Genomic DNA, 288358 nt, shown 5'->3' on the forward strand with positions numbered 1-288358 from the left:
GCTTTAAGGATGAGAGAATTGATTCATTAGTCAATGAATAGAATAGGAAACAGAGAATTCTGAATTTGATCATCATGTTAGTATCCTTTAAACAGCACCACGTACATGGTTATCTACTCTTTTGTCTGCCTCGTTTACACTTTTATTTGTATCCTTCTTATATAATACAAGTTATGTTGAATTAAGGGAGCAATTAAGAGCATAATTTTTGTTTTGCTAAAATAAAACTAATTTTTATTTAGACCTAAATTTCCAAATTAGTATTTGTATGTGGGCTTCTGTGTGTGTATAAAGAAAAGCATATCTGCCTATAGAAATTCCTGAGTTTAATGAAAATATTTATATCAAGCAAAAAAGAATCATTTTTAATATTAGACTTCTATTGTTATTGCAATAAAATCAGGTATAGTATAAGCCATTTTGAATGGCTGCTGGTTTTCATCAAATGTTATTAACTTTTTTGACTTGACAAAAATATTTTAAATTTTGCAGGAAGTTTTTCCAACCAGAGCCATTTATTTGAGTGTCACAGCGTGCCTCTCATATGTCAGAGCCTTTAATAGCTATATATACTATAACAAGGTTATTGGAGAGTCTGAACTTTGTGAAGTACAAACTTGAAAAAGATTTCTTTTTTTCTAATCAATGTCCCCAACTGTGCAATGTCAAATTTTCCTTCCCTAGTGGGTAGCAGACCTTTCATTGATGTCTTGGGCATATTCTATAACTTCTTTCTACTTCAACTTATTAAAAAGTCTTGTCTCCTTTACAATATAATCTCCTGTCTGTCACAATACAGGGCTGATTTTAGGGCCAAGAGACTTGGAGTGGGGAAATGTAATCTACTCTTTATTTACTTACTATCACTAGGAGTCATATGGGAGCCTAGATAGTATACTTCTCCAGGACATCTTCCTACCTTCTATCTTAAGTGTTTGGTACCTCTAGCAGCTCTAAGAAGAAATACAGAGTAAAGGGACAAGAGTCTCTTTATTAGTCTTGCAAGAGTCATACTCTGTTTCTCTTACTGTTAACTTCCATATTTTCCTGGATAAAGAATGAGAGACCACTAGAATCCTAAGTGATTAGTCTGTTGGTTTCTAATGAAGCACATAGGTTTTCTGGAAGTCGTCTTGGGAACCTTTCCACTGCAAAGTTACCTGATGTAAGAAACATTTAAGAAAGAGAGAAGAAGACTTTAAAAAGAATGAAGGACATTAGAAGATTTAATATCTATAACACAGACAGACATGGGCATCCCTGGACAACCTGATAGCTCATGCCCATTCAAATCTTACTGTCAAAGTTGCTGTTGTCCACTCATTTAGAAAAGAGACTAAAAGCTTGCATGGGAAAATGCTGGCAGAAGACCTTGCCTCAGCCTGAGCTTGAATAACCTTCAGCTAAACAAAAAGTCTTAGAGTTAATGACCAAACTCTGTAAAACGCCATTTATAAACATTGTTTTCATTGGAAGGTGAGTCTCCACAGGCTCAAGCAGCTTAATCAAGTATTATTTTCATAACAACATCCTCAGGACAAGTCTTGGAAATTTGTTTGTCTCATTCTAATGCTCAGTGACATTTTATTGTTCTTTATATATTGGCATTCTGAACAAGTTAGCTAACTGCCTGGCCTGAGCCTCAGTTGAACCCTGAAGTCACTGGAGCCAAAGATGAGAGAGAGTTTCAAATGAAAATGAACAGCTGCAGAGTGTTCAAATATGTCCAGCAGATTAAGAATTAGAAAATTAGATCCTATAATTATCAGGTCATTTTGGATTTATAGGAGGAAATTAGGGTCATTCGTTCTCCAGCTGCATGGCATGCTATTATAAAAATTTAACCCTTCAATATTTGATTCATTTTGCAATTTTTCTAGTGTATGATGTGAAGTATAGGTGCACATTTATTGTTTAATAGATACCCAGTTTTTCCAAAGTCTTTTATAGAATGAGCCATTTTTTCCCCTAGTAATTTGAGATCCAAATCTTATCATATAGTAAAGTATCATATGTGTACACTAGGATATATTTCTCTATGTTTGCTTCTCCATTGGTCTATTAATACACTATATTATTATGAAAGTTTTATAGTATTTTCAGATTAAGTGGCTAGTGCTCCTCATTGCCCTCCTGTCTGAAAATGTTTTGATTGTTCATGTGATTTTTCCTTATAATCTTTAGCTTGAATCTGTTTAGTTCAAAAATATTTTGTTGAAATCACATACATTGTTTGAATCTTCAAACCTTCATTAGGGTTTTAAAGTTTCTAATCAAAGAATGTATTCATTTCTGGTTATGTTCATTTATTGATACTATATCTGTTTTTGTACTCCTGTAAATGGCATTTTATTCTTTCACTGTATCATCTGACAGTTGCCGTTGGTGGTGGTAAATTCAGTTGATCTTATATTTAGTAATTTTGAACAACAACAAGAAGACACTTCTGTATGGTTCAAACTGTTTTATTTGAAAGCTCTTGGTTTATGCATATTAATGTTTTACTCTGTGTTATGAGTTACTTTTATATAATACTTTTCTATAGTCTCTTCTGTTTTTCAGATATTTAAACACATCAACTATAAATAGGTTACATTTTTCCAAATTTTATACATTCAGTTTCTTTCCTGTGTTAAATTATTTTGACCCATAATTCAAGTACAGTGTTAAGTGCAAAAGAGATGGAGGTCACGCTAATTATGCTCCTGACTTTGCTAGAGCTATGTTTTAAAATCAGTGACACAGTAAGTATGTTGTGTACTTTATTACCCTTTTGAGCTGGAATGAACATACATTGTGATGTTAAGAAAGTATCTATAAATTCTCACATCGAATGTTTTTATATTTTATTAATATCTATGGATATTATCAGGACATTTCTACTTAGATCTATTAATATAAAAATGACATTAATATCTGATTTAATTTTGAATACTTTATTTCTGAAACAAAATCCTCTTTAAATAATTTCCTTCTATAATCTGAGTTTTCTTTGTGGATATTTATGTTGGATTGTTTTATTGTGATTCATAAAGTTCATCTGAAATATTTTTGTGTGGCACTTGAAAAGTTTGAATATCAGTGTTATGTTGGCTTGAAAAAAATTTAGTTCTTTTCTGTCTTTGCTCTAGAAGAGTTTACATACCCTTGAAACACTCTATTTGTTAAAGACATTGCAAATTTCCTATATAAAATCATCTAAGTGTAACATTTTTGGGGTGGGAGTCTCATTTTACCATTATTTTTCCTGTGGAAATTGGTCTAGAATTTTATTGCAAAGTCAGTTTCCATTTTTCTCAAAAATTATTCATTTTATCCCAGTTTTCAAATCAAGTAGATTGCATGATTTTGAATTTCCTCACTTTTTTTTATTTTTTGTGTTAAAATTTTGTGTATTTGCCCTTGTTCCTTTTCTCATGATAAAGTTAGCTAGTAGTTTGTTGACTGTATGGTTATTTTGAAAACTAAACTTTATTTGTTGGTTATGCTTTTTCAGACTTACATGTATTTTCTCCATTTATCATTAATAATTGCTCCCTATATTACTCTGTGACTTAATTTGTAATTATTTTCTAATATGTTGAATGAGTTTAATTCTTACTGTTTATTGACATATAATTTACAGATGTGAATTATCTTCTCAGTACTTCCTTAGCTGTATTCTGTCTTCCTTTAAATACTTTCTAGATTTTCCTACATTTTGGTTTGATTGTCCGTGTTAGGAGAAGATTGTTTAATAAAGGATTTACTTATCTTTTTGGTAAGGTATTTTGCCATTCTGATGATGTTTAAATGTTGTAGTTTTCTTTAATTAGATGACTGTATCTGTGCAATATTTATGTCGTGATTTTTTAGAGCATTTTTTTGGAGTGGAGATTTTGATCATGTTGCTTTACGAGCTCATCGGGAAAATGCTGTATTTTCTCTTTTCAAATGTAAGATTCAATATATTTCAAGAAGACTTACTAATATATTTGCTAGATCTTCTATGTCTTTTCAATATTATTTCTATTATTTATTCACTCACCTGTCTGAGAAGATGCATTAAGTTTCCTTACAACAGGGGTTTTCTAATATTCCTTTACTTCTATGTTTTGTCTTATAACATAGATTTTGTTGTTCTTGGTATAAAAATATCCCAAACTGTTAAAGTTTTTTTTTTTTTTTTTTTCTTTTCATTTTCTGAGACGAAGACTTGCTCTGTCACCAGGCTGTAGTGCAGTGGTGTGATCTCGGTTCACTGCAGCCTCTGCCTCTCGGGTTCAAGCAATTTTCCTGTTTCAGACTCCTGAATAGGTGGGACTGTGGGCACGTGTCAACATGCCCAACTAATTTTTGTATTTTCAGTAGAGATGGTGTTTTACCATGTTGGCCAGGATGGTCTTGATCTCTTGATCTCGTGATCCACCTGCCTCAGCCTCCCAAAGTGCTGGGATTACAGGCATGAGCCACCGCACCCGGCCTGTAAATTCATTTTTAACAACACTCTTTAGCATCATAAAGTGCCCTTTTAGTCTCTTCTAATGCATTTTTTTGACACAAATTTGACACTTTATTTTATAATTTCCTGACTCCTTTTGTTGTTTTTATTTTTTTTTTTTATTTTTTTTTATTTATTTTTTTTATTTTATTTTATTTATTATTATTATACTTTAAGTTGTAGGGTACATGTGCATAACGTGCAGGTTTGTTACATATGTATACTTGTGCCATGTTGCTGTGCTGCACCCATCATCTCGTCATTTACATCACGTATAACTCCCAATGCAATCCCTCCCCCCTCCCCCCTCCCCATGATAGGCCCCGGTGTGTGATGTTCCCCTTCCTGAGTCCGAGTGATCTCATTGTTCAGTTCCCACCTATGAGTGAGAACATGCGGTGTTTGGTTTTCTGTTCTTGTGATAGTTTGCTAAGAATGATGGATTCCAGCTGCATCCAAGTCCCTACAAAGGACTCAAACTCATCCTTTTTTATGGCTGCATAGTATTCCATGGTGTATATGTGCCACATTTTCTTAATCCAATCTGTCACTGATGGACATTTGGGTTGATTCCAAGTCTTTGCTATTGTGAATAGTGCTGCAATAAACATACGTGTGCATGTGTCTTTATAGCAGCATAATTTATAATCCTTTGGGTATATACCCAGTAATGGGATGGCTGGGTCATATGGTACATCTAGTTCTAGATCCTTGAGGAATCGCCATACTGTTTTCCATAATGGTTGAACTAGTTTACAATCCCACCAACAGTGTAAAAGTGTTCCTATTTCTCCACATCCTCTCCAGCACCTGTTGTTTCCTGACTTTTTAATGATTGCCATTCTAACTGGTGTGAGATGGTATCTCATTGTGGTTTTGATTTGCATTTCTCTGATGGCCAGTGATGATGAGCATTTTTTCATGTGTCTGTTGGCTGTATGAATGTCTTCTTTTGAGAAATGTCTGTTCATGTCCTTTGCCCACTTTTTGATGGGGTTGTTTGTTTTTTTCTTGTCAATTTGTTTGAGTTCTTTGTAGGTTCTGGATATTAGCCCTTTGTCAGATGAGTAGATTGCAAAAATTTTCTCCCATTCTGTAGGTTGCCTGTTCACTCTGATGGTAGTGTCTTTTGCTGTGCAGAAGCTCTTTAGTTTAATGAGATCCCATTTGTCAATTTTGGCTTTTGCTGCCGTTGCTTTTGGTGTTTTAGACATGAAATCTTTGCCCATGCCTATGTCCTGAATGGTACTACCTAGGTTTTCCTCTAGGATTTTTATGGTATTAGGTCTAACATTTAAGTCTCTAATCCATCTTGAATTAATTTTCGTATAAGGAGTAAGGAAAGGATCCAGTTTCAGCTTTCTACTTATGGCTAGCCAATTTTCCCAGCACCATTTATTAAATAGGGAATCCTTTCCCCATTTCTTGTTTCTCTCAGGTTTGTCAAAGATCAAATGGCTGTAGATGTGTGGTATTATTTCTGAGGACTCTGTTCTGTTCCATTGGTCTATATCTCTGTTTTGGTACCAATACCATGCTGTTTTGGTTACTGTAGCCTTGTAGTATAGTTTGAAGTCAGGTAGCGTGATGCCTCCAGCTTTGTTCTTTTGACTTAGGATTGTCTTGGAGATGCAGGCTCTTTTTTGGTTCCATATGAACTTTAAAGCAGTTTTTTCCAATTCTGTGAAGAAACTCATTGGTAGCTTGATGGGGATGGCATTGAATCTATAAATTACCTTGGGCAGTATGGCCATTTTCACAATATTGATTCTTCCTATCCATGAGCATGGTATGTTCTTCCATTTGTTTGTGTCCTCTTTGATTTCACTGAGCAGTGGTTTGTAGTTCTCCTTGAAGAGGTCCTTTACATCCCTTGTAAGTTGGATTCCTAGGTATTTTATTCTCTTTGAAGCAATTGTGAATGGAAGTTCATTCCTGATTTGGCTCTCTGTTTCTCTGTTACTGGTGTATAAGAATGCTTGTGATTTTTGCACATTAATTTTGTATCCTGAGACTTTGCTGAAGTTGCTTATCAGCTTAAGGAGATTTTGGGCTGAGACAATGGGGTTTTCTAAATATACAATCATGTCATCTGCAAACAGGGACAATTTGACTTCTTCTTTTCCTATCTGAACACCCTTGATTTCTTTCTCTTGCCTGATTGCCCTAGCCAGAACTTCCAACACTATGTTGAATAGGAGTGGTGAGAGAGGGCATCCCTGTCTTGTGCCAGTTTTCAAAGGGAATTTTTCCAGTTTTTGCCCATTCAGTATGATATTGGCTGTGGGTTTGTCATAAATAGCTCTTATTATTTTGAGGTACGTTCCATCAATACCGAATTTATTGAGCGTTTTTAGCATGAAGGGCTGTTGAATTTTGTCAAAAGCCTTTTCTGCATCAATTGAGATAATCATGTGGTTCTTGTCTTTGGTTCTGTTTATATGCTGGATGATGTTTATTGATTTGCGAATGTTGAACCAGCCTTGCATCCCAGGGATGAAGCCCACTTGATCATGGTGGATAAGCTTTTTGATGTGTTGCTGAATCCGGTTTGCCAGTATTTTATTGAGGATTTTTGCATCGATGTTCATCAGGGATATTGGTCTAAAATTCTCTTTTTTTGTTGTGTCTCTGCCAGGCTTTGGTATCAGGATGATGTTGGCCTCATAAAATGAGTTAGGGAGGATTCCCTCTTTTTCTATTGATTGGAATAGTTTCAGAAGGAATGGTACCAACTCCTCTTTGTACCTCTGGTAGAATTCAGCTGTGAATCCATCTGGTCCTGGACTTTTTTTGGTTGGTAGGCTATTAATTGTTGCCTCAATTTCAGAGCCTGCTATTGGTCTATTCAGGGATTCAACTTCTTCCTGGTTTAGTCTTGGAAGAGTGTAAGTGTCCAGGAAATTATCCATTTCTTCTAGATTTTCCAGTTTATTTGCGTAGAGGTGTTTATAGTATTCTCTGATGGTAGTTTGTATTTCTGTGGGGTCGGTGGTGATATCCCCTTGATCATTTTTAATTGCGTTGATTTGATTCTTCTCTCTTTTCTTCTTTATTAGTCTGGCTAGTGGTCTGTCAATTTTGTTGATCTTTTCAAAAAACCAACTCCTGGATTCATTGATTTTTTGGAGGGTTTTTTGTGTCTCTATCTCCTTCAGTTCTGCTCTGATCTTAGTTATTTCTTGCCTTCTGCTAGCTTTCGAATGTGTTTGCTCTTGCTTCTCTAGTTCTTTTAATTGCGATGTTAGAGTGTCAATTTTACATCTTTCCTGCTTTCTCTTGTGGACATTTAGTGCTATAAATTTCCCTCTACACACTGCTTTAAATGTGTCCCAGAGATTCTGGTATGTTGTATCTTTGTTCTCATTGGTTTCAAAGAACATCTTTATTTCTGCCTTCATTTCGTTATGTACCCAGTAGTCATTCAGGAGCAGGTTGTTCAGTTTCCATGTAGTTGAGCGGTTTTGAGTGAGTTTCTTAGTCCTGAGTTCTAGTTTGATTGCACTGTGGTCTGAGAGACAGTTTGTTATAATTTCTGTTCTTGTACATTTGCTGAGGAGTGCTTTACTTCCAATTACGTGGTCAATTTTGGAGTAAGTATGATGTGGTGCTGAGAAGAATGTATATTCTGTTGATTTGGGGTGGAGAGTTCTATAGATGTCTATTAGGTCTGCTTGCTGCAGAGATGAGTTCAATTCCTGGATATCCTTGTTAACTTTCTGTCTCGTTGATCTGTCTAATGTTGACAGTGGAGTGTTGAAGTCTCCCATTATTATTGTATGGGAGTCTAAGTCTCTTTGTAAGTCTCTAAGGACTTGCTTTATGAATCTGGGTGCTCCTGTATTGGGTGCATGTATATTTAGGATAGTTAGCTCTTCCTGTTGAATTGATCCCTTTACCATTATGTAATGGCCTTCTTTGTCTCTTTTGATCTTTGATGGTTTAAAGTCTGTTTTATCAGAGACTAGTATTGCAACCCCTGCTTTTTTTTGTTCTCCATTTGCTTGGTAAATCTTCCTCCATCCCTTTATTTTGAGCCTATGTATGTCTCTGCGTGTGAGATGGGTCTCCTGAATACAGCAGACTGATGGGTCTTGACTCTTTATCCAGTTTGCCAGTCTGTGTCTTTTAATTGGAGCATTTAGTCCATTTACATTTAAGGTTAATATTGTTATGTGTGAACTTGATCCTGCCATTATGATATTAACTGGTTATTTTGCTCATTAGTTGATGCAGTTTCTTCCTAGCCTCAATGGTCTTTACATTTTGGCATGTTTTTGCAATGGCTGGTACCGGTTGTTCCTTTCCATGTTTAGTGCTTCCTTCAGGATCTCTTGTAAGGCAGGCCTAGTGGTGACAAAATCTCTAAGCATTTGCTTATCTGTAAAGGATTTTATTTCTCCTTCACTTATGAAACTTAGTTTGGCTGGATATGAAATTCTGGGTTGAAAATTCTTTTCTTTAAGAATGTTGAATATTGGCCCCCACTCTCTTCTGGCTTGGAGAGTTTCTGCTGAGAGATCTGCTGTTAGTCTGATGGGCTTCCCTTTGTGGGTAACCCGACCTTTCTCTCTGGCTGCCCTTAAGATTTTTTCCTTCATTTCAACTTTGGTGAATCTGGCAATTATGTGTCTTGGAGTTGCTCTTCTCGAGGAGTATCTTTGTGGCGTTCTCTGTATTTCCTGGATTTGAATGTTGGCCTGCCCTACTAGGTTGGGGAAGTTCTCCTGGATGATATCCTGAAGAGTGTTTTCCAACTTGGTTCCATTTTCCCCCTCACTTTCAGGCACCCCAATCAGACGTAGATTTGGTCTTTTTACATAATCCCATACTTCTTGCAGGCTTTGTTCATTTCTTTTTCTTCTTTTTTCTTTTGGTTTCTCTTCTCGCTTCATTTCATTCATTTGATCCTCAATCGCTGATACTCTTTCTTCCAGTTGATCGAGTCGGTTACTGAAGCTTGTGCATTTGTCACGTATTTCTCGTGTCATGGTTTTCATCTCTTTCATTTCGTTTAGGACCTTCTCTGCATTAATTACTCTAGCCATCAATTCTTCCACTTTTTTTTCAAGATTTTTAGTTTCTTTGCGCTGGGTACGTAATTCCTCCTTTAGCTCTGAGAAATTTGATGGACTGAAGCCTTCTTCTCTCATCTCATCAAAGTCATTCTCCGTCCAGCTTTGATCCGTTGCTGGCGATGAGCTGCGCTCCTTTGCCGGGGGAGATGCGCTCTTATTTTTGGAATTTCCAGCTTTTCTGCCCTGCTTTTTCCCCATCTTTGTGGTTTTATCTGCCTCTGGTCTTTGATGATGGTGATGTACTGATGGGGTTTTGGTGTAGGTGTCCTTCCTGTTTGATAGTTTTCCTTCTAACAGTCAGGACCCTCAGCTGTAGGTCTGTTGGAGATTGCTTGAGGTCCACTCCAGACCCTGTTTGCCTGGGTATCAGCAGCAGAGGCTGCAGAAGATAGAATATTTCTGAACAGCGAGTGTACCTGTCTGATTCTTGCTTTGGAAGCTTCCTCTCAGGGGTGTACTCCACCCTGTGAGGTGTGGGGTGTCAGACTGCCCCTAGTGGGGGATGTCTCCCAGTTAGGCTACTCAGGGGTCAGGGACCCGCTTGAGCAGGGAGTCTGTCCCTTCTCAGATCTCAACCTCCGTGTTGGGAGATTCACTGCTCTCTTCAAAGCTGTCAGACAGAGTCGTTTGCGTCTGTGCAGAGGTGTCTGTGTGTCTTAGTTTACTGTGCCCTGTCCCCAGAGGTGGAGTCTACAGAGACAGGCAGGTTTCCTTGAGCTGCTGTGAGCTCCACCCAGTTGGAGCTTCCCAGCAGCTTTGTTTACCTACTTAAGCCTCAGCAATGGCGGGCGCCCCTCCCCCAGCCTCGCTGCTGCCTTGCCGGTAGATCACAGACTGCTGCGCTAGCAACGAGGGAGGCTCCGTGGGTGTGGGACCCTCCCGGCCAGGTGTGGGATATGATCTCCTGGTGTGCCTGTTTCCTAAAGCGCAGTATTGGGGTGGGAGTTACCCGATTTTCCAGGTGTTGTGTGTCTCAGTTCCCCTGGCTAGGAAAAGGGACTCCCTTCCCCCTTGCGCTTCCCAGGTGAGGCAATGCCTCGCCCTGCTTCAGCTCTCGCTGGTCGGGCTGCAGCAGCTGACCAGCTCTGATCGTCCTGCACTCCCCAGTGAGATGAACCCAGTACCTCAGTTGAAAATGCAGAAATCACCGGTCTTCTGTGACGCTCGCGCTGGGAGTTGGAGACTGGAGCTGCTCCTATTCGGCCATCTTGCTCCGCCCCCTGTTGTTTTTAAACAACCAGAAAAATTTTGAGATTATTTTTTACAGTCTCTAAAACACTTCATATTATAGGTTTTAAAAATGTGTTTGGATTTTGCTTTTTAAAATTATTTTTTTATTTCTTCTTTTTATAAACGGAAATGAATATGATTCTTCCTGGTTAGATTATGTCAATCAAACAAGTTAATGTTCTATGGCTCAGAAACAATATACATACCTTTTAAAATTATTGTTCTTTAAGTTCTGGGATACATGTGCAGAGTGTGCAGGTTTGTTACATAGGTATACATGTGCCATGGTGGTTTCTGCACCCATTAACTTGTCATCTACATTAGATATTTCTCCTAATGCTGTCCCTCCCCTAGGGCCCCTACCCCCTGATAGGGCCCAGTGTATGATGTTCTCCTCCCTGTGTCCACATGTTCTCATTGTTCAACTCCCACTTACGAGTGAGAACATGCGGTTTTGGTTTTCTGTTCTTGTGTTAGCTTACCAAGAATGATGGTTTCCAGGTTCATCCACGTCCCTGCAAAAGACATGAACTCATCCCTTTTTATGGCTGCATAGTATTCCATGGTGTATATGTGCCACATTTTCTTTATCCAGTCTATCATTGATGGGAATTTGGGTTGGTTCCAAGTCTTTGCTGTTGTGAATAGTGCTGCAGTAAACATATGTGCATGTGTCTTTACAGTAGAATGATTTATAATCTTTTGGGTGTACACCCAGTAATGGGATTGCTGGGTCAAATGGTATTTCTGGTTCTAGATCCTTCACGAATTGCCACACTGTCTTCCACAATGGTTGAACTAATTACAATCTCACCTACAGTGTAAAAGCATTCCTATTTCTCCACATCCTCTCCAGTATCTGTTGTTTCCTGACTTTTAATGAATCCCATTCTGACTGGCATGAGATGGTATCTCATTGTGGGTTTGATTTGCATTTCTCTAATGACCAGTGATGATGTGCTTTTTTTCATGTGTTTGTTGACTGCATAAATGTCTCCTTTTGAGAAGTGTCTATTCATATCTTTCACCTACTTTTTGATGGGTTTTTTTTTTTTTTTTTTTTTTTTTTTTTTTTTTTTTGTAAATTTAAGTTCTTTGTAGATTCTGGATATTAGCCCTTGGTCAGATGGATAGATTGCAAAAGTTTTGTCCCAGTCTTTAGGTTGCCGGTTCATGCTGATGATAGTTTCTTTTGCTGTGCAGAAACTCTTTAGTTTAATTAGATCCCATTTGTCTATTTTGGCTTTTGTTGCCATTGCTTTTGGTGTTTTAGTCATGAAGTCTTTGTCCATGCCTATGTCCTGAGTGGTATTGCCTAGGTTTTCTTCTAAGGTTTTTATGGTTTTAGGTCTTACACTTAAGTCTTTAATCCATCTTGAGTTAATTTTTGTTTAAGGTGTAAGGAAGTAGTCCAGTTTCAGTTTTCCGCTAGCCAGTTTTCCCAAAACCATTTATTAAATAGGGAATCCTTTCCACATTGCTTGTTTTTGTCATGTTTGTCAAAGATTAGATGGTTGCAGATGTGTGGTGTTATTTCTGAGGTCTCTGTTCTGTTCCATTGGTCTATATATCTGTTTTGCTACCAGTACCATGCTGTTTTTTCTTAAAGAGATGGGACTCATTATTTTTCCTTGGCTTGTCTGGAACTCCTTGCTTTAAGTGATCTGGCCTCTTGTGGGATTTTGCTTTTTGTTCACGCTGAAGCATCTCTCACATTTTAAATAATTTATTTGAAATCATAATTTTGGCCAAATATATTTTTGGTATGAATTTTTTCATACAGTTTTTTAAAATTATATTTTCTGTATTGGAATGTTTTTATAAAACAAGATATTTAAGATATACTTTTCTTTGAGGCTTAGAAAGAAGAGTGGCTGTTGGTTTAAGAGGAAGGCATTTATTTTTCTAGTGAATATTTACAGAATATATACTACGTGTTAATTATCCTACACTGAACAAACATAGAAGAATCCCTGTTCTATGGTGGAACTTCTTCTTTCTCAGAAGGAGTAAGGTTAGACAGCTGAATATGTAAACTACATAGTATCCTTGTGGATAAGATATGGTAAGGAACAAAAATAGAGTACAATAGAAGAAAATCATGGACACCCTAAATGGGCTAAGGATTTCCATTTTAAATCAGATGGTCATGGTAGACCACATTTAAAGGACATTTGAGAAAATCTTGAATGAGGCAAGAGGATTAGTGATATGAAATAAGGGGAAGGGTAGTCTAGGCAGAGGGAATCCGGTGAGCCAGTTACTCTCCTGATACCTGTAAAGAGAGGATGAAAACTGGTAATTGGTGAAAATACAGATGGGATTTGGGGTAGAATGTGTTCATGCCTAGTTTTATCACAGAAATAGGAAACAGATTCATCATTTGAGGTTGAGTTGAAGATACTCGAAAATTGGTAAAACATATGAGAGTCATTGTGGGAAAGAAAATGGAAGTCAACTTAGGGATACGTAAGACTTGTGCTCAGCTGGGATTTGGGCTGGGAAGAGAATAATTTTCATTTTCAGAAGGATCATTCGGTGCCGTTGGGCAATTTTGTACAAAATGCTGTTTGGAGTCGATGTGACTGAGAAGGGGTGATATTTGTTCATTACACACTAGTAGTCTTTTGTAGGTTGTTTTATATTGCATACACTAGTGCACAGTTATTAGTTTTGCATATGAGGTAGCTTAGATTCAAGCAGGGTAAGCTAGCTGATGTTAAACATACTTTCAGGTTGATTTTAGGTGATGTTTTTATATAATAAGGTAAAAATGCTAGAGGACCATGCTGATGAAAGAAAGAATGAAAAAAGTAATTATCTATACAGACAGGTGTGCCAACAGGTGATGATCCAGGAGCAGTGAAAAGGCAAAAAGTTGAAGAAGATGATGAAGAGAAGAACAAGGAAAGTTGCTTCTTCATATGTAGATTTCAGTTGTTTTTATCACTAGGGTTTCAAGTTTTATCATGGTGAACAACAATATATACTTTATACAGTAAAATATTTAGAAACAGTTTTTTTGTATCATAGTATAAAAAAATCATAGTTGTTGTGAAATGAATTTATGTGTAATTCTTTTATACTCTTTTTTTAACTAAGGTACAGCATTAACATGAAAATCCAAGAATCTTATATTGGTGGATTTTTTAGACTCATGTCACACTTGCAGATGGAAATGCTTTTGAAAATATTTATATCAAATGTTATCCCTGTGCTGCTTTCACGTGCATTGCTTATGTTGTAAATGCCATTATGGATATCTTGCAGTGGCCATAAAGTATTTGGAATGGCGTCTTTAAAGTAATGTCCAATATAAGTGATATGATTTGATAGAATTTAATATTGTGGGAGTTTAGTATTTTCTAGCCAGAGTGTAATACTCTAATCATTCACTCTTCTGTTGGAAGCAATTTTGAATGAGATCACAAATCAGATGTCATTTGGTGCACAGTATTAATGACTTACCCTCAAATTTTATATCATTATCAATAAATACACATACCATTTATGTGATACAATGCTGCTTCAGTTTTCACAGCTACATTTTTAATATCTTTTTCAATACGGTAGCATATCTCATAAAGATGCTTCAGCAAGTAAGATACAATGTAAGGTTGATAAATACGAATTATCTTAAATTTACTTGCAATGAAATTGAACAGCTGACCCAAGGTCTTAGGTTAAGAGAGGCAAGTAAATGTATTGTACAACACCATTTTTTATTTCTTTTGGGTTTGATTTTTTTCTCCATGATTTGTAATAAAATAAATTAATGGGTCAATTCTAATACTGATTAAATGAACTTGGCTCAGGCCTATAACAGGAAAGTCATAATAGCAGTCGGCTTCAGATCAAAAGCTTTAAAATACAAATGAAAGACTATTCAGGGAGAAGGGGAACTAGGCAGTGATACAGCAGGAGACTTCTTTAAATTCAAATGATTAAATGCAGAGAACAACTTTAGGATGATGCTACATGTTGATAAACATATGCACAAAGTAGGTACTATTAAATTATGGAAATACCTCACATGTAGACTGTTTTTCCATTTATTCAAATATGTGAATACCTACTACGTGACATACATTATTATCTGTTGTGGGTTGAACTGTGACCCCCACCCCCCAACCCCCAACCAAAAAAAAAAGATATGTTGAAGTCTCAGCCCAGAATACCTATGAATGTGACTGTATTTGAAAATAGAATTTTTTACAGATCCAATTAAGTTAAAGTAAGGTGATTAGGATGAGCCCCTAATCCAATATGGTTGATGGTCTTCTAATAGGAAAATCTGGACATAGATACACACAGTGAGGAGGACAGCCATGTGAAAATAGAAACAGACAAGGGAGAATGTCTCGTGACAACAGAAGTAGAGCTTGTAGTGATGCAGCTGCAAGCCAAGGAATGCCAAGGATTGACAGCTACCATTAGTAGTCAGTGAACAAGTAACTGACTTGTGAACAAGTAACTGACTTGGAGGTAAACAAGTCCTCCCCTATGAGTTTCAGAAGAAGCTTGGCCCTGATGTGCTTTTTTGACTTTTATCCTCCAGAATTGTGAGAAGATAAATTTTTGTTGTTTTAAGCCACCTAGTTTGTAGTACTGTGTTATGGCATCAGTATATTAAGAATCTAATATAGCTATTATGTATTCTGATAAGCTCTGGTAAAAAGCTAAATGGTTTGATAAATTTATAAATTAGAATGATATAATATTGAGATATAATCATATGTTTATTTATTTCAGTCTTTAAAGCTAAGACACTTTGCTAACCACCAGTGAGAAACAAAGGACTCAGGCACAGTAAGTAGAATTAGGGAACTTAAAATATTAAGAAGGAAAATAAGACATACATAAAAATCCAATATGAATGAGACTTGTACTAGATTATGACAGTGATACAGATATGTCATATTAATTTCCAGAAAGGAAGAGACTCTCCTTGACTAGAAAGGATTCAGGGAAGAGACAGCACTCGGGCTTAACCTAGAAAGATGGTTTGTGTTTGAACATACAAAGTTGGAGAGAACAGCATGAAGAGACAACCATGTAGATATAACCACTGAGACAGAAAGCACATGTGAGGTGTTAGTCACCCAGGATCTTGAGTCTATTCTATTAGGCTGGTGTAAAAGCCATTGCAGTTTTTGCCAATACATTTAATAGCAAAAAATGCAATTGCTTTTGCACCAACCTAATATTTCTTTGGCAGTGGCAAGTGCACTGGGCTGGTTTTTGACATTGAAGCCATGTTTTCCATTCCTCACCCATGGATTCAGCCTCTGAGGCAGAAGGTTTTTCTATAAGCCATGTATATCCTGAGGGCAGAGATGATAAGAGAAAATAACTCCTTTTTTGTTTTTTGTTTTGTTTTGTTTTGTTTTTTCTTTGAAATCTTTGCTTTTGAAAGTCTGTAAACCTATGGTAGTGACAATGTTTTGATAAAACAGACTTTGCATTGTGAGAAACGTAGGCTTGAGAAAAAAGTTGTACTGATTTTAATTGCTAGAAGTTTACATGTAATATCAAGAGCTGAACCTTGTTGAAATTTGAGCCAGTAATTGATATCATAGAGTAGAAAATGAGGCTTAGACTGATTTGTGTATGGGAAGACAAACCACAAAGGAATGTGACTAGACTCGGGAAACAATAGTCTCTGAGAAGTGCCCTTTCTCCTGGTTTTTGGATCAAACCTCAAAGAGTGGAGATGATATAAACTTTGTTCGAGAAAAAATTATCCAAATACTTGTTAAGGATATTAAGGTAGACCTTTTTCAAAGGGGGGGGCATTACAATAGGTGTAAAACCCATTGCAGCAGGGTCGTGCAGCAGAGAGAGATTGGATTCAACTCTGACTCTAACAAGGACAGATGAGGATTTATAACCAAGGAACAAGGTTTAGGGTGGGGGAGTGGTCAGTGGATGGAAAATTACGAAGAGGAAACATCGAGGATAAGGAGGTTTCTGACTAAACAGACTTAGTAGGATTATTGCTGAAGGCAGGTCAGGGAGATAAGATACTGAGGGTGGTTGGATACAAAGAACGAGAGACTTTTCGTAAACTGAATTGGCAAGGTTCTTGCTCAGACTGCATTCTGTAAGGATAAGAAGGGAAACCTAAGATTAGGCCTAGTCAAGCAGAGGACTCAGAGGAGTATAGCTAAACCTTTGGTTAAATGAGAGAAATTATGTCAACATCAAGGTCTGGCTTCCCACAGAGTAAATAGTGGCAAGTCTTACAGGAAAACCCACCGTCCAAAAGGGCACCTACGATTAGAGAATAGCAGTGGCTAAAGGAGATTCTTACATCAACATTCGGACAGTTTCAAAAAGTCGTGAACTCGCAAAGCTGTGAGGGAAAATAAACAACATTCCTGAGCACCCAATACCACCAAAGTTGTCAAGGGAACCAAGGTACTGAAAGAAGACTTCAGGTTGGGAAAAAGAGAATGCAGATTGTCTGGTTCTGGCAATTAACACCCAGGGTGGGGCCGTTAACTGGGTCAGTGAAGACAATGAGATCGTTGTAGACCCCCCAGAAATGAGTTTCATTTTGGTACAAACCAGAGGAGCCAGAAGATGGCATAAAGACTAAATGCCCTTCTTCTAATGCCAGGATGACATAAACCCTACTTTCCACTCCAGGTTTTAGATGAACTCAGAAGCTAAGAATCAAAACCACAATTATGTATATGTGTGTATGTTAGGGAGGTAGAATTCTGAGAGATTCACTTTTAAAAGAGAAGTAATTTAATTACTAGAAATTAGTACAATTAAACATGACTAAAATCCATGAAGTTGGGATCTTAAGAATAGTATTTCCAGTTGTAGATTATTACTCATATTTTACGTATCTGATATGTGAACTATTTTGACCACATGGCTGGTATTTCCTATGAAAGGGGTTGACATGGAGGTTACAATAAATGAGAATTTGCCCAGGGTCCTATTTTTAATCCTACTGATAAGGGGTCACAGGTAAGAAAAACGATCTTAGTCTGTTGTGTGTGTGTGTGTGTGTGTGTGTTTTCTGCTATAACACAATACCTCAGACTGAGCAATTTATAATAAACAGAAATTTATTTTTCACAATTCTGGAGGCTGGGATGTCCAAGATGGAGGGGCTGGCATTTGCAAAGGGCTTCTTGCTACATTTTTCCATGGCAAAAAGTAGAAGGGCAAAAAGTAGAAGGGCAAAAAGAGGGCAAGAGAAAGCAAGAGGACGAAGAATTCTTCCTTTTAGAAAGGCACCAATCCCACCCATGAAGGTGAAGTCCCCATGGTCTAATTATATCTTAAAGTTTCCATGTCTTAATGCTGTTATAATGACAATTAAATTTCAACATGAGTTTTGAAGGGGACAAATATTCTAACCCTAGAAATACCATATTTATATCAGATAGTATGCTGAATACTTTCATACTGATCTTCTATAATCTTCAGCTAACTTTTTGTTATTGGTCAGATAAGAAAACTCATTGATGTTTAATTATTTGAGATAATATAGTCAAAATTGGTGTGAGAACCTGTATTGGTCTGAGACTTTAGTTCCCCATAGTTCATTCTCACTGGGACATGTTCCATATTGCACAAACTAAATTATTTACATCAAATGGCTACAGTGGGAGGGAGGTGAGTTCTTATTTCATTGAGTTTCCTTCTCTGTAGTAGTTACGGTTTTCAATTTTGGTCACTGTGATTACGTATGTTTCCTCATGCTTTTTTTGCTTGTTCTTAAACTTATTCTCTTGCCTATAAATTAGTCTTCAAGAAAAATGGTAAGTTGTGGTAAGCCTCTGCGTATGAAAATCCCACCATTATTATTATCCGAATGTGTTGAAAAGTTTCTCCTTGACAGAAGTTAAAAATGTATGCTTGCCTATATCATTTTTCAGAAGCAGTCTGGTTCTTATGTATATTATAATACCCAAATTTAAAGAACACATTATTTGTCTGTGAAACAGAATGTATTTCTGTCAGTAAAAATTGAGCAGGTAATCCATGTTGGCTGCTGTGATCTTGCTTTCTACTGATGTCAGAATTTAGTTAATTCAGGAAAGTAACCAAACATTTGTAATGACTGTATCAAAATCACAGGTGATTTTGAGTTAGAAAACATGAATGTATTCAATATGATAGTCATGTGATTAGGTCAAACAAAATACAACTATTAGTATTAATGACAAAAATGGCTGAAAAGTCACATTCCCTCAACTGTGTTTCACGTCAGCTCTTATCTTCTGACGGTAGACAGTTATGTGTCGATAGCATATTTAGAGTGTTATATTAAAATTTTATCTGTGCTGCAGTAAAGTTCAAAATATTGTAAGATAGTATAACTTTTTCTTGGGAGAAAAATACAAAGATATAAGTGAGTAAATGTTTTTATTACTAGTAAAATAATTTTAGAGTTTGATCTTTTGAAAACTAAAGCTAGGATAGATTTTCTTATACTATACTTATTATTTTTGGTAAGATAAATGTAATTTTATATTAAGGAGAAATCTTTATATATTTTTGACATTCATGCTTTAATTTTGAACAGCTTGTTTGGTAAAGAACTCTTATTTTTATATAAAGAAAAATTCCTAAATGGCTTATGTGATTATCTGTTTCTATGCAGAAATATTAAACATTTGGTGGTAATTATGCAAAATAACCTGAATGAAAGTATTCAGAAAGGCTAAGTCTAGCTTGCTGTGTTCATCACAGAAGAAATATTGGTTGAATGCTCTTTTTGGTACATAATCTTTCAGTCTCATTATTTCTTTTGTTGAAGTTCTGCCTTTAATGAATAAATATGTAGAATATCCTTTTCACATTTATGTAGCCTTAGAACCTGTCTATTAAGATATTTCTCAAATTTTCAAACTGCTGCAAAGTTATTTTTTACAACTTGCATTTTGCTACTTTTGGTAAATATTAAAATCTGACATTACCTTTCAGTATTAATGCTTGAGTTAGTATGTTCTAAACCGGGAGAAAAATAATTCAATAGACATACTATATTTCTAGAAATTGTGCAAGCTCAAAACCCTCTATTCCCTGACTTAAAAACATTGTCCAATCTTTATTTGTAGGGCTGGAGTTCTTCCATGACTCATTGCAGGGTGAGTTGCCACAGCAGGTGTGGTTCAAGGGAGCAGAATGAGTCAGATGTGGGAAAACAAGATCAGTACAAGGGAGTAATGTCTAACACCAGTTGTGAAAGGTGAGTATAAGGCCATCAACAGTACATTAACTGTGTGAGAAGGAATCAAGTTGATCATATTAGAGAGCACAAAAGAGTAAGGAAACACTAAGTCTTGGCCATGAACATGGTAAGGAAGTCAAGATCATTTTCAGTGGGTTCTAATTTTGAGATCCATGTCAATGAGATCACAGGCAGGTTTGGGATAGAAATCTTCAAAATGCTATATAAAGCCTCAAATTCTACAATGATAAGTGACTATTCTTTTACAATGTTTATTTTGCTATTTTGGCTTTGTGTATCATGCTTGTATATATTTTCCCTAATTAAGTTTTGGAATTGCATTTTTTTCCTTTGCAAAAAATCTCTGAATGACAGGGGTAGGCTATACAGTAGGAACTGAGATTAGCTACTATGTGTCACAGAGGTAAGCTACTGTCAGTGAGTCATTACTTTGTGCACAACTATTTGAAGCTATCTCAATTAGAAAATTGGCTCATGGTCACTAATAAGTTTATTTTGTTTGCCAAGAAAATGTAAAATTTTCTAAGATCACCACATGTAAATTATCTTGGTCATTTGTGAAGTGAATAATTCTGAGATTCCCAAGAATTGACTCTAATGTGTGAAATGACAGGTTACTGGAGAAGTTGATTCATTGGCAATTAGAGAGTATTCCTGAACTGCTGAGTCCAATTCAGATTATGTAAAATAAATAATCAAACCAAACTAACGTAATTTTGACTCCATTTATTCTTTATTCAGTAAGCATGTGCTATTTTTCATGACCATGGTATTTTATAATATTTTGGGTTATTCATAGCATGCTTAATACCTGAATATTTCATGGGAGCACAGCTAGAAAATTTAATGTTAGAAACTTAAGCTAGATTTTTAAATTGAAAATATATCTCCAATTTATATGAGTAACGAATGCTTTAAAAATGATTTAGTTACCCTCTTAATAATTTTTCAATTATTATATATTCAAATTCCCATAAGATATAATTTATGGTTCTTCCTGGACTGTTCATCTTTTTAATTGAACTTGTAAATAGAAGTTCATTTCTTCAGCTAATAGCAAACAATGGGATATAAATAATGGCACACAGCAATCCCCGAAAGATACTATTTCTTAACTTATTAATATATAGTGAGATTTTTCCAGTGCCCAAGCTACTACTTGTTTCATGTTGGTACTTTCAGAGCTCAGATGCAATGTGGTGAAATTTATTCTTTAGTATATCCATTTATTTTGTTATGCAATATGTATTGAGCAGTAATAGGCATTGACACAATTGTTAGATATTAGAACTTTAAAACAAATAGAAGGTTCCAAAGAGTATATAGCACAGTGAAGTGAGTTATCACTGTGTTACAAGCTAACAGGTATTACATTATACTAACAGCTAACATTTATTGAGCATTAAGCAGTTATGTGTATTAACTCATTTATTCCTTGTAATAACCCAAAAAGGTGGACCTTTTTATTATGATCCTTATCATACAGATGAGAACAGTCAGTCATAGAGAGAGCAATGAGCTTAAAGGTACAGCACTAGTAAATACCAGAGCCAGTATGTGAGCCCAGGAAGTCTAGCTCCAATGTCCATGCTTTAATCCAATACATAAGGAAGAAAATGCACAGGATGCAGTTAGAGCACAGAGAAAATCCATGTCAGATGGCTGTTCTGGTGAAGGGATAAGAAGAAAAGCTCTGGGGCTGATGGAAACCACCTGCATAATAGCATGAGGAATACAGTCTGTGTGTTTGAGGGCAGTACGAAGTTCTGTGGGGTTGATTAGAAGTGTTCATGTGGGAAATAGAACTGGGATCTTAGGGGAAGCATCAGAACATGGTGGACTTTAGAATCTAAGAAATTTGAACTTTATTCTGCAAGTTGTGGGGAACTATTGAAATATTTTAAGGGCTTTAAGAAAGGCAGCAATATGATGATAATTGCCTTTTGGAAAGGTCATCCTGGCGGATGTATTGAAGTGCTGGTTAGGAGACAGTTGATGGAAACCAGGCCAGAATTGATGAGAATGCAAACAAAAATAGTGATATGGTAGAGAAAAGGAGACAAAGGTATAGGTTGAATACTTTTCATATCTAAAATGGCTATCAGTTAATATGCACTTTCTATGTGCATTTTACTTGGCACTGTATATACGTACTCTCACGTAATCCCAAATACTTCTATGAGAGTTATTTCATTATTGATGTTTTATAATGAGGTAAATGAAGACTTAGAGTGGTTAAGTAGCCTACCAAAGGTTATATAGTTAGTCAGTGATAGGTTCAGGAGTTCAGATCTATGGATTGTACTCTTTCTAGTCTGTGTGATATTGTTAGCCATGAGATTGTTTAAGGATACCTGGTAGAAAAATGCTAAATCAGAAATATGAATCAATCTAGATTAACATTCATGTTTCTGTTATCCATGTGAATTATGATGTCATTCACCAAAATATGGAGAAGATAAATTCTTTATTTCTTAAAAAAATAAACGGGATGTGTATGCAGAACATGCAGGTCTGTTACATGGATATACGTGTGCCATGGTGATTTGCTGCCCCTATTGACACATCCTCTAAGTTCCCTCCCCTTACCCCCGACCAGGCCCTGGTGTGTGTTGTTCCCGTGTCCATGTGTTCTCATTGTTCAACTCCCACTTATGAGTGAAAACATGCAGTGTTTGGTTTTCTGTTCCTGTGTTAGTTTGCTGAGAATGATGGCTTCCAGCTTCATCCATGTCCTTGCAAAGGACATGATCTCATTCCTTTGTATGGATCCATAGTATTTCATGAGATATATGTACCATATTTTCTTAACCCAGTCTATAATTGATGGATGTTTGGGTTGGTTCCATGTCTTTGCTGTTGTAAATAGTGTTGCGGTAAACATATATGTGTGTGTGTCTTTGTAGTAGAATGATCTATATTCCTTTGGGTATATACCGAGTAATGGGGTTGTTGGGTCAAATGGTATTTCTGGTTCTACATCCGTGAGGAATCACCATACTGTCTTCCACAATAGTTGAACTAATTTACATTCCCACCCACAGTGTAAAAGCATTCCTATTTCTCCACAGCCTCGTCAGCATCTATTGTTTCCTTTTTAATAATCGCCATTCTGTGGTTTTGATTTGCATTTCTCTAATAATTAGTGATGAGCTTCTTTTTGCATGTTCGTTGGCTGTGTAAATATTCTTTTGAGAAGTTTCTCTTCATATACTTTGCCCACTTTTTGATGGGGTTGTTGTAAATTTGTTTACTTTGTAGGTTGGATGTTCACTCTGATGATAGTTTTTTTGCGGTGCAGAAGCTCTTTAGTTTAGTTAGATCCCATTTGTCAGTTTTGGCTTTTGGAGTTCTTGTCATGAAGTTCTTGTCCATGCCTATGTCCTGAATGATATTGCCTGAGTTTTCTTCTAGGGTTTTAAAGGTAAATTCTAAAAAAATTTTCTCAAAAGAGACATTTATAACTGCTGTATTCATTTCTTATATTTCGTTTTTCAAACTCTGATCTGGTATCAGGCTCCTCAACTCCATCATAAAAACTCTTCATGGGATTAGCAATTACCTTCTGTCTCTAAATTCAAAGATTGTTTTTAATACTTTTCTTAGTCTGCTTCTCAGTAGCACTCAGCACTATTTTCTACTTTCTTGAATCAAAACATTCTTATATTTGAATTTTTTGCAACAATACTATTTGATTTTCTCCCAACCTCTTTGTATATTGTTCAGGTCTATCAGTCTGAAGCACTAAATAGTGAAGTTACTTAAACTTAGTTATATAACCTCTCCTTTCCTAATCTGATATTTTCTTTCACTTTCATGACTTCATTTATTACCTGTAGAAAGGTAACAGACACAATTAATCAAGCCTCTTCTGTGATATTTATTCTTGGCAATCTCAATGGCATTCCAAATACAGGAGATTCAAAAAAATAAATTCATGACATTCTCCCTCAATTCTAGTCCTTTTTTACTCTCTGTGAATGACACTGCATTCTATTTATATAAGAAAGGAACTTAGCAGTCATCATGGATACAGTATTCTTCCCTACCTACTGAATCTAAACCACTACCAATTCTTGTCAATTGTATTTGCTAAGTATTTCTTAAGTCAGATTGTTGGCCAACACAGCATTCCCTGCTATGTTCATTGTTAGCATGGGATTCTCCATAGACTGTAAACAAGTTTCCCCAATCTTGCCTAAAACTTTCCTTTAACTCATTCTCCATACTGTATTGGAGATTTATTTGACAAAAGTACATTTAGGATCTTTTTCCTCTTCTACTTAATGCCATTTAACATGATGCAAATTGCCAATAGGTTCCAGAATTCTTATCATGGCCTTTAGTGCCCTGCATCATATAATCTCTACCTTCTGCTTGTACCATTGTTCTACTCTTATACAGTCCTAATGCTCTTCTTCCTATCTTTTGTACATATTGCTCCTTTTCCTTGGAAGACTTTATTTTCTACTCATTGTACAGTTTTCAGTTTTCTTATCACTTCCTCTAGTAATGTTTCTCTGACCTCCTTATGCCAAATCACTCTGTTCAAGAGCCTTATAACACTTTCTCCATTAGTTTTCTACTTTCGTAATTTTATATTTTTGTAACCATCAATTGACCAATACCTGTACCCTTTCTTATGTATCTCCCCATTCTTACCTATGATGGAAACTGGATCCTGGTCTGGTCACTGTTGTTTCCTGAGAATCTTGTATTGCTCAACACTTGATAAGTATTCAATTAACTTAATCTTTATGATAATCTGATATAATCCTTGTAACAAGTGTTCATTGTACAAATGAAGACAATGTTACTCTAGCGTGTAAGTCATAACCTCTCTAAACTTCTGTGAATACTCAATTTTAGTTTTATAGTGAAGCAAGTCCCTTTATGTTCAAACTCCCCAGTAATTTGCAGAAATTTCAATGACTAAGAGCTGGGCTGTTCAATATAGAAGTCTCTAATAACATGTAAGTGTTAAATATAAATTAATTAAAATAAGAATAAAAATGCAGGTCCTCAGTTGCACTAGCTACATTGTATGGGCTCAAATAGCTATATATGGCTAGGGGTTACCATATCAAACAGCATAGGTATAGAATGTTGTCATCATAGGAAACTGCATTGGATAGCACTGCTTTAAGGAAAGATCATTCTTTGTTGAAATTTTAGTTCTCTAATTGACACATTAATATAAAATAGGAATAGATTAGATTTGCAGATCAAAACTGGATTTACAGATTCAGTTTTCTTGAACATTTTAAACCTAAAAAAATGCTATTATACAAAGTCTGTCTTCTCTTTTTGAATAAAATTCTGTGCCAAATTTCACAACACAAAGATTTGTGTGAATATTTGGGAGAGGGATTTTGTGTGCACGTACAATTTTGTGTACATATTCATGCTTAAAGGTAATGTAATCAGATTTTTAAATATTTTACAGGTTAAGTCAGAAGTAGTAGTTATAAGAGGGAAGATATTTTGGGAAGGTTATATTAATGTACAAAGGACTCAGAAAAGGCCAGGGAAGGCAACTGGAAAAGAGAAAAAAAGGAAAATAACTCCAACTTCAGCCGATTTGAAAAAAAAAAAAATTAAGCACATTGGATTAAATATATTTCTTCCAAACATATTTAGGTCTGATCTGGGGAAGGGAGGCCTTCCTAGACAAGGATTCTTTGATGCTCTTCCCTTTGACTTTGAATTGCCTAGTAACTTCAAAGAAATGGCCTAAAATTGTTCTCATTCTCTCTTTATTAATTTAAAGTTTCCCCTATGGTTTTTATAATGAACAATGCTTTTCTTTGTCTTGCCAAAATCCTTAAAAACAATAAACACAACTAGACATCTCTCTCAAACTCAGACAGAAACAAAACAAACTCTTTAGCTGAATACTTATTTTTTTTTTCCATCCAGGATGAGAAGGGTTTTTCTATTTTTATTTTTTAATGAGGCATAAAAGGAGATACTTCTAGTCCCACACACAGTGAAACCAAAATCACAGATAAATTGTTTCATTCAAACTTCAATTCAGCCTTTAAAATATGTTATCTAAATGGCATGGATACTTTTCAGATTATTTGATATCCTCTCTAATCAAATAATATAGTTTGTAGTGCAATGACAATGGTAGACTTATAGTTCCTAACACCTTGAACTTTGCAAGTCATTCTGACTGCTCCCCAATATGGAAAATTTATTAAGAGGAAGTATGCAGAGCACATGACACCACGAGTGTCATACAACTTTTATTATTAAAAATGAAATTCTATAGTTGCAGAAACATTTTTAATAGACATATATTTTTATTAAAATATAAACATGGCTAGAGTAGTTCACAAACACTATTGACAAATCCTTCCTAAGTTAACCCAGCAGAATATCATCTCTTCCTCTTGAAAATGCACAGAATCACATTCTGATTAAAGAGGGGTGTAACACAGTTAAGCAATATGTGTTGAAGTCAGATAGGTCTGGGTTCAAATCTTCATACCATTATTTAACATCTTGGATAGTTACTTAACTTCTAGTTCTATTTCTTTGTTCATAAATGGAGATAGAAATCCTGTATTTCACATTGTTGTGAGAACAGGTACACAGTGTACATTGTAAAGCCTATGTTGCATACAAGTTGGCCATCTTTATAATGTTATCATCATGGTCATCATAAATATAGCCTCTCCCTTTTCCCCATGTAGGTAAGAATTCTGTTGGTAATTGTTGATGTTGCCTTATTCATCTCGTTATCCTTAAAACATAAAATAATTTATATATTCTGTTCAACAGTCTTTGGGTTTAATTGTCACTATTAAAAGCCATTTGTTTTATTCACCTTTCCTCAGAGATTCTTCTTATAGTTTGTTGATTAAAAATCTCTGATGTAAGGATGAAAATATATTAAGAATATATATCCTCAACTTGATATGCTCTTCATGAGAGCGGTACCTTAATTGTGTGCTCGTGCTTACCATAGTGTTCTGTACATCCTAGTACTTCATGCATTTTTGTTAAATTGTTTTCTTTAAACAGCTCCATCACTAATATTCCTAATTCAGTTAATAATTTCTTTGTCACAATACACTCATGGCCATCCTTTTTTTTTTTTTTTTTCTCCTCACTCTTACCCAAAATCCAATCAGAATTTAAGCTGCATCAATTTTCTTCTGACAAATGTTCTGTTTCCACTATTCTCTACTTTGTTTAACTGCCTAGTGCTTGAGAGTAAGGATTTGGTAATGTTTTAAAATCCATTTTACTTCTTCACTCCTTCCTTTGGACTGTTTTGCATTCCACTCATGTATCTGGATCAAGACTCACTCTTGCTTCTCTTTTATTATTTTACAAGTCACTACATCGGAGTCTTTTTTCTGGCTCTTCATTTCCTTGACCTCTACATATAGTGGTGGCCCAAGACTCAATCTCCAGTCCTTTATTACTGTTTACTCTTCAGGTGACCTCAATTGACTTTTGGGGTTTAAATACCATCTATGTCCTGGTGATACTCACATATAGATCTCTGATCAAGATCTCACCCTAAACTCCAGGTTTGTGTATTCAATTGCCTAGACAATTTTATACTTAGATATCGAATAGGCATCTTAATACATTACATTAACATCCAAAGTACTTTTCACTGACAATCTAGATATACAGTACAACTACATTTTATTTGCTTATTCTCTGTATTTTACTACTAAAATATAAGCATTGTGAGGTAGAGATGCTGTCTCTTTCATTTTCCTCTTATTGCAGGACGGTGCCTAGAAGATGGCAGTACTTCACGCATATAACATTGAATGAAGAAATGAATCAGTCAATACTATATATTCTTTATTTTAATTTTCTTTATTTTAATGTTCTTTCAGTATATATTCTGAAAATTGATTAAATGTCCACTTTTCAGATTGAGTTCCCTGGAAGCACAGTCTGAGCTAAAGATTAATGGTAAAAAACTCTTATGGCGCCATACTCTCAGGGTAAACTCCTGGGAGGTGAGTGAAGAAAGCAGGATTAGATGAAAAAACAAGTTAGTCTGTGACCCTAAGAAGATATGGCACTGTAGAATTGTCCAGAAATGGGGCCAGGATAAGGGGATTATTTATAACCTGCATCAAGGAGACATTCCAAGCAAGTTGTTTTGGAGGAGGAGGCAATGTTGAAATAAAGGTGATCTCTGCCTGGGTCTCGGCTATATGCTATTAGCTTCCTACTTACACAGTATCTGAAGGAACAAGTGTTTTAGTACCAAGAGGCTCCACAGTATCCACTGTTAAAAAAATGAAAAAAGAGTTTCCAAACTGTATGAAGAGATTATAATGACGCACATGATGAATAAAAATGCATCTTATTCAGTGAGACATTAAAGAAGTTCATCAAAGAAGGTAGAAAAGCAAGTAAAGCAGAACCTGAAAGTTATGTAGGATTTTTAAACAGCAGGTGTTCAAGTAAAGACAAGTTTATGTACAAATGAAATAGAGCAATTAGAAAAAGCCCTGAAAATAGATGGCTGTCTTCCTTTCTTCTTGAGATAGCGTCTCGCTCTGTCACCCAGGCTGTAGTGCAGTGGCGCAACCTTGGCTCACTGCAAGCTCTGTCTCACGGGTTCACGCCATTCTCCTGCCTCAGCCTCCTGAGTAGCTGGGACTACAGGCGCCCACCACCACGCCTGGCTAATTTTTTGTATTTTTAGTAGAGACGGGGTTTCACCATGTTAGCCAGGATGGTCTCGATCTCCTGACCTCTTAATCTGCCCCCTCGACCTCCCAAAGTGCTGGGATTATGGATGTGAGCCAGCCCGCCCGGCCTTCAGGGCTTTCTCAATGTAAGTTTTACTCACTTCTCCTCTATGGATGTCGCATATGTTTGCTGCTTCTGCTCACTTCCTAGTCTCTTGGATTGCTCCTTATCAAGATCTTTCAGAAGACCTGCTTCTTCTGATAACCTATAGAGCAGACTTCTTAGGTTTTTGCAGACAGATTCTGTTAATTACCTACTATTAGCACTTTCAACACTTGCGATTGCAATGTGTCAAAATATTTGCATTACTCTTTTGGATAGTTACAGTCACATGACAATTTTTTGCCAATGAGAGATAATCAAGGTTTCTGGGGGAAAAAAGTTTTGCTTTTCTTATATTGAAATTGCCCCTTTCTGCTTAACTGTTTTCCTGTCTGGAATGTGGATATGAGGTAGAGATGCAGCATCTTCTTGTTATCATGAAGTGGTAAATGTGAACATGAAAGCCAACACACCAGTAGATTCAGAGTCGAAATACAAAAATAACCTAGGATCCTGAAGGCAGTGTAAACAGTTGCAAAGCCCTGGAGTGATCCCCTCTGGATTTCTAGTTATGTGAGAAAACTGACTCTTTTTAAAAAATTACTACTAATTGGGTATTCTGTTATTTGTTGCTAACCACATTTTTAAATGTTAACCTTTTTTTTTGGTTCACTTCTCTTCTCATTCTGCATTTTTCTCCAAATTAGCTATACATAAACCCCATGCACTGATAACTCATAAATCTGTATTTCCATCTGGATCCCATTTTCTGAGATCCAAAATGATACTTAAACATATACTGAATGTCTCTCTTTTTGGTGTTTATTAAGCATTCAAAATCAGTAACTTTATTCACAAACTCACTGTTATGTTCCCCACATTTGGCCACTTCTCTTTATGCTTATAGGCATGACTACCTCATCAATTATTAAATAATGAAATCTAGAAGTTAGCGGAGACTTCTTCCTCTTACTTACCTCATTCAAACGATCATTAAATTTTCTGTCACCTCCTCAATTTAACTCCTTATTAACAGGCCCATTTACTTGGTCTAGTCTCTGATCATCTTTCATTTGAACAGTGGTAAGGTGGTTCTTTCATAATATGCCTTCAATACCTCAAACCTTCCCTTGTTCATAATGGAACCAAATGACCTTTCTAATATTGATATATAATTTACTAAGTTAGCTTAAAAGCAACAGTTGTTTCCTGTAGACTTTGGAAAAATGCTCAGCTTCTGTATCTGTCATATAAGATCTTAAATGTTCTGACCTCTTCCTGCATTAATGCATTTCTGCTAAATACTCCTTCTATCTGCATTTAATTCACGGTCATGCCAAACTGCTTACAGTATCCCACATGAATGTAACATGTATTTTGTGCTTCTATATTTGCACATGTCAACTTCTCGTGGAGGGCTCTTTTTACTCTTGGTCCACCTGATGCACTTATGGTTGCCTTAAGATTCAAAAGCATGCATTTTTCCAACCTCCTCTGACATGCTTTCTTTCAAGAAACTTTGTCTTACAAATGTTCTATATGTATTGCTTTTTAACAGGTTTTAAGGCAGAAAGGCTTATCTGTTGATGGCATGTGAAGAGCTTCAAATCCGTGTCGGCAGTCACTCTGGGTAGGTACATCTGCCTTGTAAAACCAAAATTTCCATGTGGTAAGCTATTTTAAGATTGAGAGGGGCTGCAAAAGAGCCAACTAAACTATAAATATCACACTATTAATGTTCTCAAACAACTTTATAGTAAAAATAAAATATGTTGATTTTCATATTTCTTTCAATGGGTTCTGAAAATAGATTGTTATTTCCAACATTTTAGGCAATTACAGTATTTGAGAAACAGAATTTGGAAACCAACTAACACCTGGAGGTTGATGCTTTGTTTACAGCCATGGCAGGTAAATTTAATTTCTTTGACAGTACTTCTTAGTTGTTAAGACCCGCTTAAAAATAGCTTCTGAGCCTGAGATATCTAGGAATTTGTTGATAGAATCATTTTGTTTCTGTGGTTGTGTTTCTCAGCCATGTCTCAAGCACATTACAAAATATTTTTTGGTTAACTGATAATCTTCAAAGAGGACCAATGAACTAGCATGGAAATTATAGACTAGGCCATCTATTCTCCTTGAGATTTTACTCCTCACAGTTCACAAATTGTGGTTATGAAACTTGGAGAACAGATGTGCTACCCATCTAAATACAGGGGGGCTTTATTAACAAAAAAATAAAACTGCATTGGGAATATTTTCTTATTAAACAGTGGTAAGAAGAAAGTTAAACCATCACAAAAATAAAATGAAAAACAAACAACTAAAATGGGCCTGTATCTGAGATATCTCAATCTGGGAATTTAGATTGTCATAGAAGCAAGGAAAAGACTTAAATTAGAAGATAAACATGATTATTGTTTATAATAGTATTTTTTCTTGGATGTGCTATTGGTATTTTAAGGAGAGCAATGTTGGAGATAAGTCTATTTATGACAGTACATTTGACATTTCACTCTTAGCCTCACAAATGCAAAATATGTCCTCAGTTACTGTGATAAGCCAAAGAGCCTCCTTTCCAATCAACCCTTTATCTTGAGGACCACTCCATTTAATGAAATAGGATGTTTTCTAGGGTATGTTTTGAAAAAGCTTTTGTTCTAGAAATAAGAATACATTTGGGAAGAATTGAGGAATGAAAAAAAAAAGTGGGTGAATTTCATAGGAGATTTCAGGTTTTAAAGCTGATGACTTCAGTGTTAAAAATACATATACTTAAAGGAAAATAAATCATTTTACCAAAAAGACACACTGTCATATGTTCATTGCAGCACTATTCACAATAGCAAAGACATGGAATCAACCTAGGAGACCATCAATGGCAGATTGGATAAAGAAACTATGGTACATACACAACATGTAATACTATGCAACCATAAAAAAGAACAGAATCATGTCCCGTGCAGCTGGAGGCCATTATCCTAAGCAAATTAACACAGAAACAGAAAACTAATATCGCATGTGCTCACTTACAAGTGGGAGCTAAACATCGAGTACTATGGCCATAAAGATGGGAACAATAGACACTGGGGACTACTATTTGGGGGATAAAAAATGGGGGGTGGGCAAGAGCTGAAAACCTACCTATTGGGTCCTACACTCACTATCTAGATGATGGAATCGGTACCCCAAACCTCACTGTCGCTTAATATACCCATATAACAAACCTGTGCAGGTACCTCCTGAATCTAAAATAAAAGTTGAAATTATTTTAAAAAGAGATAAAATTTACATGCTTTAAAAATATGTGCAGAGATATTGGCTTTTAAAAATAATGCTATCAAGAAAGGAGTTTTAATGGTTACTATGTTAGGGAAGTCAATACCAACTCAAAGATACTCAACAGGAAGGGGTGAGATCTTATAAGATAAACAATCCAGAGAAAACCAAGATGCAAAAAAAAAAAAAAAAAAAACACACACACACACACAAAATGGCATTTAGCCTGTCAAGTTGCAGAGAGAAAGATTTATAAGAAAGCCAACTGGGGAGGCATTATTTGAAGATTGGTACAGCTCTCGAATATGATTGCATAAAATTTGGACAGCCTAAAATACTGAAAACATTGGGTGATTTCAAGGTGACTCAGTTATTGAGATGCAGATGTTTCTTGTGCCCTGGGGGGAAATTCTCAATAAATTTATGGAATTAGAAATCTAACAGACATTATAGGAGCATGATGTAAAACTAAAAGGGAAACAGGCAAGACTACAATTAGAAGAACCAAATCCTGGGCTAGATATTGGAATGAGGGAATTTCCTCTAGATGAAATAACTCTACCCAGGAGAGGTAAGATATTTTTGAATGAGTAGTATTTCATGGCCAGGCCAGCAGTAGGCCTGACAATGCACAAAAAATATAACACAGGAGCTATAACTGAGATTTAAAAATAACTCTTCAATGCTGAAACTTTTTACGCCCAGTCTAATGGTGTAAAAATAGTGGCTTGTGCTTTTCTGCATATTTCTGATCTGGTTGTTTACTCACTTACAGCGGATTACATTTACCATAGAACTTTGAGCATATTTTTATAAGGACCCGGAAAATATTAGGGGGCCGTGTTCACGTTTTATATATATTGTGCATTGTTTGTTGGTGCTTCAGTAGTTAACCAAAGTGAAAGTAACCTAGGCCAATTTCGAGTTGCCAGTATTTCTAGTCTTGCTTAAAATGAATGTTCCCAGATAATGCAGTAGTCATAAATTTAAAAACATTTACTTTAGCTAACTTTATATGGTTGTATTTGGAGACATATTTTTATGGGATGATACATAGAAAGAAATTAAGAATACTAAGAGGTCCAAGTTTCTAAATAGCAGAAATACAGATCAACAGAACCCCAAAGGTGATCACTCTTTCCAAAGGGGAGGCATACATAGAATAAAATCGATGGAATTCAGGGACCCTGGGAAAATGAAGACAGCCATAAATGACTGGATGAGGTCAGAGCATCATTTGAGCAAATGACTGGAGTGATCCACATTACAAACCTACAAATACTGCCAACAGAATTATCTGCTATAAATATAAATTACCCCAGTCTAAGGAGAAATCAGGGGTTTAGAACCAGTTAAAAGTCCAACTGAAATAACTGATAAGCATAATGAAAGGGAGAGCAGAACAGTTCCATAGTGCTGGCACTTTGCTAGGACTCCAGTGTCTATTTTATACTCGGGATAGTGGACAAGTTCAGCCCATGGGACTTCATTATTGGTGCTGGGGCTTTGCTATCGAAGACTGAAGTTATCTTTCCTGAGACTGAAGGATTTGGAGATTATGAATTCTGAGACTATTCAGTTTTTAAAGGCCAGTTTAAATCTGAATATAGAGGAAATACATTTATAAAATGATTTTAGCCTAATTAGTATTAGAAGTCTTACTGGATTAAGAATCATCATAGACTTCAGTAACAGACAAATTCATAGGGGAGAAAGAATGTCATACCGATCTCTTATACATCCACAATTGCTGAATACCTGAGAAGTTATAAATGTTTGAGGCCAGGTGTGGTTGCTTATGCCTTTAAACTTTGGGAGGCCAAGGCAGGTGGATCACTTGAGGTCAGGAATTGAAGACCAGCCTGGCCAGCGTGGTGAAAACCTTGTCTCTACTAAAAATATGAAAAATAATCAAACGTAGTGGCCCACATCTGTAGTCCCAGCTACTCGGGAGGCTGAGGTAGGAGTATCACTTGAACCGGGGAGGTGGAGGCTGCAGTGAGCCAAGATTGTGCCACTGCACTCCAGCCTGGGCAATAGAGGGAGGCTCCCTCTGAAAAAAAAGTTTGGACCCATATGTAGGTAGTTGATCAGTCCCTATATAGGTTAAACTCCTAGGAGCCTCTTTCACAAACTGTAAACAACATAGTATACCCTAAGAAGCAGTAACTGAAGTGGATATGCATAAAGAGGCCTGACATGTCTTGCTTCTGCAACAAATACTGACCCAAATTGACTTGAAAAATGTATGGTCCACCCTCCCAAGACTAAACTAGGAAGATGTCAAATCCCTGATAGACCAATAACAAGTTCTGAAATGGAGGCAGTAATTAATAACCTACCAAGCAAAAAAAGTCCAGGACCAGATGGATTAACAGCCAAATTCAACCAGAGGTACCAGTCCTTCTGAAAATATTCCAAACAATAGAAAAAGAGGGAATCCTCCTTAACTAATTTGATGAGGGCAGCATCATCCTGGTACCAAAATGTGGCAGAGACACGGCAAAAAAATTTCAGGCCAATATCCCTGATGAACATCGTTGGGAAAGTCCTCAATAAAATACTGGCAAAGTGAATCCAGCAGCACATCAAAAAGCTTATCCACCATCCCAGCCTCATCCCTGGGATGCAAGGCTGGTTCAACGTACACAAATCAGTAAATGTAATCCATCATATAAACAGAACCAATGACAAAAATCACATTATCTTAATAGATACGGAAAAGGCCTTCAACAAAATTCCACACCCCTGCATGCTAAAAACTCTCAAACTAGGTATTGATGGAACGTATCTCAAAATACTAAGAGCTATTTATGTCAGACTCACAGCCAATATCATACTGAATGGGCAAAGACTGGAAGCATTTCCTTTGAAATCTGGCACAAGACAAGGATGTCCTCTCTCACCACTGCTGTTCAACATAATATTGGAAGTTCTGACCAAGGCAATCAGGCAAGAGAAATAAAGTGATTCATTAAGAAAAGAGGAAGTAAAGTTGTCTCTGCTTGCAGATGACATGATTGTATATTTAGAAAACCCCATCATCTCAGCCCCAAATCTCTTTAAGCTGATAAGCAACTTCAGCAAAGTCTCAGGATACAAAATCAATGTGAAAAAATCACAAGCGTTCCTATACACCAATAATAGACAAACAGACCCAAATCACTAGGGAACTCCCATTCACAATTGCTACAAAGGGAATAAAATGCCCAATTTACAAGGGATATGAATGACCTCTTCAAGGAGAACTACAAACCACTGCTCAAGGAAATAAGAGAGGCACAAACAAATGGAAGAACATTCCATGCTCATGGATAGGAAGAATCAATATCGTGAAAACGGCCATACTGCCCAAGTAATTTATAGATTCAGTGCTATCCCCATCAAGCTACCACTGACTTTCTTCATAGAATTGGAAAAAACTACTTTAAATTTCAAATGGAACCAAAAAAGAGCCTGCACAGCCCAGACAATCCTAAGCAAAAAGGACAAAGCTGGAAGCATCATGCTACCTGACTTCAAACTATTCTACAGGGCTACAGTAACCAAAACAGCATGGTACTGGTACCAAAACAGATATATCAACCAATGGAACAGAACAGAGACCTTAGAAATACCACCACACATCTACAAACATGACAAAAATAAGTAATGAAGAAGGGATTCCCTGTTTAATAAACGGTGCTGGGAAAACTGGCTAGCCGTATGTAGAAAGCGGAAATTGGATCCCTTCCTTACACCTTTTGCAAAAATTACCTCCAGATAGACTAAAGACTTAAAGGTAAGACCTAAAACCATAAAAACTCTGGAAGAAAATCTAGGCAATACCATTCAGAACATAGGTATGGGCAAAGACTTCATGTCTAACACACTGAAAGCAATGGCAACAAAAGCTAAAATTGACAAATGGGATCTAAATAAAGAGCTTCTGCACAGCAAAAGAAACTATCATCAGAGTGAACAGACAACCTACAGAATGGGAGAAAATTTTTGCAATCTATCTGACAAAGATCTAATATCCAGAATCTACAAAGAACTTAAACAAACTTACAAGAAAGAAACAACCCCATCAAAAAGTGGGCGAAGGAAATGAACAGACAGTTCTCAAAATAAGACATTTATGTGACCAACAAACATATTTTTAAAAGTTCATCAAACTGGTCATTAGAGAAATGCAACACAGAACCACAATGAGATACCATCTCATGTCAGTTAGAATGGCAATCATTAAAAGTCAGGAAACAACAGATGCTGGAGAGGATGTGGAGAAATAGGAATGCTTTTACACCGTTGGTGGGAGTGTAAATTAGTTCAACCATTGTGGAAGACAGTGTGGCAATTCCTCAAGGATCTAGAATCAGAAATACCATTTGACCCAGCAAACCCATTACTGGGTATATACTGAAAGGATTATAAATCATGCTGCTATAAAGACACATGCACACATACATTTTTTGCAGCGCTGTTCACAATAACGGAGACTTGGAACCAACCCAAATACCCATCAGTGATAGACTGGATAAAGAAAATATGGCACATATACACCATGGAATACTATCCAGCCATAAAAAAGGATGAGTTCCTGTCCTTTGCAGGGACATGAATGAAGCTGGAAACCATCATTCTCAGCAAACTAACACAAGAACAGAAAACCAAACACTGCAGGTTCTTACTCATAAGTGGGAGTTGAACAATGAGAACACATGGACACAAGGAGGGGAACATCATGCACCAGGGCCTGTCAGGGGGTTGGGGGGGTAGGGGAGGGATAGCATTAGGAGAAATACCTAATGTAGATGACAGGTTGATTGGTGCAGCAAACCACCATGGCACGTGTATACCTATGTAACAAACCACGTTTTGCACATGTACCCCAGAACTTAAAGTACAATAAAAATTAAAGGAATAATTGTTTACTAGAGAACCCTCAAAAAAAAAAAAAAGAAAGAAAAATGTATGGTCAAGTTCAGGTACGGTAATCTTATCTCCCAATTTGTTCGGCTTAAAGGTGACCTTTTAAAAAGACAAATCACCTTAAGTAATGATCAAACTCAGTTGTTTCCATGGTAGCCACAGAGATTTCTATAAAAAGTGGGACCTTGAGAAAATAACTTAGATTTGTCAGAAATATTTTGGTCTATAACCCTGAGAAGAGCTATAGCATTTTGTTGGAAGGTATACAATGGATATAATTCCTATTTTCCAAATTTTCTGGTACATATCAGGAAGCTTCAACAGATAAACTAAGTGATAGAATCATTTTTGGAATGGCCACAAGAGAGGATAAAGGTAAAGAAAGAAGACTGTCTTAATGATTTTGGAAATAAATAGGGAAGAAGCAAGGAATCCCTGGTAATGAACTGTCTCCTGGAGGGAAAATAATAGATCAGGACAAGGCTAAGTTAATTGAGTCACTGCTTAGGCCATTTGTGATATATCTACCACTGCTTCCATTTTTGCTGCATTCTACCACAAATTTAAACACAAGGTAATAAGATGGCCCTTCCTGAAGGCCCAGATTGTGGATGATACCCACTAGAACTGGACCATTTATTGCAGAAGAATGGGAAGCGCCATTCTTGGGCAAGTGTTTCTGCTTTTTAGACCCCATTCTTCACCAAGTAATGGTATCCCGATGTTTATTCCTCCCTGATGGGTGGAGAGGAGGATACAGAGCTGGCCTTTGGCACCCATTGAACTTTAAAACAAAGCCACTTTTTCTTACAGTTTTATTTGCCTCTGTCTTCCTCTCTGTGTGGTTTTTAGATTAGGAGGGAACAATGAGCACAATTTACCATACCCTCTAAAATTTTAAAATTAATCCAAATGTGTTTATGTACTGTTATCCATAATATTTATGATTCCTAGTACAGGTCTTGGAACACAGTAATATTTATTTTGAATCTTTAGGATAGCTTTGTGAGGTATAAAGAAATCCTGCTTTAACTTAATAGTAAATTGTAGCTCAAGAAGTTAAACTCTAGTCTGTCCTCACATTTTAACCCTCCTCCGTTATGCCAGGCTTCTTCTCCGCAGAAACAAAGTATGAGATAATCTTACTGAATAACCTCATAATGATGTAGTAATGGTAGATAAACTGAACAGACATGTTGAGGGAAATTTTGGAATGTCTTAAATACCAGAATAAGCAGTCTGAAATTATCTTTGAAGATTGAGATTCACTGAAATAATATTGAGAAGAGTGACAAGTGATTAGGGTTGTAGAGACTGTAGATTAGATGGGATAGACCAATGTTTAAAGAGCATTTGGTAAGGTACTGCATTTTTCTCAGTGTGACATAATAGTGTCTTGAATTAGAAAATGATGATGGGCATTTTAGCTTATTTAATTTTTGTAAAATAGAAAAATACTAAAAATATCAGTATATTGTTAATATTAGTTTAGGTTTATATGTTTTTGTATCCACAAATACTTGTATGGACAAATATTTACACAGTCCCAGATATGCATGAAAAATCTAACAAATGCCAGAAAGTGAACTATTCATTCTAAACTATGAACAGAGCCATGGACCAATATTATTTTTTCAAAAGCAAACTCAATACTACTATTTCCAAAGTGGTAGCAAGGTTATAATTTTAAAGCAGTTATAAAATGAACACTGACCATTACTCATCTTTTCCTTCAGCCATCATGTTGATTTTGTAAGTCTTCTGTTAGAAAGTCTTCCATAGTCCCATTGTTTTCAAGACTCCATAATTAGATCATCATAATTTGGACTCAACTAACCAAACTTTTTATCCCTCTCTCTTCTATCCTTCTCTAAAAAGTCCTTATAAATAAGAAAAATCCAGAATCACCACATCTTATTTCACATCTAACATTTACCATCTTATCTTTGTGTATTTGATTGCTTATAGGATTCCCAATTTTAGTCAGAGCTCTGATGTCAGTCTGCTCAAGTTTGAATCAGCCTAAGTCTCCACAAGTTCTTTGAATTCCCTGTGCCTTCATCTCTTCATTTTTTTGAAAGGATTAAATAGGTAATATGTAGCTAGACTTATAATCATGTAGAAGAGATAGTAGGCACTCACATATGAGCTGTTATCAATATTGTTATTTTGGCAAGCAGGCCTGATCTGTTCCAGAATAAGTAATATTGCTTGCTGTACAGAAATCATAGCTTCTTTCCTTTGAACTTTTTGCAGTTGATTTAATGAAAATGTTGTTGGTATCATATCTTTCTATGTGAGGTATTGGAACAAGAGAAGAACACGGCTAATTCATTAGTTTTTGAGCCACTAAAGAGATCAGATATTTCCAAGCAGCCACTCAGTGCATCAAAGGAAACTCCATTCTAATAGCTATTTAAGGCATCTAAGAAAGAAGGGAATAGTAGCTCTCAATATCTTTATTTCTGATCCCCAATGGAAGCATAAAGGTACATCCTAGCTGAGGTAAATTTAATCCTGCTGACTTGACACTTTTACAACAGATGAAATTGAGCAGCACACCCTAATTTTCTGATTAATATTGTAAAGGTATTCTGTGAGAAATTCCTCAGTTAATATAGTAACTGTACAAATCCACAATAAAGATTTTTACTTTTAGACTACCTTAAGAATCAATTAAAGATGCTAATATTTCTTGAGAAGGGCAGATTATTAACTGGGCAAAAATTTCTTTTATAAATTACCTAATGAAATGCAACCTCCTCTTTTCAATACGAATAACAAGGCTTGCTAGGTCATAATTTTTACTTTGAAATATTTGTATTCCTATTATACAAGATCATATACTTTAAATGACTAATTTGGACTGTTTAAACAATTTGCTTTGTTAATGAAAGAAGTTGGGTGGTATGCAGTCATTTATAATAGACTGTACTTGAGTCAATAAATTACCTCTACATAAACAGAGATAAATGTTAGCAGTCTGAGATTAAGATGGCAGAAAATGCATGTGAACATGTTCTAAGGTTTACCTTTTGTTTGGTGTATTGAAATAATTATTTCCTAAAGGATGAATAATTCATTTAAATTAATATTTGCCGTGTGACCAGTTAGAATGGCAATCATTAAAAAATCAGGAAACAACAGGTGCTGGAGAGGATGTGGAGAAATAGGAACACTTTTACACTGTTGGTGGGACTGTAAACTAGTTCAATCATTGTGGAAAACAGTGTGGTGATTCCTCAAGGATCTAGAACTAGAAATACCATTTGACCCAGCCATCCCATTACTGGGGATATACCCAAAGGATTATAAGTCATGCTCCTATAAAATCACATGCACACATATGTTTATTGCCTCACTATTCACAATAGCAAAGACTTGGAATCAACCCAAATGTCCATCAGTGACAGACTAGATTAAGAAAATGTGGCACATATACACCATGGAATATTATGCAGCCATAAAAAAGGATGAGTTCGTGTACTTTGTAGGGACATGGATGCAGCTGGAAACCATCATTCTTAGCAAACTCTGGCAAGAACAGGAAACCAAATACCACATGTTCTCACTCATAGGTGGGAATTGAACAATGAGATCACTTGGACACAGGAAGGGGAACATCATACACCGGGTCCTATTGTGGGGAGGGGGTTGGGGGGAGGGATAGCATTAGGAGATATACCTAATGTAAATGATGAGTTAATGGGTGCAGCACACCAACATGGCACATGTATGCATATGTAACAAACCTGCACGTTGTGCACATGTACCCTAGAACTTAAAGTATAATAAATAAAAAAAAAAAATTTGCCATGTGAGAGGTCAAAAGATAGATTGAAAGAAATATAGATCACCCCTTATCTCACAATATAAAATATCAGATATATTAGATTAAATTATATAAGATAGCTACTTTTGAAGGTAAAAAAATGGTCAAGTAATGGCCACACCATGTTGCTCAACTTAATATACTTTTATATCCTTTTTTTCTGTTACATTTTCATTATTTGAAAGAGTTCAAAAACTGGTAATTTAGCATTACTTCCACATTACTTCCACATATTTTGTTACACTTTATTTGGACATGTGGATTGCTTACAATTTTTTACTACTATAGTAACCACTATGCTTATTATTATTTTGTATCTAGCAAAACTATCATATATGAAGGAAAGATACAGTTGTTTTCAGACAAATTCTGGAAACACATCAAAAGAAAACCTCTTTAAAGCATAAATCACACAGGACCTATAAAAACAAAACTACAGGTTAAAAAGCACAAACAAAAATTACACAGGCAACAAAGAACATGATGAATTCAATGGTACCTCGCATTTTAATACTAACATTAAATGTAAATGGCCTACATGCTCTACTTAAAAGATACAGAACCACAGAATGGATAAGAACCCACCCACCAACTATCTGCTGCCTTTAGCAGACTCATAAGGATTCAAACTTAAAGGGGGGTGGAAAAAGACATTTCATGCAAATGGACACCAAAAGCATGCAGGAGTAGGCATTCTTGTATCAGAAAAAACAAACTTTAAAGCCACATTGGTTAAAAGAGACAAAGAGGGACATTATATAATGGTAAAAGGCCTTGTCCAACAGGAAAATATCACAATCCTAAACATATATATGCCTAACATTGGAGCTCCCAAATGTGTAAAACAATTACTAATAGACATAAGAAATGAGATAGACAGCAACACAATAATTGTGGGGGACTTCAAGACTCCACTGACAGCACTAGACAGGTCATTAAGACACAGTCAACAAAGGAACAATGGATTTAAACTATACCTTTAAACAAATAGACTTAACAGATACATACAGAACACTTCATCTGACAACCACAGAGTACACATTCTATTCAACACTGCATGAAACTATCTCCAAGACAGAACATATGATAGGCCACAAAACGATCCTCAATAAATTTAAGAAAATTTAAATTGTATCACGCACTCTCTCAGATTACAGTGGAATAAAAGTGGAAATCAACTTCAAGAGGAACCTTCAAAACCTCACAAATACATAGAAATTAAATAACCTACTCCTGAATGAGCATCAGATCAAAAACAAAATCAAGATTGAAATTAAAAAAAAAAATTCTTCAAACAGGGTGACAATAATAACACAACCTATCAAAACCTCTGGGATACAGCTAAAGCTGTGCTAAGAGGAAAATTCATAGCCCTAAATGCCTACATAAAAAAGTCTGAAAGAGCAAGACAATCAAAGGTCACACCTCAAGGAACTAGAGCAACAAGAACAAACCAAACCCAAAACCAGCAGAAGAAAGGAAATAACCAAGATAAGAGCAGAACTAAATGAAATTGAAAAAAAAAAATTACAAAATATAAATAAAATAAAAAGCTGGTTCTTTGAAAAGATAAATGACATTGATAGATCATTAGCAAGATTAACCGAGAAAAGAAGAGAGAACATCCAACTAACCTCACTAGAAACAAAACAGGAGATTTTACAACTGACACCACTGAAATACCAAAGATCATTCAAGGCTACTATGAACACCTTTATGCACATAACCTAGCAAACTTAAAAGAGATGGTTAAATTCCTGGAAAAATACAACCCACCTGGCTTAAGTCAGGAAGAATAAGATACCCTGAACAGACCAAAAACAAGCAGCAAGATAGAAACGGTAATTGAAAAATTATCAACAAGGCCAGGTGTGGTAGCTTGTGCCTGTAATCCCAGCACTTTGGGAGGTCAAGGTAGGTAGAACACCTGAGGTCAGGAGTTCGAGACCAGCCTGGTCAAAATGGCGAAACCCCATCTCTACTAGAAATACAAAAAAAAAGTTAGCTGGGCATGGTGGCAAACACCTGTAATCCCAGCTACTTTAGAGGTTGAGGTGGGAGAATAACTTGAACTCGGTAGGCGGAGGTTGCAGTGAGCCAAGATTGTGCCATTGCACTCCATCCTGAATGAGAGGGACTCCATCTCAAAAAATTTTTCCCAGCAAATAAAAGTCCAGGACCAGATGAATTCACAGCAGAATTTTATCAGACTTTCAGAGAAGGATTGGTACCAATCCTTTTGACACTATTTCATAAGATAGAGAAAGAAGGAACCCTCCTTAATTTATTCTATGAAGCCAGCATCACCCTAATTCCCAAACCAGGAAGGGACACAACCAAAAATAAAACTACAGATGGACATCCTTGATGAACATAGATGCTAAAATCCTAAACAAAATACTAGCTAACCGAATCCAAAAACACATCAAAAGGATAATCCACCATGATCAAGTGGGCTTCATACCAGGGCTTCAGGGATGGTTTAACATACACAAGTCAATAAATGTGATACATCACAGAAACAGTATTAAAAACAGAAGTCACATGATCATCTCAATAGTTGCAGAAAAAGCATTAAACGAAATCCAGCACTGCCTTATCATCAAAACCCTCAAAAAAATCAGCATACAAGGATCATACCTTAATGTAATAAAAGCCATCTATGTCAAACCCACAGCCAACATAATATTGAATGGGGAAAAGTGGAAAGCATTCCCTTTGAGAATGAGAACAAGACAAAGATGCCCACTCTCACCACTCCTCTTCAACATAGTATTGGAAGTCCTAGCCAGAGCAATCAGACAAGAGAAAGAAATCAACGTCATCCAAATCTGTAAAGAGGAAGTCAAATTGTCGCAGTTTGCTGCTGATATGATCATTTATCTTGAACACCCTAAGTACTTCTCCAGAAAATTCATAGTACTGATGAAAGAATTCAGCAAAGTTTCCGGATACAAAATTAATGTACACAAATCAGTAGCTCTTCTATATACCAACAGCAGCCAAGCAGAGAATCAAATCAAGAACTCAATTCCCTTTACAATAGCTGCAAAAATAAAATAAAATACTCAGGAATATACCTAACCAAGGAGTCAAAAGACCTCTACAAGGAAAACTATAAAATACTACTGAAATAAATCACAGACAAGACAAACAAATGGAAACACATCCCATGTTCATGGATAGGTAGAATCAATATTGTGAAAATGAACTTACTGCCAAAAGCAATCTACAAATTCAATGCAATTCCCCTCAAAATACCACCATCATTCTTCACAGAGCTAAAAAAAAAGTTCTAAAATTCATATGGAACAAAAAAGAGCCTGCACAGCCAAAGCAAGACTAAGCAAAAAGAACAAACAAATCTGGAGGCATTGCACTATCTGATTTCAAGCTATACTCTAAGGCCATAGTCACCAAAACAGCATGGTATTGGTATAAAAATAGGCACATAGACCAATGGAACAGAATAGAGATCCAGGAATAAATTCAAATACTTACAGCCAACTGACCTTCAACAAAGCAACCAAAAACATAAAGTGGGGAAAGGACATCGTTTTCAACAAATTGTGCTGGGATAATTGTCTAGCCACACGTAGGAGAATGAAACGATCCTCATCCCTTACCTTATACAAAAATCACCTCAAGATGGATTAAGGACTTAAATCTAAGACCTGAAACTATAAAAAGTCTAGAAGATAACATTGGAAAACCCTTGTAGTCTTTGGCTTAGGCAAGGATTTCATGACCAAGAACCCTAAAGCAAATGCAATAAAAACAAAGATAAATAGCTGAAACCTAGTTAAACTAAAGAGCTTTTGCATGGCAAAAGTCAGCAGATTTAACAGACAATCCACCCCATGGAATGGGACAAAAATCTGCACAATCTAGACTTCTGACAAAGAACTAATATCCAGAATCTACAACAAACGCAAACTCAAATCAGAATAAAACGACAATCCCATCAAAAGTGGGCTAAGGGCATGAATACACAATTCTGATAGAAGGTATACAAATGGCCAAAAAAAATATGAAAAAAGTCTCAACATCACTAATGATGAGTGAACTGCAAATCAAAACCACAATGCAATACCAGCTTACTCCTGCAACAATGGCCATAATCAAAAAACAGTAGATGTTGGCATGAATGTGGTAGACAGGGAACACTTCCACACTGCTGGTGGGAATGTAAACTAGTACAGCCACTATAGAAAACAGTTTGAAGATTCTTTAAAGAACTAAAAGTAGAACTACCATTTGATCTAGTAATCTCACTACTGGATATCTACCCAGAGGAAAAAAAGTCATTATTTGAAAAAGATAATTGGGCATACATGTTTATCATGTTTATAGCAGCACTATTGCAAAATTGTGTAAGCAACCCCAAATGCCCATCAAGTGGATAAACTATATGTATATACATACATATATATACATACGAACATGCATGCATGCACACACATGTCCAAGCATACACACTCATGCACATGCGCATGTGTATATACATGTTTGCACACATATACATATACGTGTACACGTATGTTTATGATGGAATACTATGGAGTCATAAAAAGGAATAAATTAACAGCATTTTCAGTGACCTGGATGAGAATGGTTACCTCTTAGGAATGGAAAACAAAACATCATATGTTCTGATACGTGGGAGCTAAGCTATGAGGAACACAGAGTCATAGGAATGATACAATGGACTTTTAGGACTTGGGGGAAAGGAGTGAGGGATAAAAGACTACAAATAGGGTGCAGTGTATACTGCTCAGGTGATGGGTGCACAAAATCTCACAAATCCCCACTAAAGAACTTATGTAACTAAATACCACCTGCATCCAATTAACTTATGGAAAAAAAATCTCATATGTTCAATGAAAATTGTAAAATTATATTCTATAAATAGAGAATACATATAAAGTTAAATATGTATCTCCTAATTAGCTGGGAACTTTTAGGAGTATATTGTTGGCAATATTTTATGTTTTTTTGATGTAAAATCTCATTTTATAATTATTACACTCTTGACAATATCCCTTTCTCTGTGTGTTTTGTTTAGCAATATGTAAAGGATATTTGTGTCTCTTTTTCAACTTGTTAGAGCAAAAGTTTAAAAATTGTGTTAAAGTTTGCATAACTAGTAGATCTTAAATTTCTCTTTTTTGTGTATGAGTTGTTAGATTTTGAAGCTGTTTGGTATTACACAAGACAAAAAGTTATGGTAGTGTGTATATTTAGCAATAAAAATAAACTACATACAATTTTTATCTGGAATTCTGTGTTACATAAGGTCAGTATTTTCGTTCTCATTTCTTTTAAGCATATAAATATGTAACAATTTTAGATAGACTTCAAAACAAATTCCTAAAAACCTAACACATTGAAATTTGTTCATTCTCTTTGCACTGTAATATTTTATTGTGTGACTATACTGTAATTCATTTATCCATCCTATTTTTTTCTTTTTTGAGATGCAGTTTCGTTATGTCTCCCAGGCTAAAGTTCAGTGACGCGATCTCGGCTCATTCCAACCTCAGCCTCCCGAGTAGCTGGGACTACAGACACATGCCACCACACCAGGCTAATTTTTTGTATTTTTAGTAGAGATGGAGTTTCACCATGTTAACCAGGATGGTCTTGATCTCCTGACCTTGTGATCCACCTGCCTCGGCCCCATCCTATTGTTTATAAGAATTTGTATAGTTTACAATTTGGTGCTGTATTATCCTCCTAAAAGAAAAACCCTTTGTCACTATATATTCTCTCTTTCTCTTTAGCTAAATATACAATGTCTAATACAGCAGCATCTGTGATTAGGAACGTTTACAGAAGTACACTCTAGTGACCAGGCACTGAGGTAGCCTCCATTGATTTCCATCTTCTGCTATCCATGCCCTTGTATAATCCCTTTGCTTGACTTCCTTCTAACCAATGGAATACAACAAAGGTATTGAGATGTCATGATATAGTATACCACAAGAGACCAATCACTGCTATAAGATTAATAATAACCACAGGCTCACTCAAACATCTCGCAAAGCTGATGCTACATATTTCTTCACAATACGATGCAACCTGGCCCAAGGCTTTCCAGGAGACAAGGCCACCTCAGCACAGATGCAAATTTTTAGGAACATCAAAACAAAATGTATCCTTACAAGAATCACTTAAAAACTCCCTTATGAAAGACACCTGGTAACTGGCCCAAACTGAATACAGTTACAAGAAAGGGAGAAGAATCCCCCAAACTCTGAGAATGGTCTCTGGATACATAGCTTCCTGGTAGTGATCATCTGACCCCTGACTGTACCTGGCCCATGTCGCTGGCCTGCGCCAGCTCACTTGTAAGAGTACTAACAAAGTAAACTGCTTGAACATCAGACGGCATCTAGGCCTCATTTTTGACACAAATCATACCAAAGGAAATAAACCTCTGGGGAAGGTGATTTAACAGGACTATCTGAGAGCCCTGAACATGACATATGAAATATGTAAATTCCATCTTGCCAGCTGATATGCTAGAGTGATTTCCCTTCACTGGCTTTGATGAAGCAAGCTGCCAGGAAGTAAAGGCCATGTTAGAGAATCCCACATCGTAAGGAAGAGCAGGCAAACTCTAAGAGCTTTCTTCAGCTAGAAATGGAAACCTCAGTCATGCAGACATAAGGAAATTACTGTTGTCAGCAAGCTAAAGGGGCTTGGAAGCAGAAGATTCTCTAATTGACTTTCTGATGAGAACTCAGCCCCAGTCTCAATGTGGATTGCAGCCGCCTGAAATCCTGAAGCAGAAGACCCGGTTAAACTGTGCTCAGACTTATGACTTACAGAAACTGAGTAATGAATGTTTTGTTTTCAGCCATTAAGTGTGTGCTGATTTGCTTTGCAGAAACAGATTGTGAACACATTCCCAATTACCACCATTATCCTAGCTTTTGCAGGAACATGAAAGAGACAACCACTGATGCATAATTTAATTTTATCAACCTGTAGCATGATAATAATCTCTGCCATTCCATTTGGAATATGGTAGTACTTACCACTCACTTTTTGGCAAGAGGGATATATGCATTTTAGACTTTTCCACTCAGCCTTTGCTATCATGATAGCTCTTAATCCATAGTTCAATTAATGAGACAGTGTCAACAGCTGCTTAGTACATCTGTCTCAATTTAGCACTCAGAAATAGTAAATAATCACAGGAAAGTTCTATAGATGAACTGAATAGAGAGAGAGACTTGGCCTTCATCCAGCTTGAATCTATTAGGGAGCCATGGTGGTATGTGAGTTCTCTAATATATCAATGTCAGCTTATACCCTATAGCAATAGCCCTTGAAAAATTGGTCATTCTCTTTTCCGCAGACACAGTAACTCTGGTAAATTGCTATAGGTCTCTTTGGTGAAATGCTAGAGTTATTAGTACTATAAATACTTATTAGATGTTGCAGGTTCCTTCATCAAGAGGATCCAGACACTCCTTTAAATGGCTGGCTCCAGCCAGGCACGGTGGCACATGCCTGTAATCCCAGCCCTTTGGGAGGCCGAGGCGGATGGATCACCTGAGGTCGGGGAGTTGGTGACCAGCCTAACGTGGTGAAACTCCATCACTACTAAATACAGAAAAAATTAGTTGGTTGTGGTGGTGCATGCCTGTATTCCGAGCTACTTGGGAGGCTGGGGCAGGAGAATAGCTTGTACCTGAGAGGCAGAGGTTGCAGTGGGCTGAGATAACACCACTGAACTCCAGCTTGGGCAACAAGAGTGAAACTCCATCTCAAAAAACAAACAAACAAACAAACAAACAACAAAAAAAGAAAAGCCTGGTTCCTAGATTGAGAACAAAGACAACTGTAACTATAGGAAGGGTTTCATAATTTTACATCACAGCAACTATCATTCCCTCTGCTCCCCTATGCTTTATTTGTATCTAGTATTTATTTTTTTAACTTCAAGGTATAATTGACATATAGAAATTGTATACATTTATGGTATACAAGTTAATGTTTTGATATGTATATGTCATGAAATAATCACCACAGTGAAGCTAATTAACATATCCATCAAATCACATATTTCCTTTTTATGGTAAAAACACAAGATTCGGTTATAGAAAATTTCAAGTACACAATATAATATGGCTAACTGTACACCATGCCATACATTAGATCTCAGGAATTCTTCACCTTACACAACTGAAATTTGGCAACATTTGTAGGGGAGCAAGGCAGAATTTTACATCTTTCCTTTTTAGCTTTCTTTTTAGCTTGGCTTGAGAATTAAATCGACATGAAAGTTCAAAAGAAGAAAAGCCATTCAACTGTGTAAGTTTTATGTGACACAGGAGCCTTCATGAAAGAAAGAAGTAGAGCCACCTATATGTTAAATTGAACAAACAAGAGCAAGTTGTGAAAAAGCAACTAAATTATGGGGGGGAGGCTTTAAAGATGAGTTCTTTTAACAAGGTCTGTACAGGATTCTCTTGGTCTCAACTTCCTGTTCCTGATAAAAATGTTGCTTTACTTCTAGTATAGAGGGAATACCTTTCTTATCTGATTTTAAGAAACAGAAGGAAGATCACAATAACCTTTTTTCTACTGTTTTTCAAGAGCCTTTAATTCAAAATAGTCAATATGTCACAGTGGTATATTTTTAACTCTTTTACCTCGGACCAACGTCTCCTCTTCCTCTGGCAACCACAATTGTATTATTTGCTTTTATAAGTTTAACTATTTTAAATTCCACATATAAGTGAAATCATGCAGTAGTTTTTCTGTGGTTTATTTTACCTAGCATAATGTCCTCCAAGTTAATCTATATGGTCACAAATCGCAGTATTTCTTTCTTGTTTAAGGCTGGATAATGATCCATTGTGTGTTTGTGTGAGTATGTGTGTAGACAAACTACATTTTATCTATTTGTTGATGGACATTTAGATTATTTTCATATCTTGGCTATTGTGAATAATGATACAATCAACAACGTCTAATTTTTAGTTTTGATATACTTTAAAGTTAGAAAAATAGCAGTACAAGGCACTGTGGTGTACTCCTTACTCAGCTTCCCCAATTGTTTATGTTTTGCTCTAACTTCACCAACTTTCTCAATCAGTATGTGCTTATGTGTATATTTATTGTTTTCTAAAGAACTTGAAATTTGGAGTTAACTTTTTAACTCTGGATATTTTATAATTCTTAACAAGGACATTCTTTTAATCATAGAAAAATTAGCAAAATAAGTATAATGCTGATATAATCCTTTAAAATATATTTTTCTATATATATTTGGAATCCATAGTTTATATATCAAATACATATATAAAAATATATTTTAAATGATTATAAATTTGGAATCAATCAGAAAGAGTTGTTGGAAATTATAGGAATAATCCTGAAAATGTTCTTATTTTACAAATAAGGATACTAAAACACAGAACTGTGGTCTTAGAAATTATAAATGGCCAATGCTGTGGCACCCAAGATGGCCAAATAGGAACAGCTCCAGCCTCCAGCTCCCAGCGTGAGTGACACAGAGGATGGGTGATTTCTGCATTTTCAGCTGACGTACCGAGTACATCTCACTGAGGCATGTTGGACAGTTGGCGTTAGTCCATGGGTGCAGCCTCACCATCGAGAGCTGAAGCAGGGTGAGGCATTGCCTCACCTGGGAAGTGCAAGGGGGAAGGGAATTCCTTTTCCTAGCCAAAGGAAATTGAGACACACAACACCTGGAAAATCAGGTAACTCCCACCCTAATACTACACTTTACCAAGGGTCTTCACAAACAGCACACCAGGACATTATATCCCACACCTGGCCCAGAGGGTCCCATGCGCACAGAGCCTCCCTCATTGCTAGCACAGCAGTCTGAGATCTAACTGCAAGGTGGCCACAAAGCTGGGGGAGGGGCGCCCGCCATTGCTGAGGCTTAAGTAGGTAAACAAAGCCTCTGGGAAGCTCAATTGGGTGGAACCCACCGCAGCTCAAGGAGGCCTGCCTACCTCTGTAGACTCCACCTTTGGGGACAGGGCATAGCTAAACAAAAAGCAGCAGAAACTTTGGCAGAGGTAAATGTCCCTGTCTGACACATTGGAAGAGAGCAGTGGATCTCCCAGCACAGAGGTTGAGATTTGAGAATGGACAGAGTGTGCTCAAGTGGGTCCCTGACCCCTGAGTAGCCTAACTGGGAGACATCCCCAACTAGGTGCAGACCGACACCTCACACCTCACAGGGCTGAGTACACCCCTGAGACGAAGCTTCCAGAGCCAGAATCAGACAGCAACACTCACTGTTCAGCAAGATTCCATCTTTTGTAGCCTCTGCTGCTGATACCCAGGCAAACAGGGTCTGGAGTGGACCTCAAGCAAACTCCAACAGACCTGCGGCTGAGGGTCCTGACTGTTAGAAGGAAAACTAACAAACAGAAAGGACACCCACACCAAAACCAAAACCACCATCATCAAAGACCAAAGGCAGATAAAACCACAAAGATGGGGAAAAAGCAGTGCAGAAAAGCTGGAAATTCAAAAAACCAGAGCGCATCTCCCCCTCCAAAAGAATGCAGCTCATCGCCAGCAATGGAACAAAGCTGGACAGACAATGACTTTGACAAGTTGAGAAAAGGCAACTTCAGTCAATCAAACTTCTCAGAGCTAAAGGAGGAATGATGTAACCAGCACAAAGAAACTAAAAACATTGAAAAAAGATGTGACGAATGACTAACTATAATAACCAATATAGAGAAGTCTTTAAAAGAACTGGTAGAGATGAAAACCATAACACGAGAACTACGTGAAAATTTGCAAGCCTCAGTAACTGACTCGATCAACTGGAAGAAAGAGTATCAGAAATTGAAGATGAAATGAATGAAATGAAGCAAGAAGAGAAGTGTAGAGAAAAAAGAGTAAAAAGAAAAGAACAAAGCCTCCAAGAAATAGGGGATCATGTCAAAAGACCAAATCTACATCTGATTGGTGTGCCTGAAAGTGACGGGGAAAATGGAACCAAGTTGGAAAACACTCTTCAGGATATCATCCAGGAGAACTTCCCCAACCTAGTAAGGCAGGCCAACATTCAAATTCAGGAAATACAGAGAACATCACAAAGATACTACTCGAGAAGAGCAACTCTAAGACACATAATTGTCAGATTCACCAAAGTTCAAATGAAGGAAAAAATGTTAAGGGCAGCCAGAGAGAAAGGACGGATTACCAACAAAGGGAAGACCATCAGATTAACAGCAGATCTCTTGGCAGAAACTCTCCAAGCCAGAAGAGAGTGGGAGCCAATATTCAACATTCTTAAAGAAAAGAATTTTCATCCCAGAATTTCATATCCAGCCAAACTAAACTTCATAAGTGAAGGAGAAATAAAATCCTATACAGACAAGCAAATGCTTAGAGATTTTGTCACCACCAGGCCTGCCCTACAAGAGATCCGGAAGGAAGCACTAAACATGGAAAGGAACAACAGGTACCAGCCATTGCAAAAACATGTCAAAATGTAAAGTCCATGGATGCTAGGAAGAAACTGCATCAACTAATGAGCAAAATAACCAGCTAACATCATAATGACAGGATCAAGTTCACACAAAACAATATTAACCTTAAATGTAAATGGATTAAATGGTCCAATTAAAAGACACGGATTGGCAAACTGGATAAAGAGTCAAGACCCATCAGTTTGCTGTATTCAGGAGACCCATCTCACATGCAGAGACACACATAGGCTCCAAATAAAGGGAGGCTCGAAATAAAGGGATGGAGGAAGATCTACTAAGCAAATGGAAAACAAAAAAAAAGCAGGGGTTGCAATCCTAGTCTCTGATAAAACAGACTTTAAACCATCAAAGATTAAAAGAGACAAAGAAGGCCACTGCATAATGGTAACGGGATCAATACATCAGGAAGAGCTAACTATCCTAAATATATATGCACCTAATACAGGAGCACCCAGATTCACAAAGCAACTCCTTAGAGACTTACAAAGAGACTTGGACTCCCATACAATAATAATGGGAGACTTTAACACCTCACTGTCAACATTAGACAGATCAGCGAGACAGAAAGTTAACAAGGATATCCAGGAATTGAACTCAACTCTGCACCAAGCAGACCCAATAGACATCTACAGAACTCTCCACCCCAAATCAACAGAATATACATTCTTCTTAGCAACACATCACACTTATTCTAAAACTGACCACATAATTAGAAGTGAAGCACTCCTCAGCAAATGTAAAAGAACATAAATCACAACAAACTGTCTCACAGACCACAGTGCAATCAAACTAGAACTCAGGACTAAGAAACTCAATCAAAACCACTCAACTACATGGAAACTGAACAACCTGCTCCTGAATGACTACTGGGTACATAACGAAATGAAGGCAGAAATAAAGATGTTCTTTGAAACCAATGAGAACAAAGATACAACATACCAGAATCTCTGGGACACATTTAAAGCAGTGTATAGAGGGAAATTTATAGCACTGAATGCCCACAACAGAAAGCAGGAATGATCTAAAATTGACACCCTAACATCACAATTAAAAGAACTAGAGAAGCAAAAGCAAACACATTCAAAAGCTAGCAGAAGGCAGGAAATAACTAAGATCAGAGCAGACCTGAAGGAGACAGAGATATAAAAAACCCTCCAAAAAAATCAATGAATCCAGGAGCTGGTTTTTGGAAAATATCAACAAAATTGATAGACTGCTAGCAAGACAAATAAAGAAGAAAAGAGAGAAGTATCAAATAGATGCAATAAAAAGTGATAAAGGAGATATCACCACCGACCCCACAGAAATACAAACTACCATCAAAGAATACTATAAACACCTCTATGCAAATAAACTGGAAAACCTAGGAGAAATGGATAATTTCCTGGACACTTACACTCTCCCAAGACTAAACCAGGAAGAAGTTGAATCCCTGAATAGACCAATAGCAGGCTCTGAAATTGAGACAATAATTAATAACCTATGAACCAAAAAAAGTCCAGGACCAGACGGATTCACAGCCGAATTCTACCAGAGGTCCAAGGAGGAGCTGGTACCATTCCTTCTGAAACTATTCCAGTCAATAGAGAAAGAAGGAGTCTTCCCTAACTCATTTTATGAGGCCAGCATCATCCTGATACCAAAGCCTGGCAGAGATACAAGAAAAAAAGAGAATTTTAGACCAATATCCCTGATGAACATTGATGCAAAAATCCTCAATAAAATACTGGCAAACCAAATCCAGCAACACATCAAAAAGCTTATCTACCATGATCAAGTGGGCTTCATCCCTGGGATGCATGGCTGGTTCAACATATGCAAATCAATAAACGTAATCCAGCATGTAAACAGAACCAAAGACAAAAACCACGATTTTCTCAATAGATGCAGAAAAGGCCTTTGATAAAATTCAACAGCCCTTCATGCTAAAAACTCTCAATAAATTCGGTATTGATGGAATGTATCTAAAAATAATAAGAGCTATTTATGACAAATCCGCAGCCAATATCGTACTGAATGGGCAAAAACTGGAAGCATTCCCTTTGAAAACTGGCACAAGACAGGGATGCCCTCTCTCACCACTCCTATTCAACATAGTGTTGGAAGTTCTGGCTAGGGCAATTAGGCAAGAGAAAGAAATCAAGCATATTCAGTTAGGAAAAGAAGAAGTCAAATTTTCCCTGTTTGCAGATGACATGATTGTATATTTAGAAAACTCCATCGTCTCAGCCCAAAATCTCCTTAAGCTGATAAGTAACTTCAGCAAAGTCTCAGGATACAAAATCAATGTGTAAAAATCACAAGCATTCTTATACACCAGTAACAGACAGAGAGCCAAATCATGAATGAACTCCCATTCACAATAGCTTCAAAGAGAATAAAATACCTAGGAATCCAACTTACAAGGAATGTGAAGGACCTCTTCAAGGAGAACTACAAACCACTGCTCAGTGAAATAAAAGAGGACACAAACAAATGGAAGAACATGCCATGCTCTTGGATAGGAAGAATCAATATGGTAAAAATGGCCATACTGCCCAAGGTAATTTATAGATTCAATGCCATCCCCATTAAACTACCAATGAGTTTCTTCCCAGAATTGGAAAAAACTGCTTTAAAGTTCATATGGAACCAAAAAAGGGCCTGCATTGCCAAGACAATCCTAGGCCAAAAGAACAAAGCTGGAGGCATCACGCTACCTGACTTCAAACTATACTACAAGTCTACAGTAACCAAAACAGCATGGTACTGGTACCAAAACAGAGATATAGACCAATGGAACAGAACAGAGTTCTCAGAAACAATACCACACATCCACAGCCATCTGATCTTTGACAAACCTGACAAAAACAAGAAATGGGGAAAGGATTCCCTATTTAATAAATGGTGCTGGGAAAATTGGCTAGTCGTATGTAGAAAGCTGAAACTGGATCCTTTCCTTGCTCCTTATATGAAAATTAATTCAAGATGGATTAGAGACTTAAATGTTAGACCTAAAACCATAAAAACCCTAGAAGAAAACCTAGGTAATACCATTCAGGACATAGGCATGGGCAAGGACTTAATGTCTAAAACACCAAAAGCAATGCAAACAAAACCAAAATTGGCAAATGGGATCTAATTAAACTAAAGAGCTTCTGCACAGCAAAAGAAACTACCATGAGAGTGAACAGACAACCTACAGAATGGGAGAAAATTTTTGCAATCCACTCATCTGACAAAGGGCTAATATCCAGAACATATAAATAAGTCAATCAAATTTACAAGAAAAAAACAACCCCATCAAAAAGTAGGCAAAGGATATGAACAGACACTTCTCAAAAGAAGACATTCATACAGCCAACAGACACATGAAAAAATGCTCATCACCACTCGCCATTAGAGAAATGCCAATCAAAACCACAATGAGATACCATCTCACACCAGTTAGAATGGTAATCATTAAAAAATCAGGAAACAACAGGTGCTGGATAGGATGTGGAGAAATAGGAACACTTTTACACTGTTGGTGAGACTGTAAACTAGTTCAACCATTGTGGAAAACAGTGTGGTGATTTCTCAAGGATCTAGAAGTAGAAATACCATTTGACCCAGCCTTCCCATCACTGGGTATATACCCAAAGGATTATAAGTCATGCTGCTCTAAAGACACATGCACATGTATGTTAATTGCAGCACTATTGACAATAGCAAAGACTTGGAATCAACCCAAATGTCCATCACTGACAAACTGGATTAAGGAAATGTGGCACATATACACCATGGAATACTATGCAGCCATGAAAAAGGATGAGGTCATGTCCTTTGCAGGGACATGGATGCAGCTGGAAACCATCATTCTCAGCAAACTCTCGCAAGAACAGAAAACCAAATACCGCATGTTCTCACTCATAGGTGGGAATTGAACAATGAGATCACTTGGACACAGGAAAGGGAACATCACACACCGGGTCCTATTGTGGGGAGGGGGTAGAGGGGAGGGATGGCATTAGGAGATATACCTAATGTAAATGACGAGTTAATGGGTGCAGCACACCAACATGGCACATGTATGCATATGTAACAAACCTGCACGTTTTGCACATGTACCCTAGAACTTAAAGTATAATAAAAAAAAAGAAAGAAAGAAAAAAAATGACATTGTAAATGGCCAAGTTCAAAGCAGATGGTGGTTTGCTTGGCTCAATGGTTAATGTTTTTCTCTAGGATTTTTTGTCTTAATAGTAGCCATTGTTTATTATATACTGGGTGATTACATATGTATTTCAGAGAACCATTACTATGTATTTTTGATGCATAAGCAAAACAATGTTTCTTTCTACTTAAAGTCACATATTCTAATTCTATGTGTATATTACATATATTATCCAGTTATGAAAGGAAAATGAAGTTAGTAAGTGGGTGGCTGGTTCACAGCTATGTAAACATTATGAATGAGATTAAGTTAAATTTGGGGGTCATTTTGGTCTCTTACACATTCTCTGCTTTCAATCTGCACTCATTTTACTGTCATCAGGCAATTTTCTGCCTCTTCTCTAGAAAAATCAATGGCAATATATTTGTATTAAAACCTCAGGAGCCAATTTTATTTTTGACACCCACATATTCTCTTTCTACAGTTACTCTATAAATCTTTGTTTTTCTTGTTTATCTAGAGTTCTCTGACACCATACTTCAGCAACTCCTTAAGTTTTCTTCCTACTTGGCAATACTTTTTAGAGAATAGCTCTCCAAGGACCATAAGAGTATCTGGGAAATTTAACTGGTCTGCAGAGCAGCACAGACTTGGATTCATACCCTTAAAGATTTCTAGCAACAAAGTTAATTGGCTCAGAGATATCAGACCTATGTCTGTTTTTTTTTTTTTAAATAAAACTTAGATATTGATGGTTTAAAAAATTTTCAAGTGATTTAGTGTTTTTAAAGCTATATAACTAGATGTCATGACAAATTTCTAGTTCCAAGGATAATAATTTGATCACCCACATATAAGAGTGTGGAATGATGTTTACGTTAGGGTCAGGGCATAGAGTGAGTTCAACTTTGTAAAGATTCTGCATTTTACCCACCAGAATACAATTTCATATTTGAATGTTAGGGATAAAAGCTAATACCACAGCATCCTAAACAGGATTTTTCATAAGTCTCCAGCTGAAAACAGAGGCACTCTAAAGAGAGCAACAAATAATTGGAGACATTTTTTCTTCAGGATTTATTAAGAGGCTGTACAGTGAGAGTTGCCACACTCAGCCATCAACCCCATCCTTCATTCTGACTATTCCTTGCCAGTTGCAGAGAAAAGAAGGAATAAAAGTATAGGTCATGCTTTTGTTCCGACTTCAAGTCCCTTAAGGCATAGATTTTGCCTAAGATGGAGAAGGGAATGTGTATGTGTGTGTGTATGTGTGTGTGCGCACACGTGTAAGTAAATTGGAGATTTGCTCTTTTGTTACTAAATCCTTCAGTTTGTATGTTTTAATGAAATGGGCCCAAGAGTCTCATAGACAGTTTTTGAATAAAGATAGAAATTGACCCTCCTAGGCTGGGAGGGGTGGCTCATGCCTGTAATTCCAGCACTTTGGGAGGCCGAGGAGGGTGGATCACAAGGTCAAGAGATCAAAACCATCCTGGCCAAGATGGTTAAACCCCGTCTCTAGTAAAAATACAAAAATTAGGTGGGCATAGTGGCACGTGCCTGTAGTCCCAGCTACTTGGGAGGCTGAGGCAGGAGAATAGCTTGAACCCGGGAGGCGGAGGTTGCAGTAAGCCAAGATCACGCCATTATACTCCCGTCTGGGTGACAGAGCGAGACTCCGTCTCAAAAAAAAAAAAAAAAAAAAAAAAAAAGCTTTCAAGTTATATTTGTTTTCTCTAAGTTCCTAAGGAAAGGACCTTCAGAGACCTCTCCAAAAAGTATCAAAGAATTGAAACTCACCAATTCACCACATCATGACAGTGATTTATCATGATTGCTTCCTTGCCCCTCCTAAGTCCCTGTTTTCTTACACATTGTTACATTTCTTCGCTGCTATATAAAAACCTAGTTTTAGTCTGTCAGGGAGTTGGATTTAAAACTGAGCTCCCATCTCCTTGGCTGCAGCACCTGATTAAAGTCTTCTTCCTTGGCAATACTTGTCATCTCAGTGACTGGCTTTCTGTGCGGAGAGCAGCAGGACCAAGACCAAACCCGGGTGATTCAGTAACATTAAGGACAAAAATATTATCTTACATAACTGTATAATTACCAAAATCAGGCAATTTAACATTGCTACAATATTTTTTTTCTCTTTCACTGTCCATATTCAAGTTTCATTAGTTGTCTTAATAATGCCTTTAATTTTATTTTCATTTTTCCAATTGAGGATCTAATGCAGGATCACACACTGCATTTATTTGTTATATGCCTTTAATCTGGCATAGTTTGGCAGAATTCTTTTGAAATACATACCTATATTTTAATTGCAATTAGTTATCTTGTAGAATACCTTTTACTATGGGTTTGATGTTTACTCATGATTACATTTTTGGCAGGAATATCACAGAAGGGATATTGTGTCCTGTGGAAGGCCTCACAGAAGCACTACATGATAACTTGTCAAATATTGGTGATATTAATTTGATCAGGTGGTTAAAAATGTTATCTACAAAGGTTTCCTCCTGTGAAATTACTAAGTACAGCATGGAAAGACACTTTGAAACTCTGTAAATATGGTATTCCATATCACATTTGTGCCTTCAGTCACTTTAACATTCATTGATAACTCCATTTCAATGTGTATTGTTTGGCATTCTAAAGCAAGGAACAACTCTTATTTATATCTGCATGGCTTCAGGGGTCCTTGTTCCATTCAATGAGTTTTAACTCTCTACTGGTACTGTTTTGATATTCTAAAAATCTTTGGTCAATTTGAGTACCTTCAAGCTGACATCCATGTCCTTTTTATGTGCTCTCAACATTCTTTGGCCACTTTCCTTATACTTGCAATAAATATCTTTTCCAAGAGTCCTTTTTTCCCTTAATGGGGGATGTCTTCTAGAAATCCATATTTGGATTTGGAATATGTCTATTGTTACTGATATGCCATTGTTATCATGCCCCTTCAGTGAACAAAGCTGAAGAATATTCAAATGTGTTCTCCCTCTCTCTCCTTACCTTTAGTATATTTGTTTGCTAAATATAATACAAATGTAGTTTGAAAATTGATAAATCATGCCATTTTGGCTCCCTCAACTTTTCAAAATTACATTCACCCTCTTAGGGTCCTGACTGGCCTGGAAAAGAAATTGGCATTTGACTGATTAACAGGAGAAAACCATACAAATTTAATGTCTTATAGACACAGGAACATTCATAGGAAAATGAGGACCCACAGAAGATGCTAAACCTGTATGTTTTGTGTTAGGTTGTACAAAGAAAGGCCATTATGGAAAGTAACTCAATTACACTGGAGCCAAAGGAAGATAATTATTTTAACAAGGTCTGACTGTACAGAATTTTCTCTGCTATAATTTCTGATGGAAGAATGTTTCCTTTCTCCTGGGACAAGGAGGGCATCTTTCACATAGGAATTTTTATCTTGTTTCAGGATTAGAATGCCCTCCTTGCATCTGCTGTTTTTCAAGTTGCCTTTACATGTAGTAATTATGTCAAAGTGACATATTTTGGGGTGGCATGTTCTGCCATCTTACAAAAACAAATCTCCTAAAAGTTTAGCCCTTTTAAGGTAAAATTTACATATCGAAAAATGTTCAAATTATAAATGTCTATTTGTTGATTTGACAGATGCAAACATCTATTTAACCCACACCTTTATCAAGACATACCTGAGAAAATTCCCTTCTGCCTCTTCCCAGAAAGGATGATTTTAAATCAGATTTGAGATTATAATTTTAAAATGCACTGAACTAAATTTTAATAACTAAAGTCACTGATGAAATATGTTTTTCCCAAGCTGTAGTCTGGAGAGAAGAAAGTTTTTTGTTTGTGTGATTAAAATAATTGGAGAATATAAAAGTATTCCGTGAACTACACTATTGAGGAATATAGAATTCTACAACGTTTGAATACAGTAACTCTAATTCTCTCTCTTTACAGATAAGACTACTGAAGCTGAGAGAGGATTGAAGCTCATCTAAGTTCACACAATTTATTTGTACTGTCGATAGGGTTAGAAATTACAGATTTTAAAACATAATTTGAAAATCATTTTTATCTTTAAACAGAGGTTTAATCAGTTCTAGTTTAAAAAACAAAGCAGTATACGGGTCATTGGTTCAAGCTGACAACTGTTTAACAAGCTTCAACACAGTCTCATTCAATTTTTCAGTAACAGGTTATTGGAGACACAAAGATAATCAAAATTTACAGCACAAAAGCTCAGATTGACATAACTTAATGAGAGAGTCTAGAAAGAATTGACATGAATTATAAAGCAGATTGAACTTAATAAAACCTGCTCATGTTTCAACACAAGATGAACCTAGAGTTTGGCTCATGGAAAGTGTAGAAGATGCTAACACTACAATTTTTTTTTTTTTTTTTTTTTTTTTTGCTATCAAATACTAGATTTTACTCCTTCTGTGTAACTACATTTTTGTATCCATTAACCATCCTCACTCCCCTTTCCCTGGCCCACCTACCCTTCTGGTAACCATCCTTCTACTCTTCTATTGTCTGTCTCCATGAGTTCAATTGTTTTAATTTTTTTTTTTTTTTTTCGGAGACAGAGTCTCGCTCTGTTGCCCAGGCTGGAGTGCAGTGACACAATCTTGGCTCACTGCAACCTCTGCCCCTGGGTTCAAGCGATTCTCCTGCCTCAGCCTCCTGAGTAGCTGGGGTTACAGGCATGTGCCACCACGCCTAGGTAATTTTTGTATTATTAGTAGAGACAGGGTTCACCATGCTGGCCTGACTGGTCTTGAACTCCTGACCTCAGGTGATCTGTCTGCCTTGGCCTCCCAAAGTGCTAGGATTACAGGAGCGAGCCACCTTGCAGGTAATTTGTTTTAATTTTTAGCTCCCTAAAATTAGTGAGAACATGTGAAATTTGTCTTTCTGTGCCTGGCTTGTTTTACTTAACATAATGTTCTCCAGTGCACAGAATGGAAGAAAATATCTGCAAACTACCATCAGACAAGAATTAATAATCAAAATATATAAGTAGCTCAAACAACTCAACAGGAGAAAAATCTAATAATCCAATTTTTAAAATAGGGAAAATATCTGAATAAAAGTTACTGAAGAGAGGACATACAAATGGCAAACAGATATATAAAAAGGTGCTAAACATCACTGACCATCAGAGAAATGCAAGTCAAAACTACAATGAGTTGTCATCTCAATCCAGTTAAAATGTTTTTTCTTCAAAAGATGGGCAATAATTAATGCTAGCAAAGATGTGGAGAAAAGGGAGCCCTCATACACTTTTGGTAGGAATGTAAACTAATATAGCCACTATGGAGAACAGTATGGAAGTTCCTCAAAAAACTGGAAATAGAACTACCATATGATCCAGCAATTCCACTACTAGGTATATTGAAGAGATATCTGCACTCTTATGTTTAAAATTCACAACAGCCAAGATGTGGAAGCAACCTAAATGTCCACCAATAGATGTATGGAGAAAGAAAATGTGGTACATATGGGCCAGGCACGGTGGCCCACACCTGTAACCCCAGCACTTTGGGACACCGAGGTGGGTGGATCACAAGGTCAGGAGTTCAACATTACATGTTTTAAACCAATTCTTAACTCCTTTTCTATAATAAAATTAAGTGAGGCACTCTCTCATTTGACTTTGCAGCAGGTAGTTCTTACTAAAGTGAACGAAGTATGTTTTCATGCCCGATTTATTTCGAACTTGGCAATGTAACTTGCTTTGGCCAAAGGAATGTGGACAGATGGGACAGTGTAGTACTTCCAAACCAAGATTTGAAGAAGCACATTGTCTTCATCCATTTGTGTTGCTCTAAAGGAATTCCTAAAGCTGAGTAATTGATAAAGAGTAAGAAGTTAATATGGCTCATGGTTCTGCAGGCTGTACAAGAAGCACGGGACTAGTATCTGCTTTTGCTCAGGCCTTCAGGATGCTTCTACTAATGGTGAAAGATGAAGCAAAGCCCACATGACAGAGATTACAAGGAGAAAGAGGAAGCAAAACAGTGAGAGAGAAGGTGCCAAGCTTTTTCTAAAAAACAGATCTCATGGAAAATAAGTGTGTGAGAACACACTTATTACTGTGAGTGCAGCACCAAGTCATTCGTGAAGGATCTGCCCCCGTGACTCTAACATCACCCGTTAAGCCTCACCTCCACCACTAGGAATCAAATTTCAGCATAAGGTTTGAGGGGGATGAACATTCAAACTGCAGCGCATACTGTGTTTACAATTGCTTCTTTTTCACTCATGCCACTCTATACAAGGATGGTATGTCCAAGAAGGGCAGGAGACACATGGAGCACACCCGAAGCAAAGTCTCTCCAACTTACCGACAAATCAAGGAGAAAGCAAAATGAATGATGTTGCTCCAAGTCACTGAAATATTGAATGGCTTATTTCACAGTAAAAATGCACAGAGATTACCTAGAAATAATGTGCAAGGCTAGGAAGCAAATTCTGATTAAGGGACACAAAGTATTCCTTCTTAGTGCTCAATAGCTATTTGGTGAAGAGGATGTTATATTCTTTATACTACTTTTTTTTTCAGGCCTCCCTGCAGGGATGCTGCAGGCAGAGACTTCAGATTAAAACAAAAACAGAATTAGTGGGAAGTTTGAATTGGTGAGAGGAACTGACGTGTAGTTCAGGAACATCTAAGAAATGTAGGCACCAGGAACACATGACTTTCTTGAGATAAGTGCACCCCATGAAGACTTTGATAGCACAGTGTGCTAGGAATTGTATTTTCTCGTATACTGTATCTGTCTATAACAGAAGAAAATCATAAGACAGAAGTAAAATACCACCTGAGTAGGGGCAAAGCTGATGAAATCTAGTTAAAGATGAAGATTTAGACTGGGGGAATTTAATTTGCATTTTATCTACCAAAAGACCACCATACAAATGAAGTGAGATTGAGATCAAGAAAAATTTATGGGCACTTCTGCTGTCAAACACTGCTGCTAGACAGTTGTTTTCTTAACTGATGATCAATGAAGAGAAAAAGCAATACAAACATCACAGAACTCACCAGTAAAAAGTGCTCTGGGGCATGAGGAAAGATATTGGAAAAACACTTTATAAACTCGAAGGGAAAAGTCTCTCTTAACATATTCTAGTATTAAATACAAAACAATCTCCAGAAAAACCATTTGATAAACTCAGTTTGAAAATTATAAGCAAGGAGGGATAATAATGAAAGATATAACACCACAGAACTGGGCAAAAGGGTAATGATATGAGATATGGGTGTGTGTGTCATAGTAAAATACGAATTTGGAAAATTAATGATATACTTTTTTCAAAGCATAACTTTAAGTGCTATTTATTGTTTAATGGAGGCAGTGTCTCACTGTGTTGCCCAGGCTGTCCTCGAAATCCTGGGCTCAAACAATCCTCCTGCCTCCTATTCAGCTGGGACTACAGACGCACACCAATGCACCCAGTTTTAAGTGTTAATATTGCTGAATATTTTAGTGGTTTCCATGTTTTGAAATTATAAATAAGGTTTTAACTTCTTGATAAATAACATGTTCCTATTCTCATTATTTCCTTATGTTATGTTCCAGAAATTAGGTATTTTGGCCACAGATTCTTAAATTTAGAGATATATTTGGCTTCAAAATGTTTATTCATGTTTCTCATGGTATACTGCCTGCCTCTAGATATCAGCAAATTGCTCTCTTAAATAGTTTTATTATTTTATACTCTATTAACAATACAATTTACTGGGCTTTAACCATACTATTTTAATTGTTTTAATTTAGGAATTGATAGAATTATAGTTCTCTGGCAACCATTTCTAGAAGTACTGGGGAAGATATATTTTCTTATACTCTGCAGCTAGGAGGCCACAGTGACCAAGGACCCTAACTGGGGCGTAATGAAACTAACACAGAGAAGAGACAGGTTTGGAGAAAATCCAAATTCTGATGACCTCATCTAAATTCTAGTATTTTATATTACATGTCAGTTAATTCTTTTTTTTGTTGTTGTTAAAGCAGTTTGAGTTGGATTTTTGCAACTTACAAAAGAATGATGTATCTTTACTAACACATAGGTAAATGGTTGTTTTCATTTCTTTATCAGACATGAAGAATATTTTAAACATTCAATTTTTGTATTTTTAATCTTAATTGTAATTTGTGGTAACATTTTCAGCTGTGCTACATATGCTCAAGTATACATTAGCAATCTAAGCATTTCTGAGTTTTGATACGAAATTGACATAGAAATCCGTGCAAGTAACTTAAAGTTGCTTTCTATTTTCCATGTTAGAAACATAAATCTGACACCCATATTTTGGGATTGTTTTTGTGTTTTGTTGTTTTGCTCTTGTAAACTGTGCATGCAATGCATGGCTCTCTAGTAATGAAGTATATGTGAATTTTATTATTTCTGTTTTTTGCATACACAACAATAAATTACAAATTTCTTGAGAGTGAAAAAATAAATGTTCTGCTTCCTAAAACAGCAAATTTATTTTGTGATTTTCATTGATATATTTATAAACAATTCTATCATTTATTTTAGGAAAATAATGTATTCCATCTGAAATAGGATTTCTTTTGTTAAAAAGACCAAGTAACTTTAAGAAAGTCTCAGATACATGCTTGTACTTGAGCTATTTATATTTTTTTGTAGAGAGAAATATTTTGTGATTGATGTTTCAGAACTTATCCATTCAGATCCCAGATACATTTGCACATTTCAGCTATACTCATTTTTTTCTCAAAATTTCATTCAAATGAAATACTAATATAAATGTGTTTCCATCCAAGATGTTTAGAAACTATCTGTAATGATCCATTAAAAATGAATAAATAAACTTCCTGCAAATCTGGACAAACATTTTAGAGCTCAAAAGACCAAGAAAAGTATCTTTGTACAGTTTGTATCACATTTCCTTTTACCTTCTTTTTGTAGATCAGGGGTCAGCAAACTTTTTTTGTAAAGGATCAGATAATGAATACTATAGACTTTGTAGGGTAAAGGGTCTCTGACACACTCATTTTTTTCTGTTAAAGAAAAGCAGCCATAGAAAGTTTGTAAGTAACTGTGTGTAGCTGTGTACCAATCAAACATTATTTACTAAAACAGGCAGTGGTCCAAATTTGGCCCACCAGCTGCAGTTTTCCAACCCGTTTTGCAGATAGCTTGTTTTTTCAGTGGCAGTGTATGTAGGAGATATTAGGGATTGATGCTTCTTTAATAATTGCAGTAGTTATAGTTTTCAAGTATCTATATCCATAATTCTTGCCCTCAAGACAAACAGGGTATTGTGAGACCTTTTTTTGGTGAAAACAATATGCAGATATTATGCTCAATTTTATCAGTATAAAAAATGTAGTTTACCTTGATCTCTAGTAAACCAGAAGTTTTCATAAAAGTAATTGAATTATGGACATTTTGAAGAAACTATTTTTTAAGAATTAGCCACATAGAAGGATAGTTACAGGTAAAACAGCTAAAATCACTGTAGCAGAAGTCAGGAAATTGAACTTCTACACATATACTTTCTAAGTGTTTTATCTGATTATTATCCGTAAGAAGGAGGCTAAAGGTAAGAGGGGCAGAAGAGAAAGACACTTGCAATCAGCTTTGCAAGTCAGCTGATCAGAGAAACATGAACATTAAATCACCAAAAGAAGTAATTTCTAGGTAGAGAACTGTATTAGTTTCTTGTGGATGTTGTAATAAGTTACCACAAGAAGTGTAACTTAAGACAACAAAAGTTTTCTCACAGCTCTGGAGTCCAGAACTCTGAAATCCAAGTGTTGACAGGATCATACCCCCTCTAGAGGTTTTAGGGAAAATCTGCTCCTTGCCTCTTTCAGCTTCTGGTGCCGCCAGCATTCCTTGGCATGTAGCGGCACAACCCCAGTCTCTGTTTTCATTTTCAAACAACCTTCGTGTGTGTGTATGTAAAATCTCCCTTTGTATTCCCTTTATCAGGATGTATGAAGGCACTTTGTACCCACCTACTCAATCAAGGGTAGTGTCCTAATCTCGAAATCCTTAATATCATTTGTAGTCTTTTTTCTCAAACATTCACTAGTTTCAGGGATCAGGGTAGAGATATATTTTGGGAATTCCTTATAAGCCTACTATAGGTATGATGACCTTTTACATAGAAAATGAATCATTAGAAAATGTGAACGTTAAAAACTGAGTAGTAAGTCTTCCCTAGGGTGAAAGAGATCAGAGGGGAATATTTTCTAAACTACATATTTAAATTGAAGATGACTCAGCTTATGTCTTAAAAATCAGGATGAATAAAACTGCTCCCATTTGGATATGAGTAATAATCATAAGGAATTTAATATATCTATTTCCATGTATAACAAAGAAAAAGGGAAATAAAAAGTCAAAGGCCCCTGGGGAAAAATATAGGGAAATTGCCAATATGGTGAAACCCTGTCTCTACTAAAAATACAAAAATTAGTAGGGCATGGTGGTGCACGCCTGTAATCCCAGCTACTTGGGAAGCTGAGGCAGGAGAATTGCTTGTACCCAGGAGACGGAGGTTGCAGTGAGTGAAGATTGCGCCACTGCACTGCAGCTTGGGACAGAGCGAGACTCCATCTCAAAAACTAAAAAATGAAAAAAATAAAAATTAAATATAAAAAGTAAAAGTGAAGAAAAACAGATGAGGAATTTATGGTAACCTTAACATACAAAATATAATGGTTATAACTTTCGGAAGATAGGAATATTATTATAAGTACGCAATGCTTCTGACCAAAAACAAAACCTTAAAGAAGTGAAATGACAAAGGATAAGTTAGCAAAAAATATTTGCCCCATTTTGAACAGGACAAGTTTTCTTAATATACAAAAGCTGTTAAAAATAATTAAAAATGGCAAGGAGCCCAAGGATATTAAAGCAAAGAATATGAACAAGCAGCTTGAAGAAATAAAAATTACAGTATCCTCCAGTAAAGAGCAAAAAATATGGTTTTCTCTTCAATATGAGGCAAATACAAATAAAAAAAATTTAGATACCTCTTTTTTTATTATTCACATTGGCAAAAAAACTAATATTAACAATATGATCCAACATTGCTGAACATTAACTTAGTCAATCAGCTATTCAACAAAATAGTACAAAAAGTACAACTGTGAACAAAATATATACGGGAACTTTAAGTCTAGAGTGATAAGCTGAATAATGGACCCCCCCAAAGATATCCATACCCAAATCCCTGGAACCTGTGAATGTTCTACTTTCTATGGTAAAAGAGACTTTGTAAATGTGAATAAGTTAACTAGAGATGGGGGTATTTTGTTAGAATATCTGAGTGGACCCAATGTAATCATAAGGGTTCTTTATAAGAAGGAGTCAGAAGTTGGAGAGATGAGCTTTGAAGATGAAAGAAGCCACCAGCCAATGAATGTAGTGGCCTCTTGAAGCTGCAAAATATGAAACATTCTCACTTGAAGCCTCCACTGCAGGTGCCTTAAATTTAGTCCCATAAGACACATTTTGGACTCCCAGCCTGCAAAAGTATAAAATAAATTTGTGTTTACCTGCAAGTTTGTAGAAATCTGTTATAGCACAAATAGAAAACTAGTACTTATGAGATGTTGAAATATTAAATAGAATGATTACACAATAAAAACATCTGAATTGGCTGGGAGCAGTGGCTCACGCCTGTAATCCCAGCACTTTGGGAGGCCGAGGAGGGCAGATCACGAGGTCAGGAGTTTGAGACCAGCCTGAGCAACATGGTGAAACCCCATCCCTAATAAAAATACAAAAATTAGCCGGGCATGGTGGCATGTGCCTGTAATCCCAGCTGTCAGGAGGTTGAGGCAGGAGAATTGCTTGAACCCTGGAGGCGGAGGCTGCAATGAGCCGAGATCATGCCATTGCACTCCAGCCTGGGCAACAGAGCAAGACTCCATCTCAAAAAAAAAAAAAAAGAATTCTTTTAAAGCAAAGACAATGAGGTTAGAAGAGAAGAGAAGTACCTGCTTGGAATGGCTAGGCAAATTTACCCTGAGGAGCTACTTTTAAAGTGAGTCTTGAAGCATGAACTCTAAGTAACCACAGAGAAAATTGTGTGTTGCAGGTGGAGTTGGTTGAGTAGGTGGGTATTCCAGGTAATGGAACAGCATTTGTAAAGGCCTAATTAAATAAAAATCCTAGCATGTAGAGAGTATAGATGTTCTGCTAGCTTAAGTGTGAGGAAGAATAGAAGGCATAAGTTAGGGGAGGTAATAAGGGCCAGTTCATTCAGTTGAAATCATACATGTCTGACATGGTAAGAAGTGTGCATCTTGCTTGAATGTCAGCAGATGTTATGGACTGAATTTGGTCCCCCCAAAGTTGATCTACTGAATTCCTAATTCTCAATTTGACCAATGTGATTTGGAGATAGGGCCTTTAAGGAGGTAATTACAGTTAAATGAGGTCATAAGAGTGGGGTCCTAAGTCTACAGAATTAGTCTCTCTATAAGAACTATCCTTTTTCCCTCTCTCTGCCTCTCTCCCCCACTCCCTCACACCCTCTCTCAGTCAGTGCACAGAGGAAAGGCCACGTGAGGACACAGTGAGAAAGCAGCCATCTACAAGCCAAGGGGAGAGGAATCACCAGAAACGATTCCTGCCAGCACCTTGTTCTTGGACTTTCAGCCCCAGAACTGTGAGAAAATAAATTTCTGTTGCTTAACTCACCCAGTACGTGGTGTTCTGATATGGCACCTTGAGCAGGTTAATAAAGCAAGAAAGCTTGGAAGATTTTATGTGGAGCAATAAGAGACTTATATTTTTAAATGACCACTGTGTTCCATGGAAAACTAACTGGAGAGTGGACAAGAGAGAACTGTAAGGATATGGAAAAATGATAGGAATGTAAATTGGTATAGTCATCTTAGAAGCCAGTTTAGCATTGTATGTAAGTACATAATATTTGACAAATTCCATCTTAAGTACTTGACCACAGAAGAATCTAAAGATACTAATAATAAAATGTTATTTACTAATAATAAAATAATAAAATGTACTAATAAAGATGTTCATTACCGCATTCTTTAAAATAGTACAAAACTGGGCCAATCCATAAAATTGGTTATATAAAAGAATCCTTATTTATAAAAATGGTTTACACTATGATATAACAATAGTATAAAATACAGAAATTAAAAATTTTATATATTCAAAGTGTGTGTGTATATATATGTATATACCCAAATACATTCACACACGTGCGAACACACACACACACAGTACTTTCCTGTGAATAAAAATATCTCTTAAAGTATACACAAGATATAGTTACTAGTTGTTACCTATGGAAAATGGATTGTGGAAATTGTTAGGTGGCTGAGTGGAGTGTATCAGGAAAGTGACTATTGCTTTTCCTTTAAAGAGTTACTTCTTAATTCTTTGATTTCTTATGAATATATTTGCATTAAATTTATCCATTTTAAGCGAATAAAATATTAACCTTATATACTGGCCTTTTCTACCAAGTTAAATTCTTTATATATCTGGTTTTATATACATTAACTACAAAATAAGTTTGTAGTAAATTTTGATTTGTGCAGAAACAACAAAACATATATTTTAGAGGCATCTATTAGCCATATAACTATTAAATACAAATGCCTGAATACATAATAAATATGAATTCGAAACTGATGACATAAATAATGAAGCAAATGCAATGTACCATATCATTTTTAATGAATTAAAAAAAAAACCCTCTAAAGGTACTTTTTATAAGAGGACCTGAAATAGGATGCCTCAGTGTCCAACTGCCTCATTAATCACTAGGAAATTATCTATGATCTTCATTAGGGACTTTTTGTACTGCTTTATCATCTTAAATAGAACACGTTTCTTCATTTCTCAAGGCAGTTAATTAAAAGACAAATGTCTTTAAGACAATAAAATTTCTACCACATATTTGAAGCAATATAGCCAATGTTATTAAAATAAATCTGTGTCACCCTTAAGCGATTCAGAGTGATATCATGGGTAGCAATGTATTAATTTAATAATCTGAATTGATTACTCCTATTACTTTTTATTTGCTTTTATCTATTATAATATCCTCAATATTCTCAACCTTAAGTCATAGTAATATGGGTTGCTATTATTTAAGAACAAAATGTTTTCAAATTACTGTAAAAATTATTTCAAATTATTATAATTGTTCTTTTCCTGATTGACATCACCTCTCACTTCCTTTATCATAGCACATTTTTCTACACCTATTTAATTCATGTGACTGTTAAACTTCCTCCTTTGTATTGTCTAATTTTAAAGACCCTAACTTTTGTGTGTATCGTAAATCTCCAAATAATCTTCATTAAGTTTCTATGAGCCATCTGTGCAGTAAAGTACATTTGCCATATGGCATTATATTGTACTCACATTTTATCTGAAAATTTTTTCTCACCATTGTACATTTGTTAACATTTGACTGTAAATTATATAGGCTAGGCATTAATTTCTTTGTTTTATATCTTTATCCTCCTAGTAGGAGATAGTATAATTGGATATTTGAGGACTTCTAAGGGATGGGAATACGTGCACCTTTATTACCTTTATTCTGACTTTCTTCCTGAAACGATTTATTCTTTCAAAATTATGGTATTTTTATAGTAATTTTAATGTATACAAGAAAGTTGTTAAACTGTGTTTCTGTTTTGGTTCTCATGCCTTAAATTATATAACAATCACAATTGGGGCCTATACCTATCCATACTTCATCTATATACACCTTAACGGTAAGTTTTAATATACTTAAAATGCATTTAAATTCACCAAACCAGTTTATCCTTTTTTCCACTAGTTGACTTTATGACTAGCCATTTCGTTTGCAGATGGGTTAAAGTTGTGTTTTGTAAAGTCGAAGTTTTGAAAGGAGATATCTGTATTCTATTACACTGTCCCAAGGTGCCTTGGAAAAGTCCCTTTAAAAATGTAAAACTAGATGCTATCTTGCTATCTTGTGCCTACTAATTAAAATGATAGTAATTGGTTTTATCTATACCACAGCTATATAGACAATCCCTGACTTACAATGGTTCAACTTACAATTTTTCAGAAAAAAATTAAGACATTTATTAAAAATCATATTTCAAATTTTGAGCCTTTCCTGAGCTGGCAGTATGCTGAACAATAGCCTCAGGTTGCTGGGCAGCAGCAGTGAGCCACAGCTCCCAGTCATGCAATTATAAGCATGAACAGCCAATACTCAACAGTATACCATGTTGCCAGATGATTTTACTCAATGGTAGACTCACGTTAAGTGTACTAAGCACATTTAAGGTAGAGTAGGCTAAGCTGTGATGTTTGTATGTTAGGTGTATTAAATATTAAACTAAATTTTATAACCTTTTAATTGATGACAAGTTTATTGGGATGTAACCCATTGTAGTCAAGGAGCGTCTCTATATAATTTTCTCTTACTAATGGATAGTCTAAATATCTTAAGCTGTTACTATAATCATTTCTCATATGCTATAACCACAAATCTTTGGTAACAACTCTGTATCAAGTGGATTATATCAGGACAAAATTGTAAAGTAGATGAGGCCTGGCTGGGCGTGGTGTCTCAAGTCTGTAATCCCAGCACTTTGGGAGGCTGAGGTGGGCAGATCACAAGGTCAGGAGTTTGAGACCAGCCTGACCAACATGGTGAAACCCCATCTCTACTAAAAACACAAAAATTAGACAGACATGGTGGCTTGCGCCTATAATCCCAGCTACTCAGGATTGCTTGAACCCAAGGGATGGAGGTTGCAATGAGCTGAGATCATGCCACTGCACTCCAGCCTGGGCAACAGAGCAAGACTCCATCTCAAAAAAAAAAAAAAAAAAAAAAAAGAAAGAAAAGAAAAGTAGATGAGGCCTGTCTTGGTTGGGCACTCACATATGTCTCTGATTAACGATTTAAAAATCCTTCTTAACTACACTTGATTCTTACATTTTAAGATAGTATATGTTGGATGTTCCTGAAGCTTGTAAATTTATTCAAGGAAATTCTTAATAGTATGTAATCATTAACTGATAAATTTAATTAAAACAATAAGTATGGAAAATGCAGCTATATTTAAAGTTCGTAATTAAAGCATATATATCGGCATTGATTTGCCACTCCTTTGAGTCAAGGCAAAGGCCATCTTTGCATGAGTCTGCCTATCTGAGTTTTGTATGGTCTTTGTGTCTAAATTGTAACCTATCACCTATTTTTTTAGTGTGGCCATCTGTTGAACATTATCTAATCATTTGAAATTCAGGATCATTAACCTCGTGTCAGACCTGAGGTGTTGTCCAAAAGTCCTATAACATTTCCTTATCTGTTCATTCTACCATTCTCCCAAATAACTGCCTTTCTCTCTTCTAACGTCCAATATTTTCTTTCCCGTCTATGTATCCAGATGGTGATTATAATTTTGTCTTTCAATAAAAAAATCAGAAGAGAAATTCTTTGCATTTCTACCACCACATCCATAAATTTCTTTCCACGGAGCTTATAACTTCATCTTCCCTCCTGTTCCTTGAGAATGATCTTTCCATTCCCCAGTCTAAGGCCATGCCCTTCACATATGCATCAGATCCCTCTTGCCTGTTTAAGAACATCCTTTTAGCAGTTTTCCCTCTCTCATCCAAATGTTCCACTTTTTCCTTTCTATGCAATAATGTACAGGAACACGTGAACCATTTATTTCATCTTGCATGAACCATCTCTTGATTTCACATTCTTCTCTATCAGTACATTTTTTGCTCCTATTTACATAAAATCCACAAAAAAAACTTTGAATAAGTTGTATCAGACACATTCCAATTCAGGGCCACCTGTTGTCCCTGTTCTTTATGTCTGATAAATTCCTTTTACTTACAATGGTCCACTTCCACTTAAAAAAAATAAATAATTATTGAAGAGACAAAGCCAATTTTCTGTAAAATATACATATTTTTGCCTTCTTAAAATGCAGTCACAAAACAATATGAGCATAAAACAAAGTGATATCAAAACATAAGATATATTCAATATTTTGTCTATATTTTGGAAATCCTACTTGAAAATTTTAAATTTGGTGGTAAATGTAGTTTTTCTCTTTTTTTATATTTTATACCTTTCCCTGACCAAGGAGGACAAGGCTTTTAAATTTTGTTTTAGGTTGGTGTGCAACTTCCATGCTATTAGGAGAGATGATAAAATACTGAAGACTTGGCCGGGCGCGGTAGCTCAAGCCTGTAATTCCAGAACTTTGGGAGGCTGAGACGGGCGGATCACGAGGTCACGAGATGAGACCATCCTGGCTAACACAGTAAAACCCCGTCTCTACTAAAAAAATACGAACTAGCCGGGCGAGGTGGCGGGCGCTTGTAGTCCCAGCTACTAGGGAGGCTGAGGCAGGAGAATGGCGTGAACTCGGTAGGCGGAGCTTGCAGTGAGCTGAGATCCGGCCACTGCACTCCAGCCTGGGCGACAGAGCGAGACTCTGTCTCAACAACAACAACAACAACAACAAAACAACAACAACAACAACAACAAAAAATACTGAAGACTTATCTAGGCATATGTCAACAGATCAACAAAAATCAACTATCTATATATTTACTCTATAAAGAGTGTTTTTCATTGAAGATCTCTTTTTCCCCCATAACAAAACAGGGACAACTCTCTTACTAATTCTGTGGTTTTGACCTTTTAACCTAGTCAGTATACAGTAAGAAAATAATAACAACATGCAGTGCTATGAGAATTGAAGCCCAAAAGGTACATCTGGTCATCAGAAGGGAGTGTAGAATGTGCCAATAGCAAATAGTCACACTTACAGGATACCATCTGGTACAGCAGAACTAATGGAGGAAAGAAGAGAGCTAATCTAAAGTAAATGACATATAAGCATGTTGCTGATCCAAATAGAATGAGGTGAAGGATGTCATTCTTCCACATCAGGTTCAATTGAATACAGGGGCAGTAACACTGATGATCTGACTGATGTGAATCACTTTTAAGTTAGAGAGCATTGCAAGTGATCAAAATGTCAGGAGAAATCAAACATGTGGAGGCCATGACTATGCCAATTAATATGAGCCAAGAAACTTGGGGTTTTAGAACAATTTAGCTCGACTTTGAATGCATCGATCATCTGGTAAAGTAATGCTTAATAAATATAGAAAAAAAAATCAGTTAGTAAATTTTTCCAAGGTGATGTTCATCACTAGTGGAAAGGCACTCACATGAGAGCAGTCTTTTGATCAGTGCTTGGCCACACCGAAATGGGCTTTGGGCCCAAAATACTTAGTTGCCAAGAGATCAAGAGTTCATGCAGCCTGTGCTGGTTTACCACCTTGTGTGGGGATATCTTTCTCTATTTCTGGCTCCGTGAGTGTTTTTTTGGTTTGGCTTAAATGTGTATGGTAATATCCCTCAGGCACGCACGCCCACCGAGCTTTTAGTATTTCAGAATCTGTGGGGGAGGGTCGGGATCCTTCTACTGTGGGGAGGAGAGGGGTACACCTAAGCCAATTGCCCTGCCTAACTGCAGGGGATCAGAGGGGTGTGAGGGATGAGAGTGTTGGGTGCTAGCCACTAGGGACCATGACAAGCTGTTGGAGCAGATGTTGCTCTGCCTGTTTTCTGTGAATAAAGTGTTTTCCTTGGCGACTCTGATACCAAGATGCAGTGGGCAGAAGTGTTTGAACTTCTACTTACGATGGTTGGCACAGTAATGATCTTTGCTACCCTGCATGTCATTGGAGCCCTCCTCTGGCACTGTTAACCAATACAGTGTTCCGCTTGACAATCACCATAAAAAAGGCTATCCTTTTTCTCTGGGAGGTACAGAAAAGGTTTGTGGAATTCTTGTGACATTTACAGAATTTCTGGCAGCAGGGATTTTATTCTTTCCTGGAAAGCTAGTCCAGCCTCATTTTGACTCAGTTATAACCATTTTAATTTTCTAAAAAGTGAGATAAAAGATGTGAATGTTAAAGTAGGTAAGCAGAAACTACTTTAAATGTGACTTTAAAGAGAAACATCATTGAGTCCTTTGAAAGAAAGATAAAGTTTGAAGCATTGCCTTGTTAACATTCTATTGACAGTTCCTCCAGTGAACAATTTTATGTTGAGCTTAAGAAATGAAAGATCAGCTAAAATTATCTGGTTCTGCAGCAGTAATAGTTCAACCTCAATATTCTTAGAGCTGTATGAGTCAATAAAGGTGTCAAAGGATTGTACAGATTTTTGAGTCCAGCAAAAGAAATTGCAACAGAAACCCTCTGGCATTGTAACAGTAACGTTGACACTGATTTAGCATTGGCTTAAGCTTTTTATATGTATATAATTATGTATGCTAACATTTCACAAAACTTTACTACAGCCCTAGTATTAGGGCTTTGACAAGATTAAGATCATAATAATTATTTTTTCTCTGCTGTTACCAACTGTCTACTTCTTCCTTGTCTCTTTGCTTTATATTATCAAATTGCCTCTGAACAGTAATCTGTTAATCAATAGTAAAATATAATCCTTGCAGTTACCTTTGCATAAAGCCATGCTAAGCACATTTTGTGCCATGATTTACACATGGCAACAAAAAGATAGTCTTTTAACCATTTAACCCCAACCTATTTTAGCCTCAACTTATTTCTAGGGAAGATACTGATTTGTGTAAGCAGCACTTGAACACTTTCTTAAATAATATATGATTTTTTTCTTTTACATTTCTCTGTAGAACAGGTACATTGCTTATGCAAAGTGGAATCGTTTTAAATATGTGTAGACTAGTCTTACTTTGCTTTTTTATTTAATATTAAGTTCATTTAAAAGTGTTATGCCTTGGCCTTTCTTATGTTAGTGTGTTGGAGATTTTTTTCCCTCCATTTCTATTTAAATAGGGTTTATATAACTCATATATGGGGGAATATCATCTTTTTAAGACAATGAATTGCTCAAAAGATTTAAAAGGTTATAAAGGCAAATATATCTGAGGGTTAGATTTGGTGACCATATATAAATGCACATGAAACCTCTGTAATAACACACAAGCAGATGCTAGAAAATGCTCACACTTGTGTTAAAGAGCAGGAAGATTTGATTTGTAATATTTTTGAACTTAGAATATATTTAGGTGTAGGTCCCAGTTTTGAACTTGTAAATATGACGATCAATGGCATCTTTTCTGAGTAGTAATTCTGTCTTTTATTCCCTATTTATGTGTCTGGCAATAATTTTCCCTTTGCTTTTTACAGTTTCTAAAAATACATCTTGAGATTCTCAAAATACATGAAAGCAAATTCCCAGCCAGTTTTTCACTTGAGCATATTTGCAATGGTGTTATAATTCTAAAAATAATATTTATGTTTAATGTATCCTGATTTGAAACTTGTACAAGAGGTTTTATAACTTTGTGAGTCGTTAGCATATATGATTATATAAATTTTAAAAGCTGAAGCCAATGCTAAATAAATGTCAGTGTAGTTGTTAGGAAAAAATGTGATAATTTACATCAGCTAACAAGTCTAAACATTGTATTTATATGGTAAAACTTTTAAGCACTTCTTCTAAGAAAACTGGATTCTGTAACTATATAGTCTGCAGAAGATGGGGCCAAACTAACCTTCTCAAATTAGTGAAGCTTTGGCAATCTCAAGATCTCAACTTGTATGTGTATAGAAAATTGAACCCAACTATACCCCAAAAAACAACGCTACAGTTTGATGCACTTTTCAAAGAAAAAAAGGTCATCACAAGTTTTTATGCCATATATTTCAATATTGAATATTATCCTCATAGCTATTTCTCAGTCTTGCATTTCTATTAATTCCTTTTGATAGTGAAGATTTCCTTCTTCAATCCCTAAATCTTGAGTACAAGAAAGAGGACTCATTGTTATGTCCAAAAAAATAGGGCAACATAATTGTTTAGCTTAAAAAATAACCTGTGCATTCTAGTCTAAGGCAAAAAAAAATTACTTACTGTTGCTGTCTTTTTTCATATTTACTTATTTATCCTATAGCAGAGTTTATCCAGCTTGATATTATTGATATTCAGAGCCAAATAATTGTTTCTTTTTGTGGAATGTGATCCTATGTATTATGATGTTTGGCAGCATCTTTTCCCTGTATATTCAAAAATTCCAGTAGCACCCAGTTGTGACAATCAAAAATGTCTTCAGATATTACCAAATGTCACTCAGTAGTCATTGTAAGTCAATGACCTACAGGATAGTTTGGGAATTTCAGGGCTTATGGTATTAGAAACATAAAGGGAATGAAAACATAATAGGTTATTTTACAGAAGACATAATCCTAAAACAAACAAACAAATAAACAAAAACCAGAAAAATCAGTATGGCAGTTCTCATATATATGCACATTCATGTATCCCAAATAATTGGCATAGGTAATTTGTTACACAGAGAAGAATTTATGGGGACAAAGTTTGAAGTATCCTGAAATCTGGATTTTCCTAGCATGTCAAATAGGTTACGCTTTCTATTTCAGGAAAAAGTGATGCAGTTTCTTAACCTTAAAAATTGGGACCTCACATTTTATAACTGTTTTGGGGGTTCATGTAAGGTTTGCTGCTGCCTTTAGCTAATTAATATTTTTATTTTCATGGTATATGTACATATGGCATTTTCGTAAAGTATTGATACACTAACATCAGGAAATAAACTCATCTTTGTATCTCATACTCAATTATTAGCTTTGAGGTATTTTATTCTGTAAAAAATTTATACTGTATGTTAATATAATTAAAACCATTAAACAATGTAAACTACATTCCTATGTTGACAACTACAGAAAATTAGTTGGTTTAACTTATTGAAAGACATGAATAACACTATGCTTCCACAACAGTGAGTCTCCTTTGCCCTTACAGCTGCAGTTTTAATTATAGCTTCTGTTCTTATAGTAATAACTATTCATTATTTTCTTCCTGTTTTCTATACCAAATGTCTTTTCTTTGTACCTGAACCATAAAGGCTCCAGTCTCCAAAGGTTGACTGTCAGTTTAATGCATATTAAAGCTGAATTTCTCTCTTAAATTCCTCACCTTAACAGTTAACATTGGAAAAGGTGACATTAAATCAAAGCTCACAGATGGTTTCTAATGTAGACCTCTATGTGTATTACATTGTTACTGAGACTTGTATATTTCTTCCTTCTTTCAGTAAGCAGTCATAAAAATTAAATGCATCTTAATATGATTTCAGACTATCAAGAAAAGCTTTAAAACACTCTTTAGACAAAATTTGAAGTTAAAACAAAACTATACTTGGTGAAAATACGTCTTTTGGATGACTTCTTGCTCTGTGTCTCCGTTATTTTGTTACTAGTCATCCTCTATTTTCCCATGGCATTTTGTCATCCAGGACATGTTTTCTTTGCTCCAAGTATTATGTTGCTCTCTCAATGCCAAGAGTTGGCACTATGAGCACTATTGGGGTTTGCATTCATTTTTTTTTTCTCCCTGTCATGGTTCATTATTGCTCTGCCTATTTTAGAGTCAAGAGTCAACATGATTATGCCCCAAACACTGCTGGGTGCTTCCACAGATCATCTTGTCTCATCATATCAACCTGTGCAGTATTTAGTGCCACTTTCATTTTGAAGATGAGAAAACTGAGGGTTAGGATTTTTTTTTGAGTCGTATGATCACGGACACACAGACATTTCTTCTGTCACTTTCAGTGTGACCCACCCATCTGATAAACTCATCTCCGCTAATGATGTGCACCAAAGAACCAGCATTCCCCTTTTGGTATGCACATTTTTAACGTATTATTTTAAAATACTATGCCCAGATTTTTTTTTAACCAAAAGGGGAAGAAATAGTGCTTAGATCAGGAGATAAAAACTCTGTGGTTATGAGAGGTTATGAAGTTATCAGAGATTAAATCATAAATCTTCTCTGGGTTTTGATAAAAAGATGTATAAATATAAATATAATGACATGATGCTAAAGGCAGTTTAAATCATAAAGATGGTTGTGATGTTTTAAAACAGTGTTTATGGCATTTTAATTAATGGCATGTTCTTGGAAAAAAATTGAATTCTCAATATGCCAAATCAGCTATGAACTATGTATGAGGCATAATTAATAAATAATAGTCCTTTTTGTCCTTGACTATTTTTTCCTGGAAAACTCAGTCCTTGGAGGGACATTATCAAGTATGAATCAATATGAGAAATGCAATTTTAACTAGAAATGAAGTAAGGACTCTGTCTAGAGGGTAACTTGTCTAGGCTTATTATTCAGATGATAAAAAAGCATTTTATTGAGAATACCAAAAAAAAAAAAAAAAAAAAAACTCGTAAGTCTTTCTCTTAGAATGAATAAAGTATTGATGTTTCTACAAAAGAAATGTAGTAGAAATTTTCACCTTATATGTTGTTAATTTTATTAAATCAATAAAGTGATTTAGGGGATTTATAAGATTTTGGGGTATATTCACTACTAGGGTTTCAAAATGTCTGAAGTCACAAGTTATGGATTTAGGAATCTTGTTTAATAATAAATACTGTCCCTGTTGAGGCAATATAAGCCCAATGCTTATGGATAAGAAGTAAAAAACAAATTATATTATTCAAGGGCGTAATATGCATTATGTCAACTATATAAATATTTAGTGATAATGTTCTAAAAGACATCTGAATGGGCTTTTGAATCTTTCTTTGTGTACATGTATTAGTAACCTTAATTCCAGACTACTAAAATGGAGACTAAAACATTCTTTATGAGTAGTACCTAATATAAATGACTATAAGAAGAAAACAAAAAAGATATATCAGAAAGAATGTCTATTCTTTAATTCCTTTACTATCCGTGTAAACTACTACAAGTCAGAATCTGTCAGAATCCCTTACAGATGAGTATAAAATGAGAATAGTAAATTCATTTTATAGAGTTAGTGGGTGGATAAAGGTCACAATGGCAATAAAAATGTAACCCATAGAAAATAGTGTAAAACAATTAGGCACAAGTCCAGTGATTTCCATTCCTGTCAGGTGTTTGATCATTAGGTTAAAAAGTTATCAAAGAACTAGAAGTACCATATGACCCAGCCATCCCATTACTGGGTGTATACCCAAAGAATTGTAAATCATGCTGCTATAAAGACACATGCACTCGTATGTTCATTGCAGCACAATTCACAATAGCAAAGACTTGGAATCAACCCAAATGCCATCAGTGATAGACTAGATTAAGAAAATGTGGCACATATACACCATGGAGTACTAGGCAGCCATAAAAAAGGATGAGTTTGTGTCCTTTGTAGGGACATGGATGCAGCTGGAAACCATCATTCTCAGCAAACTATGGCAAGAACAGAAAACCAAACACCGCATGTTCTCACTCATAGGTGGGAACTGAACAATGAGATCACTTGGACTTGGGAAGGGGAACATCACACACCGGGGCCTATCATGGGGAGGGGGGAGGGGGGAGGGATTGCATTGGGAGTTATACCTGATGTAAATGACGAGTTGATGGGTGCTGACGAGTTGATGGGTGCAGCACAGCAACATGGCACAAGTATACATATGTAACAAACCTTCACGTTATGCACATGTACCCTAGAACTTTAAGTATAATAAAAAAAAAAAAAATTATGCCTAGGTACTTTTTAAGCTATTGTAAAGGGTTTACCTTCTTGATGTTTTTTGTCTGTTTCATTTCTGGTGATTAGAAGTGCTACTAATTTTTGTATGTTGATTTTGTATTCAGGAACTTTATTGAAACAATAAGTTCTAGGTTTTTCGGTAGAACTTTTTGGTTTTTATAAATATAACTTGGTGGTTTTTATTATTATTATTATTATTATTATTATTATTATTTCGAGATGGAGTCTTGCTTTGTCCCCCAGGCCGGAGTGCAGTGGCGTGATCTCGGCTCACTGCAAGCTCCGCCTCCTGGGTTCACATCATTCTCCTGCCTCAGCCTCCCGAGTAGCTGGGACTACAGGTGCCCTCCACCAGGCCCGGCTAATTTTTTTGTATTTTTAGTAGACACGGGGTTTAACCGTGTTAGCCAGGATGGTCTCGATCTCCTGACCTCGTGATCCACCCACCTCGGCCTCCCAAAGTGCTGGGATTACAGGCTTGAGCCACGGCGCCCAGCCAACTTGGTGTCATTTGTAAAGACAGACAATTTGACTTCCCCTTTTCCAGTTTGGATGCTTTTTATTTCTTTGTTCTTACCTGATTACTCTGGCTGGGATTTCCAATACTATGTTGAATAGCAATAGTGAAAGTGGGCATTCTTGTGTTGTTACAGTTCTTACAGAAAAGGACTTTAACTTTCCTTATTCTGAATGACGTTAGCTGTGCATTTGGCATATATGGCCTTTATTGAGTTATGTTCTGTCTATGCCTGGAGTTTGTTGAGATTTTTTTTTAACATGAAGGCATGTTGAATTTCAGCAAATGATTTTTCTGCCTCTATTGAGATGGTCATATGGTTTTTGTCCCTCATGCTGTTGATGTGATGTATGATATGTATGGATTTGCATACATTAAGCCAACGTTGAATCCCTGATATAAATTCCACTTGATCACAGTGTATTATCTTCTTGATGCACTGTCAAATTTAGTTGTTAATACTTTGTTGAGGATTTTAGCATCTATGTTAATCAGGGATGTTGGCCTGGAGTTTGTTGTGGTGGTAGTTGTATTCTTGTCTTGTTTTGGTATCAATGCTGGTACCATAAAATGAGTTAGGAAGAATCTCCATCTTGTCAATTTTTTGGAGTCATTTCAGAAAAATTGGTATTGTTCTTTATACATTCGGTAGAATTTGGCAGTGGATTCATCCAGTCCTCAGTTTTTCTTTCTTGGGAGACATTTTATTATGGATTCACTATCACTACTCATTATTGGTCTGTTCAGGCTTTCTATTTCTTCCTGATTCAATCTTGGTAGGTTGCAGGTGTTTAGGAAATTATTCATTTTCTCTAGTTTTTCCAGTTTGTTAGCATATAGTTTTTATAATATTCTCTGGTCTTTCATATTTCTGTGATATTAGTTGTAACATCTCTTTCTTCATTTCTTAATTTTTATATCTTTGTTAGTCTAGCTAGTGGTTTATTAATTTTATTTTTTAAAGAAGCAACTATTCCTTTTATTAATACTTTATGTTGATTTTTAGACTCAGTTTTATTTAGTTCTGCTCTGATCTTTATTATTTGTTTCTTTCTGCTAATTGTGGATTTTGTTTCTTCTTGCTTTTCTAGTATATTGAGGCACATCATTAGTTTTTTTTTTTTTTTTTTTGAAATCTTTCTACTTTTTAAATGTAGATGTTTATTGGTATAAATTTTCCTCTTAGTATCGCTTTGCTATATCTCAGAGGTTTTGATATGTTGTTTTTTCAGTTTAATTTCTTTCAAGAATTTTTTTTCATTTCCATCTTAATTTTTCATTGACTCAATGGTCATTCAGGAGTATACTGTTTAAATTTCCTTGTATTTGTATATTTTCCAAAGTTACTATTGGTATTGATTTATAGTTTTATTCCACTGTAGTTTAGGAAGACACTTGATATAATTTCAATTTAAAAAAAAACTTGTTGAGACTTGCCTTGTGGCTTAATATATGGTCTATCCCAAGGAGTATTTCATAAGAATGTGTGTAAGAATATGTACCTACTGTGCTCATTAGATTTTATATCCACAGTTATTGAATAAAATAGGCTGTAAATGTCTGTTAGGTCCATTTGGTGTAAAGTACAGTTTAAATCCAATATTTATTTGTTAATTTTGTCTAAATCTGTCTAATTCTGCAAGTGGGATGTTAAAATCCCCCACTATTATTGTATTGAACTCTAGTAACATTTACTTTCTGAATATTCATCCCCAGTATTGGGTGCATACATATTTATTTATTTATTTATTTATTTATTTATTTATTTATTTATTGAGAGGAAGTCTCGCTGTGTCTCCCAGGCTGGAGTGCAGTGGCGCGATCTCGGCTCACTGCAAGCTCCGCCTCCCGGGTTCACGCCATTCTCCTGCCTCAGCCTCCCAAGTAGCTGGGACTACAGACATATTTATAATTGTTATATCATCTGGCTGAATTTTTCCCTTTATCATCGTGCCTTCTTTGTCTCTTTTTACTGTTTTCGACTTAAAGTCTGTTTAAGCTGATATAAGTGTAACTATTCCTGTTTGCTTTGGGTTTCCATTTGCATGAAATACCTTTTCCATCCCTTTATTTTCAGGCTATATATGTCTTTAAAGGTAATTTAGATAGCGTATAGTTGAATTATATATATGCTTTTAAATTCATTCAGCCAGTGTTTATCTTTTATGTGAAGATTTTAACTCATTTTCATTCAAGGTTAACATTAATATGTGGAGCTTTTTCACTGTCACATTGCTAACTGGTTTCTGGTGTTTTGTATAGCCTTTGTTCTTTTTCTGTCATTGTTTGACAGTTTTCTGTAGTGGTGTCATTTGAGTCCATTCTCTTCCTCATTTATGTGTTTACCAGTGTGTTTTATGCTTTCATATGTTTTATGATTATAAGTATGATTCTTTTGCTTCCAGGTTTAGCATTTCTTGTAGAGCCAGTCTAATGGTTATGAATTCTCTCAGTATTTGCTCATCATGAAAAGACTTTATTTCTTCTTCCTTTATGAAGCATAATTTTTTGCTGGATATCGTATCCTTGGCTGACAGTGTCCTTTCTTTCAGCACATTGAACATATTATGCCATTCTCTCCTGGTCTGAAAGAAAGTTTCTGCTGAGAAATCCACTGTTAACATGACAAGCATTTCTTTTTAGGTCACTAGAAACTTTTGCTGTTTTTAGAAGTCTCCCTTTGTCTTTGACTTTAGGCAGTTTGACTACAATGTGGTGTGGAGAAGAAATTTCTGCGTTGTGTCTGGGGGATCTTTTGTCACCCTAAATCTGAATGACTAAAACTTTTGCTAAACTTGGAAAATTTTCATTAGTTTGTTAAATTGAATTTTTAACCCTTTAATTCTTTCTTTGCATACCATGACTCCAATTATTTGAGTATTTTGTCACTTTATGGTTTTCCATAGATCAAAGACTTTGCCTACTTTTTTCTTTATCTTGTCTGACATATTTCAAAAGACCTATCTGCAAATTCTAAGATTCTTTTTTCTACTTGATCTAGTCTATAATTTAAGTTTTTTGAATGCATTTTGTATTTCATTGAATTAATTCTTCAGTTCTAAAATTTTTTTAATGATATTTATCTCTTTGGTAAACTCATGCATATTCTGAAATTTTTTTCCTAATTTCTTTGCATTTTCAGAATTTTATTGTATCTCACTAAGCTTCCTTAGTATGAATATTTTGAATTCTTCTTCCAGGATTTTGTAATGTTACGATTGGGATCTGTTGCTATAGAATCATTGTGTTCCTTTGGAGGTGTCATATTTCCTTGTTTTTTAAAGGTATTTCTTATATCTCTACATTGATATTTGTACAACTTGTCTAACAATCATTTCTTCAATTTTTTGGAATTGCTTTCATGGGGAAGAACTTTTTCCTGAAGATGTATTTATATTTATAGCGTTGGTTGGTTAGCTTTATTACAGATATGTACAGTAGTATACTTTCTGTGTGATTTCTTTGGCTATAAACGTGTGAATGGTTTGCGTGATTTCTTCTATGGCATAGGATACAACTATTAGTGAATGCTATGCTGAAGTTTTGCTGGGGACTGGGATTCCAGGTAGGCCAGTCTTCAGTTCCCAGTGGTGGGCTAAGCATGGCTGACTTTGGGCCCCAGGGAGGTATATGCCAGCACTGGTGTTAGTGGGTCCAGGAAGGCTAATTCCTGGCCCTTCAAGTGGCTTACTCAGATGCTGGTGGTAGCAGCAGTAGACCTGGGCCCCTCAGCAGCCAGCACAGGATGGGTGATGACAGTGGAAGGACAACCTCCTGGATTCCAAGAAGTGCATGCTGGTATTGGTGGTGACTGTGATGGATGGGACAGAATATCTCCAGGCTGGCAAGTGGAATGTGCAGGTAGGTGATGGCTGTAGTGGTCACAACAGAGTGGGTAGCTCAGTCTCACAATTCCAGGAGAAATGTTCAGGTGCCAACACTGGTAGAAGGGCTGGGCCCTTGGACTGTGTGCTTGAGGGCAGGTGGGGGTAATGAGGAGCAAAGCTAGGCTGGGTGGGCTTGTCATTAGGCCCATAATGGTGTGTTCAGGCACCAGCTGTGACAGGCAAGAGAGTAGGGCAATATCCAGAGCACTGGCAGCATGCGGCTTCCCTACTCCTGGGTGGAGGTGAGCAGCACCTCCTTCCATGGTGAGAGCTTATGCCAGTGGGTGGGGACCATGTACACTGCTTATGGCCTCAGCCCTGGCAGTGGCAGGCCCTGCTTCTCTTGCATCTCAGCCCAGGACAGTGCACAATTTGTTGGGGTGGACTCTAACATGGCACCTTTCTGTAGCTATTTAGCTCTCAGGAAGTGTGTGGAACTTAGCCTAAGCTACCTCCCTGGCAAGTGCCATCATACAATCTCTTGACAGCTCCCTATATTAATTTCAGGATCCATGAACGTCCAGGGACTAACCCATGGCTAGGATTGCAGGAGTCCATAGTGGGAAATTAGGTTGATAAGGGTCTCTCACTTACCCTTTTCCCACACTGGGGAGTCTCTCTCAGCTCAAAGCCTATCCCAGCCTAGCATGCTGCCTTGCTTCCCTTTCTTTGCTTGTGATAGGACTTTCCTGTTACTTTTCTGTTGAATTCTAGTGTTTTCTCTTGGATGATCTATTCAAAGTACGATTATCTACTCACGATGGTTTTTTTGTTGTTGTTTGTTTGTTTGTTTTTTAGTGGAGAAGTGACTACGAAAAGCTTTAGTCATCTATCTTGAAGCTCCTCTCCTAGATTTTCCAGATTTCCTTTTTTAATGCTTAATATTTCATTGTATGAATATACTACATTCTCGTTATCTAGTCATCTGTCAATGGGCATTTGGGTTGTTTCCTTATCTTTGCTGCTGGGAATAATGCTGCAGTGAACATGGAAGCACAGATATCTCTGGGATAATGATTTATATTATTTAAGATATTTCCCAAAAATGGAACTTTGGATCACATTGCAGTTCCATTTTTAATTTGTGAGAATCTTCCATATTGTGTTCCATAGCAGTGGCACCGTTTTATATTCCCAACAGTGTACAAATGTTCTAATTACTCACTTTCTCTTCAACACTTATCTTTTTTTAGTAGCTGTCTTGATAGGCATGAGGTGATATCTCGTTGTGGTTTTAATTTACGTTTCCCTGTGGATTAGTGATGTTTAGCAGCTTTTAATTTACTTATTGGCTATTTGTATGTCTCTTTTCAAGTCTGTTCAATTTCTTAGCCCATTAAATTTTTTTTTTTCTTTTCTTTTGCTATTGAACTGTAGGGGTTTCTCATATATTTTGGATATTAGCCCCTTATCAGATATATAGTTTGAAAATATTTTTTTCCCATTCTGTAGCCTGCCTTTTCACTCTGTTGGTTGTTTCCTTTGTTCTTTGCTGTGCAGAATCTTTTCACTCTGTTGGTTTTTTCCTTTGTTCTTTGCTGTGCAGAATCTTTTTAGACTCATGTAGTCCTACTCTTCCGTTTTTGCTTTTTTTTACCTGTGCTTTTTGTGTTATAGTCAAGAAATCATTCCCAATACCAGTATCAAGAAGCCTTTATCCTATGTTTCATTCTAGGAGTTTTACAGTTTTAGTACTTACGTTTAAGTCTTTAATCTATTTTGCACTGATTTTTATGTATGGTATAGATAGAGGGCTGATCTCACTCTTTGGTATGTGAACATTCAGTCTTTAACCAGTTGTTGAAAAGGCTATTTTTCCCTTTCTGTATTGTTGGCATACTATTCTAAATCCATTGAGTGTATACGCATAGGTTTATTTTTGGTCTCTTTACTCTGTTCCATTGGTCTATATGTCTGTCTTTATGCTGGTATCATACTGAAAGAGAACATAAAGGTGGTTGACAGGGGCTGGAGTTAGAAAAAAAGAGTAGTCCCTCATGGCTATAAAGTTTCACTTATATAATATAAGTAATTTCTAGAGATCTGCTGTAGAATGTAGTGGCTATAGTTAACAGTGCTATACTGTGGGCTTAGAAATTTGTCAAAAGTATAGATCTTATGTTAAGTGTTCTTACAATAACAACAGCAAAACCAAAGAGGCACAAGGAAACTCTTAGAAGTAATAAGTCTATTATCTTAATTGTTCTATTATCTTAATTGTTATGATGGTTTCATGAGTCTATGCAAATGTCCGAAGTCAAATTATGTACATGAAATATGTGCAATAATTTTAATATCAATTAAACCTAAAAATTGTTATCTTTCATTATCTAAAAATAAATAAATAAAAATACTGAAAACATAGGTACCAAAAAAAGAAAAATCTGGTGTTATGAAACTGTATTTCCTCTAATGTATGTTCAACAGAATGCATAACTGAGCAAAAAATAATTCTGTGGAGTAGAGAGCCATAGCCCAGAGTTAGAAAACCCTGTGTGTGTGTGTATGTGTGTATATGTGTGTGTATAAGAGGAAAAAGAGAGAGAGACTATAAGCAGATGCAGCAGATATTTTTAAAGATATTGAGGCAGAGCTTAAAGTATTTTAAGAACTTATGAATACGGTTAAAAAACAGAAATTAAGACTCTATTTAAAAGCCCAAAGTGAAGTGCAGTAAGTCCTCACTTATTTCATTGATAGGTTCTCGGAAACTGTGACTTCAGGAAAAACTACATATAACAAAATTAATGTTTTTTTCTCATTAATGTTATACAAAACGACATTGAACAAAATGATGTTATTTGATCTAAAGTCACCATTTTCAAGAATCTAGTGACAACATTGTGTACTTACTATACTTATATAATAGTAAAACTACAAATAATTTTCAGTTGGAATAGAGATCATGCCATAATTTCTTTCCTATCCCCAGGCAACCATTAGTCTGCTTTCTGTCAGTAATAGTTTGCATTTTCTAGAATTTGATATAAATGTAATTATACAGTGTATTTTTTTAAGAAGCCATTTTGATGTAGAGTGGGATGTAAATAATACATAGGTCAGTGTGTGATGTCAAAATAGACTATAACAAAGAAAATCCTATTGAGAACAAGACAAAGACAGAGAGATGTTACCTAGCTAAAAATTTCCACAACTCTTTACAAAGAAGCAATTAGAATTTAACATCGGAACCACATTGTGTATTATTTTTACCTTGTTTATAAATGTTTATGAATCATATATACAGTTGGCTCTTGAATAACACAGGTTGTGTTCTCATACACAAATTTTCCTAAGCCTCTGCCACCCGTGAGACAGTAAGACAAATCCTTCTCATCAGTCTATTCAACATGAAGATGAAGATGAAGATGAAGGTGAAGGCCTTTATGATGTCTACCGCCACTTAACAGTAAGTATATTTTCTCTTCCTTTTTTCTTAACATTTTCTTTTCTTCAGCTCACTTTATTGTAAACACAATATATAATACTCATATAAAATATGTGGTAATTCACCGTTTATGTTATCAGTGAGGCTGCTAGTCAATAGTAGGCCATTAGGTGTGATATTTTAGTGGAGGCAAAGTTATAAATGGATATTCACCTGCATGGAGGGTTGGTCTCCCTAACCCCTGCGTTGTCCAAGCATCAACTGTATATTTAAATATATGTATTTTTATTTTTATAGTATGTGTTAATTGGTATTGGTATTAGTTTTCTGAGCTGATGTAACAAAATATCATCTGGGTGGCTTAAACAAACAAATTTCTTTTCTTACAGTTCTGGAATCTGAAAGTCCAAGATCAAAGTGTGGGCAAAGTTGGTTCCTTCTGAGGACTTTTTAGCTTGCAGGTGACCAGCCACCTTCTCCCTGTGTCTTTTATTGTCTTCCCTCGATGCAGGTGTCTGTGTTCTAATTATCTCTTCTTATGAGTACACCAGTCATATTAGGTTAGGTCTCACACTAATGACTATATTTTAACTTAACTACTTATTTAAGGTCTTTATCTCCAAATATAATCACATTCTGAGGTACTAGGGGTTAGGACTAACTAAATATAAATTTTGTGGAGATGCAATTCAGCTCATCACAGTCTCCAATTAATCCTTATCTTATCTTTATAAAATCCTGAAGCAAATGAACCTAAACCTACGCTACACTAACAAATTCACTTGAAAATATTTGGGACTTCAGAAGAATGGTCTTATCATTAACATGAATGTTACATATTAAAATAAGTATCTTCTAGTAGAGAAAGTACTTGTAAACTGTAAAATGATACATGTATAATTTCTACTTAACACAGTAAAATTATTCTTTGTACTAGTGAGTGAAATGTAAACCACATTGCTTTGTTTCAGTTTTGTTTTTAGGGAAGTCTATTTGCAAATGCTTTATAGAGAAAATAATGTTATCATCAATTTTGGGAATTATCAGTATTTATTGAGTTTCTAAATTATTTCCCAACATGTTCATGTAAAGTCATTTTGCTAACTTTTTATTTTTATTATGGACCATAAATGCTAACTCTGCTCTCATTCTTGAGGGTAGTTGTTTGTTTGTTTGTTTTTGAGACAGAGTCTATCTCCATCAGGCTGAAGTGCAGTGGCACAATCTCGGCTCACAGCAACCTCCAACTCCCAGGTTCAAGCAATTCTCCTGCCTCAGCCTCCCGAGTAGCTGGGATTACAGGCATGTGCCGCCAACCCCAGCTAATTTTTGTATTTTTAGTGGAGACAGGGCTTCACAATGTTGGCCAGGAGGATCTCGATCTCCTGACCTCATGGCCTGCCCACCTTGGCCTCCCAAAGTGCTGGGATTACAGGTGTGAGCCACCGCGCCCGGCCTCTTGGGGGTAGTTTTCTAAACCACCACCACCAACAACAAGAATAAAACAACAGAAAATGAAAAAAAAAATCTGTATCCATTTTTTAAACATCAAATTTTTAAGACATTTAGACATTAAAAAATGTGGTCTTTCTGCAAAATATATGGTTTTCTTGTTGAAATAGTGTAATTTGGGGAATTATGTCACCAAGATGATGAAATCCAAGGTAACCTGCTCTTATCCTTCCACAACAAGAATTCCACACACATCTACAGTTCAAGGTCTCTCTGCAGGAGCCCCGGGGCTTAGATAGGAGTTTGTAAAATGCTCGTGGGGCCCAGGACATTGTATAATTGCTTTGAGAATTCCAACCAACACCCAGGTGGCTAATCCATGCAATTTGCTCCTGGGGGAAACTCAGAAATGGCCCAGTGTCCCAAGGGGTTTGGTTACAGCCCCTTTTGGCCTTTAACCTCCAACCAAAACCATCTGCCCAGAAGAAATTGCACAAACTAGTTCCTTAGTGGAAAGGCTCATCTCCATGCCAACACTGGTCTTTGCACTGAACCTGAGAGTTGCCACGATCTGGCTCCAGCCCACCTCAGCTGAGGTACAACTCAGAGCTGCTCATACAAGGACACAGAAGGAGACTCACCATACCTCACAGCCCAGAAGTCTGAACCTGTATGACAGGCTGTGCTGAGACATTCTGGGTGACGGACAGCTGTCTGGCCAATGAAATGATCTTGTCAAACTTAATTTCACAGGACATCCTGAAGGTCCCCAGTCCCAGCTCCAGCTCCTCCTGCTACAATCAGGGAACTATACTGTCTGTTCAGGGACTTGTTGGGAGGCCTGCCTATCTGGCCCACTGTGACAGTCTTCTGGACTCAAGTCCCTGGCTAATATTCCCACTCAGCCCACATATTCTCCTTGGTTTTTCTGCAGATTCATCTAGGTTAGAAAGTCACCTCAACCTTGGAGTCCTTGAGACATTCCCTGCACACCTGGGCTTAGAGAATCCTCTAGTGCTGAGATGATTGCAGTGGTCACAGATTCACGGAACTCAATAGTCTGCTTAGAAGGCACACTGAAGGCCCTCTGAAAAACAGACACAAAGTCAGACTGCAAAGAATATAATAAATATCAAATTCCTGTATTTTATTGCATGTCCACAAGCATCAAAAAACTTCAAGCAAATATGACCTCACGAAATGGACAAAATTATATGCTCCAGACAGACCCTAAAGTAATGGAGATAATGTGTTATCTATCAGATAAAGAATTCAAAATTGCCATTTTAAGGAAACTCAGCCAACTTCAAGAAAACACAGAATCAATTCAGAAATGTACCAGAAAATTTTAACAGAGATATTGGAAGAATAATCATATATCCTGGAGGTAGAAATACAATGAATGAAATAAAAATGCAATAGAGAAACATAAGGTTTTTAAAGATAAGCAAAATTGACTAACCTTTAGCTAGACTAAGTGAAAGAGAAAACAAAATCAAAGCCTAAAAAGGAATTATTACAACTGATACCACAGAAATACAAAGTGTCGTTATGAACTATTATGAACAGCTACACACTAGCAAATTGAGGAACCTAGAAGAAATGGATAAGTTTCTAGATACAAAAACCCACCAAGAATGAACTACAAAGTAATAGAATATATAAATAGACCAATAATGAATAATGGAATCAATGCAGTAATAAAAGGTATCTTTCTCTCAAAAAAAAGGCAAACTATTTCAAAAATTAAACAGGAGGAGAGAATATTTCAAAACTATTTTCACAAAGCCAGCATTACCCTGCTACCAAAACCAGACAAGGTCACACACAAAATAGAAAACTACAGACCAATTTGTCGAAGAATGCAGGTGCAAAAATTCTCATCAAAATATTAGTAAAGAAAATTTGACAACACATTAAAAAGATAATTCATCATGATTAAGTAGGATTCATCCCAGGCATGCAAGTGTGGCTCAATATATGCAAAATCAATATGATACCTCACAACAACAGAATCAAGAATAAAAAATGTGTGATCATTTCAATAGATGCTAAAACAGCACTTGATAAAATTGGACATATCTTTAAAATAAAAACTCAACAAATTGAGTATAAAAGGAATATACTTCAACATAATAAAGGCCATATATGATAAACCCACAGCTAGTTTCATACCAAACTGGGCAAAATTAAAAGCTTTTCTGTAAGATCTGGAACAAGGCAAGGGTGCTTCCTTTCACCACGTCTATTTAACATAGTAATAGAAGTCTCAGCCAGAACAATTATGCAAGAGAAAGAGAAAAAAGGTCATCCAAATTAGAAAGGAAGAACTTAAATAATCATTGTTTGCAGATGACATGATCTTATTTTTATAAAAATATGAAGACTCTACCAAATAATTCTTAGAACTGATAAATTCAGTAAAGTTGCTGGATACAAAATGAGTTTACATAGTGTTTATATATTCTAACAGTGATAAATCTGGAAAAAAATCAAGAAAGTAACTCCATTTATTTTAGCTGTTGTAAAATAAAATACCCATGAAAAAATGGAACCAAAGAAATTACAGATCTGTAGAGAAAAATTAAAAACACCAATAAAAGAAATTTAGGAGTACATGCACAAAAAATAGAAATATGTGCTTATGAATTGGAAGAATTAATGTTATAAATGGTTTATACTATCCAAAGCAATCTTCAAATTCAATGCAATCCCTATCAAAATTCCAATGACATTCTTCACAGAAATAGAAATAATCCCAAAATTCATGTAGAACCACAAAAGATCCAGAATAACCAAAAATATTCTGAACAAAAAGAAAATACCTGGAGGCATTGCACTAGCTAATTTCAAATTATACTACAAAGCTGTACTAACCAAAACTGCATGGTACTGGAATAAAAACAGACACAAATACCCATTAACCAGATTAAAGAACCTAGGACAAACATTAGAGAAAGGACAATATTTTTAATAAATGGTTCTGTAAACCTGGATATCCACATGAAGAAAGACACTACATCCCCAACCTTTACTATCTACAAACATGAACTCAAAATGAATTAAAGCCTGAAATGTAAGACCTGAAACTATGAAACTACCAAAAGAAGTTACTGGGAAAATGCTACAGGACATTCGTCTAGGCAAATATTTTTTGGGGGGTAAGACTTCAACAACACAGGAAACAAAAGCAGAAATAGACAAATGGAATTATATCCAGCTAAAAAGCTTCTGTATGCAAAGGAAACAGTCAACAGAGTGAAGAGACAACCTACAGAATGGGGGAAAATATTTGCAGACTATCCATCTGACAACACATTAATTACTAGAACATAAGGAACTCAAACAACACTTTAGCAACAAAACCACAAATAATCTTATTTAGTAATGAGCAGAAAATTTGAATAGACATTTCTCAAAGGAAAACATACAGATGGCCAAAAAGTACATTTTAAAATGATATTACTAACCATCAGGGAAATGCAAATCATCTCACCCCAATCAAAAAGACAGAAAAACAACAAATCTTGGCAAGGATGTGGAGAAGGGAGAGCCTTCATACACTGGATGTGGGATGCAAAGTAGTATAGTAATTATGGAAAATTATGGAGGTTCCTCTAAAAACTAAAAAGAGAAGTGCCATATGATCCGGAAATCCCACTGCTGGGTATATATTCCAAAGAAAGGAAATCGGTGTATCAAAGAATTATCTGCACTCTCATGTTTATTGCAGCACTATTCACAATAGCCAAGAAATAAAATCCACCTAAATGTCCATCAACAGATGAATAAATAAAGAAAATATGGTACATACACATAATGGAGTATTATTCAGCCATAAAAAGATTGAAATCCTGTCATGTGTAGCAACATGGATGGAATAGGGGTCATTACATTAAGTGGAATAAACCAGGCACAGAAAGACACATTTTGCACATTTTCATTCAAATATGGGTGCTAAAATGTGATTTCTTGGAGGTAGAGCAAAAGAATGGTGGTTTCCAGAGACTGGGAAGATGGCAGGGGCTGGGGAGGTGTGAAAAAAAAGGTGCTTAAGTTGTAAAAAATACAGTTTGGCTGAAGGAATTTCTATTATTTCATAGTACAGTAGGGAAACTATAGTTAATGAGTTATTTTTTCAAAATAGCCCGAAGAGAATTGTAATATTCCCAACGCAAAGAAAAGTATTTGAGATGAGAGATATCCCAACTACCCAAGATTTGATAGTTACACATTGTATACAAATCAAAATGTCACGTACATCCCCAAAATATGTGCAACTATTATACATCAATTTTAAAAGCACAAAAACTAGTGTAACTTGTTTTTGTATAACATCAAACATTATGTAAAATTGGGGCTGTACCTTTTTAATATATGTTAATTTAAATAAATTCCATGCAAAATATGATTCTGAGTAAAGCATTGCCTCAAATCTCTTACATATTGCCTCAAATATTTTGTTTTTATTTGATACACAAGTTTATTTGAAAATCATACATTTATTTATTCTAGGCATTCTGCCTCATAATTATTTGTGTATGATAATACATATATATATGACTCACAAACTATTAAAAGTATTTAATAAACTTGAGCATACCTATAGTTTTAGAAGTCCAATTCTTAAACCTTTTCATGCTTATGGCATTAGTCTGTTCTCACGCTGCTAATAAAGACATACCTGAGACTGAGTAATTTATAAAGGAAAGAGGTTTGTTTGACTCACAGTTCCACAGGGCTGGGGAGGCCTCAGGGAACTTACAATCATGGCAGAAGAGGAAACAAACACATCCTTCTTCACATGGTTGCAGCAAGAAGTGCCAAGCAAAAGGGGGAAAAGCCCCTTATAAAGCCATCAGATCTTGTGAGAACTCACTATCATGAGAACAGCAGCATGGGAATAACTGCCCCCATGATTCAATTGCTTCCCATCAGGTCCCTCCCATGACACGTGGGGATTATGGGAACTACAACTCAAGATGAGATTTGAATGGGGACACAGTCAAAATGTATCACTTACTTTAAGCTTAATTGATATTTGATTTTATTGTATAGAACCCGTGAACAGGAATGTTTTTATTATGAAACTGATTAACAAAAGCAATCACCAATAAATGTAGTCTACAAAACTTCATAGACCTGTATATAGTAGTGAAATGATACGTATTCATCAGTCACATGAAGAACAGCTACATATTTCCAAAACAAAATAAAATCCACTTTGTGACACATTTTGTTTAGTTCCGAGTTGTATCCCCACAAATTCCATTTAAAGTCCTAAGTCCTACTAACTTAGCATGTAACTGTACTTGGAGAAAGGATCTTAAAGAGGGAATAAAGCTAAAATGAGGTCACTAGAGTAGGACCTAATCTAACTAGTATCTTTATAAAAGGAGGACATTAAAATATTCAGACACAGACATACACACAGAAGGAAGATCATGTAAATACACAAACCCCCTGAAAATAGAAAAAACCTGCCCACACCTTGATCTCAAATTTCTAGACTCCGGGAACATGAGAAAACAAATTTCTGCTGTTTAAGCTACTTAGTTTGTGGTACTTTGTTGTAGAAGCCTGAACAGACTAATAGTTTATAAAATCCTAATAAATGCACTTTGGTAGCAAAACTGCACATACTCCATCTGATATCTATTTAACAAAGAGTTGTTATGTAACAGGTTTTTGCATAGTCTTCCAGGTTCAAGGCATACAATTTTGAACAATTCAAACAAATTACATGCTTTTACTTAAAGTTTCATTAGAGCTAGAATCAAGACAGACAATCAACAGAGAAGGAAAAGAATATCATGAGGTTATTGCAATAGCAAAAAAAAAAAAAAAGATTGAAGTGTGAATAATAGCTTTATAGAGACACAGATCTATGTGCTAATTGATTTGGCTTAATTCAGTAAGACAATCACTTGTGTTCATTGAATAACCTTATTTTTTCAGATTGCCATTATTTCAAATAACCATTTTAGCTGGTTTTCTCCTCTCTCTGATGGCTGACCTCAAGAGGTTGTAGAGGAAACCTATAATTAGTGAGAACACACAAAGGCAAATATGTAAGTCAGTCTTTCCTTGCTGGGGATAGAAGTATTGTGCTGAGCTAGTGAATGGTGTAGGTGGAGGATCTGCTTGTGACAGCCCTTCTGCTCACTAACTGGCCATCTTTGAGCCTTTCTGCAAGGGTGGAGCACCTCTGTTCCGATAGCACATTCAGAGCTGCCTGTCTGCTCTTGCCATCTTCAGGCTTTCTACACGAAACATCCTTTGCTTGTACATGAGCCTCTGCACATTTCTGAAGTCAGCACAGACGTCCTATGCTGACTAATCTTCTGTTTGTTTTGAGAGAGACTTTTAATCAGTTTTTACATGACTTGGTAACTTAGTCGTGAACGATATAAAAAACAATTGTTTCTGGGACACTTTATAAGCTTGAAATGTATGTGATTTGTTCATAAGAGTTCATAATGAATGATTGCTTATAAAATACAGGCAAGATTTAGTATTACAGATAGAATCTGCAACCCCCTACCATTCCATGTAACTTCCAGCCACAATACATATTATATTTCATTCTTGCTCTGTAAATGAATAACTTATGATAGTTTATGCTTATGATGTGATTTCCATATTTTAGAATAGGCATGTGATATTTGTTTTAATTTTAAAAACTGTAAACATACCATAAGCAACATAGGCTGAGTCAGGACCTCGTTTTAGTTCTTAATTAGCATGTTTTGTTAAATAATTCCAGTTTACAAACATTACTTTTATTTTACATTTTTCTTATGGGTTACGTGGCACGTCCCACCTCATTGATCCCACTTAACTACAATTGTAACTCTATGAAACTTTGATCTTTCATGTGAATTTGGTTTTGGCCACTTCTTTTGATAATGCCTTATTGAAGTTTTGTTTTGGCCTTAAACCGCTTAATTTTGTGCACATCTTTTCTCCTTGAGTTCATGACATCTTATGAGCCTTTACCACTCTGATAATTTTATGCAAGCCTTCAAATTAAAGGATTTATCAGCTTGTAAACCATGATAATAACTTATTCACCTGAGGCTGTTTATATGGTGTCATATACCCATTATGCAAATATTTTCAAGCATAATCTTATGAAAGAAAAGATACATGTTGTCCAGCCCATTCATTGACAATAAAACGTGGTAATTTCAGTTGCAGTGGTTGTCTAAGAGTTCTGCTATATGGACATTGGCAAACTGATGCTAATTTAATCCTAAATCTAAATACTTATGTCTAGAGCCATAAGCAATTAAGAGAATGGATCTTAACTACCGCACTGAGACCCTGGAGAGAATTAAGGTAAATTAAATGTCATGTTTCCCAAACAACTACATTTGCTGAATAATATACTGTTATAACCTGGGCCCCAGTGGAATTCTCGGAAAAAGGCATATATTGTTAGTCACAAATTTAATACAGTGAGCAGTTCAAAATTATTCATCTGTATGCCTCCCCTCCTAAAAATGCTCAGAGGATAAGAGAGTTTCTGATGCTTCATCTCCTTAAGCATATCATTGTTCAGCTAAGCTAAACACCTGATCTTCAGCAAGTAATAGGATTAAAATATTGAAAGAAGTCATTGGCCTCTGTAAAGTAAATGGCATTGCTATGATAACATTAAGCTTATAAACCACTTACATATGCCATTGGTTTTCCTATGACTTTTCACTCCATAAATATTGCGCAACGTGCATTACAGGGAGCAATGAAAATCTCTAACTTATAGAAAGTGACAAAAATGATTTTTTTAAAAGCTTTCCTTGAGAACTTGGAATCTGGACCATTTAATTTACCCATTCCCCTACCTGGCATTCTTTCTTACTCTGTTTCTCTTCCAATGTAAACCTAACCACATTATTTTCTCCAAAATGCATTTCTATGTGTAGGTTCATGAAAAGTATTTTCATAACATGTTGCTTTGTGTATCCACACTGAAACTTTGATATTGTTTCCTAAATAATTTAGTAAATTTTACTATGTCTTGCTAAACTCTGTATTTACATTAGAAAAAAAACATCATCTGACAACTAATTTGTTTTGACTGCTACAAAAGATTTTCTAATTTTTTTGCCAACATTGTCTTCAACTCTCTTATCTTTAACTTCTACATTAGCAAAGTTGCATCAAAATGATTCATCCTGCGTCATTATACTCATTTTTTTGGCATCTGTGATAGGCAGAATTCTAAGAAGGCCCCGATATTCCTGCCTCATTGTGTAATCTCCTTCTTTTGAGAATATACAGGCCTTATCCATCTGGTGAGAAATCACTCTGGTGATTACATTAAGTTATACGGCAGAAAGGATTTTACAGATGTAATTAAGGTACTTAATCTGTTGATTTTTAGTTACTAAAAGGAGAGATAATCTTAGGTGGCCTGAAATAATCAGATGAGCCCTTAAAAGTGGCCAGAGAGGTTCAAAATGAGATTCTCCTGTTGGCCTTAAAGGAGAAAGCTGCCATGTTTTGGAGAGGTTATGTGTTAAGAACTTCTAAGGCCTCACAAGGGCCTCTAGTTAACATCTAGCAAGAAAGCTGAGAATTTAATCCTACAACCATGAAGAACTAAATTCTGCCAACAACCAATGAGGTTGGAAATGGATGCTGAGATCCAGATGAGAACACAGCTAGAGTGACACTTTGATTTCAGCCTTGTGAGACCCTAAAAAGAGAACAGTTATACCATTCCCAGGTTTCTGACCTATAGAAAATATGGGATAATGTGTCTTTTGAAGTCACTATGTTTGTGATAACTAGTGGTCAGGGAGCTCCCACTATGTCGTATATAGAGACTTTAGTCCACAAGCCACTATGTTTGCAGTATCTTGTTACACAGTAATAGAAAACTAGTATAGTGTCTTCTCCAGTAATGTCCAGTTCTAAAGTAAAAAACCTGATGCAATTTGACTTTTCAGGCAGTCATTATCTCTGCTAAATACTAGTTTTATATTTACTCCAACATATATTTATATATAGTGAAGAAGAGAATACAAGTGCTGGGTCTGCTTAGAAGTATGTAACATCCTAGAAGTTTTTAAAAGTCTCATAAATTAGATTGGGTGAAATACACACTTTACAAAGGAAAAACTGAAGGGCTAAGTTTTAAATCAACACTTCAAAAACTGGTTGCAATAATTTTGCAAACACATTTTAATTCTACTAGAGCTTACCTATAAGTAGATTATTCAGATTCATTTGCATTATAATCTTGCACTATTCCTTTCTCCTTTTCTCCTGAATTTTGATTATTTTATTGTTTTTGAGCAGAGCGTGAACAATGCCAGGGAATATTCTCAAAAATATATTTTACATTTTATTAACATAGATAATCAATAATTTAGTGAAGGACAAGGATGAAGTTAATGTTTAAAAATGAGTTGCATTATAGTACTTGTGGTAACATGACAAGTTAAAACAAATTATAAAAACCTTAATTTTGAAATATGGTCCTGTTAAGCCAAAGTCCTTTTTATAAAAGCTGCAAAATGAGAATTTTTAGCTAATCAGTGAGACTTGGCAGGACATAAGTGGAAATATGTTTTATTGGCCAACATGTTCTGGAGGCATATGAGTGTCTAAATAGATGATGCTCGAAAGAGTATTTTTGTCATGAAAGTGCCTGAAAACATTTTGATCAGAAATTTGATTGCCATATGTCCATATCCTCCAACTTAAACGATGAGCATGCTTCAGGTCTCTTGAGATTTCTTATTCCCTTGCAATACTGACTCTTATCATTAAACACCAGGGCTTGCAAAATGAGTTGTTTTCCTTACTTTCATAATTATCCTAGTATATAGACTCTTTCAATATAAACTGTCTGGAATTTGAGCTAAAGTAATGATTTATTGAATCTCTGTATTGAGAAAATCAGCCATGTTTAGTGCTTGGTGTTGAACAGTGCTTTTGAATACCACTCTCGTGACACAGAGTCATTAAACTTGCCATACACAGATTCATTTTTAGTCATAGATGTTCATTTTTCATCTAAACTTTCAGGTTATAAACCTTTAAAGTCCATTATATGTCATTTTCATTTTTGTTTTTCTGAACCTTTAAAATGGAATGTATCAGAAAATATTTGTGAATACATTACTGAATAATATGTTAGGTATTTTATTTAATACAAATTTATGTATTTTAATACAATATGTAGACATCACCAAAGATAGAGATATGAGTTTTGGGAGAAGATATTTGGGCCTGGGACTTTTCTAATGCATTAGTAACCCTCAAATCACTTAAAATATATAATGAGGTAGGGACCATTTTGTTAGTATTTTTCCAATTCATCTCCCCATATGCTTCAATTTTTTTTTCAGATGTCATGAACACATTTAACATTTATAAGTGTGTGTGCACAAGTAATCTGCAATATGGAAGTCTTAAGAGCAGCAACTATTTCATTTGCATTCACTTTTTAGATACGACACTCGTAAATACTCATTATAGGCAATTGATGGTTACATTTTTTAAAAATAGGCTTTGTTTTTATAGAGAAATTTTAGGTTTACAGAAAAAGTAAGTGAAAAGTGCAGAGACAGAGTTTGCATTTTTGTTATAAATGCTTGCTTTCATTTTTCAGTTTTTAGATCTTGTGGACCTCATTTTTGCAATTTCTATCCTCCATTTTATCTTTTAAATTAAAGTTTTCATTTGGCCTTTTTTTTTTTTTCTTTCTTTCTTTTTTTTTTTTTTTAAACGTACACTCTTTGAGTATTTAAGCTCCTAACATGGATGTCTTATTATGGGACCCTGAGAATCATGTAATAAAAGGCTTCATCAAAATGGAATATAATTGATTGATTTATGCTACAAGCAAGGTTGGCATTTCTCCTAGGCAGCAACAGAAAGGGTTCAATCAGGAGCTCAAGTGCCATAATTGAAAATAAAGGGGTTTTATATTTAATACTTTACCTACTGAAAAGAGGAAATTTCTCTTGCATTAGATAGCTCGAGGCCTCAATCTCCTATCTGATAATGTCTAGGCCCATTTAAATTATATATCAAGTTAAATAACTCCCTGGCTGGTAGACATTTCTGAGTAGAATTTTCAATGATTTCAATCTTTCAGTCTAATAAAGGAGGTAGTATATCTTAATGGTTTTTGTGTTTTCAAACGACTTTATAGAGCTCAGCAATGACTGAATACAAAGCATTTGGAAGACAAGAAGAGTGAGTGGTTGAATCAGAGATGCATTAAGTAGTCTGCTCACAGTCTGTGTACCACAATCCTGATAATGGTGCATGGAATGACCTTGTGTCTCCCTGTAGCAAATTGCCATGTCTGACATCTGTGGAAAGTGTTGCATGCCTGAATACCTGAGACACTGTTCTGCAACGTTCATCTCTTCACAGTACTTCTGTCCCCAGTGCCAGGTGCTGTGGGTAAAGTACAAATGAACAGTAGTTTGGGAACAAGGTCTGACTGCACAAAACGCCACTTAACATGCAAATTGAATTTAGAAAACAGGTTTAGTTTCTTAAAGTGAATAAAATGTATTGTAATAGCTATCTACTTACACTGAAGCAAAGACACATAAAGAAATATGTCTTTCCTGCTTCTGTGAGCCAGTCTTGCGTCAGATTTGGACAAAGTTGTGAGTGTCATCTTTTCTTTGGCATGCTTGTAATTAGGCAAAATAGACTCTCAAATAAGAGGTTCAGCAGGGTATACCCTTCATCTATTTATTAATTGGTTGATTGATCTGTCTCCCTACCTCCTATAGTACATACTACAAAGCCTGTCAACTACTTTTCCACTTGTTTGTGTTAGCAAAATATTTCTTTTAAAAGTATGTTTTTAACGTTTTCTCATGCATAGCACTGAGTCAAATGCTAGCTTCTCTGCAAGAGTAAAAAGAACCTTACAGTTTCCTCAGGTCTGATTTTATCTCCTTCATAGCTCTCCATAGCTCCTCTATTATATCATATACTAGACTATCTAGTGTTTATAGCCTAATTGCCTGACTCTCCAAATAGGTAGCAAGATTCTTCATAACAGTGACTATCTTTCATTCATTTCTGTGTCCTTCACTCTTTTTCACCTAGTTCATTGTAAATAGAGCTAAATATATACTGAATTAGTTATAAAGAATGTCCCTTATGTTTTTACATTAACTTGTTTTAGAATATGAATATTTTGGTGCATCAATTATAACTCAGTTATGAATAATGCTAATAATCATGAGTTCATACTGTTATGCCAGACACTGTAACATACTTTATACATATTCTTCCATTGACTTCTGACCATAGACCTGGGAGTTACAATAGGATAAGGAATCTGGAGGTTATTGAAGTTTAGTGATGTGTTCAAATTCAGAGATCTCATAAATGGTAAAATTAGAATTTAACTCCTGACCTTTCAGACTCCTCATCTACACTATGTTGTAACTGCCTAAGTTTCGCATGTGACGTAGTCATTAAAGTAGTTAACATTCTGGATATTTTATTTATGCGCACAAGGTCTGAGTTTTCCCACCATATTTGATTTCAGCATGGCCGTGTGACTTCTGATATATATGTAGAAGTGCTGGTTTTTTCCCTAGCAGTAGCTTTGTCAATGTATAATCTCCCAAGTTCTATTCCCACTGCTGAGATGACTCTAGAAACTTCTGTCAGCCAGAGTCTGAGTGACTGCAACTAGCACAGCCCTAAAGCTGGCCTATGTTGTGCCTGTACAATCAATGAGAAGAACTATTATTGTGTTAAGCCATGACATACTGGGGTTATTACTAAAACTCAACTAAATCCATCCTAATTGAAATAGCAATATCTGCCCTATGTTTCAATGTCTTTTTCCTCAGTTACCTGTGTTTCTTGTTGAACAACAATATCTTTATGCCCAGATAACATGATTTCAACATTATATTTATTCAGATGCCATAATACTTGGAGGGTCAATTCTCATGGGACAGAGTTTCATTGAGAGACTTGAAGACCCTGTAACCAGAATCACTTGGGGAGCTTTTTAAAAATGCAGTCTGGAATCCACCCTAAATCTACAAGATTAAAACCTTAGAGTAGATCAGGAAATCTAGATTTTAACAAATAGCTTACAGGAAACTTATGGAAAGTTTGGGAATTAATGCCACGGGTATTAGAAGGCAAAGGTTATTTTCATAACTAAGTTCTGGTCTTAGTTTACTTCTTGCAGCATGGCAGGCGCTATCTCTAGGCATCAGCTTAATATCATTGTAGTAATTGATGACCACAGAAGAAAAGAAATCAAATTCTAATACAAATTATTTAAGAACATTTCAGTTTTCAAAATTAAATGAGCAGGTTATAATTTTTAAAAAGCTTGTTTTGAAAAACTGAGACTCAGAATATAGTTACTTTAGATCATATTCCTTGAGTAAAAATCCAAGTAATATGTCTTCATTATGAAAAATAAATGGATACAAAATACAGCCAAAAAATAAAAATAGGTCAACTAAAGTTTGGTATGTTTTTCCAAACTCGTTCTCTTTTCTTGATATAACACACGTACAGCATGAGTGATAACATGCATTAAATATGTTAGTTGAGTACTCTGAGGGATATTGGTTCCTTTTATTAGGAATATTATCATGCTATGGTAACAAATAATATCTAGCCTGTTGATAATGTATTTAAGTTTTATAATCTATATTAAACATGATAGATATTTCAGTAGCCTCGCGGTTTCTCAGTAAGAAGGCATGTGGAATATACGGATTTGAAGGTGGCTCTTCTACTCCCTTAGGTAATCTTGATTGAGTTCCTTAAATTCTTCAAACTTTATATCTTTATATTCCTGGTACCATGAAACTCTTGATCATCCTCTTAAGTCCTCTCCACACCCTAAGATAAGTATCATCCTCCCTTCACAGATAAGAAAGTAGCATTCTAGTGAAATCACATAACTAGTAATTAAAACCAGTGCTGGTTAGCACTGAAGCCTTCAGACTTTCTCCCATATCTTCACCACGGGGCTTGTTGTCTTGATTGTACATTAAAAGAAGTACTCTCTTCCTTCAAATACGAAAAATTTGTCATTCCAAAACATCAAATACCTTGTATTTTCTCTTTGGATGATATAATTAAAATAAAACCCTAGCCTTGGAACAAAAATTTACGGGATTTAAATACCACCTCTAGCACCCATTAAGCTCTGTGGTCATGGTCGAGTTTTTTCTGTGCAAAGAAGATAATGAATCTAGGTAAATTTTTCTTTTGAAGTTTATAGAGAATGAATACAAAGTACCTAGAACTGTGCTTGATAGGTAATAAATGTGCAATGAGTATTACATTCTATTGAATTTTACCAGAAGCTATAAGAGACATTTGACTAATCTATACATTTTAAAAGCATACCCCTTAAGTAGAATAGATATTTTTATAAGTAGGAATATTACTTTGCTTTTATTGGATGATATTGTTTTCTACTCCTCTTATCATTTTTATAGAGTATTCCAGTCATACTGAACAAGGACCTAATGTCTTTTCCCAGCAGTTATGAGCAGTTGTTATTGTGTGTGCTTACTATAGTCATCATAGTTCAAATTACATCTAGAGACTCAAAAATAATCAGGTTTATTATAAGTCACTAAAAGTAATTGTGCATGTGCAAAAATTGCAGATAAATGATCCTTAATTGGGATATTTTGACAGAGGATACTGATATCCATAAAATAAAGTAAAATTGTCTTCTGTGAATGATATAGATGATGCAGATTTCTTGTTACAATGCAGCTAAGTTAAAATATGGGAACTTAGCTTGATGATTAAAAAAAAAAAAAGCATGCTCTTTGCATTAAATGGTTTATGGCCAAGCAAAGTCCATTCATTTGACTTCTCAGACAGCCAGAGCTGAATTCAGAAGCAACTAATTGATCTGGGGACCTTCCTTTGGCATCTTGCCCAATGGTTCTCTTTGTGGGAGGAACAGCTTCACACACAGAGCTTAAAAGCATCTGGGTTGCTGTTCTGAATGCTACTGTTGACAGATTTACCATCTGCCTTAAAGAAAGACAACAGTCTCAGGACCTTTGATATTAAGCATTCACATGATAGCCTTTGACAGTAAAAATCCTTCATTAAACAAGAAAATAATTCCTATCTAACATAAAAAATAACCAGAGTTATTTTAATTTTATTTATCTACAAATATAATGTGAAAATTCATTGATGGTAGAGCATTTGTTGAGCACTATGTGTCATCCCCGAGTACTTTATACTTACACATGTAATTCGGACAACCACTCGCTTAGGTAGGCACAATTTTAACTTCATTTAGAAAATAATACAGCTTATACATGGAGAATAAAAGATTTGCTTAAGCTTACTTTAAGTTATAGTAAGCATGAGAGCAGAAACTTGAATCAAGGTAGTCAGAATCAGTTTTTCACGTCTGTGTATACTGCATTTTTGTCCATTTTCTCTAGGAATTTGATTTTCTAGAAAGCCTTAGTATAGTTTATTAATAAATGATAGATTATTTTTCTATTAAAATAGATTACTTAGGTAAGATAGATTATTCATAACGTGGTTATATTGATATCAAGGTTACAAGTATTCCTTTTTGCCTTCCAGAAGAAAATGTTATTCAAAGACAGATTATATCCTGAATTCTTACAATTGTGTGCCATAGATAAGACCAGAACATAATTATGGATAACAAAAATGTACTCTACCCGTTAAATAGCCAGACTACTTGCCATAGTAATGTGAAAGTAGAAAAGTTAAAAGCTCTATGCAAATTTAAGGTATATCATAACAAAGGACAGTATGTTTGTTTAAGTACATTGTTTATTAACACATAATTTATAGAGTATGTTTTTTCATCATGATTATGTCTTGCTTTCATAGCAGATTGACAAAACACTCAGCAAGTGAGATGAGATAGACTTGTTTAATCATATTTGCACACACTTGCAATGATATACACTGCTCCTTTGCTGTAACATTCTTGGCGTGATCTTTAAACACTCAACTGCTGATTATCTCAATGCCATTAATAGGATATCTATGTGAACTTTAAATGATAATTTAATTTAAAGTCTTTAAACATAAATGCATGGCTACATTTAAAATTGCATTGCATCTTTTAAAAATCACTCCCTGTGGACATTTCCTTCTGTTCAGTAAAATGCAGGCACATTCCAGCTATAAGCACTTGTAGTTGGAATGCATATTGTGCCCCTTAGTTGCCCTGCTTTCCTTTCCCTTGGGGAAAATCTATGAACCTGGTTGCAGACTGTCAGTTGGAAGATAGGTAGAATGATTTATAACCAGCTTTTGGCTGTTTACACTAAAGTACATGTAGCCAAAACACTCTGGAAAGGAAAATGGAATAGAAGATACTGACTCATTTTTTAGTACTGGCCCTAAAGCCCACAAGCACAATCAATAATGAGAATATTGAGTCTATTAATCAAAATATGCAGTACACTAATGAGCATGTTCTATACTAATAGTAGAAACATTGAAAGCAACAAAATAACTTTATACAAAAAATGCAACATGCAAAGGTGAGTTAAATTCACTAAAGACTACTTGGTATAAATGAAATACACTTCCTAGTTTTATTTGTAGGTCTCAGATCCCTTACTGGTATCAGGCAAATAAACAAGTTAATTTATTGGGTGGATATAAAAGGTTATAATAAACCAAGTCAAAGTTAAAGAAGGAGGAAGAATATAGTTCAGTTAAATCTGTGGTAATGCAGATGCATAAGTACTAATCCACAAGAGTATGGTTTAATGGTAATAAGTGAGTATGTCTCTGTAGACTCCATCTCTGGGGGCAGGGCATAGCTGAAAAGGCAGCAGACAACTTCTGCAGACTTAAACATCACTGTCTGACAGCTTTGAAGAGAGTACTGGTTCTCCCAGCATGGAGTTTGAGATCTAAGAATGGAGAGACTGCCTCCTCAAGTGGGTCCTGACCCCTGAGTAAACTAGCTGGGAGGGGCCAACAGACACCTCATATGGCCAGGTGCCCCTCTGAGACAAAGCATCCAGTGGAACAATCAGACAGCAACATTTGCCGTTCTGCAATATTTGCTGTTCTACAGCCTCCGCTGGTGATACCCAGGCAAACAGGGTTTGGAGTGGACCTCCAGCAAACTCCAACAGACCTGCAACTGAAGGTCCTGACTCTTAGAAGGAAAACTAACAAACAGAAAGGACATCCACACCAAAACCCCATCTGTAGATCACCATCATCAAAGACCAAAGGTAGATGAAACCACAAAGATGGGGAGAAACCAGGGCAGAAAAGCTGAAAATTCTAAAAATCAGAGTGCCTCTTCTCCAAAGGAATGCAGCTCCTCACTAGCAATGGAAAAAATCTGGACAGAGATTGATTGGATGAGTTGAGAGAAGTAGGCTTCAGAAGATCAGTAATAAAAAACTTCTCCAAGCTAAAGGAGAATGTTCAAACCCATTGCAAAGAAGCTAAAAACCTTGAAAAAAGATTAGATGAATGGCTAACTAGGATAAACGAATAGAGAAGACCTAAAATTACCTGATAGAGCTGAAAACCATGGCACAAGAACTATATGATGCATGCATAAGCTTCAGTAGCATATTTGATCAACTGGAAGAAAGGGTATCAGTGATGGAAAATCAAATGAATGAAATGAAGCAAGGAGAGAACTTCAGAGAAAAAAGGGTAAAAAGAAACAAACAAAGCCTCCAAGAAATATGAGACTATGTGAAAAGATGAAATCTTTGTTTGATTGGTATACCTGAAAGTGATGGGGAGAATGGAACCAAGTTGGAAAACGCTCTTCAGGATATTATCCAGGAGAACGTCCCCAACCTAGCAAGGCAGGCCAACATTCAAATTCAGGAAATACAGAGAACACCACAAAGATACTCCTCGAGAAGAGCAACTCCAAGACACATAATTGTCAGATTCGTCAAAGTTGAAATGAAGGAAAAAATGCTAGGGCAGCCAGAGAGAAAGGTCAAGTTACTCACAAAGGGAAGCTCATCAGACTAACAGCAGCTCTCAGCAGAAACTCTACAAAACAGAAGAGAGTGGAGGCCAATATTCAACATCCTTAAAGAAAAAAATTTTCAACCCAGAATTTTGTATTCAGCCAAACTAAACTTCATAAGTGAAGGAGAAATAAAATCCTATACAGACAAGCAAATGCTTAGAGATTTTGTCACCACTAGGCCTACCCTACAAGAGCTCCTGAAGGAAGCACTAAACATGGAAAGGAACAACCCGTACCAGCCACTGCAAAAACATGCCAAATTGTAAAAACCATCAATGCTAGGAAGAAAATGCATCAACTAACGAGCAAAATAACCAGCTAACCTCATTATGACAGGATCAAATTCACACATAACAGTATTAACCTTAAATGTAAGTGGGCTCAATGCTCCAATTAAGACACAGACTGGCAAATTGGATAGAATCAAGACCCATCAGTGTGCTGTATTCAGGAGACTCATCTCATGTGCAGACACACACATCGCTCAAAATAAAGGGATGGAGGAAGATCTACCAAGCAAATGGAAAACAAAAACAAAACAGCAGGGGTTGCAATCCTAGTCTCTGATAAAACAGACTTTAAGCCAACAAAGATCAGAAGAGACAAAGAAGGCCATTACATAATGGTAAAGGAATCAATTCAACAAGAAGAGCTAACTGTCCTAATATATATTCACCCAATGCAGGAGCACCCAGACTCATAAAGTAAGTCCTTAGAGACCTACAAAGAGACTTAGACTCCCACACAATAATAATAGGAGACTTTAACACCCCACTGTCAACATTAGACAGATCAACAAGACAGAAAGTTAACAAGGATATCCAGGAATTGAACTCAACTCTGCACCAAGTGGACCTAATAGAAATCTACAGAACTGTCCACCTAATCAACAGAATATACATTCCTCACAGCACCACATCATACTTATTCCAAAATTGACCATATAGTTGGCAGTAAAGTACTCCTCAGCAAGTGTAAAGGAACAGAAATTATAACAAACTGTCTCTCAGACCATAGTGCAATCAAATTAGAACTCAGGATTAAGAAACTCATTCAAAAAAACACAACTACATGGAAACTGAACAACCTGCTCCTGAATGACTACTGGGTACATAATGAAATGAAGGCAGAAATAAAGACGTTCTTTGAAACCAGTAAGAACAAAGACACAACACACCAGAATCTCTGGAACACATTTAAAACAGTGTGTAGAGGGAAATTTATAGCACTAAATGCCCACAAGAGAAAGCAGGAAAGATCTAAAATTGACACCCTAATATCATAATTAAAAGAACTAGAGAAGCAAGAGCAAACACATTCAAAAGCTAGCAGAAGGCAAGAAATAACTAAGATCAGAGCAGAACTGAAGGAGATAGACACACAAAAACCCTTCAAAAAATCAATGACTCCAGGAGCTGGTTTTCTGAAAAGATCAACAAAATTGATAGACCATTAGCAAGATCAGTAAAGAAGAAAAGAAAGAAGAATCAAATAGACACAATAAAAAATGATAAAAGGGATATCACCATCAATGCCACAGAAATACAGACTACAGTCAAATAATATTATAAACACCTTTACACAAATAAACTAGAAAATCTAAAAGAAATGGATAAATTCCTGGACACATACACCCTCCCAAGACTAAACCAGGAAGAAGTTGAATCCCTGAACAAACCAATAACAGGCTCTGAAATTGAGTCAATAATTAATAGCCTACCAACCAAAAAAAATCCAGGACCAGACGGATTCACAGCCGAATTCTCCCAGAGGTACAAAGAGGAGCTGGTACCATTCCTTCTGAAACTATTCCAATCAATAGAAAAAGAGGAAATCCTCCTTAACTCATTTTATTAAGCCAGCATCATCCTGATACCAAAGTCTGACAGAGACACAACAACAAAAAGAGAATTTTAGACCAATATCTCTGATGAACATCGATGCAAAAATCCTCAATAAAATACTGGCAAACCGAATCCAGTAGCCCACTTACCCACCATGATCAAGTGGGCTTCATTCCTGGGATGCAAGGCTGGTTCAACATGTGCAAATCAATAAATGTAATCCAGCATATAAACAGAACCAAAGACAAAAACCACCTGATTATGTCAATAGATGCAGAAAAGGCCTCTGACAAACTTCAACAGCGCTTCATGCTAAAAACTCTCAATAAATTCGATACTGATGGAACATATCTCAAAATAATAAGAGCTGTTTATGACAAACCCACAGCCAATATCATACTGAATGGGCAAAAAACTGGAAGCATTCCCTTTGAAAACTGGCACAAGACAGAGATGCACACTCTCACCACTCCTATTCAACATAGTGTTGGAAGTTCTGGCCAGGGCAATCAGGCAGGAGAAAGAAATAAAGGGTATTCAGTTAGATAAAGAGGAAGTCAAATTGTCTCTGTTTGCAGATGAGATGAATGTATATTTAGAAAACCCCATCGTCTCAGCCCAAAATCTCCTTAAGCTGATAAGCAACTTCAGCAAATCTCAGGATACAAAATCAATGTGCAAAAATCACAATCATTCCTATACACAAATAACAGACAAACAGAGAGCCAAATCATGAGTGAATTTCCCATTCACAATTGCTTCAAAGAGAAAAAAATACCTAGGAATCCAACTTACAAGGGATGTAAAGGACCTCTTCAAGGAGAACTACAAACCACTGCTCAGTGAAATAAAAGATGACACAAACAAATAGAAGAACATTTCATGTTCTTGGATAGGAAGAAACAGTATCATGAAAATAGCTATACTGCCCAAGATAATTTATGGATTCAATGCTATTTCCATGAAGCTACCAATGACTTTCTTCACAGAATTGGAAAAAACTACTTTAAAGTTTATATGGAACCCAAAAAGAGCCAGCATTGCCAAGTCAATCCTAAGCCAAAAGAACAAAGCTGGAGGCATCATGCAACCTGACTTCAAACTATACTACAAGGCTACAGTAACCAAAACAACCTGGTGCTGGTACCAAAACAGATGTAGACCAATGGAACAGAATAGAGCCCTCAGAAATAATACCACACATCTAAAACCATCTAATCTTTGACAAACCTGACAAAAACAAGAAATGGGGAAAGGATTCCCTATTGAATAAATGGTGCTGGGAAAACAGGCTAGCCGTATGTAGAAAGCTGAATCTGGATCCCTTCCTTACACTTTATACAACAATTAATTCAAGATGGATTAAAGACTTAAATATTAGATCTAAAATCATAAAAACCCTAGAAGAAAACCTAGGCAATACCATTCAGAAAATAGGCACAGGCAAGGACTTGATGTCTAAAATGCCAAAGCAGTGGCAACAAAAGCCAAAATTGACAAATGGGATCTAATTAAAGAGTTTCTGCACAACAAAAGAAACTACCATCAGAGTGAACAGGAACCCACAGAATGGGAGAAAATTTTTGCAATCTACCCATCTGACAAAGGGCTAATATCCAGAATCTACAGAGCTTAAACAAATTTGCAAGAAAAATATCAAACCCATCATGAAGGATATGAACAGACACTTCTCAAAAGAAGACATTTATGCAGCCAACAGACACATGAAAAAATGCTCATCATCACTGGCCATCAGAGAAATGCCAATCAAAACCACAATGAGATACCATCTCACACCAGTTAGAATGGCAATCATTAAAGTCAGGAAACGATAGGTGCTGAGGAGGATGTGGAGAAATAGGAACACTTTTACACTTGTTGGTGGGACTCTAAACTAGTTCAACCATTGTGGAAGACAATGTGGTGATTACTCAAGAATCTAGAACTAGAAATACCATTTGATCCAGCCATACCATTATTGGGTATATACCCAAGGGATTATAAAGCCTGCGGCTGTAAAGACACATGCACACGTATGTTTATTGCAGCACTATTCCCAGCAGCAAAGACTTGGAACCAACCCTAATGTCCATCAATGATAGACTGGATTAAGAAAATGTGGCACATATATACCATGGAATATTATGCAGCCATAAAAAAGGATGAGTTCATGTCCTTTGTAGGGATGTGGATGAAACTGGAAACCGTCATTGTGAGCAAACTGTTGCAAGGAAAAAAAAAACCAAACACCACATGTTCTCACTCATAGGTGGGAATTGAACAATGAGAGCACTTGGACACAGGAAGGGGATCATCATACACCGGGGCCTGTTGTGGGGTGTGAGGAGCATGGAGGGATAGCATTAGGAGACATACCTAATGTAAATGATGAGTTAATGGGTGCAGACACCAATATGGCACATGTATACATATGTAACAAACATGTATGTTGTGCACATGTACTGTAGAACTTAAAGTGAAGAAGAAGAAGAAGAAGAAGAAGAAGAAGAAGAAGAAGAAGAAGAAGAAGAAGAAGAAGAAGAAGGAGGAGGAGGAGGAGGAGGAGGAGGAGGAGGAGGAGGAGGAGGAGGAGGAGGAGGAGGAGGAGGAGGAGGAGGAGGAGGAGGAGGAGGAAGAAAGAAGAAGAAAGAAGGAGGAGGAGGAAGAAGAAGAAGAAGAAAGAAGAAGAAAAAGAAAGAATTTTGTCTAAGTGATTTGAAGACAAATACACTTGAGGAATAATCCTGATTCAATTAGCTACTTGCTAGTTGTGCATTTCTAGGTAAATAGTTAACTTTTCTTCTGATATTTTAGTTGCAAAATGATAACGATATCAGTTTCATATGTTTCTGGTGGTTCAGATAAGTGGAAAGGAAGTGGTTGCCACATTAAAAGCATTGAAGTGTGCTGGTTTCTGACTTTCCTCTATATTTCATTGTTTACTGAAAATGTCTCAGTCTGATGCTCCAGGTCTCCTCTAACTTGCTCCCACACCATTCTTCCAGCTTGAGTCCCCATTCAAAAGCTATACTTGAGCTAAATTGGTTGATACTCAGTTCTCAGTTTTCATGTATTGACTTTTGCACAAAGTTTACTTTTTCACAAAAAGTGAACCATTTTTAGACCTTTAAGTCAAAACCAGTCTTTCTGTAAGTTAGTTGTCAGATAATGACTTTGAGTTTTTAAAATGACACTAGTTATCTTTATTATTTGTTTGTCAGAAGGCCTATATTTCTCAGGGGTTTTTGATTATGCATTCATTTTTAATTCTAGAGAATCTTTTAAACTGGGTCTTCAGCATATTTTTAAGGACACATGGAGTGAATATTTTCTTCCTGCCCATACCCTACTTCAAATGTCCTTACTAGACCAAAGCAGATTTATGTAGTTTTCTGTGTGAGAAATGTTTTATTAAAGGAAATGAAAACACAAAGTAAAACAAAAAAAAAATGAGGAAAATTTTTATTTGAAGGAGTTTCAGATGGTAATCCAGAAATTCAAAGAATCAAACTAGTTAGGTTCAAAAATTCAAAATTTTGGACCTAATATTAAAGTGTTAGATGTGTGGTTCCAAATACACATTTTCAAGGATTAAAACAAATAATGAAGTACATACCAGTATGTTACATAGAGAGTACTGGCAATTAATGCATATTGGAGAGTGCATGCTTCATTTGAATTAATATGTGTGTCTAATCCATCCTCCTATCTAATCTGGCAACCTTATCTAATCTACTTAATCTATTTTATCTACCTGGGTATTTACCTAGCTACCTAATCTAGCAAATCTATCCATCTATATTTTTAATTATTCATGCCAATCCAAACTTATCTACAACTCAGATTCTTCCAGAATCTAGCCAGATTGTGATCTCTGGGATAAGAAACTATACTACCTCTCCCCACAACACACCTGTAATTATTTAATATTGAAGGCAAGAGTATTTTGCCTTGAGAATGAGAAATGTTGAATCAGAATCTGAAGTTATTTCATTCTCCATATTCTCTTTTTTCCTTCCTTCTCTTTTATAATTGTTTCATGATCAGATCTCCCATAATCTAGCAGTACCCCAGCCAGACTCTGGGCTACACACAAAAATGTATGTCCCATTTCTTGGGTCAGGGAGAAGAGAGAGTAGAGGAAGCCTCATTAAGAGAGAGGATGTCCATGCAATGTGGGTATCCTATCAGGGAGGTAGGGCAGATTGTCCTTCTCCTAGGGTGCTTAATAAAGGCTTCCTATGAGGCTGCTCAGTGGAGGTGCTTTCAGATCAATGTGTGCTTGTTGCTTGTTTACCCAAGCCATTTAAACATTGCTGAGATAGAATTATTTTGTTAAAATATAGTGGTAAATTGGGTGTGTCTTTATTTATATACACATGCATATATAAAGATTCTAGTAATGGTTCCTTTTAAAATATGTCTTATTTAACTTTCATACATTTAGATTTCAGGTAGATTTTCAGAAATAGGATGTGTATAAAGCAGATGATTCTCTAAACTTACTATTCTTAAGAAAAAAATGCTTTGTATTTCCGTCCTTCCCGTTCCTCTCTGTCTCTGCCCATCAAATTCCTGTGTGTCTCCTCTGTCGTTTGATTTCACACATTAATTCCAGCTAATCCCAGCACATAATCACTGCTCTTCTAAACCTATAACATGCTATTTTGATGTTTACCTTTTGTGGTACTTATGGTATATATTATAATTATTTGTGACTGTATCTCATTCATGTTCTCTACTCTAATGCTGCCTTTTAAAATATCTTTCTTCTCAATGCCCTGAGCTGAAGCAAATATGAGAAGAGTAATTGACTGTTATAGTCTGTTTAGAAATTTGATTGATCATATGAGATTATCTATAGATTTTTAATAATATGAAGTTGAATAGTACCCATCAATATCAAGATTCAATTAATGTATGTGAGTCAAAAAAAGAAGTTAACACAATAAAGTCAACTAATGCTTTGTGATTCCTTTAACTATAGACACCAATGTACCATAGCACTGGATAAATTTCCTAATATGATTGATTTTTCTTCCATATGCCTTAGCTATGTTTTTCTGGGACTGTCAACACTCCACTCAAATTTTCAAGCATGCTTTTTTCTGATTTTCTCTCCTTTGCACACTGACACAGAAGCATCACAGGAAAGTAGTTCCTCTATTTTTATCCAAAGTCAAAAGATAATACACATACTACATTCCCTTCTCTGCCTCCTTTTGTATATGTACGAGTGGAACACATGTGAGCCTTGCTGTCATCTTCATTGTCTTAAAATGTATTGTTCTCTTTGGCTTAACTTCTGAAGCTATTAGGTGAGGTACACATGCATTTGAGGAGAAAACGTTGTTAATCTCAGACAGATATTTTTCAGCCTCTATTTTATTTTTTTGGTGGGGAGGTAAAATTCGCTTCATTTATTACTATGTACATAAAAAATTGACAGAGTACAATTAATTAAATTGTCCATCCTTTCTCCACTGACCTACAACGCCTGTTCTATCAGATAGCAGACTTTGACATAGAGATAAAGCCTGTTTCTAGGCTGTCATGTTCCACTGATTTGTTTGCTACCTCCCGCCCCAATGCTAATTACTATACATTACTATTTACATAATTACTGTAGCATTACAATAAGACGTGTTAGGTGGTATGGAAGATTTAAATTCCTAGTTCTTTGTCAAATATGTATTTGCTTTTCTAAACACATTTTAGAATTAGCCTTAAAGTTCCACAAAGAAAAGCAACCATTTTAATCAGATTTCAACTAGAAATATATCTACTTGGACTTCAGTTTAAAGAAAATTGCCATATTTACACTATGGAGTATTTCAAACCATTAACAGGTTATTTTTCTCCTCTTATTTATTTAGAAGTAACGAAAAATATCTTGCAAGTCATTAGCTTTACATCAGGTATTTATTTTTGATGGTGTCATTACTGTTACAAATGGCATTTTCTTTCTAAATTGTGTTTTCTAATTGCTTGTTGCTGTAGTATAGGAGTACATTGAACTTTGTGTTATATTGATAATGTTAAACTATCTTATTTATTCTAATAATTGATCAATTATTTTAGATTTTGACGTAAAAAATTGTATCACTGGCTGGGCTTGGTGGGTCACACCTGTAATCCCAGCACTTTGAGAGGCTGAGGCAGGCAGATCACGAGGTCAGGAGTTCGAGACCAGCCTGGCCAACATGATAAAATCCTGTCTCTACTACAAATATAAAAATTAGCTGGACGTGGTGGCATACACCTGTAATCCCAGCTACTCAGCAGGCTGCAGCAGGAGAATCCCTTGAACCCAGGAGGTGGAGGTTATAGTGAGCTGAGTTCACACCATTGCACTCCAGCCTGGGCAATAAGAGCAAAACTGCATCTCAAAAAAAAAAAAAAAATTGTATAACCTACCAATAATGACATTTGTTTCCAATCCTTATGATTTTAATTTATTCTTCCTGTCTTAGACCACTGAATAATGCTTCCTGTAAAAAGTAGCCTATAAGTGGTGATAGCAGGCATCCTTGTCTCTACTCTTCAGTTCAGCCTCTATTTTAGAATTCAAAGTCTTGGCAAAGGTTAATGTTGTACCAGTTCCAGAGAAGTACGTAAAATCTTAAGGAAAGGACTATAATTATGATCTCTTAGGAAGACGTCAGTGTAAATTCAACCAAGTATTTTTCACATCTTGAGATCTGCATTAAAAATAATACTTCTGTTTAACAAAAGGTGTCAATAATAAAATAAGAAGTAAAGTGAACCAATTTAATCCGCCCCACAGGAAGCAAATTAAAGCCGTATCTTTTTCCTTCTCAGAAGTCTGTTAGACTTGAAAAGCAGGCTTTGTGAAGAGCTTCACTTGCATTATTAAAACAAGCAAGTGAAATTGAAAATAAAAATAATTTTTTAGAATATTATATCCTAATGACATTGCAATTTAAAGCGCAACTGAGAATCTCTCATAGATACTATTCAATTTTGCATTTTTGCATTATTTAAAAAACATAGTATTTAAAAATACACAAAGCAAAATAATATTAAAAGGAAATAAGAGAAAATGAAAAGGAATATCTATAGTTTGAATCTTTTATGAACATTGTTAATAATATGATGAAGAAAAGATAGGTTGGTCTTTATTGAGTATATGGTGAATTGTACTTTTCATGTATTTTATCCAATTCTCACAATTTGCCAAATTTAGTGCTGTCTAGTTTTACAGAGGAGAAAAATAATGGTCAGGATATAGTAGGTTAATCATTTGTACAACATCACACAACTAAGTTGTAGACTGACAATCCAAACCATAGCTCTCCTTTTCTCATTTTTAAAGAATTTTTTTTTCCTGACTACCCAAGCACAAAGATTTTCCTAAGATTGTTAGGAGACTATCAATATCAAAGGAATTATCCAGCTCAATAATGAGAAGTCAAAATAATAATTTTGTCAAGATATTCAAATATATATTACAGTAAGGTAAAGAAGATGACAGATAGCTATTTTTCTAGGTATGTTTGCCTATTTTCTAGTATGATTTAATAAATATAAAATGAAGGTTAATAAGAAAAGATTTTTAAAAATATTTTTTGAAAAGTGGGGATCAACATGATGGTCAACGGTTTCCTAAAGTTACTTAAGGTATGTTCTTAGAATGATTATTTTCATTTCTACTTATCAATAGTATTTTTATGTCTACTTGTCAATAGTATTCAAAGTATGGCTGCACCTCAATGTAGAAGACTAGTGATACTAAGATTCTTTCAGCCTCACGATTCTATGGCATATCACTACATGTCACAAAATCAATAACCTTGTAAACATAAAATACTCTCATAATTGTTGTTTAGAAAATATTTTGTCATTACTCTTGTTTTATGCCTTTACTTTATATTACCAAATTAATAATTATACCTGTGGATATGATTCCAAGCATAGGTATGGATTTGTTTAATCATCTTATCAAGTTTTTTATTTTTAATTTTTAAATTTACAGTTATCAGGCTTGCCCAATAGGCAAAAGAATACTTAATTGATTATTAACATGTTTAATAAGAACCAGAAAATGCACTATTTTAGTGCCTGGGGATATTTAAAAGTCAAAAGAACACCACTATATGGCCACAGTATGCACATTATAATGAGAGAGACAGACAATAAAGGAAAATAAAATACTATACAAATAAGTAAATGGTGCAATCCATTTAATGAATAAATGTTATAAAAAATTAAATTGGGTAAAGGTATAGAGAATGATGGGAATCAGTGGTAATTACTGTTTTAGTTTAGGCAATCTATAGGACTTCAGTGAGGAGATACCAAGTTTGAGATGCCTGAAGGGTATGGATCAAGTCATATCTTTGGGGAAACACAATCTAAAGGCAGGTTACACATAAGGGTGAGAAAAATAAATTGTGAGAACTCAAAGTATACAGGTGAGAAAGAATAATCATCAAAACCTGCATAAGAAAAAATAATACAACAGTGGCAGAAATGAAAATGGGATAAATTAATTATATGTTTTGGAAGAATTTACTGGATGCTCATGAATGCATACAGAGTAAATTGGTCCAATGTCCCTTACAACCAGGTGTCTCCATGTGACTGGATCATGGTTAATGAAAGAGAGTTAGAAGTGTCACTTCCAAAACCTATGCAATAAACTGTCATTTGAAGTTCTTACTACTTTCCCTTTTTGGCTCTGAAGGGTGGCAGAATATGCCACCCCACAATATGTCACTTTCATATAATGATTATTTTGAGCTAAAGGTACATGAAAAACATCAGATACAAGGATATCCTCAAATCACTACTTAGAAGAGTGTTTACCTATAAGGATAACCAGCATTGGACTATTACTGGTGATAAAGGACCTTTTATTTTGTTATGACACTGAGATTTGGAGGTTTATATGTTATTGTAGTTTCATTCTATTATTAGCCAATTTGCTGTCATTAATAAAGTTAAAGAGAGTCTTCCCCCAAAGGAATCTGCCATTTTAGAAACATGAAGTAAAAGAAAGAAATTAAAAAGGTTAAGTACTTTGTGTCAAGAGTAGGTTAAGTGCCAGGGATCAAAAGATTATTAAGACAGAGTACCTGCTCTTGTGATAATAGATTAGAGATTATATTTTTTAGTTTATTATTGTCCAGATGAACTTCTGTTTAATCTCTGACACATGTATGTCTCAATATGAAGCTGTTAGCAGGGTATTTACACCTGTCCTTACTGTCATTGATTTAAATATTTTAACTATGTCCTCTGATCTGAGTCCAGCTGTCAAGTACCCTTGCCATTACAAATTTCCACAATGCATTGTTGGGAAGCCAGTTGTAAATTACATGACCACTGGAGGAAATGCTCTAAGTGTAAATGACCAGGATCAGATTTTATTTTATGTTTGTTCACTTGCTTTGTTTTGGTTTGTGGCAGTTGTTCGCAGGTTTCATTTGTATCAATCTGTATGTCCAGGCCTTGCTTGGCGAGAACAAGATTTAAATCTGATAGTTTCATTAAGTTAATGCCACCCTGTGAAAAACAACCTGGCCAGATGGTAGGCCTTTCTTAATTACACTGCCTCCCCTTTATCATGGCCTTCAAACTGTAACATTAATTATACTGCTTAACCTTTTACCACATGCTCTTGAATAATGCGGTAAGTAGTTTATTAAATGTTTATCATGTTGGATACTTCTCTAAATACAAAAAAGTATTGTATATGTAGCTATAATCATTAATTTTTGCAAATTTTTATTTAGTAAAATTAAGTAATACCAATAAATAATGTTTTGTTTTAAAGTTTTGATTTCTGCCTAATTATTCTGATTGTTCAGAAAATTTTAAATGGTAAGCTTAGGGTAGTATGAAAAACTAAGGTGTACAATAGCATATTTTAATAAATTCATCCATCTAAGTCTGAATATATCTCAATATTGATGGTAAGTATTGTAGAATTGCTTCTTTTGGAAGATGTTTAAGGATAATCTAAATAATTCACTAATAATGTAATTAATTTCTTCTCAAAAGCCACTAAATTATGGGCTAAAGAACCCTCAATGATGGTTGTAATCTTTTAAATTTATAAGATCAAGTCAGTGTCGGAATCTAAGTTCTTTGGTGTTCACGTCAACTGTAACACTATAAAAAATTTTAAATTACTTTCTGCAACTTTGACATTGAATGTAAAGAAAGTAAAATTCATAGTATTACCTTTTTGAGTTTTATGTTATTTTAATGTATTAGTTGATTAAAGTGAGATACCTTACCTGTGCTAAATTATTTCATACTCTCATCTCCCTTGCAAGGTATTATTAATTCCATTTTCCAGTTAGGATTCAGAGAGTAAAGCAGCTTGCTAATTATCAGAGAGGTAAATTAACTTGCCCCAAATTATATAGCAAATGCTGACATTGCAGTTCAAACCCATGTTTGTTAGACATACGTTCTTCTTCTGCATTTGTTTCACTGTAGCTTGTTATCTTAGTTCTAATGCAAAAGGCCAGAGGTTAGACATTGAAGATCCTCTCATGCCAGTTTAAGAAATTTGACCTTTATGTGGAAGGCAATGGGAAAACGTGAAGCTGAAATCCTCCCTTATTCTGTAGCCTCATTGACTATCACTCCCTTTTCCTGTCTATGCTTCCGCCATACTAACCTTTCAGTTACTCAAAGTTTCTAAGTCCATTTCATTCTCTGTTCCTTTGTTTACTCCATTTTTTGCTCATTCTGCACTTATTTCCAAATAATTCTTCAAATCTCAGTTCTCATGTTATTTTTTACGCAGTCTTGGCTGATCATCTACCTTCTTGTTAGCCATCAAGTTTTATTTTTTTTGTTTATAGTAATCAAATATATTTATTGAATGAACTATTTAATGAATATGGTACAAAGTATAGGCACAGACTGTTAGGAGAATGTGAGGATAGAAGATTATATTATAAAGAGCTAAAAAGGAAAAGGAATAATTTTCATCAAAAGAGAATGGTAAGAGTAGAAGAAATTGAATGCACTGTCAGCATATTCACACACCCTCAAACATCAGGTGAAATCTATTTTCATCTGATAAAAATATTGAAACTCCACTCCTCCTACATAAAACTTCAGAGTTTTAGGTTAATTGCCCTAAAGCTAAATATGTCAGAAAATTGATTTTGAAACTACTGATTGAAATGCCATCATGAACACACTCTTACCTTAGGTTGCATTACAACAAGCAGCTATTTTTATCTATGAAACCAATATTTTCTATAAATGTTTTATTTAACATTTCAGTTTCAGTAATATACATTGAAGGTCCTACAAGATGCTCTAATAGGAAAACCTTTTAACTGCCTGAAAAATTTCTGAAATTATATTCAATTCTGTAAAAAATTATAAATTTTCACATAGATTTTGTGTTAGTTTTTAAACGTGCTGATGTGAAGAGTAAGGATATTACATCATACGCCCTTGCCATGTCCCAGAATTATCAGTCAATGGAAAAGTTTTAAACCTCTATATGTCTCAAACTGTTCATCTGTAAAATGGATACAATCATGCCTACCACAAATACTAAATTATTTCATGCAGGGTGACTAGAAGATAGAGGAACAGGATAATTACTGTCACTATTCTATTAATTTTAAAATTGGTTTCTACTTTAAACATGTGCTACCTATAGAAGAAATTTTCTCCCTTACTTTGTTTTTCTACTTTTTGTTCTTTCTTCTCTACATGTTCCCTTTATACCTATTCTTCAAAGCCCCTGTATAAGAAAGGTGAAATGAAAAATATCCAGTATTAGAGTTGGTCAAGGTTTGAAAGGGCCACAGCTTTCATTTTCTCTTAAGCCCAAAATCAATAGGGACAAATGAAATGTTATATTTTCCACTATTTAAAAATTTCTTGACTGGGCATAGTGGCTAACGCCTGTAATCCCAGAATTTTGGAAGGCCAGGGCAGGTGATTCACTTAAGTTCAGGAGTTCAAGACCAGACTGGCCAACATGGTGAAAACCCGTCTCTACTAAAAATACAAAAAGTATCCCAGCATGGTGGCACATGCCTGTAATCCCAGCTACTCAGGAGGCTGAGGCAGAAGAATCACATGAACCAGGAGGTGGAGGTTGCAGTGAGCCGAGATCTCGCCACTGCACTCCAGAATGGGTGACAGAGCGAGATTCCACCTCAAAAAAGAAAATAGGTAAATAAATACAAATTAAAAATAAACATTTCTTTAAAAAGAAAGTTACTCTTCAAAATATAAAGATCAAATTCATAATGCTTCACACTATAGTCAACCACAGATATATTAAAGCTGAAATGAAGTGTTAAGGATATAAAACATAGAGTGGGCATTCTAGTTCACCAACCAAGCTTCTATGAGCTTTTCTTTTGTTTTAACAGAAACTAGATTTTACCTGGATTTGTATTTTTCTAGGACGGAACCCTTCTTGACTCAAGAAAAGTCACCAACAAGGGTGGGCTCAAAATGTCCATAGCTATTTTCTCATTCTTGTGAAGATAAAGCCAATATGTAGGAGAAAGCTGTTAATACTGACATAGAAAGTAGTTTGAATATGAAATATTCTGTTCTTCTGGACTTCACATTACATGAGAGAATAGAATTTCTCATCTTATAAAGTCAATATGAATTTTATCTTTAATTACTTCCACACAAAAACATCCTCAATAGTGAAAGGATAGGATTTGAAATGTATAATGTGATGAGAAATCTTAGGCTGAAATTAGGCAATGTGACATGCCAAATTGTACAGATTGTTGTAAAAATAGAACATATTCTCAAATCACCTCATTTCTATTATTATCCCCTTTCTTCTGGTAAGTGCCTTGCAGTAAAACTCATAATAAAAAAAGTGTAAACAGAGTTCCATTGTCTCATGATATTCCACAACACAGGAAACTATGAAAATCCTCAGTTTGTCAAAGAAAGCAATGTCTTCAGTCCTTGTCACCATGACTTTGATTATATAACAACTTCAGAAATTATATCTCAAGTCCAAATATTTCAAATGAACTCTATAGCATCATGCTCACTTATTTCACTTACCAGACTGGTAATATGAATTATATAATACTGGGATTGCTAAAACCAGTTGAATTACCATTATAAAATGCAAATAAGGATTTTTGTTATGAGAGATTATTTATACGATAGACACCTTGGATATTTATTCCTGGAGTAACATTGATAATTGTTGTTTAATTATTTTGAGACAGAGTTTCAGTCTTGTTGCCCAGTCTGGACTGCAGCGGCATGATCTTGGCTCACTGCAACCTCTGCCTCCCTGGTTCAAGTGAATCTCCTACCTCAGCCTCCCAAGTAGCTAGGACTACAGACACGCACCATCACACCTGGCTAATTTTTGTATTTTTAGTAGCGACTGGGTTTCACCATGTTTGCCAGGCTGGTATCGAACTCCTGACCTCAAGTGATCCACCTGCTTAAGCCTCCCAAAGTGCTGGGATTACAGGTGTGAGCCACCGCATCCAGCCAGTTCTTTTAAAGTATACTAAAGTTAAAATATTCCTTTAGTTACTTTGATTTACAGTTTAAAAAACTGTTAATCTACTGGACAACATGATATTTTTGACACCCTTCCTGAATATCTCAGTTAGATATTGCTGTTTAATATACTACACAAAATTTAGTGTCTTGATAAAGCAAATGACTGCTGGCAAGAGGACCGAATAGGAACAGCTCCGGTTTCCAGCTGCCAGCAAGATCGACACAGAAGGCGGGTGATTTCTGCATTTCCAACTGAGGTACCAGGTTCATCTTACTGGGACTGGTTGGATAGTGGGTGCAGCCCATGGAGGGCGAGCCCAAGCAGGGTGGGGTATCACCTCACCTGGGAAGCACAAGGGGTGGGGGATTTCCCTCCCCCAGACAAGGGAAGCTGTGAGAGACTGTACCAGGAGGAACAGTGCACTCTGGTCCAGATACTTATTTTTCCCACAGTCTTTGCAACCGTCAGACCAGGAGATTCTGGTGTCTGCACCACCAGAGCACTGGGTTTCAAGCAGAAAACTGGGTGACCACTTGGCAGACACCAGCTAGCTGCAGGATTTTTTTTTTTTAACCCCAGTGGCACCTGGAATGCCAGAGAGACAGAACCGTTCACTCCCCTGGAAAGGGGGCTGAAGCCAGGGAGCCAAGTGCTCTGGCTCAGTGGATCCTACCACCATGGAGCCCAGCAAACTAAGATCCACTGGCTTAAATTCTCACTTCCAGCACAGCAGTCTGAGGTGGATCTGGAATGCTTGAGCTTGGTAGGGAAAAGGGCGTCCACCATCACTGAGGCTTGAGTAGGCATTTTTACCCTCACAGTGTGAAAAAAGCCTCAGGGAAGTTCCAACTGGGTGGAGCCCACCGCAACTCAACAAGGCCACTGAAGCCAGACTGCCTCTCTAGAGTCCTCCTCTCTGGGCAGGGCATCTCTGAAAAAAAGGCAGCAGCCCCAGCCAGACACTTACAGATAAAGCTGCATCTCCCTGGGACAGAGCATCTGGGGAAAGGGGCAGCTGTGGGTACAGCTTCAGCAGACTTCAATGTCCCTGCCTGACAGCTCTGAAGAGACCAATGGATCTCCCAGCACAGTGTTCGAGCTCTGATAGGGGACAGATGCCTCCTCAAGTGGGTACCTGACACCCATGTATCCTGACTGGAAGACACCTCCAAGTAGGGACCTACAGACACCTCATATAGGAGAGCTCTTGCTGGCATCTGGCAGGTACCCCTCTGGAACAAAGCTTCCAGAGGAAAAACAGGCAGCAAACTTTGCTGTTCTACAGCCTCCTCTGGCAATACCGAGACAAATAGGGTCTGGAGTGGACATCAACCAAACTCCAGCAGACCTGCAGAAGAGAGGCCTGACTGTTAGAAGGAAAACTAACAAACAGGAAGGAATAGTATCAACATCAACAAAAAGGATGTTCACTCAGAGACCCAATACGAAGGTCACCAACATCAAAGACCAAAGGTAGATAAATCCATGAAGCTGTGGAGCAACCAGTGCAAAAAGGCTGCAAATTCCGATAACCAGAATACCTCTTCTCCTCCAAAGGATCACAACTCACCAGCAAGGGAATAAAACTTGATAGAGAATGAGTTTGATGATATGACAGGAGTAGGCTTCAGAAGGCGGATAATAACAAACTCCTCTGAGCTAAAGGAGCATGTTCTAACCCAATACAAGGAAGCTAAGAACCCTGAAAAAAGGTTAGATGAATTGCTAACTAGAATAACCAGTGTAGAGAAGAACATAAATGACCTGATGGAGCTGAAAAACACAGCACAAGAACTTTGTGAAGCATACACAAGTATCAATAGCCAAATCAGACAAGCGGAAGAAAGGATATCAGAGATTGAAGAGCAACTCAATGAAATGAAGTGAGAAGACAAGATTAGAGAAAAAAGAGTGAAAATAAATGAGCAAAGCCTCCAAGAAATATAGGACTCTGTGAAAAGACCAAATCTATGTTTCATTGGTATACCTGAAAGTGACAGGGAGAATAGAACCAAGTTGGAAACACTCTTCAGGATATTATCCAGGAGACTTTCCCCAACCTAGACAGACAGGCCAACATTAAAATTCAGGAAATACAAAGAACACCACAAAAATACTCCTCAAGAAGTGCAGCCCCAAGACACATAATGGTCAGACTCACCAAGTTTGAAATGAAGGAAAGAATGTTAAGGGCAGCCAGAGAAAAGGTCGGGTTACCCACAAAGGGAAGCCCATCAGATGAACAATGGATCTCTCAGCAGAAACCCTACAAGCCAGAAGAGAGTGGGGGCCAATATTCAACATTCTTAAAGGAAAGAATTTTCAACCCAGAATTTCATATCCAGCCAAACTAAGCTTCATAAGTGAAGAAGAAATAAAATCTTTTATAGACAAGCAAATGCTGAGAGATTTTGTCACCACCAGGCCTGCCTTACAAGAGCTCCTGAAGGAAGCACGAAACATGGAAAGAAAAAACCGGTACCAGCCCATGCAAAGACATAGCAAATTATGAAGGCCATGGGTGTTATGAAGAAACAGCATCAACTAATGGGCAAAATGACCAGCTAGCATCATAATGACAGAATCAAATGCATACATAACAATATTGACCTTAAATGGGTTAAATGCCCCAATGAAAAGACACAGACTGGCAAACTGAATGAAGAGTCAAGACCTATTGGTGTGCTGTATTGAGGAGACCCAGCACACATGCAAAGACACACACACACTGAAAATAAAAGGATGGAGGAATATTTATTTACCAAGCAAATAGAAAGCAACAAAAAAGCAGGGGTTGCAATCCTAGTCTCTGATAAAACAGACTTTAAACCAACAAAGATCAAAGGAGACAAAGAAGGGCATTGCATAATGGGTAAAGGGATCAATTCAACAAGAAGAGCTAATTATCCTAAATATATATGTGCACCCAATATAGGAGCACCTAGAATCATAAAGCAAGTTCTTAGAGACCTACAAAGAGATGTTGACTCCCACAAAATAATAGTGGGAGACTTTAACACCCCACTGTCAAGATTAGATCAATGAGACAGAAAATTAACAAGGATATCCAAGACTTGAACTCAGCTCTGGACTCAGCTCTAGACATCCACAGAACTCTCTACTCCAAATTAACAGAATATACATTCTTCTTAGCACTACATCAAACTTATTCTAAAACTGACCACATAATTGGAAGTAAAACACTCCTCAGCAAATGCAAAAGAACAGAAACCGTAAGAAAACTGTCTCTCAGACAACAGTACAAACAAATTAGAACTCAGGATTAAGACACTCACTCAAAACTACAATTGAATGAAAACTGAACAACCTTCTCCTGAATGACTACTGGGTAAATAACAAAATGAAGGCAGAAATAAAGATGTTCTTTGAAACCAATGAGAACAAAGACACAATGTACCAGAATCTCTGGGACACATTTAAAGCAGTGCCTAGAGGGAAATTTATAGCACTAAATGCCCACAAAATAAAGCAAGAACGTTCTAAAATCAACACCCTAGCATCACAATGAAAAGAACTAGAGAAGCAAGAGCAAACAAATTCAAAAGCTAGTGGAAGACAAGAAATAATTATGATCAAAGGGCGGAGCAAGATGGCCGAATAGGAACAGCTCCAGTCTCCAACTCCCAGCGCGAGCCACACAGAAGACCGGTGATTTCTGCATTTTCAACTGAGGTACTGGGTTCATCTCACTGGGGAGTGCCGGACGATCGGTGCTGGTCAGCTGCTGCAGCCCGACCAGCGAGAGCTGAAGCAGGGCGAGGCATTGCCTCAAGCGCAAGGGGGAAGGGAATCCCTTTTCCTAGCCAGGGGAACGGAGACACACAACACCTGGAAAATCGGGTAACTCCCACCCCAATACTGCGCTTTAAGCAAACAGGCACACCAGGAGATCATATCCCACACCTGGCCGGGAGGGTCCCACACCCACGGAGCCTCCCTCATTGCTAGCACAGCAGTCTGTGATCTACCGGCAAGGCAGCAGCTAGGCTGGGGGAGGGGCGCCCGCCATTGCTGAGGCTTAAGTAGGTAAACAAAGCTGCTGGGAAGCTCGAACTGGGTGGAGCTCACAGCAGCTCAAGGAAACCTGCCTGTCTCTGTAGACTCCACCTCTGGGGACAGGCCACAGTAAACAATATCAAACGCAGCCGAAACCTCTGCAGACGCAAACGACTCTGTCTGACAGCTTTGAAGAGAGCAGTGGATCTCCCAACAGGGAGGTTGAGATCTGTGAAGGGACAGACTCGCTGCTCAAGTGGGTCCCTGACCCCTGAGTAGCCTAACTGGGAGACATCCCCCACTAGGGGCAGTCTGACACCCCACACCTCACAGGGTGGAGTACACCCCTGAGAGGAAGCTTCCAAAGCAAGAATCAGACAGGTACACTCGCTGTTCAGAAATATTCTATCTTCTGCAGCCTCTGCTGCTGATACCCAGGCAAACAGGGTCTGGAGTGGACCTCAAGCAATCTCCAACAGACCTACAGCTGAGGGTCCTGACTGTTAGAAGGAAAACTATCAAACAGGAAGGACACCTACACCAAAACCCCATCAGTACATCACCATCATCAAAGACCAGAGGCAGATAAAACCACAAAGATGGGGAAAAAGCAGGGCAGAAAAGCTGGAAATTCAAAAAATAAGAGCGCATCTCCCCCGGCAAAGGAGCGCAGCTCATCGCCAGCAACGGATCAAAGCTGGACGGAGAATGACTTTGACGAGATGAGAGAAGAAGGCTTCAGTCCATCAAATTTCTTAGAGCTGAAGGAGGAATTACGTACCCAGCGCAAAGAAACTAAAAATCTTGAAAAAAAAGTGGAAGAATTTATGGCTAGAGTAATTAATGCAGAGAAGGTCATAAATGAAATGAAAGAGATGAAAACCATGACACGAGAAATACGTGACAAATGCACAAGCTTCAGTAACCGACTCGATCAACTGGAAGAAAGAGTATCTGCGATTGAGGATCAAATGAATGAAATGAAGCGAGAAGAGAAACCAAAAGAAAAAAGAAGAAAAAGAAATGAACAAAGCCTGCAAGAAGTATGGGATTATGTAAAAAGACCAAATCTACGTCTGATTGGGGTGCCTGAAAGTGAGGGGGAAAATGGAACCAAGTTGGAAAACACTCTTCAGGATATCATCCAGGAGAACTTCCCCAACCTAGTAGGCCAGGCCAACATTCAAATCCAGGAAATACAGAGAATGCCACAAAGATACTCCTCGAGAAGAGCAACTCCAAGACACATAATTGCCAGATTCACCAAAGTGGAAATGAAGGAAAAAATCTTAAGGGCAGCCAGAGAGAAAGGTCGGGTTACCCACAAAGGGAAGCCCATCAGACTAACAGCAGATCTCTCGGCAAAAACTCTCCAAGCCAGAAGAGAGTAGGGGCCAATATTCAACATTCTTAAAGAAAAGAATTTTAAACCCAGAATTTCATATCCAGCCAAACTAAGTTTCATAAGTGAAGGAGAAGTAAAATCCTTTACAGATAAGCAAATGCTTAGAGATTTTGTCACCACTAGGCCTGCCTTACAAGAGACCCTGAAGGAAGCACTAAACATGGAAAGGAACAACCGGTACCAGCCATTGTAAAAACATGCCAAAATGTAAAGACCATCGAAGCTAGGAAGAAACTGCATCAACTAACGAGCAAAATAACCAGTTGATATCATAATGGCAGGATCAAGTTCACACATAACAATCTTAACCTTAAATGGAAATGGACTAAATGCTCCAGTTAAAAGACACAGACTGGCAAACTGGATAAAGAGTCAAGACCCATCAGTCTGCTGTATTCAGGAGACCCATCTCACACGCAGAGACATACATAGGCTCAAAATAAAGGGATGGAGGAAGATTTACCAAGCAAATGGAGAACCAAAAAAAGCGGGGGTTGCAATACTAGTCTCTGATAAAACAGACTTTAAACCATCAAAGATCAAAAGAGACAAAGAAGGCCATTACATAATGGTAAAGGGATCAATTCAACAGGAAGAGCTAACTATCCTAAATATATATGCACCCAATACAGGAGCACCCAGATTCATAAAGCAAGTCCTTGGAGACTTACAAAGAGACTTAGACTCCCATACAATAATAATGGGAGACTTCAACACTCCACTGTCAACATTAGACAAATCAACGAGACAGAAAGTTAACAAGGATATCCAGGAATTGAACTCATCTCTGCAGCAAGCAGACCTAATAGACATCTATAGAACTCTCCACCCCAAATCAACAGAATATACATTCTTCTCAGCACCACATCGTACTTACTCCAAAATCGACCACGTAAATGGAAGTAAAGCACTCCTCAGCAAATGTACAAGAACAGAAATTATAACAAACAGCCTCTCAGACCACAGTGCAATCAAACTAGAACTCAGGACTAAGAAACTCAATCAAAACCACTCAACTACATGGAAACTGAACAACCTGCTCCTGAATGACTACTGGGTACATAACGAAATGAAGGCAGAAATAAAGATGTTCTTTGAAACCAATGAGAACAAACATACAACAAACCAGAATCTCTGGGACACATTTAAAGCAGTGTGTAGAGGGAAATTTATAGCACTGAATGCCCACAAGAGAAAGCAGGAAAGATCTAAAATTGACAGTCTAACATCTCAATTAAAAGAACTAGAGAAGCAAGAGCAAACACATTCAAAAGCTAGCAGAAGGCAAGAAATAACTAAGATCAGAGCAGAACTGAAGGAGATAGAGACACAAAAAACCCTCCAAAAAAATCAATGAATCCAGGAGTTGGTTTTTTGAAAAGATCAACAAAATTGACAGACCACTAGCCAGACTAATAAAGAAGAAAAGAGAGAAGAATCAAATCGACGCAATTAAAAATGATAAAGGGGATATCACCACCGACCCCACAGAAATACAAACTACCATCAGAGAATACTATAAACACCTCTACGCAAATAAACTGGAAAATCTAGAAGAAATGGATAATTTCCTGGACACTTACACTCTTCCAAGTCTCAACCAGGAAGAAGTTGAATCTCTGAATAGACCAATAGCAGGCTCTGAAATTGAGGCAATAATTAATAGCCTACCAACCAAGAAAAGTCCAGGACCAGATGGATTCACAGCTGAATTCTACCAGAGGTACAAGGAGGAGTTGGTACCATTCCTTCTGAAACTATTCCAATCAATAGAAAAAGAGGGAATCCTCCCTAACTCATTTTATGAGGCCAACATCATCCTGATACCAAAGCCTGGCAGAGACACAACAAAAAAAGAGAATTTTAGACCAATATCCCTGATGAACATCGATGCAAAAATCCTCAATAAAATACTGGCAAACCGGATTCAGCAACACATCAAAAAGCTTATCCACCATGATCAAGTGGGCTTCATCCCTGGGATGCAAGGCTGGTTCAACATTCACAAATCAATAAACATAATCCAGCATATAAACAGAACCAAAGACAAGAACCACATGATTATCTCAATAGATGCAGAAAAGGCCTTTGACAAAATTCAACAGCCCTTCATGCTAAAAACGCTCAATAAATTCGGTATTGATGGAACGTACCTCAAAATAATAAGAGCTATTTATGACAAACCCACAGCCAATATCATACTGAATGGGCAAAAACTGGAAAAATTCCCTTTGAAAACTGGCACAAGACAGGGATGCCCTCTCTCACCACTCCTATTCAACATAGTGTTGGAAGTTCTGGCTAGGGCAATTAGGCAAGAGAAAGAAATCAAGGGTATTCAGTTAGGAAAAGAAGAAGTCAAATTGTCCCTGTTTGCAGATGACATGATTGTATATTTAGAAAACCCCATTGTCTCAGCCCAAAATCTCCTTAAGCTGATAAGCAACTTCAGCAAAGTCTCAGGATGCAAAATTAATGTGCAAAAATCACAAGCATTCTTATACACCAGTAACAGACAAACAGAGAGCCAAATCAGGAATGAACTTCCATTCACAATTGCTTCAAAGAGAATCAAATACCTAGGAATCCAACTGACAAGGGATGTAAAGGACCTCTTCAAGGAGAACTACAAACCACTGCTCAGTGAAATAAAAGAGGACACAAACAAATGGAAGAACATACCATGCTCATGGATAGGAAGAATCAATATGGTGAAAATGGCCATACTGCCCAAGGTAATTTATAGATTCAATGCCATCCCCATCAAGCTACCAATGAGTTTCTTCACAGAATTGGAAAAAACTGCTTTAAAGTTCATATGGAACCAAAAAAGAGCCCGCATCTCCAAGACAATCCTAAGTCAAAAGAACAAAGCTGGAGGCATCACGCTACCTGACTTCAAACTATACTACAAGGCTACAGTAACCAAAACAGCATGGTACTGGTACCAAAACAGAGATACAGACCAATGGAACAGAACAGTCCCCTCAGAAATAATACCACACATCTACAGCCATCTGAACTTTGACAAACCTGAGAGAAACAAGAAATGGGGAAAGGATTCCCTATTTAATAAATGGTGCTGGGAAAATTGGCTAGCCATAAGTAGAAAGCTGAAACTGGATCCTTTCCTTACTCCTTATATGAAAATTAATTCAAGATGGATTAGAGACTTAAATGTTAGACCTAATACCATAAAAATCCTAGAGGAAAACCTAGGTAGTACCATTCAGGACATAGGCATGGGCAAAGACTTCATGTCTAAAACACCAAAAGCAACGGCAGCAAAAGCCAAAATTGACAAATGGGATCTCATTAAACTAAAGAGCTTCTGCACAGCAAAAGAACTACCATCAGAGTGAACAGGCAACCTACAGAATGGGAGAAAATTTTTGCAATCTACTCATCTGACAAAGGGCTAATATCCAGAACCTACAAAGAACTCAAACAAACATACAAGAAAAAAACAAACAACCCCATCAAAAAGTGGGCAAAGGATATGAACAGACATTTCTCAAAAGAAGACATTCATACAGCCAACAGACACATGAAAAAATGCTCATCATCACTGGCCATCAGAGAAATGCAAATCAAAACCACAATGAGATACCATCTCACACCAGTTAGAATGGCGATCATTAAAAAGTCAGGAAACAACAGGTGCTGGAGAGGATGTGGAGAAATAGGAACACTTTTACACTGTTGGTGGGATTGTAAACTAGTTCAACCATTATGGAAAACAGTATGGCGATTCCTCAAGGATCTAGAACTAGATGTACCATAAGACCCAGCCATCCCATTACTGGGTATATACTCAAAGGATTATAAATTATGCTGCTATCAAGACACATGCACACATATGTTTATTGCAGCACTATTCACAATAGCAAAGACTTGGAATCAACCCAAATGTCCATCAGTGACAGATTGGATTAAGAAAATGTGACACAGATACACCATGGAATACTATGCAGCCATCAAAAAGGATGAGTTTGTGTCCTTTGTAGGGACATGGATGCAGCCTGAAACCATCATTCTTAGCAAACTATCACAAGAACAGAAAACCAAACACCGCATGTTCTCACTCATAGGTGGGAACTGAACAATGAGATCACTTGGACTCAGGAAGGGGAACATCACACACAGGGGCCTATCATGGGGAGGGGGGAGGGGGGAGGGATTGCATTGGAAGTTATACCTGATGTAAATCACGAGTTGATGGGTGCAGCACACCAACATGGCACAAGTATACATATGTAACAAACCTGCACGTTATGCACATGTACCCTACAACTTAAAGTATAATAATAATAAATAAATTAAAAAATAAAATAAAAAAAAGAAACAATATCTGAGCTTGAGGATATATCAGTAGAAACTTTGAAAAATGTTAAAAATATTACACAAATTAAATTTAGCAGAAATTAATTGAACAAGGAAAAATTGGGTCACCCTTTACAAGAGGCTCAAAGGGCTCAACTTCCAAATGTGGACAGGTACCATTTATGGGTGCCAACTGAGGTGAGACAGAGAAAGAAGTAGATTGATTATAGCTTGGCATTTACCTTATTTAAACGTGATGTGATCACTTAGCCATCTTTGATTGACTAAAACTCAATTCCTGTGATGGATGGGACTCAGCTATTTGCTACAAAAGTATACTCCTTTCGCCTAGGTTTTCTTCTAGGGTTTTTATGGTTTTAGGTCTAGCATTTAAGTCTTTACTCCATCTTGAATTAATTGTTGTATAAAGTGTAAGGAAGGGATCCAGTTTCAGCTTTCTACATATGGCTAGCCAGTTCTCCCAGCACCATTTACTAAATAGGGAATCCTTTCCTCGTTTCTTGTTTTTGTCAGGTTTGTCAGAGATCAGATGGTTTTAGATGTGTGGTATTATTTCTGAGGGCTCTATTTTGTTCAATTGGTCTATATCTCCGTTTTGGTACCAGTACCATGTTGTTTTGATTACTGTAGACTTGTAGTATAGTTTGAAGTCAGGGAGCATGATGCCTCCAGGTTTGTTCTTTTTGGCTTAGGATTGTGTTGGCAATGTGAGCTCTTTTTTGGTTCCATATGAACTTTACTTTTTTCCAATTCTGTGAAGAAAGTCATTGGTAGCTTGATGGGGGTGGCATTGAATCTGTAAATTACCTTGGGAAGTATGGCCATTTTCATGATATCGATTCTTCCTATCCATGAGCATGGAATTTTCTTCTGTTTGTTTGTGTCCTCTTTGAATTTGTTGAGCAGTGGTTTGTAGTTCTCCTTGAAGAGGTCCTTTACATCCCTTGTAAGTTGGATTCCTAGATATTTTATTCTCTTTGAAGTAATTGTGAATGGGAGTTCACTAATGATTTGGCACTCTATTTGTCTGTTATTGGTGTATAAGAATGCTTGTGATTATTGCACATTGATTGTGTATCCTGAGACTTTGCTGAAGTTGCTTATCAGCTTAAGGAGATTTTGCGCTGAGATGATGGGGTTTTCTACATATACAATCATGTCATCTGCAAACAGGGACAATTTGACTTCCTCTTTTCCTAACTGAATACACTTTATTTCTTTCTTCTGCCTGATTGCCCTGGCCAGAACTTCCAACACTATGTTGAATAGGAGTGGTGAGAGAGGGCATCCCTGTCTTGTGCCAGTGTTCAAAGGGAATGCTTCCAGTTTTTGCCCATTCAGTATGATATTGGCTGTGGGTTTGTCATAAGTAGCTCTTATTATTTTGAGATGCATCCCATCAATATCTAATTTATTGAGAGATTTTGGCGTGAAGGGCTACTGAATTTTGTTAAAGGCCTTTTCTGCTTGTTTTGAGTTAATCATGTGGTTTTTTCTTTGGTTCTGTTTATATGCTGGATTACATTTATTGATTTGCATATGTTGAACCAGCCTTGCATCCCAGAGATGAAGCCCACTTGAACATGGTGAAAAAGCTTTTTGATGTGCTGCTGGATTCGGTTTGTCAGTATTTTATCGAGGATTTTTGCATCGATATTCATCAGAGATATTGGTCTAAAATTCTCTTTTTTTGCTGTGTCTCTGCCAGGGTTTGGTATCAGGATGATGCTGGCCTCATAAAATGAGTTAGGGAGGATTCCTTCTTTTTCTATTGATTGGAATAGTTTTAGAAGGAATGGTGCCAGCTTCTCCTTGTACCTCTGGTAGAATATCATTGAGGACATAGACATGGGCAAGGGTTTCATGTCTAAAACACCAAAAGCAATGGCAACAAAAGCCAAAATTGACAAATGGGATCTCATTAAACTAAAGAGCTTCTGCGCAGCAAAGGAAACTACCATCAGAGTGAACAGGTAACCTACAGAATGGGAGAAAATTTTTGCAATCTACTCATCTGACAAAGGGCTAATATCCAGAATCTACAAAGAACTCAAACAAACATACAAGAAAAAACAACCCCATCAAAAAGTAGGCAAAGGATATGAACAGACACTTCTCAAAAGAAGACATTTATGCAGCCAACAGACACATGAAAAAATGCTCATCATCACTGGCCATCAGAGAAATGCCAATCAAAACCACAATGAGATACCATCTCACACCAGTTAGAATGACAATCATTAAAAAGTCAGGAAACAACAGGCGCTGGAGAGGATGTGGAGAAATAGGAACACTTTTACACTGTTGGTGGGACTGTAAACTAGTTCAACCATTGTGGAAATAGTGTGGCGATTCCTCAAGGATCTAAAACTAGAAATACCATTTGACCCAGCCATCTCGTTACTGGGTATATACCCAAAGAATTTTAAATCATGCTGCTATAAAGACACATGCACACGTATGTTTATTGCAGCACTATTCACAATAGCAAAGACTTTGAACCAACTCAAATGTCCATCAATGATAGACTGGATTAAGAAAATGTGGCACATATACACCATAGAATATTATGCAGCCATAAAAAAGAATGAGTTTATGTACTTTGCAGGGACATGGATGAAGCTGGAAACCGTCTTTCTGAGCAAACCATCACTAGGACAAAAAACCAAACACGCCATGTTCTCACTCATAGGTGGGAATTGAACAATGAGATCACTTGGACACAGGAAGGGGAACATCACACACTGGGGCCTGTTGTGGGGTGTGGGCTTAGGGGAGGGAAAACATTAGGAGATATACCTACTGTAAATGATGAGTTAATGGGTTCAGTACACCAACATGACACACGTATACATATGTAACAAACCTGCACGTTATGCACATGTACCCTAGAACTTAAAGTATAATAATAATAATAATAATAATAATAATAAATATGCTTGTAAGTTAATATAAAAACTCATTAAAAACCTAAGTTAGGATGCAATTTATTATGTAAGAATTCAATGTGTGGACGTATCCTCAGGCTAAATGTAATTTAATATCCAAGGAATGTAGAACTACAAGAAGTGTAACATGCACATAATGGGAATACCAGAACGTAAATAAAAAAGAAAGTAAGAGAAGAAACATTTGAAGGAATAATGACTGATAATCCCCTCAAAGTAATGTCAGATTTGAAACCACAGATTCAGGGAACTCAGAAAACACCTAACAAAATAGCCAAACAAAGAAACCAAAAGCTACTAAGCATATTGTTTTCATAGCACAGAAAGTAAGATAAAAAAAAAAAATTCTGAGAAAAGACAGAGGATAAAACACTATGGAGAAAGAAAGATAAGAATTACATTCAAATGCTAACAAACCATGCAATCAAGAAGAATTGAAGTGAAATATGTAAAATATTGGATGAAAAATAATGTTACCAATCTAGAATTCTGTATCCTATGTAATTTGTCTTCCAAAGCAAAGGAGAGAAATACTTTTTCAGAGAAACAAAAATTTAGAAAATTAGTTGCTAGTAGGCTTGCCTTGTAGGAATACTAGAAGGAGTTATTTAGAAAGAAGGGAAATTATATGGGTCAAAAACTTGGATATATAAAAAGAAGAAAGAAGATAACAAAAATAAGAGAAAGTAATATAGAAACTTTTAATTTTCTTATTCTTAATTGATTTAACCATGTATTCAAAATAACAGAAGCAATAAGGTTGATTATGTATGCTTATGTATATTTTATACAGACAACATTTACACATGGTTATCTATAAGTGAAATGAATAACAGCAATAATACAAGGGATGGGAGGGAGGAATTAAAATTATTTTGTTATTAAAAGCTATTCACACCACTTGCGGAGTGGTATAGTGTTATTTGAAAGTAGACTTGGGCTGGTTGTAAATATGTATGGCATACTCTAGGCTAACCACTGAGGAAAGGTATAAGAGAAGCATAACTATTACGGTAGCAAGGAGAGAAAATGGAATCATATAAAAAGTGCAGTTAAAACCAAAGAAGGCAGAAGCATAGTGAAGGACAAAAACAAGAACAAAGAACAATGGCAACAAATACAAAACAGTAAAAAAATTATGGTAGATATTAATTCAATTGTATCAATCTTCATTCTGGGCCATAAAACACACACTAATAAATCTAAAAGAATAGATATTATACAATGACTGTTTGCAGACCACAATGTAATTAAACTAGAAATCAATAACAAGCATAACAAGAAGATTTCAAAATAGATGGGAGATTAAACAACACGTTTCTAGATAATACATGAGTTAAATAACACAAAAGAAATTTTAAAATATTTTAAATGTAATAGAAATGAAAACACAACTTATCAAAATTTGTGGGATAGAGCAAAAACTGTTTAGAGACAATTTTTAAACATTGAATATATGTATTGGAAAAAAAGAATCTAAAATCGATAACCAAAATTGTCACCTTAGAAATAAAAGAAAATCAAATTCAAAGAAAAATCATAAGAATTGAATAAACCAGGCCGGGCACGGTGGCTCAAGCCTGTAATCCCAGCACTTTGGGAGGCCGAGACGGGCGGATCATGAGGTCAGGAGATCGAGACCATCCTGGCTAACCCGGTGAAACTCCGTCTCTACTAAAAAATACAAAAAACTAGCCAGGCGAGGTGGCGGGCGCCTGTAGTCCCAGCTACTCAGGAGGCTGAGGCAGGAGAATGGCATGAACCCGGGAGGCAGAGCTTGCAGTGAGCTGAGATCCGGCCACTGCACTCCAGCCTGGGCGACAGAGCGAGACTCCGTCTCAAAAAAAAAAAAAAAAAAAAAAAAGAATTGAATAAACCAATGAAATTAAAATCAGGAAATCAATAGATCAACAAATCTAAAAGCTGGTTCTTTGAAAAGAAGTATCAGGAAATTTGATAACCTTCAAACTCATCTAACTGAGAAAACAAGAAATGATACAAATGACTAATATCAGAAATAAAGGAGGGAACATTAATACAAATTCTAAGAACGTTAAAATGATAATCAACGAATACTATAATCAATCCTATGTCCACAAATTTGATAATCACAACAAACCAATTCTTTGAAAGACACAATTTGTCAAAATTCACGTAAGAAATAGACCATCTGAGGGGGCCTAAACCTTTTAAAGAACTGAATTAATGATGTTAACCTTCCAAAACAGAAAATGTGGGCCCAGATAAGTTCACCAGTGAATTCTCCTAAACATTTAAAGGAAGAATTAAGAAATTGGATATTCCACGTTTATGGATCAGAAGATAATACTGTCAAGGTGACAATTCTTTCCAACTGGATATTTAGATTAAATACAACCCCAATTTAATCTAAATATCCCAGGAAGTTATTTTGCAGAAAATGACAAAATTGATCCTAAAGGTTACATAGAGATGCAAAAGACTCAAAGCAGCCAACACAAAATTGAAGTAGAACAAAGTTGAAAAACTGACACTACATGACTTTACTACTTACCATGTACATATAGTAAGAGAGTGTAGTATTACCAAAATGATAAACAAGTAAATAGAACAGAATATATAGCCCTGAAATAAATATACAGTCCACTGATCTTTCATAAAGAAGGTAAGACAATACATGCAACAAAGATAGCCTTTTTAACAAATGATACTGGAACAACTAGACATTCACAGGCAAAGAAAACAGATGTAGACACAGACCTTACATTCATCACAAAAAATTAACTCAAAATGGATTGTAAACCAAAATGTAAAAGTTCCAGCAGATAACATAAGAAAACACCTAGATAAACTTGGATATCAATATGACTTTTCAGATATAACACTAAGGGAAAGATCCATGAAATAAATAATTGATAAATTTGAATTCATTAAAATTAAGAAAAAAGTCTGCTCTGTAAAAGACAATGTCAGGAGAATGAAAAGAAAGCTAAAGACTGGGAGAAAATATTTGCAAAAGACACATTTGTCAAAGAACTGTTATTCAAAAAAAAAAAAAAGAACTCTTGAAATATAATAAGAACACACACTCAATTAAAAAGTGAGTACAGCCAGGCGCGGTGGCTCAAGCCTGTAATCCCAGCACTTTGGGAGGCTGAGATGGGCGGATCACAAGGTCAGGAGATCGAGACCATCCTGGCTAACACGGTGAAACCCCGTCTCTACTAAAAAATACAAAAAGCTAGCCAGGCGAGGTGGCGGGCGCCTGTAGTCCCAGCTACTCGGGAGGCTGAGGCAGGAGAATGGCGTGAACCCGGGAGGCGGAGCTTGCAGTGAGCCGAGATCCGGCCACTGCACTCCAGCCCGGGTGACAGAGCGAGACTCCGTCTCAAAAAAAAAAAAAACACACACACATTTAAAAAAAAGAAAGAAGCGAGTACAGAACAAAGAGATGCCTTATCAGTGAAGACATATAGATGCAAAAGCACATGAGAAGATGCCCAACATCATGTGTCATTAGAGAATGGCAAATTATAAGTTAGATACCACTACATATCTATTAGAATGGCCACAATCCAGAACCAACCTTAAACAACAAATGCCTGTGAGGATGTGGAGCAACAGGAACTCTCATTCATTACTGATGGGAATGCAAACTGGTATAGTCACTTTGGAAGACAGTCTGGTGGCTTCTTACAAGACTAAACATACTTTTACCATACAATATAGTAATCCCACTCCATAGCTTTTATCCAAAGGAGTTAAAAATTTATGTTGACAAAAATACCTGCACATGAATGTTTATGGCAGCTTTTTAAATAACTGCTAAAATTTGGAAGTAACCAAGAGGTTCTTCAGTAGGTGAAAGGATAGTCTGTGGTACCATTCAGACAATGGATGATTATATAGCAATAAAATTAAATGAAGTAATCAGGAAAATTGTTGGTTAGGGGACAGGACTAACGTGCAGCTCCCACTTGCACAGACAAACAGTGTGTAGAGACTCACACCATGAACTTTTGCTTCAAAACCAACACAGAAACATACCCAAATGTAAGATCTGTGTCTAGATCTGTTTTCTTTGCATGTGAAATGTCTAGTTGTTCCAGTACCATTTGTTAAAAAGACTGTCAGACCAAAATAGTTCAGAAACCCTGTGGGAGCAGCAGCTAGCTGCGGCAAATTCCATGAGACAGCCAAAAAAACTGAGTTCCCCAAGTGTGAGAGGGAAAACCCTACCTCTGAACCCACGTTCCCACTGGTGAACCTGAAAATCCAGATCATGGGAAAAGGGTTTAATGTTAGAGTTGAAACAAATGTAGGAAGCCAAGCAGAATATTAGAAGCATGATATAGTTTGTCCCTATCCAAATATCTTGAATTCCCGTGTGTTGTGGGAAGGACCTGGTGGGAGATAATTGAATCATGGGGGCAGGCCTTTCCCATGCTGTTCTCATAATAGTGAATAAGTCTTATGAGATCTGATGGTCTAAAACATAGGAGTTTCTCAACACAACCTCTCTTGTCTGCCATGTGAGATGTGCCTTTCACCTTCCACCATAATTGTGGGTCCTCCCTAGCCATGTGGAACTGTGAGTCCAGTAAACCTCTTTTATTTGTAAATTGCTCAGTCTTGGGTATGTCTTCATCAGCAGCATGAAAATGGACTAATACAGTAAACTGGTACCAGTAGAGTGGGGTGCTGCTGAAAAGATACTGAAAATGTGGAAGTGACTTCAGAACTGGGTAACAGTCAGAGGTTTGAAGAGTTTGGAGGGCTCAGGAGAAGACAGGAAAATGTGGGAAAATTTAGAACTCCCTAGAGACTTGTTGAATGGCTTTGATCAAAATGTTGATAATGATATGGACAATGAAATCCAGGCTGAGGTGGTCTCAGATGGAGATAAGAAACTCACTGGGAACTGGAGCAAATGTTGTTCCTGTTACGTTTTAGCAAAGAGACTGGTGGCATTTTGCCCCTGTCCTAGAGATTTGTGGAACTTTGAATTTGAGAAAGATGACTTAGGGTATATGGTTGAATAAATTTCTAATCAGTAAAGTATTCAAAATGTGACTTGGGTGCTCTTAAAGGCATTCAGTTTTATAAGGGAAGTAGAGCATAAAAGTTCTGAAAATTTGCAGCCTGACAATGTGATAGAAAATCCTGCATGTTCTGTTACATAACCCCTGCATATTCTGTACACATAACAAACCTGCATTCTCTGCACATGTACCCCAAAAGCTAAAGTAAAATTTTAAAAATCCCATTTTCTAAGAAAAAATTCAAGCTGGCTGCAGAAATTTCAATAAGTAATGAGGAACCAAATGTTAATCCCCAAGGCAACAGGGAAAATGTTTCCAGGGCCTATCAGAGATTTCACAGCAGCCTTTCCCATTGCAGACCTGGAGGCCTAGGAGGAAAAAGTAGTTTTATGGGCTAGACTAGGATCCCCACACTTTATACGGCCTAGGGACTTGGTGCTTATGTCCCAGCTGCTCCATGTATGCTCCTTCCATGGCTGAAAGAGACCAACATAGAGCTCAGGCCATGGTTTCAGAGGGTGCAAGCCTCAAGCCTTGACAGCTTCCATGTGGTGTTGAACCTGCCTGTGCACAGCAGTCAAGAATTTGGGTTTGGGACCTGTGATGGTTAATATTGAGTGTTAACTTGATTGGATTGAAGCATGCAAAGTATTGATCCTGGGGGTGTTTCCAAGGGAGATTAACGTTTGAGTCAGTGGGCTAGGAAAGGCAGACTCACCCTTAATCTGGTTGGGCACCATATGATCAGCTGCCAGTGTGGCCAAAATATAAAGCAGTCAGAAAAATGTGAAAAAGACTACAGTAGCATAACCTCCCAGCCTATGTTTTCTCCCATGCCGGATGCTTCCTGCCCTCAAACATCAGACTCCAAGTTCTTTAACTTTAGGACTCAGATTGACCGTCTTTGATCCTCGGTTTGCCAATGGCCTATTGTGAGGACTCCTTGTGATAATGTGAGTTAATACTTAAACTCCCATATATCTATATATCTATGTCTATATCTATATCAATATCTATGTTTATATCTATATATCCTATTAGTTCTGTCCCTCTAGAGAACCCTCATACAGATTTTGGTTAACAGGAGTGGTTCTAGAAGAACAGAATATTAAGGATGGAGTTCTTTTGTTGGTTTTGGAGTTGGCTGCTCAATATGATTAGACCCAAAAATGCTAAAGGACTCTATTTCTAATAGTATGGAGAACACTGAGAATCCTTGGTGTGAATTGTTTAGAGAATTATGCACAATAAATGTATTTGACACTCCTGATTCACTACTCACGAGAGGCAAGGAGTTTAGTGACTCTATGAATAATACCTTTGACCATATGTGAAGAACCAAGGAACATAATAAAGCTGTTTGGTTGCTCCTAAGTTCAGTAGACAAAGTAATGAAAGAATATGAACTCAGGGATTCTAATGCCCGGCTTCAGAAGCACATACTGAACCTTAAATCTACTAAGATTGCCTGAGTGAGAGTCTTATCCTCTGTAGAAAAAGAACAGAAATTGTGGGAAGACAGATAAAAACTCTTATCATGCAAATGGCTGACCTGCAACGAAATGTGCATGCAAAACCTCACCAGGTATGTACCGTTAAAGTGAGGGCATAGATTGGAAAAGGATGGGACCCTTCAACTTGAAGTGGGAATGTGTGGGAGGACCCTGATGAAGCTGGGACACTGAGTTTGTAAACTCTGATGAAACTTTTTTAGTCGGAAGAAACAGCTTCTCCATCCCCAGTAGTGGCAACCTCCTCTCCCTGACCTATGATGCCATCAGCATTTCCACCTTTGTCTGAGGAGATAAATCCTGTACTTCCTGTGGCAAAAGTTATTGCCTTTGATTGATTCTCCCTAGGAGCCACGCCCGACACCCCTGTTTGCTTCTAGACTTATAAGTAGACTCAAGTCCCAGCAGGCCCCTGGAACTGAGGTTGAGAGTGTGAACCATGAGGTGGTATACTACACTTGAAAATAACTGCCTGTGTTTCTACTTTATACGAACAAATCTGGACAACATGCATTTGAATGGATATTAAAAGTGTGGAATAATGGTGGAAGGAACAGAGTGAATCAGGTTGAATCTATTAATTTGGGCCCACTAAGTAGGGTCTCTACATTTAGTGTTGTAGTTCAGGAAGTTAAAAAAAAGTTCTAATAGTTTATTTTCTTGGTTAGCCGAAATATGGATTAAAAGATGGCCCACTGTGAGTGAGCTGGAAATGTATGATCTCCTTTGGTTTAATGTAGAGGAAGGGATCCAAAGGCTTAGGGGCTTAGGGAGATTGGGATGGTGGAGTGGATTAGTCACTTTAGACCTACTTTTACCAGCTGAGAGGGTACAGAAGATATACCCTTGACCAATGCCTTGTAAAATAGATTTGTGAGGGCCGCACCTGCATCTTTGAAGAGGCTTGTAATCGCTCTTCCCTATAGGTTACATCTAACAATGGGAAATACAGTCCTCAACTACAAAATTTAAATACAATGGTAATAATAGGATCCCAAGGTGGCATGGGATGAAAGGCAAGGTGGGCATAGCTACCTTAATGAACGGCAAAGGCAAAACTGCAAACACGGCAAAGGCAAAACTGCAAAGGCAAAACTGCAAAAAGAATAGTCTGACTTGTGTAGAGCTCTGACATTGGCTGATTAATCAGTGTCCCCAGAAGTGAAGTTGATAGGAAGCCTACTGCATTCCTATTTAATTTATATAAGCAGAAAATTTCCAGGTCAAGTGGACAAAAGACTAATTTGAATTATAAAAACAGAATCACAGCCCCTCAATCAATTTCCATACTTGAGCCAGTTTACAGTCCCAGAACCTCTTGACTGAAGGGTAGGCTGGGTCCCTTGAGGAAAGACCCCCTACACTGTCGACAATTTATGCTGTTAATCTTTCTTCTATCTTCCCCAAGGAGGCCTCTGGCCTTTTCCCAGAGTAACCTTGCATTGGAGAAAGGGAAATGGTCAGGTATTTCGGGGACTACTGGACGCTGGGTCTAAGATGAGGTTGATTTCAAGGGACCCGAAACGTCATTGTGGTCCTCCAGTTAAAGTAGGGGCTTATGGAGGTGAGGCAATTAATAGAGTTTTAGCTCAGGTCTGACTTACAGTGGGTCCAGTGGGTCCCCAGACTCATCCTGTGGTCATTTCTACAGTGCCAGAATGCATAATTGGCAGATATACTTAGCAGCCGGCAAAACCCTCACATTGGCTCCCTGACTGGTAGGGTGAGGGCTATTAAGTTGGGAAAGGGCAAATGCAAGTCATTAGAACTGCTTTTACCTAGAAAAAATAGTAAATCAAAACCAATATTGCATCCCTGGAGGGATTGTGGAGATTAGTGCCAACATCAAGAACTTGAAAGACGCGTGGGTGGGGTGATTCCCACAACATCCTGGTTCAACCCTTTCATTTGGCCTGTGCAGAAGAAAGATCGATTTTAGAGAATGATAGTGAATTATCACAAGCTTAACCAAGTGGTGACTTCAATTGCAGCTGCTGTACCAAATGTGGTTTTATTGCTTAAGCAAATTAACACATCTCCTGATATGTGGAATGCAGCCATTGCTTTTACAAATACCTTTTTCTCCATTCCTGTCCATAAGACCTACCAGAATCAATGTGCCATCAGCTGGAAAGACCAGAAATATACCTTTACTGTCTTACATCAAGGGTATATCAACCCTCTGCCTTTGTGTGATAATCTTATTCAGAGAGATCTTAATTGCTTTTTGCTTCTACAAGATATCACACTGGTCCATAACATTGATGACATTATGCTGACTGGATCCAGTGGGCAAGAACTAGCAAACACATTCGACTTATGATTGAGTATTTGCATGGCAGAGGATGAGAAATAAATCCAACTAAAATTCAAAGACCTTCTACCTCAGTAGAATTTTTAGGGGTCAAGTGGTGTGGGGCCTGTAGAGATATTCCTTCTAAGGTGAAGGGTACGTTGCTGCATTTGTCCCCTCCTACAACCAAGAAGGAGGCACAATGCTTAGTGGGCCTATTTGGATTTTGGAGCCAACACATCCATTTATTGAGTGACCTGAAAGGCTGTGAGTTTTGATGGGGGCCCAGAACAGGAGAAGGATCTGCCACAAGACCAGGCTGCTTTGCAAGCTGCTCCACCACTTGGGCCATACGACCCAGCAGATAAAATGGGGCTGGGGGTTTCAGTGACAGATAGGGATGCTGTTTGGACCCTTTGGTAAACCCCCATAAGTGAGTAACAGTAGAGGCCTCTAGGATTATGAAGCAAGGCCCTGCCATGTTCTGCAGATAACTACTCTCCTTTTGAGAGACACATCCTGGCTTGTTACTGGAATTTGGTGGAAACTGAACATTTGACTATGGTCATCAAGTCAACATGCAACCTGAATTCCTTATCAAAAACTGGGTGCTTTCTGACCCATCTAGCTATCAAAGGGGTCATGAACAGCAGCATTCCATCATCAAATGGAAATGATATATAAGTTTTTGGGCTCAAGCAGGTCCTTAAGGCACAAGTAACTTACATGAGGCAGTGTCTCAAAGGTCTCCACTCCTGCCACCTTGCCTTCTCTCCTCCAGCCTGCACTGATGGCCTCATGGGGAGCTCCTTATGTTCAGTTGATAGAGGAAGAGAAGACTAGGGCCTGGTTCACAGATGGTTCTGCATGACATGCAGTCACCACCCAAAAGTGGACAACTGGAACACTATAGCCCCTTTCTAGGACCTTCCTGAAGGACAGCAGGGAAGGGAAATTTTCCCAGTGGGCAGAATTTTGATCAATGCCCCTGATGGTGCACTTTGCATGGAAGGAGAAATGGCCAGATGTGCAATTATATACTAATTCATGGGTTGTAGCTAATGGTTTGGCCGGATGATCAGACTTGGAAAAAGCATGATTGGAAAATTGGTAACAAAGGAATTTGGGGAAGAGGTGTGTGGATGGAACTCTCTGAGTGGTCAACTGTGCAGATATTTGTATCCCATGTGAGTGCTCACGAATGGGTGACCTTAGCAGAGGAGGATTCTAATAAGCAAGTGCATAGGATGAACCTTTCTGTGGACACCATTCAGCCTCTTTCCCCATTCACTCCTGTCATCACCCAATGGGCCCATGAACAAAGTGGCAGTGGTGGCAAGGATGGAGTTTATACAAGGGCTCAGCAACATGGACTTCCCCTCACCAAGGCTGACCTGGCTATGGCCACCTCTGAGTGCCCAATTTGCCAGCAGCAGAGACAAACACTGAGCCTTTGATCCCTTGATATGCAACCATTCCTTGGGATGATCAGTCAACTATCTAGTGGCAGGTTGATTATATTAGACTTGTTACTTCATGAAAATGGCAGATATTTGTCCTCACTGGAATAGACACTTAGTCTAAATATGGGTTTGCCTATCCTGCATGCAATGCTTCTGCAAAGACTACCATCCATGGACTCACGGAATGCCTTATCCACTGTCACTGTATTCCACACAGTATTGCCTCTGACCAAAGCACTCACTTTATGGCTAAAGAAATATGGTAATAGCTCATGCTCATGGAATTCACTGGTCTTTCCATGTTCTCCATCATCCTGAAGCAATTTGATTGATATGATAGTAGAATGGCCTTTTAAAGTCACAATTACAGTGCCAACTAACTGACAATACTTTGCAGGGCTGGGGCAAAATTCTCCTGAAGGCCATGTATGCTCTGAATCAGCATCCAATATATGATACTGTTTCTCCAATAGCCGGGATTTACAGGTCCAGGAATAAAGGGGTGGAAGTGGCATTACTCACTGTCGCCCCTAGTGATCCACTAGCAGAATGTTTGCTTCCTGCTCCGGCAACATTACATTCTGCTGCCTAGAGGTCTTAGTTCCAGAGGGAGGAAAATTGCCATGAGGAGACACAACAATGATTCCATTAAACTGGAAGATTGCTACCTGGACACTTTGGGTTACTTCTACCTTTAAGTCAACAGGCTAAGAAGGGATTTACAGTTTTGGCCAGGGTGATTGAACCAGACTATTAAGATGAAATCAGCCTACTACTACACAACAGAAGCAAGCAGAATATTCATGGAATACTGGGGATCCACTACGGCATCTCTTAGTATTACCAGTCCTGTGATTAAGGTAATGGGAAAGTACAACAGCCCAATCCAGGCAGGACAAAAAATGGCCCTGACACTTCAAGAATCAAGGTTTTGGTCCCTCCACCAGGAAAGCAAAACAAAACAAAATGCAACCTGCTGAGAGGCTAGCTGAAGGCAAAGGGAATACAGAATGTGTTGCAGAAGAAGGTAGTCACCAATACCAGATATAACCACATGAGCAGCTTCAGAATGGAGGATTGTAATTGTCATGAATATTTCCTCCTTCTGTAAAAGAGGTTTGTGCATGTATATACTTGTACTAAGAAAATATCATTTTATTTCCTTTTTCCTTTATCATGTAACATAAAATTTATTGACTTTTGTAGGGATTCAATCAAGCTGGTGGGAAAAAGTATTAAAGATAGTTATAGAGATAGACACAAATCTTCTTAGAAGGCTGAGAAGTTTGCATAACTTTGGTAATAGATCTGGCTGAAGGTGCCCTGGTCCCTTTACCTTTAAACAAATGAAAGTAGTAACAAAAGAATGTGGAGGTTGTTATCTAGTTAGCTTGTTTAATCATGTGGTCTTAACACTAACCTTTGATGTACCATGGGTGCTTAATTGCTTTCTACTCGGGAAATCCACAATGTCAATTACTCTCTAATGGCATTGACTCAAGCCTTTGTTAATTAATCTTACTGAATAAACGCAACTCTCACTAGCTGATCAGGGCCCCAGTGGCAATTGCTTGCAGCACTCAGCAAGGAGTCTGTAAGCGTCCTGGACAGAGTCACCTGGACTGGCAAAGCAGAATATCTGTGTGTCAGTGTACGTTATTCATCTATCCCTGGGTCAGCAGTCTGCAAGGCACAGACCCCCTGCAGCTGGTGCCCCCGTGTGAGGGGCACTACCGCAGACGTTATATCAGCACTTAAGTATTAACTTTATGTTATAGTATTTGGGTTGGGGATTGGTATGTTTCTAGTTGTACAAAAGATAGTTGTATTATGTTAGGTGTAATTATGACCTTATTGTCTTTATTTGAACATTATATGTTATCTCAGGGGATGTGTCTGGGTTCTTGTTGACAGTGCATGAGTTTTTGATGGTTAATACTGAGTGTCATCTTGATTGGATTGAAGGATGCAAAGTATTGATCCTGGGTGTGTTTGTGAGGGTGTTTCCGAGGGAGATTAACATTTGAGTCAGTGAGCTTGGAAAGGCAGACCCACCCTTCATCTGGGTGGGCACCATCTAATCAGCAGCCAGTGCTGCCAGAATATAAAGCACACAGAAAAATGTGAAAAGTCTCGACTGGCCTAGCCTCCTATCTTAAATCTTCTCCCATGCTGGATGCCTCCTGACCTCAAACATCAGACTCCAAGTTCTTCAGTTTTGGGACTTGGACTGGCTCTCCTTGCTCCTCAGCTCACAAATGGCCTATTGTGGGAACTTGTGACAGTGTGAGTTAATACTTAATAAACTCCCCTTTATATATTTATATATATCCTATTATTTCTATCCCTCTACAGTACTCTGACTGATACAAGAACCTCTGCCTAGATTTCAGAGGATTTATGGCAACACCTGGATGTCCAGGCAGAAGTTTGCTGCAGGGATGGGGCTGTCATGAAGAACCTCTGCTAGGGCAATGTGAAAGGGAAATGTGGTGTCAGAACCCCCACACAGAGTCTCTGCTGCATTACCACCTAGTCGTGCTGTGAGAAGAGGGCCACCATCCTTCTGACCCCAGAATGGTAGATCTACCAACAGCTTCTACCATGCACCTCAAAAAGCCATGGACACACAATGCCAGCCCATGAAAGCAGCGTGGAGGGGTCCTCTGCCCTGCAAAGCCACAGGGGCAGAGCGGCCCAAGACCATAGGAACCCAACTCTTGCACCAAAGTGACCTGGGTGTGAGACATGGAGTCAAAGGAGATCAGTTTGGAACCTTAAGATTTGATTGCCCTGATGGGTTTCAGACTTGCATAGGTCATGTGGCCTCTTTGTTTGGACAATTTCTCCCATTTGGACCCAATGCCTGTACCCATTGTATTTAACTTGCTTTTGATTTTACAGGCCTATTGGTGGAAGGGACGTGTCTTGTGTCAGATAAGACTTTGGACTATGGACCTTTGGGTTAATCTTTAAATGAGTTAAGACTTTGAGGGATTGTTGAGAAGGTGTATTGGTTTAGACATGTGAGGACATGAGATTTGGGAGGGGCCAGGGACAGAATGACATGGTTTGACTGTGTCCTCACCCAAATCTCATCTTGAATTTCCTTCTTTTGGGAGAGATTTAATGAGCTCATGTCCTTTGCAAGGACATGGATGAAGCTAGAAACCATCATTCATGGTGGTAGGTCTTTCCCATGCTATTCTCATGATAGTAAGCCTCACGAGATCTGATGGTTGTAATAATAGGAGTTTCCTTCCCCAAGCTCTCCTCTTGTCTGCTGCTATGTGAGATGTGCCTTTCACCTTTCGCCATGATTAAAAGGCATCCCCAGTCACGGGGAACTGAGTCCAATAAACCTCTGCTTCGTTAATTGCTCAGTCTTGGGTATGTCTTTATTGGTAGCAAGAAAATGGACTAATATAAAACAGCAGCTGGAAGAACCCTGCAGGCACTTTCAGTTTCCATCTTGAGCCCAGTGATGACAACCCTGATGATATCTCACAGGAGTCCTTGGGGGGAAGGCAGCCAGTGGAACCAGGAAAGTGTCACAAGGTGAAAGAAGCTTCCCTCAACTTCATAATAATTTCAACTGTGCACGAGTTTTTTGAGTAGAATGCAGGGGGTGAAATGGGAATTGCTGCATGAGCTGCAGCTCATGGTGTGGGCAGGTACAGAGATGTGAGGCCCTGAAAACTGTGCTTCCTTTCTCAGCAGGGAGGCTTGTAGCCTGTGGCAAGGTCCCTCCCTAAACACGTGAGAATTCTGGGAGATACAATTCAAGTTGAGATTTAAATGGGGACACAGAAATACCATATCAGACTAATATCTAGAATACACAAGGAACGCAAATCAGCAAGAAAAAGAAAAATATCAAAAAGTGGGCTAAGAACATAGACAATTCTCAAAAGATACACAAATGGCCAATGAACATAAGAAAAAATGCTCCACATCACTAATTATCAGGGAAATGCAAGTCGAAACCACAATGTGATACCACCTTACTCCTGCAAGAACTGACATAAGTGAAAAAAAAAAATATAGCAGATTTGGTGTGGATGTGGTGAAAGGGAACACTTTCACACTGCTGGTGGGAATCTAAACTAGTAAAACCACCATGGAAAACAGAATGGAGATTCCTTAAAGAGCTACAAGTAGAACTACCATTTGATCCAGCAATCCCACTCCTGGGTACCTATCCAGAAGAAACATAGTCATTATATGAAAGACACTCACTTGTATACACATATTCAGAGCAAACCAATTTGCAACTGCAAAAACATGGAACCAGCCTAAATGCCCATCAACCAATGAGTGGATTTAAAAAATGTGGTGTGCATGTATATATACACACCATGGAATATCACTCAGCTATAAAAAGGAATAAAGCAATGACATTCACAACAGCCTGGATGCAGAGACCATTACTCTAAGTGAAGTAACTCAGGAATGGGGGGAAAAGCAAACTTTCTAGGTTCTCACTTATAAATGGGAGCTCAGCTATGAAGATGCAAAGGCATAAGAATAATATGATGGATTTTGTATATTAGGGGGAACTTTGGGAGGTGGGTGAAGCATGTAAGATTACAAATTGGGTACTGCGCACTGCTTGGGTGATCATTGCATGAAAATCTCAGAAATCACCACTAAAGAACCTATCCATGTAACCAAAAACCACTTGTTTCCCCAAAACTATTAAAATAATAAATAAATAAATAAATAAATAAATAATAAATAAGCAAGTGAGCCAGACATGGTGCTGTACTTGTACTCCTAGCTACCCTGGAAGTTGATGCTGAAGGATCACTCAAGTCTACAGTTCAAGGTTATAGTGAGATATGATGGCACCACTGTGCTCCAGGCTGGGTGACAGTGAGACCCTGTATCAAAAGAAAATGAAAGAAATGAGCTGTCAAGCTATGAAAAGACATGGAGGAACCTTAAATACATTTTATTAAATGAATGATGCCAATATGAAAAGCCTATGCACATTTAAAACTTTTTTTAAAATTTCCATTTGGGGGAACAGATGGTATTTGGTCACATGAGTAAGTTCATTAGTGGTGATTTGTGAGATTTTGGTGCACCCATCACCTGAGTAGTATACACGGAACCCAATTAGTAGTATTTTATTCCTCACCTCTGTCCCATTCTTTCCCTGCCGAGTCCCCAAAGCCCATTGTATCGTTCTTATGCCTTTGCATCCTCATAGCTTAGCTCCCACTTATGAGTGAGAATATACGATATTTGGTGTTTCATTCCTGAGTTACTGCACTTAGAATAGTCTCTAATCATATTCCGGTTGCTGTGAATGCCATTAATTCATTCCTTATTATGGCTGAGTAGTATTCCATCATATATATATGTACACCACAGCGTCTTTATCCACTCGACAAACCTAAATTCTGAGATCCAAAATGCTCCAATAAGCATTTCATTGAATGTGATGTTGGCACTCAAAAATTTTGGATTTTGGCCAGGCGCGGTGGCTCATGTCTGTAATCCCAGCACTTGGGAGGCCAAGGTGGGTGGATCACAAGCTCAGGAGATCGAGACCATCCTGACTAACATGGCGAAACCCCATCTCTACTAAAAATACAAAGAATTAGTTGGGCCTAGTAGTGGGTCCCTGTAGTCCCAGCTACTCTAGAGGCTGAGGCAGGAGAATGGTGTAACCCGGGAGGTGGGGCTTGCAGTGAGCCAAGATCGTGGTACTGCACTTCAGCCTGGGTGACATTGGGAGACTCCGTGTCAAAAATAAAGTTTTGGATTTTGGAGCATTTTAGATTGGGAATTTTTGGATTTTGAGATGTCTAACTTGTAGAGGCAGGGTATATATAGTCACCAAGAAGGGAAAGTAAAAGTTATTTTGCAACTTGTTCCTGAAACATACAGCATAGACTTGGTCTGACCCAAGTTGAAATTTTTTATTATTATAAGTTCAGTGATACATATGCAGAACATGCAGGTTACATAGGTATACATGTGCCATGGTGGTTTGCTGTACCTGTCAACATGTCATCTACATTAGGTATTTCTCCTAATGCTATCCCTTCCCTTGACCCCCATTCTCCATCAGACCCAGGTGTGTGATGTTCCCCTCCCTCTGTCCATGTGTTCATTGTTAAACTCCCACTTATGAGTGAGAACATGTGGTGTTTGATTTTCAGTTTCTGTGTTAGTTTGCTGAGAATGATGGTTTCCAGCTTCATCCATGTCCCTGCAAATGACATGAACTCATTTTATTTTATGGCTACATAGTATTCCGTGGTGTATATGTGCCACATTTTCTTTATCCAGTCTGTCATTGATGGGCATGTGGGTTGGTTCCAAGTCTCTGCCATAGTAAATAGTGCCACAATAAACATATGTGTGCATGTGTCTTTATAGTAGAATGATTTATAATCCTTTCGGTATGTACCCAGTAGTGGGATTGTTGGGTCAAATGATATTTCTGGTTCTAGATCCTTGAGGAATCACCACACAGTCTTCCACATGGTTGAACTAATTTACACTCCCACCAACAGTGTAAAAGTGTTCCTATTTCTCCAAATTCTCTCCAGCATCTATTTTCTGACTTTTTAATGATGGTCATCCTAACTGGTGTGAGATGGTATCTCAATGTGGTTTTAATTTGCATTTCTCTAATGACCAGTGATCAGCTTTTCTGCATGTTCATTGGCTGCATAAATATCTTCTTTTGAGAAATGTCTGTTCATATCCTTCTCCCACTTTTGATGAGGTTGTTGTTTTCCTTGTATATTTAAGTTCTTTGTAGATTTTGGATTTTAGCCTTTTGTCAGATGGATAGATTGCAAAAATCTTCTCCCAATCTCTAGGTTGCCCATTCACTCTGATGATAGTTTCTTTTACTGTGTTGGAACTCTTTAGTTTAATTAAATCCCATTTGTCAATTTTGGCTTTCATTGCCATTGCTTTTGGCGCTTCAGTCATGAAGCCTTTGCCCATGTCTATGTCATGAATAGTATTTGCCTCAGTTTTCTTCTATAGTTTTTATGGTTTTAGGGCTTACGTTTAAGTATTTAATCCATCTTGAGTTAATTTTTGTATCAGGTGTAAGAAACAGGTCCAGTTTCAGTTTTCCGCATATAGCTAGCCAGTTTTTCCTACACCATTTATTAATTAGGGAATCCTTTCCTCATTGTTTGTGCCAGGTTTGTCAAAGATCAGATGGTTGTAGATGTGTGGTGTTTTTTACGAGGGCTCTGTTTTGTTCCATTGGTCTATATACCTGTCTTGGTACCAGTACCATGCTGTTTTGGTTACTGTAGGCTTTTAGTGTAGTTTGAAGTCACATAGAGTGACGCTTCCAGCTTTGTTGTTTTTGCTTAGGATTGTCTTGGCTATATGGACTTTTTGGCTCCATATGAAATGTAAAGTAGCTTTTCTAATTCTGTTCAATAAAGTCAATGGCAGCTTGATGGGAATAGCATTGAATCTATAAATTACTTTGGGCAGTATGGCCAGTTTCAAGATGTTGATTCTTCCTATCCATGAGCATAGAATGTTTTCTCTCTTATTTCCTTGAGCTGTGTCTGTAGTTCTCCTTGAGGTTTGTGTCATCTCTTATTTCCTTGAGCGGTGGTGTAGTTCTCCTTGAGGAGGTCCTTGACCTCCCTTGTAAATTGTATTCCTATGTGTTTTATTCTCTTTGTAACAAATGAGTGAAAATTCACTCATGATTTGGCTCTCTGCTTTTCTATTGCTGGTGTATCGGAATGCTTGTGACTTTTGCACTTCGATTTTGTACCCTGAGACTTTGCTGAAGTTGCTTATCAGTTTAAGGAATTTTTGTTCTCAGACAATGGGGTTTTCTAAGTATACAATCATGTCATCTGCAAACAGAAAATTTAACTTCCACTCTTCTTGAATACCCTTTATTTCTCTCTTGCCTGATTGCCCTGGTGCGCATCTTTTTATTGTGCTGGTTTTCAAACGGAATGCTTCCAGCTTTTGCCCATTCAGTAAGATATTGACTGTGGGTTTGTCATAAATAGCTCTTATTTTGAGCTACATTCCATCAATACTTAGTTTACTGGGTTTTTAGCATGAAGTGTGTTGAAATTTATCAAAGGCCTTTTCTGCATCTATTGAAATAATTATGTGTTTTTTGTCATTGGTTCTATTTATCTGATGGAGTATATTTATTGATTTGTGTATGTTGAACCAGTCTTGCATCCCAGGGATGAAGCCAACTTGATTGTGGTGGATAAGTTTTTTCATGTGCTGCTGATTTGGTTTGCCAGTATTTTATTGAGGATTTTTGCATCAATGTTCATCAGGGATACTGACCTATAATTTTCTTTTTCATTGTATTTCTGCCCGATTTTGGTCTCAGGGTGATGCTGGCCTCATAAAATGAGTTAGGAAAGAGTCCCTCTTTTTCCATTGTTTGGAATAGTTCAGAAGGAAAGGTAGCAGCTCCTTAATATACATCTAGTAGAATTCAGCTGTGAATCCATCCAGTCCTGGGCTTTTTTTTTTTTTTTCCTTTTTTTTTTTCTTCTTTGTTGGTAGGCTATTAATTACTGCCTCAATTTCAGAACTTATTATTGGTCTATTCAGGGATTTGACTTGTTGGTTTAGTCTTGGGAGGGTGTATGTACCCAGGAACTTATTCATTTCTTCTAGATTTTCTAGTTTATTTGCATAGAGGTATTTATAGTATTTTCTAATGGTAGTTTGTATTTCTGTGGGATCAGTGGTGATATCCCTTTTTATTTTTTATTTTTTGTGTTGGAGTCTCACTCTGTTGCCCAGTCTGGAGTGCAGTGGTGCAATCTTGGCTCACTGCAAGCTCCACCTCCTGGGTTCACGCCATTCTCCTGCCTCAGCCTCCTGAGTACCTGAGACTACAGGCGCCTGCCACCACGCCTGGCTAATTTTTTTATATTTTTAGTAGAGACGGGGTTTCACTGTGTTAGCCAGGATGATCTTGATCTCCTGACCTTGTGATCCGCCTGCCTCAGCCTCCCAAAGTGCTGGGATTACAGGCGTGAGCCACTGCGCCTGGCCCCCTTTGTCATTTTGTATTGTGTCTATTAGATTCTTCTCTTTTCTTCTTTATTAGTTTGGCTAGTAGTCTATTTTGTAAATCTTTTCAAAAAACCAGCTCCTGGATTCATTGATTTTTTTGAAGGGTTTTTTTTTTGTGTGTGTATGTCTCTATCTACCTCATTTCTGCTCTGATCTTAATTATTTCTTGTCTTCTGCTAGCTTTTGAATTTATTTTCTCTTGCTTCTCTAGTTCTTTTAATTGTGAGGTTAGGGTGTCAAATTTAGCTTTTTTCCCACTTTCTCATGTGGCCATTTAGTGCTATAAATTTCCCTCTACACACTGCTTTAGGTCTATCCCAGATATTTTGGTATGTTGTGTCTTTGTTCTTATTGTTTACAAATAATGAAATTAAGGAAGAAATGAAATTATTTACCCAGTAGTCATACAGGAGAAGGTTGATCAGTTTCCATGTAGTTGTGTGGTTTTAAGTTTCTTAATCCTGAGTTCTAATTTGATTGCCTTGTGGTCTGAGAGACTGCGATTTCTGTTCTTTTGCATTTGTTGAAGGTTTTACTTACAATTATGTGGTCAATTTTAGAATAAGTACTATGTGATTCTGAGAAGAATGTATATTCTGTTGATTTAGAGTGGAGAGTTCTGTAGATGTCTATTAGGTCTGCTTGGTTCAGAGCTGAGTTCAAGTCCTGCATATCTTTGTTAATTTTGTCTCATTGATCTAATATTGACAGTGGGGTGTTAACGTTTTCCGCTATTATTGTTTGGGAGTCTAAGTCTCTTTGTAGGTCTCTAAGAACTTGCTTTGTGAATCTGTATGCTCTTGTATTGAGTGCATATATATTTAGAATAGTTAGCTCTTCTTATTATATTGATCCCTTTACCATTATGTAATGCCCCCCCCCCTTTTTTATCTGTGTTGGTTTAAAGTCTATTTTATCACAGGCTAGGATTGCAACCCATTTTTTTTTTGTTTTCATTTGATTGGTAAATATACCTCCATCTCTTTATTTTGAGTCTATGTGTGGCTTTGCACATGAGATGGGTCTCCTGAATACAGCACAGTGATAGGTCTTGAGTCTTTATCGAATTTGCCAGTCTGTCTTTTAATTGAGTGATTTAGCCCATTTACATTTAAGGTTAATATTTTTATATGTGAATTTGATACTGTCATGATGCTAGATGTTAATTTGCACATTAGTTGATGCAGTTTCTTCATAGTGCCAATGGTCTTCACATTTTTTTTTTTAAGTTGCTGGTACTGGTTTTTCCTTTCCATATTTAGTGCTTCCTTCAGGAGCTCTTCTAAGGGAGGCCTGGTAGTTACAAAAATTCCTCAGAAATTGCTTGTCTGTAAAGAATTTTATTTCTCCTTCATTATGAAGCTTAGTTTTGCTGGATATGAAATTCCGGGTTGAAAATTCTTTTAAGAATGTTGTATATTGGCCCCCACTCTCTTCTGGGTTGTAGAGTTTCTGCAGAGAAATCTGCTGTTGGTCTGATGGGCTTCCCTTTGTAGGTAACCTGACCTTTCTCTCTGACTGCCCTTAACATTTTTCTCTTCTTTTCAACCTTGGTGAACCTGACAATTATGTGTCTTGGGGTTGCTCTTCTCGAGGAGTATCTTTGTGGTGTTCTATTTCCTGAATTTGAATGTTGGCCAGTCTTGCTAGGTTGGGAAAGTTCTCCTGGATATTATAATAAATTGTGTTTTCCAACATAATTCCATTCTCCCCGTCACTTTCAGATACACCAATCAAACGTATGTTTGTCATTCCACACAGTCCCATATTTCTTGGAGGCTTTGTTTGTTCCTTTTTATTCTTTTTTCTCTCATCTTCACAGTTTATTTCATTAAGTTGATCTTCAGTCTCGAATATCCTTTCTTCCACTTCATCGGTTTGGCTATTGATACTTGCATATGTGTCACGATGTTCTTGTGCTGTGTTTTATGGCTCCATCTGGTCACTTATGTTGCTGTCTAAACTGGTTATTCTAGTTAGCAGTTCCTGTAATCTTTTATTAAAGTTCTTGGCTCCCTTGCATTGGGTTAGAACATGCTCCTTTAGCTCAGAGAAGTTTGTTATCACCCACCTTCTGAAGCCTGCCTCTGTCAATTTGTCAAACTTATTCTCCGTTCACTTTTGTTCCCTTGCTGGTGAGGAGTTGTGATCCTTTGGAGGAGAAGAGGTATTCTGGTTTTTGGAATTCTCAGCATTTTTGTGCTGATTTTTCTTCATCTTCGTTGATTTACCTACCTTTGATCTTTGATGCCAATGACTTTTGTATGGTTTTTTCCCATGGGCGTCGTTTTTGTTGATGTCAATGTTATCATTTTCTGTTTGCTGGTTTTCCTTCTAACAGTCAGGCCCCTCTTCAGGTCTGCTGGAGTTAGCTGGAGGTCCACTCCAGACCTTGTTTGCCTGGGTATCACTAGCGGAGGCTGCAGAACAGCAAAAATTGCTACCTGCTCCTTCCTCTGAAGGCTTCGTCCCATAGGGGCACCTGCCAGATACCAGCTGGTGCTTTCTCATATGAGGTGTCTGTCAACCCCTGCTGGGAGGTGTCTCCCAGTCAGGAAGCACCGGGGTCAGGTACCCACTTGAGGAGGCAGTCTGTCCATTAAAAGAGTTCGAGCACTGTACTGAGAGATCTGCTGCTCTCTTCAGAGCTGGCAGGCAGGAACTTGTTTAAATCTTCTGAAGCTGCACCCACAGCCACCCCTTCTCCCAGGTGTTCTGTCCTAGGGACATGGGAGTTTTATCTATAAACTCCTGATTGGGGCTGCTGACTTTCTTTCAGAGATGCCCTGCCCAGAGAAGTGGAAGCTAGAAAGTCAGTCTGGCTACAGCAGCTTCACCACACTGTGGTGGGTTCCACCAAGCCTATCTACTTATGATTCCAACTGTATGACAGTCTGGAAAATGGGAAACAAAAGAGACAGTAAAAAGAGGTAGTGAAAAGATTTTCTTAGAGGTCGGGGGGTGGTGTGTTATTATAAATAGGTGGAATACAGAGGATTTTTAAGGCAGTAAAAATATCCTATATGATACTATAATATGTGTCATTATATACTTTTTCAAACCTGGGGAATGTACTAAACGAAAAGTGGATCCTAATATAAACTATAGATTTTGGCACATTATGATTTGTCAATGTAGGTTCATCTGTTATAACAAACGTACCACTCTGGTGAGGGATGTTGATAATAGGGAATATTATAGTTGTGTAGGGGGAGAGTATATATAGAAAATCTCTATCTTTCTCTTATTTTTTGGGAACTTAAAACTAACTTTTTAAAAATTACGTTTAACAAAAAATTGTCAGGAAACTTCACATTTATATACATCCTCAGAGAAAGCATAAAATAATGTAAATTCTATGCAAATAAAATTAACAATAAATGTGGTAAGTTTTAATTCTTTGAATTTTAATTAGTTATGTTATACAAATTAAATTTATAGGCAAACTAAAATCTTATTTTTTCTCTGCCTTACTCGCCAACTGTCTCCCTCTTCCCGGAGGAATTATTATCAGTAGGATGTATTTCCTTCCTGTTCTGGTTTGCAGTTATAAAGGATCGTTACTTAACATTTATTCTTCTTCAGAAATTATTCTAGGAATTGAAAATACAACTTTGAATTATCTCTGTTCTTATAGCACTTTTATTTTAATGGAATACAAAAATCAATTGAAAAATAAATGTGGGGATGACAGAGAAGGTTGGATGTGCTTGATAATTTCTTTGCCTTTTATAGGAGGCAGCAAAAAAGACTTGTTTCTGAAATTGATGAATTGAGAAATATAGACTCACCATATTAAAGATAGAAATTTATTCACTATAAGAGCTAAATAGGAGCCTATACTATTTACTTTTCCACAGCAAGAATAAGAGGGAGAACAAAAAGTAGAAAACAAAAAATATGGAAAAGACAAAAAAAAGCAAAAAATGCTCAAAAGTATTACACATGCAATTTTATAAAATTAAATGACAGAATGAAGATACACATGCCCTCTTAAAGTGAAAATATGAATGAGATACAGTTCCCTCCTAGAAAAGAAAAAACAGACTTTTCAATTGGATTACATAAACAAAACCATATATATGCTATCTTTAAGAGACATACCTTAAACCAAAGGAAATCAAAGAGTTTAAGAAAAATATAATGGCATATCAGTTAGTTTGGTGTCTTCCAAACAGCCACCCAGTTTTGTGCTTGAAACCCAGGGCCCTGGTGGTGTAGGCACACGAGGGAATTTCCTGGTCTGGAAATCAGGCATATGGACTGTTGTATTTATTATCTTTAACTTCCAAGCAAGCTTTCCTGTCTCCTTCTCTCCATCCTCATCCTAAATGCTCAGACCTGTGGGGTTGGTTTATTTGATATAAGACAGCCCAGGAGAGCTCTTACCTTTTAATATCAGTATAGATTTTGAGGGTTTGCCTCAACACTCCATGCTGAAAAGATATGATTGTGGGTCTGCTATATTACTTGTCACATAGGAAGAATTGCTGAAATTAGAAGAAAATGAATCCAAGTAGGGCTAAGGAATGACTGAAGTTGGATATAAAGAAATACTGGCTAAATTGAACCTGAATTTGGTCACCAAGGCTACATTTTTATAGCTGCTTCTTCGATCCTGTGTTAACACCAGTTATTTGAGACAATAAATTTCCTCTTATTCTTATACCAGCTAAACCTATTGGGGACTTGTAAAATGCAGGAGCCTCCACCAATATACCAAGCAAATGCTTTAATTCTAGAAAGTAGCAGTTGTGATATATTAAAATAGTTGAAGACACAAACCTTCACTGGAACAAAAAAGGGTCATTTTATCATGACTACAAAGAAAATATACAATCACAATACAGCTGCTAAGTTTTGACAACAGCAATTCCACAGCAAAATATGTAAAACAAAAACTACATGACATAAAAAAGAAACAGAGGTGTAGAGAAATTTTGGAGGAAACTTATATGTTTTTTCCCCACACTTGGCCAAATATTGAATAAGAAAAAATCATAAAGACTTAGACTTTTATCATTAGTAAAGGTGATTTGATAGATACATACAAAAATAGTGAACTCAAATTTTCACTCACAAAATGTAAACTTGAACTATAAGGAAATTTTCTAGCATTGTATGAGAAAAGAAAGACTAAGAATCAGTGATCTAAATATTCATCCCAAGAAGAAAAGAAATCTTAGCAAATTAAACAAAGAAAAAGTGAAAGAAATAAAGCTAAAGGCAGCAATCTGTGAAAAAGAACCAAACTCTCAAAAGAGGATAGACTAATAAGATGTGTAACTCCCTGGAAAGACTGATCAATTGTATTGTTTTCTTAGAGAAGACTGACTTTTGCTTGTGACTTGAAACCCTTCTGGGGCTAAATTATCCTCAGTCCAATTATGGACTGAGATGGTTAAGATATTTATTCTATTCCTTGTGACTGCTAGCTTATTTCTGATTCACTCTCATTCCTGGATTGGAGTGCCTTGGGGCTCCCATCAGAAGCCTACAATTGTTTGGGTTTTTTTTTTTTTTTTTTTTTTTTTTTTTTTTTTTTTTTTTTTTTTTCCAGCAGAGGCCCACCTTTCTCAGACCCCTAACTTTTCTGCCCAGTCCTATAAGATCACTAAAACCCTACTTAGATTATTATATTTTCTGCCACTAGTTGTACTTTTACAATTAACATTTGCTGAAGGGGAAGGAGTAAGCAAAAATTTTGAGTTAACCTCTCTCCCAGCTTCTCTTCACAGCCCAGTGTATTCTCATTGTGTTGGTAATTTCCTGAGACTTCCAAAGAGATTTTTAAACATTATGCAGTTTATTGAATTCTTCTCAGCATGAATTTTGGTTGCAAAAAACCTAGCCTGTTACTGCTGGATATGGGATTCCTCCTGAGTAAATTTTGGGATAGATTAAATAAAAAATAAAACTGCAATTTATGGCACTGAGAGGGAAATTAAGAAGCCACTTAAGGACTTTCTCTATTGAAAGAACTATATTTCCCTATTTTTCCTTCACAGCTGTTCTTGATGGAACCCCAGATGGTATGGACATTGCTATCTGCTAATTTTGAACCTGCCTCCATCTCTAGAGTTAATTACTTCAATGTCTTTCCTCATTTGTCTAAAATTATCCCTATGCCTGTCCTTATTCTACTGTGGCCTGTCTCCAGTCTATCAGTCCACATGCTTCTGAAACTGACAAATTTCCTGGAGTTCTGACAATGTATGCTATCAGCCCTTGGCTGTAGGTGAACTGTGGCTTTAGACTCTTGTTGCTGCCAGTGTCTATAAACACATGATTAACACAACACTCTTTGGCTGTTTTTATTTGGAAGTTGTCTTGCTTAGTCTCTTCTTTATACAGGCTGAAAGTAGGTAATTGATAGGGTGATGTGTGAGGGCCTAGATTGACCACTTTTTATTAATCCTACATGAGGGATTCTGACAGTTTCTTGCCACTGTATGCAGTCATTTCATAACTATTGATATTAGTTTTGGAGTACAACTGAAATTTCCAAATATAAAAATTTTTCTGCATTTGCTTATATTACATTTAGTTCATCTTGGTTTAAAATAATATATTAATCTAAGACTTCAGAAACAAACCCACAAATAATACTATTACAAAATCCCATTTAGATATGCTTTTTAGTAAAAGCAGTCAGATAAATTAACTAAATATTTATTATACAGATCTGATCTTATTTGACTGCCAGTTCCTTTGTACTGAGAATTGGTGTCTTGCCAGAATGTGGCCAGTGTTGCAAGTTTTTATCTTTTCCAACAAATAAATACTTAAAGCTATGAAGCACGGGCAACTATCCTGAAAATCTTGTATTATATTTGTGGTTTATTTTGAATAAAAAGAAAAATAAGCACTCTATACAACTCAATAGGGAATAAAAGTGCATCACTAAAAGAGTGAATTGTTTTTGTGGTGCTTTAGTGTATCTTTCTCTTCTGTGTCCCAAAGGTGGCAGTTCTTTCCAACAACAGGCTATGGTTAACCAATTACTCATGTGTAATTACTTATAAGACTGTTTAACTTTTTTAAAAAAAGCATTTTATGGGATCTGGCAAGATGGCCGAATGGGAACAGCTCTGGTCTTCATCTCCCAGTGAGACCAACACAGAAGGCAGGTGATTTTTGCATTTCCAATTGAGGTACCTGGTTTATCTCATTGGGACTGGTTAGACAGTGTTTGTGCTGTCCGTGGAGGGTAAACAGAAGCAGGGTGGGGCATTGCCTCACCTGGGAATTGCAAAGGGCCAGGGACCCACCTCCCGTAACCAAGGGAAGCCGTGAGGGATTGTGCTATGCAGCCCAGATAGTATGCTTTTGAGAGGTGACAAATGCCAGCAGCCCTCGCTCTCGGCGCCTCCTCGGCCTGGGTGTCCACTCAGGCAGCGCTTGAGGAGCTCTTCATCCCACAACTGCACTGTGGGAGCCCCTCTCTGGGTTGGCCAAGGCCAGAGCCTACTCCCTCTGCTTGTGGAGAGGTGTGGAGGGAGAGGCACGGGTGGGAATCGGGGCCAGCACGAGTTCTGGGTAGGCGTGGGCTTGGCAGGCCCCACACTTGGAGTAGTGACAGGCTTAGCACCTGGGCCAGCAGCTACAGAGGGTGGGTACGCCAGGTCCCCCAGCAGTGCCAGCCCACTGGCATTGCGCTTGAGTTCTCGCTGGGCCTCAGCTGCATCCTCACGGGGCAGGGCTAGGGACCTGCAGCCCGCCATGCCCAAACCCCCCTGCAGTGGGCTCCCACAGGGCCCAAGTCTCCCCAACAAGTGCAGCCCCCTGCTCTGCGGCCTCTGGTCCCATCAACCGCCCAGGTGCTGTGGAGTGCAGGTGCACCGTGTGGGACTGGCTGGCTGCTCCACCCACATCGCTGGTGCAGGATCCACTAGGTGAAGCCAGTTGTGCTCCTGAGTCTAGTGGGGACTTAGAGAACTTTCATGTCTAGCTAAGGGATTGTAAATACACCAATCAGCACCCTGTGTCTTGCTGAAAGTTTTTAAATAGGCCAATAGGTACTCTGTATCTAGCTAACTTAGTGGGGACTTGGAGAATGTTTATGTCTAGCTAGAGGACTGTAAATGCACCAATCAGCACTCTGTGTCTAGCTCAGGGTTTGTAAACACACCAATCAGCACCCTGTCAAAACGGTCCAGTCAGCTCTCTGTAAAATGGACCAATCAGCTCTCCGTAAAATGGACCAATCAGCAGGATGTGGGTGGGGCCAGATAAGTGAATAAAAGCAGGCTGCCCAAGCCAGCCAGTGGCAACCCGTTGGGGTCCCCTTCCACACTGTGAAAGTTTTGTTCTTTTGCTCTTTGCAATAAATCTTGCTGCTGCTCAATCTTTGGGTCCATGCCACCTTAATGAGCTGTAACACTCACTGTGAAGGTCTGCAGCTTCACTCCTGAGGCCAGCGAGACCACAAACCTACCGGGAAGAACGAACAACTCCAGACGCGCTGCCTTAAGAGCTGTAACACTCATTGCAAAGGTCTGAGGCTTCACTCCTGAAATCAGCGAGACTGCAAACCCACCAGAAGGAAGAAACTCCGAATACACCTGAACATCTGAAGGAGCAGACTCCGGGCACATATTGAAGAACTGTAACACTCACCGTGAGGGTCCACGGCTTTATTCTTGAAGTCAGTGAGACCAAGAACCCACCAATTCCAGACACACTTTTCTCAATGTTGTTGCAACCTGCAGTCCAGGAAATTCCCTTGTGTGCCTATACCACCAGGGTTTCAAGCATAAAACTGGGCTGCTGTTTGGACAGACACCAAACTGACTGCAGTTTTTTTTTTTTTTTTTTTTTTTTTTTTTTTTTTTTTTTTTTTTTTTGTACCCCAGTGACACCTGCAACCCCAGCAAGACAGAATGATTTACTCTCTTGGAAAAAGGGCTGAAGCCAGGGAGACAAGTGGTCTGACTCAGCAGATCCCACTCCTATGGATCCCAGCAAGCTAAGAGTCACTGGCTTGAAATTCTCAATCCCAGCACAGGAGTCTGAAGTTGACCTGGGAAGATCCAGCTTGGTGGGGGGAGGGGCATCCACCATTACTGAGGCTTGAGTAGACAGTTTTCCCCTCACAGTGTTAAGGAAGCCAACCAAAAGTTCCAACTGGGTGGAACTCACCGCAGTGTGGCAAAGTGGCTGTGGTCAGACTGCCTCTCTGGATTCCTGCTAACTGGACAGGGCATCTCTGAAAGAAAGGCAGCAGCTCAGCCGGGTGTGGTGACTCATGCCTGTAATACCAACACTTTGGGAGGCTGAGGTGAGCAGATCATAAGGTCAGGAGATCGAGACTATCGTCGCTATCATCGTGAAACCCCATTTCTACTAAAAATACAAAAAAAATAGCCAGGTGTGGTGGCGGGTGCCTGTAGTCCCAGCTACTTGGGAGTCTGAGGCAGTAGAATGATGTGAACCCAGGAAACATAGCTTGCAGTGAGCCAAGATCATACCACTGCACTCCAGCCTAGGCGACAGAGCGAGACTCCATCTCAAAAAAAAAAAAAAAAAAAAAAAAAAAAGAAAAGAAAAGAAAAGAAAGGCAGCAGCCCCAGTCAGGGACTTACAGATAAAACTCTCTTCTCCCTGGGATGGAGCACGGAGGTGGAGGGGGCGGCTGTGGGTGCAGCTTCAGCAGACTTTTAAATGTGCAAAATAACCACCTAGCATCATGATGACAGGATAAAATTCACATTTAATATTAACCTTAAATGTAAATGGGCTGGGTGGCCCAATTAAAAGATACAGACTGGCACATTGGATAAAAAGTCAAGACACATTGGTGTGCTGTATTCAGGAGACCCGTCTTACGTGCAAAGACACATAGGCTCAAAATAAAGAGATCGTGGAATATTTACCAAGCAAAAGGAAAGAAAAAAAAAAAAAAGCAAGCATGGGTTGCAATCCTAGTCTCTGATAAAACAGACTTTAAACCAACAAAGATCAAAAAAGACAAAGAAGGGCATTACATAATGGTAAAGGGATCAAGGCAACAAGAAGAGCTAACTATCCTAAGTATATATACATCCAGTACAGGAGCACCCAGATTCATAAAGCAAGTTCTTGGAGACCTACGAGACTTAGACCCACACAATAATAGTGAGAGACTTTAGCACCTCACTGTCAATATTAGATCAATGAGACAGAAAATTAACAAGGATATGCAGGACTTAACTCGGCTCTGGACCAAGTGGAACTAATAGACATCTGCAGAACTCTCCACTCCAAATCAACAGAATATACATTCTTCTCAGAATCATATAGCACTTATTTTAAAGCAACGGGAAAAGGATTCCCTATTTAATAGTGCTGGGAAAAGTGGATAGCCATATTCAGAAAACAAACTGGACCCCTTCCTTACACTTTATACAAAAATTAACTCAAGATGGATTAAAGACTTAATTGTAAAACCTTAGATGATAAAAACCATAGAAGAAAACCTAGGCAATACTATTCAGGACATAGGCATGGGCAAAGACTTCATGACTAAAACACCAAAAGCAATGGCAACAAAAGCCAAAATTGACAAATGGGATCTAACTAAACTAAAGAGCTTCTGCACAGCAAAAGAAACAAAACCAAAACCAAAACCAAAACAGAACAAAAACAAAAACAAACAACACTATCATCAGAGTGAACAGGCAACCTATAGAATGGGAGAAAATTTTTGCAATCTATCCATCTGACAAAGGTCTAACATCCAGAATCTACAAGGAATTTAAACAAGTTTAGAAGAAAAAAAAATAAACTTATCAATAAGTGGGCAAAGTATATGAAGAGACACTTCTCAAAAGACATTCACGTGGCCAATAAACATATGTAAAAAAGCTCATCACTGGTCATTAGGGAAATGCAAATTAAAACCACAATAAGAAACCATCTCATACCAGTTAGAATGGTGATTATAAAAAAAGTTAGGAAACAACAGATGCTGGAGACGGTGTGGAGAAATAGAAACACTTTTACACTCTTGGTGGGAGTGTAAATTAGTTAAACCATTGGGGAGACAGTGTGGCAATTCCTCAAAGATCTAGAACCAGAAATACCATTTAATCCAGCAATCCCATTACTGGGTATATACCCAAAGGATTATAAATCATTCTACTATAAAGACACATGCACATATATGTTTATTGCAATGCTATTCACAATAGCAAAGACTTGGAACAACCCAAATACCCATCAATGACAGACTGGATAGAGAAAATGTGGCACATATACACCATGGAATACTATGTAGCCATAAAAAAAAAAAATGAGTTCATGTCCTTTGCAGGGACTTGGATGAAGCTGGAAACCATCATTCTCAGCAAACTAACACAGGAACAGAAAACCAAACACCACATTCTCACTCACAAGTTGGAGTTGAACAATGAGAACACATGGACACAGGGAGGGGAACATCACACACTGGGGCCTGTCGGGGGTGCGGGGCAAGGGAAGGGAGAGCATTAGGACAAATATCTATTGCATGCGGGGCTTAAAACCTGGATGACGGGTTGCTGGGTGCAGCAATCCACCATGGCATATGTATACCCATGTAACAAACCTGCACATTCTGCCCATGTATCCCAGAACTTAAATTTTTAGCATCTTACATATGGGGAAACTGAAGCACAAGTATGTTGAATAAATTTGCCATCAGGGTAAATGGCAAACCCAGGGCTCTAAGAGACATTTTGTCTCTTAACTTCTGCTCTAAGCTCCTATGCCATATTGCCATAGGTATGATACTGGTTTTTAATTCCCTAGTGTTTATATGCTGCCATTCTTGGTGCAAAGTACTTTTGATTGATATATTGGACTCTCAGCCATTTGATCTATTTGACCATCTTTTAATTTCTAACAGCATACATTTTCATTTTATAAGTCACAAAATAAACACATTGAGGGAGTCTTTGTTGATGCCTAAATTTGACCACTCTTTTGTGTACTCTATATACTTTTACCATAGCAATTATATATTTATAACAAATTATCCCCACATTTCCAAGCAAAAGATAACATTTTATTATTTTTTTCTTATCTTTTCTCCATTTCCCCCTATTTTTCACTTCCTATCTAGCCGTTTAGAAAGGCAATTATAGTCTTATCTCCCCTTCACCAGATACTCCCTACAGGACAAGTTCATTTAACTATGTGCTTAGTAGCTTCAGAGTGGAACTCTCCAACCAAGGGACTACCTTAAGGGTCAACAGTCCATTTATAACCCAAAGTATGCTCTTTACTGAACTCTTTCCCCCTGGAGAGTGTTGGGCACCTTTACAACCTAGTTCTGCCCATGAAGATGCCAACTCAACTGCTTGGTAGGTAAGGTACAGAAGCGAGTATGCAGACCCCCACACCTGCTTTCTTCCTCTTCTGTATGCCATTCATACTAGTTCGCTCCCTTTTAAAGCCACCTGCTTTATGCTCCAAAAGCAAAATGGTACCCTTAAGAAGCCTGTACTTCTTCCCATAAGCTAGCTTTGGAATAAACTCATTGTCTTTATACCACACCCCACTCTTGTTAATTGTCCTCTGCAAGCTGTGTGTGGCTAAACCTGCATTTCGGTTACATATACATATATTTTACTGAGTGCCTCCACTGTGACAAGCATTGTTCAGTGCTTCACATAGATACTTAATGAATTGAAAATGGATTAAATATCGGAATAAAAATGCTTTGAAGGTTAAAGTTTAAAAACAGAAGATTAAGTTATTCACATATTGTAAGTCTCAGGGTGGTTCTTAACTAAATTACAGAAAATAAATTTGGTAAATCTTATATATGTTTATATATATCTATATATGCGAGTATACATACATATATATGGCTTTTTAAGCTAACCATAATTGTGTAACTTAAGCTCAGACTTAAATCAGTAGGACCATTATTGATAGCTCATGTAATATTTGCTCAAATAAAGTCAATTCCAATCATTAATAAATATCATTACTGGCATGAAAATGAACAACTTAAAGTGTTTTAGATAGCCAATATCAGTTAACATTATTTTGTCTTTAATTTCCCAAATTATTCAACATTTTTAAAAGTTCTGATTTTTTAATTTAGTCTTGAGGAGCTCAAATAATGTGCCTTCCATTTTGTTAGCGATAGTGCAAAACTTACTCTTTAGTAACATGTTATTATGAGACTGATATACTGTTTTCTTAGGGCTTTCTTGAAAATTACACTTTCTCTGAATTACATAATACTCCAGTGGTTTAAAAAGCTAATATTCTGTTTCTCTTCAGACCCTAACATACTCTGAATTCATGCTGGATTTAAGGAGTAAAACCAATGAAAATTAAAGCTGTTTTCTAAAATGAGGTTTTTTTTTTTTCTTTTGTTACTTTTTTCCTTATCCTAAGGTAATGGGTATAGATGAATGTCTTTGACACATAAATGTGAAAGTATGAAAGCCTGATATTTTTCTTGTTTTCTCATTCCCAAGAAAAAGAATATCAATAGGGAATATAGGTATGTCTATATTTGCAATAGAAAACATGTAAAATATTTTTTTTCTTCTGTGAATTAGTCAAACTTTTAACCCGTAGGACAAATGTTACTCTAATTGATTTAATAAATGTTCATTAAGCTTTACTTATGTGTATTGTACTGCTGCACATTGTTAATGATGTCACAAAGCTCAGGGTGAGTTCCTGCCTTTGCAAAATATAAATTCCTATGTCTGGGCACTTATTTGTATTGGTTTTGTCTCAAAATATACTAGCCTACCAAGAGAAGGTGTGAGGCACAGTTTAAGTACCATCATCAAAATTCGAAGTTTTGACAATGGCACAAAGAGATCTGTCATGAGGCTTTTAAGATTCAGTGGGTGTCTTAGTGGGGAGGGAGGGATGAAAGAATATAAATATAGTATCTCTGAAGTGTATTCTTAAAAATGGCAAAGATGGAAATATTATGTTATCTCAATTAAGAAAGTATAAAAGAAAAAAATTTAGAAAATAATTTTACAGTGCCATCAAGAGCCAAAGAAGAGCCAAAGTGATCATTAGATAATATAACATGGATTGAAGAGTCTAAGAACCACAGTCTTGCAATAGGTGTCAAGGAGCATACAGAATTTTGTGAGAAAGCAGAGAAATGAGTCTAATGACCCACAGTGAGTCAGGGTTGGGCAGAGAATAGTAGAAATTTGACATATGAAATAAAATGCTGCAACTGAGCTTTCCTTCCCAACATGAGCATGCTACATTAAGAGTAAATGCTTAGAGGCCTCCTGGTTTAGCAAACTCCGGCTTTAGTGGTAAATAATTCAACAAACTTTTTAAATATATACATGTGGTTAAGGTAAAATGTGTTGTCACAAATCAAGGCAGTTTTTCTTTAAGTGTATTTAGAAATTCTGGCCTGGTAGGGATGTGGGATGCTCCTGTCAAACCTTGTTTTGAAAGCAATAAGAGAAACAGTTCTTTTGAGTTTGAGTAAGTTGCACTAGAAAAGCCAGTATGTTCCACTTATGGTGATAGACAAACTGGGGTGGCTTTGATCAGGCATTTTGTGGTTTTTGAAAATATAGTCATATAAGCATGCATTTACAAATGTTATATAAATAGCTCAACCTATGACAGTTGAAAAATCTATTTAAGGAAAAAAATCTGCTGTTGAACAACCCACACCCTGATTTAATGCTCATGACAGCTCTCAGAACCTGTTAACACTGCCATTTTATCTCAGCTTCCTTCAGAGTGGGCATAATATATTAACTATGTGTTGTGGCCTGATGATGAAAGCTGAGATAATTTTGGGGGTCTCTTAAACCTTAAAGGATAAGTCTAATCTTTATTGTCCTTTTTTAAAAAGTCTAAAGCCAGTGGGAAAAAGCCATATGGTACTCCAAACCACAAGGGAAATTACACTTTTTTTTATAAAGCATTCCCACTAGAAAAGAAAGAGTAACCTTCTGTTTATCATTATATTTTATGAGGTAACTTCAATGAAATCATGGAAGTATTATCACATGAATAGCTAAGGATAAAATCTATTTTGCCAGGGCCCTCAAAGGATAGGAAATTTGGAGTATGGCACAATGGGAACTTATTTTCCACACTGCACATGAGGTTTGAGACGTGGTATGGGTGACTGACAGAGGGTTTCTTGCCATCAAAGAAGATGGTCAACATCTTCAAAACTTATGTGGGATATGAGGGTATATTTTACATGCCCAATTCCGGAACTAAATTGCACTTTAATACAGTTTACATTGATATTTTATGTGGGCAGAGTTTTTCTGAGTTGATTCAAATGTTGGCTCAAATGTTCCAATGTGTGAAGGAAGTAACAGCAAATATGCATGAGGGAGTTCACTTTAAAAAGTGTATAAAGTGAAAAATTTGAGGAAAATTGATGAAGTCATAGCAAGGGTATTTTCCATAAGATGAAAACTACCAGCTCTGTCTATTCACTTCCTTTGGAAAATGGAAGATCAAAGAAAATCTTTTAGTAGAGTGTTTTTGTTCAAATATAAAGATATCATTGCAATAATAATGTGTGTTTCTGCTTCTTTCCGTATGTTCCTTTATTCATTCATCAACTATGTGCTATGTGTCACTTCTATAACTATAATAAGAGCAGTCAGCATTTATATATCCCTATTGTGCCACTGAGCAAGATAGATGCTCCAAGCCAATCTTCAGCCATGAGAAAACTACAGGCTAAGTGTTCACATTTCACAGCTGGGGGACATGAAGCTTAGTAAACTTTTGGTAGTAATTTTCATAATGTGTGTTATTAAAACAATATTTGAATCCAAGGTATCTGATTCTATAGAACAAATCTTAATGGCTTCTGTATCTGCAAAAACCTTGTGTCTCAAGAGAGATACACACAGTTATTTGGTTCAGTCAACAAAAACATGGAACATTCACAAAGAGTGGATAATTTACTAGAAAAGAAGAGGAAACTGTTGTGCATTCTCTAAAAAAAGGGACATAGATTCAGCAGTTAAGGGTCACTTTTTAAATAATCATTATTTTTAAAATAGTATTAATTCACTACACCAATACATTACACTTCACAAATGATTTCCTAATTCTAAAACTGTTGAAATGCATGATGTGTTATGGCTAACTCTTCTTTTGACTTAAGCTAGAGAGCAAGAATATTTTAATATTCTCACTGTGAAGCAAATAAACTCATGTATAATTTACCCATCATCAAAAGCAGTAAGTTTTAAATAAGAATTAGAAATAATTTTTTTCATTTGAAATAGTTGTGAGCTAAACAAAAAGCTAATTATAACCATAAAAATATTTTATAGGTAAAGTAATGACTTCACCTGAGAACAAAGTATTTATGATCAAATTTACATTAGTTATCACTCATGAGCAGTTTAAGAAGTTTATATATTTTTGTCTAGGCAATTTTGTCTTTCTAAATTACCCCATACCCAGCTATCAATAATAGTATTTTCTTATTTTTAAGTGACCAGTATCTATAGAAAACAATGCCTTGGATAAATAAGTTATAACCTTATAAAAATTGTATATTTGGGATTTGTAACCCACACGAATTTATTGAAAATTAAAAGAAATAATCCCTTCCTCCCTCCCTCCAATTTGTGAGATGTCTCCTCATTGCTAGAGGGAATGCAAAATGATACATTCACATGGAAAGACACGTTGGCAATTTCTTACGAAACCATTCTTTTAACACAGAATCCAGCAATCACACTCCTTAGTATGTACCCAAATTACAGGTACATTAATGTTTATAGCAGCTTTATTCATAATTGCTAAAACTTGGAAGCAGCCAAGTAGAACAAGACTGAATATGACTTGACTGAAATTTTCTTACTTTTAAGGTAGAGGAAAGAGTCAAAAGCCAAGGAATGTGGGCAGAAAATGTGAGCAGTACCTGGAAGGCAGGGATATCTCTGTGGCTACAGTCAACCAGCAAACAAGGACCTCTAAACCACAACCGTAAAAAATACGATGCTGCCAACAAACTGGATGAGTAAGGATTGGATCTTCTCCTAGAGCATCCGGAAAAGCAAGCAAGCAAACAAACAAACAAAAATATACAACACAGACTTGCTGACATCTTGATTTAGCCCCATGAGACCTATTCACATCTGACCTACAGAAGTGTACAATAGATTTGTGTTAAGTTGCTAAGTTTGTGTTTTCTTACGGCAGCAACATAAAAATAATGCACTTTGGTACTGAAGAAATTGTAGATTTTTAGTTAGTTTCAACTATGTTAAGGTTATTGGTCTATTTAAGTTTTCTATTTCTTTTTAGGATCGATTTTGAGAAATTTGTTCTTTTCACATGGTTTTCACATTTACTGGAACTATATTATACACAGTAGTCTTTTTTTTTTTTTTTTTTTTGGTAACTGTGATGTGTAATTAGCTAAATTAAACTGCATGTATTTTATAACTTGATGAATTTTGACATACACATATGCCCATGAAATCACCACAATTGAAAGAGTGGAAATTCTACCATCCCCAAAAGTATCTTCATGTTAATAAGTTATCTCTCTCCTCTACCTCATTACCTAGCAATGATTGATCTGCTTCTGCCAGTACAGGTTAATTTGTGTTTGAATTTTATAAAAATTTAATAAACGGCATGCACAGTTTGCCTTCTTACAACATAATTTTAAGATTCATCTATGTTTTAACATGTTATCAATCAGCCCTTTGTATTGCTAAGTTATTCCATTGTTTGCATATAGCACTCAGTTTAGTCACTCACTTACTAATTAATGGGTTCTTTCCAGTATTGGTTATTAAGTATAAAACTGCTATAAAGTTTTATGTACAAGTCTTTGAGTAAACATGTTTTCACTTACCTTGAGTAAATTCTTAGAAGTGAAATGAATATGATCTATATTTAATTTTTTGGGAAATTAAACTTTTTAAAACAGGTTATGTGACTTTGCATTCCTATCAGGCAGTATATTGTGTGTTCCAGTTACTCCTTTTCTTATTAAGTTTCTTTGGTAAGTACTCAAGAGAAACGTTAATACATGTGCACAAATAATATTTAATTATAATATAGTTGTTACAGCTTTAAATATATACCAGACTTTAAGTGTTATCTTTATATTAACTAAGAAAAAGTTTAACAAGTTGATTACCAATAAAAGAAATTCTTACTACAACATTCAGACAAATCCCTGATTTAAGTAACAAGCATTCCAAAATATATTGAGTAAAAGTAAAAATCAAATTTTAATAGGAATATATTAATAGAAAAACCTTATATAAGTGCTTTATATTTTTGTGTACACATTTATGCAAATAAATGTACAGATAAATCTTAGAGGTACACTGAAGTGTAACCATAGTTATTGTAAGGAGGCAGCAGAGGTAAGATGTGATAGGGAATGATTATCAAAAGGTTTAGTTTTATTTGTAATGTTTTTAAACATTTTAGGAAGACTGTTTCTCTAAACTACTTATGTATTTAAAAAGTAATTTGAAAACGTAGATGAAAAGGGAGAATTTCAGAGAAACACTGGTTCTAACTGCCTAGTATTTGGCACTATATTAAAGATTTCATGAGGCCATCTGTGCTTTTTAATTCTAATTTTCATTAAAAAATTTAGACAATCATTAAGTTAGATTGTCACAAAAGAGTTAAATTTGAAACCTTGGAAATTGCTGATTCCACTAAATTGCTCTAATTTAACCTTTGAAAATGTACTTCTAAATTTTTTTTTTTTTTTTTTTTTAGGGCTAATGAAGAATATATGTTTAGGGGCTTTGAATTAGACTAAATTCTTTGATATAATTTTCAACCAGGTTTAAACACCATTGAAATGTTTAAGAGAAAATTCTTGTTTAACGTTAACCAGGTACATGATAAATGAATAAGAAAATAGAAGGCTCAAACTAGTGGCCAAATATATAAATAGATTTAGATTAAAGAAGAGAGAAAATGTAAACAACAACAACAACAAAACAAAGATAAAAGGAAATAATAACCTCAATTAAATTTGGAAGTATATTACAAAGAAATTATATCTTTCAAAAAAGACTATTTCTCTGCCTCACATTTAAAAATCGGTTTGTATCAAATGTCATTATATTGTACCTACAATTTTTTCCTAAGGGAAATAAAGTCATTATCATGAAAAATTTCCCTTTATCAGAAACAAATACTTAAAGGAAAATAATAGATGTTGCTTCTGTACTAACATTTTCTGGATTTGAGGGAATGCAATCCATTTCTTCAGTGTTCCTGATTTCTAGTTCTATTTTTCAGAAACCATAATCAAATTATGAAATGGCCTTTAGCAGAAAATAATCCATATCGTTTGTCCACCTGGAAACTGATAGGATATTTTGTTTTGATCCTAAAAAACAAAACAAAGCAAAACCCATCAAATCTCAGTAGAAATAGCACCAGTTTATCGAGGTAGAGATAAACAGTGTGAGACAAAGAGAATGAACACTTCCAACATAATAAGCAGGCACATTTAAAAAGAATTTTCCATTCCCTCAACTCTCCCCACTTCTGCCCTTCAGTTCTCTGATCTAATATCTTGCATTAAGTCATCATAAGCAAAAGCTTTCCTTTCCCTGCAAAAAGATTTATAATAATGTATTTTAAGTTTATTGGATAGTAGAAGCTGAAGATAAAGCCTGTGTTCTCCGTGCTCTATCCTTCTATTCATCATTAAAAGGATAAAAAGAAGTTTCGATTTTGATCATGAAGAGGATAAACTGAAAAGGGTACACACGCATGCGCACACATACACACACACACACTAAAACTAGAAGTTTTAGTTAATATACTTGATTTACTTGAGAAAATTGATAATTACAATTAATCTTTATTTAAAAAATTTTTTCTTTGGGGGAAAAAAAATAAATGTATCCCAAATGTAGAGTTAGGACAAACTATTAAGTTATAAAAAGGAAATCTGGAAATCAGAAAAAATTGAGGAGTAAGCATTTTAAGCTATTTTTTTTAATCCAAAGTTTTCACATCAATTTACAATAAAAATGTTTCATGTTATATAGACCAGAGAAGATTGTGACTGTAATTTAATTTCACCTTTCAAACAGTTGCTTTCCTACTGGAAAAACATGCCTACACATTGGGCATGGGTTTGATGGATTTATTGAATTAATTCAATATAACGATCTGTCAGTTTATTATTTTTAAAAAATTTACTTCAGAGTACTGTACACACTTAAATAGGTTTATATAATAAAATAATCATGCATTGAAACAAAGCTGTAATCGGATAAACTAAGGTGTTAGAAAGGACATAAGCCTTCACATCAGATAGACCCAGATTAAACTTTATTCTCTGTAACTTACTGGTTATTTGATTCTAGACAATTCAGTCTTTCCCAATGTCTTGCTTTCTTTAAAAAGGGCAACTGGAATGTACCTTGTAGTTGAATATGACAATTTGGATGAAGTGATCAATATATGACTGGCCCATAGGGAAGTTTCCACTAATGATGCTTCCTGTATTCTATTCCTTCTTTTCCTTAGAATATATCTATATATTTTGTAAATATATCCATCTGCATGGCTTAAAATTCAAAAGGACAAAAGGAAAAAAGCAAGGCGTCTCTCCTTTTCCCCCTTCTTAGTAAGCATAATGAGACAACCAAGTATAAAGGGATCCTTGGCTACAACAAGTCTGCACACTGGGGGAATAGGGTAGACCCACCCAAGTTGAGGTCATTTGCAGCGGGGAGGAGCCTGGACCCTGCTGTTTCTGTGTGGAACCTGGGATTCAAACTGAGATGGGGGCCTGTTAACGGGAGCCCCTCTTGATTTGCTGCCTTGTTTTTCCTCTTTTCCTTTTTGCCCAATAAATTCTGTAACTTCTCATTCTTCAAAGCATCTGTGTACCTAATCTTTCCTGGTCCTGTGACAAGAACGTGTATTTTCCAACAACAATAATGTAACTCGTTTCTCATGTAGCTTCTGGAGACTTTTTATGTGTGTACAAAATCAAGCACGTGTTATTTTCTCTCTTGGACACGAATAGTAGTAAACTAGACACACAGTGATGTGCTTTATTTTTACCTGTATGGAGATCCTGGAGACAATTTCTTGGTTAATAACTTGTGTATACACATTCTTGCTTATAGGAGCAGATAAAGGAATAATGTTGTATATCTTATAATTTATAATATTTTATATTATACCAGCACCTGCATTGTGAGTTGTCCCCAGGATTAAATGAGGTAATACATGTCCAGGCCTTACTTCTGTTTCTGGTACACAGTAAGTGTTTAACAAATGGCACAAGTTATAACAAGTAGTATTAATTATAGAAATAATTGTTATTGCTTAGTTCTGTGCCAAATGATGAGGATTGTTGGAGGTTGTGACACATATACCCTGTGGAAAATGGAATTATCTAGAAATAGTTGTACCACCTACTCTTCTCTTAAAGATTAGTAAGCAGTGACAAAGTCTGCCGGATCCTGAAGCATATTTTAATCAGTACTTTGGCAGATTTCCTAAAAACTCAAATTTTTCCTTTTAAGCATGGTAAACTGTTACTTGAAGTCATAAAAGCAACAAAGAAGACTGTTCCTACCCCCTCACCTTCATTAAGATAATTTAAATTATAACACTGAAGTGTTCAAAAAAAAAAAGTAACTGGGATTCTGAAAGGCTTTTTCTAGTAGGAAAGTCTCTAATTTAAGATGTGTCAGCATTTGATCACCTAGAACTTGTCCTTTAATGGAATCTTAAACTTCATTTTCTTTTTCCTGGGGACTGATTCTGTGTAGATTGAAATAAGCTTAGCACACAGAAAGAGGATAATTTCATTTAGGTAGAATTCATTTGATACAATATGAAGGAATACATATTTGCTTGTAAACTTCAAAAGAACTTTGCAATTAATATTCAGAGGAAAAATTATGATGCATAATAATCTTTATAAAATTTATCAAAGATTTTCTTGTAGGTTATTCTAAACTATTGTCAAATTTAAATAAAGTAGATTTCCTTTTGGAAATTATATTTTCTGATGACACAGTAGTAAAACAAATCACAAAATGGAATTTAGGTTTCAGTGATTTTTTTGTTTCAGGTTAGGACTTATTGGTGAAAGGAAAACCGTTTAGAAATAATTTCACATTCTGACCCTAGTGAGATATTAAACAAGGCCAAAGAGATGTCATATTAATACCACTTTATAGACAAAAATTCACCTTATAGCAGTCTGTGCTTTAGGGCCCTATAACAGACACTGAAAACACTCAGTGGAATACAATTTAAAGGATGGATGATATGTTCATTTCCTGGAGAACTTGAATATCCTATGAACATAATGCACAGAAGTAGCGTTAACTACATCTTTATCCAAAACAGAGTACCTCTTTAGAGAATTGATTGTTTCTCAAATATTTCACCTTAAAATTTACTTGTTACTAGAGGAATTACCTACTTTCAAAGGTAAAATATACATGAGAGTTAAAAGAATATAGAAAAAGCAAACTTAGACTCCCATACAATAATAATGGGAGACTTTAACACCCCAATGTCAACATTAGACAGATCAACAAGACAGAAAGTTAACAAGGATATCCAGGAATTGAACTGAACTCTGCACCAAGCAGACCTAATAGACATCTATAGAACTCTCCACCCCAAAGCAACAGAATATACATTCTTCTCAGCACCACATCGCACTTATTCCAAAATTGACCACATAATTGGAAGTAAAGCACCCCTCAGCAAATGTAAAAGAACAGAAATTATAACAAACAGCCTCTCAGACCACAGGGCAATCAAACTAGAACTCAGGACTAAGAAACTCAGTCAAAGCCATTCAACTACATGGAAACTGAACAACCTGCTCCTGAATGTCTACTGGGTACATAACGAAATGAAGGCAGAAATAAAGATGTTCTCTGAAACCAATGAGAACAAAGATACAACATACCAGAATCTCAGGGACACATTTAAAGCAGTGTGTAGAGGGAAATTTATAGCACTAAATGCCCACAAGAGAAAGCAGTAAAGATCTAAAATTGACATTCTAACATCGCAATTAAAAGAACTAGAGAAGCAAGAGCAAACACATTCAAAAGCTAGCAGAAGGCAAGAAATAACTAAGATCAGAGCAGAACTGAAGGAGATAGAGACACAAAAAACCCTCCAAAAAATCAATGAATCCCGGAGCTGCTTTTCTGAAAAGATCAACAAAATTGATAGACCTCTAGCAAAATTAATAAAGAAGAAAAGAGAGAAGAATCAAATAGACGCAATAAAAAATGATAAAGGGGATATCACCACAGACCGCACAGAAATACAAACTACCATCAGAGAATACTATAAACACCTCTATGCGAATAAACTAGAAAACCTAGAAGAAATGGATAATTTCCTGGACACTTACACTATCCCAAGACCAAACCAAGAAGAAGCTGAATCCCTGAATAGACCAATAGCAGGCTCTGAAATTGAGGCAATAATAGCCTACCAAAAAAAAAAGTCCAGGACCAGAAGGATTCACAGCCAAATTCTACCAGAGGTACAAGGAGGAGTTGGTATCATCCCATCTGAAAGTATTCCAATCAATAGAAAAAGAGATAATCCTCCCTAACTCATTTTATGAGGCCAACACTGTCCTGATACCAAAGCCTGGCAGAGATACAACAAAAAAAGAGAATTTTAGACCAATATCCCTGATGAACATCGATGCAAAAATCCTCAATAAAATACTGGCAAACAGAATCCAGCAGCACATGAAAAAGCTTAAGCACCATGATCAAGTGGGCTTCATCCCTGGGATGCAAGGCTGGTTCAACAAATGCAAATCAATAAATGTAATCCAGCATATAAACAGAACCAAAGACAAGAACCACATGATTATCTCAATAGATGCAGAAAAGGCTTTTGACAAAATTCAACAATGCTTCATGCTAAAAACTCTCAATAAATTCGGTATTGATGGAATGTATCTCAAAATAGTAAGAGCTATTTATGACAACCACAGCCAATATCACACTGAATAGGCAACAACAGGAGGCATTCCCCTTGAAAACTGGCACAAGACAGGGATGCCCTCGCTCACCACTCCTATTCAACATAGTGTTGGAAGTTCTGGCTAGAGCAATCAGGCAAGAGAAAGAAATCCAGGGTATTCAGTTAGGAAAAGAAGAAGTCAAATTGTCCCTGTTTGCAGATGACATGATTGTATATTTAGAAAACCCCACTGTCTCAGCCCAAAATCTCCTTAAGCTGATAAGCAACTTCAGCAGTCTCAGGATACAAAATCAATGTGCAAAAATCACAAGCATTCTTATACACCAGTAACAGACAAACAGAGCTAAATCATGAATGAACTCCATTCACAATAGCTTCAAAGAGAATAAAATACCTAGGAATCCAACTTACAAGGGATGTAAAGGACCTCTTCAAGGAGAACTACAAACCACCGCTCAGTGAAATAAAAGAGGACACAAATGGAAGAACATACCATGCTCATGGATAGGAAGAATCAATATCGTGAAAATGGCCATACTGCCCAAGGTAATTTACAGATTCAATGCCATCCCCATTAAGTTATCAATGACTTTCTTCACAGAATTGGAAAAAACTGCTTTAAAGTTCATATGGAACCACAAAAGACCCCACATTGCCAAGACAATCCTAAGCCAAGGAACAAAGCTGGAGGCATCACGCTACCTGACTTCAAACTATACTACAAGGCTACAGTAACCAAAACAGCATGGTACTGCTACCAAAACAGAGATATAGACCAGAACAGAGCCCTCACAAATAATACCACACATCTACAGCCATCTGATCTTTGACAAACCTGACAAAAACAAGAAATGGGGAAAGGATTCCCTATTAAATAAATGGTGCTGGGAAAATTGGCTAGCCATAAGGAGAAAGTTGAAACTGGATCCTTTCCTTACTCCTTATACAAAAATTAAATCAAGTGGATTAGAGACTTAAATGTTAGACCTAAAACCATTAAAACCCTAGAAGAAAACCTAGGTAATCCCATTCAGGACATAGGTATGGGCAAGGACTTCATGTCTAAAACACCAAAAGCAACAGCAACAAAAGCCAAAATTGACAAATGGGATCTCATTAAATTAAAGAGCTTCTGCACAGCAAAAGAAACTACCATCAGAGTGAACAGGCAACCTACAGAATGGGAGAAAATTTTTGCAATCTACTCCTCTGACAAAGGGCTAATATCCAGAACTTATAAAGAACTCAATCAAATTTACAAGAAAAAACAAACAACCTCATCAAAAAATGGGCAAAGGATATGAACAGACACTTCTCAAAAGAAGACATTCATACAGCCAGCAGACACATGAAACAATGCTCATCATCACTTGCCATCAGAGAAATGCAAATCAAAACCACAATGAGATACCATCTCACACCAGTTAGAATGGCAATCATTAAAAAGTCAGGAAACAACAGGTGCTGGAGAGGATGTGGAGAAATAGGAACACTTTTACACTGTTGGTGAGACTGTAAACTAGTTCAACCATTGTGGAAAACAGTGTGGCAATTCCTTAAGGACCTAGAACTAGAAATACCATTTGACCCAGTCATCCCATTACTGGGTATATACCCAAAGGATTATAAGTCATGCTGCTATAAAGACACATGCACATGTATGTTTATTGCAGCACTATTCACAATAGCAAAGAATTGGAATCAACCCAAATGTCCATCAGTGATAGGCTGGATTAAGAAAATGTGGCACATATACACCATGGAATACTATGCAGCCATAAAAGAGGATGAGTTCGTGTCCTTTGTAGGGACATGGATACAGCTGGAAACCATCATTCTCAGCAAACTATCACAAGAACAGAAAACCAAATACCCCATGTTCTCACTCAGGTGGGAATTGAACAATGAAATCACTTGGACACAGGAAGGGGAACATCACACACCGGGTCATATTGTGGGGATGGGGTGGGGGGAGGGATAGCATTAGGAGATATACCTAATATAAATGATGAGTTAATGGGTGCAGCACACCAACATGGCACAGTATACATATGTAACAAACCTGCACGTTGTGCACATGTACCCTACAACTTAAAGTATAATAATAATAATAATAATAATATAGAAAAAGAGCTCTAAACAACTTTTCTTTGGTGCTTAAGCATAGAAAAGCAGACCCAAAGATAATTTCTTCAGATGTAAAGTTAGATTAGATTGTTTTTTCAGTTGGTTAAAAAGTTTTATGGAATGTTGCTGCTTACTTCACCTCAAAATTCTTGGGCTTGGCAATATAACTGAATGCTTACTGCACCGGTTCTAGACCCAGGTTTCCTGGATTCAAAATCATGTTCTGCAACTTACTGTGAATTTTGAGAGTTACTTAAAATTTTTGTCTCTATTTCTACTTATGCAAAATAGGGATCGTGATAATAAAAGCATACCTACCCCACTGAATCATGGTGACAATTAAATGAATCAAATGCATAAAAAAAACTTAGAACAGCAGCTAGCCCATGGTTATATGCTCTGTGAGTGTTATTTACTTGGAATATGTAAAGAAAATCTTTGTTTTCATTGTTTATTCCTATTATAAAATTATAAGATTCCATATTGGAAAAGGTCTTATAAGGAAGTTCCTAAATCACAATTTGAGAGACCTCAATAATAGTAACAATAAGAAGTAGAACCAAAGAAAATATTGTATAATTCTTAACTGCTAATGATTGTGCAAGATGCTATACACACACTTTATTCTTCTTTTAACTTTACATTTACTGTAAGAAATAGTTATTTCTCTTTTACAGAGGATGAAAACTTAATTATGTTCAATAATGTTCCAGTGGTCGCACAGGTAGGAAAATCAAAATTGGATTCCAAGATTATTCTTTTAAAATTTACACTTAACAACTAAGATAGAGTTTGCCAGGTAGCAACCACCATCACACTTCTTGCCATTTTGTTGTATGGGAAATAAGGGGAATTATTATTTCTATTGAATTAAAATGGCACCAAGCCTTTAAAATAGAGAAAATATGAACTCAGGAGTGGTTACCTATATGGCAGAAGAGCTTAGAGGGTAAAAAGGAGACTAAAGAGTCTATCCAGAGATTAGCAGCAGCATAAAGTCAAGGTGGAAGGACAAAAGGAGAGGCCCGGGTTACCAGAACCAATGGACAGTGATAGTATGACCTAATGTAACCTATAATCAAGGTGGGCCTGATCTGTAGAATCCATGAAAGAAACACAGTCAATGTCAGGGATAGATATAACCTGAGGAAAATAAAATGAGAAGAAATTCCCTGTTGTATTTTTACATCTCCCCCTGCAATCTTCCACCAATAACTCATTGGCCAAAGCTAGCCAGAAACCCACTAACATGGAAACCTGGGAGCCAGTGGTATAGAGGGTCATCCTATCTTAACACAAATAAGAGCACGGGAGGATACACAAATAAAGGTAATGGCAATTAGGCCTAGATCAACTGATTCTATTCGCTTAATCTTTTCTTCCAAAAGACTAACAATTTTATTTAAATAAAGATTTCTAGTATGGAAACTTCCTAACATTGTCTGAATAGAACTTAGAATAATAATCATAGATAGAAAGTAGTCATAAAATTAAACACAATGAAAAAATACAGTAAATAACTAGCTTTGAAGTCAGACAGACCCAGACGCAACTATATTTTCTATCACCTATACTGGTTTTTTCATCCTGGAAAATTAATTCAGTCACTTTCACTTTTCTATTATTACCTATAAAAAGGGAAACTGAAATATACCTGGAGCCTACAAGAAGAACATTAAGAATTATTAACATTAAGAATTATTAAATACCGAAATGAAATATGTTCCCTGATATAACAAAAAGATTGGTAGAAAATTTTAAAGGGATTAAGTTTCCCAATTTGTGCATCAATATTATTCAGTGATGTGTGTAGATAGTCCCAAATCATCTTGTGAAACACTGCTCAGAAATACCAGGCAATATTGTCTCTCTCGTATATAAATGTTATCACTTCTGTATTGATTAATTCAGGATATATAGATGCTTGAAAGCAATATAAATTTAGTTCTTCCATATATTTGACAAATATATGCAATGTGTAACATATTTATCTATATGATATATTGTCCCACATTTTAAGATTCTATAAATAACATCTATTTATGTTTATAGGCAAAATGTCATGAGGGCATACTTAATTTTAGTGGGCTTTTGAAAATCATATATTAGACGTATTAAAATTTAAGAAAACAAGTCTTAATCAGGAGTTTCAGCAGAAAATAAAATTTTAAAGAGAAAGCCAATTGAATAGAAGAGTGGAAATTAAAATCTTAACATAAAACCTTAATCATGACATTTTATCTAGCTTTTAAAACCTTAGTTTATTAACATTTCTAAATTGCAGAACACAGGGCCTTCCTTTTAACCAACAGAGAGGCTGACAGCTCTAGGGAACATAGTAACTTTATCCTACGATTTTGTGTAGATGACTGGAGTTGAGGGTCCCAGCTCCCTTCTAGTCATTTAGATGAAACAATAGCACATCAGTGAAAATAGACCCCTCTAGTTTTCAACAAGGGCAGAGATAACCTGGCACACTATTGTATGAGATGGAGAAGACTACAGTAGAAATGCAGAGTAGGGTTGCTAACCACAAATAAAAATAGAAAATGGGAATTCAAATTTCAACTACTTCAAAAAATTAATCTATGTTTAACATCCTTTTCTGAAACCTTTGAGCAAAAAATCTTTAACTTCTATATTATGATATTCCAAGAAACTATTTTCCCAATGAGTTATTTTGAATGATTTATACATACAAGCCCACAAAATTTCTGTAGCCTCAGTTTGCAGTACTTTTATTATATTCCATACCATTATAAATGCCATTCTTGTTTGTTTAAAGAGGTAAAAAGAGGCAGAGACAAACAGAACAGTACATGGAGGTTGCTTCTATACCAAGATATAAAATGTGAGAATTTTATACCATTCTTTATGACTTGTACTCAAATGATTCTTAAGAATTTATGCCTTAACATGGATAACCACAAAACAATTTTGTAAAAACATTTGTGACATCTGGATCAAGAGGTATAGTATAAGACCATCATTGAACACATATCTACTGATGATTGAACAAATCATTCTGATGATTAACTAAATCAATTTTCTGTATCGCCATGGAACTTACATATATACACATATGTAACATTGTTTCCAAAAAAACACAAAAACAAACAAAAAAAAACAAAATAAAAAACAGAAAACAAAAAACAAAAAACAGCACTGGATGCCCATTATTTGGCTCTAAATTTTACCATCAGACTTAGTTCTTGATTTCACGCCTTTCCACTATAGATCTTAGGGAACTGTTAGACTGATCCCAGGGATATTTTACCCATTCACATCTATCTTCCCTTGTCTGCAATAAAATAGCTCTTTTTTAGTCTAACCCAAATATCATCTATTTGTGTCACCTTCTCTGATTTCCCTTAGAAGAATGGATTGTATGCAACTACATGTCTATTCACGGCATAATACCACTATAACACATATCAGAGCCTGACATCCATTAGAGTTGATCGTGATCTGCTGGAGAGGAGTGCATTTTCAGGTACATTATTCATCTAGTAAGACTCAAAGTGTGGGATATAACTGTTTAGTAATATAGCTGGAATGGGCATATTAAAGTGTATGTCAGAAAAATGAATATTATAAGGGATAGAGAGGAACATTATGTTATGACAACAGATCAATTCATCAAGATGACATAATGATCTTAAACGTGTATGTCCTTAACAAGCCTTCAAAGTTTATTAGGTGAAAACTGATAGAATGAAAGGAGAAATAGTCGAATCTACAGTTACAGCTGGTAACTTCAACACGCCTTTGAGAAATCACAAATAGAAAATAAAAATATGTATGACTGAAGCATTATCAATTTGACTTTGATATTTATAGAACTTTCTACCTAAGACAGCAGAATACAAATTCAATTCAAGTATATATGGACTATTTAATAGCTAGATCATACTTTATGTTATCAAAATAATCCTAACAAATTTAAAATAATTTAAGCCATAGAAATCATTTTCTTTGATGACCACTGAATTAAATTGTAAATCCACAACAGAAAGATACCTAGAAAATGCCTAAATATTTGGACTAAACAATATATTTAAATAACTGATAAGTTGATAAGGAAGTCTATGTAAATATTTTGAAATATTTTGAATTAAGTAAAATTAAAAAGAGAAAATATAAAAATATCCAGGGCATAGATAAGGCAACACTTAGAAGAAAAAAAAAATCAATGAAACTGAGAATGGAATGGCAATAGTGAGAAAAAATAAATAAGTTTCTTCATTAAAAAAATTAACTTTAATTGGATTATAAACCTACGTGTAAAACCTAGGAGTTCTAGAAGAAACACAGAACACTGAGTTTAGATAGGCAAGTATGTCTTAGGACATGATCCATTAAAATGAAAAACTTCTGTTTTTTGAAAGGCATTACCAGAAAATATATATACAAGCCATAGACAGAAAATTTACAAAATACATCTATGATAAAGGTCTTACGTTACAAAAGTAAAGTTATTTACAATATATAAAGAACTCTCAAAACTCAATACAAAATCAATGTTTTTAAAAAAGCAGAAGCTTTGAGCAGATGCTTCCCCAGAGAAAATAAAAGGATTGCAAATAAGCACATGGAAGGAAATACGCTCAATATTGTTAATCAGAGAAGTGCAAATTAAAACCACAGCATAATACCACTACGTGCCTACTGGAATGACTAAAACTAAGACAAACTGAAAACAAAAAGATAAAATTGAAAATGCCAAATGCTGACAAATATATGAAGCAAGTGAAGTGATTTTCATACACTGCTTTTGGGAATGCACATTTGTATAGTCACTTTGAAAAATGATTTGGCAGTTTCTAATAAAGTTTAATATCTACTTACCATATGACCTGCAACTTCACTTCTAGGTATTTACCCCAGAGAAATGAAAATATAAATTCCCACAAAGCCTGTGTCAGATTGTTTATAACAGATTTGTTTATAATTGCCCAAACTGGAAACAATAAAAATGCCCATCAACTGACAAATGAAAGAAACAATGTAGTATATCCATATAAGGAAATCCTACTCAGCAAAAAGGAGGTATGAACTACTGAAAAATGCAACTAAATGGATGATTTGAAAGTGAAAGAACCTGGACTTACAGGCCATATACTGTATTATTCTACTTGTAGAAAGTGTCCAGAATAGGCATATCTATAGAGACAGAAAAAGATTTGTGGTTGCCAGGGCCTTGAGAAAAGACAACTGAATATAAAACACAAGGAAACTTTCAAGAATAATGGAATCATTTTTTAATTTGTTTGCAGTGATAGTTTCACAACTTTATACATTTGTCAAAAATTCATAGACCTGTGTACCTAAAGAGAGAGAGTTTTACCCAAGTACATATCCTTTACTGTATATGGTATGTGCTAATTTTTGGTTATTAGCATTTAAATTATAAAATGACTAATTTCTTGCCTATTTAGAAGTTCACAAGTTTATCTACATATTTTCTTTAAAATGATCATAAAGTCAAGAAATGGGATGCTTAACTGATGACGATGTTCTCTTTGCTTTTTTGAACTTCGGCTGCTTCGGACAATATTAAAAACAATCTAATTCATCAATGTCTTGTCAGTTTTTAAAATGTGATGACAGCCTGTCAGTTGACAAGACTGTAGGAAAGCATTTTTATTACCAAATGGACATTATAACTTGATGAATCCTGTGTCAATGACAGTCATTCCTTGTCTTTCAACCAGCATGTTCTACTTGGAATTCAGTACAACACATACTGTGAGAAAGGTCATTGTTTTTAAAAGTCTCTGCCCTTTTTAAAGGCTTTCTACTTTGAAATGGAAAACACAAAACAATTTTTCACATTCAGAATCTTGTATTTTTAGAATATTATGATTAGTTGCCATAGTTATGAATATTTTATTTTTTTTTATTTTTATTTTTAATTTATTTATTATTATTATACTTTAAGTTGTAGGGTACATGTGCATAACGTGCAGGTTTGTTACATATGTATACTTGTGCCATGTTGCTGTGCTGCACCCATCAACTCGTCATTTACATCAGGTATAACTCCCAATGTAATCCCTCCCCCCTCCCCCCTCCCCATGATAGGCCCCGGTGTGTGATGTTCCCCTTCCTGAGTCCGAGTGATCTCATTGTTCAGTTCCCACCTATGAGTGAGAACATGCGGTGTTTGGTTTTCTGTTCTTGTGATAGTTTGCTAAGAATGATGGATTCCAGCTGCATCCAAGTCCCTACAAAGGACTCAAACTCATCCTTTTTTATGGCTGCATAGTATTCCATGGTGTATATGTGCCACATTTTCTTAATCCAATCTGTCACTGATGGACATTTGGGTTGATTCCAAGTCTTTGCTATTGTGAATAGTGCTGCAATAAACATACGTGTGCATGTGTCTTTATAGCAGCATAATTTGTAATCCTTTGGGTATATACCCAGTAATGGGATGGCTGGGTCATATGGTACATCTAGTTCTAGATCCTTGAGGAATCGCCATACTGTTTTCCATAATGGTTGAACTAGTTTACATTCCCACCAACAGTGTAAAAGTGTTCCTATTTCTCCACATCTTCTCCAGCACCTGTTGTTTCCTGACTTTTTAATGATTGCCATTCTAACTGGTGTGAGATGGTATCTCATGGTGGTTTTGATTTGCATTTCTCTGATGGCCAGTGATGATGAGCATTTTTTCATGTGTCTGTTGGCTGTATGAATGTCTTCTTTTGAGAAATGTCTGTTCATGTCCTTTGCCCAATTTTTGATGGGGTTGTTTGTTTTTTGCTTGTAAATTTGTTTGAGTTCTTTGTAGGTTCTGGATATTAGCCCTTTGTCAGATGAGTAGATTGCAAAAATTTTCTCCCATTCTGTAGGTTGCCTGTTCACTCTGATGGTAGTGTCTTTTGCTGTGCAGAAGCTCCTTAGTTTAATGAGATCCCATTTGTCAATTTTGGCTTTTGTTGCTGTTGCTTTTGGTGTTTTAGACATGAAATCTTTGCCCATGCCTATGTCCTGAATGGTACTACCTAGGTTTTCCTCTAGGATTTTTATGGTATTAGGTCTAATATTTAAGTCTCTAATCCATCTTGAATTAATTTTCGTATAAGGAGTAAGGAAAGGATCCAGTTTCAGCTTTCTACTTATGGCTAGCCAATTTTCCCAGCACCATTTATTAAATAGGGAATCCTTTCCCCATTTCTTGTTTCTCTCAGGTTTGTCAAAGATCAAATGGCTGTAGATGTGTGGTATTATTTCTGAGGACTCTGTTCTGTTCCATTGGTCTATATCTCTGTTTTGGTACCAGTACCATGCTGTTTTGGTTACTGTAGCCTTGTAGTATAGTTTGAAGTCAGGTAGCGTGATGCCTCCAGCTTTGTTCTTTTGACTTAGGATTGTCTTGGAGATGCGGGCTCTTTTTTGGTTCCATATGAACTTTAAAGCAGTTTTTTCCAATTCTGTGAAGAAACTCATTGGTAGCTTGATGGGGATGGCATTGAATCTATAAATTACCTTGGGCAGTAGGGCCATTTTCATGATATTGATTCTTCCTATCCATGAGCATGGTATGTTCTTCCATTTGTTTTTGTCCTCTTTGATTTCACTGAGCAGTGGTTTGTAGTTCTCCTTGAAGAGGTCCTTTACATCCCTTGTAAGTTGGATTCCTAGGTATTTGATTCTCTTTGAAGCAATTGTGAATGGAAGTTCATTCCTGATTTGGCTCTCTGTTTGTCTGTTACTGGTGTATAAGAATGCTTGTGATTTTTGCACATTAATTTTGTACCCTGAGACTTTGCTGAAGTTGCTTATCAGCTTAAGGAGATTTGGGGCTGAGACAATAGGGTTTTCTAAATATACAATCATGTCATCTGCAAACAGGGACAATTTGACTTCTTCTTTTCCTAACTGAATACCCTGGATTTCTTTCTCTTGCCTGATTGCCCTAGCCAGAACTTCCAACACTATGTTGAATAGGAGTGGTGAGAGAGGGCATCCCTGTCTTGTGCCAGTTTTCAAAGGGAATTTTTCCAGTTTTTGCCCGTTCAGTATGATATTGGCTGTGGGTTTGTCATAAATACCTCTTATTATTTTGAGGTACGTTCCATCAATACCGAATTTATTGAGCGTTTTTAGCATGAAGGGCTGTTGAATTTTGTCAAAAGCCTTTTCTGCATCTATTGAGATAATCATGTGGTTCTTGTCTTTGTTTCTGTTTATATGCTGGATTATGTTTATTGATTTGCGAATGTTGAACCAGCCTTGCATCCCAGGGATGAAGCCCACTTGATCATGGTGGATAAGCTTTTTGATGTGTTGCTGAATCCGGTTTGCCAGTATTTTATTGAGGATTTTTGCATCGATGTTCATCAGGGATATTGGTCTAAAATTCTCTTTTTTTGTTGTGTCTCTGCCAGGCTTTGGTATCAGGATGATGTTGGCCTCATAAAATGAGTTAGGGAGGATTCCCTCTTTTTCTATTGATTGGAATAGTTTCAGAAGGAATGGTACCAACTCCTCTTTGTACCTCTGGTAGAATTCAGCTGTGAATCCATCTGGTCCTGGACTTTTTTTGGTTGGTAGGCTATTAATTGTTGCCTCAATTTCAGAGCCTGCTATTGGTCTATTCAGGGATTCAACTTCTTCCTGGTTTAGTCTTGGAAGAGTGTAAGTGTCCAGGAAATTATCCATTTCTTCTAGATTTTCCAGTTTATTTGCGTAGAGGTGTTTATAGTATTCTCTGACGGTAGTTTGTATTTCTGTGGGGTCGGTGGTGATATCCCCTTGATCATTTTTAATTGCGTCGATTTGATTCTTCTCTCTTTTCTTCTTTATTAGTCTGGCTAGTGGTCTGTCAATTTTGTTGATCTTTTCAAAAAACCAACTCCTGGATTCATTGATTTTTTGGAGGGTTTTTTGTGTTTCTATCTCCTTCAGTTCTGCTCTGATCTTAGTTATTTCTTGCCTTCTGCTAGCTTTCGAATGTGTTTGCTCTTGCTTCTCTAGTTCTTTTAATTGCGATGTTAGAGTGTCAATTTTACATCTTTCCTGCTTTCTCTTGTGGGCATTTAGTGCTATAAATTTCCCTCTACACACTGCTTTAAATGTGTCTCAGAGATTCTGGTATGTTGTATCTTTGTTCTCATTGGTTTCAGAGAACATCTTTATTTCTGCCTTCATTTCGTTATGTACCCAGTAGACATTCAGGAGCAGGTTGTTCAGTTTCCATGTGGTCAATTTTGGAGTAAGTATGATGTGGTGCTGAGAAGAATGTATATTCTGTTGATTTGGGGTGGAGAGTTCTATAGATGTCTATTAGGTCTGCTTGCTGCAAAGATGAGTTCAATTCCTGGATATCCTTGTTAACTTTCTGTCTTGTTGATCTGTCTAATGTTGACAGTGGAGTGTTGAAGTCTCCCATTATTATTGTATGGGAGTCTAAGTCTCTTTGTAAGTGTCTAAGGACTTGCTTTATGAATCTGGGTGCTCCTGTATTGGGTGCATATATATTTAGGATAGTTAGCTCTTCCTGTTGAATTGATCCCTTTACCATTATGTAATGGCCTTCTTTGTCTCTTTTGATCTTTGATGGTTTAAAGTCTGTTTTATCAGAGACTAGTATTGCAACCCCTGCTTTTTTTTGTTCTCCATTTGCTTGGTAAATCTTCCTCCATCCCTTTATTTTGAGCCTATGTATGTCTCTGCGTGTGAGATGGGTCTCCTGAATACAGCAGACTGATGGGTCTTACTCTTTATCCAGTTTGCCAGTCTATGTCTTTTAATTGGAGCATTTAGTCCATTTACATTTAAGGTTAATATTGTTATGTGTGAACTTGATCCTGCCATTATGATATTAACTGGTTATTTTGTTCATTAGTTGATGCAGTTTCTTCCTAGCCTCAATGGTCTTTACATTTTGGCATGTTTTTGCAATGGCTGGTACCGGTTGTTCCTTTCCATGTTTAGTGCTTCCTTCAGGATCTCTTGCAAGGCAGGCCTAGTGGTGACAAAATCTCTAAGCATTTGCTTATCTGTAAAGGATTTTATTTCTCCTTCACTTATGAAACTTAGTTTGGCTGGATATGAAATTCTGGGTTTAAAATTCTTTTCTTTAAGAATGTTGAATATTGGCCCCCACTCTCTTCTGGCTTGTAGAGTTTCTGCTGAGAGATCTGCTGTTAGTCTGATGGGCTTCCCTTTGTGGGTAACCCGACCTTTCTCTCTGGCTGCCCTTAAGATTTTTTCCTTCATTTCCACTTTGGTGAATCTGGCAATTATGTGTCTTGGAGTTGCTCTTCTCGAGGAGTATCTTTGTGGCGTTCTCTGTATTTCCTGGATTTGAATGTTGGCCTGCCCTACTAGGTTGGGGAAGTTCTCCTGGATGATATCCTGAAGAGTGTTTTCCAACTTGGTTCCATTTTCCCCCTCACTTTCAGGCACCCCAATCAGACGTAGATTTGGTCTTTTTACATAATCCCATACTTCTTGCAGGCTTTGTTCGTTTCTTTTTCTTCTTTTTTCTTTTGGTTTCTCTTCTCGCTTCATTTCATTCATTTGATCCTCAATCGCTGATACTCTTTCTTCCAGTTGATCGAGTCGGTTACTGAAGCTTGTGCATTTGTCACGTATTTCTCGTGTCGTGGTTTTCATCTCTTTCATTTCGTTTAGGACCTTCTCTGCATTAATTACTCTAGCCATCAATTCTTCCACTTTTTTTTCAAGATTTTTAGTTTCTTTGCGCTGGGTACGTAACTCCTCCTTTAGCTCTGAGAAATTTGATGGACTGAAGCCTTCTTCTCTCATCTCGTCAAAGTCATTCTCCGTCCAGCTTTGATCCGTTGCTGGCGATGAGCTGCGCTCCTTTGCCGGGGGAGATGCGCTCTTATTTTTTGAATTTCCAGCTTTTCTGCCCTGCTTTTTCCCCATCTTTGTGGTTTTATCTGCCTCTGGTCTTTGATGATGGTGATATACTGATGGGGTTTTGATGTAGGTGTCCTTCCTGTTTGATAGTTTTCCTTCTAACAGTCAGGACCCTCAGCTGTAGGTCTGTTGGAGATTGCTTGAGGTCCACTCCAGACCCTGTTTGCCTGGGTATCAGCAGCAGAGGCTGCAGAAGATAGAATATTTCTGAACAGCGAGTGTACCTGTCTGATTCTTGCTTTGGAAGCTTCCTCTCAGGGGTGTACTCCTCCCTGTGAGGTGTGGGGTGTCAGACTGCCCCTAGTGGGGGATGTCTCCCAGTTAGGCTACTCAGGGGTCAGGGACCCGCTTGAGCAGGGAGTCTGTCCCTTCTCAGATCTCAACCTCTGTGTTGGGAGATCCACTGCTCTCTTCAAAGCTGTCAGACAGAGTCGTTTGTGTCTGTGCAGAGGTGTCTGTGTGTCTTAGTTTACTGTGCCTGTCCCCAGAGGTGGAGTCTACAGAGACAGGCAGGTTTCCTTGAGCTGCTGTGAGCTCCACCCAGTTCGAGCTTCCCAGCAGCTTTGTTTACCTACTTAAGCCTCAGCAATGGCGGGCGCCCCTCCCCCAGCCTAGCTGCTGCCTTGCCGGTAGATCACAGACTGCTGCGCTAGCAACGAGGGAGGCTCCGTGGGTGTGGGACCCTCCCGGCCAGGTGTGGGATATGATCTCCTGGTGTGCCTGTTTCCTAAAGCGCAGTATTGGGGTGGTAGTTACCCGATTTTCCAGGTGTTGTGTGTCTCAGTTCCCCTGGCTAGGAAAAGGGACTCCCTTCCCCCTTGCGCTTCCCAGGTGAGGCGATGCCTCGCCCTGCTTCAGCTCTCGCTGGTCGGGCTGCAGCAGCTGACCAGCTCCGATTGTCCGGCACTCCCCAGTGAGATGAACCCAGTACCTCAGTTGAAAATGCAGAAATCACCGGTCTTCTGTGTGGCTGGCGCTGGGAGTTGGAGACTGGAGCTGCTCCTATTCGGCCATCTTGCTCCGCCCCCTGAATATTTTAAAGCTGCACAAATCAATATCCTATCACCTAGAACAGATATTCACATAAATATTTTGATAACACAAAGTGATTATCAATTAAAGTGAAAAATAAGTCAAAGTAATTTTCTGTACTGAGAGATAGCTTAACTTTTTCAAACCTCTAGATTTTAACCAATTAAAATTATTGACTCCAAACATATGTGAAATTGTAAACATATGTGAAATTATAAACATTATATGTAAAATTATATAATTTTACATAAAATTATACAATTATGTTACAAATATAATTAACATAATTATACACAATTTTACATATAATGAAACATTTTATGTAAAATTAATGTTATTCAGAATAGGAAATAAAACCTCCATAACTGGTTTTACATTAGGTTTTATTTCTTTGAACTCCCAAATTTCATGGAATTCCATTTCTATTACCAATATCCATTGCCACCACATACAATTTGATTGACTAATTTGTGCCTGAAGTCACCTTGATGGAAGCTCCCAATAATCCCATTTTCATTAATGTTAATTAAGGTTGTTCTTGTTTCTTTCCTAGAAAATGAAGGACAAATACAATATGTCTAAGGAGATAGCTTTTAACGTGACCCCAAAGCTTTGAGATGAAAATTTTGAGTCTTTAAACCTGTGACGAGGAGAGCAATTATATGCACAAGAGAATTACATGCTGAAATAACCCCTGAGAACATTTCTTGGGAAAGAGATTCACTGGTTTCATACTTTATTTAAATATCATCTTCAAGCATAACCAGACTGGCCAGTACTCGATTGTAAAACATGTTGCAGAACAATCCTCGCACACATGTCTTTGACATAGGATGAATCGGTCATGGTATCTGTGGTTAACTTGATGTTTAAGAATGTAGGCTTTGGACACAAAGACCAAAGATTGAAAGTCTGCCACTTATTAGCCGTACAAACTTGGACAAGTCATTTTTCTACTCTGAGCTGCTGCTGCTTAATCTGTATGCTACTGTATGTCCCTAGCAAATATCCTCTAGATAGTGGCCTGTGCCCAGAATTGTCTACCTCATTTTTGAAATCATCTCCAGTTATTTTCTGGAGCCCATAGAAAAGTTTTAAATATGCTTATGAATAGAATACTGGTATTCCTCGTTCTTCAGTCTGCTCAAGAATTCATATCAGTGGAAACAACATGACTTCCTTGGGGCTCCTGCTGGTGCCCTCTGTAGGACTATATGCTTGTCCCTGTTCTCTCCCATTACTCATTTTAGCCTGCTCCCCATTACAGGCCTCCATCCCTGTGAAAAAAATCCGGTCACGTGAATTGATACCTGGAGATTACAATGCACTAGATCAACAGCAAAATAAGACTCTGAGTCTCATTTGAGGCCCAGTCAGGATCCATACTAGGTACAAAACTGTAAGAATTCATATTGTACAGGTATGTGTGAAGATTAATGAGGTAATCTATACCTAGTTATTACTTCTGAGTTATTACTTCTGTAACAAGTGCTAACTTATTAAAAACCGATGGCAGGCCGGGCGCGGTGGCTCAAGCCTGTAATCCCAGCACTTTGGGAGGCCGAGACGGGCGGATCATGAGGTCAGGAGATCGAGATCATCCTGGCTAATACGGTGAAACCCCGTCTCTACTAAAAAATACAAAAAACTAGCCGGGCGAAGTGGCGGGTGCCTGTAGTCCCAGCTACTCGGGAGGCTGAGGCAGGAGAATGGCGTGAACCCGAGAGGAGGAGCTTGCAGTGAGCTGAGATCCGGCCACTGCACTCCAGCCTGGGTGACAGAGCAAGACTCCGTCTCAAAAAAAAAAAAAAAAAAAAAAAAAAAAAACCGACGGCAGTGTAGGCTAGGCAGAATTACTATTTTCCCCATTTCATAAATGGGGCAACTAAAACAAACTTTCCAAATGGAAACAGCCACTAAATAACTGAGCAGGATCTGAAAACTTCTCTACTGCCACTTATAGATGAATCAACATAGGACATTTCTTTCTCTTTTTGATTTACTATAGGTCTAATGATAGGCAAATGATAGGCAAATTTATGGTGGTGGTTTTTAATATTATCAAGAAACTAAGAATCTCTAATTGGGAATCACAAAGTTATATCAATATTATTAAGAAAATAAATATGAGTTTATTTTCCACTGCTCTGGAAGACTATTTGAAATACGTCAATCAGTGGGGAAATATTTGAATATGTTGTAGTAGATCCAAATAATAAAAATAATTACAGTTAATATACCAAAAACACATTCCCAATACATGCTTTGTAGATCTTAAGATCTTTAAGATCATTTCAGGAAGTTTTAGTGTTAAAATTCTTTTTATAATAAGATGTTACTGGTAATTTTCATTGTGTTGACAATTGCACTGATAGGATTAAAGTACTGATGAATGTTAGACCATCCCAAAGTTTAGTAGCTTAAAACATTTTGTTTTTACTTAAAATTAGGTGGAGCAAGAATTTGGGAGTAGCATTGAGATTGCAGATGGGATTGGACTCCAGAGGCAGGGCTCGGACACCAGTCCAGATTGAGGACTAGTTAAAACAGGGCTGAAGTGAAAACAGCTTTCAATTAGACATGCCCACCAGTGTGCCATGTCCATTTACCATTGCCATGGCAACAGCTAGGCGTTATTACCTCTTTCCATGGCAATGCCCCAGTGACCCAAAAGTTACTACCACTTCCCTAGAAATTTCTGCATAAACTGCCCCTTAATCTGCATGCAATTAAAAGTAGGTATAAATAAGACTAGAAAACTACCCTGAGCTGCTACCCTCTGCCTACAGGGTAGCCCCGCTCTGCCGGAGCAGTCACAGAGCTGTAACACTGCCTTTTCAAGAAAGTTGTTTTCTTCTACCTCTGGCTTGCTCTTGAGTTCTTTCCTAATGTTTGCAACATTAAATGAATCAAGCATTATATGTATCCACTTGTATCTTGTTTGTCATTTAAAAGGGCATACCTTCTGGTATGTACTTGCATGTATTTCTCTCAAAGAACTCTCGTGGGCTAAGCTCTACTTTGGGACTCGCCTGCCCTGCATTAGCATGGCTAGGTGGTCCCTCCTATTACTGAGAAGTGCAAGTCCTCAGTTCTTAGTCCTACTTGTGAGATAATTCAACCAAGAGACCACTAATTCATAATGTAAGCAAACGTGCACTGAAGGAAAGTTAAGGGCAAGTTTTTATTGAAGGAAATAAAAAGCAGAGAGTTTATTAAAGTACACTCCACGAGAGAAGCAGACTGGTCCAGTTGGAAAACAGCTCTGGGTTGGTCTGGCTGAGAGGGGGGAAAAGCAGTACCGGCTGCAAGGATTCAATAATAGACACCACACTCTGAAAGATGAGGCAGAGGCAGAGTGGGCTGTTCAAAAGAGAATCAGCCAGCAACAACCTCGAGAATTCTGACTTGCAGTTATTATGTTAGATTATTTCTTTAATTTCTCACCTCTGCCTGAAGTCTCTGCCTTTGTCCAGCTGCTGTTTCTGCCTTAAGTCTCCACATTGTACCTGCCTAGTTCTGGCCCCAGGTTTGTGGGATTCATCCTGTCAGTTGATGGGCATGTGCAGGCTCGGTGTTAGATATGAATTCTACCTAATGGCGGTGTTGCTCATTACCACCACCTGAGGAAGGTTGTATAGCAGTTAAATCTGTACTTATAGCAACTGCATATCTCTTAGGAATTTCTCCTTTGCCCTTGGTTCCTTTCTAATCATCATGTAGCTAACTCCATTCTGACAGGTTAACTGCAGAGTGAGTAATTACTGGGCAACTAAAGGGGGTGTTTCTTTCTACAAAGGTATTTCCTCTTCTCTGCTCATATCTAGCACACATTTTGAGTGGTCTCTGGGATGTGAGATTTTCCAGACCTCCTTTTTTTCAGGGGCTCCCCCTCCCGCTCCTTTCTAGATTATCTGCCTACTCGAATACTTCTATGGTTTCTCATAGTACTCAGAAGTTGGGCAAGGCAAAGTACTAGCAAGACTTGACTAAGACTGGAGGATTCTCTTATAAAATTGCCTGCTTACATGACTGGCGAGATGGTGCTAGGTATTGGTAAGAGATCTTAGTTCCTTTACAGTTGGGTTCTCCACAGGGCTATTTGTTCTCACAGCATAGCAGCTAGCTTCCTGCCAAATCCTTTTATGACCTAGCTTCTAAAGATGCACACCATGACTTTCACACCATTTTATTCATTTTACAGTTCACACCCATTCAATTTTGAAGGGGAGTATTCAGGGCATAGGTAGCAGAAGATGAGAATCATTGAGTGTAATTTTGGAGGCAGCGAATTGATCTGCAGGCACCATAGCATGAGTGGGATGAGTCCCATCAGACGGTACTGACAGTCATTGTATTGTACACTACTCATGTATATATTCTTATATAGTTTACATTTGGCTGTTTGCAACATTGAATGAATAAAGCATTATATGTATCCTCTTGTATCTTGTTTGTCATTTAAAAGGGCATACCTTCTGTTATGTACTTGCATGTATTTCTCTCAAAGACACATTGAGACTGTCATAGGCATGTGAACTTGCAACCTTAAAGTATAAACTGTTTTAGAAAGTGAATGTCTGCATTTATATTCATGAGAAATTATCTTGCCCCCCATCCTTGTCAATATTTGATATCAAACTTTTGTTTTTCCCCAATCTGTTGTAACTGTTCCATGTCATTTTCATGAAAGTTGATGGAACTTATATTTGAGGTTGAAAACATTCATGTTTGCCATATTCTTTGGTAAAGTGCCTTGGTACATATTATCCCAATTTTTATTTAACTGTTTAAAATTACAAAAGAATAGGATTTATCTATTTTGGATACTAATTTTTTGCTCATCTTATAAAATAGGTATTGCTTATGATATAGATTTTTACTTTTTAATATGGTATCGTTGAATAAGTAAGATTAGTTTCAGTGTTGTCTAATTTATCAACATTTTCTTTTATGGCCAATATTTTGTTTTTATTTAAAAATTTATTCCTAAAGTAAGATGATCAAAATGTCCTCCTGACATTTCCTAAAGGTTTTATTGCTTTGCCTTTCACAATGAGGCCTCTAATCTTTTTGGAATTGAGTTTGGCCAGTTATTTAAGAATCCGGTTTGATTTTTTTTTTCCCCACGTGGATATCCTCTTATACTAGTGCCAATTTTCCAGTTTTTAACGTATTTAGTTTTTGATCTACCCATTTCTTCCTGCCCCAGTAAGCAATAACAGGTGCTAGTTTCTTGTATATTATTTTATATATAACTTTAAAGCATACAGAAGCAAATGAAGATATATTTTTCTCCAGCTACTGTTATCTAAAACATACCTTGCTCTATCTACCATTGTTTTGTACCTTCCTTTTCTTACCTAAGATATTGTAGGTCTTCCATAATAGTAAAAGAAAAGATTGTTTTTATTATTTTTAGTAGCTACATATCATTCATAATGAACTGTTCTGTGTTTTCTGCACTATTTTGCAGTCTGTCATATGTCACACATTGACAGATGTGGAGTATTTTTTCTTCTATATGTTAGTTTATTTGTAATTCCTGTGCCAGTACTACATTCTCTTAATTTTAAAATACATCTTGGTTTATGAAAGAACAAAGGCTTTTTAGCTGCTTAATACTTGCACCATCTATAATTATGGTGATTTGTTTCTTGTTTTCACTCCTAGTATTTGTTAATTTTATTAAGTTTTACAGAACTATGGAAATTGTTTATTTTTAGAGAATCAACTTTTGCTTTTTATTCACTCCATTTTATTTTCTATTTTAATTTCTATAGTTAAGTTTTTACTTCCTTCCTATGTGTTTACTGATTGCTTTCTAGTGTGTTAAGGTAGCTAATTTAATTTTCAGCCTCATTCTCTTCCAATCTTATTAAAACGAACTTTCCTTCTGCAACCCAAAAGATATATGTAGCATTTTTATTATAATTTCATTCAAAGTATTATGCTTATTTGATCCACAATTAACTTAGATGTGTAAATTTTCAAACACATGATTTTCATAGTTACATTTTACTGTATATCTATAATTTAATCACATGAGTTTATAAACATGTATATTACTTAATAATCCTTTGATATTTGTTAAAACTTATTTCATGGTGTTAGAAACTTTAAATAAAATACATTTAAATTTGGCCGGGCGCGGTGGCTCAAGCCTGTAATCCCAGCACTTTGGGAGGCGGAGACAGGCGGATCACGAGGTCAGGAGATAGAGACCTTCCTGGCTAACACGGTGAAACCCCGTCTCTACTAAAAAATACAAAAAACTAGCCGGGCGTGGTGGCGGGCGCCTGTAGTCCCAGCTACTCCGGAGGCTGAGGCAGGAGAATGGCGCGAACCCGGTAGGCGGAGCTTGCAGTGAGCTGAGATCTGGCCACTGCACTCCAGCCTGGGCGACAGAGTGAGACTCCGTCTCACACACACACACAAAAAACAACCTTTATATTTAACAGTAGTTTGAATAGTGAATGATGCATGGATCAGGCAGCATTCAGAACCAGAAGAAATTCAGATAGCTCTGCTCTGCAACATGGGGAGTATTTAAAGGCAGACACAAAAGTATATAAATAGCCTGATTGATTATAGCAAGGCCTTTGCCTTATTTGGGTATAGTCTGATCAGTTAGCTCTGCTTTTTTTTTTTTTTTTTTTTTTTTTGGATACAGAGTCTCGCTCTGTGGCACAGGCTGGAGTGCAGTGGCGCAGTCTCCGCTCACTGCAAGCTCTGCCTCCCGGGTTCACGCCATTCTCCTGCCTCAGCCTCCTGAGTAGCTGGAACTACAGGTGCCTGCCACCACGCATGGCTAATTTGTTGTTGTTGTGTTTTTAGTAGAGATGGGGCTTCACCGTGTTAGCCAGGATGGTCTCGATCTCCTGACCTTGTGATCCACCCGCCTAGGCCTCCCGAAGTGCTGGGATTACGGGAGTGAGCCACTGCTCCCAGCCACTTGACTGACTTTTGACTGAAGCTTGGCTGTTTGTGACTTGCTGAGATAGGGCTACGAAGAAATGAATACTCCTAAAATGGTATGTGTTAACAAACCAAAACCTCAGTTAGGTGCAGTTAATTATATCGAAACTCAAAGTAGAGACCTGAATATAAACTTAACAATTTTAGTATGTTTGATTTTTGTATGTGTGTTTTGTGTATGCTTGGAAAAAAAAATACTATTCTGCAGTTGTTGAGGGCAGAATTCTAAATATGCTCCTTGTGTCCTGTTTTAATCATGTTAATTAAACTTTTTATATTTTTCCTGAATTCTCCCCACCTTTCATCTATTGCAGAATGTGAGATTTCTTCTTGGCTGGGTATTTGTCAATATATTGTTATATTCCTCTGAGGTTTTAATTAAAAAAAAAATAAAGAGGCTATGTTGTTCGATGCATAGAAATTTGAACATAGTATATCTTTCCTGATAATTGGACATTTTATAATTGTAAAATCTCCCTCTCCATCTCTAGTAACTTCCTTCCTTAAAATTTAAATTGTCTTTAAAATATCTACTAAGTTACATGTACTCTATTTCAACTTTGTGTTTGTTACCCATATTTAGTGCCAAGCTTTCTGTGCCCTCTCATTTCAGATATGACTCCTTCAAACTGCAGGTATTTGGGTTTAGTTTTTAACAGAGGTTCACAACCTTTGTCTTTAACAAAGTATTTAGACTGTTCACATTTAATCCCATTACTGTTATATTTTAATTTAAGTCCACTGTTTCATTTTGTGTTTCTATTGGTCCCTCTATGACACTTTTTTGCCTTTTAAAACCTTTAATTGAATTCATGCACCAATTTTTGATCAATATAATTTTATCTGTTCACCTGCATGTATTAAACATTCTGTAAGGATATAAAACTGTAAACAGTAGTTAACTAGGAGAATGTAATAGAGTTGAAAGATAATGAAGTATCTCAAGACAGTCTATTTCTGTTTTTATTATTTTTTAAGTAAAATAAGTGCACATTTTTATATTGACCTTTTGAAACCAGAACTGCAATAATTCTGCTAGAAAAGTAATTATAAAATGTATACAAAAACAAATACAAGTTGTTAGGCTTTTTTACATTTCCTCATTTTCCATTTACTCACAGGCTTAATAGCATCAGTGTAAATTTCCATAGCAACATAATTCAGAAACAGTTGATTTTACAATATGCTTCTCAGCATAGTATCAAGTGTTTTCTATGTAACTTTGTTGGGTGTACAGTCTCCAGAACTTCCCTGCCCTTTGGATGACCCCTTGTTTTCATTAGGTAAATGAATAGCTCATAGTAAATGTGATATGGGAAGAAATTAAGAGATAGGGCAAGGAGATGATTTTTTTTCCTTTGTCAAGCCTTGTTACATCTGTGTACCTCATTTTCTTCATCTGCAAATAAAACCAGTAAGACTAGAGTCAGATTTTTTAGGCCCCCTACTATCCATAAATGCCTTACAGTGGAAATATTTTGAAGGCAGACAGCCCAGTCCTGCTTTCAGTTTCTGTCCGTTCCTAGCTATGTGATTTTGAAAGTTACCTTATTTTTCTGGAATATATTTTTCCTTAATAAAACCTGGGTTATTTTGAGAAGTTAATAGTAAAGCACTTGGGAAGAGCTTAGTGTTGTCTTATAGCAGATATACTATTGAATGTTCATATTTCTAGCAGATAAGATATTACTGGTAATTATTAGTTTTTACTTCTTATTGACATCTTGGAATGGTATTAAAGGAGTTCCAAATTAGTATTATAGAGCATTGATAATATTTCATTGTCTAAACAGTGATCCCCTCACCCCATGTTAATAACATGTGGGATACTAATGTGTCTTAGAATGTTTCTCTACAAAAGTTGAGTCCTTGCACATCCATGAATCTATATTAAGAAATTTTTAAAGTTTACACTTTTAAACCGAGGTACAATCCTATAAACAGTATATTAGCAGTATATTGTCAAATGTAATATAAAAGAATCAGGAAAAAGTCAACCAACCAAAAAAAGTGAATATAAAATTGAGTCTAAAAATGTTATTACTGTATTTTCAGCTATCTTACCCATATTATTTTTAAAAATTTTATATTGTGTCAGTTGTAATAAATTTTACTATAAAGTGGTCAATTCAGATTTGAAGGTCACTTTGGTAATTGGAGGCGAGAGTCTCCAATAGTAATGGCAGTTGGAAAGCACACCATTTCACTTTCATGAATGCAATGATTTAGTTCTTTGACCTCTAGGTGGTTAACATGATGTATAGAACATTTCACTTCTGATATATGCATGTGAAACCCTGACAAGAATTAAAGGCAGAGTGCAGATTTAAACTTCTGGCATTCCCTACTTCACTTGAGTAATTGCTAAAGTTATTGTGAAGTAGTTTTGAAAGAATGAAAAGAGAAGAAAGGAAAATGAAAAGGAAAGAAAAAATCGTAAAAAGAGGAGAATAGGAGGAAAAGGAAGGAAGGAAGGAAAAAAGCAATTGATTTGCTTATTTTCCTTTCTGCACAAATAGCATCCAAAAGAAAAAAAAAATGTTTTGAAAGGCCTTTAATGTAAACATGGACAGCTGTTTTAGAAATTGTAGTATGTGCAAGTTTGAAAGATACATCATGAAAAATATCCATGCTGAAATGTCAATTTTATAGCTCTAAGTGAGAGGTCCTAAGGTTTAGAAGTTAAAAGTAAGTTAACTCCTTGCTTATTTGAACATTAAGCTGTCAGCATGGAAGTGAGTTTAAAACTTATGATGGTCTGAAAATGTGGTGCTAAATGAAGTCTGAAGACCTATTAACCTGCTTGAGATGTAAACCAGGAACTATTACACTCCGCTGTTCAGCATATATTAAAGTACTTTAGAGTAGCGTACAAACTACTAAGAGTTGGACAATGAAGTTGACAAGCATCTTTTTTTTTCTTTTCCTAAACACAGTGATAATGTTAGCTGTTTGCAGTACTCATTTAGAAACTGCAATCATACAGGAAATTGAATACTTGCTTTAAAATGAGCCAATATCCCTTCAAAACTTTTCAAAGTAGTAATGCAGAACTGAGTTCTTTAACAAGTTGACCAATATTCAATCTTTCCTTCATTTTAGAGTTTTGAGGATTTAAAGGGGAAACGTAACATTTGTAAACATACCTGCCTTTAGGTAGGTGCTAAGTATTTTAGAAAAGGATTTTTGTTTTTACAATTAATTTTGTTAATGGAATAATTTTAGAAAGAAATTTAAATTTAATAAGTTAAATATAAAATTACTTGATGAGTGTGATCAGATTTTCTTTCACAGTTAAAATATAAATTGCTACTTATTCAATATTATGTCAAGCACGTTTACTTTTTAAAAGCTTCACTAAGACATTTATTATTTTCTAAAAAACAATGAGATCAGCAACATGGCACAAGTATACATATGTAACAAACCTGCACGTTATGCACATGTACCCTACAACTTAAAGTATAATAATAATAAATAAATTTTAAAAAATAATAAATAAAAAATAAATAAAAATATATTTAACAACAACAAAAAAAACAATGAGATCAATTTTGGTTCACATTTGAGAAGACTGAAATGAACTGTATCCAAATTTCATAAATCGCAATAAACAGTCAAATAAGCCTGTCCCTTTCTCACTGAAAAAAACCAAACTTTGGTATGAAAACATTTTTCCTAGACCTACTGTTTGAGTTTTGAAATTTAAGTGGGAAAGACAATAATCAAGTTTGTTCCACAAAACACTCCTAAAGTGTTTTTGAAGGATTATTCTAAAACATTTGAGCAAGAAACCAGAGAATATTGATTCATATCGTAATCTAGAAAAAGGTCTTACCAACATAACACTGAGTAAAGCAAGAGGTAGGGCTATGACACACTTGTTTCTCATTTAGTTTATAATCAGCCTGTGGAGAAGAGATGAGGAGGCCAAGGGAAAGGTAATACAAGCTACTGTATTATAGCATTAGGTGCCTAGATAAGTGATACATTCACTATGTTCCAGGAAACATAAAAAGGGGAAAAATTTTGGTTCAGGCTAGTGACAGTACATAGATTGGATTTGGAAAATGAATAAAATTGGATTATTTCTTTTTTCCTCTATCACTAACAGGGTAGGCAAGAAATAGATGTGTAATTTAATCTGGTTCTACAGGATAAGATATTTCCAAGTACTGAAAATGTGGAAAGAACCTCAGTAACATCAGAGCTTTCATTTTATATCAGTCCCTTTGTGATATGATAAATGTCTTGATTCACACCAGCAGGACTAGAACATGTACAAGAGACACTGTCAATATTTTTAATTCAGAGAGTTACTTGGTTGTCATCCTCCAATTTCCGAATAAATTGCTCATTGTGCATGGGCAAAAATGTGCATTTAATTAATTGCTTTTGTCTTTATATATATCCTGTCTTCTGCAAGAGTGATAAAAAAATGTATATAATAAAACTAGAGAGAACACATAAAATGGTAAGCAAAGTAAAAGTCAGGAAAAAAGAAAACATAAATTTGTATATTTCAATACACAAAATAACTTCTATAAGCTTCAATACACATTTTTAGCCTCTCTGCCCTGGCTCCTGATCCTTTAAGATTTTGTTCTTTTCTATGGAATATTATCTTAAGAATTAATTTGACATGGAATTTTGAGAACAGTGCCTTAACTCCCCAAAGTGACATGAATTCACATACAATGGGCACAAGGGTTTCAGTTTTACTTATTATGAGCACATCATAGGAGGAAATTGTTGTATTTATGTGTTATCAGGCTAGATAGTTTCAGATATCCTACATGCCACTCCTGGTGCAGCATTAAACAAGTGACCTAACCTCTCTTTCTGCCTCAAGTTGTCTTTGCATTACAGGGAAGCATAATTGGTTACTCCATGGAGATGTCAGGGTTAAGTGAGATGACCCACATGGCACATGCTAAACTTAATATCTGGCACATATTAAGCAATCAATAAATAACTCTAAGTTGTTACACCATAGTAAGACGAATTCCTAATTTGGTTTCTAGGTTTGATACAAATGTTAATCTAAATGGAGTATAGAAAAAGATCATATCTTGTTGACTTCAAAATGTCTCTTTTTTTTTTTTTTTTTGCTATGAAGCAAGTAGAATAATTGGCAGCAATATTAGTCTTCTTGCTCCTATTGTTCCTCAATACTCTTTGCTACACTCTGACCCTAAAGACAGGGTGATATGTCAAAAGTCTATTCATGTCTACCTCATTTCATTCAGAATTTAAAATATAACCATGGATGTCACTATGCTATTTTGGGGCCATAAGGGAAACTGGAGTTTGCGTTATTGGTTCTATACTCAAAATGTGGTCCATTGACACGCAGCATTAACATCACTCTGGAGATCAGCGATACACAGCTCTAACACTTGCTGAATCAGAATAGCAGATGCCCCAGCATCTCTATCTCCACAGAATTAGAAACTATTCAAAGATTAAAAATACTCTTAAGTCTGCCAGTACTTAGGGGAGAAGTGGATAAGCCTGAGCCCACAGAATTAAGAGAAGCTGTGACCAATAAAAGAAACAGTCATTTTAGACTGCACTGCCTCTTCCTGGAGCTGGCATGCCACAACTAACAGCTTCCCTAGACCTGTGGTTTCTGAGGTGAGAGAAGGAAATTAGAATCAACATTTAGTCCCCCTGCTGGTTTGGAAATCTTTGAAGGAAGCCCACTCTAGTTCCACCCTACAAGTATCATAGGGAGTGCCAGGAAGAATAAGCCAGCTGGGGTGAATTGAGAACAAATAACAGTGACTAGAACATGGAAATTGATGGCTACTCTGCACTTTGATCAGGACGGACACCATTTTGACAAGATTGGCTGGTACCATTGTGCTGTTTGGGGCAAATCCATGGGAAGGCCCAAATCCCTGGCCATATTTTCCACTCAAGTGTTCATGTGGAGGCTTTTTCTGGCCCAGAAACAATTCAAAGTTAGAAATTAAGTTTTGGTGTCATGCTTAAGTCTTCCTCAGACTAGGAAACAATGGCAGGCAGCAATATAGTTTTGAAGCAGTGTTTAGGTTTTGATATTCACTGTAAGTCTTTCCTAAATAATGGCAAGACAACAAATTAGTTTCAGTGTAATGTTTTAGTTTCAATGCTCACTGTAAGTTTTCCCCAGAATGGGAAGAAACAACTGGCCAGTGTTTAAGTTCTGATACTAAGAATTAAAGTTATAACACCAAAAAGCAATTGCAAAAACTGTAAGAAGTGGATATTTCCTCAGATGAGCAGGTGCAAATGTAAAGTTTCAAGGACCGAAAACTCAGAGAAATAGTACACCACCAAAATAAACTAACATAGCAATGGGCCCAGACTAAATGAAGATCTATGAAAAGTTGGAAAGAGAATTCAGAAGAATCTTTTAAAGACATTTAGGAAATCACAAGAAAATATGAATAGAAAACTAAATGAAAATTGGAAAACAATTCATAAAAAACATGGAAATTTAGACAAAAAAAATTAAAATTCTAAAAATCCTAGAAGTATACAGTAATAGAACTGAAAAATTCATTAAAAAGCTTGAACAGCAAACTTAATCAAACAGAGGAAAGAGTGAGAAAACCTGAGGACAGAACATATAGTTATCCAATAGAGGGGCAAAATGAATAAAATAATAAAAGAGTAAAGACAACATTTATGGGATACCATCAAGCAAACTAAGCTCATAACAGGCATTCCTAAAGCAAATGAGAGAAAAGGTCTAGAAAGCAGGCAGAAGAAAATAATGCCTGAAAATTTCCCAAATCAGGAGACAGATGGCACCACCTAGGTACAGGAAACTCCAATATTACTAACCAAACTCACCCAAAGAGGAAATCCCCAATGCACATCAAAATCAAGCTGGCAAAATCTAAGACAAAGAAAGAATAATCAAAGCAGCAAAAAGAAAAGAGACACATCACATTAAATAAAGTCCCAATTCCACTTTCAGAGGATTTTCAGCAGAAACCTTGCAGGCAAGGAGAGAGTGGTGCTATATTTGAAGCACTGAAGAAAACAACTGACAACCAAGAATACTATGTCCAGCATATGTATCCTTCAAACACAAAGTAGACCGATTTTCTCAAATAAGAGGTGAAGAAATTCATCAACACCAGATATGTCACATAAGAAATGCTAAAGGAAGGTCTTTAGTCGGAAATAGACATTGACTTGTATCTAAAAATGTCTAAAAGGTATTAAACTCACTGGTGTAAAAAAAGAAAAAGAATAAAGGACAAATTCAGAATATTCTAATAGTATAATTGGACTAAATGAATGACTTAAGTATGAAGACTAAAAGACAAAACAATTATAGTCAACAACAAAATGTACTACTAGTGAAATTGCTTAACCCCAAGGGAAGAAAATGAGAGAGAAGAAAAAAAATCTATAAACCCATCTGAAATAAGTAACAAAATGGCAGCAGTATACCCTTACCTATCAATAAGCCTGAATGTAAGTGGATTAAATGATCTAACACATAGTGTAACTGAATGAATAAAAACAAAACAAGACCGAACTATTTGTTGTTTCCAAGAAACTCACTTCACCTATAAAGACACACACAGATTGAAAGAGAAGGGATAGAAAAATATTTTCCATGCAAATGAAACCACAGAGCAGAATATCCACAGGCAAAAGAATAAAACTAGACCCCTATCTCTCACAATACAGAAAAGTCAACTCAAAATCGATTAAAGACTTCAATATAAGTCCTTTTAAAATGCTGGAGAAATAATTAAGAATATTGGTCGGGGCAAATATATATAAATATATATATAAATATATATATATATATATATATATTTAGGTAGGACTTCAGACAGAAGCATGGTAAACGAGAGTAAAAATCGAAAAATGGAATTACAAGCCTAAAAGCTCCTGGAAAGCAAATGAAAGAACCAACAAAGTAAAAAGACAATCTACAGAATTGGAGAAAGTATTTATAAATATGACAAGAGAATAATATTCAGAATATATAAGGAAATCAATCTGAGTCCAAAAAAAAGTAATAATCTAATTAAAAATCGGCAAATGATCTGAATAGACATTCAGAAAAGACATACAAATGGTCAACAGGTATATGAAAAATACTCAACATCACTAATCAGGGAAGTGTGAATCAAAACCCTAGTGAGATGTCATTTTACTCTGGTTAAAATGATTATTATCAAAAAGAAAAAATAAATGCTAGAATGGTGAGAATCTGGAAACAAGGGAATGCAAGAACACTGTTGGTGGGAATTTAAGTTAGTATATCAAATAGGTATCTGCACTCCCATATTTATTTCAACACTATTCATAGTTGCCAAGAGATGGAAGCACCTTGAGTGCTCACCAAAGGATGAATAAAGAAATTGTGGCATATCTACACAATGGAATATTAAGCTATAAAAAATGAAATCCTGTCATTTGCAGCAACATGGGTGGAACTGAAGGACATCATGTTCAGTGAAATAAACCAGGTACAGAAAGACAAATATCGCATTCTCACTCTCATATGGGAACTACACAAGTTGATCTCATAAAGTTAGAAAGTACAATGATAGCTATCAGAGGCTAGAAAAGGTAGGCAGCTGGTAAGACAGAGGTTAATGGATAAAAAATACATTAGATAGAAAACGTTTTAGTGTTCAATAGCATAGTAAGGTGACAATAGTTAATAATTTATCATATGTTCAAAATAGCTAGAAGATTTGAAATGTTCCCAAACACAAAGAAATGATAAATGTGTGAGGTGATGAATATTCTAAATACGCTTATTTGATCATTATGTTATATGGATGTATCAAAATATCACATATGCCCTATAATACACATGTGCAATTATTATGCATGTATTAGTAAATTAGTTTTAGAAGAACTTAATGCCAGATTATATCTCTTTACATACAGCTTTTGCTCCAACATTTGTCCAATTTGTAACAGTTATCCCTATTCTTAAATACTACCAATTATAGTACTTTTATAATTTCCTCTGTATTATTCACTCTTTAGTATTCTCCACATATCATTTTGTAACTCACTTTGAGTTCATATTAAATATTATTAAGGGCCTGAAAAATTGAATGAACTAGTTGAATTAAGATATACCTATGGATTACATTGATAGTGTACAGAGTTGCTAAACTGACTTTATCCAGTTCTTTGACATGAATTTCAAACTTTGCTGTATCACAGATTGAGGTTCTCATTTGCTTTAAGGCTATTTCCCTCATTCTTCTACAGTTTTGCTGCAGCTATTCTTCTCTTCCCTTATTCCCATTTGAAATTAGTATTCTCTAATATATTACTTCAAAGTTCACCCTAGATGAATAATTAATTATTCTCAAGTGTATTTTTACTTGGAATACCCTTGTTGTCTAGACAAGTGCTATTTCATGGATATTAAGTGTAAATGCCAGATATATTAATGTTAATGATTTCATGGACTAGAGGGTTTATTAAAAAAAACAAAAAGTAAAGATCAATTTTGCAATGTGGATAAGTAAAAAACACATTCAAATGTTAGAGGACAAAGATCCAAATATGGGAGAAAATCCTCACAGAAGTCAGCCAAAAGACAAATGACTATGTTTTAATAAGGTAGAAGTTGACAAAAAGCCATTGGGACATGAAGCAAGTCTATATACTTATGTAAGAGTCTCCTTAAAAATAATTTATTTTAGTAAAGTTTGGTGTTCTAATGGCATGTAAAAAGTCGCAATGAACTAGAAGAAAACCCAATGTTTCTTATGTTGTGCTACTATAACATGACAAAGCTTTTAGAACAGAGGCTTTGGGACTTCTATAGCTTCTATTCTTTTCCTAGGTAATATCACTGATTGCCCAAGGAATCAATTACTACTTTTATGCAAATGAAGCACAATTTCTCTCTAGTCCAGATGTTTCCTTTGCTCTTTAAACTGAGTGATACACTGCCTCCCTGACACCTCTTAGATGTTTAGAAAATTCATTAAAATCAGCCTAAAATTGAATTTATGATCTTTTTAAATGGTATCCAATTTGTGTTCTCTTGATCAATATAAATCATCATCATAAAACCAGATGCACAAGCTAGAAACCTAGGACTTAAGTCTTGAAACCATCTGTTTCCTCATTTTCTATATCTAATATATTACCAAATGCTTTCAGTTTCACCTCTAAACTAGTTCACCAATTTTTCCGTATTTATTCCTCTCTACCCCCACCACCACTTATTCTACCACTCTCCCTCAACTATACTACCAGACTAACCTCCTGAATAGTCTCTTTCATATACTTGCCTGCCTCCAGCTTCTCTATAATCTATAACCAAAATAATTTTTACTAAAATGCAGATCTGATTTGATCACACTCTTACGTTAAATATTTCAGCAACTTCCAAGTATAATGATGTGATAAAGACCAAAACCTTAACGTTTACAAGCTCTCTCTGGCCTCATTTCCCATGGGGACTCACATTTTGTGTCCACTCCTTGTGCTTCATTGCTTTTAGATCCTTGAAGCAGCCCATGACCACAGGACCTTTGTATGTACTGTATTAATTCTCTCTCAATCATTTTTATCTCATAACCTCTTCCCAGCTTTCAATTCAATCATCACTTGGGGAAGTCCAGTCAGGCTTTGCTTTTATTGAAACTTCATTCACTGTGCATTATTTGTACTCAATCTCTTACTTTTTATGGTTTGATGAGAATTAAACGAGATGATACTCTTAAAGTACTTTATCACAGAGACTGGAACACAGAAAATGCTTACTAATTGTTAACATTGTATTTCTTGGGTCAGGAAGCAAATTACTCTATGTAATAGATGCCTAGATATGATACCATAGCTCTTCCTATTTGAAGGCTGGCTTTTCCTAAGACAATAATTCAAATTCATTCTAAAGTTCCTGACCCATGTAGTTAAATAGGTGTCACTTCCTGGATCAGACAGGTCTAGGTCTTTATTGGCTTCTTGCTTCTCCATGTCTTTTATTTCTTCCTATTTCTGTGACTTCTAGAGCTTCTAATGTGTCTCTAATCTGTATCTTCCTTCTCTTTAGTTTGATGATTTCTTCTCCTTTTCTTTTATGCTTTGCCTTCATATGTTACAATAGCAATAGAGAATATTTTCCTATGTCTTCCAGTTTAGGAATAAATTAGGATCGATCTATCTATCACGCATTACACAGACATATTGATACCATGACTTTGTAATACAAATATCATTGGATAATTCCCTTGGTTGTCTCAGCATTGCTTTTTTCTGCTTTTCCTGTTCAGAACTTTATAGTGTAGACAACAGTTACTTAGAACAATTTATATTAAAAACAACAGTTGTTTAAATGCTCAAAATCATATATTATTTATAGGTGGAACAATGACCTTAACCTTGTAAAGTACCTTTTTAATAGTTAAACTTTTTGCATATTATAAAACTTGATAATTTAAAACCAAAATTTTGATTTGAGAAGAGTTAGTTTATATTTAGAATCAGACATATGATTATACAGTCACAATAATTAATGACAATTCACTTATTTGAAGAACTTGGCTTTACTTTTTGTCTACCATACAGCTAAGGTGAATTAGATGAATGTAGTCTTTCATGGCTTGCTACTTAATTAGAAGTGATCATTGTTACAAAAATGTTATGAGCTATAATGAATGCTGTACAACTCATTTTATCATATCACCAGAAACATTTTATACATCATGTATATATTTATATATATATATTCCCTCTTGCTTTGGTGGCTGGCTGTTCCATTCCCCACCCTGTTTCTGTAACTACATTTAAAAAATATATTGACAGCCTAAGTTTTCCAGTGACGACACATTTGTGTTGGACATTTGTTTGACTTTGTTCCCTAAGTGAATGCAGAATCTATTGCAAAGATAATGTGTGCTGTGTGGCAATGGAGTTAAACTTTTACCATGATTTAAAAGGGAATGGTTGATGATACTTTTTGTAGTTTCTACTGAAAGAGCTCGACCAGAATTTTTCTAGTAACAAAAAGCAGGACAATGCTGTTGTAGTTGTAGTCAACTTTCCAGCTTTTTATGTGATAAAATATATATCACAATAATGCTCTTAATATGTCACACAACTCAGAGTAGTATGTGAATCTACTTGCCTTTGTGTTCCAACTTTCATCTCAGCTTTTCACATATTTGGAACAAGTTCTTGCCAACAGAATATTGTACACATATACAGAAAACTATCACCGCCTTTGGAGTTTAGAAGTGTTTTAAAGTGCTAGATACAGAGGAGCGGAGCAAGATGGCCGAATAGGAACAGCTCCAGTCTCCAACTCCCAGCGCGAGCCACACAGAAGACCGGTGATTTCTGCATTTTCAACTGAGGTACTGGGTTCATCTCACTGGGGAGTGCCGGACGATCGGTGCTGGTCAGCTGCTGCAGCCCGACCAGCGAGAGCTGAAGCAGGGCGAAGCATTGCCTCACCTGGGAAGCGCAAGGGGGAAGGGAATCCCTTTTCCTAGCCAGGGGAACTGAGACACACAACACCTGGAAAATCGGGTAACTCCCACCCCAATACTGCGCTTTAAGCAAACAGGCACACCAGGAGATCATATCCCACACCTGGCCGGGAGGGTCCCACACCCACGGAGCCTCCCTCATTGCTAGCACAGCAGTCTGTGATCTACCGGCAAGGCAGCAGCTAGGCTGGGGGAGGGGCGCCCGCCATTGCTGAGGCTTAAGTAGGTAAACAAAGCTGCTGGGAAGCTCGAACTGGGTGGAGCTCACAGCAGCTCAAGGAAACCTGCCTGTCCCTGTAGACTCCATCTCTGGGGACAGGGCACAGTAAACAATAAGAAACTCAGCCAAAACCTCTGCAAATGCAAACGACTCTGTCTGACAGCTTTGAAGAGAGCAGTGGATCTCCCAACACGGAGGTTGAGATCTGAGAAGGGACAGACTCCCTGCTCAAGTGGGTCCCTGACCCCTGAGTAGCCTAACTGGGAGACATCCCCCACTAGGGGCAGTCTGACACCACATACCACACAGGGTGGAGTACACCCCTGAGAGGAAGCTTCCAAAGCAAGAATCAGACAGGTACACTCGCTGTTCAGAAATATTCTATCTTCTGCAGCCTCTGCTGCTGATACCCAGGCAAACAGGGTCTGGAGTGGACCTCAAGCAATCTCCAACAGACCTACAGCTGAGGGTCCTGACTGTTACAAGGAAAACTATCAAACAGGAAGGACACCTACACCAAAACCCCATCAGTACATCACCATCATCAAAGACCAGAGGCAGATAAAACCACAAAGATGGGGAAAAAGCAGGGCAGAAAAGCTGGAAATTCAAAAAATAAGAGCGCATCTCCCCTGGCAAAGGAGTGCAGCTCATCGCCAGCAATGGATCAAAGCTAGACGGAGAATGACTGACGAGATAAGAGAAGAAGGCTTCAGTCCATCAAATTTCTCAGAGCTGAAGGAGGAATTACGTACCCAGCGCAAAGAAACTAAAAATCTTGAAAAAAAAAGTGGAAGAATTGATGGCTAGAGTAATTAATGCAGAGAAGGTCATAAACGAAATGAAAGAGATGAAAACCATGACACGAGAAATACGTGACAAATGCACAAGCTTCAGTAACCAACTCGATCAACTGGAAGAAAGAGTATCAGCGATTGAGGATCAAATGAATGAAATGAAGCGAGAAGAGAAACCAAAAGAAAAAAGAAGAAAAAGAAATGAACAAAGCCTGCAAGAAGTATGGGATTATGTAAAAAGACCAAATCTACGTCTGATTGGGGTGCCTGAAAGTGAGGGGGAAAATGGAAGCAAGTTGGAAAACACTCTTCAGGATATCATCCAGGAGAACTTCCCCAACCTAGTAGGGCAGGCCAACATTCAAATCCAGGAAATACAGAGAATGCCACAAAGATACTCCTCGAGAAGAGCAACTCCAAGACACATAATTGCCAGATTCACCAAAGTGGAAATGAAGGAAAAAATCTTAAGGGCAGCCAGAGAGAAAGGTCGGGTTACCCACAAAGGGAAGCCCATCAGACTAACAGCAGATCTCTCGGCAGAAACTCTACAAGCCAGAAGAGAGTGGGGGCCAATATTCAACATTCTTAAAGAAAAGAATTTTAAACCCAGAATTTCATATCCAGCCAAACTAAGTTTCATAAGTGAAGGAGAAATAAAATCCTTTACAGATAAGCAAATGCTTAGAGATTTTGTCACCACTAGGCCTGCCTTACAAGAGACCCTGAAGGAAGCACTAAACATGGAAAGGAACAACCGGTACCAGCCATTGCAAAAACATGCCAAAATGTAAAGACCATCGAGGCTAGGAAGAAACTGCATCAACTAATGAGCAAAATAACCAGTTAATATCATAATGGCAGGATCAAGTTCACACATAACAATCTTAACCTTAAATGGAAATGGACTAAATGCTCCAATTAAAAGACACAGACTGGCAAACTGGATAAAGAGTCAAGACCCATCAGTCTGCTGTATTCAGGAGACCCATCTCACATGCAGAGACATACATAGGCTCAAAATAAAGGGATAGAGGAAGATTTACCAAGCAAATGGAGAACAAAGAAAAGCGGGGGTTGCAATACTAGTCTCTGATAAAACAGACTTTAAACCATCAAAGATCAAAAGAGACAAAGAAGGCCATTACATAATGGTAAAGGGATCAATTCAACAGGAAGAGCTAACTATCCTAAATATATATGCAACCAATACAGGAGCACCCAGATTCATCAAGCAAGTCCTTAGAGACTTACAAAGAGACTTAGACTCCCATACAATAATAATGGGAGACTTCAACACTCCACTGTCAACATTAGACAGATCAACGAGACAGAAAGTTAACAAGGATATCCAGGAATTGAACTCATCTTTGCAGCAAGCAGACCTAATAGACATCTATAGAACTCTCCACCCCAAATCAACAGAATATACATTCTTCTCAGCACCACATTGTACTTACTCCAAAATCGACCACGAAATTGGAAGTAAAGCACTCCTCAGCAAATGTACAAGAACAGAAATTATAACAAACTGTCTCTCAGACCACAGTGCAATCAAACTAGAACTCAGGACTAAGAAACTCACTCAAAACCGCTCAACTACATGGAAACTGAACAACCTGCTCCTGAATGACTACTGGGTACATAACGAAATGAAGGCAGAAATAAAGATGTTCTTTGAAACCAATGAGAACAAAGATACAACATACCAGAATCTCTGGGACACATTTAAAGCAGTGTGTAGAGGGAAATTTATAGCACTAAATGCCCACAAGAGAAAGCAGGAAAGATCTAAAATTGACACTCTAACATCACAATTAAAAGAACTAGAGAAGCAAGAGCAAACACATTCAAAAGCTAGCAGAAGGCAAGAAATAACTAAGATCAGAGCAGAACTGAAGGAGATAGAGACACAAAAAACCCTCCAAAAAAATCAATGAATCCAGGAGTTGGTTTCTTGAAAAGATCAACAAAGTTGATAGACTGCTAGCAAGATTAATAAAGAAGAAAAGAGAGAAGAATCAAATCGACGCAATTAAAAATGATCAAGGGGATATCACCACCGACCCCACAGAAATACAAACTACCATCAGAGAATACTATAAACACCTCTATGCAAATAAACTGGAAAATCTAGAAGAAATGGATAATTTCCTGGACACTTACACTCTTCCAAGACTAAACCAGGAAGAAGTTGAATCCCTGAATAGACCAATAGCAGGCTCTGAAATTGAGGCAATAATTAATAGCCTACCAACCAAACAAAGTCCAGGACCAGATGGATTCACAGCTGAATTCTACCAGAGGTACAAGGAGGAGTTGGTACCATTCCTTCTGAAACTATTCCAATCAATAGAAAAAGAGGGAATCCTCCCTAACTCATTTTATGAGGCCAACATCATCCTGATACCAAAGCCTGGCAGAGACACAACAAAAAAAGAGAATTTTAGACCAATATCCCTGATGAACATCGATGCAAAAATCCTCAATAAAATACTGGCAAACCGGATTCAGCAACACATCAAAAAGCTTATCCACCATGATCAAGTGGGCTTCATCCCTGGGATGCAAGGCTGGTTCAACATTCGCAAATCAATAAACATAATCCAGCATATAAACAGAACCAAAGACGAGAACCACATGATTATCTCAATAGATGCAGAAAAGGCTTTTGACAAAATTCAACAGCCCTTCATGCTAAAAATGCTCAATAAATTCGGTATTGATGGAACGTACCTCAAAATAATAAGAGCTATTTGACAAACCCACAGCCAATATCATACTGAATGGGCAAAAACTGGAAAAATTCCCTTTGAAAACTGGCACAAGACAGGGATGCCCTCTCTCACCACTCCTATTCAACATAGTGTTGGAAGTTCTGGCTAGGGCAATTAGGCAAGAGAAAGAAATCAAGGGTATTCAGTTAGGAAAAGAAGAAGTCAAATTGTCCCTGTTTGCAGATGACATGATTGTATATTTAGAAAACCCTATTGTCTCAGCCCCAAATCTCCTTAAGCTGATAAGCAACTTCAGCAAAGTCTCAGGATACAAAATTAATGTGCAAAAATCACAAGCATTCTTATACACCAGTAACAGACAAACAGCCAAATCAGGAATGAACTTCCATTCACAATTGCTTCAAAGAGAATCAAATACCTAGGAATCCAACTTACAAGGGATGTAAAGGACCTCTTCAAGGAGAACTACAAACCACTGCTCAGTGAAATAAAAGAGGACACAAACAAATGGAAGAACATACCATGCTCATGGATAGGAAGAATCAGTATCGTGAAAATGGCCATACTGCCCAAGGTAATTTATAGATTCAATGCCATCCCCATCAAGCTACCAATGAGTTTCTTCACAGAAGTGGAAAAAACTGCTTTAAAGTTCATATGGAACCAAAATAGAGCCCGCATCTCCAAGACAATCCTAAGTCAAAAGAACAAAGCTGGAGGCATCACGCTACCTGACTTCAAACTATACTACAAGGCTACAGTAACCAAAACAGCATGGTACTGGTACCAAAACAGAGATATAGACCAATGGAACAGAACAGAGTCCTCAGAAATAATACCACACATCTACAGCCATCTGATCTTTGACAAACCTGAGAGAAACAAGAAATGGGGAAAGGATTCCCTATTTAATAAATGGTGCTGGGAAAATTGGCTAGCCATAAGTAGAAAGCTGAAACTGGATCCTTTCCTTACTCCTTATACAAAAATTAATTCAAGATGGATTAGAGACTTAAATGTTAGACCTAATACCATAAAAATCCTAGAGGAAAACCTAGGTAGTGCCATTCATGACATAGGCATGGGCAAAGACTTCATGTCTAAAACACCAAACGCAACGGTAGCAAAAGCCAAAATTGACAAATGGGATCTCATTAAACTAAAGAGCTTCTGCACAGCAAAAGAAACTACCATCAGAGTGAACAGGCAACCTACAGAATGGGAGAAAATTTTTGCAATCTACTCATCTGACAAAGGGCTAATATCCAGAACCTACAAAGAACTCAAACAAATTTACAAGAAAAAAACAAACAACCGCATCAAAGAGTGGGCAAAGGATATGAACAGACATTTCTCAAAAGAAGACATTCATACAGCCAACAGACACATGAAAAAATGCTCATCATCACTGGCCATCAGAGAAATGCAAATCAAAACCACAATGAGATACCATCTCACACCAGTTAGAATGGCGATCATTAAAAAGTCAGGAAACAACAGGTTGTTGGAGAGGATGTGGAGAAATAGGAACACTTTTACACTGTTGGTGGGATTGTAAACTAGTTCAACCATTATGGAAAACAGTATGGCGATTCCTCAAGGATCTAGAACTAGATGTACCATATGACCCAGCCATCCCATTACTGGGTATATACCCAAGGGATTATAAATTATGCTGCTATAAAGACACATGCACACGTATGTTTATTGCAGCACTATTCACAATAGCAAAGACTTGGAATCAACCCAAATGTCCATCAGTGACAGATTGGATTAAGAAAATGTGGCACATATACACCATGGAATACTATGCAGCCATCAAAAAGGATGAGTTTGTGTCCTTTGTAGGGACATGGATGCAGCCTGAAACCATCATTCTTAGCAAACTATCACAAGAACAGAAAACCAAACACCGCATGTTCTCACTCATAGGTGGGAACTGAACAATGAGATCACTTGGACTCAGGAAGGGGAACATCACACACCGGGGCCTATCATGGGGACGGGGGAGGGATGGCATTGGGAGTTATACCTGATGTAAATGACGAGTTGATGGGTGCAGCACACCAACATGGCACAAGTATACATATGTAACAAACCTGCACGTTATGCACATGTACCCTACAACTTAAAGTATAATAATAATAAATAAATTTAAAAAATAAAATAAATAAATAAAGTGCTAGATACAGTGTCAGATTTCACAGTAGGAAGTTTCTACACCTGAAAGGAGCTGACCTATGAGTTGTACAAAGGTCATACAAGTTGTATTGGCACCAGTGTTATTTTGGTATATGAATGTCCCATGATTTCCTCAAAAGAAGTCACAATCAAATATCCATGACTCACCTTTATAACTAAACACCTTTTAGAACAGGCTCTATGTATTTTAGGTACTAATTACAGTAACATTTCTGTTGTATTCTCAATGAAAAAAGTTCAGTGTGTCTGTAATTACCACCTTGCCTTGGTTTAGTAAAATACATTGGAAATAGTTTATTTAATGTACTTTTAAAATTTCAGTCTTTTCAGAGGAACAAGTTGGTAAGCTAAGAGTAAGAATATTGAAGAAAGAAATAGAGGTAGAGAGAACAGATAAAAATGACTTTGGGGTAGGAGATTTATTTAAGGAAAAATAAGGTGATCAGATGTTTTACATGAAGGAACTAGACCTGCAACAATGCTTGCTTTTACCTAAATCTCCCAGCACACATTTGAGGACATAGTAAATGGGAAAAAAGAGGGTCTTTAAAATCTGCCACAAAGTCAACTTTCAATTATCAATTATAAAATGCAACAAAAATAAGCGCTTTTCATTATTAGACATATAAATGAAAGATGTTACACGATGGCATCATTGTTTCCTTCTTTTGCTTCCTAAACATATGCATATACAGAGATGTACAACCTTCCCACCCAGGAAAAGAAAGTTTATTCTGTCTTTTCTTAAACTGTTTTCTTTAAAAATAAGTTGAACCATTAATTTATTTCTGGAATGTTAAATTTAAAATATTGCAGTCCTCTTTAGGTGACTAGCCTCCCTCAAAAGTGCTTTAAAGGATCCATTAAGTCTACTCAGGCTTGTTATTTTCACTAACATTGTAACTGCTTTAGTTCACCTGGTGTACTCCCACCTGTAGGAGATACAGTTAAACTGTCCCCCAGGATTCACTCTCACCATTTTCCTTTCAGTAGTAAGCACTATGCTCCCCCTCCCTGATCACGCTCACCCCATCCTCTCTGGGTTTTAGCTGGATGTATTTCTTAGTCTCTCTTGTATTCAGGTGTGTCTATGCAGCTAAGCTGCTGCCAATGGGACACAACAAAAGTGATTATACAATTACTTGGTCATTTTCAACTTAAAGACAAATGGTGTGTTGTAACTTTCCGCTGTATCCTCTTCTTCTGGCATGAGAATCACAACTACAGAAGAAAGCTTAGATAGAGATGAAAGTCACTTTTTGTGCAGAGGTGGCTGGCCTAGAAGCAGAGTCTACCAGTCGGAGCCTACCCATCTGCCTGCCTACATTTAGAATGCTGAATTAAGAAAGGGTCAAACTTCTAGTTTATTTACACTGCTGTATTTTTAGGCCTCTTTTTAATAGTAGTTGATTCTATATCCCAATTTATAACAAAGTAGAAGATTAGAATAATAATGTTTTGAGTCCTAAATGTATAAAACTGTCAACACAAGGTATTTTAAGAGGAGTGCAAAAAAAGAGAGCATTGAAAAATTTCTTTGCAGAAATCTTCTCAGCAGTTTGTACTCTTGGTTTCCATTTCATAAGAAAGAAAATCAGAGAAAAATGTAATTCTTGAGAATGCAGGTTGAACATTCCTTATCCAAAGTGATTGGGACAAGAAGTGCTTTGGGTTTCAGAGTATTTGTATGTACATAATGAAATATCTAGGAATTGGACCCAAGCCTAAACACGACATTCATTTGTGTTTCATATGCACTTTATACACATAGCCTAAAGGTAACTTTCTACAATATTTTAATAATCTTGTGCATGAAACAAAATGTTGACATTGACTTGTTACATAAGGTTAGGTGTGGAATTTTCCACTCATGGCATCTCGTGAGCATTCAAAAAGTTCTGGGTTTTAGAGCATTTCAGATTTTGGATTTTCTGATTACACATGCTGAACCTGTTCAGATTAAGGATGCTCAACTATAACATACCTGTTATACTATTGAAAGTACTTCATACTATTGAAAGTATTTTATGAAATCCTTGCCCATTTCTATGCCTAGGATGGTATTGCCTAGGTTGAATTCTAGGGTTTTTATGGTTTTGAGTTTTACATTTAACTATTTAATCCAACTTGAATTGATTTTTGTGTATGGTGTAAGAAAGGGGTCCAACTTCAATCTTCCGTATATGGCTAACCAGTTTTCCCAATCGCCAACAAAAGTAAAAATTGACAGATAGGATTTAATTAAACTCCAGAGCTTCTGCACAGCCAAAGAAACTATCAACAGAGTAAACAACTTACAGAATGGGAGAAAATATTTGCAAACTATGCATGTGGCAAAGGTTTAATAAGCAACATCTATAAGGAACTTAAACATATTTACAAGAGAAGAACAAACATCTCCATTAAAAAGTAGGCAGAGGACATGAACACTTTTCAAAAGAGGACATACATGAGACCAACAAGCATATGAATAAAGCTCAATATCCTTGATCATTGGAGAAATGCAAGTCAAAGCCACAACGGGATACCATCTCACATTGGTCAGAATGGCTATTTTTAAAAAGTCAAAAAAGAACAGATGTTGGCAAAGTTGAGGGGAAAGGAAACACTTATACACTGTTGGTGGGAGTGTAAATTAGTTCAACCATTGTGGAAAGCAGTATGGCAATTCCTAAAAGAGCTAAAAGCAGAACTACCATTTGATTCCGTAATCTTATTTCTGGGTATAAACTCAGAGGAACAGAAACCATTCTACCATAAAGGCACACACATGTGTATCATTGCAGCACTATTCACAATAGCAAAGACGTGAAGTCAACCTAAATGCCCATCAATGACAGATTGGATAAAGAAAATGTGATACACATACACCATGTAATATGATGTAGCCATAAAAAAGACTGAGATTATGTCTTTCGTGGGAACATGGATGCAGCTGGAAGCCATTGTCCTTAGCAAACTAACAGGTGCAGAAAACCAAATATTGCATCTTTCTACTTACAAGTGTGAACTAAATGATGAGAACTCATGAACATAAAGACGGAAACAATAGACACTGGGGTCTACTTGAGGGTTTAGGGGGAGGGAGAGGAGCAGAAAAGGTAACTATGGGGTACTAGACTTAATATGTGGGTGATGAAATAATCTGTACCACAACTCCCTCGACACAAATTTACCTATATAACAAACCTTCACATGTAACTCAGAACCTACAAGTAAAAAAACAGTTAGCAATATACACTATACACTTCTAAGAGCACAGTGCATGTAAGCTGAGCACTAGCATGTGATATTTTATAGCATTAAAGAGACATTCCTTTGTGTTTCATGCCATCGCTGTAAATGCGTTATTGTTTATGTCAGTGGTTTTCAAAATGAATTCCCCAAAGCAGCAGCAGCATCACTTGGAAACTTGTTAAAAGTTTAGTACAGCCCTACTTAATCAGAAATGCTGGGTGTAGAGTCCAGATATCTGCAGTTCAACAGTCCCTCCAAGTACCTCTATTCCATGAATGTTTGAGAACAATGGCTCTACATAAAAAAGCTGACAGGTAAAGTAAAATCAGCAGAGTTGTTAATACAAGAAATTTGGGGGAATTATATTGATTTAGAAACAGTGCTCTCAGAGTGTTCTTTAAAAATATAATCCTAACACATTTTCACTTTTGACATTCCATTTATCTTATTTGATTATGTAAGCATTGTTGTCGTTATTTCTATTGTGATTGTTTCTTTCTTATTTGATCTTGGAGTCAATTTTTCTAGGAGGGCTATGATGGAGCAAAGCAAGATTCAGTTGTGTTGGTCAGGTGACAAACAATGAGAAAGTGTAACTAAAACGCATGATACAAAAGAAACGTACTACTTACAGACCGAGAGGTTAGTGGTGCCCAGTGGAGGTGGATGGGAAGTCTGGAGGCAGTAAGGAGTCGGTGAGAGAGGGCGGGGCTGTGGGACTTTGCCTTTAAGTAGGGTCCACGGGCCTTATTCTGTAGGTTCTCTTGTGGGGGTTGTGGCGTGGCCAGTTTAAAGAAAACACCTGTGAAGGAGGAACTTATTTACTTGACTCTGATGCTGATGTTTTATTGTGGTAAGCTGTTGTAGGGTATGCTGGGATTTGGTTCCATGGGATGAGTAACAAACAGGCTATTTCACAGTCACAGGAGGAGGGGAAGCTTTTAAGTAGGCCAAAGATGACAGAGTACTGCTGGATTTTGAACAACTTTGTTCAGGCCTAAAAATGTGTGCTCATGCAGTGACTATTTTAAACAAGTTTAGGATAATAGAGATTCTTAAAATTATGACGCTAAAGATTGTGAGATGCTTTATTATTTTTTAGATTGGAATAGGCAACATCATTTAAATATCGTTATTTTTCTTATTTATGTATTTTGTCAAAATATCCTCTTTTCTGTTGTATAACTAAGCAGTGTTCTTAAAATGCCATTAAGCTCCACCACTATACTTTATAAAATACATTAATAACTCACATCAATACTCACATATTTACGTGGTTGCCCTTGCATCGCTATATAATTTTCAGAAATTACTAACGTGAATTTGCTTGTTATTTTATCTTACATACATTTTCACATTTATTAACTCATTTAAGAGTCCTATTTCATTAGCTTTCTCTCCATATGAGAGCAAATAAAAAGGATTTACCCAATATTACATAAGGGATTTACCCAAAATTACATACCTAGGAAGAAGAACAGCCTGGATTAATATTAAGGACTTTTGAATTGAAATTCAAAGCATTGCACGCACACAGAAAATTTTTAAAAATAAATAACATACAAGTCCAATCCAAAAAAAGCATTATCCCTGTAATTAGTCTTGCAAAGAAGCAGCTTCTTATAATAGAACAGTGTGGAATCCTTCACAGACAAGCTGCAAACCAGCTGAATGGTCTTGGGGAGTTAATTAACTTAAAAAGATTTCTATATGGGGTGCAAGAATAGGATTCTGGGGACAACTACAGAGGGCTGAGAAAGAAAGAACTCCTTTCAGAAAGCTAATTTATGTAATATGGCTTGGATACACATTAGTCATTCTCTAAGAGAAGCCAGTAAATTTTAAGTTGTTTCTGTTTCCCCTCTCAACTTTATGGAGGTGTAATGGATAAAAATTGTATATATGTACAACTTGATGTTTGTATATATAAACTATATATGGTATACATATACTATAGATAAATTATATATAGTATAAATATACTATATATAGTATAAATATGCTATAGATATTATAGATACACTATGTAAGTATAGATATGCTATAGATATACTATGTAAGTATAGATATACTATATAAGTATAGATGTACTATAGATATACTATATATAGTATATACTATGTATTATAGATACACTATAGATATACTATATATAGTATAGATACACTATATATTATAGATATACTATAGATATACTATATAGCATAGATATATTATAGATATTATAGATATACTATATAAGTATAGATATACTATAGATACTATAGATATACTATATAAGTATAGATGTACCATAGATATACTATATATGGTATAGATGTACCATAGATATACTATATATGGTATAGATATATTGTATATATACAAACTATATATATAGTGAAATGATTACCCCAATCTAGCTACTTTATACATTCATCACTTCACGGACTTAACATTTTTGTGTGAGAGATGAGAACCCTTAAGGGCTCTCCTAGCAAATTTCAAGTATATGATACATTAACTATAGTCACCATGCGTGTATTACATCTCTATAACTTATTCATCTTATAACTAAAAGTTTATAAACTTTGCCCCAAAATTCTCCCATTGCCCCATCCCATAAATCCTGGCAACCACTTCATTTATTTTTATTAATTTATTTTGAGACAGAGTCTTGCTTTGTAGCCCAGGCTGGAGTGCAGTGGCGCAGTATCGGCTCACTACAGCCTCTGCCTCCCAAGTGCAAGTGATTCTCCTGCCTCAGCCTCCCAAATAGCTGGGATTACAGGTGCCTACCATAATACCAGCCTAATTTTTGTGTTTTTAGTAGAAATGGGGTTTCACTATGTTGTTTCACCATGTTCGCCAGACTGGCTGGCAACCACTTTACTCTCTTTCTATGAGTTATCTTTAGAGTCCACATATACATGAGATCATTCAGTATTTTTTTTCTGTGCCTAGTTTATTTCACTTTACATAATGTTCTCCAGATTCATCAATGTTTTCGCAAATGGCAAGATTTCCTTATTTCATAAAGCTGAATAGTGTTCCATCGTGTATATACCACATTTTCCTTATCAGTTCAACTGATGCATACTTAGGTCATGTTAATATCTTGGCTACTGTGAACAATTCTGCAATGATATAGGAGTACAAATTTTTTATGATTTTTTTCATTTTTTGGATATATATATATGTATATATACACATATATACATGTATATAAAAATATAGATATATGTATATCTAGATGTGGGATTGCTGGATCATATGATAGCCTTTTGAGGAACCTCCACAAAATTTTCCATAATGGCTGTGCCAATTTATGATCTTACCAACAGTGTACAAAGGTTCTTTTTTCCCCACATCTTTGCAAATGAATACTCTTGGTGTTTTTATTTTTCAAATAGGACCCATCCTGACAGTTGTGAGATGATAAGTCATTGTGGTTTTGATTTACATGTTTCTGATGATTAGTGATATTGAACACCATTTCATGTGCCTGTTGTCCATTTGCCTATCTTCTTTGAAAGAAAGTCTATTTTTTGCCTTTTTTTTTTTTTTTTTTTTTTTTGCCATTGAGTTGTCTGTGATAGTGGCTGGTAGAAAAGTACTTCGCTGAATTGAAACTAAGTTATGAGATTGATATCAAGGTGAAAGCAAACCAGTTAAATTCAAATTAAGTCAAAGATAAATATATTGGGCAGCAGAATACCATATTATCATGAAAATATAGGATATGATATGCTACTTCAAGTGAATATTATTCTTCCTGCTGTGTTTGATATTGCCCCCAGATTCTTCTACTACCACAGTCCACTCTCTTCTGCCCCTAAGGAACCTTGGTCGAAACAGAGACACTGGGCTACAGATTTATAATTTAAAATATTTTAAAATTCTCTATAATATTATTTTAAATATTTTTTAGTAGACAGGTAAAATGATGGCTATAAACCTAAATGGAGTCAACACCAAAATACACCTACTCATTCAGAAATTAAATCAGAATAAAAATGCTGTTTTTTGTTTGAGAAATAGGATTATCACTTATTTCCATCAAATTTCCAAGTGTGATCTTTTCTTATATCCTGTAAGTGTAGGGTAGTTAATCTTAGGGAGCCTGTCTCCTCCAATGTCCCAGTGTATTGGTATGGGTAATGTATGAGTGCTCAAGTTTTTTATCTTATTCTGTGGGTTTCTCTTTCCTTGTCTCATTGATATGCAGAACTGACTTGGCATTTCATTTGTCTCCTTTTTGTGGTTATGTTAATCGTTAATGAACTCTATAGAGACCCAGTTTGTTGAAGTCAGCTACCTGCTTGTGCACCACTGTAATAACATACATTTCTCCCTTTCATTCACCTGGAAGTTGATTACTCCCTGTTATTCCTAAATTTGTAAGGAGAGAAGAAGCAGGTATGTGTTTTCTACTGTCAGGTTTTAATTACAGGTGGTATTCTAACTAAAGATGAACAAATCTGTTTTCATCTATGTATAGAAATTAAAAGAGGTTATTAAAAGAGCTTATTGCTACATTTTTATGAGGTTCTCTCCCTTATGAATGTGTTGAAAGTCAAATTTCTGATGTGAGTTTAAATCCCTGCAATGACGGTTTGTAAAGAGATTGCTAAGCAATGTTCAAGTGCTCTTTATAAAGAGTTAATAAGAATTTTGGTGCAGGGTCAATCAGTGAGAATGAGAAGGGCAGAAGGTCAAAGAAAAGAAGGCCACCAAGCTACAGAAGCTGGAGATCATGAAGAATTGGCTGAAAAGATCATTATAATGTGGCCAAAGGATCTGTTAGAATCAATAAATTTAATTTTCAGTATTAATTTCTTCATACTGATGCAATGTCTGTTCTTTTTGTCCCAATTTTAATAGAGTATATCCCAAAAATAATGATTTTGGATAAACCAAGGAAAAGGGGTTGTATTTCATTGATCCTTAACATACACACCTGGAACAGCAACATCAGCACCACCTGGGAACTTGGTAGTAATGAAAATTATCAGTACTTAACCCAGACCTACTGAATCAGAAACTCAGGTAGTACAATTTAGCAATCTGTGTTTTATGAAGCCCTCCAGGTAATTCCGATGCAAACTAAAATGTGAGAATTGCTGTTTTATTCCATATTTAGGTTTAACTGGAGCCTAGAGAAAGGAAGAGTTGGAAGAGATTAAATGTTACAGAGATTAAGACATTTTCAGAGTAGGAATTTAGTATTAAAGTGATTAGCATACACCCAAGCAAAGTAAGAATTTTCTGGCTCTTGGGAAAGACACAGCATATCCTATTAGGTGGTAGGTAGTTTAAAATCCTTATAAACAACTGTTATATACATTTTTAAAAAGAGGGTGACCCTAGCTTATACTTGGGTTACACTTTTTTATATACAAGTATGAATTTTGATGCTAATAATCGTTTTTGTATATAGTACATTACCTCTAATGGTGCAAAAATTTCCAAAAGTGCTAGATTGTTTTATCATTAAGAGATATTGGACATGTGAGTCAGTTCTTATATTGCCTTGAGTAAGTTTCCTTCCATGTTTTAAGTTCCACATCTTCAATGTGTGCAAACAAAACCAGGCATTTGATTTTAAGGCACAATTAAAACTGCCTTAAAGATTTTGAAGAAATATGTTTTAGACAAAAAACAAAACAAAACAAAACACCCTCTTAAAATTTAGTATTTTCCCTTCAATATTTTATTTCTCTGTGTATAAGTCTATAATTAAATTATTATTTCTAATAAAATATTCTGATTCTATTAGAATGAGTAAATGATCTATTATAAAAACGAAGATTTAAATGGGGCATAACAAAGATTCATGATTGTTAAAATATTTTATTTTAACTTAAAATATACAAATATACATTTATCAATTATTTCATCAGGGTCAAGACAATTTTTTTAAAAAAACTTTGCTTGTATTGTTGAGAAATTCTGTCATCTTTGAGATGTAATTTAAGATAGTGTGAAACAACTTGCATGCAAAATTATTTCAATGTTTTGTTTTTCCCCATATTTATACTGTTATCTTACCTACACCTAATTAGATAGCGATTTTTAAAAACTAGCTCATCTTTTTAAGCCTTTAAAAAACATTCAATTTAGTTACCATGGAAATAACACACTTTTTAATTTTTTTCAGCCTAAATACTATTAAATATATTGTGGCCTGGTGCCTTGGCTCAATCCTGTAATCCCAGCACTTTCGGAGGGTGAGGCAGAAGGATTGCATGATCCCAGGAGTTCAAGATCCACCCGGGCAATATAGCAAGACCTCTGTTTCTACAATTTTTTTTTTTTTTTTTTTTTTTTTTTTTTTTTTTTTTACAATTTGCTTAGTGTGGTGGTGCATGCCTATAGTCCCAGCTACTTGGGAGGCTGAGATGGGAGGATGACTGGAGCTCAAGTGTTCAAAGCTGCAGTGAGCTATGATCCTGCTCTTGTGCTCCAGCCTGGGTGACAGAGCATGACTCCATCTCAAAAATAAATAAATAAACAAATAAAACACATCATGTCATTAAAACAACAAGTTTAAAGGGCACGGTTTGGTCATCACACACAACAGTCTGTTGATAGAATTCAACTGAACTGCAGGCAGCAGAACTGCATGGTCACACTGGGCAACAGCCTCTACCAGTCTGTTCAAGGCATGAAGGCACAGTTAGTATATCTTACAGAGGAATTGAGGGTATTAGTCATTCTAGTGAGTCAGGAAAGTGGAATAAAAGTCCATCTCTATTGATATTTCCATGATTTAAAATTCTGATGTTTATATTAAAAGCCTCTTAACTAAAGGTCATGACTTTAATTATTATATTAGATTTTAAGTAAATGCATTTATTTAATTATTTTTACTTCTAAATTGTAATTTTCTTCAAAATAATACTGAGCTTTTGCCTCTTATATGGAAAAATCTTTGTGAAATGGATTTGTAGCCTTCTGAGAGATCTGCTCTGTTGTTCAAAATGTGCTATAAGACCTCTTGCCCAATCTTCTGACTGGCCAGGCAGCCTGGAGGGCAGAATCAATATGTTATTTGTGATTGTTTCATAAGTGCCTGACACAAAGTATAGCAATGTAGGCACAGAGTAATTGTTGAGTAACCAAAAAAGAAATTTAGAAATGGTGTGATATCGTCTTTTTTCTTATTTGATTACTATTTATCCTAGTATATGTTTTTTATTCCTGATTTCTTCTCTTGTTTCTACAAACTATCTTATTTGTAATGTAATCTTTCTTTCCTTGAATCTCAATTACAAGATTATCATGACGCGTTATTCCATTATTCTGAAAAGAATAAAAAGCAGGAGACTATACATTGGCTTTCGGAATTGCAATAGAAAACTGACAACTCCCATCAACATCAGTGTCTAACATATTCTACATATGCTGTGCTTTGCTTTGTGGTCCATAATCTAGGAAACAGTTTTCTTTAGAAAAAGATTGTTGGAACAGTAATGAATTCTATTATATAGTGCCCAAAATTTATGGACTTAGGGAAGATTTGAAGTGAAGCAAATGCATGCTTAATTATAACTTTGTTTAATTTTAGACTATAGATTCTCAGACAATTTATAAAGTATGCCAAATATCAATTTATAAGAGATGCCAAAATATCAGCCTCCTGGAAGCTAGAAACTTATTTTTCTTTGCTCATCTAATTAAAAGATGTGATCTACAGAAATACATTTTTTTCAAATAGATCTGGTTTTTAAAGTGTTCTTCTTGAAACATTACATTTCTAAAAATATAAATCCATCACACTAAGCTATATCAGCTTTTAGTTTTCAGCCTTATCTCTCCGGCCTCTTAATATGTAAATAAAATTCACAAGTGGAGTCTACATGTGGCATCTATTTCCAGATCATAAACTCCCTTCCTAATCTCTTAAAATATGCTTTATCTTCTTAATTTTAAAATATAATTCAGTTATATTCAATTTGAGTAATCCACAACTTATTTTATAAAATCCATTTTAAGAATTATTATATTAATTTTTTGAGAACTATTGTGAAATATAACTTTTGAGAATTATTAGGCACATAAATGACCACGCCAACTGGAAAATTTGGGTGCATAGAACTAGAACTTGAAATGCCCTAACCAGGTACTAAAAGGTGTTGTTAATATGCATAAGCTCTGGGAAGCAAGATTCAAAGGCAGGGGAAATTGAAGGTTCTGACCTTCTACTGGAAAGATGAAGGGTTCCTTTGTGTATTGTTGAGGTTTTTTTGTTTTGTTTTGTTTTGTTTTTTGATATTCTGCCTGTCTCTAGACTTAGAATTGACCCAATTCTTTTTCTATATAATTTTGGGAGTTAGAAAAGGCTACATAATTTACAAAGTACAGAGCAAAATATGTGGCACACTTGTTCAAAAAGCAAAACCAAAATGTGCAGTTAATGCACTAAAATATGAAAATTTTTCTTTAAATAGATATATCAGCACTTATAAAATGTAATGAGATAGTAATGGTATATGAGTAACCATAAATGTGCAAATTGCCACCCTGAACTTTGGTGTATTTATTGAACTCAGTCTACCTCCTCCTAACTGGGAAACTTTGCTCAACTTCTCTGTATTTTTCTCTTCTTTTTGCTAGTATATACTTATCCTCTAATTTCCTCTTTAAATATCACTTCCTCAGGAAACTCATGTTTTGCTTTATACAAGCATTGTTTACTTTTTATTCAAGCACATATTATAATATTTAAGTAATTCCTTATGTAATCATTTAATGTCTTTTACCCTACTGGATTATAATCTTCAGGAGGATACTGAACACATTGCTTTGTTGAAGATATTGAGATATGCATCTGACAATGACATTTATTTAATCTTACTCTCAGCCCACACAAAAATGTTGATTAGTAAGTAGCCTCACCTCCAAGAGAAAAAAACTAAATTATTGGCATTAGGTTAGTGAAAGCACTAACTAATGAGAAATATGGGTAATATCATGGGGGTGGTGTTGATTATTCTGGAGGTAAAGGAGTATCATTAGTGAATTCTATAACCATTGCCCTGGAAAAGACACTGTGGACGTTTGCAGTTGGCCTTGTGAGCAAAAGCATAATGTCCTCAGCTACAGGTAAAGATTCCAGGAAATCAAGTGACCAAGAGAAACATCCAAGTTGTAAAATTAAAATTGAGAGTTTATGAAAAACTAGAATTTATTGAATAGGAAATTTGGGATATATACTTCTCCTCTGCTCATTAAAAATAGGAGTAAAACAACTGGGTTAGTTGGTTTATACAAGTCTTTTTAAAGTAATTAAACCATTGAAGCTGAGTTTATTACAATGATTATGACTATGAAACTTACATAGAAAGATTCCCAGTAATTTCTATAACCACTGTGTGTTGCTGAAAATGCATGAGATAATTTTTAGGTATTTGAGATTCAATGATTATTTGAAAAGAAATTATTGTTTGACTGTTTTTTTTTTCTTTTTGGTGCTATCATCACATTTATTGCCACATTGTTTTACAGAAAGAAAACAAACATGTCTCAAAGCAGCGGAAGATCTTGAAATGGTTTAAATGTACAGCATCTAAGAATAAAAAGGTTAAGCCTTTCTCTTGCCTACTACTCAGATCTAAAAAAACTAGAAAACAAAGACCTTGATTTCTCATCCTGTCCTTTTATAATTAAAATAAAAGAGAAAGCTGTATAAAAGAAATTCCTTTTTTCCCAAGTCACTTTTTGATCTCCTTTCATCTTTGCCTCTGCTCTGCCCTCAGGTATTTTAGAGACGCTGCAATAAAAGTGTGCATTCCTGTTGAGTGTTTCCTTAAATGCCACACAGCTCTGGGATTGACTAAGGGAATCTCTGCTTCACAAGTTTACCCCTTACCAAGTGATGGAAACAATTGCAGAATTAATTCCTGAGGCTAATGAATCAAGAAATTGGACAGCCTGCAGCTCTCTTTCTAGCTTACAAAACAAAACAATAATTTATCTTGAGTAATCAGGACCTTCTGATTCTTAGTATTTTTTTCCTATTTCCTTAACTGCTCTATTGTTTACCACATTGAAATTATATTTGTTTCTTAGTTACACAGATTTGATTTTTCCTACAACTTTAGGAGGGTCATCTACAACTATGCTAATTTGATAATGTAATTATTGATATGCTTTGGAATTTTGTGATATGACATTTGGAGTTAGGTTCATTTTAATTTTATCAACACTGTTATGCTTATAATTTAATTATTTTTATTTTCCAGCATCAGGTTTTCAGTCCCATGTAATACTATCAAAGACAGAGGTGCAGAGTTGGTCTTAGGACGTAAGTGTTTGCTGCCAGAGCCATGACTTGTCTTTTCGTTGGAGAAAGGACTCATGCTAGTCTCCATAAAAGTGATTTAGGATATTCTGAAAATAATATTGCTATGTATCAGCGTGTCTTGATCTCTAAGTCACAGGATTGAAAGAGATTTCAGAGTTTGGGTGACCATGTATTTTTCCCCTGAGATTGTCCATGTTTACAGTCATTGCGCATCGTAATTATTAATTTTGTTCCTGTTCATTCTCTTTTGCTTTTCCCAGTTAAAATGAGAAATTGTCAGTCTATCCCCATGTCATTTCCTCCCTTCTTCCACTTCTCAGGGATCTCTTCTGTGGCATAATTGACAGGTAAACTTGTGCTTGAAAACTTGTAGAGATACATCCCTACTTACGTAGAGTGGCCTGTCTTCCTATATAGATCTATTTGCAGTTATTTCTTCTATTGAGATTGTGTTAAACTAGCATTTGTTAGGTTTGATTTTAGAAGAAAGTAAGCACTTGAAAGAATGAATAAAGCCACAGTAGGAAAATTGTGGTATCTCTTTGACACTTTAAAATTCATTTTCCTATATGATCCTAAAAAATTGGGCATATTGCCATAAGCAATTTTCATATAGATAGAAGGCATCTGCTTCTTAAAATTGTTATATGTATTCACTGCATTATTAAAATACAGTGGCTGCTTAGCATGGCTTGCTTTAACCCAACAAGAATTTCTTCACTGGTCATAAATATTTATCGACTGTGGAATTCTTCTGAAACTATATTTTTGGCAATACATCAAAAACAATAATAAATATATGTTACATATGTGATATTTGATTGCCAAAACATTATCTATAACAAGAACAAAGAACTAAATTGCCATCATAATTTTCAAATATTTTAAAGATTTGTAAATATTCTTTGATGAACATAATGCCAAAGATCCATGTTCACTTAAAAAGAAAAACAGAAAAACAACATATGCAAAGCATTATTTAATAAGGTTTTTGTTCTAAGCTCATATTTTTCACAATATTAAAAAACTTTAGAAAAAAATTTATGATTATATTTCCAGTGAATTACATGGAGTATTTTAGAATTCTAAATTTAGATGCCACTGTGTCCATTGAATAACCTTTTTTTGTATAGTGGTAAAATTATAATATATAACGTGGTTGATAAGGACAACTTCTGAAAGGGTGACCTTCCTTTAGACTTTAACACTGACCACAGTAAATTCTTTTACTATTATCACTGGCTATTTTCACAGATTTGCAGTTTTAATAATCTAGTTGTCCTCAACTCTTTCAACAATGATGGGATCACTAATTCATTCTTCCATGTTTTCATAAATTTTACCAACTACAAGGAAAGACTGGATAATGACTTTAAATAATTGTTTGTCATAAAAAATACAGTCATCATTCTGAGGAACATATTGGATATTATGTTTTATTTTTGTTTCTGCACACGGTCAAACATTGAGAATTCAACATAATTTTAAAAAGGGAGGTTTCGCCGTATAGGCTTCTAGTGGACTTTTAATGATAAATAAATTGTTCAAAATTAGAAATACCAAAATTGAATGTGTAGGAGACTTAGACATTATAAAGATAAATATAGGATTTAAAAGAAAAATCCCATTTATCCACATTATTTGTGGATTTCTTTAAGCATTCTCCTTTCTCTTCCATCTTTACCACTTTTACTCATTTTTGTGTCTACTATAGTCATGGGACAGAGGAGGTAAAATTTAAACACTGTGTGTATAATTTAGCTACATCATATGTTAGTTAGTTAAAATGTAAATGTATTTAAAGGAAGATATTTTTGTTTTGTTTTTTTTTTTGTTTATTCCTGTATTCCTACCACCCAAATCTATTCCTAGCATGTGGAAAAATGCTCAGTGACTTCTATTTAAATGAATAAATACATGTATAATTTTCTAAATTAAAATTTGCATTCGAGTAAAAAATTATAGTACTTGCTTTGGCATTTCTCAAGAGAAAAGTTATACAAGCTGCTTATATACATAAAATGTACATATATTTATATGTATGTACATACTAGTTGTATATAAAAATATTTCTTATAAATTAAACAAAAACTGTCTGATTAAATTTACATTCCTGCTTATTCTGCTTTCACTCCCATGATGCTGTAAATGGTTAGAATAAAAGTCCTTCAAGTATGCTCTCTTACTGGATTTCTCCCAAAGTAGAACCTAAAACATTTCATGTCACTCCTCTCTTTATTGTAGCCCCTTCTATTACCATATTTTCTACTTTTCTTGGCCTTGTTTCACTCCTCCCTAGCCATACTGACCAACTTGATGTTCTTCAGAAACAGTAAGCTCTTTTCTGTGATGGTGCCTTCCACTTGCATCTTTAGGCCCAGTATGCTTTCTCTCCAGATATTTTCATGGCTTTCTCTTTCACTGCACTGAGGCCCTGCTCAATGTCCCTTTTCAGAAGAGCCCTCTCCGACCACTCCATTTAAAATGGTATCCTCTCCCTTGATATTTATTAGCCTTTTAGCTTTATTTTTTTTTTCTTCCTAGCATGCATTATCTGAGTTCTTTTTATATTTGCTAGTTGTTTGTTCTCCTACTATGATGTAAGCACCACGAGACAACGTCTTTGTTTTTGTCTTTCACTGCTGTGTATCTAGCAGCATATAGTTATAATAGTACGTGGAACATAGAAAGCACTCAGTGATGGTTGAATACATGAAAATTTTAATTCTAGTAACTCTACAATACTACAGTCTTTTGTTTCACCTTTCACAGACATTTAATGTCTAAGCATATAATATCAACTTTAAAAAGCAAATTTGGTATGTGACGTGAGTGATTATAATACAAAACAGTAAGAAGACAAGTGTTATGTCCAAAATAATTTAACAAAGAAGGTGGGGAGCCAACTTTACTATAGACTTTGAACTTTCTCCTCAATGTGTTGTTTGTATTCCAGGTGTTTCATGAGCTCCAGTAAAATCCAAAGTGTTCATGACTGATAGTCAAATAATCTCTTTCGGAGATCAGAAGATGGACAGAGTGAGTGACAAATTCAGTTTGCTAATCACTGTCTTTGAGACATTATCAAACAAATATCTCTGCATGTAATATCAGGTGATTGTTCTATAGACTTTGGCTTTATAAAGTGGAATGGAAACAATCAGCACATGTTTTTACAGGAACTTGGTCCTTTGCTTTGCCTTCCCTGTTTCCCTCATTTCCTCCTCCTCCCTATTTCCTCATTCCCTTCTCCCCTTTGTTCCTCTATCCCAGGCTCCCCTTCTCTTTTTTTTTGCCTTACCTATGCATGGATACATTCCAGTACTTAGCCTCAGTTAACCGACAGACAATATAGGGTTGGAATGAAATATGTGGAGCCTGGAGATTAACCCTGTGAATGTACATATGCATTACAGGGCTTACTATTTTTATATCTTATTTTTTTCCCCAAGAAATTGCTTAACTTATCTGTACTTGAAATTCTTCACTACTCAAAATGGAGTCCTTCCATCATGGGATATGAAACACTGGAAGCTTATTAGCAAGGAGCTCCCTTGAGGTCTACTGAATCAGAATCTGCATTTTTGCAAGATCACCTGGTGGTTTGTGTGTATATTAAAATGTGAGACATACTGGTAGTACATGTAAAACACAACAGTATTTATGTAAAACACGCCCTCCCCAAAGGCTATTCTTTCTAATTATCCTAACAGAAATATAGATAGAGAAAAATATGTAGTATTTTATAGAAATTAATTTGATCAGAGCTATTGTGTATATATGTATTTTTTCTTAAACTCAGTGATAAAAATATTCAAAATTGTTTCCTTATTTATATATCATTATTTATATTAAAGTTGTGCAACTTGAGGTTTTATTTGTGGATGCCTCTAGTTAGAGAGAGGGAAGAAGGGAGAGAAGGAGAGGAAAAGGGAAAATATATTTATGAGATCTCTTAGTTGATAAGGGAAAAAAATAGTTGTTTTGATTTTAATTGTTCTCTTTAGAAAAAGTTGGTGAATAAGAATGTTTTAAATCACCCTTTAAAATGCTACCTGTAGTACTCTAAAAATAATCATCTTATTATTTCTCTACTTTGTTGAATGTGTGGAACCAGAAGTTTTCTTCTGAACACACTGGTGTAAATGAATGATGTAGAGAATCCCCACTTTGCTTAGGCTTACATAGAATTACACAAAACAATATACAATTTTATTTGTAAAAGCCTACTTGAGATTGAATGTAGTCTCAAGACTGTATAGATCTTAATGGGAAACATGCTGCTTCCTGTCACCACAAAAAAGTATTTTTTAATAAAACATATATACATTAAACTGGATTCAAAGCAGTTATTTCTATTAATCACCTAGTGTGGTTATGTACCCTCTACCACAGAGAATGAAAGACAGAAAGCATCCATTTTCTACATTAAACTTTTCAGAAATACTGCTCACACAGGTTACAACATTGCTTAACAGCCTTTTCAAATGAAGGCAAGGTAGGAATCATATTCATTTTCTCCTTTTCCATTGGCACCAAGATGTAAATATAGCTAATGGTAGCCTGTTCAATACTATTATTAATCATTTTTGTAGCAACATGTTATTTGTGCCCAGATGTATGCAAATGTTTAGGTTCCTACTCTTCCAGATGGTGTTTATTAAGGTAAAGTAGTCATATAAGCAGAAGCAACTGCTCTGCTATGTTCACACAAAAGCAAAAGCAAAACAAAACCAGCACCCAACAGCCTTGAATTGATTCATGTTTTTGATGCACTATAAATTTTAAGAATATTTCAGAATCCACAGGAGATGTCTGAAATTTCAAAAAATAGGTTGTAAAGTGAAATAATATTTGTGCAATAAAATGTTATTCTTTCTAAATTATCTGATAAAAAGTCATTGCAGTTGTGATAAACAGTTAAACTTGTGTATCTTGTATATAAAATTACATGCATTTTTATCTCTTGGTTGAAATTTTATTTGGATTCAGAGTATCATAAAAATAATTTTATTACCATTTGTATCTGGGAAAAGAAGAAATTACTTTTGTCATGTGTCTTTAAGAAGAAATGTAAGACAAAGATCCTGAAGACTTGCAGTAATATCATAACTCAGTTTTCATAATAAAAGGACATTAACTTTAGTGTACAGGGAAACTTGTCATGGAGGCAACTATATTTTGTTTTTCTTTTTTCCTGTCTTTCAAATTTAGAAGGCAAAAATATTTGCAAATTTTATGTTTAAAGGACAAACAGAAAAATACCACATTCTAAAATGTGTATGTACATGTATGGTTTTATTGTATATTTCATAACTCTAATGCTTGCGATTTCAGATCTCTGAAGCCTATTAAAGTGTTTATGTACTATGCCTAAATTATGTAGGTTTACCTATTGCATTCAAGAGGGAACAAAGTCACAGTTTATTATAATGCTTTTATAAGTTCCATGGGGAAAGTGATTATTGCTACACAAAACTTGATTTCAGAGAAGTATAACTTGCCAATATGAAAAGACTAACAAGGGCAGAGACATTTTAAATTAAACCTCTTTGACAATAGAACCCACACTGTTAATAATGGGCTAGATCAACTCACCTCTTTGGTTCTGAATGCATATTTGATATATAAGTCACTTTGTGTTCACTTTAAGCATGTGGTGCTTCTATAGAGCATATAGTATTTCTGCTTCACAGGTAAGGGAACTCATATACTGATGGCTCAAAGAAATAGGTGCCTTAAGGGAGTCAACACCCTACTATTAGATTGAGATTTATGGCCATGTATTTCCTTTCTAATGGAATCTACAGTATTGGTTTACCATATGTACAAAAAATATTTTAATTCTTTTAGTTTGGAAAATGGGTCTCTCTCTGATACTGTAATATACTTGCTATTGATATTTAAACAACATTTAAATATCTATTTTTATATACCCAGACTGTTATCAGGTGACCAAAATAAAACTGATTTGGAAGTATAAATTAGATAGCTGAATCAAAAGTAAAATTTCAATGTCCATGTATTGGTTATCACTTTTAGTATGATTTTTTAAAGTTAATGATCATGAGAAACTAGGCTTCAATTTTTGCTCTTTATTATGGGGTATCATTTATTTAACTAATTAAAGAATAATAATAAATACTATTCTAAGAACTTTATATGTGTTATTTCATTTAATTTTCATAACACTTCACATTGCATTATGTTATTACTATTATTATTCTCATTTTATAGATAAAAATAGAAATAATAAGTTTTTGGCCAACATTGGTCTGATAAACTATCTGAATATTTAGACTCTAGAAGTTCTCACAACTGCCTTTTCTTAATGGTCTTCCCAGACACTTTCAACTACTAATAACAAGAAGGACAAAGCTACTGAAAATTTTATTATTTAAAAAAAGCATGGAGTTTTAAGAAAATTGTTATAGCATATTTAGTTTATCTAAGAGTGTTACATGTTCTCCTTTAGTCAGCAGGAGTACATCTTTTTACCTATCTAAAGAATTTCTAGATTAATACAAATATTTGGTCTATGGTTTTGCCCAAATAAATTGCTATTTGCTAAGTGACAAAAATGAAATTGGTCACACATCATCTGGAAAAGATACAACCCCACGTAAGTTTTAAATGCTTTGTAAATTGCTATTGCTAATTGAGGATAGATGTTTCTATGGACATTGGTTAGGTTAAATTATTTAAGCAATCCAGAAATTGTCAGATTTAGCAACAGGATATACCTGCCCGGATATCTTAGCTTGCTATTGATCTCATCAAAAAGCATTGGCAGATTAAACCATTTTTAATTTTTAACAACTGAAAAAAGTCTCTTCTTTGGCTTGGAAACTTCACATATTCCTTGGGTGGTAAACTAAATGATAGCTGCTCTTTAAGCTACTATTTCCTTGGTTTTCTGAAATCTTTTGTTTTTTACTCAGTCTCATCATTTAGCCCCTAATTTTTCAATCGCTCTCTCTTCTACTGGACTGTTAGCATTTTGAGGATAAGAACTATGTCTTACTCATCTTTTTATTTCAGCACTTATTATAACTGACACATAATCTACTCAGTATTGAAAAACTATATATTAATGAGTAGCAAATGACTCATATATAAAAGATATGTGAATATAACTAAGTTATATATAAATAATGCAAGATGAATTAAACATGCAATTTCAGCTATTATATTTTATATATCTCCCTGTATCTCATATTAAATGACACAGATCAGTTCATAATTTTTTCTAGCTATTAGGTCTTGGTTCTGATTACAAATTATTTGTCCTCTCACTTTTTGAGGTTTTTATGGTACACTCACATTTTATTTAGATTTGGACACAGTCCAGATATTAAACAATGTTTTCTTACCCTGGTCATGAAAGATTCTCCATTCCATTTGAATTGCCTTATCTTAGTCATTGTAAATATTTGTTTATTGAATACCCCATCATGTGTTAAGTTCCTTATGGTTCCACTTTATGGGTTGATTAGAAATCTGTGCTGATGTTTAAACTCATCCTAGACAATTTGCTTTCATAATGGTAAGTCTCAGATTACTGCTACATTTTGTGTATAGTTCCACTGTGGTCCCATGCCAAGATGTAGCGACTTCACTGCTCAAATTCTTCTGATATGGGTTTATTAAATGATATGATTGCAATGAAGTATTGTCCAGCTTACTTTCTCTGGCCATGATAGATGATGGTAATACTTGCCCTCTCGTTAAGTTGAACATTTTTCTAGTATGGACTAGACACTCCTGTCTGAGTCTTGCTTTTAGTCTTTTCTTTACATCACTCGCTTACTGCACTATATTTTCTCCAAATATGTTATCTTGTGATTTGCAATTGCAAGCAGAAAAACTAATATTAGAAGATAAATGCCTTAGAAAACAGTGTTTTGTTTTCTTCTAATATTCATTAATATCTTCTACTTCCTTCTCTCATAATTTTATTATTGCTATATCTGGCTGAAATTCTGCCTGTGTGATGGGTTGATGAGTCCCTCCAAAATTTGTATGTTAAATCCTAACTGTGAGGACCTCAGAATATGACCTTTTTTGGAAAAGGAGTCTTTGCAGATCTAATTGTTTAAGACGAGGTCATATTGAAGAACAGTGAGACCCTAATTCAATATGATTGGTATCTTTTTAACAAGGGGAAATGTGGACTCAGACACACACACAAGGGGAACACTATGTAAACATGAAGTTAAAGATTAAGGCAATGCAGCAGAGGCCAAGGAACACCAAATATTGAGAGAAAATCACCAGAAACTCTAAGAGAGACATGGAACATATTTTCCTCACAGCCCTCAGAAGGAACCAAACTTGTTGATATCTTCATGTTGAACCTGCAACCTTCAGAGCTGTGAGACAATAAATTCCTGTTTTGTAAGCCAACTAGTTGTGGCACTGTATTATGGCAACCTACCAAATATATTGACTATAGTTTAATTGTGTTTTTATTTTTTATTTTTATTTATTTATTTATTTATTTATTTTTGTGACAGAGTCTTTCTCTGTCGCCCAGGTTGGAGTGCAGTAGTGGCCCGATCCCAGCTCACTGCAAGCTCCACTTCCCAGGTTCATGCCATTCTCCTGCCTCAGCCTCCCGATTAGCTGGGACTACAGGCACCCGCTACCTCGCCCGGCTAATTTTGTGTATTTTCAGTAGAGATGGGGTTTCACCATGTTAGCCAAGATGGTCTCGATCTCCTGACCTTGTGATCTGCCTGCCTTGGCCTCCCAAAGTGCTGGGATTACAGTCGTGAGCCACCACGCCTGTCCGCTTAATTGTGTTTTTAAAATTTTTACTTGAAATATTAAGGAAGGACTAATTTATTGGAGTTAAGTCCAATTTATTGGGCTTAAATAATGCATGCAATTTTAAATTTCCTACCCCACTTCTTTAGCATTTGTGTTTAGTCTATTTTATTCTACCTTTTCATATTTCTGTCTCTCTATATAGCTGATTTTTACCTTCAGAATTAAACATGGCTCATATAGGAAAGCAAGATCATATATTCTAAAACCTGTCGTCTTCCTTTTGCCTGTTTTTACCACATTATCATTTTTCCATATGTACCACATTATCAGGTGTTACTCAGTGATGGTTAATCAGGGAAGTTTGGTGTAGAAGATCACCTTATGAAAGCAGAAATAGTGCAGTGACTGTCAAATTACTATCAAAATATTTGTTTCTTCATATGTACTTGTATTAATTATAAGTTGAATTTTATTGTATCTACATTGATAATATATACATCATAGTTCTAGTAGTTTGTGCTATTTCATAGTTGAAGGAGTGAAAATAATGTCATATTTTAAAATAAGATTTATTATAGTTAATTAAACTGAGTTCTAATTTAGGCATCTCATTAGTGAAGTTATTTGAGAGGCATACTTTACTTGATATATGAGAGCTACTTATTATGGTTGGTGATAAGTAAAAGATAAGAAACATATATATTATCATTCTCTAAAAATTGTAGAATGTAAAATGGGTAATACCACAATCCTAAGTCCAAAACATTTATTGTTAGAAGTTGTCTAGGGCTTCCTAGGGTAGCAATTTTTAAACTGTATTCCAAGGAGCCTTAAAGATTCTGGAAAGTCTGATTCAGAAGGCAAAAGAGAAAGGTCAAGATTGTAATGAATGTGCAGCTCCCCAATCCTTTTAATGGGAGCAACACATCTTTTATCTATTTTTTATTTGCTTTTTGCTCTTTCATAAGATTCATTTGAAAAGTTGTATTTGCTGCTAAAACACTTGTAAACCAATGATCTGGTCACTTGCAATGTATAAATCACATAAGGGGTAATTTTAAAAATAATACATGAAAGCATACTTTTCTTGAATTTTCATATTAATCTATTGACTTTCAGAGATAAACAAGATTATGTGGATTATTTACCTTAAATGCAGAAGCCTATCAGAGGAGGCAATAGAAGACCAAAAATTTTAGTTTTCTTGTTCAAGATCATATAGTTAATTAATAATGAGTTAAGGATCCAGACCAAAATTTTCTATTTTTTTCTAAAGTACAACAATGCTTCCTTCTATAAAAATCATAGGTTTCTAAATATTGAACTGGTCTTTGATCAGTGCCAGTTTTATTACTTTCACATTTACTTTTACAAAAGAAGTTATTTTAGAAGCAAAATATTTGTGACTGAGTTTCTTTATTTTGATTTCTGAGGGGAAAATGTTTGGAATGGTTTTCTGCAATACACCTCAATAAAAATAAGCATTCCAGTCCTGTATGGAACATATTCCATTTGGATAGGTACTGAGTTATCAAGAGTCTTTATAAATGGTCAGTTCCCTCTTGCTAGGACGTAGAAGGGATTTATTATTTTAAATTGGAGACATTTAAATTTCTAAATTAATTCATCATTTTTTATTTGGCAGAGCTAAAAACTGGCTGTATATAGAGATTCCAGTAAAATTTCAATATTCTTCAGCTGCCAAATTCCTTAGCAAAATATACTTAAAACCAAATACTTCCTAGAGCTAGTTGAAGTCAAAAGGTAGACCCTGTGGAATGATCCAGGGCGTAACTCAATGAGTATTTCAGCATTTAAGTCTGGGGAAATATATGAAATGAGTGGTTATGTAGCAATCACAGTAAATTAAAAGGAAAACAACCTGGGGAATTAGATGAATTGCTGTACATTTAGAAATTACATATACAATAAGATTATTTTAAAAATAATTATTGTCTGGGCTTTATATCCTGCTTAATATTTAAATAATCTGAGCCAAATGTAACAGTGGCCCATTGAACAAAATCTTCAAAGTTTTTGGATTTGGTTTCCAGGGTATACAATACAACCTTTTTGCCATCTGGCATTTCATTCGGGAATATAGCCTTTGCTTGAAAAGGAGAAATATCACAAGCTAAAATTATAGTTAATATAGGGTAAACTGCAGTAACATCTGTGCACATGAAAACTTATATTTAGTTGCACAAAAACTTCTTTGGAATTCTAAAGACCATTTTGAAATTTTGTGAGTTTGTAGACTAAAATAACCCTTATTTTACCAGCACATTGGTTTTCTCATTTGTATTCTCCCATTTCAATAAAGTATATATAGGCAATCAGCTACAGATTTATTTTGAACCTTTTTTTGGAATATTGTTAGTTCTTTCTAGTCTTGAGGTTGGCATTTACGCCTTTTTGTGGGTTTGCCGTTGCCTTTTTGAAATGGCTATCTGCACTCATCCACATTTCCAAATACCCTGTGAGTTTTCATAGCAAGGAGACACAGCCATCCTTTATTTCCTCCCTCGTTAGTCTGAGATTATTTATGACACTATTTCATGTCACTTCTCTGTTTTATTCATGTACTTAATATTTGTTCATATTGGCATATAATTAATTTTGTGCAAAGACAACAGTGCACAAATATCAAGTATATGCCTTGACAATTTTTGAGAAAGTGAAAACATTAGTGTAATTAACATGCATATTTAAAAAATAAAACTTAAGCCCCTACATGTGTTTCTCTCTAGTCACTATTACTCCCCTTCCCAAAGTTTACCACTATTTGGACTTTGAAAATCATTGTTTCTTTTATTTAGAACTCTATGTAAATGCAATGATAGAATCTGAATACTTTTGCTTAATATTATATATGTAATATTCCTTCATGTTGTATATAACAGTAATTAAACAATTTATCTTATTTCAATGTACATTTTGATTACTTCCAGACAGGGAAATTACAAAAAAGATTGATAAAAGTATCATTTATGTTTTGTGTTGACATTATATATAGATATACACACACATATATGACATTATATATACATGATATTATATGTGACATTATATATCATATATATATGTAAAATAATTTCCTGTTCACCATATTACTTGCTAGCCAGGCTGTCTTCCCTTCCAAATCATCTATGCATTTCTAAACACAATATAATATGTTTTATGTCAATATCACATTCTTAGACATGTATTCAATTATGCCATGAATGATGTTGTGTTAGGTAGAATAACAGCTCCTATAGCATCCATTTTGTAATTCCCAGAGTGTGTGAAAACATTATGTTACATGGCAAGGATTAATTAAGTTTCCTAAACAGCTGACCTAAAAATAAGGAGATTAACCTGGATTATCTGTGTGAGCTCAATGTAAAAACAAGGGTCTTAAAAGGGGAAGAGAGGGGCAAAAACACTAGAACCAGAGAAATGGCATCATGAGAAAGCTTGACTGGCCATTGCTGGTTTTAAAGATGGAAGGGGAGGCAAAGTCAAGATGCAGGCAGTCTCTAGAATCTAGGAAAAGGCTAGAATAGGAAATATCCTCTAGAACCTTCAGAAAGAAAAGCAGTCCTATCAGTACTTTGATTTTAGTCCAGCGAAACTCATTTCAGACTTCTGATCCCCAGAATTGTTAGAAAATAAATTTTGCATTGTTTTAAGCCACTATGTTTGTGAAGAATTGTTACTGCAGTAAAAATAACAACAACAACAACAACACTAATACAAATCTGCATTTCTGGAACAAACAACCTAAAAATGTGGACTACTTTGAGATTTGGCAATGGACAGAGGCTGGAAGAATTTTGAGAGCAAAGATAACCAAAGTATAGATTCCCTTGAATGGACTTTTTAAAGGAATATAGATGTTAGCTACTTTGTTAGTAAGGACTCAAAAAGAAGTGAGAAGATTTTATATTCTTGTCCTGTTTACTGTGTTAGAATGTGAGAATATTGAATACTCTTCTTTTTGAAAATCTTTATTCCCTCGGTATCTTAAAATGTTTCTTCCATATTTGTCCTTGAAATCTTCACCCAAGTGAAGAAATAGAATATAATCAGCAAGTTTGAATTTCTCTCATGCCCTAGTTCATTTTGCCCTACCTAGTCCTTCCTTAAAAGTCACCACTAATCCAGCTAGTAAAATCATAGATTCGTTTTGTGTGTTTTCGAATTTTATATAAATGTTATTAGACAGGTTTTTGAGTGACTTTTTCCAATACTGTATTTGAGATTATTTTGTAGAATGCTCATTTTTATTAGGTGTAATATTCCATTATATATAATATACTGCAATTCATTTATCTGTTTTACTATAGATTGAAAGTCTGGTTGTTTCGAGTTGAAAGTAATTATGAACAATAATGTTGTTAGCATTCTGTGCATATCTTATGTGCACATATGTGCTCATTTGTGTTGACTAAACAAGTAGGAGTGAGATTCCAGGGACATAGAATATGCACAAGTTTGGAGTTAGTGGAGGTGTCAAAGAGATTACCAAAGTGCTTGTTTAAATATACACTTTCAGCAGCAGTATATAAATTCTAGTTTCTCCACATCCTGGTCAAAACTTGGTATTGTTAAGTTTTTTCTTTCTTTCTTTCTTTCTTTCTTTCTTTCTTTCTTTCTTTCTTTCTTTCTTTCTTTCTTTCTTTTTTTGTCAATCTAGTGTGTGTTTTTTGCAGTATAATTGATATTTTTCTGGGTTTTCTTTACCCTGTTCATCCAGTTTCTTGCCTTTTTTTCTGTCATTTTATTATATCTTATATTTCATTACTCCTCATGAGTAAAGTTTTAAAAAGTATTTATTTTTATTTATTAGAGTTTTGGAAAGGGATTAAGTTAAATGTATGTTTACCGTCCACTATATTTAGCAAAATCTATGTAAATCATTTTAATTGAAAAGAAAAGATGCAATAAACATGAACATATGTAAAAAAATTCAAGTGTCAGTCTCAGATGGGATACATTTCTATAAATGGTGATTAAATTAAATTCATTTTTATTGTTATTCCGGTGAAGTCTAATATATTAGGTAGAAGTAGTTTAACTCAGTATATTTTAGGTACTCTATATTATTTTAAACTTGTTTTAGTCTATGTGGGGTGTTCCCCATAGGTTCATTAAAATTAAAATGTAGCTGTACATTTTAAACCTAATAACTATAGAGTTTGATCATGTCATTTGATAATGTTATGTTTCTTGTTGCTCGTTTTAACATCCTTAGATTTTATTCTTAAATAAAAGGAATTCCTTCAGGTCTACTTTTCTTATTAGACAAATATAGTATATTGAGTAAATAATTTAAAATAACACACATAAAATAACAACTTCTTGATCTATGGAATCCCAATTTAATTATTTCTGATAGAACTTACTTTGGAGATCATATTATATAACAATTTACAACTCTTTTAGTTTTAAAAACTCTAGTGTTTAACAATTTCTTGATCTATGGAACCCCAATTTAATTATTTCTGATAGAGCCTACTTTGGAGACCATATTATGTAACAATTTACAACTCTTTTAGTTTTAAAAACTCTAGTCTTTAATATACAATAACTTTTTGTGCTGAGTAGAAAAAGCAATCAGGTAAGTGGCACATTAAAGAAAAATATTTTGACACTTTAAGAAAGCTTAATTTTATGCAATTTCAGGTTATATGTTCTACAGATACCCCAGATTCCATTCAGCTATGTAGTTTTCTTTACTCGCGAGCACATGGAAAATAGATGCTGAGTTGTTAGAATAAGATATGCTTAATGGGTAGTTTTAAAAGCAAATATAATATTTATTTTTAGAGTGTCAAGTTTCGGTATTGAAATTAAGGTCCTACTACTTCTTCTGTTTCCAAATTTCTTTGAGTTGATAATCGATAATAACACAAATAAGAAAATACTTTTATAAATCACCAAGCAAGTTCCCAGCACCCTATATTGTAAGCGTAGTTTCCCTGATACTTGCTGGGTGTAGAAATAGAGTTCACACAAAAGGCCTAAACCGGTTTCCGAATTCTAGCTCTTTTGAAAGGAATTGAATGCAGCTGAGAGATGGAGTCGAGTTCATTTTTCTGGGCAGCAGCATGAACATGTATGATCAGACCTTCATTAGGGATCTCACAGTTGTGCTTGTTATAGGAAGTCAACAAATAGAGAACCCACAGAGAGAGTGCTGGCTTTCACTAGAGTGATGTGGCCTGCTAGTAAAACATGGAATGATGAATGCACTGAAATTCAGGACAAATTCATTATTTTATTGTCTGGGGATAGAGATGATGTGAGACAGTAAATAAAATAATATATTGGCTGGGCACGGAGGCTCATGCCTGTAATCCCAGCTCTTTGGGAGGCTGAGGCAGGTGGATCATTTGAGGTCAGGAGTTCTAGACCGGCTTGACTAACATGGTGCAACCCGGTCTGTCCTAAAAATACAAAAAAATTAGCCGGGCGTGGTGGTGCATGCCTATAGTCCTAGCTATTCATGAGGCTGAGGCAGGAGAATCTCTTGAACCTGGGAGGCAGAGGTTGCAGTGAGCGGAGATTGCACCACTGCACTCCAGCCTGGGTGACAGAGCAAGACTCCATCTAAAAAAATAAAGAAAAAAGAAAAAAGAATATATAGAAAATCAGAAGTTCTTTCCATTGGTTTCTCCTGATGCCTCTCTCCTTAGCTTGCAGAAAGCAGCCTTCGCACTGTGTCCTCACGTGACCTTTTCTCTGTGCCTGTGCATCCATGCATCCACAGTCTCTCTTCCTTTTCTTATAAGGACATCAGTCAGATTGGATTAGTGCCCACCAGAATAACCTCAGTTAACCTTAGTTGCTTCTTTACAGGTTCTGTCTTCAAATACAGTCATATTCTAAAGTACTGTGTGTAGAATTATATGGGAAATGGGAACACAATTTAATCTGTAACAAAGGGGCAGAATTTTGAATTGATATTTTTTATTTGAGGAACAGAAATGTTCCTTTTCCTTTCCAGCTAAGATGTAGAATACTAACCTGAATACATACTTCAAATAGCATTCAGTCAATGAAGGCATGCAAGCCCCCAATTGTTTGGTTAGCAGCAAGCTCATCCAAACTCAATCATTTTGGGCTACTATGACGACTTCATTAAATACGCATGATTGATTAAATCATTGGCCGTTGGTGATTAGCTCACCCTTGTTTCCCCTAACAAAACACATCCTAGTTCTATTGCATGATAAAAATTGCATTATGCAACTTTGAAATAATTGTTTTATTAATAAAACACTCTGAAAAACAAATCATAGTAAAATCTATCTATGGCTAATGACATTTTTTCCAAAAATCTTAAATGGTTAAGGTGAACAAGAGGTTAGGAACATGTTTCCTGGATGGTGTAAGTAAATGTGTAACTAATGTTTTAACCTAAACAGAACAAAAACTTCATCTAGCACATAGTAAATAACATTTTTTTTTGTTGATGATAATGAAATGGAAAAAAGAGAAAAATCAAGATGGCATAGTAGAAATATTATTGATTCATTTAGTTTATTTATTTATTTTTTTCTAGAGACAAGGCTTCATTCTGTTGCCCAGACTGGAGTGCAGTGGTGAAATTATACCTCACTGCAGCCTTGAATTCCTGGGCTCAAGTGATCCTCATTCTTTAGCTCCTGAATAGTATCCGTTCTATTTAAAATATATAACTAGATATCTCACAAACACTTCAAACTCATCAGTTTTCACCTATCCCATGTTTACTCCTTCTCTGAAATTCAGTTTCTTGCAAAATGTCATCCCCGTTCTCTCTATCATGCCTGACGGGAACTTAGGAGTCATTATTAACTTCTCAAATTCACGCTTCCAGTCACCAAACCCTTTAATTTCTACCTTCAGAAAACTGACACACTTATGTTTCTTTATCTCCATGCTCAATGATACTGTTTTATTGTAGACACACACACATATAAATATTTATAGATATATAGATATTTTAGTTTGCTTTACTCTATTATTTACCAAGCTGTTTTGCCACCCCATCTCTACTGCTCTCCTACCAATTTCCCAGTTTGTTTCCAGAGACATCTTTGTAAAATCGAAACCTGATAATACCAATAATTAACAAATGTTTTGTCTTTCATCATCTGCAGGATGCAACTGAAACCACTTGAGAGGACATACACACCTTTTGACTCTGCTGCTGTCGACATTTCTGACCCCTGTAATTGCCAAATATGCATATATTCAAGTTATACTAAAATATTTTATAGGTTGAAACCTTATGTTTTATATGTTAATCAGTCTGCCAGGAGACATACCTGTTCTCTTTTTCACTCCTGGCTACTTCTTCCCTGTCCTTCAGAATGAAAGTTTCTCCCCCACAGGAAACTGTTCTCATTACTACCCCTCCCTTTAGGACTTAAGTAGTTGCCTACTTTATTCCTCTAGCAACCCATATATAGCTCTACCACAGGATAAACACTGTGTCATCATTTTTTGCTCACTAATTCTAATGCCTATCTAGAATGTGTATTCCTTGGACTTATGATGAATATCTGTTCTTATTTGTTTGCTTATATTGCTTTGAGTAGAAAAAATCAGTTTTTCCCACTCTCTTACAACATGTTTCTAACACCCAGTGTGTAGAGATTTCTTTCCCCCAGCAGCAAGCAAGCAATCAGTTCTGCAGTGGATACCAACTGGGTGTCCTCTAAGTCAATTTAATTTCTGACACTATCTACCTACCTACTTGGGATAGTGACAGAACACAGATTGAGGACTCAGCCCTACAAGACTGAGCCCCATTTCTGATGCCAATCACAAGCCCCAGGTTATTTTGCCTGAGCTTCTGAACCAATGGCTGTAATTTGGGGCTCCCACAGCTCCCTCCTTGGGTTTGATCAACTTGCTAGAGTGGTTCAGAGAACTCAGGAAAACACATTTACTGGTTTCTTACAAAATGTACTTTAAATAATACAAATAAACAGCCATATAAAAAGATATAGGATGAGGTCTGGTACAATCCTTAGCACAGAAGCTTCTGTCCCAAGAAGTTGAGGTGTACCACTCTTCCTGCACATGAATATGTTTTTCACATTCCTGGAAGCCCCCAAGTGTTTGGCTATCTGCAAGTTCATCCAAACTCTATCATTTGGGCTACTATGAAGGCTTCATTATATAGCCATGATTGATGAAATCATTGGCCATTAGTGATCAACATACCGTTGTTTCCCCTAACAAAACGAATCCTAGTTCTATTGAATGATAAAAAATTTAAATTCTAGGTTTCAAAGCTCCTAGGCACAGAATGTAGAAAATAATCCCTATAATGAACAAGTAAAATAAGCAGGTCTTCAGTGGTGGAATTTTGGGGTTATTTAAGAGATGCTCATAAATTAGAAGCCTGCCTGGATTTGACAAATATTATACATAAATGCATAGTTAATGAATTCTTTTTGGATACTTAACTATTTTAGTTACTTATTGGTATGTACAAATCACCAAAATCTCAGTCATTTACAATAACAATTTCCATTTATTATTTGTCAGAATTCTCTGGGTTGGCTGTGCTTAGCTAGAGTAGTTTTGTCTGATCTATATAGCACTGGTTGGACTACTTTGATTTAGAGGCTTGGCTGGGGCTGGGCCAGTCAAGATGACTCATTTATGTGTCTTGCTGCTGGTGCTGCCTTTTGATTGGGGGTTTAGGTAGGGTTGTTGAGAGAGCTCTGGCTTGCATAGTAAGAGTAAGATAAAAAGATGAGAAATGTGTTTTTAAGCATTAGATTGTGGAGAGCTTGAATGTCATGTTCAAGAATTTGACTTTTAATTATTGAAGGATGATAAAAGACATTAAGCAAGAGATTGATTTTTAACTTTGTTTCCTTGTTATTTTTTACTGAATGGAATTTTAGTGACTGGTTAAAAGGTGCATGGGAGTTAAAGGAACCACTTAGGATGCTATTCATATGCCAGTCGAGAGTTTATAAAAGATGGAATAAAACAGTAAAATTGGTTAGAGAAAAGAAAAAAAAAGCAAATTTGAAAGACATTGATGATATAAAATTAATAGAACTTGATTAACTGCCTTGGGGAAAAAAGAGAGAGATCATAATTGAGGATGACTTTGAAGCTTCAAATTTGGGGATTTAGACGGTTCTGACATTATTCATGGAGTTAGGAAACAGGAAAAGTCATAAACTTTCTAGGGAAGGTAAAGAGTTCAGTTTAGTTTATATTAAGTCTGAGGTGGCTTTAGGGCATCCAGATACTTTGAAATACGGCTTTCAGCATGAAAGAGAATGAGGGAATAGAAATACAGATTTTACAGTCATCAAAAATGGACTTTGGATAATAACATTACTCAAAATGAGACTGGCAGGGTTCTATGTTATTGTAGGATTATAAATAGGTTCAATGATACTGTCAAAGAAACTAAATAGCATGAGAAATGCTCCTATTAGAATAAGTCGGGGAATGTATCCTAAGTTGGATATGTAATATGTATTTAACAATTGTCTTTTAGTTCACTGGAATACTTTGAAATGGAAATTTTGTTTCCCCTGACAAAACAAATCCTAGTTCTAGTGCGTGATACAAGTTTGAATTCTAGGTTCAAAGTTCCTAAGCAAAGAGTATTAAAAAACTATCTTCATTATAATTAACAAGTAAAGTAAGCAGGTGTTGAAATTACAGTATCTCAAACTTAAGAAATAAATCATGATGGGGTCATTAAATTGTCTTTTATGCAGATAAATGCATTATTTAGTAACACAGGAAAATGGCTACATAATGTCTGCCTCCTTTTGATCTAAATCATATACAGTGAGTCAGTGTGGATAATAAAAATTTCTTTGTATGAGTAAATTGTACAGTACTCCAGGCCTACTTCCTTTCCAGTTTCTCTTCATATTAAACAGAATGTAGATATTTAAAGATCTAATGAAAGTATAACAACAGGATTTTCTATTCTAAGTATCAAAGTAATCACTGAAGGAAGAAATCAGATTTTGACTTATTCTTTCTGTAAGTAGACATTTAATGATCAATTCAAAGGTTAGTAATAAGAGACCCAGAAACCTTTTTATGTTTTGTTTTGTTTTGTTTTGTTTTGTTTTGTGTTTTGAAATGGATTCTCGCCCTGTCGCCCAGGCTAGAGTACAAAGGAACGATCTCGGCTCACCATAACCTCCGCCTCCCGGGTTCAAACAATTCTCCTGCCTCAGCCTTCTGAGTAGCTGGGATTACAGGCACCCACCACCATGCCCAGCTAATTTTTGTATTTTAAGACAGGGTTTCACCATGTTGGCCAGGCTGGTCTTGAACTACTGACCTCATGATCCACCTGCCTTGGCCTCCCAAAGTGCTAAGATTACAGGCATGAGTCACCGTGCCCAGCCTTGCAGAAAAATGTTAAGCAGTGCTTCCTCAAGAATGTTGACACAATAACCTGGAGTGTTTATAGCAAAGGTCAGAAAAACTCTTGTAATATTCCACATAATACCTACCTAAAAGCCAGGGACTGATTGTAACACCAGCACCAACCCTCTAGATGGAAACTAAAGTTTTAACCTGTTATAGTAATAATACTTGTGGAGAGATAAAATAAAATAAATGCAACAAATGACAAAGATGAAATATAAAAACATTTTAAAAATTTTACATGACAAAAGTATGTAAATATATCTAAAAAGTACATGTATAATATTTTTTCTATTCCTAATCTATTTATGTTATCATTATATAAAAAACTAGTATATTTTACAGAATATTCTGAAATTACAGAAGAGCATAAAGAATAAAATTAGTCACTCATAACCCAGTATTAAAGGAAAGTTCTATAAATATTTAGGTATGTAACTATGTATCACATACTAAACATATGTATCTATGAGTATATACAATTTATATTTTACAATTTAAAGAATTACCAATGTTATGAGCATTTTTCTATGTAACTAGAGAATGCATTTATCTGCAGAGAAGTCAGTTTTATGGCTCCCTCATAATTTATTTCTTAATCATGAGAAATTATAATATAAAAGTATTGAATGGCAGGCAGTGATATAGTATATGGAACTGTTATTAAATAAACAGTCCCTAGAACTGAACAAATATATTAAAACCAAAATGAGGATAAAATGATTATAGGATGTTTTTATGCAACAGTAATTAGATAAAGTTGGTAGGAGGAGGGAGAGCTTAGGTAAGGAAGGACTTTCAAAGTCACGTTTACTGAATACAAATTTTATCCTGAAGGTATGCTTATATACAGGAGCATACTTTAATAAAATCAACATTTTTAAAAGATTGATCAACTGGTCTTTTGCTGTGGGAATAGAGTGAGGAAATAGAGAAGACAAGACTAGTAAAGAGGTTATTGTAGTAACCCCTGCAAAAGATGAAAGGAATAGTGACATAGAGAATGGAAAGAAAGAACAAGATTTGCTTCAGTAGCGCATATACTAAAATTGGAACAATATAGAAAAGATTAGCATGAACCTTTAAAAATAAAAAAAAAGCGGTATTAAGAGAAATGTTTTGAATAGCTGTCACCTACCTGAGTCATTCTGATCAGAGAAAAAAACAAAAACACAAAAACACAAACATTACCTAGATTAAGAATAGAAAATTCAAAGCTATGGTAACACTCAACTCAAAACTGTGGCGGCTATTTGGAGTATAAGAAATGATTCTGTGTTGCAATTCTGAATAGATAATAGTGCATTTAACTTTGCAAGAGTCATCTGTAACATCAGAGCCTTGAGCAAGAATAAGCTTTCTTACAAATAAAAGGAGTAAATAGCAAAACTTTTGGACTACATCCGAGGGAATGTCCACACATAGGAGAGCAAGAGGATGAAATATAACCAGGAAGAGAAAAGAGAAAAGCAAAAGCAGCTGGATTTGGGCAACAGTATCAAATTATGGATAGGAATAAAATAATGAGAATTGGAAAGCCTGTTGCACGTGAAAAAAACTTCTTGGGGGATTTTTAAGAAGGCAGTTTTGTGTAACATGGAAGACGAGTTGGTCCACAGATTAAGGAGAATAATGAATTTCCTTATATGTCATCACTCAGACTAAAATAATGACAAAGGAGGGAGAGAGGAGAGTAGCTATATAAATCAGTAGGAGGGAGTTGTTTTTAAAAAGAGAGTTAATGAATACATTTGAAAAGAAGGATATTAGTCAGGAGAAACCCTTCCTTCTCCATTCACTTTTTTTGTTGTTGTTGTTCGAAATTTGCCTTGAGAATCTGGAACACTTAACTTGTGACCCTATAGCCGTCTCTAGGATACATGGAAGACAGAATACAGAGTAAGTGAGGTTAACAGAGTAAGTGAGGTTAGCAGAGGAAAAAGCAGGCACATTCATACTATCTGTAAGTAATTACACATTTATATATCACACCATTCTGGAAATTTCCTGGACTTTTTTTTTTGTCTCCTATGACCACTCCAGTTTATGTTAAAAGGTTTTTGAAATTATAATAGCTTTAAGGGTATAAGTGGGTTTTTGGTTACATGGATGAATCGTATAGTGTGGAGTCTTGGATTTTAGTGCACCCATCACCTGAGTAGTGTATATTGTTCCCAACAAGTAGTTTTTCATCCTTCATCTCTCTCCCATTCTCCTCTCTTCTGAGTCTCCAATGTCTATTACACCACATTGTATGCTTTTGAATATGTGTAGCGTAGGTCCCACTTATATGTGAGAATATGCAGTCTTTGGTTTTCAATTTGCGAGTTACTTCACTTACAATAACAGCCTCCAGCTCCATCCTAGTTGCTGCAAAAGACATTATTTTATTGTTTCTTAGGGCTCAGTAGTATTCCATGTTGTCTGTGTGTGTGTGTGTGTATATATATACACACCACAATTTTTTATCTACTCATCTTTTGATAGGCGCTTAGGTTGATTTCAGATATTTGCAGTTGTGAATTGTGCTGAGATGCACATGCAGATGTCTTTTTTGATATAGTGGTTTCTTTTCCTTTTGACACAGGATTTTTCCTGAGCACTTTGCCAGCCTTGTTTGGGCCCAGGCTCATGGCAGGAGATGCCCTGTCTACTTGGCCCACCGGGCCATACCTGGCTTGCACTCCAGCACAGATCCGGTAACCGCCACGACTTCATACTCAGCCTCTGGCAGAAGTGGGTGTGTGAGCAAGTGAGTGCAGGTCCAGCCAGTTGTTCTAAGTGCTAGCACAAGAACAGGCTCTGTGTGGGGTTTGTGGTTGGACCAGGTGTGTCACAAGTATCTTCCATGGTGGACTCTGACATCCAGATGAGGGGAACATGGTGGCGCCCAGGCAGGGTTTCCTATGACTTTGACACCCCAGATAGGAATGTTACAGCATGCTAATCAGCTCTTTTAGTCCACACGTCTACAGTCCGATAGATGGCAGTGTATGAACAGCTCAGCCGGTTCTGTCACTCTGCTCTGGCCTGCAGCTCCATGGCTGGCTTGGCCCTACCTCTGCTTCCCATTATTGTTTCCCATTGTGTGGGGTGGCTGCCCTCTGCTGGCAAGGGGCCACAGTGTTACAACCTTCTTTGTACCTGAGTTTGGTGGGTCACAAGTTCTTGTCCCACATCCAAGAAGAATGAACGTATGCTGAATTGAAGCATGAGGAGGGCAGAGAATAATTTTATTGAGCAACAAAATGGCACTCAGCAGAGAGGGGATGTGAAGGTGGTCATCCACCTGAAGTCAGGTGGTTTGTATTTCTGTGTGGCAGAATCTAGAGCTTTTATGGGCTCAGAATTGGAAGTGTGTGCTGATTGGTTTATGAGCATGCAGAAAAGGCTAAAACAAAGGCATTACTCAAAGGTAGGCAAGATAGTGTAAAAACACAATTAGGGAAGGGTAGGTATGTGTAAACCAGGTGAAAGGTGAGGATCAATCAGAGGAAAGCACACTAGTCAGGAAGAGAGGTTCTCAATCAGGTCTGTGGATTTGACTTGTAGCTTGACCTTCAGGCTTTAAACTGTCTTTGACTTGAAAGGAGGTTTCACCAGGGACCAAGCCCTATCTGTCTATGGATTTCTCTGCCTCCTGCAGCTATTACTTTGGGTAGATATTCAGTAGTGGGATTGCTGGAGTGAATGGTAGATATATTTTTAGTTCTTTGAGACATTTCCATAGTGTTTTCAATAGAGGTTGTGCTAATTTACATTCCCACCAGCAGTGTATAAGTGTTTCTTTTCACCTTGTCCACACCAAGATCTATTGTTTTTTTGACTTATTAGTAATGGTTATTCTGGTGGGGGTAAGATGATATCTCATTGTGGTTTTAATTTGCATTTCCCTGATCATTAGTGATGTTGAGCATTTTTTCATGTTTGTTGACCATTTGTATATCCCCTTTTGAGAAATGTCTATTCATTTCCTTTGCCTGCTTTTTAATGGGATTTGTTTCCCCTGCTGATTAATATGGGCTCATTGCAGATTCTGGATATTAGTCTATTGTCAGAAGCATAAGTTTAAATATTTTCTCCAAGTATGTAGGTTGTCTGTATGCTCTGATAATTATTTATTTTGCTGTGCTGAAGCTTTTTAGTTTAGGTCTCATTTATTTATTTTTGTTTTCATTGCATTTGCTTTTGGGGTCTTAGTCATAAATTCTTTGTGTAGGTCAATGTCCAGAAGAGTTTCTCCTAGGTTTTCTTCTAGAATTTTTACGGGTTCAGGACTTAGATTTAGAACTTTAAGCCATCTTGAGTTAATTTTTGTACATGGTGAGAGATAGGAATTGAGTTTCATTCTTCTACTGTGGCTCTCCAATTTTTCCAACATTATTTATTGAATAGTGTATCCTTTTTCTAATGTATGATTTTGTATGCATTGTCAAAGATCAGTTGGTTGTGTTTAGCTTTATATCTGCATTCTCAATTATGTTCCATTGATCTATGTATCTACCTTTATAACAGGTACCATGCTGTTTTGGTTACTATAGCCTTGTACTATAATTTGAATTTGGGTAATGTTATACCTCCAGATTTGTTCTTTTTGCTTAGAATTGCTTTGGGTATTGGAGCTCCTTTTTGATTCTATATGAATATTAGGACTGCCTTTTCTATTTCTTTGAAGAATAATGCTGGTATTTTGATAGGAATTGCATTGAATCTATAGATTGTTTTGGGCAGTATGGTCATTTTCATGATATTAATTCTTCCAATCTATGAGCATGGGATACATTTCCATTTGTTTGTGTCATCTATGTCTTCTTTTAGCAGTGTTTTATAGTTATTCTTGTAGAGATTGTCCACCTCCTTAGTTAATTATATTTCTAGGTACTTTAATTTTTTTGTAGCTATTAGAAAAGGAATTAAGTTGTTCATTTCGTCCTCAGCCTGATCGTTATTGGTGCTACTGATTTGTGTACATTGATTTTGAAATCTGAAGGGCTGGAATGCAGAGATCTCAGTGTTGGGCACTGTTTTTTTACATTATTTTCCCTCAATATTTTATTCACTGGGTTGAACATTTCAGGTTTCAGACTAGTAGGAGATGCCTATAGGTAAAAACCATCTCTGTGTAAAGCCAGTGGATAAATGCAATACTCTAAAGGTGGGCAGAGGTCCCAGCCTTGACAGAGGCAGCTGGGGAAGCTCTCAGTGAAATGCACTATGGTCTTTTTAGGGGAAAGGGAGGGAGTCCCCACAGCTCTCCTTCCAGGCTAGCAGGAAAGGAATCTGCCTCCTAGTCACACTCCTGACCTGCTGTTCTGGCTATTTAGATCAGAAAAGCACCTCTTTTTATCTGCAGGAATACTGATGTTCCAAGTAGAGAGGGATTGTTATTTTACCTCTCATGCAAATCCTAACCTGGAGAGCACTTCTCCTGTGGGAATGCAGTTACCCTGAAGTGTTGCATAGACTGGCTACAGGTACAGTCATGATGCACTCCTGTAGGAGGAGCCCCAGTTGTGTTTGCAGTAGTGAGAGATGAGGAGAAATAGTCACTGTCCATCATTTTTCATGTGTACTAGGACTGCCTGACTGTTGGGATAGAGACTTCCCTGACTGAGCCCAGTGTACCTATGCCTCTGCTGAAACAAAATTCCCACAAATGGAAAGATCTAGGACTCAAGGCCTGCAGTCTGGTTTCTTTTGTCCCATGGGTTTCCTCCCTAATATGGTGCACTCTCCCTCCCCCTAGGAGTAGCAGTTGCTGAGGACCAGACTGCTTTGAATCCTGCTGCTCCTCTGAGTCTAGCCACCCAGTGGAGCTACCACACTTTGGGCTGGTGCTGGGGAATGTCTGCAAGGTATTCAGTGATGTGACCTGCCCTCTAGTTTCCTAGCAGTGGGAACCAGCACCAGCTGCCATGGAGGTGAGAGAGGAGTGGCATAGATGCCGAGGTTTCCTTGGTTGTATATAGCCTTAATATGTTGGCCTTCTCAGATGCCAGCTGTAATAGTAACATACTGGGTGTGTGGACAGACTCAAGACTTCCTAGTTATTAGCCAGGGTGATGCAGGCAATGGCGATAGCTGAGATCATGCAAAAGTTTTCTACTTCCTGAGTACTGTGTTATTGTGTCCACAGATGCTGTAATGGGCTATGCAGGTTGGCCTGTAGCCTGGAGGTGGCATTTGCAGAGAAGCATCACCGATGGTGGTAGTGCTGGCATTTATGCTTGCCTTATGTTACCAGGGAAGTACTCTGATGTTTCAGGAAATGGCTGGGCCATGGAGCTCCCAAACGTCCCTGTCTTTTGTGTTACATGTGGACACCAGCATTGGCCCCATTGTGGATCAGAGGGCAGTTCCTGGCTGTGCCGTAATATTCCAGGGAGGAGCGCAGCTGCCTCTGTTACACAAAAGAATCTGCACGGAGTGGGAGTTGGGGGTAGCAGGCAGCAGTAAGCCCACTCAGATTCCTTGGCAAGGCAGGTTTCACACAGAACACACAGTGTTCTGCTAGCAGCAGCTGGCTGTGTTCCAGGCAGCCTAAGCTCAGAACTCAAAACTGCCCCAGGCCGTAAGCCTTCTCAATGGAGACAGAAACCACAGCTTCCAGGCCACATGCCATTCCTAGTCTGCCTATGGAGCAGGGGTGTCTAGCTCCTGTACCAATAGCCCTAGTGTGCTTCCTGCTCACCCCTCACTTTTGGCCAATGGGGTTCATCCCCACTCAAGATTAGGTCACATATCTCCGTTGGGAGCTTCTGTCAACCTGTGATCACTGGCCGTGTTAACTGGCAGGTTTCTGCAAGGTCCCCTGTGAGGGAGAGTTGCAGGACTTTTCCTTAGTTCAGCTAAAGATGGGGTCTTTGTCCCATGACCACAAAAATTCAGGCGCGCAGACAATTCAAATGGTGAGTAAAACAGAGTTTTATTGGGTGAAAAAGGAGAAGGGGAAAACAGGGACTCTAGGCCAGAATCCCTGCTAGAGCCCTTCCCACCTACAGCTTGAATCCCAGTTTCCACACAGGAAGAGGAGGGGCCAGGCTCCTCCCTGTTGCAAATGGCACGAACTTCCTAAGGCTCCACCCCAGTGTGCAAGCTGGTTGGAGTTTTTCCAGGGACGCCCTCCTACCTGATTGTCTCATTCCGCTCTCTAAGGAAATACATCTGACTTAGATTAAGGATAAGGACAAGGACCCATCTTAACTGCTTTTTTGCTGACAGGGGGCACTGTTTTGGGGGAAATGGCAGTCATAGCTCCCTCAGAGGCCTATTTAAGGGCTTCCAGCAGAAGGGGCCAGGGTCAGAGGCTCTGGTTGCATGACAGTTTTGAGTTTGATGTCCTGAAGTCAAGAACAGACAAACTGGATTATTAGAAAACATATATCAAAATGAAACAAAAGGAGAGGTAAGGACAGCTCAAAAACGCTAAGGCCTCTTACCAGTTTGCACAAGGAGAGGGATGCCCAAAGCTCAACTGGTAAAACAAAAACAAAAACAAAACAAAACAAAAACTTCACCCTTTTGCTGGCACATTGGCATTCTGAGTTTTCTTCCCCTGAGCTCAGTCCTAAGTCAATCAGTTTAAGGTTTCAGAAATTAACCCTCTCCAGTTTGGAGAATGCATCTGAGGGGAGTGTCTAGTAGTTCGAAGACACAATTACCTAACTGTGAACAGAAGAGCAGGGAGGAGAGAAGGAAAAGAAGAACCTAGGAGTTCAGGATGCATTTGAAAGGGGTACAGCCTGAAGATGAATGGCTACCTATCTATAAAGAGAAGAGCAGGTACCCCTGGTTCCCTTCTCTTCCTAGCAGATAGTGGGGCATGTGAGGGGGAGAGAAAACAGTGTTCTTTTTCCCTCTTCCATCCTTGCATACCTGACTCCTGGCAACCTTGGCAGGCATGATCATGAGTGTCAAAGCAACTTGCACCCATGAAACAGGGAGGACCTAGAAAATAGGATTTGTCCACTCTCATCTATTCCTCTATCCCTAAACTGTCAGTAGCCTTGGAGTTCCCTTGACCTCATTTATGCCATGGATATTAATGTGGCTTTTATCTGTAAAACAGGAAGCTTGGGGTTGGCTTAATTGGCAGAAATCTGCCATGCTTACCTGCATTGTGCCTTTTATTTTATTTTTTTTGTTGTTGAAATAATATTTTTATATATTGGGTTACATAAAATTAAGTTCACCTTTTTCTCTTTACTTTTGCAATGTGGTTACTAGAACATTTAAAACTGTATATATAATACACATTAGTATTTTTATTAGATGGCATTGCTCTGTAAAATATCTTTACATGTAATACAATATAATTAATAACTATTAACTACCTGATGAAATACAGGCTAAAGGAATAAATCAGATTAAAGGCCATTTAGTAATCTGTACTTAGCATAATATATTTCATCTAATCTCAGTGCTACTGAAAATGGGTGTGTGTTTTAATATTAAATCACCTTTTACCAACCATACTAAGAAAAGATAAATATTATTTTGTTGTGGAAGAACAGATCAACACCATAAGGCATCATATTATTAAAGGCTCGGGAGTTTGATCCATTTACATTATGATTTCTGATTAAATCATAAGCAAATCCGCTTATACGTAATGCCAAGTAGAATACTGATAATCAGTAATTATAATTACTGTATTTCCAAAAACCAAAATATTTGTTTTTTAAACAAAGTTATTTTCTGGCATCCAATTAGCAAGTCTGACCAGGCTATAAAACCAAACAAACAAACAAAAATTACCTTCTGGAAACAGTTTAAATAATAGCATTATACCTTTTAACGTCTGTTGCCGTTTGCCTCTGAATCCCACAGATCCAGTTGTCCTTCTTAGGGCTTTGACCTGAAGCTTGGAATTGAGTTTGGGACAAAGATGTGTCTCAGGGTGGGTTGCATGGACTCTTTATCATAAGCCAAATGCTAAGGTGAAACTGTGGAATTGAGTCCTCCTTCAACAAGGGAGAAAAACGGTTGTCTTGTGACACACCCAAATAGCTGGTGGCTATAGTTGTGCTTCCTAGGAGTTGAGTTTCGGGTGCTTGGCTTTGGTTATCTCCCTTGGTGTTACTTTCCAAAAAGGAAATCTCCAAGTGATGGGCATCCTATTTATTCCATTATCCGGCAGGATTTGCAGGATAGTTGCTCAGAACTAGAATACTGATTCAGATTTTTACATTATCCATCCCTCTTGTTCTTTCTGAGCTGCAGCCAGAGATTGCTGGTTGGTTCACAGGAACAAGTTGGATTAGTCTAAAAATGTAGGAGCAAACTTTAAAAGAACAACTGATGGGCTTAGAATTTAATGACAAATGTGTAAATTTTGAAACATAATTTCTCTCTCTCCAATTCTCATTTTTGTTAAGAAACAAATCATCATAGGATTGAGTGGTTTGTAAAATAGACTTTATTCCTATACTTGGCCTGATTATTTGCATAAAGTACAGCAAGAAAAATTATTTCTACATAGGCCTTTCAGATTGGATTTGATGGAACTCTGTTCCATAACATGTCTCAGATAAGATCTTTTAAAGCTGAGCCGAGCCATAGGTTTTTATCATCAAACACCTGTAAGTTGGGTGATCCTTTTCTCTTAAGGTCCCAAGACAAACTTGGAGCTCCTGGACTTGTTAGAAAGTGACATTTTTGACCAGGCGGTGTGGCTCATGCCTGTAATCCCAGTACTATGGGAGGCCGAGGCGGGCAGATCACGAGGTCAGGAGATCGAGACCATCCTGCCTAACACGGTGAAACCCCGTCTCTACTAAAAATACAAAAAAATTAGCCAGGCATGGTAGCGGGCGCCTGTAGTCCCAGCTACACAGGAGGCTGAGGCAGGAAAATGGCGTGAACCCCAGAGGCGGAGCTTGCAGTGAGCTGAGATCACGCCACTGTACTCCAGCCTGGGAGATAGGGCCAGACTCTGTCTCAAAAAAAAAAAAAAAAAAAAAAAAAAACAGGTCAGGAACCCTGTACAGAGACTGCATAGAAGAGGGTTTGAGACCAGTTTCCCCATGGGGCTTTTATTGGTTCTGCAAGTTGAGATTGACTCCTTAAAGGGAAGCATACCCTTTCCAGTCAAAGCCATGGTAAAATAACCACTTTCTCCAACTGTGTCCTGTTGCAAAAGAAAAATGAATTCTTATTGGATTTGTGCAAACAACTATATTGCCATAAGTTAAGAATACTTAGTTTCCAAACTCTAGAGGAACCAGGCAGAGAGAAACATGCTCCAAACTGTGTTCATAGGAGTATAACTTACTCAATTATTAAAGGCCGTAAATGGTTTAAAATAAGTTTCTTTGACTCTGAAAAACAAAACAAGGCTCAGTAATATTCCAAGCAAAAGTGAAAATGATTTGCTTCAGCTTTCAGAGTTCAATCTATTTAGTTAATTCTTGCTTTGCTTGATATTAATGAGCATTTCAGTTCTTCATGGGTCCTGTACATTTTCCTTTATTCCAATATTACAATCTCAAAAGTGATCAGAAGCCCATATTTGAGAGCACCTGTCAGAGTCTGATAGCTTACCATAAACCGTCTTTGAAAAGCATCAAAGAAAGGATTGTCTGTGAATAGCAAAATGCCCAGGGTAGTTACAGTTAGAAACATGATTGACAAAGAAGTTTGGTTATCTCTGTGGTTCACAATAACTTAACATAAAAACCTTAATTATGATTGATAGCATATTCTCGGACAATAGAATTTTAGAAATTCAATGCAATTTTGGAACATATATTAGCATTGTTTACCAAGATATAACCTGAAGAAGATTGAGAATCATTTTGGCAATTCCATGTACCTAAACATGTCAGATAATACTGTTTACCTCTCTTCTGGACACTTCAGGGGCCCTGTGAAGTATTTGAAAAGCCAAGAAGTGTCAGGAAAGACAATTTTGAAAGTGAAGTTAGATTTTGGGAAAGCTGTTAAATGTTCAAGGTTTAAAACATTTGATATTATGAAAGAGAATTCCACATCACCATTACTTATTTTGCCAAAATGATGACTCAGAAATTTTAAAGAAGCAAAAACCTCCTCTCCCAGGGCATTTCTTAATGCTTTTAGGAAAGAAGTATTTTATGGATTCTCAGGGTTGGGAGAGTAGGTTGCTTCTAATAGATACATTCCAACGTGACCACTTTAGTAGTCTATTAACTCATTTCTTAATCCCATGCTTTCGAAGTTGCTACATTTCAATTTCAATGATTATAAGCAATTTTTGGTTCCAGGCTTTAATTAGTCATCTGACTCTTAATAAATAGTAACACCATTCACAGGTGCTGAAGCCAAGACATTAAAACCCAGATCCTTAGTGGGTACAACACTATTCGTGAATGCAACCTCATCAAGTCATGTATCTCTTCTCCCATATAGACCGACACCTTTAGAAGGCACTTCACAAATACTCCTCAAGGTTTTCCTGACATAAAAGCTTCAGTCTTGGAACATTTTGGTGTAACTGTATCTCTTGCCAGACAGCTCAATATCTGTTTGAGTGAAGTAGAACTCTAAGTCTTTATAGAGACCTAGAGTCAATACTTGATGGAAAGACATTATCCTAAGGATAATTTGCATCAGTTTATGAAGTAACCTTCTCAGAGTTATCTATGAAAAATTTGTTGTTTTTGTTGTTGTTGTTGCAAAGTTCTGGTTCCCTAGGGAAGGGGAAGTACTGCCTTGTCCACTAAGAAAATGTGGAAGTTCACAATTCTCAGATTCTTCCATGAGTATCCAAACATCCTATCTCATATCTCAGGGTCTACTGCTTTCCCACTAGTGCTCCTACCTGGCATGGTTACACACATAGTTGGTCCTATAAATCTGTCACTTCTGCAATCCAACCTAACCTTCATCTGCAGTCATATTTGCCTGCTGTTTTTCTCAAGTATGCTTTTGCTTTAATTACTGTAGATTTTACATCTCATATCTCCTATGTAAACTCTCTAGAGATATAAGCAGCAGCCAGCAGACTCCACAATCTTTATAATCACTACCATTGGTATCATTAGGAAGTTGATCTTTCAACCCTCTTTCTCTTACTTGCACTTCAACCCATGCCACAACATGTGATAATTTGAATGAGTCTTATGTCATTCTTTGACATGGATTTCCCATGGTTCTTTTCTCTATCCAATTCTCTATAAGTAAGGAATTTATTCATACTTATTTACTCTTCAACCAACCCAATCCAAAAAAACTATTTCAAGTGTTTGTTAATGAGAACCACCATAGGAGAAAGTTCACACACCCAAAACGGATATTTTAAGAAGATAAATTTCCAAAGGACTATTTACAAACGTTTTCATCTAATGAAATCATGAGGGATATACTGGGCTTTGTAAAAGTGTCCCTTTTACCATTCCTAGTCCCAGTGGAAAAAGGGGTGGTCGTGGTGGTTACAGAAGACCAGAAGGAAATATTTGTATAGAATTAGCATGGACTTTCAGTCAAAAGAAATAGCCAGCTCAAAGTTCCTTGTTGCTGGGAAAGGCCCAGGATAAAAAAATCCTGTCCACTTCCTTCTGTCTTCCTTTGTTTCCTTGCTGGGGCTTCCTATTAGTCAAATCAAAACTGAAGCCCAAAGACATTGCAAATTGCTAATATGATTTCTATAAATCTGCTTCCTAGAACAGAGAGAGCAGTATTTGGAAGAATGGTGAATAAATTTTAAGGGTAAAATACCTCATATATCATCAATTATGAGGACTGCTTGAAATGTTTACAATTTTATGGCTAAAAAACACAGTTTTTTTAAAAGAGGAAAGAATCATATTTTAATAGTTGAGTTGTTTTCAAAAACAGCTTAATCAAACATTTACTACCTAGAATATACATAATAATGTAAGCTATGTCATATTGAATGTGTCTTATAAATGTCAAGCACACTCAAATTTATTTCATTAACCAATTTGATCTTCAGAAAATTGTCTTGTGTACCCATTGTTAGGCACCATTGTACCAGTTTTGTAGATCTGAAACAGATGTTTGAAGAGGTGATAAAATTGTTTTCAGTCACATCAATCACAAGTGAGAATTTAATACATAATTCCTGCTTTTCTTGACTCCAAAGTCAGGTTATTATACTAATAGGTATAATATTGGGAAACGTTTTATAGCAATTATCTCTTCCCATATATATTTTATAGTTATTTATTGAGCATCTTCTATGAGATGGGGAATTTCACAAGAATGTTGATAAATATGAAGGAAGCTATAACTCAGATCTTGTTCATGAGATGATTATAGTGTGTTACAGAGTCAGTCTGCTGGAAGCACTGAGTATATGCAGAACAGGCATGGGAGGCCAGGAGGTGGTTGCATTGTAACCTGCCAGCATTATGTCATAAAAGCTTTCAGTGACCAAAAAAGATTCTGGTTTCCAGGATGCAAGGAAACTAGATATTCTAGTTTCTAGGACAGCAAGTCTCAGAAAACTAGACAGTGTGTTTAATGATGGGCACAACTACTCACAGAGCAAGTGGAAAAAAATCAAGAGCCTAATATGGACTTGAGGTGTGAATAAAGTTTGAGCTCCCCAAAAGACACTGTTAATTTTAAAAACGAGAAAACCCAAAATTGTCTGGCATTTGAAGAAATTTTGGACAGTGTACTAACATCACTGAATAAGAGAGTATAGCCTACCCTTGGTCATCTTGTTATCCACTCTGTCACTTTCATGACTTTGGGTTAACCCTACTTAACAAAATTAACTAGAATGTAAAATGAATATGCCCATAATTTTACATGCACTCCTTCCTCATTTCCTTACCCCAGATCGTTACAAAGAATGCTGTGTATTCGCCCTAAACTATCATTGATTCTGGAAAGTACTTAAAAGGATAAATAAAAGGTACTGAAGTGAAAGCTATGTGTGTTTTATTTTCCACCATGTGGTATTAGGTTGGGTGCCTGCGGATGAAGAAAAATGAAATTCTTTCGCAATATCCATCCTCTCATTCATTTAGTAAAAATAGAAAAAGGCATAGGTCTCCACGATATAAATTTGATGATACACAATAAAAGCAGACTCCTTTTCCTTTAAAATTTATTTTTCAAAATTGGCTCACAGCATTACTAAATGTACACTATTGTTGTGTGTTCTGTGCTTAATTTTCTAATATCCACTTCACCTCCAGTGATTATTACAAGCCTATCCTCACAAGACTATTTCATTGCCAGTGATTGGTACATGGCCCAACCAGGTTGGGCACATGATATAATTGTTATCAATGAGAACTAAAGAGAAATCTGTATGGGATTCTGAGACAGTTTTACGTGTTTCTGTAAAAGGGAGTTGAAATATATATATTTCTCATATGGTCATTGATAAAAAAACATCTATTAAGCTGGGAAGTTCCATGACCATCTCACTACAAACCTGGTAAAATGGCAACATAAAGAGAAGTGCAGAACCAAAAGGAACATAGATAAGTGGGAACAGCATACCAGAAAACAGATCCTGCTTAGATCTCCATCAGCTGAGATGTCTTTCATATTTGAGTTTATATATTTTTCATTATTTAACCTTATTTTAGTTAGAATTTTCTGTTACCAACAAATTTACCCACCCAAAACTGTAGCCAAAAGCCAAGGCTTGTGTTGAGATGGAGTGAGATTGTTTTCACAGCTGCACACTACAGAAAATAATTCCAACACTTACTAACTGTGCTCAAAAATCATATAGAAGTGTGTGTGTTTTACCTTTGCAACCCCTTTGTCCACACGTCTACATTCAACCCCTTTTATTACTGAAGAATATAACATTGCTTTTCATATCTTATACCTATTACACAGTCTCTTCTGCAAAATCTCTGACAAAAACATTCCCTTATTGCCTGCAGTAATTTGGTGAATGTTGATCCTTCTGTCCCAATTCTCCCATGTGGCATTTGTCCATCATCTTTTAAGAAAATTGAGTGAAACAGGGAAAATTAGAAGTCAAATACAAAATGTTATACGGGGTGGGGTAGAGATATTGGAAAGAGATGGTAGGAAGGAAAAGCAATACATATTTGTTTATGTATGTCCCTACATAGGTAAATAGCATTTTCCAAAAATAAACTGTCAAGTGCCATAAACTGAATATTTGTGTTCCCCTAAATTTTACATGTTGAAATATTCACCGCCAAGATGATGGTATTAAAAGGTGAGATCTTTTGGAGATAATTAGTTCATGATAGTAGAGCTTCAAGTATGGGATTAGTGTCCTTATGAAAAGGCCCCAGAGAATTCTCCTGCATTTTTTCCACTGTGTGGAAAGTCTGCAGTCTGCAACCTGGAAATAGGCTGTCACCAAAACCTTACCATATTGGCACGCTGATCTTGGATTTCCAGTTTCAAGAAATGCAAGAAATAGATTTATATTGTTTATAAGTCATCCAATGTATGATACTCTGTTGTGGCAGTTCCAACTAAGACACCAGGAATTCCTAAATACACACTGGGAAGCAATAAAGAAATTTCAAGCTCGGAGTTAGTGTTTCCTGTTTAAAATTGCAATAGATAAATTTCTGTTGAAATATCTCCTAAGACTGAATTGTGATTACTTTAATTATAGAAAGAACTGTTATTATTTTATAGGCACTAGTATTTTATATTTCAACACCACCTGTGTTGATAGCTTTCTAAAGTGATTAAAAATTGAGTGACTATCATTTGCCCTTAGTCTATGATCGAATCATTCTGTAAATCATTTTAATGTTATATGGAGTAAGGCTGTGATTCAATTAATAATATTCTTACTAACTTAAGTAGTAAACAGAGATTAGTTTTTAAATGTTGAATGTATAATAAAAAAGGCTATTTGACTTCTTTAATGGCTTTATTTTATTTTCATTGCTTCCAAGTAGCTAATCATCTCTTTTCTATTGATAAAGTCCATTTTAAGGACATTTTGCAACCTGTTCAATAGCATAAGCTTAGTTTTAGTTTTGTTTATAGTGAACTTAATATTAAGAAATATCAACTTCAATGGAGACTCTAAAATAATACTCATTTCTTAAAACATTATAAAGATAACATTCTGATAAAGACAGACATATTGAGCAACTGTCTAAATGGTTCTTCATAGAAAAAAACCAGAAATATTCAAAATAGACATGGAGACATTACTAATGACATTGAGTGTATAGGATTATACTGGATGCCTTTGACTTTCCTACAACTCTTTCTCTATTACTTTTTTAAACTCAGAATTATGTTGTCTTGCTTAGAATCATCTAATTTTTGTTTCCATATTTTTGAAATGAGGTAATTTTAGAATAAATTTAGTTGAGATATTATGTATATTTATTTGAGATATTTTGTTGATTTATTTTCAGTGGTAAACTATGAGATAGGGAAATTCTTGGATTATGGCTCTGGCTTCTGTTGGTAAAATGATAAATATACAAATATTTGTTAAAGACACATACACATGCACACACAAACACTTTAAACACAAAAAGAAACCTTTCCTCGAACACTGTATAGTCGATTGCTGAGTGGAGCAGTCATATAGGGTAGTAAGTGCTGTAGGAGACATAAAGCAGAAGAATCCTAATGTAGAGTGAGTCAGAAAAAGTTATTTGAAGAGATGGCTCTAAAGGTTAAATGGAGAGAATAAATTAGAGTTAATCAGAAAAAGCACAGTCTATTTTCAGCATATGGAATGCTGGATACAATTTTATAGATCTCCAATAATTTGGGTATATAAAAAAGGTAGGTTAGGAATACCTTGTGGAAACCTTTGATATTTTGATAATGTGTTGTTACTTTCCCCAATGCTTTCAGAAAATATTGTAAAGATTCAAAATAGTGAAATGACTTGTTCATTTGCATTATTTGTGATCAAGGAAATTCATGTTCTGACACAGAAAGACAGTAAAAAAAGAAAATAAAAGAAAATTCATGCTGATAAAATAATGCAGCTTAATTAGAAGAGATTAAATATAAATCAAATTTTAGGCTCTTTGGATAAAGAAAGCATGTGGATCTTCTTGAGGTTTTGATATTGGAAATGAAGTAAAGATGATGAATTAGAGGAAAATAAAAGAAATATTCAATTCATTAACACTAAAGGACATAGGACATAGTGTTTGATTTTAGGACAGACATGGATAGAAATCAAGAGGGTAGGTTGGGGGAAATAAAAGTGGTGCCTAGGTCTGAGAGTATGAATAATGCATACATGATGGCGACTTTCTCTTAGATATGTATTAAGAAAATTTCAGGACACTTCAAAAACCAACATAAAAATTCCAGTAACTTTTGCAAAAATTCTTAACAAATAAAATATATGCCAAAATTTTAGAAAGACATTTGTCTCAATTATTCATGGACAGTATCATCAATGAAATACAAACTAATTATTTAAAAAATCTCTCAAGATTTAATGAACTTGCTGAATCAAGCAAAACTTGATCTGGAATCTGTATTTCTGAGATTTAGTATTTCCCTGCACATCCCCCAGGCTCTACCGTCTGATTTAAAAACAAATAAAAAATCCCAGCACCACCACCACCAGCACAATAAAAAAACATGCTATAAAACAAGCCCTAAAAATGACACATCACTTCCTGGTGTTTGAAGCCAGTCTGGTTATGGTTAAGATCTGTATTTGAAGAAGTATGAGATTTCTGAATAGGCATTCAGTTTCTCCCCAAGGACATCTCATGACACTTTCTTTGCTATGAGATGCTAGCTGCCATAGAAAATGTTCTATCTTTGTAGCCTCAGCACATAGGAATCACTGATTCATAACTGATCCACCGCTGCTCTTTATTTCTCTTTGATGTTGCATTAAAAATGGCTTTTAGCTAAAGCTTTTTCGTTTGATTTTTGGAACTGTAGTAAATGCCACCAATTTTAGGAGGAGTAAGCGTGCGCATATGTGTGCGTGATGGACTGTGTAAGTTCCTATAAATTATATTTCCTCTTTTAGAGAAAATTCAAAGAACTTTTATGTCCATTATCACAGCTGGATGTCATTTGGCAGAATGATTACAACAATGGTAAAATTTTCCAGCCCTACCTGTTTTCACACATTTTACAGTGTGACTTTGCAGTTCTTTCTATTATAAGCCGGAGTTTCTTTCCCCACTCCTTGAATCTGGGATATGACTGTTTTGGGCAGTCGAATGTGTCAGAAGTGACAACTTGCAAGTTCAAAGCTTAAAGTTCAAGTGTCCTTGCATACCTTTGTTCTCCTTCTTGTCCCTCTGTCTTCGTTATGAGATCAAGCCTGGGCTGGCCTATTGGAGGATGAAAAAGCACATGGAGGGGAGTTGAGTTTTCATAGTTGATGGCAGACTGACCACAGATACGGGAATGCTCCAGGCAAAATTAACACAGTTGTTTACCCATCCCACAGATGACTGCAGAAGCATGAGGAAGCCAAGACAAAACCAGAATCGGAAGCCATGCTATAAACTTATCAGCAGTAAGACGCAGATATTATTTGAAGCCACCAAGTTTTGGGGGTGGTTTTTAATGCAGCAGTATGTAGCTATTGAAGTTCTTTATGCACCATGATTATGGAGGCACCATCTTAGTGCCGTCACTAAGGTGGATAAGAAGCTTTTTGGTTTATTTTGTCATTCTTCATCATAGTCCTTATAATGGACTTAGATTTTTTCTGCTGACATCATGGCTAGTAACACAAGCCAATATATAAATGGAATCATGATAATGCTATTTGCCTTCACCCTAAATGGGACCATATTAAATGTATTTACATACATTTATTTTAATGACAGTCTTTACATCTATGCCATTGAGTAAAAGAGAGGTATGTGCTGTGGCCAAAATATACATTGCATAACAGATTTATGCTGCCTCTTTTATCCACCACTAATTTTCTTCAACCTAATGGACTCAAGCATTCTTAGCTGAGCAAATTATTTCCAAAGTCTACCCCAGTTTCTCTTTGTTTTGTGTCAGTAAGAAAGCAAAGTACCTTATAAAATATAAAAATGTCCATACCTTGTTGGAAACTTCATCTGTCTTCCTCAAAAAAGCCATTCATTTTGTGGACTAAATCAAGCTTGATTAATTATAATTCAAGATTTTTTAACTCCTAAAGCTATGATGTACGTAAGTGTGTGTGTGCGTGTGTGTGTGTGTGCGTGTGTGTGTGTGTGTGTCTGCATGTCTATTTCAAAATATGTCCGATCACATAACTTTTTACCAAGATAACGTCTAATAAGGTATTTTCTCTATATTTAACAATGCATCTTTAAAATTGTAGATTTCTGATGACATTATTTTATATTCCTAGATTCAAATAATTTGAGCCAACCACTTACCAGTTTTATTTTTCTATATATTTTTATTGTTTAAACTTAGTGTTTAAACAAATGTCTTGACTAGTAGTGTTCATTTACTTCTTATTTTTCTTTTTCTTAACAATTTACAGCCATTAACTAATAAACATCATGAAAGTCTCTTTACCTTACAGCCTGAAAAAGCTTAACTTACAATTTTTCCTACTTAAACTTCCCAACTGAGTATTTCTACTTACAAATAGACATGATCAACAGAATACAAGAAGGTCAGAAGCAATGTTTTGATGTAAATGAGTGTGTACGTGTGAAAGTGAGTGTGTGTGTGTGTTTAGAGATAGAGAGAGAGAGAGAGAGAGAGCCCTATGGAGAACTATTTAAAAAGTCATACTGAGTGAGGCAATCACTATTAGGGAAATGTTCCAAACTGCTGACCCCCAAGAGGAATTTTGTCTGCAGATCTACAGATGTGTTTTGTTTGGCACAGACAGTGTTTAAAACAAACTAGAATTAATCACCACATTTAAAAAATGGGAAATTTCTCTCAAAAAAATCCATCTTCTCTGAAGAAAAATCAGGAAATATATCCACACTGGTCCCACGTGCTTGAGTGAAAGAAGTCTGCTGTAGACTAATAGCAGCTGCTCCTTCTGATGGGGGATGAACCCTCCAGATCTGTCAACCCAAATGTTCTATTGCTTGTTGCAGTTGTCTAAGACAAGAAAAAAACAAACAAACAAACAAACAAAAAAAACATGCTTCTTTAAAATCAGTAATGTTTTAAAATTCTTTTGCATGGGACAATGTAGGAGTTTTGAGGGCTGTGGGAAATAAGGGAGTAAGGGTTTGGCCAGCATTACCTGGCTTTCTTAACCTATTTTGGAGGTTGGCCCCTATAGGTCTCTCAGTTTCAAGCCCTAATTTAAGATTTTAGAACATTTGAGATAGTTAATACTTTTGGGTTACAAGTGGTAAAACTAACTTAGATTTCCTTAAGAAAATAAAAGTGGGCCGGGCGCGGTGGCTCAAGCCTGTAATCCCAGCACTTTGGGAGGCCGAGATGGGCGGATCACGAGGTCGGGAGATCGAGACCATCCTGGCGAACACGGTGAAACTCCGTCTCTACTAAAAAATACAAAAAACTAGCCGGGCGAGGTGGCGGCGCCTGTAGTCCCAGCTACTCGGGAGGCTGAGGCAGGAGAATGGCGTGAACCCGGGAGGCGGAGCTTGCAGTGAGCTGAGATCTGGCCACTGCACTCCAGCCTGGGCGACAGAGCCAGACTCCATCTCAAAAAAAAAAAAAAAGAAAAAAAAAAAGAAAATAAAAGTGGTAAGTGATTGGCTCAAATTATTTGAATCGAGGGATATTAAATAATGTCATCAGAAATCTCCAATTTTTGTTCTCTATTTCTTAACTCTATTGTCCTCTGTGTTGGTAACTTTCTAAGGCTGGCTATAGCCATGCGATGTTAGAGACCACTGGGTATCCCCAGTCTTACATAATCTTTAATACCAATAATTCTAGAAAAAAAGAAAGTATATTTCCCAACTAATCCAACATAACACTTTTGAGACATCTTTTATTGACCTATCTCAGGTCACATGACCAACCCAACCCATCACTGCTGTACAGGGGCTTGGTATTCTTATTAGCTAGACCTACGTTTCAGGTTATCTATCTCTGTGGCAGGAGCCAAAAGAGTGAATTTAGCTGGAAACTCATAAAGTAATATGCCCATAGTAAAGGAGAATTCTGTTAATGGAAGAAGAAAGCGATTTCATCTGGACAAAATGACAGTTGTCCTAGACAATTACAAATTGGGATATTACACTAGGGAACTCTGTGGTTATTCAGAAATGCATGCTTGAGTTACTAAATGAGTTTCTAGAACAAAGTAAAAACAGGACTTCTATATATTTCCCATGAAATCTATGATTATGTATAAACATATCATATATTTTTATACAACTGGACCACTTAGGAATAAAAAGAATGAGATGTTATCAAGGAAGTTAAATAAGTCACATTGTAATGGAAAGAATAACATACTGGGAGCCAGAGATTTTAGCTGTTATTACTAGCTGTGTTACCTTAAGTATGTCATTTATATATTTTGGATCTTGGTTTTGCATTTTTTAAATTGTGAAATATATAATATATAAATATAAATGTATAAATATATACACACATTTTAAGGAATAATATTAAAGCAAGCATCCTTGTTACCACCACTCAGCCTAACAGTGAAGATATTGCCATCTACTTAGAATTCCCTGAGGTGTCCCTCTAGTGTTTCTTCTTCCCTTCTCTCCCACCAATCCGAATAATAACCAATCTGAATTTTGTGTTTATCTTTATCTTTATCTTTGGTAATGCCTTTCATTTTATAATACTTTCTCAGTAAATTATATAACAATCCCAATTTTCCTGGTTCATCTCTTTCCATTCTTTTACTTTCTATATTTATTTTTAAATGCATAAAAAGTGTATACATTGATTTTTAAGTTGTTTTTAAATCTTTTTTCTTTAGCTAGAGAATTTAGTCTGTTTGTATTTACACTGATTTGTAATATAATTGGATTCACTTTTATATATTGTTTTCCTATTGATTCTAAGTATTCTTTTTCTTATTTCTTGCCTTCTTTGGAATTAATTTTGTCTCATGATACATTTTTCTTGCTACCACAGTAGTTGTAAGGTATACACTCTTTTTTTAACTGAGATAGGGATTACCATGGCAATTACAAAATACACATTTTCAATACTGAACTCTAATCAGCATCGTTGCTTTCTTCCAAGGTCATATAAAACCAACAGAATGATTTAATTTGCTCTGCTCATAGTAACTTACTTCTGTTCAATATTTTACTTCTACATATATAACTCTGTTAAACATTACATTATATGTTTTACTCAGTAACTAGTCATTTAGATAAACTCATATGTTTATCACTTTCTGTGCTTGCTTTCTTCCATTGATGTTATCCCTTCTTCTGGTGCCTCTTTCTTTTTGTCTAGAGTACTGGTCCCCAACCTTTTGGCATCAAGGACTGGATTCCTGGAAGACAATTTTTCCACAAACTGGAGTTAGGGGTATGATTTTGGGATGATTCAAGGGCATTACATTTGTTGTGTGCTTTATTTCTATTATTATTACATTGTAATATATGATGAAATAATTATACAACTCACCATAATGTAGAACCAGTGGGAGCCCTGAGCTTGTTTTTCTGCAACCAGATGGTCCCATCTGGGGGTGATGGGAGACAGTGACAGATCATCAGGCACTGGATTCTCACAAGGAGCATGCAACTTAGATCACTTGCATGTGCACTTTACAATAGGGTTTGTGTCCCTGTGAGAATCTAATACCTCCTCTGATCTGACAGGAGGCGGAGCTCAGGTGGTAACACAAGCAATGAGGAGTGGCTATAAATACAGATGAAGTTTGCTTGCTTGCTCACTGCTCACCTCCTCTGTGCAGCCAGGTTCCTAACAGGCCGCGGACCAGGGTACAAGTCCTTGGCCTGGGGGTCAGGGACCCCTGGCGTAGAGTATATCATTTAGACTTCAGTACAATTTCTCCTGTGATAAATTCCTTTTTGTTCTGAAAATGTCTTTTTTTTTTTTAAACCTCCATTCTTGAAATTAATTTTCTTTTCCTGTATTTTTTGAAGGTTGACATTTATTTCTTTGGAGCCTGTTGAAGTTATCATCACTGAATTCTGGCTTCTATTATTGCTATTGAGAAGTGAGCTGTCTGTCAAATTATTACTCCTTTAAATATGTTTTTTAGCTTTTAATTTTCCCAGTGTGCCACTGGTTTTCTTCAATTTTACGATGATATGCCTAGGTGTGGGAGTCCTTTTTATTTATTCTTTATTGGATTATTTTGACTTTATGTCTTTTATCAGTTTTCAAATGTTCTTAGACTCTGTATCTTGAAATATGCATCTATGCCACTCTATTTCTCTCACCTTCTGGAGCTTTGGATAGACATGTTATATTTGATTCTATTATTTTTTTGTCTCTCTCTATATTGGTTGTTTTTTTTTTTTTTCCCAACTTATTGTCTAATAGTTCACCACTTTTTTTCTTCACCTGGTCCTATCTAATTGATTGAGTTTTAAATTTATGATGCTTTAATTTCTGAGCTTTTGATTCTCTTCATATTTGTACAATTATGTTTGTAGTTTATCATTCTCTGTGGATATTGCCAATCTTGCCTGTTATTTCTTTAAACATTTTAACACTGTCATTAATTTATAACCTGGACTGGAAAGCTCCAACTCAACAGGTTGTGGTTTGGTTTCTGCATTCTGTTATATAAGCTGGCTTTTGAGCACACTATATTGTTTCCTTTCATGCTTAGTTTATTTTGACTGGGATTTTTTTTTTCTCTGCTTGGAAAATTATGGGAATTCTCTGTGACTAAGTTGAAGTCAACACTTTTAGAGATTTTTCTTTGCTTCTGTTAATAGAGATAATTGACATTTCAATTTGTTTGGCTTTATTTTTAAAACTATAATACTTAGGTGATGTGGGTTTGGGCTGAGAGGGGTTGAATGTGGTTTCCACTTCTAAGGAATGGTTTTTGCCACATCTTGTTAATGCTATAATATGAGTGAAAAGAGGAGGGTTCAAGATCTATAAGAAACTGCAACATATTTCATCCACTACCTTTAACAAAATAATGTTGACTAGAGAGTGACTAGAAAGAGCTTTTTCAAATTACTTGTATTCATTATGGAATTATTCAATGTACCATAAGATTATCTAATATAAATTATATAATTTATTTAAATTAAGCCTTCCTATTAATACACATGTCACACACATATTTCACTAGGTTGGAGGCAAAATGCCTTATCTGGGTGGATATTTGTGGTGGTCCATTAGTCACCCTGGAGATATGGATTCAGATTCTCTCTCTCTCTTCCTCCCCACTTCTGTCTTCTCCTCCTCCTCCTTCTCTCTGTGTTTCCTTCTCTCTCCCTCCCACTTAATTATTACAGTGGTGTGGGCCTCTTACAAAGTCTTTGATCAGAATGAGGTGAGTCTTTGATTAGAGATTTCACCATCTACTGTTAGAAAACTGGAGAAATATTTCCAGTGGAAACAAATGTCATTGAGGTACGAAGGTTTGGGGTTTATATATTAGTAATTTGCAAACCATAATAAAATGGTTCTCCATATGATAAGTGCACATACTTGTTGTTAATACCACCCAACTGGTTGTGATATTTACCTGTAGGTAAATCAGAGAACTCTAAAATATTAAACCTTGATGTGATCTCCAAATATCTAGTTGTGGTACTGCAGCCATCTTTCTTGAGTTTTATATATATGCAAATCAAACAACCATCATGTGGTGATACCGATTAGATGTGAGGCCTTTTTCTGACTGCAGGCAGCACTTTTGTGTTTGTAGTGATAAAGTGTTGTGGTCACAACTGAGACTTAGGTTTATTACACAACCACTCACAAATACTGTACACACTACTAACTCTGCTTATTGTCAAATTACTTTCCTTGAAATCCCTTGGGAATGGAGAAGTGTGGCTGGATTTACTCCAGATTCACTTTTACATAGAGGATGTAGCCTTGAGAGTCCTAGCTTTCCTGGTAGAAGTGTATGAGTGGTTTTCTATCTACACTCTGCAACATGGACAGCTCTAGGTCTTTGGGTTCTGTCCTTATGCCTTACAAGACCAATAAGCATCAGTACAATATTACCATGATTGGCAAATGTCTTCAGGGAAAACATGACTGCTGTGCTCTGTCTGCTTTTCTGGAGAATTTCATACTTATATTTTGGCCTATTGATTCATTTTATCTTATCAGTTCTTCGAAGCTTTTAAAACAATTTCTTAAAGTATTTTAATTAGTATCTTAATTGTTTTCAGAGGGAGTGTGGGATTATACTGAATAGGAAGCCTGATGGTTACCAAACACTTGTTGACAACTTTTCCCATTGTCAGTACATGGGAGTACAGTGGGGATTGGTAGGGCTTCAATTCTAATTCTGTGATTCAGTGAATGGGTAGGATCCAAACTCTTACTCCTTCTTCATCACTGCCCTTAGCTTCACTACAAAGAACACAGGAATTTTGAGGCAGTCTCTTCTCTTGTTGGAGACCAGCCTGACCAACATGGTGAAACCATGTCTCTACTAAAAATACAAAAATAAGCCAGGCGTGGTAGCACATGCCTGTAGTCCCAGCTACTCAGGAGGCTGAGACAGGGGAATCACTTGAACCCAGGAGGTTGCAGTGAGCCAAGATCGCGCCACTGCACTCCAGTCTGGGTGACAGTGTGAGACTCTGTCTCAAAAAAAAAAAAATCATAATCATTTATGAAGTCCTACACTTCGGAGGCTATTTTCTCTACACATAAATTATGTGAAAGATTATAGTTGGTACTTGGCTGATGAAAATTAACCCCAAAAGTCTATTTCCCAAATGAGAAAGATCTTACAGTACTGAGTAAATTCAAAATCACATTCTTCTTCTTTTGCTGGTGTTATACTTCAGCAATATTTAAACCTCATTCCTTCTTTCTTAAAATGAATTATACATGTTAGATATACCATTTATTTTTGCTGACCATTAATTGTAGAAGTTTGCAAGGTGTATGTCTTCATATTGTGTATTGAGTTGGGAGTAGTGAACATGAACCAACTTCAAATTAAGGACATTTGGTACATTTTATGGATATGGCTCTGGCTTTGAATATTTGAGGCAGTGTTATATACTAATATAAAGTTTTATGATATTTTTTATTAATATTCTCTAATATAATAATATTGGACTTATTTGACAGCTTCTGCTGCAAAAGGTTCTGCAACAAATAACCTTTGACTTTCAGTACCTTACATAACTATAGATTTACTTCTCAGTTATATTTCATGTCAATGTCTGTGGGTTAGCTACTGACTCTGCTCCAAGTTCAATGGCAAATTTAGAGTAACTTCAGTGTCTTCTCTCATTCTAAGACCAGTGTCGTGAGGCACACATCTGGGATGTGATGTTTTTGTGGTAGTGTACAGAAACAAATGGGAATCAGAAACTTGCCATGCCTTTTACAACCATTACTCAAAACTGGCAACATGTCACTTGTGCCCATATTCTGTTAGCCAAAGAAAACCTTATGGCTGAGCCACATATCATTGGGTAGGTAAAAATATGCTTCCTATGAGGTGGAACAAAGGGAGAGTGAAAGTTAGTAGAAAAAGAAAATCTACCTCAATGACACTTAGGTTATTATTTTATTTTCTAAAATTATGGAATATTTAAAACAGAAATAAAATTGTGTAACATAACATAAAAAACAATGTACCAGCAAGCTAGTTTTAGGAAAACTATTTTTTTTTCAGCATCCGCAACAGATATTTTTAAAAATGTATCAATTCCAGAGATAGTTGAAGACTTATGTTTAAGACATTATTCATTTCTTTGTCATCTCTTCCTTCCCAATGTTAATCATCATCTTGAAATCACTGTTTCTGTTGTTCATGCATGTGTATACATTTACTATGTATGAGCATATACAAAAATAAGAATGTGTAGATGTGAAAGTTTTCATTGTTATAAAAACATATTCTTGTATTCATTGCATTCTACAAATTGCTTTTATATGCTAATTATTTTTACATTTTTCTATATTAACACATAATCCTAGTTTTGTTTATTTTTTATATAAGTATTTGTAGATATTTATACAAGAAGTAAATTTAATCTCTTGTCAGATGAATAGTTTGCAAATGTGCTCACCGGTTTAACAGGTTGCTTCTTCACTCTATTGATTTTTTCCTTTGCTGCACAGAGGTAGATCTTTGGTTAAATATAGTCCCATTTGACTATTTTTGTTTATGTTTCCTGTGTATTTGAGGTTTCAGCCATAAAATCTTTGCCTAGATCAATGAAGTAGTGTTTCCCCTACATTTTCTTCTAGTAGTTTTATATTTTTGGTCTTACATTTAAGTCTTTAATACATCTTGAGTAAATTTTTATATATGGGAAGAAATAAGGGTTCCATTTCATTTTTCTGCATACAGATATCCAAATTTTCCAGCACCATTTATTGAAGAGTGTGTCATTTCTACAAAGTATATTATTGTTGGCTTTGTCTAAAATAAGTTGGTTGTAAATACATTTATTTCTGGGTTCTCTATTCTGCTATGTTGGTCTATGTGTCTGTTTTGATACTAAGGCCATGCTGTTTGGTGTATTCTGTGGAGGTTTTTGGATCCACCATCATCAGAGATATTGGCCTACTTTTTGTTGTTGCTGTTGTTATTGTTCTGTCCTTTCCTCGTTTCAGTTTCAGGGTAATGCTGACCTTATAGAATGAGTTAGGGAGAATTCTCTCCTCTTTAACTTTTTGAAATCATTTGAGAAGAATTGGTGTTAGTTTCTACGTGAAAGTTTGGTAGAATTTGGTAGTAAAGCCATCAGTTCTATACTTGTCTTTGTTTGGAGACATTTTATTACCAGTTCAATCTCATTAATAATTTTTCATTTGTTCGGGTTTTCTATTTCTTTCTAATGCAATCTTGGTAGGTTGTATGTGTTCAGACATCTATTCATTTCCTCTAAGTTTTCCAGTTTGTGAGTGTATAGCTGCTAATACTAGACTCTGATGATCTTTTGCATATCTGTCGTGTCACTTGTAATATTTCCTTTTTCTTCTCTAAATTGTTTATTTTGGTCTTTTTTTTTTTTCTTGGTTAGTCTTGTTAGTGGTTTATTGATCTTGTTTATCTTCTGAGAAAGCCAACTTTTCATTCTGTCAATGGTTTGTCTTGTTTTTCTTCAGTCTCTGTGTTGTTTAGTTCTGCTCTAATCTTTATTATTCTTTTTCCTTCCATGAATTTTGTGTTTGGTTTCGTTTTGCTTTTCTAGTTACTTGACATGCATTGTTACATTGTTTATATGCAATCTTTCTGATTTTTAAATGTATGTTTTTATTGCTATGAACTTTCCTCCAGCACTGTTTTTGCTGTTATCTCATCAGTTTTGTAATGTTATGTTTTGATATGCATTTATTTCTTTTTTTTTTTTTTTTTTTTTTTTTTTTTTGAGACGGAGTCTCACGCTGTTGCCCAGGCTGGAGTGCAGTGGCGCGATCTCGGCTCACTGCAAGCTCCGCCTCCTGGGTTCACGCCATTCTCCTGCCTCAGCCTCCTGAGTAGCTAGGACTACAGGCGCCCGCCACCGCGCCCGGCTAATTTTTTTTTGTATTTTTAGTAGAGACGGGGTTTCACTGTGGTCTCGATCTCCTGACCTTGTGATCCGCCCGCCTCGGCCTCCCAAAGTGCTGGGATTACAGGCTTGAGCCACCGCGCCCGGCCGATATGCATTTATTTCAATGATTTTTTTATTTCTTAATTTCTTCTTTGATCCAATGGACTTTCAGGAGCATGTTGTTTAATTTCCATGTAGTTGTACAGTTTCCCAAGTTCCTCTTGTTACTAATTTCTATTTTTATTCCCTTGTGGCCCGAGATTATAATTGATATAATTTTGTTTTTTTTAAATGTATTGACACTTGTTTTGTGCCCTAACATATGATCTATCCTGGAGAGTGTTCCATGTGCTGATGAAAAGAATGTGTATTCTGTGACTATTGGGTGAAATGTCCTGTAAATGTCTGTTAGGTACATTTGGTCTAGTGTGCAGTTTAAATCTAATGTTTCTTTGTTAATTTTCTCTCTACATAATCTGTCTAATGCTGAGAGCAGGGTGTTGAAGTTCCCAACTATTATTGTACTCGAGTCTAGCTATCCCTTATATGTGATAATAATTGCTTTATATATCTGAGTGCTCCACTGTTGGGTGCACATATGTCTAGAAATTTTATATCCTATCACTGAATTGATACTTTTGTCATTATATAATGATCTTTTTATCTTCTTTTACTTTTTTGACTTAAAAACTGTTTTATCTGAAGTAAATATAGCCATTCCTATTGGATTTTGGTTTCTGTTTATATGAAATATCTTTCCCATCCCAACATTTTCAGTCTATATATTTCTTTACAAGTAAGATGATTTTCTTGTAGGCAGGATCTAGTGAGGGTTTTTTGTTTTGTTTTGTTTTGTTTTGTTTTGGAGTCTCCCTCTGTCATCCAGGCTGGAGTGCAGTGGCTCCGTCTCGGCTCACTGCAACCTCTGCCTCCCGAGTTCAAGCGATTCTTCTGCCTCAGCCTCCCAAGTTGCTGGGACTACAGGCACACACCCCCACGCCTCACTAATTTTTGTATTTTTAGTAGAGATGGCGTTTCACCATATTGACCAGGATGGTCTCGAACTCCTGACCTCATGATCCACCCACCTCTGCCTCCCAAAGTGCTGGGATTACAGGCGTGAGTCACTGTGCCCAGCCAGGGTATTTTGTTGTTAATCCATTCAGCCAGTATGTACCTTTTAAGTGGAACGTTTAATTCATTGACATTAACAGTTATTATTGACATGTGAGAGTTTATTCCTCTCATTTTATTAATTGATTTCTGGTGTTTTATATGTCCTTCATTTCTTTTTGTCTCACCGTTCCTCACTATAGTTTGGTGATTTTCTGTACTGGTATCATTTGAGTCATTTTCTCATTTATGTGTTCTTTGTACCAGTGGGTTTTACAGTTTTTTGTGTTTTCATGACGGTAAGTATCATTCTTCACTTATTTTGTGTAGGATTCTCTTAAGCATTTCCTCTAGGGCTATCCTAGTAATGATGAATTCCTTTAGCTTTTGTTTTTCTGGGAAATACTTTATTTCTTCATTTATTAAAGTTGGCTTTTCTGGCTGTAGTATCTTGGCTAGCAGGGTTTTTTTTTTTGTTTGTTTGTTTATATGTTTTTGTTTTCTTTTTTTTTTTAGCACATTAAATATATCATCTTATTATCTGTTGACTTTAAAGTGTCTGCTGAAGAATTCATTGTTCATTTTATGGAAGTTCTGCTGCAAGTAACTACAAGGTTTTCTCTTGCTGTTTTTTGAATTCTTTATTTGTCTTTGACCTTTCACAGTTTGACCATAATATGCTATGGAGAAGACCTTAAATTGTATCTATTTGGAGATCTTTGAGCTTTCTGTATCTGTATGTCTAAATCTCTTGCTAGATTTTTTTTTTTGCAGTGATTATTTTGTTAAATTAGTTTTCTATTACTTTGATATTTCTCTTCACTTTCTGGGACAGCACAAATGCAAATATTTGTTTGCTTTATGGTGACCCAAATGTCATAGAGGCTTTTCCCATTCTTTTTGATTCATTTTTCTATATTTTTGTCTGACTGGTTTATTAGGCCTTTCTTTCTTTGCTGTAAAAACTACCCAAGACAAGGTAATTTACAATGATAACAGGTTTAAGGGGCTTATGATTCTGCAGGCTGTACAGAAAGCATGGCACTGGGCATATGTTTGGTTTCTTGTGAGGCTTCAGGAAGGTTCCAATCATGGCAGAAGACAAAGGGGGAGTAGGCACATCACATGGAGAAAGCAAGAGTAAATAGGAGAGAAAGATAGTGGGGGGTCCAGGGGGAGTCACACAATTTTAAATGGCCAGATATCATTTGATACGGTTTAGCTGTGTCCCTGCCCATTCTCATTTTGAATTGTAGCTCCCATAATTCCCATGTTGTGGGAGGGACCTGGTGGGAGGTAAGTGAATCATGAGGGTGAGCCTTTCCCATGCTGTTCCCATAAATAGTAAATAAGTCTCGTGAGATCTGATGGTTTTATAAAGGGGAGTTCCCCTGCACATGCTCTCTTGCCTGATGCCATGTAAGATGTGACTTTGCTTCTCATTTGCCTTCCACCATGATTGTCAGGACTCCGAGCATTGCGGAACTGTGAGTCAGTTAAACCTCTTTCCTTTATAAATTACCCAGTCTTGGGTATGTCTTTATTAACAGCATGAGAAAGGACTAATACAGCAAATTGGTACCAGGTAGTGGGGCACTGTGTAAAGATACCCAAAAATGTGGAAGCTATTTTGGAACTGGGTAATAGGCAGAGTTTGGAACTGGTTGGAACTTCCTGTCAGAAGAAAACAGGAAAATGTGGGAACGTTGGGAACTTCCTAGAGACTTGGAGGGCTCACAAGACAGGAAGATGTAGGAAGGTTTGGAACTTTCTAGAGACTTATTGAATGGCTTTGACCAAAATATTAATAGTGACAATAAGGTCCAGGCTGAGGTGGTCTCAGATAGAGATAAGGAACTTACTGGGAACTGGAGTAAAGGTCACTCTTGTTATGCAAAGAGACTGAGGGCATTTTGCCCCTGCCCTAGAGATCTGTGGAACTTTGAACTTGAGAGAGATGATTTAGGGTATCTGGTGGAAGCAATTTCTAAGTGGCAAAGCATTCAAGAGGAAGCAGAGCATAAAATTTTGGAAAATTTACAGGCTAACTATGCGATAGAAAACAAAACTCTATTTTCTGGGGGGATATTCAAGCTGGCTGCAGAAATTTGCATAAGTAATGAGAAACCAGGTGTTAATCAACAAGACAATGGGGAAATATCTCCAGGGCATGTCAGAGACCTTCATGGCAGCCCCACCTATCACAGGCCTGGAGGTCTAAGAGGGAAAAATGGTTTCCTGGGCTGGGTCCAGGGCCCCCCTGTTCTATGCAGCCCTGGGTCATCATACCCTCCATCCCAGCTGCTTCGGCTCCAGCCATGGCCAAAAGGGGTCAACATACAGCTCAGGCCATTGCTTCAGAGAGAGGAAGTTCCAAGCCTTGGTGGCTTACACATGATATTGAGACTGTGGGTGCACAGAAGTCAAGAATTGAGGTTTAGGAACCTCCATCTAGATTTCACAGAATGTATGGAAACACCTGGATATGCAGGCAGAAGTTTGCTGCAGGGGTGGTTCTTTCATGGAGAACCTCAGCTAAAGCAACATGGAAGGGAAATGTGGGGTTGGAATCCCCACACAGAGTCCCCACTGGGGCACTGCCTGGTGGATCTGTGAGAAGAGGGCCACCATCATCCAGATTTCAGAATGGTAGATTCCTGAGCTGCCTGCACTTTGCATGTGGAAAAGTCACAGCCCCTTAATGCCATCCCATGAAAGCAGCTAGAAAGGGGGCTGTACTCTATAAAGCCACAGGGGCAGAGTTGCTTAAGGCTCTGGGAACCGACGTCTTTCATCAGCATGACCTAGATGTGAGACACAGAGTCATTGGAGACCATTTTGGAAATCTAAGGTTTAATAACTGGCCTATTGAATTTTGGACTTCCATAGGGCCTGTAGTCCCTTTATTTTTGCCAGTTTTTCCCATTTGGAACAGGTATATTTACCCAATCCCTGTATCACCATTGTATCTGGGAAGTAACTAACTTGCTTTTGATTTTACAGGCTCATAGATGAAAGGGACTTGCCTTGTCTCAGATGAAACTTTGAATTGTGGACTTTCAAGTTAATGCTGAAAAGAGTTAAGACTTTGGGGAACTGTTGGGAAGGCATGATTGGTTTTGAAATATGAGGACATAGGATTTGGGAGGGGCTAGGTGTGGAATGATATAGTTTGGCTGTGTCCCCATCCAAATCTTATCTTGAATTGTAGCTCCCCAAATTCCCATGTGTCCTGGGAGGAACTGGTGGGAAGTAATTGAATCATGGATGAGGGTCTCTTCTGTGCTGTTGTTGTGATAGTGAGTAAGTCTCACGAGATCAGATGGTTTTTATAAAGGGGAGTTGTCTTGCACATGCTCTCTTGCCAGGCACCACATAAGATGTGACTTTGCTCCTTCTTCACCCACTGCCATGATTATGAGACCTCCTTATCAATGTGGATCTCTGAGTCAATTAAACATCTTTCCTTTATAAATTATCCAGCCTCAGGTATGTCTTTACTAGCAGCATGAGAACAGACTAATACATCATGTGTACTCAGAGTGAGAGCTCACTTAACACCAATGGGAGATAGCCTAAGCCATTCATGAGAGATTCATTTCCATGATCCAAACAACTCCCACCAGGCCCTACCTTCAACACTGAGGATTTACAATTCAACAGGACATTTGGACAAGGACAAATATCCAAACCATATCAATCAGTTATTTTAAAAGTCCTGTCTTCAAGTCCAGAAATTCTTTTTTCTGATTGATCTAGCATATTGTTAAAGGTTTCCAATGTATTTTGTATATCCTTCAATAAATTTTTCAGTTCCAGAATTTGTTTTGTTATATTAAAAGGTATCTTTGGTAAATTTATCATTCATATACTGAATTTTTTTTCTCATTTCTTTGCATTGAATATCTGAGAACTGTTATATCTCACTTTCTTTAATATTACTTTAATTTTTTTCTCCAGAATTGTATACATTTATTATTTATTGGAATTTATTGCTGGAGAATTATTACGTTCCTTTGGAGATGGCATGTTTATTTGCTTTTTTATGTTTCTTTTGTCCTTACATTGATATCTACTGTAACAGTGACTTCTTCCAGGCTTTAAATTTGCTTTTATAACAGAGAATTTTTTCCTGAAAATATATATATATATATATATTGTATATGTATGTGTGTGTGTATATATATGGTGTTGGTTGGGTAGGACACTTTGCTTCTGGATACATGAAGTAGTGTAGTCCCCATATCATTTCTTCAGCTTCAAACCATATCAGAAATGTCTGTGATTTCCTTAGTGGCTTACACCATGGTTGTTAGTGGAAGTTGTAGCAAACTTTTTCTAGGAACAGGGAAGCTAGGTGGGCCAATCCTCATGCTCCATTGTTGGCAGTGGTGGGGCAAGCATGCTTGTCTTTGGCACCAGAGCAGCATACATTGGCGCTGGTGTTAATAGCTTCAGGCAGATTGATTATTTGGCCTCCAAGGAGCTTGCTGTGGCCATGGTTTGCCAGGTGCATGGGTGGGTCATCCATCTCCCAAGCATGGGAATGGTATGACTAATGGCGGTAGCAGTGGTGGGACAATCCTTTGGTTCCCAAGTGGTCTGCACTGTTGTTGGTGGTGGCTGCGATGATCTGGGTGTGCCAATGTCCAAGCCTATAGGTGGTCTATATGGATGGGTACAGATGTGGTGGTAGCAGCGGGTTTGGTGGGCCTGTTCTCATACCTCTAGGCATGGTACCTGAACACTGGTAGTGGATAGGGCAGAGAGATTCTCAGTCTTCCAGAACATGTGCTCAGGCTCTGAGGAGGGTACAACTGGGCTGGGTGGGTCTGTTCTCAGGCCCCTGGTGGTGCCTGAGTAAACACTGGCTGTGGTAGGCAAAGACAGGGTAATCTACTGGCACTTGTAGAAATCCTTAGGCATAGGTGGCAGTGGCTACACTGCAGCCTTGTTCCTGAGGAGAGTAGGGTTGTTGTCAGTGACAAAAGTCATAAACAGTAGGCTGGGGATCATGAGCTTTGGCCCCATATGGTGGCTGCAAACAGGGCAGCCTATCCTCAGGGCACTTACGAATGTGGTACAATCCTGCCACTGGGGGTGGTGGGATTGCTGCCAATGCCTTGCACTTTGGATTTGGCAGCAGCATCCAGCAGTGGTACCCAACAGTGGTCAGGGATGTCAATGGGGTTCCAGGGATGTGGAGATGCAGGAGATGTTCAGGGCAGGATGCAGTCTGATAAGGGCTGGGCTCTCCAAATGACACTGTACAGTAGCTACTTAGAACATGGAGGATGTGTGTGAACTTATTTGGAATACAGTCATTACATGGTCTCTAGGCAGCTTCCTGTTAGTCTCAGGGCCCACATGAGTTGAGAGGCTCTCTCATGGCTAAGATTGCAAAAGTCTATTGTGGGAATGTGAACTGCTAAGGGGTCACTCACCCTCCCTGACATTAGGGTGCCTCTCTGGGCTCCCAGCCAATCCCAGCAGAGCAGGCTTCCTCACTTCCTTCTCCTTCCTTGCCTTGGATGTTTCCTTTCACTTCTCTGTTGAATTCCAGAATTCTCTCGTAGGTGATATATTTAAAGTTTATTTACCTACTCATTATTTTGGTTCTTCTTTGTTAGGGAGGCAAGTACCAGATGCCTTTAGTCAGCCATCTTGAAGCCCATTCCTCTAATACAGAGTTTTAACATATGTATACATTGTGAAATGGCGAAATCAAGCAAATTAACATAATAATTACCTTCCACACTTATTTTTGTGTGTGTGGTGAAAACATTTACAATCTACTCTCAGCAATTTTTGAGTATACAATAATTGTTATTAACTAT

The sequence above is a fragment of the Macaca mulatta genome, chromosome 11 (genome assembly GCF_049350105.2).
Source record: "Macaca mulatta isolate MMU2019108-1 chromosome 11, T2T-MMU8v2.0, whole genome shotgun sequence".
Classification (NCBI taxonomy): domain Eukaryota; kingdom Metazoa; phylum Chordata; class Mammalia; order Primates; family Cercopithecidae; genus Macaca; species Macaca mulatta.